The following is a 277,458-nucleotide window of genomic DNA, read 5'->3' on the forward strand; positions in this document are numbered from 1 at the left end:
GATGTCTCCATTCTTATTAGGCTATTGCTAGCCCAAGTAAATGTCTAAAATCTCCAACAAAACAGTGAACATAGGCAGCAGCACTTGAAAATCAGAATTTGTTTGCACTATGCTGAGCCCATACCCTTCTGTCTGTATGCAGTATACTGTAACATTCCAGTATGATGAGGTTTCCCTCAGTAGATTTAATATTTAAACTCTGGGAAGAACTTTCCCCTCAGCAATTGAGAGGGAAAGCAAATAATTGAACTACTGGAGGCTGAGGTTCAAAAACAATCCTGCTAGTCAGAGAGCTAGATGTCATCTTATGCACCACTGGTTTAGGAAGCAAGCAAAGCTCTTGAGTCAATCCACTCTCCCCTTAACTAGAAATAAAGGCTGAGATTTGTAAAAGCGGATGCCTAAAGTAAGGTTTCTGGAGTGGAATTTTCAGAAGAGCCCAGCTGACTTAGGAGCACAAGTCCCATTGAAAATCAATAGGATTTGCCCTCCTAAATCACTCTTGAAAATCCTACTTGAAAGTTCTTATTTAGGTGCCTGAATAAGTGGCCTGATTTTCAGAAATACTGAGTATCCACAAATACAAATGAACTCAGTGGGTGCTCAGAACTTTTGAAAAGCAGGCCACTTACTTAAGAGAGATTTTTTTTTAAATCTTGGCCAGATAGTCCTTCTCACTTCAAGAAAATCAAAGGCTGAAAAACTATATTTAATTTTTTTATAGGGTGGACAAAGTATAGATTACATTAAAACCAAACATTTGCCAAACAGGTTTGCTTCAGAAATGAACATCTTCATGTTTGGGCAGGTTGGATTGCTTTCAAAAACTTTTTACCCTGCCCAGTTCTTTGCTGCTCCCAAATGTAAACCTCACCCACTTCTTTGCTTTGACAAAAAGTTAAGTTGACAAGAAAACATAAGAAAAACAGGTTAGCGTGGCTCAAGTGTAAGCCTCAATACAAAGAACACATCTGTTTATTGTAAAGCATTTTCTTCCCTAAGCCTGCACATCATGAGCCTAATTTTCAAAGATTTTGATCTGGATGTTTTAGAACAACAGAGGTGGCTCCAGATATGTCCAACGATATACCAGTGTTTTCACTGTATTTAATAAAGAATGACTTTTACATGTTCTAAATAAAGCATATGTCCTGGCCTCATGTAATGAAAGTACTTCTATACTTAAATATACTTATTTTATTGAATGCAAGACTGATGGGTCACAGACAATCTTACTATGGGAGCTAGAGCACAAAATAAAGCTGCCATTGAGCAGAATAAATCAGCACATTTCCTTTTCAAAGTAACTTCTTCCCTTGAAGTTGAAATTAGCTTCTCTGAGTTGGAAATACCCAATGACTCTAGCCTTTCTTCAGTCCCAGCACTCCGGCAGGTACTATGACAGCCAGCAATAAACTGACAATTTATAAAGGACATCTGTCTGTGTCATAACATTTTAGTTGCATTAATACTGAATTATTATTTTCATTACTATGGTGCATAGAGGGCCCCTATTGTACTAAGCACTGTACAAATACAGAGGCTTTGTCAAGACTAGGAGAAAATATATTTGAAATCATGTTAGCTAATCCCAATTTAAGCAGCACTTAAGCCCTAATGTAGATGGAATTTAACACTAAACCCAAGTTAGTTGGTCATAGGGTCATAGTAAAAGTGTCCTGCTCTGGTGAGCTTACAATGTAAATAGACATTAAAACAAAGGAAGTTTTTTAGATATGGGGAACTGAGATTAAATGATTTGTCCAAGGTTAACCAGGAAATTTGTAATGGAATTAGGCCCCGAGTTCCTGAGTCCTAGTCCAATGTCTTAACCACAAGACCATACTTCTCTAAAGGATGGAGTTACCAGAGGCACTAGCAACAATATTAGTTCAAAGGAATTAGTGACCAAGTGGTGGTAGAGCCTGATACTCCAGCTCACAATCCCAGAAAATATGAAACTATTACCGACATGGGAAGCTGCTACAGTATAGTCAAAGGGTCAAAAATTATGTCCTCAGATTCTTCACTGGAAGCTCCCTGAGCATATGTGGAAACAGAATTTAGCTGTAAGTAATTTTTCAGCTGAAGTGTCTTTGGGAGCAAAGGTGAAGCAAGCAATGAATGCAGTAGTATTTTTACCTTTACAGACCTGGATTCAAAGTTTTTTTTATTACCAAAAGAGCAAATGAGACATTTGGTGGATTCACACGGGTCAAATATTTGCCAGCCTGATAAAGCCACCACACTATTTGTCACAATGTGACAAATCAGAGTCATGGGACTGGAATCCCAGTGTGGCCACGGATCAGATTTTTTGTGAAATTGCCCTGTTAAATGTCAGGCTCCCTATATAATCACATGCTATTGGGGGTACATCAAGGCATTTCAGAGAAAAGAGACTTGTACGATTCGTGTTTGCCTGCATCGGATCCAATATTTAACACGCTGTATAATGTGCATATTGGGTCAAATTCATCCCTGGTATAACTCCATTGATTTCAACTGAGTTACATCAGGGATGAATTTGCCCCAATATGACTAGGGAAGTAGGGATAGAATGAAACCATATTTTTTGGATCTCTCTTTATATTGAATGGTGCTTCTCAGTAATTGTTGAATACTGATTACAAATCCTAATATGGATAGCTACAACTGTGGCAGAGGTCCAGAGGACAAAGGAGTGGCTGCTTGCATATAACACAACTCTGATCACTGCCCATATTTGTTATGTTTTTTAATGTTTGTTTAATCATGTAACAGCAATGTTTCCCAGGGTTCTTGTTTCACTAGGTTAGTTACACAAAAAAAAAGGCAGTTCTTCCCTGAACTTCTCTATTTTCCAGCAGTATCAAATCATATTCCATCTTTCCTCCTACTGGCAGAAGATGCTGACTCTCTGTAAAGTGTTGAAATATAATAAGCACAAATGCCAGTAGAATGGAACATTGTCACAAAATAATGGTGTTCTGCTGTAACTTACATGTTGTTGAAGATTGAAGAATTAAGCCACTAACCAAACTGAAATAAACCAAGACATTTATTTCCAAAGAAGGAAATGTTCCTGTGATACACTTCTATTGCAAGGTTATATTTTTAACACAAAGTATTGAATTATTATTTTGTTCAATTATGATATTTATATGGTTCTAGGGAAGAAAGATGATCTGGTGGTTTGCACTGAACTCAGCTGTGTGCAAAAGGGTCTAGCACCTAACTGAAGCCAAGAATACTCAGAAGGGTGGTTAAGTTAGAAAGCCATGGAGTTCCAGACTAGGGAGGCAAGGGTATCTGACAGGGTCCAGAGGCAGATGGGCCTGTTATGCTCCCAAGAAAACCAGACTGGAATATTTTAAAAGAACAATAAGTTCACTGCTGGGGGACAGTTTGACAGCTGAATACTGTGAAACCCCACTATAATGTGACGTTTGGGGTCCAAAAACTTCCATCGTGCTAAATGCGGGGTCGCGGTATAGCGGGGTTTCAGACCAGTCAGTTTGTCAGTGGTCCCCAAAGTGGCGCATTGATGTGTGCCACCTAGTGCCCCTAGTGCCCAGCAGGAGAGAGAGAACTCCGGCAAGTGCGGGGCCATGGCTTCTCTCCTGCTTCAAGAGGAGCTGCAGCCTCCCGCCTGCCGGGGACAGAGAGCACCAGCCCCGGAGTTCTCTGCCCCCGGCAGGCAGGGAGCCGCGACTCCTCTTGAAGCCGGAGAGAAGCCGCGGCCCCGTGCCTGCCGGGGACAGAGAGCACCAGCGCCCGCAGCCCTGGAGAAGCCGGAGAGAAGCTGTGGCCAGGAACCAACCTATGATCGCGTTATATGCGATTTCGTGTTATAGCGGGGCGCATTATTGCGAGGTTTGACTGTAATTGGAAACTAGGAATTCTCATTGTTTAAAAACTTTTTGGATTTTGTCAATATCTCCTGAAGAAAAGGGTAGGACTTGAGATTTTGGTTGGTTTCCACCCTGTGAAGAGGGCCTATTTTAGATTTATGGTATTGCTTGCTTGAAGAAATTAAATTCTGGAGATCTCAGATTGCTTAAACCTGAGACATGGGATCTGAGACTTGTGATTGTGTTGTCCATGGGACTGATGAATACACACTATGAAGACCATCTTTATTGAATTTCCCCTTCCTGGTTTGCTAAGGTTCCTCTGTCACTTATGCCTTGTGTGGCCTTAGTCAATTTAATCTTTCCACCTCTAGTCTCCCTTTGTAAAACAGGGATTATTCTTCCTTCTCCCAAACAGCTGCTATAAGATTATATGCACGTTGCCAATTCTCGTGATTTTGTTATGATCCTCATGATAATTATTGTTTTCCTCCAGGTCCTGGCGTCAAGTGGATACATGATGATTTCAGCATTCATTCTTAAAGAAAAAGTAAGTTTCTAGCCCTTGTGGCTATGGAAAAAGCTTCAAAATGTGCACCCTAAAGACTCAAAAAGCAGAAGGCTAATAAAAAGAACACCAAATCTATTATGTTTACATAATCTCATGATTTTAAAGCCAATCTTATGATCTTTGGTGAGCCTGACTCATGGTGTTTGAACATTTGGGGTTGGCAATACTGCATACATTGTTTCTAAGGAGATCAGATTCTATGGTTTGTGGGGCCCATGTACATGTCAAGAGGTTGGCTTGCAATAAGGAAGACAAGGGTGTGTACCATGCTGATATATCATCCCTATTTCTCAAATGATTGCAGTACATGGCCCTGCAGAGGTAGAAGGATGTCCCAGCTTGACACACACCCTGGGGGATGCATTGCTTCATTCACAATCCTAGTAATTAAAGGAGCAAAATTAAGTGCTACTTTATAGTCTTTCCTTGTTTGTAAGATCTCTGGTACCTACTCATGACAATATGGTGAATGTGTGTATGTGATGACTGAGTGGGTATAATTACAAAGGGCCTCTGAGTGTGCTGCTTTCATCAGCACACCGTGCAGGGGGCAGAAAGCCCAGTGTCACAGGTGAACTGTGTGAACAGGATATTGCCTCATCTCTTTCTCTGCTGCAGATGCTTCTGTCATCTGAAATCCAGCATGAATGTAACAAGGACTTGGCTGGCCCAAGGAGACTGTGTGATTCAGTTAAGGGTAAAGTAGCCTAGGATAGTGGGCGGTGTGGATGGAGATTCTGTGACGCTGAATGGAATAAGCTGTAAATCCTCTTGGCAGGTCCCCTGCCAGTAAACAATAGAATAGGTCTATCTGTTGCAACTGTGACACTACACCTTATATTCATATCTTCTCAGGTGTTGCTGAAAAAGTTATAATTTGCTGAGTATGGTTATCCTATTTGTGTGCATGTATCACTTTTGTATCTGAAGTTATAAATATTGACTATGTATCTGTATTTCAAATGTGGTTACACCTTGGTAACACCCACTAGGCAAAATGCTTCCAGCCTAGACAGCTGGTTGTGAAGGGCCTATTCAGGGTAATGGGCCATTAGGAAAAACAATGGGCCTTAAGAGAAGCTTATCCCCCACCTGGTGAGCCTTCCTGAGAACACTCCAGACAGCCTGTAAGTAATGGCTGCTATGACTCTGTAAGGGCATGTGACCTGACCACATGACTCTGAACTCCATTTTGGGTACCTGTATTTTTCCACAAATTGATCTGGGAACCAAGTTTGAAACAAAGGGTTCCTGTCATATGGAAAAGCTATATAAGGCAGGGAGTGACATCATCTGTGGTTCTTCACTCCCCCACAACTCAGCACCTGAGAGAAGCTCTGAAAGAAAACAACTTGGGACGGGGGTGGGGAGCCCAACCTGAAAAGCAAGTGCAGCTTGTGCCTTGAGAATCTGCAAGCCTGCTTGTATCATCAGTCATGGCCAGGAATTGCTAATTCATATCCAATCTTTCTAGTATTTTAGGCTTAGTTTGTGGTTTTGTTTATTTACTAGGTAATCTGCTTTGATCTGTTTGCTATCACTTATAGTTAAGGCTAAGATTTTGACACGGATATTTTTAGTAAAAGTCACAGACAGCTCATGGGCAAAAAAGAAAAATTCATGGAAGCCATGACCTGTCCGTGACTTTTACTAAAAATATCAGGGACAAAATCAGGATCTGCGGGTCCCTATGCCACCTGAAGCAGGGCAGCTGTTCAGGTCCTAGGAGCTGCCTGCAGCAGCTGGGGGCTGTGGGGTATCCCTGCATCTCCAAGGGTTCCCTGCTGCCCATGGGGGCTGGGAGTTGTGGGGTGCTCCTGGCTTCCATGTCAGCTGGGAGCTGTGGGGTACCCCCACTGTCTGCAGCTCCAGGGGCCCATGGGGCCAAGAGATTGGGGGTTTCCTGCCAGCCGTGGGGGCTGGGAGCTGAAGGGTGCCCCTCCCACCCACAGGCGTGGGAGCTGTGGGGTACCCCTGCCACCCACAGCTCCAGGAGCCTGCCATGGCTGGGAGCTCGGGGTTTACCCTGCTGCAGCTCAGAGCTCGGAGGTTCCCCACCACCCTTGGGTGGCCGGGAGCTAGGGGGTTCCCTGCCACCTGCAGCAGCTGAGAGCTGCGGGGGCTGCCAAAGGTGGCGGGGGTACCCTGCCGTTACCAGCCCCCACGGGCGGCAAGAGACCCTGCAACTCCACATCGCTGAAGTCACGGAGGTCACTGGAAATCACCAATTCCGTGACTTCCATGACCTCTGTGACTTATCATAGCCTTACCTACAATCACTTACAATCTTTTTGTAGTTAATAAACTTATTTTTTTGCTTTATCTGTTTTGCTTTATCTTATTTTTGCTTTATCCAGTGTACCTTTGAGTGAAGTGTCTGAGGGGAAATCTCAGCTTAGTTAACACAGGTTTGCTGCATATTCCTGTCCACAGTGAGAGAGAGACAAACTGAGTAATATATTCATACTGGTCAGGGTTTTGACCAGGGCAGGATGGTACAACGCTGGGGTCTTAGGCTGGGAAGCTGGAGGTTATTTTGGCTGCAGCCTCTCTATTGTTGGTTCATGGAGTGGCTGGCCAAAGCCTGCAAGCAACTCCAGCTGAGTGTGTCCCTGCCTGTGTGAATGCTGGTGGAAGTGTAGGACCGGGAGCAGTCTATGCTTTGTCACAGCAGCACAGTGTGAGAGGGAGCCCAGGCTGGTGAGTCAGAGGTGGTACCTCAGTGGTACCCCAGTTCCAGGTGGCATCCTGGGTGGAACCCGTCACAGCTACCTTCTGTGGGCTGCATTCTGGGCGACTCTGAGAGCGCTGGAGGTTGGGAATGTGAAAGTGGCACCCTCCCTTGGCTCTGTCAGAATCCCTATCACCTCTATGGAGCAGGAGTATCCTGTGCCCTTTGAAACGGTGTAGCAATAGGTCCTCTCCACCTGTCAGCCAGGAATCAGAGCCTTAATTTGAAATCCATGATACTGCATGCTCCCGTGTTTTTGCTATAAAAAATAACCTGGGGTGGTGGGTTTTTTAATTCTAATGGATCAAATGTGGACCTAGCCTGCATAATGGTTGTCTTTTTAAATTAGGGCAATTCTCTTCTGACTCTAGGAAACATTCCAGAACCAAGCTATGAAGTTGCCTACACAATAGTACAGTGTCTCACCCCTGATTTATAATTTGAGAAGCAAATTGTGTTCAGACACAATGGGAGTTGAACAATGACGTTTCTAATCCTGATCTTACTAACAGAGATTTGATCCAGGATCCTATTATATGAACTGTACCAACAAACATTGATAAAGTTAATTTTCAAAAGGCTTTTCTGTCACACACTTAGGACACAAAGTTAAAATATCTAGTCAAATACAAAGGTGCCCCAATATAGACTTACTCACGGCCTTTATAAGACTCCCTATGAGGGCTGTATCGACCACATGAAATTCAAGGTTATTCCACTAAAAGACTTGAGGATGGTTGAACTATGGCACTTTTTCCTCTAATTTATGCTGACTCAAAATGAGTCACTTTATGACACCATATCATTTGACAATAGTAAAGAAGCACTGAGCCACTTTCTTCTAATACTGAACAAGGACCTAGCTTCCTGCTATAGATTTGAAGAAACTGTACCATATCCTCACACTAAACTTTTGGCCTCAATGATATCTTGTGGCAATGAGCTCCACAGATTAATAATGCGCTGTGCAAGAAAAACCTTCCTTCTATTAGTTTTGAATTTGTTGCCTTTCCGTTTCATATCATGTCCCTTTGCTTTTATAATGTGAGACAGGAATTTCATGTTCACCTTCTCTACACCAGTCATTATTTTGTAGATTTTTGTAGTCTTATTCATCTCCTGTCTAAACTTGAGTCCCAGTGTTCAGAGTCTCTTCTCCAAAATAAGTCTTTTCATGCTATTAATTGCTCTTCACCTGTGTCTGAACTTTTGATAATGAATAGCTAGGACAGTAATAGATGCTACACTTTCTAGCTGATGTGTGGCGGTTCAGTCACATAGGCTGTGTTGACTTTGGGAGTCACCTGGCTTAATCCCCATCAACTGCTTAGACTGACTATTTAGATGAATGTGATTGCAAAATGTGTCTTTGTCTCTTTTTTTTTTTCTTCCTTGATGGTACTGACTGTTCTGTAACCCCTCCTGTAGCAAGGCAGCCTATTAAACCTGGTTTCCATTAACAGACCTCTTACTTAAAATGCCCTTCATCCCATCTAGTACTATGCTGTGACCCCTGTTTCATGCAGCACTAAGGACCCCTTCATAGTGCTGAAAGACATTCCAGAAAGGCTAACCTACCCTTAAGCTAACGTTCTACCAAAGTGTAGCAATCTGTTACCCAACAAGGTAACAAAACTTAAAACCAAGCCCTACTTAAAAGTAATCAATCTTTTGCTAACTAACGTATGCTAATAGACTTCATCTTACAACATATAATTTCTCTCTTGCCTGTGCCTCTTAGTTTGTCTGCCTCTCTTTGTTATTGGCCTCATGACTGAATGCTTTGATTTAGTCACCATTCAGGAACCAGTCCCGCTATCCTTCATGCAGACAAGACTCTCGTGGAGAATTTTGCAGGGGTTAGTACTGCAGGAGCTGTACTCACTGTACCTCTGCACTACCGTTCTCTCTCATTTACTGTATTCAGTCTCATGTCTTGGATGATCTGATTCTGTAAAGTATTGTTGGGCGCACTTTGAATGGAAAGTGCTGCACAAATAAAGCTGTACTATTTCACATAGCAAGTACCTAACCAATGAAACAAAACCAAGGCAAATATTTATTTTATCTCAACAACTTGGGAAGAGTTGCTTTGCAACAGTTTCAGTAAATGAATTCTTTCCTTCCACCTCCAACACAAGAAAAGGCCCAGGGCCCAGTTCTTTGTTCCTCTGCTCCTGCCCTTAGAGCAGGGACAGAGCAGAGAGTGAGGAAAAGTGGACTTAAGCCACATTTGTGCGCCCTGTATTTTTGAGGTTGTTCAGTGACTTGTATTTATTGGCACAAGGCTCCCAGTGTGAGTTAAAGCAGTTCCAGGGTGGCTGACACTTATGCTCTACTCCCCATGGGTCCTGGGAAGAAGAGGACAGCTGTAGTGCAGTGTGTTCTGGCTCACCCATTCCCTCCTTCCCTCTCTCTCTTTCACCTACCCCCATTATATTTCCTACACCAAGTGCTAAGAGCAAGGTTGGCATAGAGTCCTTATGCTAACTGGGTAGGCCCCTTGTGCAAGATGTTCTTCTCAGCAGGCCATTTTCACCTGCTGCCAGAGCAGCATAAAGGGGCTTTAATGTAACTGAGAATTTAGCCCATTTTTCATAGAATCATAATAGTTAGAGATGGAAAATTCTGACTGTCCAGACCATCTCCCTGCCAGTGCTGGATTGCTCCCTGTAGTCCATTTTCTAGTGTCTTGTGCAATCTAATATGTTTAACAGATACAGTAAGTGTCAATACTTTCCCACCACCATTAGCAAATGGTCTACTCTGGTCTCACAGTTGTACTCAAGGGCTCTGCTCCAACCAAGCATTTCTCAGGTTTTCTGTCAGTCACTTCATAGCTGTTAAAAGGAAACTATATTAAGGGCATAGATCAGAGATGGGCAGCCTGTGGCACATGGCCTGCCAGGGTAAGCCCCCTGGTGGGCCGGGCCGGTTTGTTTACCTGCCGCTTACACAGGTTCAGCCGATCGTGGCTCCCACTGGCTGCAGTTCACCGCTCCAGGCCAATGGGGGCTGCAGGAAGCGGCGGCCAGTACATCCCTCATCCCGCACCGCTTCCTGCAGCCCCCATTGGCCTGGAGCGGCGAACCGCGGCTAGTGGGAGTCGCAATTGGCTGAACCGGTGGACGTGGCAGGTAAACAAACTGGCCCGGCCCGCCAGGGGGCTTACCCTGGCGAGTCGTGTGCCAAAGGTTGCTGATCCCTGGCATAGAGTATCTGATTTTAGAACATCTAAAAGTTTAGTGGGATAAAGCTGTTTTGGGAGAATATTTGTTGGAACTGTGGAAAATCTAAAAGGATATCTAATAAACATACCGGTACTCTCTGATTGGATTCTAGGGTAAACAAGTTCTGGGATTATAAAATAATAGATCAAATATGGCTTTGGAAATTGACATTCCCAGCAACCCAAAATGCTTGTTAGTAGGAGATTTTTGAGAATTTGGGGTCTAAATAGATGGAGGTGAGGGTAATCCTTTAAAACTAATAACGCTTTGAAAGAGGCTCATGCTACAAAAATAAAAGCCAAGAAAAAGCTTTAACTTTGTAAATTATTGCATGAAATCAGGTTGATGGCCCTTGCGAGGGGGAGGGGGAAGAGCGGCAGCGTGCGCACAGCTCCGTACAGGACGCAGAGAGAGGTAGGGACGGAGCCTGGGGGAAGGGGGTGGAACAGGGCACATCCCTTCCAGCCCCCTGCCCTGAGCTGCTCAGGGCAGGGGGCTGGGAGCACCCCTACGAGCCGAGCACCCCAGCCCTCTGCCCTGACCCCCCACCACACACTCAGCCTTCTGCCCTGTGCCCCCCACCCCAACACACACCCAGCCATCTACCCTGCATCCCCACAGCCCCATCCCTCTGCCCTGAACCCCCGCACACACCCAGTCTTCTTCCCTGCACCCCCACACACCCACAGCCCTCTGCCCTGACCCTTGAACTCCCCCACACACACCCAGCCTTCTGCCCTGCACCCTCCCATGCCCCCAGCCCTCTGAACCTCCCCACCTCAGGTCTGGGGTCCCGGGGTCCCGGCCGCAGGCTCTGCTCGCCCTAGGTGAACAGAACCCCAGGCTGGCAGCGAGCTGAGCAGGCTGGCGGCATAAGATCAGCATTTTAATTTACCGTAATTTTAAATGACGCTTCTTAAACATTTTGAAAAGCTTGTTTACTTTACATACAATAGTTAAGTTATATAATATAAACTTATAGAAAGAGACCTTCTAAAATGTTAAAATGTATTACCGGCATGCGGAACCTTAAATTAGAGTGAATAAATGAAGACTCAGCACACCACTTCTGAAAGGTTGCCGACCCCTGACCTAGATGATTAGGGGTGAGGGGGGCAAATGGACACCTTTTTCTGTCTGTATCTCTCTTCCTTTAGTTTGGAAATCTAAAATCAGAAAAAAAATCTATTCTAAAGAATGATTAAGTGAATTGATCTGATTCTTGCTGAGACTTTAAGGTGACCTGATTAAAGTTTTCAAAATGAAAGGGACTAATAAAGCTGATTATTTTGTCACACTAGGAAAGGGTTTAAAAAGTATTGACTGAAACGTTCAGAACCACTTTCTGGATGCCAAAGTCCCATTAATTTTAATGCAAGTTGGGTGTCCAAATATCTAAGGCAGTTTTGAAAATCTCCGCCATAATCTACAAATTAGGTTCAAACAAAGAACTCATGAAGAACAATTCCACACGAAGGGTAATAAATATACAGAATAAGGTTGCAGAACTGCTTAACAAACAGTATAAATGCTATAAGAGAGAGCCCTGTGCATCAGTTTTGAAATGTCTAGTAGGACTCCTGAAAACCCAAGTTCAAATCTTGTCGGGGACAACTCAGTTCTGCGTCCTCCCTGGGTAGATAAACTCACACCCATGAAGCTTATAGCTTGGAGGACTTTCAAAAGAGACTTTATAAAGAGTACCTCAAGTTTAACAGTTCAGGTCTGTCCCTGAAGCCATTAGCCAAAATTCCCCTTCTCTCACTGGCATGCAGTTTGTTAGTCTTGTTCCCCATCCACTACAGTGACTGCAAATGTTTACGTAAGGGGCACAGGCCCAGACCCTCAAAGGTATTCAGGTATCTAACTCCCATTGATTTCAACTGAGAGTCAGATTCCTGAATACCTTTGAGGATCTGAGCCAAAATCCTGACATCCATGAATGGTCATATTGACTTACCTTGGTAGTGGTTGCAGCATCTGACCCCTAGTTAATGTAAAGCTCTTTGGAGTCCTTCAGGCACTAATAAATACAAAGTATATTAAAACTAATGAGTCTAAGAGTTACCCTCATTCTTTTGTGGAGAAGGGAGGCGTTGAAGGTTTAAGTAAAAAGGCAGGTGGAATTAATAGCACCCTTAAAAGAGCAGGCATGTTGAGTAGGATGGTGGTCTCTTCCTGTTCCTTAAATATTATATGTCCTTAATAAGAAAGCACTTACTTAAATATTAGGTGATGGGGTATCACATAGGCCATTTCTGCTTATTAATTTCCTATAAAGAAGTTAACCATTCTAGCCACACGTGTTTAGTTTGGCAGCTGAAGGTACCCAAGGTTTAAAGTGTACTTGTTCTGCAGTTATATCACAATCCAAGCCTGGCCTCCCTCTTTCACTGTTGTCTGCTGCAAATGTAGCTACAAAACTGGTGTTAATTTAGTCTACTGTTGACCTCTTTAGATCACCTCACCCATTGGAGTCACACACCGTTTTGCATAATTTGCTTGCATTTCAAATACTAGGCCATCTTCTCTAGTTATGTGCATACTGCCCTCTACTGGAAAGAAGAGGCAATCTATTGTACTCCTTGGCTTTAAAAAGTGTGCACTGTCCTGAAAACTGTATGATGATGGCTTATAATGGTCATGTATCCAGTTAGTCTGAAAATTTGTAGAAAAAGCCCACCAATAGCCTTACAGTAGTATTTCACTAGTCAGGAAGTGGGTGATCATTTGCCATAGACATTATTTTAAGAGCATCCGTCAGAATTTTGCAACCCCCCATCCTTTCATGTATTTATACCTGCTCCTGTATTTTTCACTCCATGTATCTGATGAAGTGGGTTCTAGTCCACAAAAGCTTATGCCCAAATAAATTTGTTAGTCTCTAAGGTGCCACAAGGACTCCTCATTGTTTTTGCTGATACAGACTAACATGGCTACCACTCTGAAACTGTATACAAGATAGCTCAAATTTGCTGAACGTGCCATATTAGAAAAAAGGATGGTCTTGTGGCTGACTTACATGCCTAGAGGTCAGGAAACCTAGATTCTATTCCCAGTTCTGTTTAAAAAACAAAACAAAACAAAACAAAAAAACCTTATGTGGCTCTGGGAAAAATAAGTCTCCCTATGCCTTATTTGTAAAATGAGAAACTGATTATCTGCCATTTAGGGACATAATAGAATTAAATAACTGTAAATGACATGTGTAAGCAGGGTCTGAATGAATTCTCCCCTGACAGCTAGCTGGGGAGGGGAAGAGACTTCAGGAGCAAACTGGATTTACATGAACATACCTACTCTGCGTGGGTGTCTAGCAGAAATAATGAACTTTGAGTGGTGCTGGGTTACAAATTACTTTAGTACTGAATGCAGGGGTAGTGAAATATTATCAATGTTGTTCTCTTTATTGTCTGAGTAAAGGGGAGCAGAACTGTGCTTAACCTGTCACCCTCAGCTGAAAGGACCTCGTTAAGCCAGGGGCTCAAATGCCAGACTCCTGTGAAAAAGAGAGGGGCAGGGACAGGTGTCCTAGCCAGGAGGTTTGGACTTTTCCTAAGGGATCCTGGTCTGGTTTAACCTGTTCTTCTCCACTGTTCAAAGATGGAGCTAAATGGGCTCCCATTAGGACCCTTTGGTTATTTTAAGTGCTTAAAAGAGCTAACAGTAACTTGTGGTGGGACAGCATCTCTGCCCAGCCTCAGAGCTGAAAATCACTAAGAGCTGGGTGGAACTTCAAGAGACTGACTTGCAGAGGTCACAGCAGAGAGGCAAGTGGTGACCAGCAAGCCGAATGAGCGGCTGGCAAGGCAGCCAGTGGAGCAGAACGAGCAGCTGGCAGGGTGGCCAGCAGAACAAGCAGCTGTGGGACGGCCAGCCACCGCAAGTATTCAGATGGCAGAATAAGCAAGGTGCCTTCTTCCCCTGGTGGGAGGGGAACTCACACAGATGCACCTCTGAACCCTGGGTCCTCATTGACCAAGGATAACCACTGAGAGTGAGGTATGGTGAAGGAGCAGAGAGGGGCACAGAAAAGGAACTTTTGGTTATAGAACTCAAGAACCTGAGGCAGAAGGCACTGGCCCACGCACTCTGGGGTGGATATCCTGCTCACAGTTTTATTATTATGAATCCTGTTTGTGGCATTTTCTCTAATTAATGTCATGTGGCTTCCCTCCTTTCATTACAAGTTTCTTTTCTCCCTTAGACTCTGTGCTTGCGAGTGGGGAAGTATTGCCTCTCAGAGGTGCCCTGGCGTGGTGTGTAGTTTTCCCAGGTTACTGGGTGGAGGCTTGAGCTGGCTCTGTGATGTATTGTTGAAAAGGAACTGCTAGATATTGAATCCAACCCTGGTTGCTGCTGGCTCCACCTGGCAGAAGGGTTACACATGTTTGAAGATCTCTGGATAGAAGTTGCTACAGAAGTGCAGAGCATTATATTAGAGACCCTTCTGGATTCATTCAGAATATGAGAGTTTGTCAGCCTTGAAGAAAGTAATGGATTTCCTCCTACAGTAAAGGTCCTGTATTCTTCATCCCTGTCTACTGCTTCAGTGGATTTTTTTGGAAACCTTAAACACCCCTACTTTAAGTTCTGTGAGGCAGGAATATCTTTTACTGTATGTTCATGCAGTGCCTAGCACAATGGAGCCCCCATCTTGGTCAGAGGCTCTTGGCACTGCTGCAATATACATTATTTCTCTAAATGCCACCTCCTCACTCAATTTTTGTAAAAGGGTGTTGATATCAATACATTTTATAGCCCTCGTCTAAATACTTCTCACTTGGACTATACTGGTGTTAAGAAGGATTTGGGGTTGATCCTGCACCATTGAGGAAAATGGCAAAAATCTAACTTACTTCAATGGGAGCAGGATTGAGTCTATATCTATTGGATCTTTCAGAAGAAGAGGACTGAAATTTTTCAAGATCCAGGGTGCTTCAATCAGGACTCTTGATTTTATGACGGCTGTTTTGTAACCTGAAAGCTCTACAAATCGCTTATTTGCCTAAGTGCTGGGAAGGAGGAGTGGAGTTTAGCAATGGAAACAATAAGGACATTAACATCAAAAGCAAAAGGATGCCACTCCTATTTACTTTCTGACTTGTTCCAAGAGAAGAGCTGACAATCCATTCTGCATCGTGCCAGCTAAGGAGAAAAAGTTAAAACATTCTGTTATTCTGGGGGTGGACAATAAAAAAAAAAGAATAATCAATGATTTACTGCTCTGAGATTTACTAGAGCCAGCCTTATCTGTACTTACTATTAGACAAAGTAAAATTATATGCAGCCTTCTTGCAATTACTTTAAGGATGGATTTTGCAGGCCACTTTATTCAATAATATTGTCCGGGATAAGATGAGACTGCAGTTTCTTACCACCTTCACACAGAGGTCTTAAGTTCAGTCCTGATAGATCTGAGATGATGTTTGCTGCTTTAAAGAAATGGTAGAGGATGTTGCTTCATGGTAGGTTGAGAATGCCAGTTTGGTTGACTGTCGGGTTGGCTCACACCCTCAAGGTCTTGTGCTGTTTCTGGATTTCTAAGATTCAACTGTAACCAGAAATGTTTTTTTTTTAATTGTGGTTTGGCCAAGAGATTTTCCTCTCAGATGTGGGTCTTGCCAGTTATCCATGTCTTTGTGCCCGCTAGGCTGGGCTGCTCTAATACACTCTAAATGGGGTTGCCCTGGAAGGCTACTTTTAAACTTCAACTAATGCTGAATGCTATTGTCCACCTTTGGTAGATAAGTAGTAGATAATACTAATAGTGTAGACAAACCAGACCATAAAACTGCTCCTGTGCTTCAGACTCTGAAGTGGTTGCCAATTTGCTTCCAGGTTCAAGTTAAGGTGCTTATTACATCTAAATCCCTAGTCTTTGACCTCTTTCTCTAAAAATCTTGCCTCCCCTGGGGTTGAATTTACAGAGCTGGGTAAAGGCACTCTCAGTGCCTGGTTCCAGCTATGCCATTCCCTCCCCCTGGACTAACTAGCAGAACCTGAATCTTGCTGTTTATAGGTCAAATTGCACAAATCATCTCTGGTCTGGTATTTCCATGACAGGAAGTGTTGCCATAGCCACGGCAAATAAGCGCCCTGGCTGGTACTATATTGGCTCTAGGGGAAAGTCTCCCTGTTGACGAGCGAGAGGACAGAAAATGGTTGGAAAATTTCAAAGAAAAACAAGCTAAATATTTTCAAATATTGATATTTCCTCCCCTGTTTTTCAATTTGCTCTAGTCACACTATTTTTAATGTCTGTGTTTTAAGTTGTGCTCAAATAGTACTATGCTGGGTGTAATAATAAAAATAATTGGAGGCTGGTGTCAACACAAGGGCCCACAATCTTGAGAAAAATGCTATGGAATCTTTAATGATCAGACGTTTTAAAGACATCAGACATGTATCATTCACACAGCGAAGATGATTTGTGTGCTATCTCAGGTACTTAGCCCTCCCACAATAGTAGTTGAGCACCTCACAACACCCCTGTTAAGTAGGGAAGTACTGCTATCCCTGTTTTACAAATGGGGACCAGAGAGGCTAAGGCCCAAATCCTCAAAGGTATTCAGGCACCTAATTCCCATTTAAACCAATGGGAGTTGGCCACCTAAATATCAGTTCAATTCCCTGCTCCACCATAGGCTTATCCAAATCACTTGTCCAGGATCATACCTGAAACCTATGGTGGAGCAGGGAATTAAACTGAGATCTACCAGGCAAGCAACACAATCACTGAACTGTCTTTCCTTTCCCCTAGCTGGGTATCTAATAGAGTGGATTTCCTCATATGACCAAAAACAATTGCAAGAGAAAAATCTGTGTGGGATTTTAGACTAAATAGTTTAAAATAAAAACTAAAAGCTTTAGGTGTTTTATAAAGGTAAAAATAAACAAATATTACAGTGCAGGAAGGACTTCACAACTCTGAGTTTTAATCCAGCTGGCCTAGGTTTGGACTCATGATTATGCAATGAAGGAGCTTGGACTTATCGAGTGGAGGAAAACATCTGGGAACCTTATTTTATAATGCTTCATAAACTTTGTTTAAATAAGTATAAACAGCAGACAAAGAAGAAGGATTTTTATGAAAGCGAAAGAGACACATGACCTCCTCTGCAGCACTTAAAAGAGCAATAAGAACTGGCTTTGCCTGCCAGCCCTAAAAAGTCTTAATTTAATGTCAAAGACAAAGGTCTTGTGAGGCAACAGAACTACATTCCAATCTTTACATGTTTATAGCTTCCTCCTATTGCCATAACTCCACCCTCTACACTTGATGAGAAACAAAAGGCAACCAGGCTTACCCTCTATTTCCTCTGATCTCTCTCCACAGTTGAGAGAATTTCCTGATTTTTCACTTGGTAAATTTTTCAAAGCAATATACTGATATAAGGCCTGTGTACATTGGGTATATCTGCAAATCCCTAGCCTGGACACACTGCACCAGGGAAAAGCAAGACTTGGACAAGTGCTAATTACCCAAGTTTCAAGCCATTACAGTCCAGCTACACTGGGGCTTTGCACTGATGTAGCTACCTTGATATAAAAATCCCTAATGTAGCCCATAGATGTATCTTGCAAATTTCAGCACATAATTTAGAGTAATGCTGTGAAAAATTGTCCCTGCAAATATGCCCTTATGCAAAACTCCTGTACAATTTATGATAAATTTTCTGTAGCTTTATAGAACCCTCTCAGACTCTACAGAACAGACATAATTCTCCATAAAGTTCTGCAGGATGGTTCATAAATTTCATTTTAATTCTACAGGAGTTGTCCAGAAAGGGAACCCCATTAAAATCACAATGTACGCATGCACCGTACAGCAATAGTGCTCAGGTAGTAAGAGGCACATCTAAGGACGGCCATGCTGAAGGTGAGGATACAAGATCCTGATCACTGTCCAAAGAAGATCTGAGCCTGGTTACATTTTAAAGGAATTTGGGAGATATGTTGGGCCAGATTCAAGAGCTCTGGGGGTTGCAATACATAGCTTTTAGGTGCTAGAAAATCCTTGCAATCCACAAAGCTTGAGTTAGGCATCTAGGCTCCCTATACAATGAATGGGGAGAGCAAGGCACCTAAGAACACAGTCCACAAAATCCAACAAGCTAGGCGGCTTCCTGCCTAAGCTAGCCAAAGGAGGATGCTAACAAGAGGCGTAGGTGCCAACTCCATGCATGCTCCAGGGCTGGAGCACTCACTGGGAAAAATTGGTGGGTGCTCTGCACCCACCAGCAGCTCCCCGACCCTCCCCCCTGCCCCAGCTTACCTCTGCCTTCTCCCCTGAGCACACTGCTGAGTCCTGCATCTCATAAGAACATAAGAACATAAGAAAGGCCGTACCGGGTCAGACCAAAGGTCCATCTAGCCCAGTATCTGTCTACCGACAGTGGCCAATGCCAGGTGCCCCTGAGGGAGTGAACCTAACAGGCAATGATCAAGTGATCTCTCTCCTGCCATCCATCTCCATCCTCTGACGAACAGAGGCTAGGGACACCATTCTTACCCATCCTGGCTAATAGCCATTTATGGACTTAGCCACCATGAATTTATCCAGTCCCCTTTTAAACATTGTTATAGTCCTAGCCTTCACAACCTCCTCAGGTAAGGAGTTCCACAAGTTGACTGTGCGCTGCGTGAAGAAGATCTTCCTTTTATTTGTTTTAAACCTGCTGCCTATTAATTTCATTTGGTGACCCATAGTTCTTGTATTATGGGAATAAGTAAATAACTTTTCCTTATCCACTTTCTCAACATCACTCATGATTTTATATACCTCTATCATGTCCCCCCTTAGTCTTCTCTTTTCCAAACTGAAGAGTCCTAGCCTCTTTAATCTTTCCTCATATGGGACCCTCTCTAAACCCCTAATCATTTTAGTTGCTCTTTCTGAACCTTTTCTAGTGCTAGAATATCTTTTTGAGGTGAGGAGACCACATCTGTACACAGTATTCGAGATGTGGGCGTACCATGGATTTATATAAGGTCAATAATATATTCTCAGTCTTATTCTCTATACCCTTTTTAATGAATCCTAAAATACTGTTTGCTTGTTTGACCACATCTGCAAAATGCGTGGACAGCTTCAGAGAACTATCAAAGATAACTCCAAGATCTTTTCCTGACTCGTTGTAGCTAAATTAGCCCCCATCATGTTGTATGTATAGTTGGGGTTATTTTTTCCAATGAGCATTACTTTACATTTATCCACATTAAATTTCATTTGCCATTTTGTTGCCCAATCACTTAGTTTTGTGAGATCTTTTTGAAGTTCTTCACAATCTGCTTTGGTCTTAACTATCTTGAGTAGTTTAGTATCATCTGCAAACTTTGCCACCTCACTGTTTACCCCTTTCTCCAGATCATTTATGAATAAATTGAATAGGATTGGTCCTAGGACTGACCCTTGGGGAACACCACTAGTTACCCTTCTCCATTCTGAGAATTTACCATTAATTCCTACCCTTTGTTCCCTGTCCTTTAACCAGTTCTCAATCCATGAAAGGACCTTTCCTTTTATCCCATGACAGCTTAATTTACGTAAGAGCCTTTGGTGAGGGACCTTGTCAAAGGCTTTCTGGAAATCTAAATACACTATGTCCACCGGATCCCCCTTGTCCACATGTCTGTTGACCCCTTCAAAGAACTCTAATAGATTAGTAAGACACGATTTCCCTTTACAGAAACCATGTTGACTATTGCTCAAGACTATTGCTCTCCCTCCCAGCGCTTGCGCCGCAAAACAGCTATTTCGCGCAGCAAGCGGTGGGAGGGAGGAGAAGGAGGAACGTGAAGGAGTAACATGGTGCGCTTGGGGAAGAGGCGGGGCCAGGGCGAGGATTTGGGGAGGGGTCCAGTAGGGGCAGGTTGGGGGCAGAGTCGGGGCGGGGCTGGGGCAAAAAGTTGGCACCTGTGACAAGAAGGGTGTGTACAAAGCCCCACCCCTATCATGCTGTTAGGCACATGGCTCTGGACTGCAGGGAGACACCTACGTCTGCTTGTGATACACAACCAATAATTCCTATCCTGAAGTCAGACATCTAAGCTGCTCCTTAGAAAAAGCATTTATAACTTTTAGCCTAATCGTTAGAGCACATTCAATTCCCCCTTCTGCCTGATGGGAAGAAAGGATTTGAATATAGGTCTCCCTCATCTAAGGAGAGTGCCCTAACCAGTGGCTTGTTCTCACTCTCTCCTGTTGAAGCTGTTCCACATTGGACAACACATTAGAGTAATTAATCAGAGTAGAGAGACTGGCTCCTGGGTCTCCCATCTCCCAGATGAGGCCCCTAACCACCATACTTTCAAGTCATTCTCACTCTCTGGCCCAGTGATTCCTAAAGTGTTTATCTAAAGTGGAACAGCTTCAACCGGAAAGACTGAGAAAGACCCACATCAGAATACCTCATCGCCCAGGGATTAGGGATGCCCTGTTCAAATCCTTCCTCTCCATCAGACAGAGGGGGGAATTGAACCTGGGTCTCCACATCCTAAATAAATGCTTTAATCACTGGGCTAAAAATCAGGGTTGGGGGAAGCTCCTACTCCTGGATTTTGAATGGGCCCCAATCTGGTAAGTGTGTTCCCAGCTCTTCTTCCAGACTGGGCTTTGCATTTGTGCTTATTTAATTTCATCCTGTTTACCTGAGACCATTTCTCCCGTTTGAATTTAAGTCCTGTCCTCCAAAGCATTTGCAATCCCTTACAGCTTAGTATCGTCCACAAACTTTATAAGTGTACTCTCTATGCCATTATCTAAATCACTGATGAAGATATCTAACAGAATCGGACCCAGAACAGATCCCTGCAGGACCCTACTTGATATGCCCTTCCACCTTGCCTGTGAACCACTGATAACTACTCTCTGGGAATGGTTTTTCAACCAGTTATGTACCCACCTTATAGTAACTCCGTCTAGGTTGTATTTCTCTAGTTTGTTTATGACAAGTTCATGTGAGACAGTATCAAAAGCCTTACTAAAGTCAAGATATATCACATCTACTGTTTCCTCTTCTTCCAAAGCAACCCTCCCCCACCCCAATCTACAAGTCTTGTTACCTTGTCAAAGAAAGCTATTAGGTTGGTTTGACATGATTTGTTCTTGACAAATCCATGCTGACTGTTAATTATCACCTTATTATCTTCTAGGTGTTTACAAATTGATCACTTAATTATTTGCTCCATTATTTTTCTGGGTACTTAAATTAAGCTGACCAGTATGTAATTCCGTCTTTATTTCCCTTTTTATAGATGGGCCCTATATTCAGAGGTGAAAGTAAGCCGGTACACCGGGGTATGGTATACCGGCAAGAGCTGGTGCACCTTACCGGGGCAGATCGGCTTCCCTGGCAGCAATATAAAAGGCCTGGGGCTCCCAGAAGTGGCTGGAGACCCAGGCCCTTTAAATTGCCGCCAGAGCCCTGCTGCCAGAGCCCTGGGGAAGTGGCGGCGGGACTCGGGTGGCAATTTAAAGAGTCCGGGGTGGCATCAACTGCTACCACCCCGGCCCTTAAAATAGCCGCTGGAGACCCACCGCCGCCTCCCAGGACTCCGGCAGCAGGGCTTTGGGGACGATTTAGAGGGTCTGGGGTGCCGGTAGCTGCTACCACCCCGGGCCCTTTAAATCATCCCAGAAGCCTGCCGGAACCCTGGGGTAGCTGCGGCGGGGCTCCGGCGGCAATTTAAAGGGCCAGTGGCGGTAGCGGCGGCCGAACCCCTGGCCCTTTAAATCGCCACCCGAGCCCCACTGCTGGAGCCCTGGGGTAGCAGTAGCATGGCTCTGGCGGTGATTTAAAGGGCCAGAGGCTCCCGGCTGCTGCTACTGCAGCAGAGCCCTGGGTCCTTTAAAGCTCCATCAGAGGCCGGGTGCCCCGGGGTGGTGGCAGCAGCCGGGATCCCCCTCCAATGGTGATTTAAAGTGCCCGGGGATTTAAAGGCCCTGCCTCTTCCAGTAGAGGCCCTGCTCCCTCCTAAGGACTCCGGAGTACCGGTAAGTCCTTTAAGTTACTTTCACCCCTGCCTATATTTCCCCTTTTCCAGTCCTCTGGAATCTCTCCTGTCTTCCATGATTTTTTGAAGCTAATCGCTAATGGCTCAGATATCTCCTCATTCAGCTACTTGAGTATTCTAGGATGTATTTCATCAGGCCCTGGCACAGGCACCAGCTTCCTCCAGGCCCCGGGGTGCTCAACCCCTCACTCTGCCCTACACCCAGCTCTCACCTCTGCCCCACCTCTTCCTACCCCTGCTCCGCCCCAGGCCCCAACCCCACCCCACTCGTTATCCAAACCCCCCCACACACACACACCACCTCTTCCTGCCCCCTCTCCTACCCCACCTCTTCTCACCCCTCCCCCAAGCACACCCTGTCCCTGCCCCTCCCCCTCCCTTCTAGTGCCTCCAGCACGCTGCAGAACAGCTGATTGCAGCGGACAGGAGATGCTGGGAGGGAGTGGGAGGAGCTGATTGGCAGGGCTCCTGGAGGATGGGAGGCTCGGAGTGGGGAGAGGGGAGCTGGCTGTCCGTGCATGCTAAGCACCAACTAATTTTTTTTTCCATTGGTGCTCCTGCCCTAGAGCACCCACAGAGTCAGCACTTATGGGATCTGGCGACTTGAAGACATCTGACTTGTTTAAGTCATTTTTAACTTGTTCTTTCCCTCTTTTAGCTTCTGATCCTAGCTCACTTTCACTGGCATTCACTTGTTAGACATCCAATCACTACTAACCTTTCTGGTGAAAACTGAAACAAAAAAGTCATTTGGCAGTTCTGTAATTTCCACATCTTCTGTTGTTGTTATTTACACCCCCATCCCATTGAATATCAGGCCTACCCTGTCCTTGGTCTTACTCTTGCTTCTAATGTATTTGTAGAATGTTTTCTTGTTACCCTTTATGTCTCTAGCTAGTTTAATCTCATTTGTGCCTTGGCCTTTCTAATTTTGTCCCTACATACTTATGTTATTTATTTATATTGATCCTTTGTAATTTGACTTTTTGTAAGACTCTTTTTTGAGTTTCAGATCATTGAAGATCTCCTGTTTAAGGGTGGTCATGATAAATTGTAAACACACATATTGAGTAAAGTATCAGGAGCCTCTTTGGGGCAGGATTTCATAATGGAAAAGTGACTCTAACTTATTAATGAGTTGATAAAAGAAAGCTATGCTATATGGCCAAACCTACCACAAATAAAAGAATAAGCTTTATTGCCACATACTAACATTCAGCACTGAAGCTGAACAAGCTACAGACATGAGGGATTAGTTCAATGGGTGTGACTGAAAGAAGATGCTAGCACCACCCTAGATGACTGATTCATGAGCTCAGCAAGAATAATAAGAAGGGCAAGAGGTTATGCTAGATTTAGGTAGGTTATGTTTTAAAAAAAGGATCAATACTATTATGCAAACTTTCTGATATCTTAATGAGCATTTTAAAAAAATTAGTCCACGGAGCCACAATTCTGCCCTCCTTATGCTCCCCTAACTCCCATTAACACAGCTCAACACAGTATCCAGAGAGCTCACACTTTCTAAAATTACCCAAACCTTTATGCCACAATCCTACTTCCACTTTTCAAACATCTTCATAAACAGTAACATTAACATTAACTAAATTGAGTATGCTGCATTTTTCATATACCACTGAGAGCTTTGGCTGAGCAAGGAGGCAGGATTAGGCCCTACTTGTAGTTAGTTTAATAATTCATTAGGTTCCTAACTGCAATTACTGAGATAAGGGCAATCTTTTAAACAAGCATTTCTCAAACTGGGATCCGTGAAGGTACTCCTGGGGGTCTGTGGACCCTGCTGATCAACTCAACTCCTCCCCCTTCCTCACAGCACCTCCTGCATGCTGGGGAACAGCTGTTTAAAATTTAAACAAAAGGTCTAGAGCTGTATGTTGATAAAATGTTCTGTCTCTGTGGACCTGATTCTGTAAATATTTAGGCCTTATCCACAAAGGGACTTAAGCTTCGCAAGGCCTAACTTTTTACAGTTCTTGAAAAATCACTGCAATCCACAAAGCCTGGGTTATGCACCTATGCTTCCTATACAGTGAATGGGGAAGACACAGACCTGGGAGAATAGGATCTACAAAAGCCTGTATACTAGGCAGGGAGATTCCTAAGATAGCCAATGGAAAAGGGGAGAATTAAACCTGGGTCTCCTGCATCTGAGGTGAGTGCTCTAAACTATAAACCCACCATTTCCTGTGGCTATTTTGTATGCAGTGAGGCAAACACCTAATTCATTCTTACACGAAACAACTTAGAGAGACAAGGTGGTTGAAGAAATATCTTTTATTGGACCAACTTCTGTTGGTGAGAGAGACAAGTTTTCAAGCTTATGCAGAGCTATTTTTCAGGTCTGAGAAACTTATTCACAGTGAATTAAAACAAGGTGGAACAGATTGTTTAGCGTAAGTAGTTAACATATTTCAAGGGACCATTCAAGGTGCAGTGGCCCATTAACACCCCTTCAGCTGTAGGGAAGAAAGTGGGGAGAGCAATGGCGGGGGGAGTTAGTGAGTTATAGATTATTGCAATAAACCATAAATCCATTGTCCCTATTCATTCCATGATTTTTAATGCCTAATAAAGTTATGAATTTAAGATCCCAGGCTCATCTTTTGAAAGTGTTGTGCAAGTTCCCTTTGAGGAAAATACTAGGATGCCAACATGCCAATCTCTTCATGGACCACATTCAAAAAGAATTTCTGGACAAATGCTCCACAAAACCAGTGCCTGAGATACATCAATTATATTTTCATCCTCTGGGCAGATAAACTGCCTGACAGATGTCTACCACAATTTCAAGCACCATGACTTGTCCATTAAACTCCCATGCTTAGCATCAACTTCCTTGACACTACAATCAGTTTCAACAATGGAACCCTGCAGACAACTATATACAAGAAACCCACAGATCACCACACCTACCTTTATAGGTCCAGTAACCATCCCAAACGCACCAAGAAATCTGTTACCTATAGCCAGGCACTCAGATACCATAGAATATGCTTCAGAGGAGAAAGTCCGGGATGTATATCTTAACACACTCAAAACTGCCTTCACCAAACAAGGACACTCCACCAGAGAAGTAGATTGCATCATGGAACAGTACACCCGAATACTTGTTTCAGTATAGAAATAAAGCTCCATTTGGTTGACCACACACCCCAGTTGTCATATACCACCCAACAGTGGAACTCAAATGCGATTTCATGAAACAACTACACCCCATCCTCGAGGGGGACTCCATCCTGAAAGAAATCTTTCCTGAATCTACCTCTTCTGGCCTTCAAACTACCCCCAATCTCTCCAACCTCATCATCAGGAGCAGGGGCGGCTCTACGAATTCCGCCACCCCAAGCAGGGCGGCGCGCTGCGCCGCTCGCGCTGCCGGGCGCCCGTCCCGCGCCTCCGCGGGACCTCCCGCAGACATGCCGCTGGTCCCACGCCTATGGTGGAGCTTCCGCAGTCATGCCTGCAGGAGGTCCACACGAGCCGCGGGACCAGCGCACCCGCCGCAGTCATGCCTGCGGGAGGTCCGGTCGTCCCGCGGCTCCATTGGACCTCCGCAGGCATGACTGCGGAAGGTCCGCCGAACCCGCCTGCCGCCCTCCAGTTAAAATGCCGCCCCACGCACGCGCTTGGCGCGCTGGGGTCTGGAGCCGGCCCTGATCAGGAGCAAACTCCCCACAGAGCAGGGCACACAGGACTCTTTGCTGCTTTTACAGATCCAAACTAACACGGCTACCCCTCTGATACTTTTCACAAAGCAATCACTCTATATCTGACCTACCAGTCCTCACTCAGACCTGCGCAACACTTTCAAAAGATGAGTCAGGGAACTTAAATTCATAAGTTTGTCTGACACTAAAAATCATGCACTGAATAGAGACACTGGATTTATGTTTTATTACAACAATCTATAATCCACTAACAACCCCTTGACCTAACTGCTTCCCCTCTCCCGCCCCCACCCTTTCCTCCCTGTGACTGGAGGGATGTTAACAGACCACTTCACCTTGAATAGTTCCTTGAAATATGTGTTAACTATTTATGCCAGAGAATCTGTTCCACCTTGTATTTATCTGTGACACTCTGAGTAAGTTTACCAGACCTGAAGAGCAGCTCTGAGTAAGCTTGAAAGCTTGTCTCTCTCTCCATCAGATATTGGTCCAATAAAAGATATTACCTCACTCACCTTGTCTCTCTAATATTCTGGGACCAATATGGCTGCAACACCACTGAATACAGGAAACAACTTAGGCATCTAACTCCAAGAGAGAGGTTCCTACCTGTGCATCACAAGCAGAAATAGGCACTTCCTTACTTCCTGAATTTAGGTGCCTAGTACCTCTGTGAGAGTGGTGGGGCTTAGGATATTCCCCTTTCTTTGGCATCCCATTGCCATCACCTAGCATGTTGGCTTTTGTGGATTTCATTCTTATGCTCCTATCTCTCCCCACTCATTGTATGGAGAGCATAGGAGGCTAACTCAGGCTGTGTAGATCACAGTAGATCACAGTGATTTTAAGCATTGTGACACTCAGCATTGCAATGCCTAAATCCCTTTTGTGGATCCTGGCTTAGGTATACTTTGAGCGTGAGTCTCACGGGTAAGATAGGCAAGGGAGCACCTATCTCCACCCTGCTTGAGGCATAGGTGTGAAATAGGTGTCCAGACGCCTGCCTGAGGCTCCAGTGCACATGTCCTAAGGGACTTTTACAGTGAAAATTTAGGCACCAAGTGAGTTTAGGCACCTACAGAGTTAAGCAGCAGCCAAGTAGGGGTTTTGTGGATTGCAATAGTGCCTGGGATTTAGGCACCTAAATCTGTGTTTTAGGTTTCTAAGACCATTTATGGATCTGAGCCTTAGTCCTGAACTCTTACTGCTGTGAATAGCCCCACTGACTTAATTATAGACAGGTATCAAGATCAAGCCCTTAATTTGGTGTCTAATACCAAAACCACACTAAGCAACTATAGTTTATGTACAACACTGTAAAGCTGTGAGATACTGTCAGTTATTCCAGGGATGTACGCCAATGTTTATTCTTTTCTCTCTTCTGACCAATTAAATTCCACTACCTAACCATTTTCCATTGATGCTGAAGACTTTTGCCAGCAGACAGAGAGAGCTGCTATACAGGTTTTCTCTTTCCTCCCCAGCTGGAAGGGGTTGCTAATCTTTCACTGCCTGACCTTTGCCTTAAAAAGAGATGTATTTTGTAAAGGTGCAACTGGGCTGATCCTCTGTAATTTGATTTCTGTTTGCAGTGCAATGGCTGGTTTATCTGTTTTGTATTTAAATACCATAGTTTTTATTCAGCAGATTAAAAAATATCATGATGACTCTTCAGAGTCAAATATATAAATATGTGAAAAATAAATAATACTGAAAAAACTAGTCAGACAATACATATTGTGTGCCACTCTTACTGTTTAAAGGACTGTCATCTTTATGCTCTTGGGACTTCATTATACAACAGAAGGATATAAGGATTTTCACACTGAAAATATCACAAAAGCTAAAAATCTCATCATAAATTAGTGAGGAAAGCTGTTGTATTTAGAAAAGCATTTTTGTTTTAAAAATATTGGGCCCGACTCTCCATTTTGTGCTGGTGTAAATGACTACACAAGGTGCAAAGCAGTGGGGAATAGGCAGTTTAAAACGAACAAACAAAAGTAAACCTCCCCGCCCTCCAAGCCTGACTTCTATTATTGTAAACTGATGAAAACTTGAAATGTTAAATTATGAAGCCAAGGTTAGAGACAGATGACAATACAGTGAGGAAATTTATTCCACGCCGTTTTAAACATTTTGTGCTGCACTTATTGGGCCAAACCCTGAAGTCTTTACTCGTTTTCTAGGTTCTGATTCATCAAAGCATTTAAGCATCATTGATTTCAGTGAGACTTAAGCATATGCTTTGCTGAATCAACACCTTAGTCAACAAAAATTTTCCTTGAAGTCAGTGGAAGTATTTTTTTCTGAGAAGTACTACGGATATCAAGTTTTGCCTTTTGTGTCTTACATTTGAGATTGGGTAAGTCCAAGTTGACAGTCTGTGCCTTGTGCTAGTTCTTGCTGCACCCTTACCTCTGATTCTCTGCCCAAACCAGTTCTCTCTCTGGTCACTCCTGCTGCTACCAACATTTGTGGCAATAGGAGCTTCACACACAGGGAGATACTTATCTCCACCCAGACTTGTCAAGCACAAGGTCATAGCTATGTATTCCAGTTGTTTGTTATTTAGAACATAGTTTTTATTTAGCAGCAAAAGATTGATTACTTCTTCCTATTTTATCCCTCCCCAAGTTTTGTCAGTTCAGCATATTTCAAAGGAGTTAAAAGGTGTATCCTTTATATTTATCAGCTTTTAAATGTTTAATGCACACCTGCCATCCTTTGAATGATATTAAAAGAAACATTTGGGCAGGAAAATAGGAGTATATCTTTTACTCTATAGAATTGTATTGGAGTGGGAGAATTTCTGCAGGAAACGCAAGAGAGGAAATGGTCAATATTTTACTGATAAATAAGGATTGTCTATCTCAGCTAGGGGAGGTTGGCATCTATGTTTTAGGATTCTGCTGTAGTTTGATTTTCTAATTAATATCAATTACAGGTCATTGGTGTGTGGACACTTATGGAAAATCTATAGCATTTAATAGACATAAAACTATTGAATACTATAGGTTTTCAGAGCAATTTCTATATAATTTATTAACAATGTAATTTCTATAGCTTTTGGAATCACTGTATGGAATTCTATTTGCAAGACAGAATATTTGATTAACATATCATCTGGTGGTTTTGAACCATCCTAAAGGCTATAATTTTCTATTAATTTCCATGGGAGTTTCTAATAAGGGGAGGGGTTGAGTTTTTGCATTTTTGTAGCTTGGTCCTGAAAGAGCATCTACTTTTGTGGCTTGAGCAGTGATCAAAGTAATTTGGCATCCAGCCCATCATTGAAAAATCAAATATGGTGCTAAACCCACCCCCGGCAATATTCACAGGTTCTTTGCTTGAAAACAGAAAACTCCAAAGCTGGAGTCTGTTGACCAGACAACAGAAGAGTAAAATGTTGCTTGTGGATTTGGGGCAAAATAAGGCCTCCTTTTCGGGAAAAGCAGATTGGCAATGGAAACCGTGAGAAATGGTCATGCAGGAAAATGCTCCCTTCATTCTTTATGAAAAGCAGAATTTTCCCCAGGTTTCACAAGGCTCCACAATTGCCAACTCTCAGGATAGCTGATGTTTTCCTTTAGCCCCAGTTCCTGGAGTCTGGGGATAAAAAGCTTCAACTAGCTTTTATGGTTGCAAGGAAAAACTTGAGGTGACCTCAGTGCAGCCAGGTGGCTCAGACACCACAAGGCCAAGCAGCCAGAGTGAGTCATTTGCACAACAGTCTCATGATAAGGGGGGGCTTGACTCCGTATTTTGAAAGGCTGGGGGTTGCCAATACCGTGCCCAGGGCTTGGCTGGGGAAGCTCCAACTAGGGCTGGAAGCCTGGTCCAGCCGGCCAGGTGCCTGCTGACCTCTTGGGGGCAGCTGCCTAGTGGTACTGAATCACAGCACTGTGTGTGCTTGCAGACAGAGCGAGCCAAGGAAGGGGGGTGGGGGGGATCTCAGCGCGCTCAGCCTAAGAAGCAGGGAGAGCAGGAAGCTGAGCCGGCTCAAGAGCCTCCCTTCCTAGCCGCAAGGTGCAGTGGAAGCTAGGGCGGCCCCTTGAGGCGGCGGAACCATTGTCAGCGCGGCAGAGCACCCGGGGGGAAGCTGAAAACCAGAGCACCACGGCCTGGGTGAGTTTCCATGGTAACCAATGCGGCGTCTAGCGGAGGACCATGTCTGCCGGGGATGAAGGGTCGGAGCGGCGCTTCGCTTTCCGCCATCTCCCCCAGAAAACCCTCCCCTCCCTGGAGAGCAGGGACACGCAGGGCCGGCTCCGCAAATGGTGGAAGGGAGATGGCGGGGTTGGGGAGGGCCCGCAGGGGGCTGGGGTCTGCTGGGAGGGGGCGGGCTGCAAGGCGGGAGTGGCTGGGATCTGCTGGGAGGGGGAGGGCTGCAAGGCGGGAGTGGCTGGGCTCTGCGGGGAGGGGGCGGGCTGCAAGGCGGGAGTGGCTGGGCTCTGCTGGGAGGGGGAGGGCTGCAGGGCAGGAGGGGCTGGGATCTGCTGGGAGGGGAGAGAAGGGGGAGCGCTGTGGGGCAGGAGAGGCTGGGATCTGCTGGGAAGGAGGATCAGGGCCGCCCAGAGGGGGGGGCAAATGGGGCAATTTACCCCGGGCCCAGCAGGGGCCCCTGGAGCGGGGTCCTTCACTCACTCCGGGGGCCCCGGAAAACTCTCGCGGGGCCCGGGGCCCCGGAGCTTCTTCGCTCCCGGTCTTCGCTGGTGGGGGATCCTTCCTCTCCGGGATAGAAGGACCCCGCGCCGCCGAATTACAGCCGAAGCAGGCCCCGCCGCCGGAGTGCAGCCCGGTCGTCGGGGGTACTTCGGCGGCGGGGTCCTTCCGTTCGGGACCCGCTGCTGAAGTGCTCTGAAGTGGGGGCTGCACTTCGGCGGCGGGTCCCGCTTCGGCGGTAATTCGGCGGAGGGGAGTCCCCGCCGTGGGTCTTTGGGGCACTTTGGTGGCGGGTCCCGGAACGGAAGGGCCTCCCGCCGCCGAAGACCCCGGGCCCCCGGAATCCTCTGGGCGGCCCTGAGGAGGATGAAGAGGTTATTGATGCATCCGAAGAAGTGGGTATTCACCCACGAAAGCTCATGCTCCAAAAACGTCTGTTAGTCTATAAGGTGCCACAGGATTCTTTGCTGCTTTTACAGATCCAGACTAACACGGCTACCTCTCTGATAATTGATGTTACACTTTCCCTTGGTATACGGATTAACATTAGGGTTGCCAGGTGTCCAGTTTTCAACCATAATGCCCTGTCGAAGAGGACCCTGAAGGCTTTGGGCAGCACCGCTGACTAGGCCTTTAAAAGTCCAGTTGGTGAAGCAGTGGGGTTAAGGCAGGCTCCCCACAGCTCCTGGAAGCGGCTGCGAGGTCCCCGCGGCCCCTACATGCAGGGAAGAGCCACATGCTGCCCCCACCCCGAGTTGTGGCCCGCAACTTCCATTGGCCAGGAACCACGACTAATGGGAGCTGTGGAGCTGGCACTGGGGGAGAGGGCAGCACGCAGAGCCTCCCTGGCCTCCCATGCACCTAGGGGCTGCAGGGACCTGGCAGCCACTTTCTGGGAGCCACGGGAAGTGCCCCTGGGATCCCACACCACCTCCTGCACCCCAACCTCCTGCCCCAGCCCAGAGTCCCCTCCCACACCCAATCTCACTCCCAGAGCCTGCACCCCTGTACCCCAGCCCAGAGCCTCCTCCTGCACCCCAAGCCCCTCCTCTCTGGTCCCAGCCCGGAGCCCTCACCCGCCTTCCGTACCCTAACTCTTGCCCCAGCCTGGTGAAAGTGAATGAGGGTGGGGTGATGGAGTGAGGGGGGCAGGGCCAGCACTTGGGGAAAGGGAAGGTGTGGGGCCTCAGGGAAGGTGTGGGGCAGGGGTGTTTGGTTTGTGTGATCAGAAAGTTGGCAACCCTAATTAACATCAACCTTGTTTTGCAGTAAAACTGTGGTGAGTCCAGAGCTTGACTTACTGCAGATCTTTTCAGTGTTTTTCTGGCATGTAAAGAGCTGTTTGGAGGACAGTTCCTGAAGCAAAGTTAATTGCTGTTGTTTTAAATAAAATAATATAGATATCAGCCTTGCAAAATTCTTCTTGCCCTAGAAGAGTAATTTTTTAATCTATTGGACAGATGAATAAAATATAATGAAAAAAATAATTATCAACAGTTGTCATGAAAGGGTGAGTGTGTGGTTTTTGTGCCAGGGCTAGTAAATATCTAGACAATTTTCAACTGCTGATATATTCTAAAGGGATGTGTCCAGTGTGTATGTTTTTTAATATTATTACTTACCATGTTCTGGGTTTCAGGTCCATGCATGGCAGAATCATCGTGCAAGCATTCAGTTTTGACCAACATTTTAAGACCTATCAAAAGGATGAATTTGTTAAGGTAGTTATAAATCTATCAGATTTAATGGTTCCTTTTTAAAGGAACTGTAACTTTTTTTTGTTCTGGAATAACACTTAAACTTTCCCATTATATCTGCTATATTATGCTTTTACAAGTGGCGAACAGTCACCGTAACTTTGATAATGGGTGGATTGCGGGTGGGGTGCTCATATTTTTGGTGAGCTGTGTAATACTATGACAGTATTTTACAGACAATGTTAACATTTCTCTGTTGGTCCAGTGAAGTAACATGAGAGCTAAAGAATGGGACTCTGGTTGGTTCTGGTCCTGGCTGCCTTTAGTTCTCCGTTGATGTTTGGGAGAAAGTCACATAGGCCTAGATTTTCAGAAATGCATGTGAATAAGCAGTTAATGCAATCAGCTGCTCAATCACAGTAATTATATGCACAAGCTAGACGTGCATATGCATTTAGAAGTCTGAAGAAGTGAGGCCATGTTTTCAGAGGTGCTGAGAACCTGCAGTTCTTGTTGACTTCAATTGGTCTTATAGATGCTTAGCATTTCTGAATATTAGGCCCTTTGTCTTTAACCTCTGTGTTCCTCAATTTCCTTGTGTATAAAAGAGGATATATTCATCTCTGTGAAGTCATTTGATTTAGTAGTGAGAATGCATCTGTTTAGTGTAAAAGTAGGTTGGTTTCCTCTCTTATTTGTTGAATAGACATTTGACAACGTCAGCTGATTTTTCTTGGAGATTAATTCACAATCAGGTGCTAACATAAAAGAAAAACTCTATTCAGAAATGTAGCTAAGCAGCTGAGCTCCCTCTGGGATTATTCTACATCTTAATTGACTGAAGACTTATTAAAGACACATCTACTGCCTCCTTAACACTTTTTTTTAGAGGTAAAATGATAAATTAGTTTGATTGTAGAGATTACATATAGTAATTTGTGGTTTATTTTTCTAACTTTGGTTTGCAGAAAGTATGCAAATTATGTATGGATTTTGATTATGCTGCAGAAAAAAGCATCCTGATAATTCCCTATTCTACAAAACTTTGTAATGCACTTAAAATTAATCAGACCAAGCTGCAGGCATAGTTTGGGGCAGCCGATGTTTTGCAGACTGAAAACCTCAAATTTACTTACACAAATACCTTTGTGGGTATATTTTTAAAAAAAAAGTGTTTAGTCAAAATTGCAGAGGCATAAACTTGGGGATGTAATTTTTGGGTATGCAAACTCAGAGGTCATACTGAAGCCACTTATTTATTGGGCCCTAAAATTTGTCATAGAAATTTATTGCTTTGGTTGATATTATGAATCTCATTTTGTTAACTTTTCATTTTTAATTTGAAATTTTAGGCATTTTTTAATGATCCAAATGTTAGCGCCAATTTGAAATTGCTTACAGCTTCTGGACAGTGGACTACACTAGGTAAATAAATTTAGAATAAGTCAGTCTTTTAAATCTTTCTCTGTGGTAACTATATTTTCTCCAGTTAATGTTTTGTAACAATGACACGATTCAGATCTGTACCTTCACCCTCATGAAATAAAATTTGCAGCAGAAGATCATTTAAAGGAATCTCCTTCCTTTAAACCGTTGCTAAGGGCCATTAATCTAATTTCTTTCATTAAATTGTCACAGTTAAAGGGAAACTTCCTCATTGATGTTTAAGGCTAGCCCATTTCTTTAATAATAAAGGAGACTCGGGTCCCATGTATATTACAAGTAAAACTGTGTTTTATGTAAATCGACTGCTGACTTGTTTACACTGTCCACAACAACACAACAACACACAAGTGTGTCTGTAATCACGTAATCACCTCAACACCAGTCTAGTGTCCAGAAGTCAGAGAGAGAGGCAGATAGAGAGAGTTGAATTGCAAGAGGATTTGGAGGAGAGGAGGAACTGGGAGAACTACTAACTAGCAGGTGTATGTTGTGTGATCTGTTGAGCTGTAAAGAGTCCTAAAGCACCTTATAGATAGACTAACATAACAGATATACACAGGTGCCACAGGACTCTTTCTTGTTGCTTGCTTAGGGCTTAAAAAAAAAATTAAAAAAAATTAAATGTGTTAAAAAAAATTAATTGTGATTAATCACACTGTTAAACAATAATAGAATAATATTTTAATATTTTTTTTTGGATTTTTTCTATTTTTTCATATTTTCAATTATTAAAAAAACAAACACACAGTGTACAGTGTACACTTTTATTTTTATTTATATTTTATATAAATAAATAAAAAAAAAAAAAAAAAATATTTTTCAATTTTCAATCTCATACAAGTACTGTAATATCTCTATATCATGAATGAAACTTACAAACTTAAGAATAAAAAAAAAAAAAAAAAAAACTTTTCAAAACAACAACAATGTAGTTTTAGAAAAGAGCTACACCATTCAGATCTATATTTTTTTTTCAGTCACTCAGACAAATACGTTTGTTTACATTTGCAGGAGATAACGCTTCCCGGTTCTTGTTTACAGTGTCACCTGGAAGTGAGAACATGTGTTCACATAGCACTGTTGTAGCCGGCATGACAAGATATTTACGTGCCAGATGCATTAAAGATTCATGTCCCTTCATGCTTCAACCACCATTCTAGAAGACATGCATCCATGCCAATGATAGGTTCTGCTCGATAACAATCCAAAACAGTGCAGACCAATGCGTGTTCACTTTTATCATCTGAGTCAGATGCCACCAGCAGAAAGTTGATTTTCTTTTTTGGTGGTTTGGGTTCTGTAGTTTCCACATCGGAGTGTTGCTCTTTTAAGACTTCTGTAAGCATGCTCCACACCTCATCCCTCTCAGATTTTGGAAGGCACTTCAGATTCTTAAACCTTGTTTCGAGTGCTGTAGCTATTTTTAGAAATCTCACATTGGTACCTTCTTTGCATTTTGTCAAATCTGCAGTGAAAGTGTTCTTTAAATGAACATATATGGGGGTCATCATCTGAGACTGCTATAACATGAAATGTATCGCAGAATGCGGGTAAAAGAGAGCAGGAGACATACTATTCTCCCCAAGGAGGCCAGTCACAAATTTAATTAATGCGATATTTATTTAACGAGTCATCAGCATAGAAGCATGCCAAATTTCAGTTGGTATTCTGTTGTTTAACAGTGTGATTAAAACTGTGATTAATTGCGATTAATTTTTTTAATCACAATATTTTTGAGTTAATCGCATGAGTTAACTGTGATTAAGGTAGAACTAACATGGTTACATGAGCACTGTTGGGGGCCCTGTCTACAGAATAATATAAGCATGACCTAGCTGTTGGACGAAAGCCATGTGGTAGGCTGTGCCAGTTGTAAAAGTGACACAAGGTTAAACTCATGGTTAATTACCTTGTGCCCTGTCACTAACTAGTCACAGACTCAGCTAAGTGTTATAACATAGACAAGACCTTAAAGGAGCATAATCAAAAAGGAAATGAAACATGAGTGCAGGACAAAATCCTATAATATATACAGCCATATATAAGAGATTGTAAAAGCACCACAAGGAAATGCAAATGGTAATACAGTAGAATTTTGTGTCTAAATTAGGTATTTATAAGGTCTGAATCCTATTGGTATCAGAGCAATGGCTCTGTGTTTTTGGAACACAAAGGTGTTATCCCTCAAGAATTTGCACTCTGCGACTTGGTTTGGCTGCAGTTACTCTGTGTGTGTGTTTGTGTGTGCGTGTCTAATCCACACATCTCCTGGGTGTGGTGTTCTATCCCATTGGGGGGAGGGGCAGCGAGAGAGAGAAAATGAGTCTGCTCTACAGCCTTAGCTAACAGCCAGTTGGCTTGTAGCTCATGTGGTAGAGGCTCATGCACTAAGCTCCAGTAGTCACCCTGGTTTGATCCCGCCTGCTGACGACTGGGGTCTGTTGGTATTACATGTGCGTGCATGCATGTAGTTACTCTGTGTGTGTGTGTGTCTCCATTCCTGCTCTCTGTGGAATGGGCCGGGAAGTTCCCCATTATACTTTGACACCAGACACTCTGCCTTGTTATCTGCAAAGTTTCATCTTCCTAGGATACTGTATGTGGCCTTTAAACAACTCAGCCCTGCTAGTTGTCTCTTTCCCAGTCATCAAACTATAGCAAGCAAAATAAAATATAATAGACCAAATCAAGGTAATCTTCCCTCTCCTGCTTTGGGCAAGAGTTCTTAAGTTATCTGTCTTGCCTGTGTGACTTTCCAGCCCCCTTCTCAGGGAAGGTCAGCAGGTTACATACCTCCTGCTGGGGTCAAAGGGTCACCTGCCAAGCATCCTGGCTTTTTAACTCCTGCTGGTGCTGAACACATCTTGGTGTGGTAAGCACAGAAATACTGCATTTTCCTTCCATGAACCAGAAGTGTTTGCTCTCTGAACACTGAATGGCCAGTATACTCCATCACATTTTACCCTTTAAAACCTGCCTTCCCTCTCTCTGCTTACCTTTTTTGGTTAAGTATGTGGGCTCATTTTTTTCCCTTAGTTTTCATGTACATTTTTTTCTGAAAAGTATAGTAAGAAAACACAAGCTGATGATCTTCTAGCATTCTCTTAGTCAAATTTGCAGATCTTCAGCACTAGCTACCCTGTTTTTCTATATATATATATAGAGAGAGAGAGAGAGAGAGAGACACCTATCTCGTAGAACTGGAAGGGATCTTGAAAGGTCATTGAGTCCAGTCCCTTGCACTCATGGCAGGACTAATTATCTAGACCATTCCTGAAAGGTGTATGTCTAACCTGCTCTTAAAAGTTTCCAATGATGGAGATTCGATAACCTCCCTAGGCAATTTATTCCAGTGATTAACCACCCTGACAGTTAGGAAGTTTTTCCTAATGTCCAACCTAAACCTCCCTTGCTGCAATTTAAGCCCATTGCTTCTTGTCCTATCCTCAAAGATTAAGAAAAACATTTTTTCGTCTTCCTCCTTGTAACAACCTTTTATATACTTGAAAACTGTTATCATGTCCCCTCTCAGTCTTCTCTTTTCCAGACTAAACAAAACCATTTTTTTCAATCTTCCCTCATAAGTCATGTTTTCTAGACCTTTAATCATTTTTGTTGCTCTTCTCTGGACTTTCTCCACTTTGTCCACATCCTTTCTGAAATGTGGTGCCCAGAATTGAACACAATACTCCAGTTGAGGCCTAATCAGAGAAGAGTACAGCGGATGAATTACTTCTCGTGTCCTTCTAATACATCCCAGAATGATGTTTGCATTTATTGCAACAGTGTTACACTGTTGACTCATATTTAGCTTGTGGTCCACTATGACCCCCAGATCCCTTTCTGCAGTACTCCTTCCTAGGCAGTCATTTCCCATTTTGTATGTATGTAATTGGTTGCTCCTTCCTAAATGGAGTACTTTGCATTTGTCCTTATTGAATTTCATCCTATTTACTTGAAAGCATTTCTCCAGTTTGTCCAGATCATTTTGAATTTTAATGCTATCCTCCAAAGCACTTGCAACCCCTCCCAGCTTGGTATCGTCCACAAACTTTATAAGTGTACTCTCTATGCCATTATTTAAATCATTGATAAAGATATTGAACAGAACTGGACCCAGAACTGATCCTTGCAGGACCCCACTCATTATGCCCGTCCAGCATGACTGTGAACCACTGATAACTACTCTCTGGGAACGGTTTTCCAACCAGAGTTTTGCACCCACCTTATAGTAGCTCCATCTAGGTTCCATTTCCCTAGTTTATTTATGAGACGGTCATGTGAAACAGTATCAAAAGCTTTCTAAAATTAAGATATACCATGTCTGCTGCTTCCCCCTTATCCACCAGGCTTGTTACCCTGTCAAACAAAACTATCAGGTTGGTTTGACATGATTTGTTTTTCACAAATCCATACTGACTGTTAGGTATCACCTTATTATCTTCTAGATGTTTGCAAATAGATTGCTTAATCATCACTCCCCAGCAGCTGGTAAAGTGGTAGCTGCTGGGATTCCTATTAGGATGCTGTCCTAGGAGTCTGCTTAGGAACTCTATCTTCCATATCAGCCTCCAACTAACATTTGAGGTGTCAGTTTAATTGGAATCTCCCCTCTCCTGCCCTTTTTGGCTGCAAAGTAAGATAAATATTTTTTCTCTCTTCTGTTCCCCCTCTCATGCCAGTCTCCTGGCTGCTTTAATGGGAGTATTTCTACCCTTTCCCACTCTCTAAATAGCTCTTGTCCCCATTGCCTGTCTACTGCTCCTAGCTTTTCTAAGCAGTAGCAGCAAAGTCAAATTGATCTGATTCTTGTCAATTTCACTGCTGCCCACAAATTCTGAATAGCAGCAGTGAAAACTAACCAGCAGCTTTCACTTTGTAGTAGTAGTGGCACTGCACATGTCTGTCAACAGACTTAAAGAGACAGCACTGCATCTGTTCAAACTCAATTCACATATGCAGAATTATCTTCAAAGGACTAGAAAAACCTGTTGGGGTTTTGTTTGTTTTTTAAATAAAAGCTTTAATTCTGCAGAAGCTGGCAGTATTTGCCTGGGACAAATTCCCAGTTGCCCCACACAAAATGGATTTTTCAAGCTCTAATGACAGTCATCTATAGACCCTGTGTTTTTGAAATCTGTGAGAGACAATCTAAAATTAGAAAAGTTATCAATATAAACCACTACTGCAATTTTCATTCACTGAAATGGTTTTTACATGTCATTTGAACCCACAAAATATCACTGTGACCCTCGGTTTTTAAAATAGTTCCAGTTTAACCCTAACATAAGCACTGAATACATGGTTTTACTTAAGTTTCAAATCACATGTTTTTATAAATAGTAATTTGCACTGAAAACCTCAATGCACACCAGTACACAAAAACAAACCTCAAATATTGGTCATATGTGCTGGATGTTCTCTTAAAAAAAAGTCTTATGAAGGCTTTTAGTTGGGGTTATCTGATTATCAGTTTTCTTATTTAAAAATTAAGAATGAGCATTTAGGATGTGGTAGATATATTTCATACATCCAGTTCTTGATCTCTGTGGATCCCCACTTTAGAAGATGTACCCCATGCTGATGAGATTCAATGCTGCTGGCAGAAGTAAAGCTACTTGTGGTACTCTACTATACAAATGTCCCAGAACTGTAGACTAAAAAAGGCCCTGCCCCCATACTATACCTGTTTTTTTGTTTCCCACCCCCAAAGTTAGCAGAAGACCATCTCTCCCCATTCTGTTGATGTTTGTTGGGATGGTATTCAGATTGGTTAGTCCTGTCCAGGCAATTCTGAGTCTCTCCAATTAGTTCCAGATCTCATATCTCAAAAGGAAAGGAGATTCCATTACAGTCTTTAATCTCGTCACCTACCATTGTCAGTTTGGTTTCTGAATGCCTAGGGGATGAATATCTATGGTCTTTCTGACAAGCTTAGAAAACTTTTCCTGGATTTCAGGAGACTGTGAGGAAGTCATATATGGAAGTCTTCAAATATGTAAAATATTGTTATAAAAAGGACAGTGATCAATTGTTCTTCATGTCCACCAAGGATAGGATGAGAAATAATTGGCTTAGTTTGCAGCAAGGGAGATACAGATTGGGTAATAAGCAAAAGTTTCTAACTGTGAGGATAGTTAACCTCTGAAACAAGTTACCTAGGGAGGTTGTGGAATCCCAGTCATTAGAGATTTTAAAGAACAGGTTAGACATTAGAGATTTTAAAGAACAGGTTAGACATACACCTGTTAGGGATGGCCTTAGATATACCATATATAGTCAATCATAAGTTGTTTTATTTATAACCTGACCCCCCCCAAGATGGATAAGTAAAAATGGAAAATTTTTATAACCCGTTCATAAGCTGACCCTATAATTCAGGGTTCAGCAAGCTTTGGCTCTCGGGCCATGAGGATAAGCCGCTGGTGGGCCGAGATGTTTGTTTACCTTGAGCGTCCGCAGGCACGGAGGTAAACCTACGTAAACAAAGTGTCCCGGCGCGCCAGCTGCTTACTGTGACAGGCCAGGAGAGCAACTGGTGGGGAAATTTTTTGGGGGGGAGAAGCTGGGGGTCAGGGGAGTAACCCCTGTGACCACCCCCCACATGACCTCAACCCTAGCCCGGGACCCATCCCATCCTTTCCCACCTTATCTGGGGAGGGCCAGGGGAGGATGTCTCTGACCTGGCTGGAGCTGCTCCAGCAGGCTGGGCAGCACGGCCGCAGTCTGCTCCGGCGGGCCAGACTGGGCGGCACAGCCACAGCATGTTCCAATGTGCTGGGCCGGGCGGCACGGCCGCAGCGTGCTCCAGTGGCATAGCCACAGCCTGCTCTGAGGGGCGGGGCCGAATGGCATGGCTGCAGCCTGCCAGCCCCAGAGCTGCAGCCTGCCAGCCCCAGAGCTGCAGCTGCTTTGGAGGCTGCGGGAAGAGCAGCGTAGCCAGAAGCGGAAAGACTCTGGCTTTCTGGCTGTGCTGCCTCTCCTTGCTCCCTCTGTTGGGGGAAGGGGCTGTGTCCCACCTCTCCCTCTATATACCCGTTCATAAGCCGACCCCCTTCTCTGGTGCTTCCCTTTTTTACTAAAAAAATTTGGCTTATAAACGAGTAAACAGTACTTAATCCTGCCTTAGTGTGAGGGGATGGACTAGAACGACCTCTTCAGGTCCCTTCCAACCCTACATTTCTATGATTCTATATATTTTGGAGTAGACATTTTTTTTCTATGGTCTAACAATTTGGAGATACAAAGACTTGTTCCATTCCCTATGTTTAAGCTTATTTTTGAAAAAATGCAGGTTTACTTTTATATATGTAGTCATTTAGCATCCAATTCTGCCTACCACATATCAGTTTTTGGTTCTTCAGTCTCACTGCATCTAATTAGAGGCCTGATTCAGCTATTGTTAATTTCATTTGAAAGACTCCTATTGACTCCAAAATGGGAGTTGAAATGGGAAATAAAAAGGGGGAGGTTGGTTTTTTTTGCGGGGGGGGGTGGAAGAAGGGGTTAGGTCTATTACACTTATTCTCAGTGACTTGTGAAATCTCAGCCCCTGGATTTGAATTTTGATTCTTACCAGAGTGATGTCTTCTACACTTTTTCTCTTGAAAGAAGTTGCAAATTTTAAAGCTGATGTTCCTTGCTCCCTGTTCCGATAAGGTGATTGTGAAATCTCATGCCAAACTTTTGCCTAAGTGTTAACAATTTTCACATAGAGAAAAAATACAAAAGAAATTGTATGATGATCTGGTAAGTGAGGTGAATTTCAATAGGTTAGATCAGGGATTAGCAACCTTTGGCATGCGGCCCGCCTGTCGGGCTGGGCCGGTTTGTTTACCTGCTGCGTTTGCAGGTTCGGCCGATAGTGGCTCCCACTGGCTGTGATTCGCAGCCCCAGGCCAATGGGGGCTGCAGGAAGTGGCAGCCAGCACATCCCTCAGCCCGTGCTGCTTCCCGCAGCCCCCATTGGCCTGGGACAGCAAACCGCGGCCAGTGGGAGCCGCAATTGGCTGAGCCTGAAGACGCAGCAGGTAAACAAACTGGCCCGGCTCGCCAGGGTGCTTACCCTGGCGAGCTGCGTGCCAGAGTTGCCGATCTCTGGGTTAAATGTTAAAAAGGGACTTGGTTACTGTTTGGAAAAAAATAAATCTTTTCATAAATCTTCCATATAATTTATGAGGAGAAACCCAAGGGAAATGTCCTTTTGGGTCAGTCTTTCTAAATGGGCCATACTTTGCAAGTATTATGATCAGGATGGAGGACCATTATTAGATATATTAAAAGTGTATTCTGTTAGAAGTGTCAGTGTTTATTGCCTCTTTTTGGAATGTCTTTTATTCTTAAAATTTGCCATGTTGTACTTGGAGTGAATTTCACAACTTCACAAAGCATTTGATTATTCTCTGGTGATGCTGGAGATTCTGACTCCAGCTAGTTCAGATCCTCAATTCAATTGTATAGGGCACTACCTAATTATGTTTAACTTTACAGTCCATAGCCTTCCTAGATTATGATTCTGCTGGTTAATTCCCTGTGGCAGGGATCTGCAGAGGCAATTCATGAAGGAGAAAAGATGGAAACTCAGTGGAAATGTATTTGAGCATAAGCTTTCATGGGCTACAGCCCACTTCATCGGATGCATAGAATGGAACATATAGTAAGGAGATATGTATACACATACAGAGAACATGAAAAGGTGGGAGTTGTCCTGCCATGTCTTCTTTTCTTGAGAGTAAACATGCACAGTTTTTTAACCTTTCATCATAGGTCAGGTTTTCTAAACCTCTTTCATGTTTGTTGCTCTCCTCTGTACTCTCTCTAGTTTATCCACATCTTTCCTAAATGTGAGACCCAGAAGTGGACACTGTAGGCATGAGCAGTAGAGTGGAACAATTACCTCCTGTGTTGTACATATGACACTTTGCTAATACACTCCAGAAATATATTAGCCTTTTTTGCAACTGCATCACATTCTTCACTCATGTTCCATTTGTGATCCATTACAAGCCTCAGATTCTTTTTAACAGCCAAGTAGTTATTCCCCATTTTGTATGTATGATTTTGATTTATTTTTTCTAAGTGTAGTATGTGACTATGGTGTGGGTCTGCAGAGGCACTGTATTCTAAATTCCAGTTACTGGTAAGTATTCTGCCTTTTCCTATGAATGCAAAGAGGTCACTGGCAAACTTCAATACTTCCTCTTGTCTTATAGATTTTTGTGTCACTCTTAGAATAAAAGGATAATGAGACAATGATATGTGGTGGGTTTAAAAAGTTCAAGGCACTTTTATAAGCTAAGAAACATTTCAAAATGTCTTGAATTTTTTTAATGGTAAAATGTCTGAAATGACATATTAGCTTTCAATTAATATAAATGCTAAACATCATATTTTTAAGTTTGTGGGACCTTGGTAGTGGCTAGGGACTTTTGCACCTTGTTTGTTCAAATTTGGAGTTGACTCTTCAGAACTTCTAAGGCTGGACATGATGAAGAAAACATTCCAGGATGGGACCTAGCTCTACATACTTCCTCATGTAGCTGCCATATATCTTGTCCAAGAATGTCCATGGCAGTCTTTATTTATTCAGGAAAAAGTGCATGGGGCTGAAACTTGTCTAAATACAAGACTATGTTACAGCTGTTTGCACACTTGTCTCTCCCTCTAAAAATGTTTAGCTCCTAAATATGGTTTATTGTATTTGTTTGTTTTAGCCATAATTGCATATATTACAAATTTCTCAGCATGGTTTTGTTTGGAGTAATTATGTGCATGCTGTGTTCACTTGTGAAAATGTATCTTGAATTTTTGTGGAACCCTTAATAAGGGGAAGTTATCCTGTAATTCACCTCAGGTTTTCCCTGTTAATGAAGGCTCTGTCATCTTTCAGGTACCAAAGTGAAAAAAATTGAAGCCATAGTTGTTCCCTGTACACAAGTTTCCATGTCATTTTTTGACCGACTGTACTCTGAAGGAGTTGTTAGAGAAACTGGCCATATTGTTAAGTGTTATGATGACTATTATGATGACATTCCCATCTCAGATGAGTTAAGAAAGGTCAGTACAGCATTTAAGAATTTCTCAGTGGTTTTCATACCTCTGTCAGTCACTGCTAGTCACTTCTTGCCATCCTGTGGCTGTCCCCAAAGCATACAGCTAAGTAATTCTCAGATTTTGCATGGGTGTTTCACTGGCATGTTGTACAGTTATCCCTACTGCCTGGAATAGGAAAGCATTAAACACAAATCTGAAAGTTAGAGATGCAACTATTTAGATTTGTGCTCACAGTTCCCAGAGAGTAGTTATCAGTGGTTCATAATCATGTTGGAATCATCTCACAGGGATCAGTTCTGGGTCCAGTTCTGTACAATATCTTCATCAATTATTTAGCTAATGAAAGAGAAAGTACACTTATAAAGTTTGTGGACAATACCAAGCTGGGAGGGGTTGCAAGTGCTTTGGAGGATAGGATTAAAATTCAAAATGATCTGAACAAACTGGAGAAATGGTCTAAAGTAAATAGGATGAAGTACAATAACTACAAATGCCAAGTACTCCACTTAGGAAGGAACAATCAATTGTACACATACAAAATGGGAAATGACTGCCTAGAAAGGAGTACTACAGAAAGAGATCTGGGGATGATGGTGGATCTCAAGCTAAATACGATTCAACAGTGTAACACTGTTGCAAAAACACCAAACATCATTCTGGAATGCAGGGCCGGCTTTAGGCCGATTCCCCGGCTTTAGGCCGATTCCCCGGAATCGGGCCCTGCGCCTCAGAGGGCCCCGTGCCTTAGGCGCCTTTTTAATTTTTTAATTTTTTTTTACTCACCCGGCGGCAGTCCAGGTCTTCAGCGGCACTTCGGCAGCGGAGGGTTCTTCACTCGCTCCGGATCTTCAGTGGCATTTTGGCAGCGGGGGTCCGCGGAAAACCCGGAGCGAAGGAAGGACCCTCCGCTGCCGAAGTGCCGCCAAAGACCTGAACTGCTGCCGGGTATTTGAATCGGGCCCTGCAGTTCCTAAAGCCGGCCCTGCTGGAATGTATCAGCAGGAGTGTTGTAAGCAAGACACAAGAAGTAATTCTTGCACTCTACTCTGCGCTGATTAGGCCTCAACTGGAGTATTGTGACCAGTTCTGAGCACCACATTTCAGGAAAGATGTGGATAAATTGGAGAAAGTCCAGAGAAGAGCAACAAAAATGATGAAAGGTCTAAAAACATGATTTATGAGGGAGATTGAAAAAATTGAGTTTGTCTAGTCTGGAGATGAGAAGACTGAAAGGGGACATGATAACAGTTTTCAAGTACATAAAAAGTTGTTACCAGGAGGAGGGAGAAAAAATTGTTCTGCTTAACCTCTGAGGATAGGCCAAGAAGCAGTGGGCTTAAATTGTAGTAAGTGCAATTTAGGTTGGACATAAGGAAAAACTTCCTAACTGTCAGGGTAGTTAAGCACTGGAATAAATTGCCTAGGGAGTTTGTGGGGACTGGACTATATGACCTCTCGAGGTCCCTTCCAGTCCTACGATTGATTCTGTGATTATATTAATGCGTTTTTCAGATGTAAAACATGTAAATGAAAATCACATCCACTGTGAGGATTTCTGCCTGAGTGAAAAAGTTTCCCATATTTTATATGTAAATAATGGAAATTCCTAAATGATCAGTCTCTGTGGTTAACATACAACAAAATAGCTGCATTTGTTAATTTTTTAAAATTTCATACTAGAAAATGAAATTGACACTTTTTTTCTTGCCCCTTTCCAGGTTTTGCTTCTGGAAGATTCTGACCATTTTGATTTATTCAGCCAGTCAAATCGTGAGGAGTTTCTCTTCTGTCTTTTTAAGCATCTTTGCCTTGGAGGAACTCTCTGTCAGTTTGAAGATGTGCTTGATCCATACTTAGAAACTACAAAGGCTTTATATAAAGATCTTGTAAGGTAAGGTTGTTGCATTTAGAATCTGATTTTCAGAAATGCATAAAAATTTTTACATGTGCAGCTGTGCATAGAATTGCATGTGCACATTTTGAAAATTACGCTCTTTGAATCTTATGAATATACTTTGTGCGATAAGATCAAAGATAAATTGAAACAGAACATTAATGCTTCACTAGCAAAATAATACAGTTTTAATGGCAACTCTCTTATAAAGGAACTTTTTGCCACATTATAAATATTTGCTGTATAGTTTATTTCCATTTGATTGGTTCCAGTCATTATTCTACATAAGGAAAATGGGGAATATCATTGAAACCAGATTAAGTGCTCCAACTGTAATATATAAAATCACATCAACCAATTGTGGAAATATATAAGTTCCTAATAAAAGTTGTTATTTTCTGAGCGTAACATTTTACTCTTAGGAGAATAGACTTCTGAGTCATCTCCTATCCCCTGGTGCATGTAGCTTTCACAATTCAAAGTAGCTAGTTTGAAAGTTGTTAAAATGATATTAATGGAAATTTTTATTTTTGCATTATGGACTCAGTCCTATAAGGTGCTGAGCACTTTGGCTCTGATCCAGCAACACTCTTAAGCACATGCTTAACTTTAAGGATGTGAATAATCCCACTGAAGTTAAGCACTAAAGGATATATAAAACATGTCAATGGGACAACTCATGTCCCTACAAGCACGCTTAATAATTTTGCTGGATTGAGGCCAGGGTTCAGCATCTTGCAAAATCAAGCTCTGTTTGTCTTATAAATCAGGCCCAAACAAGGTGCTTTGGGTTGAAATGTTGGTTCTTTCACAGTCACCTGGAATAAAATATTTAAGTCTTGATTTTTGCCACTCTTAATTCTGCTGGTAGTACCCTATGCTTTAAATATTCATAATGAAATCAGTGAGACTTTTGCAGAGTAAATACTACTTAATAAAGGTAAGAATCTGGTCCTTCTTAACTTAACATAATGGATTAAAGTGAGCATTCTTGCCTGGTTTGGAGAATGAAAGAGCTTGTCTATTTTGCTTGAGACTAATCCATATTTTCTGAATCAGCACCTGGTGTTCACATCAATTTAATTTTTTTTAACTATTGCTTATTCTGTTTGTCAATGATAGATCATAGGTTGACAATGACCATTTAAAAAATCTTGTTCAGAGTTATGTATTCTGCAAAATTTTAAAAATCAAGACTAGCCACACAGCCCATAAATTAGACACTAATGCCAGAAGAAGAAATCTTTATTCATGTAAGTAAGGAGTTCCATTGAATTCCATGGCACTTGTGAATAAGGGTTGCTGTATCTGGCCTTAAACTGGAAGAATTTACTTTCCTGTTGGAATTTTCTTGTTTTAAATATTTTTGTAAACCACTTTGGTTGACTAAGTTTAAATCATCCTCCATTCTAAACCATTTTAAAACTTTCTCATGTCCAGCACTTTCCAATGGGCACGCTGATTCAGTTCTATAATACTGAAATCATCAAAATGAGCTCTCATTGGGAAGTAGTGTTAAGACAGTTTCTGCCATTGAAACAACCCGATTAACAGACGGAAGATACTGAAACAGAGATTTTTATTCTAAAGTTTGTTTTGCATATTCTTTTTAACATGGACATAGTGTTACATATTAAGTTTATTTAACTAGTTACAGTATCACAACTAATCCCAGCAGTTTTCTTAAGTAGTGTAGATGTGGTGCTTGGCTATATGGTTTCCATAGTACTGTACAGAGTATTCAAATAGGCACCTCAGGAATACTGAACATGGCAAGAAAGGAGCTAACAGTAACAGAAACTTTATCTTCTCCTCCCTCACTCCACACTCACAACATGCTGTCTGCCGCTCTAATCCCCAGCCTTAGCTTACTCTCTGCATTATACTACAGCTGTTCCTGTTCCCATGCTGTTGAATGACATTGGACAAAGTGCTAAGACTACAATTAGTTCCTCCACACTCTTCATTCCTTTTGCCTCTCAACTACCTTCTTTCTTCTAGACAGCTTTACTTCTACTCTCTGAGCCACTCCTGGGCTGCTATCTCCAGCTGGATTTTCTTTACCTTCAACTCTCCTTAAACCTTCTTCTTGGCTTCTCTTTTTATATACAGCTTTCTCTGACCAGGATCTTGCAAACTTTTAAAAACAATAAATTATTTGGCAAAATTGCTTCACCCCTTCACTAGTTCTATCTTCTTCTTTCATGCCGATCTGACTTTTACTTTTGTACTATCTACCCTTTAAAGCCTCAGCTTGTTCCCTTGACTCCATTCCCCTGCTGTTTCATTGTCTTCCTTGCGCTTTCTCATTCCCTTACCTTCATTCTTGCTTCTTTCCTTAGGGACAACAGAAATTGTCTGTTTCTCCTTTTGTCTGTCTTCCAAGTCCTAAAATATGCTGTTTACTCGTTTTACTTACTCTCCTTCAACTCTCTCTTCTTGATCCCTCCAGTCTGCCTTCTCCACTCCACTAAAACTGTCCTAACCAAGATCACTAACTACCATCACTAGGTTAAGACTTTTTTTCCTATTCTTTTCTTTTATTTCTTACTTGACTTTCCCCTCTGCCCATAACCTCTGTGGCCATTGTCCTCTTCAGTTGCCAGTCAGGCATCACCTTTTGGCAGCGGGACTCCCATCTCAAACTCAGTCTTTCCAAAGCTGAACTCCAGGGGCTAGATTCACAAAAAAACATAGATATGCTAATGCTCAGCAACACCACCCTTAACTTTTGTTGGCATCCTTTTTCCTGCAAGAGACAGTGGGAATTGCAGCCTATAATGTAGATGGTTTGCAACACCTCATGTGACTGAATAGTCCAATACAAGATTTGCATGATCTTTGGCAGTTATTGCAAATGTATGTATCTTGGTTGGAAGCTGTTGCTTCCTATGGGCTCTTTTCTTTTCAAGCTGTAGGAGCTACTCCTGTCATGGACTTTGATGCCCTGATGGAGACGATAGTGGCACTTGTTACGATCATAGAAGATTAGGGTTGGAAGAGACCTCAGGAGGTCATCTAGTCCAACCCCCTGCTCAAAGCAGGACCAACACCAACTAACCATCCCAGCCAGGGCTTTGTCAAGCTGGGCCTTAAAAACTGGTTGCCAAGATTTCCCATTGGTCAGGATCAGTTCCAAATTCCTTCATATCTTTTTTGCATATATCTTTATAGCGAAGCTTGGGACATCCTGTTGTTCTTGTTCCCTGTGATAGCTCCCTGTATAGCATGTCCTTGGGTATGCTTCAGTCTTGCAACCTACTCAGATGGTCCACCAGCACAATCATCTTTGCTTGAGCAGGGCTGTCACACTTGGTAAATTTGCCCTTTGAAGAACCTCTGTGTTGGTGACTTTATCTTGCCATTTGATCTTGAGTATGCGGTGTAAACAGCATAGGTGGAAACTGTTTAACCTTTTCTCCTGATGAGCATAAGTTGTCCATGTTTTCCCACCATACATGAGAATGCTTAGGAAGCAAGCTTGATACACTAGCATTTGGTCTTGGTAAGCTTTGAGTTGTTCCATGTTCTTTTCATCTGCTAAAAGTGGTGGCAGCCTTTCCAATGCAAACATTTAGTTCTTCATCCGAGGAGAGGTTGGTGGTCACTGTAGAACCTAAACAGCTGAACTTTTGGACTATTTCTAGCTGGTTTGCCTAGTGCCTAGAAAATAACTGGGATTGACAAAGCCTGAGTTCAGCATCTTAGGCTCCATATGCAATGAATGGGAAGCAATAGGCACCTCAGGATGGGATTCACAAAAGTCAGCATGCTAGCTGGTTACCTGCCAAAGCTAGCCAAAGGGAGATGCCAAGGCAAGGGGTGTGTCCTAAGCCTCACCTCTCAGAGAGAGGCTGCAGGGAGACGTCCCTGTGCTTTGGATTCTGAGATGCAAACCCTCTCTTGGTGTTAGGTGCCTATGTTTTTTGTTTTGTTTTGTTTTTTGCAAGCAGCAGGAGGAAGACTAGCTGGACCTCCCTCATAACTTAAAGCCCAGAGGGTAGGGTACTCACCTGGGATGTGGGAGACCCCTAGTTCAAGTTCACCAACTTGGGGAGAAGGGATTTGAACAGGGATTCACTGGGCAAAGGGGCTCCTTCAGTGTCTCCTGTTGAAGCGTTTCTATAGTGGATATACCATTAAAAAATCAATTGGCGCAGGGGATCCTGGGTCTACACATACACACAAAATTATTCTGTTGTTATTTATGCACAGTGGATCAGATTCAGCACTGGGCTTCAACTCCTCCTCATCCCTCCCTGGCTATTTTGTGCATCTATGGGGGGCCCAATCCAGTAGGTGAGCTCTGAGCATGCTTCCTAACAGATTGGGCCCTGCAGATAAGTAAGGTAGATGAATGCTTATCTTCCCCTGGTTTGTGAATCATTCTGGGGTTAGGTGTCCAGATTCCTGGTGTGGCTGCAATGTGCATATGTAGAGACAGAAACATAGGCTCCTAGAGAATTTTTTTACTGCCAAAATTTAGGTGCTGAGTGAGTTTAGGTTCCTACCATGTTTGAGGGCAGCTGAGTGTGGGTTTTGTGAATCCCAGTGGGGCCTGATTCTGGGATTTAGGCACCTAAGGTGGTAGTTAGGTGCCCACGTTCTTTTATCAATCTAGCCCATATCTTTCATCTTGATAGGTACTGAAATCTTTGTTAATCCCATGACCAAAGTTGCTACCATGATGTCATTTTAGACTCTTCTCTGTTTCTTCTCTCTCCTGGGTTTTATTTGTTGCTTCTTCCTTTTCAATATTTCTGAATTACACATAATGTTTTCCCTTCTGATGTCTCCTTTTCATGTGCAGTTCATCCAAAATGCTGCTGCTAACCCTGTTTTCCTCAAACCCCTCTCTGATAATATTACCCTCTTTTTAAATCCTGTCACTGGTTTCCTTGCTCCTCCCTCATTAGTGTCAAACCCTTCAACTTCTCCCTTAAAGTTGTACATCATCTTGACCCCCCTTACATCACTAATCTCATTTTCTTCTTCTCCCCCACTCACTATCTATTGAGGTTGTTTCTGTAATACTCAGTTTGTGTACACACAGGTGCTTTAGTCTAAGCTGAAAGATCTCCAGAAAAGCCCTCCTAACACCTGAAGTGGCAGCTCTTTAATGATCTTTTCCTATCTCCCCTTCTTACAACAGTCTGTACCTAATAAACTCTGCGAGTCCCAGCACTATTCCACCCAAAATTGAAATTATTACAAAATGCTATTTAATAAAAGGAAATGTCAAACCTTTTAATATTTTATCACTTACAATTTAGGTCAATTTATTAATATTTCTTCCCTTCATAAGAGGATCCACTAAGCACTGGAAATTACAAATATAAAGAAGAGTTATAAATAACTGATTTAGCAAACAGTATTACTGTATTCTAAGTTAATTACAAGTCTCTTCTTTTAAAATGTCACGAAAGAGTAATTCTACATACATTGATTATAAACACGGAATTACTGATTTTCAAAATAATCACTAACTTGGTAATGTCTCTTCCATAAGCCTTTTTACTTTTATAGGAAACCTTTATTTCAGAAGCCTAGCTCTGCTGGATCTTCTGTCACTTCCAACTTTTAAACTAAATTCTAGTAGATCAAAATAATTTTTTTTGGACCAGACTGTGACAGGTGCGCCCAGGGTTGGGGGAAAGAATAGCATGCAAGGATCTCTACCCTGGTGTGACCCACATTTGTCTGTCAGAATTGCAGTCCCTGTACTGGGGGCTTCAGTGTATTTGTTACAGAAACTAGTTACTGCTTGATTCCAATCCGTTCCTTATTTTGATTAGGTTTACCTGAAGACTTTCATGTCACATGACTGCTTCAGTATATCTGTGAAAAATAATGTAGATACTTTTGTTCATTATCTTTTTAAGTATGCTCTCTAATCAACATGTCCTGATTAAAATTAAAACACAGTTTATCGTGAGATTTAATGGTTATGGTCTCCTAATTTATAAATATTTTCTGTGGACTGCACCTTTAAATTCCTAATGAGGTTTTCCATCTCCATTTTGGAGAGTAATTTCACTTTAAGATGGCAGCTGTTAGAGTTTCTTGCACACTGTGCTCACACTTGTGGAGATTTCATGTGCTCTTTTATTGTTGTTCCTTTCCTTGATCTAAACTAAATTTATCTGAAAGCATGTTGTTCTTTTGTGTGTGGAAAACATAATATAATGGTGATATAGAGGTATAACTAGAGCTCAAAGTAAGTATGAAACAGTGAAGAGGTTTCTCCTTTTTATAAAAGAGAACAGATCTAGGTTAATATAGCCATTTATGGAATATGGATGTTTCCCAATTTAACAATTAAGTGTGAAAAATAGATGCAGATATTTGGACAAATATCACTGCAAATATCACTGTATCTAAAAAGGTTAGTCATTTTTCCCTAAAACTCTTAGGGAAAAATGAATTGTGGCTCTTAGATTTGTTTTCACATGAACATATCAGAGCATAAGGTAAAATCCTGGTCCCGTTGACTTCAATAGGGTCACAATTTACACCTAAGAGTTTTAATAGAGGTGCTTCCAAAGCATTATGTACTACAAACAAACACTGAAGCTGAAAAGTATAATTTCCTTCCAGGAAACCAACAGGAAGCAGAAAATACCTCTGAATTTCTAGCCCATTTAAAACAAAAAACAACACCCCTTTTCACCATCTATTTTGGTAACCTAGAATTTCCTTTTTTGAATTAAGAAACATACAAGTGAAAGGCTGCTGAACATTTTCATACAAAGCAACTAACACTAGAAGGACCTGCAGGTACATTTGTAATATCTGAAAAGATTTAGTTTAAGAATCTCTGCTAAAATGCCATGTACTAGAAGAGAGACCCAGTCCACAGCATGTAGATTTGATGATAGTCCACAAGTGACAACTTCACCATCCTACAGATGATATCATCAAACCAAAAGAAGCCAAGTGCCTATTGGTTAAAGAGATTGTATTGATTGGAGCAGTTTGGGTTTTTGTTTTGTTTTTTGTCTAGTTCACATTCTCTTTTCAATAAGTAGAAGCTTTGGTAAAAGAGGACAGGTTGCCAAGGCCGCCTGTTCTGTGCTGTTGTGGTGTACAACATGAACAGAAGTATTAATGCCTAAAGTCTGACTCGCCTAATTAGTTGTTAGACTCTAGCAGAATCTATCTTAGAAACTGAACCTCTTCATGATAAGGCGTTTTGTGAGTTAACACACTTCTCAGAACTGTATGCAGTATGGAATCTACAAGACTCAAGTGCACCATAATGAGTGAATGTAAATAAAAATTATGTGGAATTAGTGAAAATTGATAGAGGCTATATTATCTGATTTCTGAAGAAATGTAAAGATAAATATGTCAATATAAAATTGAGAGAAAAGGATGTAATTTTGAAAAACTTTAATGGTGAATAAAAGCATTTCGATGTCTGCAGATATTATAACTGAGGAAATTGACATCTTCACACAAATAGGTTGGTAGTTGAGAAATGTAAAGGTGCAGTAAACAGAAAACACTCCTGAGTTAGGGCTTGTGTCCCTAATGGGGTAATGCGCTCTATCGGGGTGTGACTTTTAAAGTGCATTCATTAATGTCTTGCATATTAATTGCTCTGTGTAGACTGCAATACATTAGTGCACTTTAAAAATCACCCCCCTGTACAATACATTACCCCTCCGGATAGATACACCCTTTCATAGCTATGCACAAAACATTCCTTATTGGAAAAATGTGTTAAATAAATATATAAACCACTTCAACTATAAATCCACATCTCTTGGTTAAGATTATTGGCTTTTTGCATCCTTAAGATAATCACTCTTTTTTACTCTGCAGTTCTTCTACTCAAAAAATACATGAGGTAAAAATATTAATTAGCTAAGAGAGAGAGGTGCATCTGTGATGAAAATTAAAATTGTTTTACAACCTTAACTTTGGAGTCATTACTGTGACTCTCTGATGTAGTTGTAATTTAGTGGATGGAAATAAGGAGAAACTATCCCCAATTTTTAAAAAAGAATTCAATACTTTCTATAAACATGTTGCAATATCCAACCATTTCTAGGGTTGAGATGACATGGATCAAGTCCTAGCCACTAAATTTCCCTTCATAGACTTGAGCAAGAATATAATGTAAAAGCTTGCAACTAATTTAGTAAATATTAAAGAAGTCTATTAGTCATTTTGTAGATGCTGGTATTAAATATGGGTTATTTCCCCCTATTTCAGTGTTCAAAAGGATCCTGAAACAAAGGAAATAATTATTACATCAACTATCTTCAAAGTTTCTGCATATGTAAGTATTAACTTTCTTGCCATGGCACCTATACATCATAAGAGCTAGGCATAAAACACATTCTCAAGTTTAATTATACAACATGAAAATATCAAATTGATTTGAAAATTACACAAAAGTGTAAATAAAATGTAGTATTTAATTTGAAGAGATTGTTGAGGCACACTACTTTTTATTAACCCTTTTCCTGATGTCACCTTTGTTCTAGTCTTTAATAACATTTCACCAATGAGCACGAGCACCATTTCATTTTCTGTTCAGTAAAAAATAAATTTTGGGCCCTGTGGCTTTCTAGGAATATAGGTGTAGAGCTCTAGAGAGAAGAGCCTATGCAACGCAATACATTCCAGCCCAGTGCAGCCATCTAGATCATACTGTTATTCTATATAAACTCAAGATAGAATCAGTAGAAGCTAAGGGCTAGAGCAGTGGTCCCCAACCTTTTTGTGGCCAGTAGCACATTCATGTTTCCAGAAGAGTGTGGCGGGCGCCAACAATTACTCACATGCAGGGCCGGCTCCAGGCACCAGTGGAGCAAGCACGTACCTGGGGCAGCACATGCTATGGGGTGGCATTCCGTCCATTCTGCAGAGTCGGAGTGGTGTTTTTGTTTTTGGCGCCAGTTCTGGGCAGCGCAGAGAGAAGCCGGGAGGACAGAGAACACAGGCGCCCGCAGCCTGCAGCTCCGGAGTACTCTGTCCCCAGCAGGTGTGGGGCCCCGGCTTTTCTCCTCTGCTGGGCACTAGGTGGACCCCGCGCCTGCTGGGGGCAGAGAACACCAGCGCCCGCAGCCCTGGAGTTCTCTGTCCCTGACAGGCGCGGGACCGCAGCTTCTCTCCGGCTTAAGCCGCGGCCCCGCGCCTGCCAGGGACCAAGAACACCAGCACCAGCAGTCTGCAGCCTTGGAGAAGCTGGAGAGAAGCCGCAGCCCTGTGCCTGCCAGGGACAGAGAACACCAGCGCCCGCAGCCTGCGGCCCCGGAGTTCTCTGTCCCTGGCAGGCGCGGGGCCACGGCTTCTCTCCCCTGCTGGGCACTAGGCGGGTGTACATAAATGCCTCGGCGGGCGCCATGGCGCCCGCGGGCACCACGTTGGGGATCACTGGGCTAGAGTAACAAAGGAGCTTAGGTGTTAACAATGCTCGGTGTTGCGCTACATAATTACCCTGAGTTAGGTGTCTTGTCTCCCTATACAATGCAGGGGAAAAGAAGAATAGGATTCACAAAAGCTGGCATACTGAGCAGGAAGCTGCCAAAACTAACCAATAGTAGATGCTGAGGATGGGGTGGATCCTAAGTCCCACCCTTCTCAGAGTTCAGCACCTATCTCCATTTGGGATTCATAGTCGTGAACCTTCTATTGGAGTCAGATGCTTAAGCCATTTCTTGCAAGAAAGGGAGTGATGCATATGTATCTCCACACAAAACAGCTGTGGGAGGAGGCCTAATGGATAGGAAACTGATCCAAGATGTGGAAGATCCCAATTCAATTTCCCCGCCCCATGAGGAGAATGGATTAAAACAGGGGTTCCCCTCCCCACTTTTTAGGAAAGTGCTTTAATCACTGAGCTATGGGATATTATGCTGTGGGTCAGTCTTAATCTCTCCAGCTGCAGATGTTCCACTGTGTATGAAATACTTAAATATGCATTTGGACCAGTGAGAAAGACAATATAACTGACTCTATAGTCCAGTGGTTTGAGGGCACTCCCCAGGAAGGTGGGAAAACTATGTTTAGATCCCTTCTCCCCATCAGGCAGCGAGGAGAATTGAACTGGATTCTCCCACATCCTGGCTGTTCTAACCACTGGGCTAAAGGAACGAATTGTCCTCATTCTCTCTAGGCTGTTTTGTGTGGAGTTAGGCATGCTCTGAGCATACTCACCAGAGGGGATCCCCAGGAAAGTTAGGCAGGGTAATGCCAAGTCTAAGGATCTGCTGGGGTTTAGGCATAAAATAGGCACCTAGCTGCTGTGCGGGGTCAGGACTGAGGCAGCTATGCATCAGCTGCTGAAATTTAAGCACCTTGGGGACTTTAATGGCAGAAATTTAGGTGTCTAGGGAATTTACACACCTCCAGGGATAGACAGCAGCTGAGCAGGGTTTTTGTGAATGCCAGTGGCACCTAAAGTGGCAGTTAGGCACCTAAGTTCCTTTTGTGAATCTAGCCCTAAGTCTTATTTTGAGCCTGCCTTTATTCAGGCTTCTGTTTTGCACTTGCAGTTTGGATTTATCATTAGAGAATTTGCTGGATAGGATGTTGTGTGCCTGATTCTTACTAAAGATTACAGGAGGGTTTACAGCATAAGAGGCCTTGAGGGGCAAGGTGGGTGCCCACTTATAGACCTCCTTCAATTGTTTTCTGTCCTTCTGGCTGCTGAGTTTTTGAAGCCTCTAGCTTCCCTATTTCCCCTGCAACACCATATGCTTACCATAAAGATGAGCTTGGAACCCACCTGAACTCTACTACATGCTTCCCAGTTTAGTTGTGCCTCCACTAGGCACATCCGTTCCAAATCCTCCACCATGCACCTGAGCATGCAACAACTTAAATGTAAGATAACATATCTTCCAAAAGAAAAAGAGTTGGTGTCACTGCAGACAACACACACTACCTGTGGCCCAGTTGTTCATCAGTGGGCCATCTTTTAACTATTATGAATCATTTATAGAACGTTTTGGAATGCTTTTAAAAAAATAATCTCTTATGTGTTTGTCAGTATTTTTACCTCTCTCCTGCCCATTAAACTCAGGTTTCTTTTCATATAAAAAATGCTAAAACTATATGTGTGGAACCAAAAATTACTTATTAGCATTTTTATTTTAACACTGTGCAATTGTTTTCATATCTGTGAATTGGTATTAGTTTGACATCAACTTTAGAGATTTATATTATTGTTTGGTTAGATTTAGATAAAACATCCAAAAACACTTCTGGGTGCCTTTGTCATATTTTAAAAATACCATCAACATAATAAACAAGAATATATTCAGTGGTATCCACAAAACCAACAAATGGAGGGATGGGGAAGAAATCCCATTCCAATCACAGATCCCTGTCCCTAGCACAAACCCTCTTCCCAAAAGCCTAGGAAAAGAAGTTGGCTTTGCAGCATTTTCTTGAGGTCAGCAAACATGGGTTATTTCAGATGAAGGGGGAGAGTGAATTCCAAAATCCAGGCCCACCACGGAGAAAAGCCTGCATGCAGTTTCCTCTTATAAAATGAAGAGACTCTAGTTTGAGTACCTGTACTACCTCAAAACAGGTTCCGTTTCTGAGTTGATTTAGGTGTAGTTTTTATGTAGTGGGCATATGGTAATCTGATTTTGAGGTGACAGACATTGATCATATTGGTAGTGTCCGCATCCGAAAGAAATAGTAACAACCGCTTAGCCAGACATAGATGAAAGAAAGCTGTCTTGGTCACTGTTGCTATATGATCATCTAACAGCAGCTGGGAATCTAATAGAATGCTAATTCTGAAAACTGGAGTAACAAATGGTAGACATGCATCCTCAATTGATGAGGCAAAGATAATCCTCACTATATCTTCTTGTTGAATCCTCATTCTATGAGCATCACTTCCTTTTCATCCGGACTGAGCCTCAGCCACCTAGCCCAATCTCTACCAAAAACTGGCTGGATCAGATAAAATAGAGAAATAGAGCTTGGAGTCATCAGCATAATGAAAACACTGTGTCATCCCAGGCCTCCTTACTAACCTCAGCCCCATATGCTTATCTTGACAACTTGGTAACACTGCTTTCAGTGCTGAAACCATGTAATTACAGAAAGCACTGTGATACATTGGTACTGAATATGTTCCAAAACTACTTTTCAATTTTTAATCTTCTGACCTTTCAAAAAAAATCAAACTAATACTAGATTTTAGGACTTAGTTACATGTATATAAGTATTTTAGCACAGATTTTGGCAGTCCAGAGAGAGTGGGGAAGGGAAGTATTAGAAATGTTTGTAACAATTGTATACTTCTGAACTCAAAATGGTTTAAGAAGTCCAAATGATTTGCATATAACCAAATTTCAGCATGAAGAAACCTGAAGTATTTATGATATTAAATAACAAAGAAATTTCTTGAATGCTAACTCATCCTTAACTACAGCAGTGCTATTGGCACCAGAGTAGTAAATACAAACACATATATATATTTGCTAACTCTTAAGATATACTGTATTGATAAAATTTTACACATGGTGTTTTGGAGAGATGTTCAATAGTATCATTATTTACAGTATGTCACACATATGCTATCTAAAATCATCACCAGATTATCTCCATTTCTCCAAAGCCAGCAGTTAAAACTATCCAGCTCTGGCATCAGTAACTCAACCGAGTGTCACACACACCCCACCTGTTTAAATTTAGAACTGCAGATGGAAATGATGCTATTCTTAATTTGTGTATAAGGCATCCAAATATTATGGTGATGAGGCACCAAAATATACAGATAGAGCTACTCTTATCTAAAACTAGTGCAAATAAAAAATATAATAAAATATATCTCAGCTAACTAAAATGACTTTAAAAGGCACCCAGAACATAATGCAAAAACTCTGCCTAATTTAAACCAGATTGTATTTCCTGGTATCAATATTTTGATCAATATTACTTTTTGACACAGTAGTACTAATACATCACATAATTTTATTTTTTATCCAGCAAACTTTAGGTGGGATGCTGTAGCCTTTACACAGTCAAAACTTCAATTGAAGTCAATTTTGCCTGAGTAAGGACTACCGGATTGGGCTCTTCAATAACAGTCAGAAATCAATGAAATCTGATTCACAAACATAGCTTGATATTGCTCCTCTCATTTTTCTTGAATCTTAAAACTATGGACATTACTTTCAACAACATGCAGTAGCTCTTACTAGGTAAATACAGAGAGAGTTATTTTTGAGTGTGTAAATATTTGCTGAGATGGAGATCAGATGCCTAAGTGAATCCTGACTGGAAAAGGGTCAGTAGGAGAATATATTTAGGGCACCACTGAAGTTAAGACAGGTTTTGCCATTGATTTCAGTGGCAGTATGATCAGATCCTTATTCTTTAACCATTTGTTTACCCGTGCAAGTGTTTGCAGGATTCTTGCCTTAATGGGCATCTATTCTACCATTAACATGAACTCCACACTGTCTGCAAAATTGTCACAGTGCATTTTGTAGATAATATATTAACTGAACGTAAGAGTAATTGAATGTAAGAATTCATAATGTTTAAATAAAACTGTTTAATGATTGTAGTATATATGTAGTTTGTTATTAATACTAGATTTCCCCCCCCTCAGGATGATAACGGTATGTGCTATCCTTCAACCAAAAGCCACGAACAGACATTTGCCTATTTGATTGTGGATCCTCTGAAACGACATGTTCACGTTTTGTACCATTCTTTTGGTGGGAGCTTATTTTTAACTGATTATTCTTAATCTCCAATTCTACGTATTAGCAGTATAATGGAATGGTGGAGCTCGTCTTTCTATATGGCATTAATTAAAAATTCCATAGTTCCATTCCTTTCAATGAAATACACATTGCCTGGCTATGCAAAAATGTGAACTGTGATATACATTTTATGTAGTTTTTGTTGAATTATTAAGGAATGTTTTATGTTAACAGATAAATCATAATTTTATACAAAATGCAAATCCTGCAAACACTGATGCTTGTACAAACTTTTACTTATGGATATAGCCGCCTAAGCCCCCCTTGAAGGCAATGGAACTAATCATACATAAATCTTTACAGGATTGGGGCCATAGTGAGTGCATCAGACTGTCTGAATATGACTTACACTAACTTGCATGGAATTCTTACCAGGGTCCATGAATCTTGCTCTTCCAACCCCCTATATTTTGTTACCTGTTGTGTTTCAAAAGCCTCAATAAATATATTAAAACTGTTATTCTTTTTGTCACTAATTTTAATCACATTTCATTTTACATAATCTAGTTAATGAGAGCTGTGTTATACACTCACTGGTCTGTATTATGCAGCATACTGAATCTAACCTCTTGGGTTAAATAGACTGAAAAGCAGGTTTCCATTGGACTCAATAAGTAGAGAAAAATCTGTTTTGAATGTTTTCTCTGTGTAATTTACCCTCTCCCAGAACCGTCACTCCGTGACAAAATTAGTGTCCTTAGTGAAATGTAGGAGTTACGGGGAGGGTGGGGTTGCATTGTGCGATGGCGGGTTCCAGCTCTCCCCCCACCCCCAGCCTGGGATGGGGGCAAGGGATCCCATTTCTCTCCTTCACTTACGCCCCTCCCCAACTCCGTGGGTGGAAAGGGGGGCGGTGGGAAGACCGGTTTCTCCCGCGTCTGTTCAGGGGATGGGGGCGGGGGGAGCGGTGCCCCTCTCCTGGGGGGGCAGGGCTCGGAGAAGTCGCATCTCTTCTCCCGCAGCCCGTTCTGGGGGTGAGGGGGGCTATTTTTCCTTCCCAACTCCGGGGGGGGAGGGGCGCAACAGGAGTCTGGAAGTTTGGAGGAATTTATTTTTAACTTTTCGATGCATGGACTTCTGCGTTGCAGGGAAGCGCAGGCGGGCGGGAGTAGATGCTTGAAAAATGAGGCGGGCGGGTGCAAAAGAGCTGGCTCTCCTGGATGAGCGGGCAGGAGTTCGCACAGGACTTGATAGCGACCGCCAGATTCTGTGCGGGCGGGCGCAGAAGAAACCGACGGCTCTGATTGGATACTGTGCGGGCGGGCGCAGCAGGACTCTGCTAGAGGCTGGCTGTAGGATACGGTGCGGACGGGCTCGCAAGGGGCGGAGCTGGCTGGGGAGTGATGCGGGCGGGCACATCTCAGAACTTTTGTTTAGTGTGTTGTGTGAGTTAGTTTTCGCCGCCGGGACAGAGGCGCCGGCCGGGCTGGGCCGGGCTCGGGGAAGTTGCTGCTCGGTCGGGCTTGTTTTGCCAGTTGCTGCTGTCGGTTGTGTTTTCCGGCTGTGGGGGGCTGAGCAGCAGCAACGGGGGAGCCCCGGCCTGGGCAGCGGGGTATGCGGGGTGGGGAGCCCGGGCTCTGAGTCGCCGAGCCCTCTACGGACGCGGAGCCATGGATCCCGGGCAGCCTCAGCAGCAAGCCCAGCCCCCGGCGCAGCAACAGGCGCCGCCGCCGGGCGCCCCGTCCGGCGCGGGGCAAACCCCGGGCGCGGGGCCTCCTCCGGCCGGGCACCAGATCGTGCATGTGCGGGGCGACTCGGAGACCGACCTGGAGGCGCTTTTCAACGCGGTGATGAACCCCAAGGGCGCCAATGTGCCGCACACGCTGCCCATGCGGCTCCGCAAGCTGCCCGACTCCTTCTTCAAGCCGCCCGAGCCCAAGGCCCACTCCCGCCAGGTGAGGGGGCGGCCGGGTGGGGGCGCAGCTGGGAGCTCTCCTGCCGCTATCGTTAGCGCCCGGGGGTCGGGTGGGGAGGAGCGCCCCCCTCCTCCTTTCCCCCGTGTGTGTGTGTGTAGGGGGGGAGCGCCCCCCTCCTTCTCTCCCCCGTGTGTGTGTGTGTGTGTAGGGGGGGAGCGCCCCATTCCTTCTCTCCCCCGTGTGTGTGTGTGTGTGTGTGTGTGTGTGTGTAGGGGGGGAGCGCCCCCCTCCTTCTCTCCCCCGTGTGTGTGTGTGTGTAGGGGGGGAGCGCCCCCCTCCTTCTCTCCCCCGTGTGTGTGTGTGTGTAGGGGGGGGAGCGCCCCCCACCTTCTCTCCCCCGTGTGTGTGTGTGGGGGGGGAGCGCCCCCCTCCTGCTCTCCCCCGGGGGTGTGTGTGTGTGTGGGGAGGAGCGCCCCCCTCCACTCCCCCGTGTGTGTGTGTGTAGGGGGGAGCGCCCCCCTCCTCCTCTCCCCCGTGTGTGTGTGTGTAGGGGGGGAGCGCCCCCCCTCCTCCTCTCCCCCGTGTGTGTGTGTGTGTGTAGGGGGGAGCGAGCGCCCCCCTCCTCCTCTCCCCCGTGTGTGTGTGGGGGGGAAAGCGCCTCCCTCCTCCTCTCCCCCGTGTGTGTGTGTGTGTGTGGTGGGGGGGGGAAGCGCCCCCCTCCTCTCCCCCATGTGTGTGTGTGTGTGTGTGTGTGTGTGGTGAGGGGGAGGGGGGAGGAGCGCCTTCCATTCTTGCATTCAGGAGTTTTGCAGGGGGCTCACTCCCTCTCTTGTGGGGCAGTTCCCCCGTTTACTATGTGGGGGTGTACTCCTCTTCCTGCCTGCTTTCTGGGATCCTTAGGGATTTTAGTTGGGAAATCTTGTAAATAGTTCTGAGCAGGAGTTACCAGTCTCAACAGCTGATTTTTGTGCTGTTCATTAGGCCCTGTCTCCGCCAGGGCCTCTCACTCCCCAGCAGCCTGCTTGGGCACCCAATAATTGCTCTCTTGTTTTCCAGCTTTTGTCGGGAGAGGGGGATTTAAAGCTCCTAAAATTAATCTTAGAAATGTTTCACTTGAAAGAACAAAAGGATTTGGTTCTCTGATGTAATCTTCACACTGTTTATTTATCTGAGTGGAGGCTGAGGAGGAGAGGAAGATAAAGGGATTGTGTCCAAACTTTTTAAAAAAACAATATGGATGTGGCTTTTCCACCATTTCATCATTGCACTCCGTAGCATTAAATTTCCCACATCAGAAGCTAATTCCAGTGCATTGGTTTTTCGGTCCCTGTTGGTACGAATCACCTTTCAGCTTTACTGAAGTACCATTAAATTAACAATATCTGCAGATTGGACTGAAATAACTTGCCTTTTGCAGTCCTGTAGTCTGAAGCACAGGGCAAAATCCTGCAAGCCTAAAGTACAGGCTGAAAAAGAGTTGCAGGATTGGGCCTATAATAAGTCTCTAACAGTGTTTGTTCTTTAAGCAGTTTGACTCATGTGCCAAGATTGAAGTGTTGATACAAATATGACTAAAAGTTAATGTTTAGGCTGCTGTTTACTCAATTTTTGTAAACTGCCTCTCTGCTCAGATGTTTTTATTAAGCAATGAACTTCGTTGCTAAGTTATAAAATAAAGTAAGCTATTGTCACTTTATCTGTGTAGCCAGTAGAAAAGAGATTTGCTCTGTATTGCACTGGTGCCTGGTACTCCTGTAGTTAAGGGTCTGTCAACATTTCCATTATTAAACTCTGGTTTGGAAGGATTTATAACTTGGCTGTAAAAAAAAGTACTCTAAGCTAAACCGTGGCGCATATCCCCTCAGCCCAGGAGTTGATTCATTTCCCAAATATTAAAAAAAACAAACACAAAAAACCCCCCACACAGTCTAGTCTTTAAGTTGAAGCAGTGGCTCTCAAACTTTTTTACTGGTGATCCCTTTCACATCGCAAGTCTCTGAATGCAACCCCTCCCCCCCTTTTATAAATTAAAAACACTTTTTAATATATTTAACACTATTATAAATGCTGAAGGCAAAGTGAGGTTTGGGATGGCTTGGAACCCCCCATGTAATAACCTTGGGACCCCCGTCCTGACTCACAGAATGAGAACCCCTGAGTTAAAGGACTGCAAAGAAAATAGAAAGTGGTGGGGATGGGTTATTTCTTGATTCTTGCTTTCTTGTAACTTATAGAACTATGAATTATTGATTCACAGAGTTGGTCCCATTTAGTGGGTGGTAACAGCCCATTTGAACTCTTGAGATTTGGGAAGAAGGTTACTATGTGTACAGCTAATACTTCTTACAACTATTTTTACTATGCAAGTTTTATCATGGTGTTCTTATGCACAAATGTATACTAATAGGTATTCAGCAATCATTTATAGCTAGATGCTGTAATCATGTATACTGTTGAGTACATATTAAGGCGACAGTAAATGCAGCTAAGTATTGTATGAGGTGCATGTTGTTAATATCTATCCATACAGCATGCACCTTAAAGCTTGGGGGCTGTGTGTGTACATTGCAAATGCTACTAGAGTATACAATTTAGCTAAAATCTTTGTTCCTTTGTACTGAAACCAGCCAGCACCATGTATTGTAGTAAATCATATAGTTAAAAGCCAGTTGAAGCCATAGGATTATTGGGTTAATTGTTGGCCTTTTCATTTTAAAATGATTGTGGTGGTGGTGTCCCTTTTCCTTGGCTCTTGTCTGATACTGCTATAAGAATATCCACCTTGGGATCTTTATATTTTTTTTTTTTAGGTAAGGAAAATATTAAGTGTTTGGTTACTTCACATTTGAGTGAGTTATGTCCTTCCAATACATGGTTGCTTTTGCAAATTTTAGCAAAATGCAGACACTGGATAACTGTGTAACACAAGCCAAATTCTGATTTTGAGAGTTTGCATGCTATTCCATCATAAGGCACAGGAGCTGCTTTAATGAGAAATGGGATGGGTGTACACATCTGAGTTCATAAATGAGCCCCATGTATTCTGCTATACCTAGGTACAGTAGCATGGCAAGGGCTGACATTTACATAATAAAATGTAGATGTGCAAATTATCCTACTGTACATGGGAAGTGAATGCCCTCATATATATATGTGTGTGTGTGTGTGTGTGTGTGTGTCAACATTTAAATATAGTTTTCATAGCTATTTTTTTTTTGTTCTCTGTGGATTTGTGTCCATATCAGGAAAAACAACACAGTTTTTAACATGATCCACTGTCCTCAGTTCAAGAAAGACCCAGGGTTTTGTGGGCCAGGGTTGAGGAAGGTTTGCAGGGATATTCATGGAAAATTTGATTTGTTTGTCCACATTCTGGCTGTAGCTAGTACTGCTCTCTTTTTATACGCACCATACATAAATTTAAGTACAGCTTACTTGAAGGTTGGGAGCCCTTTTCTTGCATATCATATCTTGTACTGTAATGAAATAGTCCTTTGGAGCCCAATTTGTAGTCACCACTCATGTGGAACTCCTATTGAAGCCAGTGGACTTGAGTAGTCATTTACATCAGTGCAAGATAGGTGTAAAACACCAACAATCCAGAGTAGTAGTTTACACCCACTTTGCATAGTCATTTCCACCAATTCAGTATGCAAGGGAACTGTGAATCAGGCATGACAGGAGTACCCTTTGAAGAATGGGGATAAGATCAGGCCTTAAGGCAGAGGTGGGCAAACTGTGGCCCCCAGCCCTGCCCCTGAACTCATGCCCCGCCGGCCCCTCCTCTGCTGTTCCCCCTCCCCTGCAGCCTCAGCTTGCTCTGCCAGGGTGCAATGCTCTGGGCAGCAGGGTTGCAAGCTCCTGGGAAATCAGGAGTTATCAGTGCAGCTGCAGAGCTGAGGCCTGACCCGGTGCTCTGTGCTGCGCGGAGGCGTGGCTGGCTCCAGCCAGGCGGTGCAGCTGCTTGTCCTGGCGCTCTGGGCAGCGTGGCTGTAGCGCTGCCAGCCACTGGTGGTCCAGGCAGTGTGGTAAGGGGGCAGGGAGCAGAGGGGGTTGGATAGAGGGCAGGGGAGTTCGGGGTGGTGGTCAGGGGTGGGGGTGTGGATAGGGGTCGGGGTGATCAGAGGGCAGGGAATGGGGCTTGAATGGGGACAGGGGTACCCAGGGAGCAGTCAGGAAGGAGAGGGGGGGTTGGATGGGGCAGTGGGGGGCAGTCGGGGGCAGGGGCTCCGAGGGTGGTTCAGGGGACAGGGAGAAGGGGTGGTTGTATGGGGCAGGGGTCCCTGGGGGGGACAGTCAGGAATGAGAGGAGGAGTTAGGGGACAGGAAACGGGGGGGGGTTGGATGAGGGGGGTATCTGTCAAGGGGCGAGAAGAAGGAGGGGTCAGATAGGGATTGGGGGCCGGGCCACACCTGTCTGTTTAGGGGGAGACAGCCTCGGCTAACTGGCCCTCCATACAATTTTGGAAACCCATTGCGTCCCTCAGGCCAAAAACTTTGCCCGCCCCTGCCTTAAGGTATGATCCTCACAAAGAAAATGGCTTTTTATATGCGTACAAAGTAAAACTAAACAAGAATGAGAAATCTTTAAAATTAATATTCTATAGGTATATGTAAAAGTTTTACAAGCTAGCTCTTAAGTAATCTACTTTGGGCTACATCCTTGAATGTTAGCAACTTCAGAATAAGTAGAATTTTAGAAAAAACATATTTGCCTGCTTGTCTAGAAAACATTCAGTAAGTTAAAAGTAGGTTGTATTCCAACAGGCATGTTTCTGCTGAAGTAAAATATCTTATAACAATTTAACTCCTGACAGGCCAGCACTGATGCAGGGTCAGCAGGAGCCTTGACTCCTCAACATGTCCGAGCTCATTCCTCTCCAGCTTCGCTGCAGCTAGGAGCTGTCTCTCCAGGGACACTTACCCCCTCTGGAGTAGTGACTGGTCCTGGAGCTGCACCTTCTTCTCAACATCTCCGCCAGTCTTCATTTGAGATTCCTGATGATGTACCTCTGCCACCAGGTTGGGAGATGGCTAAGACGCCATCTGGCCAGAGATATTTTCTGAAGTAAGTAAAATCTATTTGAAAAAAGTTTAGCTGAATTTCCTAACAAAGTTTGTGTTCCATGTTTAAGAATCTCTGTGTGTAGGAGTTGCTGCATCTTTACTAAAGTTCATTTAGTGTAAAATGTATTTTAAAACTATAGGGCATGATTTTCAATAGTACTGAGCACCTGCATTTCCCATTGACTTCAATTGGAGATGTGAGTGTTCAGCTCTTATGAAAATCCTGTGTTTTAAATATGTCTTATTCTTCGTTTGTCTTAAATATGATGTGGTTGTTTTCTGTGTTTGTGTTTTAAAAATCACTTGAATGTATATAATGATATTTTGAATTGCATAAAGTTCTCCTTCAGGCCAAAATAAATGGAAATGTCACACAAATTGCTATAAAATGGATGTTTAAAAATGTTAAGTAACTTTGGCGCAGATATTGTAGTGAGAGGAGTAAAGGATTGATCTGATTGTTCAAAGTGCAATGATATAGGCACTGATTATGCATTCAGATCCATGCATGCAGACTCCTGTGCCCATGCGGAGTCCATTGGCACGTGGATCTGATTACAGGGTTGGAGTTTATTGTTCTTTAAATTAATTTACATTGTTTGGCTTGAGAGGGAAAATTCATAAAATTCTTGAAAATTGCTCCTTACTCATGCACATATGGCTTTTTTCCTGTACTGAAATTAGTATACCCTCTTCTATAACTGGCAAGAGCTTACATATGCCAGCAGTGTGAGATGTAATCCATTAGGGAGTGTTTTTAGGTGTAGTTTCTAAAGCAGCAGGAGCCTATCCTCCTTTCTGAAAGAGTGAGCACCACGACATATAATTGGCCCTCAGATACTTGGACTGTATTTTTAGCATTTTCTTTTACTTATTTTTAGCATTTTGTTAAACTGGAAGGCTCCAAGTAGCCCGTTATTTGCCATTTTGAATTTAGGGAAAATAAAGCATAATATATATATAAAATCCTAGTTTACTTGAACCAAATAAAGCATTTGCGTAGTCATACCTTGCTCGCTTTAAGATTATTGTAAACTTCTCTGTCATGTTTACCAAAATAAAGTATTCAAGCCTGAATTCTTTGGGAGATTATTCTGTGTTAAGAACCTAAAAATAGGCAGTAGCCAAAGAGTATGTAGCTCTGATTTTTGTCGATGTAACTGAATAATACATGGTAGGCCAGATCCTCAGCTGGTGTAAATTGGCATTGCACCTTTATAAATTTGTTAGTCTCTAAGGTGCCACAAGTACTCCTGTTTTTATTGCACCTTTGAACTTTTTGGAATTAGGCGGCAAGTTTACACTAGCAGAGACTATTTCCCACTGGGTCTTGAAGAGCTCAACATAAATTCTGAAATTAGATCAAAACCGTTTTTTTTACTGTACTACTTTAATTCTTACGAACTAGCTTATATAATAGGGCAAAACTGCAAACACAACAGGCTGCTAATTCAGATCAAATGTAATGGATTTAAAATTGCGCAATTGCTAGTGTTTCTTACTATTTTTAGTAATTGTTGACTATTTCAATTTTATAGAAAGGGTTTTATTGCTTTATAAGAGATGCAAAATGTCTTTACACTTAAATACACTTTTATAATTTGATTCTTTAATTATGCTCATTCAGGTGAAAGCAGAGGGAAGGATTTGATCTTGGAAAGCTTTCCTACAGTTTCATTATTACTACAGAAAATCTTTTCCTTTTTTCTGCAAGTTTCCTTTTTTGTCCTTTCTTGGTGTCCTGGTATCCATTTCAAAGGGTCAGGTTTCAGCAAGAACAATAAAGAGCCTGAGACTGGAAAGTACACACAAGTCTGGCAAACTCATCTGCATGAGCAAGGTCGTTTGTTCTCAAGCAGACATCCAAAGTAAATGATTGAAAGAGCTGCTAGCTGTGAAGGATGTGTCTTGAAGGGGAAAAGAGTGGAAACAAACCAGGTTGTTAGGAAGAAAAATAAAGGCTGTACTTTTTGAACCTCTCCCTGCTGGCTCACATGCTGACCTGGGGAGATTTTCAACAGCTTAATATTGGCTGTTTTCTTTCTACTTTCCTTGGGTGATTCTGTGCTTTGGGAAAGTCTGATGAGGATAGTTCAGAAGGCTCTGTTCACACTTGAAGATCAGCATTTGTTGTCCCTAATAGGTCTTGTAACACTGTCTACAGGTGTAGCCCACAAGCCTCATTGCAGTTCAGAATTACCTGTGTTATCTTTATAACCTGAGTACCAGTGAAACACTTTGGATATTTCAAAAACATACAGTAAAGAATTTTTTTGAAGAATTCCTTTTAGCACAAGCTAATGTATATTTCAGAAGTTTTCTTAGAACAGTTATTTTGAACTTTGGATAGAACACATGTATAGGTCCTGGAAGCTGATTTGAACTGGCAATTTTTATATTTTATATTTATACTTTGAGTTTTCTCAAAACATAAGTAAGTGTATCCAGACTTTTGCTGTTAATACGACTTTTGTGCTCTAATACAGCTAAATATAAATATATACATCTAGGAACAAAGAATGGCCATATTTACAGGATGGAGGACTCTGTTCTGGGAAGCAGTGACTGAAAAAAGATTTGAGGGTCATTGTGGATAATTTAACATGAGCTCTCAGTGTGATGCTATGGCCAAAAGGGCTTGTTGATCCTTGGATGCATAAACGGGGGAATCTTGAGTATGAGAAAAGAGGTTATTTTATCTCTGTATTTGGCACTGGTGTGACTGCTGCTGGAATACTGTGTCTAGTTCTGGGGGTCCAGATTCATGAAGAAAGTTGATAATTTGAAGAGTGTTCAGAGAAGAGCCACAAGAATGATTAAAGAATTAGAAAATATGCCTGATAGACTCAGGGAGCTCAATCTGTTCAGAAGATTAAGGGTTGATTTGATTCCGGGGGGAAGGGATAGCTCAGTGGTTTGAGCATTGGCCTGCTAAACCCAGCGTCATGAGGTCAATCCTTGAGGGGGCTATTTAGGGAACTGGGGTAAAAATCTGTCTGGGGATGGGTCTTGCCTTGCCTTGAGCAGGGAGTTGGACTAGATGATCTCCTGAGGTCCCTTCCAACCCTGATATTCTATGATAAGGGGAAAAATATTTAATAATGGCTCTTCAGTCTGGCAGAAAAAGGTAAAACATCATCCAATGGCTGGAAGTTGAAACTAAACAAATTCAGACAGGAAACAGGGCATACATTTTTAACGGCGAGGGTAATTAACCACTGGAACATTTTACCAAGGGTTGTGGTGGATTCTTCATTGCTGACAATTTTAAAATCAAGAATGGATGTTTTCCTAAAAGATATGCTGTAGGCGTTATTTTGGGGAAGTTCTCTGGCCTGTGTTAGACAGGAGATCAGACTAGATGATCACAATGTTCTCTTCTGGCCTTGGAATCTGTAAGCAATTTTTGTTTGAATAAGTGGTTCCCTCTACAATATGCAGAGTTTTGGCCCCTCTTCCAGGTATTCAGCCTCTTCACTAGTTTGGTATTGTTGCTTTTTGTTCCTATTGCCCCATTCAGAAGCCATTCCATGAAAGCAAGTTCCTTTCTGGTAAATAGAAGTACTGTACATTTATACAGAATAGGTGAAAGTATTAGACATATCTTCAGTTGTTACTCAGCCCAGTGGTGTTGGTTATCGTAGTACACCCTATACTTATGCTTGGAAGGACTAGTTTTTATGGATAAATGTTTATAAACATAGATTTCACCATACACATCCAAACCAAAGACAGATATTTCCTGTGATGATGATTCAAATTTACGGATAGGAAAAGTAAGAAAAGTGCTGCTTGGGGGGGGAAAAAAAAGGTGTTTTTTTTTAAGGATATTTACTTTGTATATTTTGACACATGATGACAATTGTGTTTTAATGGTTAAAAGTTTTAACGTTTTGACCCCCATTGTCTTACTCTTCATAATTTCACACAACTGTGAAAATTTAAATCGATACCAATTTTAAAAAGTTTAAAACCCATTATTTTGTGCAACTTAGAGAAAAATAAAAAAGTGCTTAATATTGATATCCATCAAAATTATACAATATATAAAAAAATTAAATTCAACTGTCTGTCCTGTGGACGATTAAATACAGTATGGAAATTTCCCTTGATGAAAAGATCAAGAACTGCAAATGCAACAATTTTCACAATGGGAGGGGCATGTAAGAAAATGACCCAAAATAGCCAAATGTTATAATGACCAACTCTTGTACTCATGTATCAGTCTGGGATATTCTGGGTTAAGATCCAGTGTTGAAATCCCAACATCATTAGTCCATTTCAGCATCATTATTTAAACTTCATGTGTAAGTTTAAATTTCTGCCCAATATGTAGTGGTCCAATACTTCATTAATATTCATATCACCATTATAAAGAGGAGTTTTATTAGCATAATTATTCTATAGTGTAACTGAAGCAGAGTTAGAGCTGTGAGGCAAACACATTCCTGTCATGGGTGGTAGCATTTATACTTCATTAAAGCTGCAAACTTCTGTGAAATGTAGCTAGAGTTCATCAGTGGTAAAATAAGTCTTGCCTCCTTAGTATAAGTAGTCAGATGTTAGCCTGCACAATATTATCATGCAGAGCAGGAGTGTTTCAGAATGGACTGAATATCAAATAAAGATTGCATAAAATTGGTCAGTGTGTCAATCACATGGCTTTTGAAGCACTTCCTGTTGGCCAGTGGTAGGTTGACATTTCAATGAACTATGAAGGGGGGCTACCAGCTCAACCTCTGGGCAAGAGATAAAATGCTTTGCTGCAGTAATAGCAGTCAACGCTTTTCAAAAGGGCAAGTCCGTATGTTAGATGTAATTTCTGGTGTGACTTGCTTATTTTATATTCAACACTGGCCTATTTTAAATCATACAACACAGTCCACTTAATTTCTACAAAAGTGGTGTAATACCCCTTCCCCTCTCCCCGCGTGAGGAAACTGCTATTGCTCAGTCCAGCTGTCTTGTAGTTGCTTTTCCTGCAGGAAGCAGTTCTTCCATGCAGTTTGTCAACAGCTTCCTATTGTCTTTATGAAGTGTTCTATGACTTCCTGAATAAAGCTAAGTTGGTTTTCAGTGATATTTACCATTACCATTAACCTTTTGTAAGATCTCTTATCAGATGGGTTATTACTAGCTGTGTATTTCTTACATGTTCTGTACAGAGTTACGGATTGATTCAGGTAATTTGATCTAATATGGAACTAAAGGCCCTTAAAACAAAGTGCAGCTTGATTCTTTGCTTTTATGTGATTTGTAATATAGAAAGGTAAAGGACCTAATAAAGTGATTGACACTGCTGTTACATTTCTCTCCCATTCTTCCTCAGCACTTATACAAAAACAAGGAAGAACTGATCTCAGTTTTCTGGGCCAGAAAATGTTTGTTGATCTATTTGGATCCAAGGTGACATAAAATTGAATGTACTACCTTAGTGTACAGATGAAGTACGTATTCAGCAACATAATTAATGGAGCTTCTCTGAAGTTCTTCGCCCAGCTCAGGTTCATTCTGACATTAAATGAATGGTACTGTTGGAGACTAAAATTGTAACTACCGCTTATGATAGGTTTAGGCTATTTTTTTTATACTCGTGCTATTAAAAAGCAGTTGACGTTTTTACTACTCACTCTACTGAGCTATATGTAAGCCAGAGTACAAATAAAAACTTAATTTCATGTTCACAACATTGATTCCTGACTATTTTTTTTAAGTTTTCTTAGTGTTTATGATGCATTGTATATCAGCCAGCTTCCCCAAGATTAAAAAAAAAACACATTTATATTAGCTAACTTCACAACAAACTCGGATATCTAAAAGAAGGAAATATACTTGTGTGTGTTACATTTAAAAATTCTCAACTTGTGTGTGTTCCTGATGAGTTACATTTCTTTGTTTTGGAAAATAGTATTATATACAATAAGATGACTTCTTTATCCTTTAAAAATGAAAAGCCTTTAATATTTCTCTGTGATATTGATGCTGCAAAATTATTTTGAAACTGCAGTTGCACAGAGTATGTCCATATTTGGGGGGAAGGGCAAGTCTGTCTATTTGTCTTGAGAGTGAGCTGGGAGAAAGATGAAAGTATGTCTTTAATGCTCTGTAAAGAACTTGCACTAAGCTCAGTGGGTGGGCATCAATGGAAAGAATGACACACAATACCTCACTGCTTTCAAAAAAGAAAATGCAAGAGCACTGATAGTATCCCTGTGTTGAATAGTCTGCCATATGCAGTATTTTTGTAGTACTGTATAAAAAAAGTTAAGATAATAAAGACCATGCTAACTAACATTACATCTCATGGAAATATGAATAAAGCATTTTAAATGTGTTTTCCTTTTATAAATTTCCATTTGTTCCAAAGGAAAACTGGACAATTGGTATCAAGTTGTGAAATTACAATGAATTGTGATGGCCCCCTGGAAAAAAATCTTAATTAAAATAGATACGCTTTGGGGGATTCACACTGATATTTTTTCATTGGTTGTTCGATTTTAAAAGGACTTCGTACTCCAAATTTCTATTTTCGGAAGAATAACGTTTGTGGTTTGTAGGGGCCTGATAAGTATTGACTTCAATGAGGACTTTATCACTCCATTGACTTCAATGAGCACTGGGGCAGGCCCTCATTGAGAGCCAGATATTAATGCTGTATGGGAAGCAAGACTCAGCAGTTGTGAATACAGCTCCCATTAACCTTAATAGGAGCTGTGCATGTACCTTGAAGGGATGCAATTCCCCGTGTTTAACTATAGGAGCATATTTTAGAACAATAATGAGATCACATTACTACCATTTTCTTTAAGTAGCGTTAAGGGTGAAAAGCAAAACTCTTTTTTCATTTTTTTTAATATGTAAATCTACAACTTTAAAATCCCCTTGAAGCACTGATGTAAAACTGCCTCTGATATTATTTGAAGAACAATGTAATCTTGCTTTAATATAGATTAAAAAGAAAATGTTTTTAATTTCTTAATAATATTGCTCACATTTTGGGTTCCCCAAATTGAATTTAAGTTCAGCTTTGTATTCAGTTGGCGTTACTCTGATTTAAAATATATTGTAACGTTAACAAACACAAATTATCACTTGTAGCATTAATTTGTCAATTATCAGTGTTTTCTAATGGGAAGTCTTAAAGAGGCTGTGAGTATCAGTAACAGTAGTTACAAAGTCTGATACAGTTCTTAGAAGGGGACTGCTTATTAAAGGGTTAATCAGACTTTCATGCAGTGAAAGAGAGACTGATGCATTTATGAAGAAAAATTGTTGCATGCCCTGGTTGCTCAAGTACTGTTGCACCAAGTTTTCTGGGAACAAGTGTTGCCACCAGGGAAGCATTTTTTATTTGCTAGGTTCTTGAACTCTCCTTAAAGGCAAACAAAAGTTTGGTATAAATCTTCTAACCATCCTATCCCTCCTCTATCATTCTCAGAGGCTAGGAAAAAGGATAGTTGAATTGTTTACTACTCCTCTGGTTCACAGCATGGGAGGGATAATAATCTGTAACCCATCAAACATATAATAGATAGCTGTAAATTAACAAAAGGATGCCAATTTGGAAGTTGCCATTCAAGTAATAGTAGTATTAGCTACTAATTACAACATTATTCTTTTTTATATTAAGCATTATTGGTAAGTGGTAGCATTTTCACTGTCTCCTCATTAGTGGCAGCCTTCATCACATACCCCATCATAAAACCCATCTCTTCTCCCTTCCATAAGAAGTAAAGCAATAACATTAAGATTTAAGAGTTTTAAACTAGGGCTGTCAAGCGATTTAAGAAAAATTAACTGTGCTTACTCGCGCAATTAAAAAAATCAATTGTGATTAATCGCACTGTTAATCATAGAATACTGTTTAAATATTTTTGGATATTTTCTACATTTTCAAATATATGGGTTTCAATTACAACACAGAATACAATGCGTAGAGTGCTCACTTTAATTTTGATTAACAATTTGCACTGTAAAAAACAAACAGTATTTTTCAATTCATCTCATACAAGTACTGTAGTGCAATCTCTGTATCATGAGAATAATTTAGAAATGTAGATTTTTGTTTTTGTTTGTTACATAACCGCACTCAGACAAAACAATGTAAAACTTTAGAGCCTACAAGTCCACCGAGTCCTACATCTTGTTCAGACAAACAAGTTTGGTTACAATTTGCAGGAGATAATGGTGCCCGTTGCTTGTTTACAATGTCACCTGAAAGTGAGAACAGGCGTTCACATGACCAAAGCATGAAGTGGCATACAAATGTTCAGCATATTTGGCATGTAAATACCTTGCAGTGCCGGCTACAAAAGTGCCATGTGAATGCCTGTTCTCGCTTTCAGATGACATTGTAAATAAGAAGCAGGCAGCAGTATCCCCCTTCCATGTAAACAAACTTGTTTATCTTAGCAATTGGCTGAACAAGAAGCAGTACTGAGTGGACTTGTAGTCTCTAAAGTTTTACATTGTTTTGTGTGAGTGCAGTTATGTAATTAAAAAAAAATCTGCATTTCTAAGTTTGCACTACAGTACTTGTATGAGGTGAATTGAAAAATACTGTTTATTTTGTTGTTTTTTACAGTGCAGATATTTTTGATCAAAAATAAGTGAGCACATAATAAAATCAATACATTTGAAAATGTAGAAAAAAATCCAGAAATATTTAATAAATTTCAATTGGTATTCTGTTGTTTACCAGTACAATTAATTGTGATTAATTTTTTTTCAGTTAATCACGTGAGTTAACTGCAATTATTCATCAAGCCTATTTAAAATCTTTGGTACTTAGAACGAATTTATCGTTCAATGTCCCTGATTTATGAATGCTGCACACTAATTAATGACTTTACATAATTGATACTGAGTGGAACAAAGCAGGTATCAATTTACTTTATTCACTTACATTGGTTGTCAGTAATGTTTTTTGAGGAAAAGTAAACCCATTATGGACACTAGATGTGTTTTTAAAACATTTTACCTTAGGGATTGAATTGGGTCACAGGTGAAGTGAAGCAAGATGATTGATCCTAGCTTACCTCTGAAAAGTCATCTCTACCTATCACAGACATAATTAGTTGCCAGGTGAGGCAAATAATGGTATAGCAAGGATGTTATGTCAGGATTGGAGTACAAGATGAACTGTGGAAGCTAGCATAGTATTTAACCATAGGCAGTTAGTATGCTTTCACATCAAAGCTAAAATTCACTCAGATTCCCCTAAAAAGGGAGAAGTGAATAGTTAGAGTACTGTTGGCCAAAAATAAAGATTTCTCCTTCTTTCTACATGTATTCAGATCCTGTGATATGTTTCCCTTAATAGTTTAGGAAAAAATCCAAATGATGTAATTAAATTTAGTTTAACCCCTTGAAGCTGTGGGTCCGCAGCTCTTTCTATGTTGTAAAATCTAATTTGTTTTGCCATTACTATGTTAGGAAATCTCAAGTGGCTAAAACATATAATAAATATTTAAGTTGGTGAATTCCCCCATTAATAGTGACCTTTTTTGTGTAAGGAATAAAAATCCTCTTTCACACAAGGATGTTTAATTCCTAAAACTTGAATAAATCAAGGTTTATTTTCCTCTTGTAAATTCTAAAAATAATACCGTGTTGAATGCAGGAAGTCTGCACGGGAGGCATATGCTAGTAGCACATGTAAAATACCTAGGCTAGATGCCACCAGGACATGTTTGTCTATGGATGAATACACACTTGCATAATCAGCAGTGGTTGTGTCATTGCTCACACCTCTCAGGAGTAATCTGACAAATTTGGGTTAAATTAATATGAAACAAAACTCTTAGGTGGAGCCTAAGTGTTGGAAAGTTAAGATGCCACACAATGATTGAACATATTTTATCAAACAATGCTTTTTAAATTAAGTTCAGTTTGTTTAAAAGGTATACTTTGAAACTTGTCAGGTATGGAGCTGTTTGGTGTTAAGCATTTAATTTATGGGATGTTGTAATGCTCTGTTATGAAAGTGGTGACTAGTAAACATATTTTTGCTGTGTTGGAAGTAAAAATATTCTAAACTGGTTTTGATTTGTACTCTGGCTTTTTGTGTGCAAATTAGTACCAGAAGCAATGCTGGCAGTTTTTACTGGATTCAGGAGTTTGAAGCCTGTAAGATTAAGGTTTAACATTGTTTCCTAGCCTCTTTAAAGATACATTCATGAATTCAAGCTCACATTTTAAGGCTGGGGCAAGCATAACTGAAACGCCAGCTGGTTTTTAAACTCACCTACTTTGGGCTAGGTTTCAGGCAAACATAGCCTTTTTTAAGTTACTGTATAAAATCTAGATGCTAATTTAATGGCTATCTTGTGAAGTAAAATCATTACTAGTATACTGCAGGTCAGCAATGCCAGTTACTAAGGAAACAAATCTTTGTCTTCAAAACAATTTTGGCCTTTGCTTTAATTTCATTAATAAGACTGTTCTGTGTCATACTGAGACACCAGAACCCTTTTGCTTAGACTCTGGCACGCTGTCTGATAAAAGATTACATCAGTGTTAGTAGAGAGTTTGGTTGTGGATTATTACTCTGATGTTGGGTAGTCAAAACTGGTGCTGAACTATTTTATAGTGGAGTCAAGTAAAGGTAATTTACTATTGCTTGTTTATCTGCAAAGGGTTCTGATTTATGGAGGGCTTTGTGAGTCAGTGTGTGTAGCCACATTAGAGTTATTTAAATAATGTTTCTTCAGGGATGCCTTTTCCTTTCTTATTAACTGTTGGAACTGAAATGTTAAATATTTTTTTTCTTCGGAATATATTGTAAAATTAGACATTTATGACATGATAAAATGTTTTCTAAAAGCCTCATATGGGTTATATAGCTGAGATGGAGTTTCTTGGTAAGAAAAGTAAACCAGTAGGGATATAGAAAGGGATATTTCTGTGGGTAGTAGGATGACATTAAGAAAAGGAAAATTAAAGGTTGATATTGATGGAAAAACTTTCTTAAAGTAAAGTCTGTTAGAATGTGAAACAGTTTCCTAAGAGAAGTAGTGGAAGACTTCCTGTTTGGAACACCTAAACTGGACTAGATCAAGCACTAAAAAAATGTAGAGAAGATGGCAGTGTCCCACTGGCATGGCATTGTTCTGTGTGGCAGCCTAGCTCTTTTCAGTCCCCAGTTTGTAACTTCAGGACAACCATTGTAATCTGCACAGTGAAGTATCGAAAATGACTATGTACTGGGAAATGTGATGTAATGATTGAAACGTGACACCACCCCCCCACACACACAGTTTGCAAGACTCTTCCACAATATGCACTATTTACTATGAATCCTAGCATACTCCAAAAACAAACCTTACCTGGGGTTTAGCAGTTCATAGAATCTTGTATTGGCCGGGGTGAGAAGGTGAATTTCACCCTTTAACAATAAAATACTTTACTTTAGACGTCTCCATTTTGTAGTGAGACCATTTAATAGCACTTTCCAACTTCAAAGTGCTCTGTAAACATTAACATAAACTTTAGGTAGTTTTAAGTGCTGGCGTTCCACCTTTCACTAAAAATCTGAGGGGAAACAGTGTTGCATATTAGAGCTAGAGGAAGTTTGGTTGGCCTGGTAATTAGAAAACTAAGCAATTTTAAGTAGGTTTTTTTTCCCTTTCCATTTTATTTTCACCACCTTCTTACTACTTTAAACTGATGGCCTGTTAGAGTTGAAGACAATGTTAAAACAAACCACCCTTTGATTAGTCTCTTCCATAAACAGTTTTTAAAAAAAGTCCATGAAAATTACATACCCTCCTTTAGGAGTTTTTACTTCTCCATGAGATTCTTTTCTTGCCATTGTGAATGCTACCTGCTGGTCAGCTAGCAGTATAAAGATGCACTGTTAAGTTTTGTATGTGTCTTCAAGGTGAACTACAGAAAGTCTTCTGGGTTTTTTAAATGTGGTGAAAGGTCTAACAGTTTCTCTGTTTGATTTTGGAGGACTCTGGCTGGCTGGAGAGCTAGTAAGATTACAACAAGTTCCAAAGAAGGTAAACCTGATTGAGCTGGAGATTCGTTTTTATTCAGACTGTATAAAATTGAGTGGGTTTTTTTTATGAACACCTGTCTAGGTTTAATAGTTAGACTAGATTTGTCAAGGGTTCAACACCTCTTCTCCTTCAGTCAGTGGCTGAGAACACTCACTATATACATCTCTGAGACCCCCGACTCATCCAGCAAAGCTAAGGAAAGGTAAGATTTAACATTTGTGGTATTTCTAAAGTAAAAAGAAACACATTCCTTTCCCTCTATTTTTAAAAAACTACTTAAAAAAAAATCCGACATGCCTGCCTTATATATTATAAGAAGCAATAAAGCATCCAAATTGGTGGTTTGGGGGAATCCCCCCTCTCTCCCCCCCACTCCCCTTTTTGCAGGTCACTTTTAAGAGAGACTTTTTCTAGACTTCGTGGCCTACTGGATAAAACCTGTTTTACTTGCATAGATTTAAATTCCAAGTGGGTTTGATCCTGTAAGGTGGTGAGTTCTTTGGACTCCAAAGTGTCAAGGGTGCTCAGCATCTTGCAAGAGCAGCTCGCTGGGAAGAATGGAAGCCTAGTGCTGTCTTTGTTGAATTTGACCTTTCAAAAGCAGCAAATTTACTGTGTTTTAATGCAGCACATACGTCATCCTACAAGATCAGTAATAAATCTGAATCTGGTTATTTTGTAATTTAGAAAACAATCTGCTCTCTTTCAAAGAAAACAAGTATTATAACTCTCTAGGATGTTAGGCTCAAGTAATTGTAAGGTAATGGGAATGTTTGTAAATTTAACATTTCTTTGTAAGATGTTGGTGATGGTCTGCACGTTTTCTGGCACCTAACAAATGACTAATCACTGAAAAAACCCTATTTGCCATTTCACAATATCTTGATGATAATTTAGTCACTGTTTCACTTTGTAGTGTCTCAGTAACTGGACCATATGAAGTCTTAGAATTAAGTTTCTAAAATCCTTCTACTCAAAGATACTTCTATTTATTAATATGCCTCTGAAGGGACCTATACGTGATCAACTCTGATTTGTTATGGAAAATAAAGATATCTATTTGATCTCTTACTTCGAAGCTTGGTGAATCAAATTTTAGTCACATGTGGTAATGCTGTTTGAAAGACCTCATGATTCTTTAATTTAAAAAAATAAAATTATGGGGTGGCTTCTCAGCTTTTGTTGTTAGGGTTGTATTGGTACCCTGAAGAGAACATTATAGAAGTGCAGCTATTTATGTAGTTCTTGCTCCAGGCTGCAATTTGTTTATACAGAGTTGCTGAGCAAGTCAGAGTTTGCATGTCAGTTGTAATTGATTCCTCCACCCTGCAGTCATAATGCAGTAGGAGTTCAGACCCTCTGCTGTGCAAAGTTTTGCTCATTTAAGGTATCTTTAATTGCTTGCTTTGCTAAAGTGAAGTGAGGGGCATGGTGGGGGAGAATACAACAGGATTTTAAAACTTTCTAAACACAAGTTAACTACTGGTATGTTACTGATTGCCTGAGGGAGTCACAAATGTTATTCAGTAAAAACTCTTAAGATACTGTGTCTTATAGATGACTAAATTTGCATCAGATACAAAAACTGTTAAAAATAACACTAGTAGTCTGTCATCGCCACAAAAAGAGGTGTTCAGAATGATCTATAAGGGGTTCAGAAGAGAGAACTCCAAGAGTACTCAACTTGAGCCTTGGGGTATTTCTACGCTACAAGCACTACAGGCAGTGTCGCAGTAGCACTGAAGTGTAGAATCAGGGTTAGATGGGACCTTGAGAGGTCTTCTAATCCAGTCCCCTGCACTCATAACAGGACTAAGTATTATCTAGACAATCCCTGACAGGTGTTTGCCTAACCTGCTCTTAAAAATCTCCAATGATGGAGATTCCACAACCTCTCTAGGCAATTTATTCCAGTGCTTAGTCACCCTGTACAGCAGGGGTCTCAAACACACGGCCCGTGGGGCTGTTCTGTGCAGCCCGCCAAGCTCCTCGTCCCCTCTGCCTACCTCCAGGCCAGGGGGGTGGGCAAACTACAGCCCGCAGGCAGGAGTTGCCCCCCGTGGCGCTGCGAGCCCCGCGCTGCTTCCTTAAGCGCTGGCAGCACGTCCCTTCGGGCCAGAGGGGAGGGGGGAAGAGGCAGAGGGCTCCTGCGTTGCCTCGCTTCAAGGTACCGCCCCCCGCAGCTCCCATTGGCCGGGAACAGAGAACCACGGCCAATGGGAGCTTCGTGGGAGGTACCTGGAGGAGCAGCAGCGGAGTCCTGTGCCCACCCCCGCTCCCCCAGGGGCCGTGGTTCTGGCTGCTTCCTGGAGCGACGCGGCGCAGAGCCAGGAGCCTGCCTGATGCGCACCGCTGCCACCCTGGAGCTGTTCTAGGTAAGCGGTGCTGGGCCGGAGCTCGCACCCCTTCTGCACCCAACTCCCTGCCCTGAGCCCTCTGCCACACCCGCACCCTGACCCCTGATGCACCCCAACCCCTCTTGCACCCCACACCCCAACTCCCTGCCCTGATCCCCCTGCCGCACCCTGCACACTTCCTGCACACTTCCTGCACCCCCTGGTGACAGGGAAGGGGCAGTGTTGGGGTGGGGACTTTGGGGAAGGGGGTGGAAAGGGGCAGTGAAGGGGTGGGAAGAGGCAGGGCAGGGGCGGGGCCTCATGGAAGGGGTGGAGTGGGGGCAGGGCCGGGGCACTGAGGGTGGGGGTGTCAGTGATGCATCTCTCGGGCCGATGCAGTAGACCTCATGTGGCCCTTGTGGTCATTTGAGTTTGAGATCCCTGTTGTACAGTTAAGAAGCTTTTCCTAATGTCCAACCTAAGCCAACCTGCTGCTATTTAAGACCATTGCGGCTTGTCGTATCCTCAGGTTAAAGAGAACAATTTTTCTCCCTCCTCATAAAAATCTTTTATGTACTTGAAAACTGTTATTGTGTCTCCTCTGTCTTCTCTTCTTCAGACTAAATAAACCCATTTTTTTTCAATCTTCTCTCAAAGGTCATGTTTTCTAAATCTTTAATCATTTTTGTTGTTCTTCTCCGGACTTTCCCCAGTTTGCCTGCATCTTTCCTGAAATGTGGTGCCCAGAACTGGACACAATACTCCAGTTGAGGACTAATCAGCATAGAGTAGAGCAGAAGAATTACTTCTCGTGTCTTGCTTACAACACTCCTGATAACGCATCCCAGAATGATGTTGGCTTTTTTTGCAACAGTTATACACTGTTGATTCGTATTTAGCTTGTGATCCATTATGACCTCTAGATCCTTGTGTGATGTTCCCCTCTAGTGTTATCTGGACTGGTGATCTGCTAGGTCATGCCAATCCTCTACTCTGGGAGCCAGCCTTACACTGCTCTGCTGTGAGAACCCCTACTCCTGGGCTGTTCATGCACAGCCTCTAGCATATAAGCTGCTCTTTGGATTGTTTAACCGAATGACACTAGCCAATATCTCTGGTCCCAGACACAACCCTAGGAACCTCCGTCTTGCAGTGTCCAGTTATGCCCGCTGGACACTGCAAGCTTATATGAGTGTGTCAATTTAATAAAGAAATTGATATGTACCAGGCTTGTTATCCCAAGGGGAGTCTCTGACACACTTCAAACCAAACACGATGCTTCAGGTAGAATAAACAAACAGATTTATTAACTACAAAGATAGATTTTAAATGATAAGCAAAAAGTCAGAGTGGTTACCAACATAAAATGTAAGCACGCAGTCTAAACTCTCAATCCTATTAGACTGAGCAGCAACTAGATTAAGCAGTTTTTTTCACCCCACTGGATATTACAGTCCTTAATATACAGGCTTGTTCCTTAAACCTGGGCCATTCTCCTCTGTTGGAGTTTTGTCTTCTTCTCAGGATCTTAGTTGCTTGCAGCGAAAGTAGGGGCAGGAGAAGGGCCCAGTATGTGTCCACTCTGTCTGTTTTATATCCTCAGTCCATGTGTTTGGGGAGCACAAGTCCAGGCATGTCTGGGGGGCATTGCTGAGTCTGTCCAAGCAAGGTTGAGCAATTCACTTGGTGTGGCCTCATGCAGGTAAGTCATTGCATTGTAGCTCCCTTGCTGAACAATGGTTGTTGATGGGTTGTTTGTCACCCCGCCAGGGTGTTGTTTACTTTCCTTGCTGTTGCCTCTGGGGAGCTAATATCTGGTCGATTCCCCAACTTACAGCATGCTTTAGTGACCACCATACAATACAATTCTCATAACTTCATATGTATTAATGATACATATCTATAGATAGAGGAAATGACTTTCAGCAGATCATCACCTTTCCCCTGATACCTTACAAGGCATGCTTTATATGCAAGATCACGATTATATGAAAATGATGAATATGGGGGATTACAGTATGCTCCCTTAGACACTCGTAGCGATGGAAGGGTTTTTTAATCACTGTAGTAAATCTACTTCTTCGAGAGGCAGTAGCTAGGATAATGTAATAATTTTTCCATCACCCTAATGGTGTCTACATTATGGCTTAGGTGTGCTTAACTACACCTCTTAGGGGTATGCATTTTTGCCACCCCATGAACAACGTAGCTAGAGTGACCTATGTTTTAGGCCTAGGTTTTGGCCTAGGTTTTGGAACTCTGGGTACATGCAGTAAGAGTTTTGGTGCCCCTCAGCTAGAAACGCTGTGGGCTTCCGTGCTGTGCCATTGATTTCAGGTCTGTTTTATGATACCCAGGGTCATATAGGAATAGATTGTAGCTCTTATAAAATTTCATTCAGGTTTATTTGGAATGTTGCGTGTTAAGTTCATAGTTTTTGTTCGCCAAGAGCCATAACTAGTTTGCTTGTGTGTTTGCATAATTCTTTAAATGAGGAAAAAAAACAAACATACAATTGCAATATGTGCTTGTACATGTTGCTTATTTAATAGCTGGCTAAAAATAACTAGTGTTCACTCAGCAATCAAAACATGCATTTGATCAGTATTTTCCTTAGCCTGAAGTTTTGGGGAGAGGGTAGCTGCTAAGTCCTATTTTAGGTCTTGTGAGAGATACTTCTAGCATCACTAACTATTTTTCCGTTTTTTTTTAAATTTGGCTGTACCGGAAAATGCTACTCTTAAGGTGTATCTAAGGTCGTAGAAAATAAATTGGTGATTCGTTCTTCTATGTGAAGTAATATTATCTGGTAATTAAAGACTGTTGTTTTTAGTGTGGTTATGTTGCAGTAGTGCTTAAAGGCACTGATCCATTTTGTTAGGTGCAGACCATACAGATAGTAAGAGGATATAAGCTCTCTGAGGCAGGAGCTAACTGAAAAGACAAAACCTATAAAAGGAAGGGGAAAGGACTTAAACATAAAAGCAAAGCGATTATTGTGATTATAGACAAATGCTTAGTTCCATTGCGGCTCTTTTAATATGAGGTCCTCTCAACTGTCCCTTCATCTAGCTATTGTTAGTGCCTTTTTATTAAAATTAACATATTGAATTCAGTTTAAGGCATTCATTCTGATATACAAAAATTAACCAGTATATTGTTTGGGTCCGTGCTATCACTCAGCCCTTCTACGTAAGGGGTTGGATGGTATCTTCATACAGTCTCTGAATTTGTCATTCATTAAATAACACACTTTTACCTAGAAGTTGCATATGCATGTTATAAATGGTAAAGTGAAGTAATTTAAAAAGAGATGAGGCTGTGCAGAAGATGATATAATAGTAGATGGAGATGAGAAGTGGGGGCAGTGAAGGTAGCTGAGAGTAAAGATTAAAGGAAAAGAACAGTGCATACGAAACATGTTGTTTTGAGTCAGATACTTAAGTAATCAGTTCTGGAATATAACCTCTGTCAAGTCCTGCTTTGGTAGGTAAGCTTGTTTGCAGGATCTCCAAGAGTTAACCATTCCCTTACATCTTCCCTTGGGCTTTGGAGTGCAGACACATTTCAGAGCTGTCAGCTGCATTCAGACTTGCAAGGGAATAGAATTGTGGAAGTGTAGCACTGGAAGGGATCTTGAAAAGTCCAATCCCCTGCACTCAAGGCAGGACTACATAATAACTAGACCATTCCTGACAGGTTTCTTAAAAACTTCCAATGACCGAGCTTCCACAACCTTCCTAGGCAGTTTATTCCAGTACTTAACGATCCTGACATATAGGAAGTTTTTCCTAATGTCCAACCTAACCCCCCCTTGCTGCAATTTAAACCCAATCTCTTCCAAACTCTGTAAGGGATTTCAGATTTTCTGGAGATGTCTCTAAAGTACCAGTTTGAAAAGGTTCCAGGTCATGTATTAGAGATGCTCATGCAGAAGGAAGCTCTACAAATGCAATTAAGTGAAATGCATGGGTGTTTATAAAATAATAATAGTAATTGTAAGAGTGACTATTCATTTAAAAAAAACTAGATATGTTTGTTAATGCATAGTCTGTTTCAAATTTGTTCAGATTTTTTAAATGGAATAGAAACACTAATAGCTGAATATAAGAGCCTACTATGCTAGAGAGATGGGGCAAAATTTTTACTTAGAGCCTTGCGCGGATCCATTTATATCCACTGATGTGGATATCGGGGGAGCTGCAGTGCTCTACTGGGAAATGCAGCAGCAAAAGCAGCAGCACATCGGGCCACCGCTCGCAAGAGCCAGTGCCCTGCACGGGCACTTCTCTGGCACGGCTGTACCATCCCCAACCCCGCCCAGTGGGATGGACACTAGGCTCACCGGCAGCTGTCCCTGGTTGTGCTAGTGTGTGCAAGCAGCTTGCACGCTCCTGGACAGGAGTCCCTTCCACGCAGCGGTCTGTGCCTCCTGTCCTGGAGCATGCACGCCTCTTGCACACACTAGCACGATCAGGGGACAGCAGGCTCACTGGCAGGTGCCCGCACCAGTGGGTGGGGATGGGGATGGTACAGCCATGCCAGAGAAGCTGCCCAGGTGGGGCACTGGCTGTGTGAGAGGCAGCCAAACATGATGATGTGGTTCCTGGTAGAGTCCTGCAGCTCTGTGGATATAAATTTTATATCCGCACAGGGCTCTACATATACTCATTTTAATTCCTTTAATTTTATGCTTGAGTGAACTACTTCTTCGAGTGCTTGCTCATGTTGATTCCATTCTAGGTGTGTGCACACCCACGTGTACGGCCGTCAAAATTTTTTGCCTTAGTGGTACCCGTAGGGGTGGCTGTGGCGCCCCCTGGAGTGCCGCACTCATGCTACCGTATATGAGGTGCTGCTGGCCCTACTGCCCTTCCTGTACCTTCTTGCTGCTCGTGGTGGTCAGTTGGAATGCGAGTGCCTTTCTTGCTTCCTAAGAGCTAGTGCTTTCTCTATTCTGAACTTCGTGCCTTAGGGCCATTGTACATAGTTGCCATTTGATTGTGTTAAGTGTTAATAGTTAGGGTCCTAGTGGGACTTTGCCCCAGGCGAGGCATGCCCTGGTCTCCAGGGTTTAACCTTGCTTGGACTACATCAGGCCTATGCCTGTGAGTGACCCACCACAGCAGCTGGGGGTGTCGCACATTAAGGAGAGGTGCCAGATCTGCAAAAACTTTTGGCCCTGCGCCCAAAGGGAGTGGGATATCTGCCTTAGGGCTCTCCTGATGGAATCCACCTTCTGCTCGGCTTCCGAGTCGCCCCATCAGGTCGCACTGAGTGCCTTGGTCGCAGCAAACCGCTGGCACCCGGCTCCTCCCAGCACCATTTGCCATCGCCGGTGCCGAAGAAGGAGGCCAAGAAGCACTCCCTGGCACTGAGCAAGAAGGCCCAGGGGTCATTTACCAAGGCCCCTGGCTACTGGGCTACTCTGGAGCTATACTATTATGCCTCTCCGGGTGGGGCACCCAGCCCCCTTAAAGATCCGCCACCGACTCCTGGGAGCAGTATGGGATGCCCATTCCTGCCAGAACCATCATCATCCCAGGCTCCCCAAACACAAAAAGAGCACCGGTCTCCACCTGCTCCGATGAAGACCCTGGTGCTGCAGGACCCGGTTAAGTCTCTACAGCAGGCTTGCCCTCTTGGAAAGACACCTCAGGGACGGGGGAAACTCTAGTGATCGTTGGACAGAAGACGTCGATCCTCACTGTCGCATCAGGAATCACGGCAGGTCCTAGTTGCATCGTAGGTCGCCCAGGCAAACTTCTAGATCCCCTCTGCGCTACTCACTGGCATGGGGTTGACACTCCCCTTACTATTCCCAGCACTGCTCATTCTCTCTACGGTTGTCCTCTAGGCATCCGTCCCAATCACCAGTGCAGTCGGAATGTTCTCCGTCCCACCACCGGTCTCCCTGGCACTGGTACCACTCTCCACGATACCATTACCGGTTAGTTACACCTGGGCAATGGTTGCTAGTAGCCACAACCAGTAAGCAAATGCAGCCGTCGACGGCTCCTCCCTGGTCACCAGAAGCGTGTTCCTCCAATACGGAGGGCCAGTTTAGCCCATCGCCAAGGTCTCATCAGCGTGATTTGGGCACTCCCGGAGCCCACTCCCTTGGCTGCAGCACCACAATGGCAACACAGCCGGTGGCCAGCGCAGTGGCCTTATTGAAGTGCATTGGATGTACCGGTTGTGACGATGCCTCCTTTGCAACACTCCTCGGTGGCTGTGGTGGAGCATCAGTCAGTGGCCCCACCGGCTCTGGGCCCACCGGATGACTTTAGGGAACATCAAGCCCTTCTCCAGCACATGGCCAAGAACTTGGGGCTCGAGGTGCAGGAGATGGCAGAGCAGGAGGACACCCTCTTCAACATCCTCTCGGACTCTACACCCGCCTGGGTCGCCCTGCTGTACATGAGGGGGTTCTTAAGATAGTCAAGGCCTTGTGGCAGCCCCCCGCTCCATCCCGCCAACCTTGAAACAGGCCGAGAAACAGTACTTTGTGCTGGCCAAAGGTTTAGAATATCTTTATACCCACCCATTCCCGCAGGGCTTTGGAGCTGTGCTCCGGCTCTGCTCCAGCTCCAGGCAAAAACCTGCAGCTCCGCTGCTCCAGAGCTGCTCTGCGCTCCAGCTCAGGGCTCTACTCCAAAGCCCTGCATCCCCGGGCTCACTTGTTGTATCTGAGGCCAATGAAAAAGATAAGCACGTCCCCACCAGAAACAAGGAGGCTAAAAAATTGATTTATTTTGGAGAAAAAATTATTCAACTGCCAGCCTGCAACTTCAGGTGGCGAACCATCAGGCCCTGCTGGGCCAGTACGTTTTAATCTCTGGGACGGTTTTAAAGTTTCAGGAATCCCTCCCTCGGGGTCTGGCCCAAGAGTTTGGCACCGTGGTGGAGGAGAGTACTGTGGCGATGAGATGTTCCCTGCGGATGGTATGGGACGCAGTGGATTCAGTGGCAAGGGTGCTTGCATTGGTGGTGGTCATGTGACGCAGCTCCTGGTTCCAGATGGCAAGCCTGAGTTAGTCTGTTCTCAGATCAAACAGTCGCCAGGCTGCACGTGTTGAAGGACACCAGGGCTACCCTTTGCTCGTTGGGCATGCATATGCTGCAATCCACCAGAAAGCCCTTCCAGCCGCCACCAACGCCTGGCAACCTTGTCAGGGATCTACAAGGAGAAGGGACGCTAGTTTTAGTTGTTATCATTGTCGCCCTTTGTCCTCCTGCTCGTCAGCCTAGCCTGGGGCTGCCAAATACCCAGGCACCCAGAAGCAATCATTTTGAGGGTTCCACCTGAAGGGCAGGGTGGTGCAGGTCCTAGTGGACAATACAGCTGCAATGTATTACGTCAACATGCAGGGTGGCACCAGGTCTTTGGCCCTTTGTCAGGAGGCACTCAGCTTGTGCGGCATGTCATTCATCCAGTGGCCACCCACCTGCCTGGAACCAGGAATGTCGTGTTGGATTGCCTCAGCAGGACCTTCTCATCTCACCGCGAATGGTCGCTTCATCCGAAGGTTGTCAGCCTAATTGTCTGCAGGTGGGGGGCGCTCCCCAGGTGGACTTGTTTGCATCCAGGCAGAACAGTGTGTCATGTGCTCTGTTTTCTGCAGGGCAGGGACAAGGGATCCCTATCGGATGCCTTCCCAATTCTGTGATCGGGAGCGCTGATGTACGCCTTCCTGCCAATACTGTTGTTCCACAAGATAGTGGTGAAGATGAAGCAAGACATATCATCTGTTATCCTCGTAGCCCCAGCGTGGCCTTGTCAAGACTGATTTGGCATGCTGCTGAGTCTTTTGGCAGCCACCCCAATGCAGCTACCTCTTCGGCCGGATCTGCTGTTCCAGAACCACAGTAACCTGCTGTGTCTGAACCTGGCATCGCTGCACTTGGCAGCTTGGCTGCTGTGTGGCTGAATATGGACCCACGGGAGTGCTCCGCTGATGTCCAACAGGTCCTGCTGGGCAGCAGAAAATCGTCCACCAGGGCAACATATGTGGCGAAGTGGTTCACATGTTAAGCCTCAGACCAACACATTCGTGCTGAAGAGGACCTGCTGCAGGACATACTGGACTATTTACTGCACCTTAAGTTCCAGTGTCTGTTGCTATCTTCGATCAAGATACACCTGGCGGCCATTGTGGCGTTCCATCCTCTGTTTCAAGGCTGATTGGTCTTCACCTATCCCATGACGGCACGGTTCCTGAAAAGTCTGGAGCGCCTTTACCTGCATGTCTGGGACCCGGTTCCCACTTGGGACCTGTATCTTGTGCTGTTGAGGCTCATAGGTCCCCCTTTGAACCCTTGGCTTCCTGCTCCCTCCTGCTTCTCTCCTGGAAGGTTTCCTTCCTGGTCGCTATAACTTAGTCCGGGATCAGGGCACTCACTTCAGAGCCACAGACCTTCTATAAGGACCAGGTCCAGCTGCGTCTGCACCCGGCTTTTCTGCCCAAGGTCGTCTCCCAGTTCCACAGTGGTCAAGACATTTACTTACCAGTCCTTTGTCCAAAGCCACATGTGACGGAGGAGGAACACAGGCTGCGTACCCTGGACATCAGACTGGCAGTGACCTTCTACATTGATAGAACAAAGCCATTCCATAAGTCAATGCAGTTGTTTGTTGCTGTTGCTGACAGGATGAAAGTCTGCCCAGTGTCAGCCCAGAGAATCTCATCTTGAATCACGGCCTGCACCCGGTACTGCTATGAGCTGCCTGGCCCCTGAGCTCCCGGCCAGGGAGGCTAGCCCCTGGCCCCCTCCCCCACTGCCTCCCATCCCCCACAGCCACAATGCGGCACCAGAGCTCTGGCCCGCTGCTCCTGCTGGGCAGCGCAGGTGGCGAGGCTGCGAGCTACTGCTGCTCTGAGCAGCATGGTAAGGGCTGGGGGGGGGGGGGGAGGAGGAGTTGGATAAGGGGCAGGGGATCCCAGGGGACAGTCATGGAGCAGGGGGTGGTTGGATGGGGCGGAGGTTCTGGCGGGGGCAGTTGGGACAGGGAATGAGAGGGGGTTGGATAGCTGTGGGAATCTGGAGTGGGGCGGGGCTGTCAGGGAGTGGGGGTGTGGATAGGGGTTGGGGTCCCGGGAGGGGGCGGTTGGATGGGTCAGGGGTTCTGAGGGGAGCAGTTGGGACAGGAAGTGGGAGGGGGTGAGGGCCAGGCTGTTTGGGGAGGCACAGCCTTCCCTGCACAGCCCTCTATACAGTTTCACAACGCCGATGTGGCCCTTGAGCCAAAAAGTTTGCCCACCCCTGTTCTAGACTCAAAGACAGTTGTTCATCTTCCACTGCATTTGGAATAGTCACATGTCTCTGAGCTCTGTCAGAGTCTACTTGGCTGCAATTTCACCTTTTCATCATCTTATGCATAGATCTCCAGCTTTTGCTAGCACTAAAGAATTTCTAAAAAAGGTTGGTCTGTGTATTCTGTATGGTGCATGAATCATCTCCATTAAATCATCTAAATATAGTTCATGAGGGCCACCTTTAAATGTTTGTCAAACTGTTCCCTGTACCATCTCTCTAAAGATGGCATTCTTCATATGTAACATTTTATCCCACTTAAAAACAAAGCCTCCAGAAGGGTCAGACTACAGTATTTGACTCCTGTAGTCTGGTAGGTGTTCAGCCACTAGTTGTGATTAGAGAACATTTATGTAGGTCTGCCTCTGCCTGTGACTGATCAGTGTCTCCTATTTAGATTTGAAAGGCTGCTGCTTGGAATTCTGTATACTTTTATGCAGTCATCAGTTTTTTTGTATCTCTGATAACTAATTTGACAGCGCATTCCAGTAATCACTTTTCAACTAGTACTCCTCATAGACATTCCCACCACTGCTGCTTGTTAATCTCCTAAGTGTAGGGAATCCCCCTGGACGGTCCTTATATAAGAAGAAATTGTTGCTTCCGTAGTGTCTATAGTATCTTTGATTCGTTTAGGATGTGGATCCATTTTCTTAGTCTTTTAGTTAAGGATTTCTGAATTAGTGGATAAAATGGAAGGCTATTGGAAACACAGTCCCTTTGTCTCTTTAATGCAGTGCAATGGGTTAAAAGACAGCATACCCTGAGAGAGTCCCGGTACCGTAGGTGTGAGCATCCACCTGACCTGGCCCAAATATGAGCAGTCACACTGCAAAGCCATATTTGTATGTCCTCTGAACTGCGTCCATATAGATGCTGTACTCATTCGTGCGGTGTCAGGATTTGAGGGAAAATGTCTCCTACCAAATTCAGGCTTCAAATTGTATTTTTTGTTGAGCTATTTGGCTAAAGCTTGGTTAACACCTAAAACTTAGGTTGACTTAGCTATGCCACTTGGGTGTAAAAATTCAGATCCCTGAGAGACTGAGTTACACTAATCTAAGTCCTGTTGACCTAGCTACAGCCTCTTGAGGGGGTGGATGGATTTACTGTAGTTATGGAAAAGGAAAACTCCCACCCCCCTGCCATTGCTGTAACAAGTATTTACGCTATAGCAGCATGTAACTGCATCTTTGCCGTTGTAGCACTTGTAGTGTGGATGTGCCCTAAACAAAAGAGGCAGTTGTTTGAACTCCTGGAGGGAGGTGCCAGAGATTTTTATGATGGGAGGGGCCATCTGCCTTGAAATTTGCATCCCATGCTATACTTAGGACCCTGAACATAGTAACATCTAAAACTCTGCAAGATGCTCCACTTTAATGTCTTTAACACACACACACACACACACACATATCATGGCTTGGAGTATATTTGTTGTCAGTGTGGTAATGAGGTAGGGATGCTCTTTCCTTATGCCCATTAGTCAAGTTGATTAGTTTTTAATTTTCTAAACATGGCTAGGTATGATGCACAAGTCCAATGTACAAATAGCAAGTAAAATAAACAAGAATAATTGTTTTAAACCCATCGTGTGAATTGCACACATGGTGTTTGTCTGGCTTTGTAAGTGAAATTGAAGTTTTATTGCAGACATCTGTTTAGGCTTGCCACCTTTCAATTGTGCAAAAACTAAGCCAGGGCCACTCTGTAGTTCTTCCCATCCAATTGCACACACATCTTGAATGAGCGTGGTGATTAAAGAAATACAGAAAATGGAAGTGATAGTTTACTGGTGTATCATATATAGCGAATGTGGCTATGGTCATTGTAACATTAGAAACTTGTATTCAAGGGTGTTTTTTGTTTGTTTTTTGTTTTAACCCTCAACAATATGAGCAAACTGAATTCACCATGTTGTGCAGGTAGTCTGAGCCAAAGCTCACTAAAGTCAATGAGGTGTGTTTTTCCCCCCCTTTGCGCGCCCCCCCCCCCCGCCTTATTAACTTCAGTGGGCATTGGATCAGGCCCTAAGCATAACAAATATGTTTTCATCTCTCTTGACTAACTTGCAGGTAGAGGCTATTTTGAAACTTTAAAAAAGTGACCTTACTTTGACTGAGTTGTTTAGAGTCCATTCTTTTTCAGCATTTATGCAAGGGCTACAGAGAATTTAAATGTGGAGAAACTTGTAGTGTTGTGTTTCTTAGACATGGGGTTGGAGGGATGGGAGCTTTGATCTTGTTGCTGCATATAAACATTTGATGTCAATTCTTTGTAGAAGCTTAGGAGCACTGAAGGTGGCTTGGAATCTGGAGTGACTCAACTTTTTTTTTGCAGACAGTTTTTAAAGAAAGGGTTAGGATGTTCATTTCAATTTGCTGCCAGCCAGAGAATTTTGGCCAACAATACTAATGTAGAAAATGTAGATTAACAGCTACAGATTATATTGCTGAAGATCAGTCAGTTTTTAGGACTCCTGAAAAACTGCTGCTACTAACCTTTTTGTCAAAGGGGCAAAAATTATTAAAGGGCATTTTTGTAAACAAAACCATTTGTTCAATTGCATACCTGATGTTACACCAACTTAAAAATTGTTTCTCGGATCAGTTCCATAGAATTTATTTAAAGGGTGCACATGGGAAATGTACCTACTTTTTGGTAGTGACATAGAAGGGGTGTTTGTAGGTTGTTTTTTTCCCCCCTTCCCCAGGATATTCTACCCTAAAATTAGTGTGTGTGTGTGTGTTGTTTTGGTATAGCATGGTTATTTTACCTCTGCTGCAGAAGTTGACTGCTTGGCAGAGAAAAGTGAAGCCTTGTCTCTGTAACACAGCAATTTTCTAATGCTGCATTTGATCAATTCTGAAATTTCAGGGAATGTTTTAGGTGCACAGAACCTTATTGATTTTGGTGAAAAGCAGAAAACAAAAAGGGGGAAAGGGGTGACACGTGGACCCCTTTGTGTTTGGTTAGCAGACCCATAATCTTCAGCAACCTCTTTAAATGTCCGTAGTTAAAGAACCAGTTGATGGCTGCCGTTAATACCTTCTAGCATTCCAGTATCCCCATCCCTGGTCTCCCCATCCTCCCCAAAAAAGTTTCATGTGTTGATGCCCTGAAGGACTTGCCCCCCAGATAGAAAGGAAAGAAATAAGAGTGGTGGGAAGAATGGGAACAAACAGAGTTCCAGCGCTGGTTGGGCAAGAGGAGAATGGGGGACCCTGGTATGTGGCAGAGGGAGGGTATGGGGGGAGGGGAACAGAGCCCCTGCCATGAGGATGGATGGCAGAAGAGGAGAATGAAGTAGTACAAAGAGCCCCTTGTATGGAACAATGGGGGGGCTGGCATGGAGGAATTGGGGTGTGTGTGGCACAGAGCCCCTGAAGTGGGGGGGAGGGTGCAGGGAGTCCCTGAAATAGAGGGAGGTAGGTGGTTGGCACACAGGGAGCTTGCGTAGGCAAAATCAGAAAGAGAATATTGGGTATAATTTTTATAGGAAGAAATTTTAACAGCTGGAAAATATTTGAAAGTAGGGATACAATATACTGCATCTGCCATTATTAAAGTGCATCAACTTTCCTTAATATTGTATTTCCTTAATATCGCACTAAACATAATAAAGTTTTGGGGGAATTACAAGACTTGCTTTAATGCTAAATACCATCATACCAAAAGGTGTTTGAGTACTCAAGATCAGTATTTTCTGGCTTAATTCCTTCTGTTAAATATGATTCAGAAAATCCAAGCATCATGTACATAGATAAAACTGAGCCTTGCAGTTTCAAGCTGGAAAGCCAGCAGTTAGTGTTTTGAGTCTTTTTTCTTTTAGAACTTGATGACGACTGTTGATACAGATTTGAAAACGTGATTTTTTTTTTAACTGTTTGTAAGACTCTCCTTGTAACTTGAAACTGGAAACTCCTCAGTTTACATCATTTCATAGTGTTAAATTAAGCATTAATTTTTAAATTAATAGACACCATTAAAACATTTAAAAAATAAACAGCACTATGTTTACCTTGCAGCTCTTTAGGGATTGGGGAGTCAGTAGGTTTCATTTGGGGTCTAGATCTCATGACAGGATTTTTTTAAAGTCCCGTCGTCGTCCCCCCCCCGCCCCCCGGGCTGTTATTTTAATCGGTATGTCTAGTTTTACTGTGGATTCAGTAATTGCACCTGTATTTTTTTGCTGAAATTCTGTTTTATAACTTCTACTGAAATCTTCTCAAATATAAAAATGGCTTTTGAAGAGAGAGGTCATAATACAGATGTAGCTTTCCTCTTGTTTGGATTGTTAAACACTAGTAACTAAAATTCGTACTTGGCATCTCATGGTGCACTAATAATGCTTCAAACTAAATTCTAAAAAATGTGCTGAAATACAGTGTCAACTCTTAGGGGAATCAGCAAAGAAGTCTCCTCCCTAAGTGAAATGGAGGCCAGTTATGTTTGAAAGCAAATTCAGTTCAACATATACTTTTCTCGTGGTGCTCCTGAAGCTGACAAACCCTCGGTGCTATTATTTGGTTCTCTGCCTGTGGAGTAGAACTGAGGAAAATGAACAATCAGAGGCATAGTTTGGATAATGTTTTATTAGACTTGACTATCTTCTGAGAATTTTGAAAGGTCATTTTGAAGCAGTATTTCTAGGGATGAATGGGAGAGTAGATGGAGTATGGAACAGCATTTACTACCAGCAGAAATTAAGTTATATAGCTTATTTCTGCTCTAGTATCCACTTCACAAGAAGAGCATTAATTAAAAGTAGCTCTATCCTGGCATGACATAGAGAGCAAGATAAGTTCTTGTAACATGAGTAACTGCTCTCATGACAAAATATCCGTAGATATGCTAACAATTATAAAGTACCGCCTTCCAAAACCCCTTGTTTTTGAGAGCCCCTGTTGTCAGAAAAATGCTGTTTTGTACTCTGTGAAAAACTGAATGTTGGGGAAACTAGTCATCAGAGATCTTGAATAACTGTTGGTAGTGGAAGGTTAATCAGATATCCCTCAAATATGCAGAGCAGGCAAAAAGCTTAAAGACTTAATATAACATGTTACGGAGGGCTTGTCTTCACTACCGGGGTAAGTTGACCTAAGTTACGCTATGTAGCTGGAGTTGATGTAGCTTTGGTTGACTTACCCCGGTGTCTTCACTGTGGTGCATCGATGGCAGCAGTGTTGATCTCCCAGTAGTGAAGACCAGCCCTAAGGAAGTGAAAATAACATGCCCACAAAGCCTTATTCCTATACCTCTGGGACTTGAAATCTGCCAGCCACCTCACTGAGGAAGGTAGAAAATGGACTTGTGTCAGAGGAAGAGAGACTAGTCCTGCTTGTCCACACTCTCTTTACAGATTATACAAATCGTTTTACAAGTTTGTTTTGTACCTTCAGTTACTGGATGACGCATAAGATGAGAGATTCTCTTTGGAAAGGGTTTGATCAGTGCAGTGTTAGATGTGACTCACTGAGCAATTTCAGTTCTGCCTTCCATATTGTGCACACTCCCAGTCATATTCCATGTACTGTGTATGTCACTTTCTGAAGTGTCAGCATCGCAATGAGGCAACAGCACTTCAGAAAAAGAAAACGTGTTCTGCTGGTGCTTGTAGGCTACTGCAAGTACCAGCAGCAAAAGGACAAAAATCCACATTATTTTAACTCGTCAAGGGTAATTAGGAGTAAAATGTCATCAGAAGGCATACATGGTTCTAAATAAAGAGATGTACAAAGTACAGAGATGTACGAATCCCAAAATGGGGCTATTCTGTGTTTGTCTGAACATGAGGCTCCACGCATTCAGCAGCTGTCAGGTATGTTTGATTTGTTCATTGTTTGACTCACATTTTTGCACTTGCTGCTGCTATTGATCTGATCATAAAACTGATGAAATTTTAATGAAAATATATTTTCAAGTCAGGTCTACTCCCTGCTGTTTGGCTGCAAAGGTCTTTGCTCTCCCACTATAAAGTGGTGGGGGAGGGGCTGCTGAAAAAAAGAGTTAACCCTCCTATTCAGAGTTTGAGGGGCTAGATCGAGGATTCAGTGGGTGCCACTGGGTCATAGACTGGAGGACAGGAAATAACGTTCTACCAAGAGTAGACTTAGAAGAGCATGAGTCTCTGTAATCGGGGTTTGCTCACAGCAAATCTTAGAAAAACAGATTCTTGGAATGCCATCTAATATTTATGATATTAGTAAAATGCCGATTACTGTTGGTATGGAGGATCTTTTGTAAATTTTATATACTTCTAACATACTATTCATTGACCAGATCTCCTCTCTTCTCCCTGGTGTTCATATCCCTCTTTCATCTTCTTCCTCCTCCCCAATAAATAAATAAAAGCTTTTTTTATTAGTCCACCCTACTATCTTTGACCTCTAGCACTGAGTAGTTACTTTAATCTAATTCATATTGTTCAGATTCTAATATGATATGTAACGTGATACATGATTGAGATTTAAATCTAGCGTAAAGTCTGGTGTGTTTTTTTTTTTTTAGTAGAGTCTTTCTATCCCGACAGTCTGAACTGTTACATTAAATAGTCTGTGAGATCCTCCATGCTTTAAAACAGTGGCTCTCAACCATTCCAGACTACTGTTCCCCTTTCAGTAGTCTGATTTATCTTGCGTACCCCCAGGTTTCACCTCACTTAAAAACTACTTGCTTACAAAATCAGACATAAAAATACAAGTGTCACAGCATACTATTATTGAAAAAAGCTTACTTTCTTTTTTTTTAACCATATAATTATAAAATAAATCAATTGGAATATAAATATTGTACTTATATTTCAGTATGTAGTATATAGAGCAGTATAAACAAGTCATCTGTATGAAATTTTAGTTTATACTGACTTGACTAGTGCTTTTTATGTAGCCTGTTGTAAAACTAGGCAAATACCTAGAGGAGTTGATATACCCCTGAAAGACCTCTGCATAGCCCCAGGGTAACATGTATCCCTGGTTGAGAAGCACTGCTTTAAAATATAGTTCAAATACATGTTTAGTGCACGTGGTTACACAGAAACCTGTGTATTATTGATAAACAATGGCAATACAAAAGGTACACAAATCACAATCTCTCATCCAGGTCATGTAAACTTTGTATTGACAGTTACAAAAATAGATTATTATAAATATACAAATATAAAAAGCATGCGTTTGTGGTTTAGAAACTATAGCCTGTAGAAAGATTAGTTTCAACAATGCAGCATTGTCTGTAGAGTCAATTAAGCATGTACGTTTAGCTAACTTGGGAACAAGCTGTAGCATGTGACATTATAAATAATGCTTGCACAACAAACATACGCTTGATAAGTGGGCCATAAATCTGGGCTGTCAGCCCACTGAGTTTTAGAACTAACCCTGTCATCATAGTATTCTGAATCTTTCTGATGACAAGAAAGTTAGATTTGAATTGGAAGTGGACTTTACATCCTCAACAACAGCCTTGCACTGTTCCAGTTTTCTAATTTAGCCATGCCTTTTTTTCCCTCCAGAAACCCAGTCGTTCCTGTTGAACAAAAAATCTGTGACTCCTCTCAGAAGTCAGAGTTCCTTATCACATACTTGGTTTCCTAGTCAACCAAGTACAGAGTCTCCAGTCTCTTCACAAATGATTGTACTCCAGCAAATGTCTTACATACACGTAGATCACATTTCTAGCATTGCATCAGACTTTTTTCCACGTTGTCTAGCCTAGTTAGTTGAAGGAATTGATAAATTAGAATTTCATATCCCTCTAATACAGTTGCAAGTACAAGTCCAGACATCTAGAGTGTTCAGAAAGATTAACATCACCATTTTTGTCAGTCAGGTCATACTTGCCAGAAGGCATTATTATTTTTTTCTGTGTGGAAAACAAAGACCTGGCAGTCTGTATGTGTATTGGTGTTGAAAATGCTTGACAGCTGGATGAATAATTTCTGCATTTATAATGTTTCTAGTAAAGCAAGTTAAATTGCATTGGTATGTCTCATGCCTGATATGTATGAACAGCTAATTTGATAGCTTCCTGAATTGTGGCAAGAATTCATATTTTTGGAAACAAATGGTATTGGCATAAAAAAAAGCAGCTTTTCAGAAATCTTATAGGATAGCAAATTGGTTTCAATGGTGAATTTCTATCTATAAGAGATTAAAAATAGCAATATAAAAAGGGCATTTTATATCCTGTTTTAGAACTGAAGGCAAAGGGTAATGACCAACAACACTTAAGTGAGGTTTGAGTTCTGACCTCAAAGGTGGCTGCAAAAGTGACAGTTTACAAGTTAAACAACATTGCTTAGATAGAAATGGTGAAGCCTTGTCATGGCTTGACCTGATAAGTTTCTTGTCTCTTCTCTGTTCCTTCCCTACTATGTTCAGTGAGGTGGTAAGTGATGTTTGCTAAGGGTATGTCTACACTACCCGCCGGATCGGTGGGTAGCGATCGATCTATCGGGGATTGATGTATCGCATCTTGTCTAGACGCGATACATCGATCCCCGAATGTGCTCCCTGTCAACTTCGGAACTCCACCAGGTTGAGAGGCGGAAGCGGAGTCAATGGGGCCGTCAATCCCGCGCCGCAAGGACGCGAAGTAAGTGATTCTAAGTCAATCTAAGATACGTCGACTTCAGCTATGCTATTCTTGTAGCTGAAGTTGCGTATCTTAGATTGATTCTCTCCCCCCCCCCCCCGCCCACCCCCCAATGTAGACCAGGCCTAAGTTTCAGTGATTTGACTATTCTGGATTTATAGGATGATTGGATATATTGGAAGCAATAAGGTACTAAAATGTTATGGTAACTGAAGGGACTCAATTGTCTTGATGATCACAATTACAAACTCTTTACCCAGGCTTGAAAAGATTCTTACAATATTTTTTATTTAAAAAGCATTCTGTCAAATTTAAAAATAAAGTAAGTTGGTAGTATCCCTCTAATTTTAAATTATAAATAAAAATTCAAATTTTGTGTACACCTTGAGTTTACATAGGCAACTCAGTGTAGTAATTTCTATGCCCTTTTGTTCTGTTAATCTAGAAATGATGGAATTTATCTTCCTCATTAAAGCCTTATTTTCGGAAAGCATCCAAGCATGTGCTTAAGCATTTTACTGAAGGGGGAAATTTCTGGCCCTAAAGTCCTATCTACAGTACAGTTGTATAGCTAGGTCCGGGGACCAGTAGCAATATGGTTGTCCCCAACCCAGTTAGACATCATTAAATGGTATGATAGTAAGGGCCTAACTCACAAAACTGAGTTTTTTGTTTTTTGATAAACCTTGGACGGTCTAAGACTTTAGCCTAGTTAGACCGCAACATGCTACAATCTTTAATGGGGTTTCTGACTTTTTAAGTGGACATACCTGCTGCTGACTGTTTAGTGCAGATTTCTTGGGTCTTCTAAAAACTGAAAAACTCTTTTTTGCTTCCCATTATCTGATCTGCCTTTTTAAGAACACAAGAGTGTGGCAGTAAGGCTTCCTTCACCTGGAACTTGAATTTTATTCTCTAGATGGCATGGAGTTCAACACCCAAAAATCAAAACATGTCCCTAAACTTCAGACATCAACTGGACCAGTGCTTCTGCAGCACTTGAGTTGGTCCTCTCTCCCTACAAACTCAGATACTATTGTTGTATGATGTGTGGATAAACAGCCATTGCAGAACATTTTTAATGATGTAGAGACCTTGACTCTTGCCCGCTGACTTGTGACAAGCTGAAGTTGTACGTGTGGCGTTTATATGGGAGCGTAAGGATTTTTGTGTCCATCAGGTGTTCCAGTGCACAGGCCTCTCTGTGTTCCTTCAAAGAGATGAGATAAGTTTGGTGTTGCATTCCTTTTTAGTTTTTGTAGCTATTCTTAATTACTACCAGGGTACAATAGGGGTCCTTTTAACTCTATAGCTGCCTGGGTTTACAGGGTAGTTATTCTTGGGAGATCTCCAGCCTGCTTCATTGCTACTATTTGGAATTTAAACTTGTTGCTAAAGAAGTTCAGGTGGACACTTGGAGTCCTTTGCATTTCTCTTATGTATATGCATTTGATTAAAAAAAATAAAAAATAAAAAAAAACCTCTGAAAAGTGACTGTGTAAAAAATGCCACTTACACCTTAAATCTGCTCTTTGTGTGCATTCAGACATACCTGCTTATTTTAGTGACAAATTATTGTTGCTTTTTACTCCTGGTAGCACTGCAGAGCCAACAAAGCTATGGGACATGGAGCTGGGCTCAGCATCAACAGAATTGATAACTAAGTTCTAATTAGTTACACCTGTGCAAACCCACTGAAGGTGTTACTGAAGGCAGAATTTGGCATCTAGAACCTTTATAACAAGTGATGTGTGAAAAGGAAAGAACCCAGCTTGACTTTCAGAACCCAAGGTGAGTGTGTAGGGCTGACAGTTTAGAAAAAAAACAGCTTTATTTGTAAACTGGACACATCTGACATGGAGTCATTAAGAGTCAATAAATATGGATCACCAGAAAGCCACTTTTTACATCTCCCGTCCATCCCCCTCCCCCCTAGAGTACAACCACATTTTGAGGTGGTACTTGAAACATAAGTTCTAAGATGTTGGGAGGTCTGTGCTTTCTCTTATAGTCTTTCATAAAAAAGGCTCCAGAGGCGATCCTGGCAATTACAGGCCAGTAAGCCTAACTTCAGTATGAGGCAAATTGGTTGAAAATGTAGATGTTGTGAAGGCCAAGCCTATAACAGGGTTCAAAAAAGAACTAGATAAATTTATGGAGGACAGGTCCATCAGTGGCTATTAGCCAGGATGGGCAGGGACGGTGTCCTTAGGCTCTGTTTGCCAAAGGCTAGGAATGAGCGACAGGATCACTTGACGATTACCTGTTCTGTTCATTCCATCTGGGGCACCTCATGTTGGCTACTGTCAGAAGACAGGATACTAGGCTAGATGGACCTTTGTTCCGACCCAGTGTGGCCATTCTTATGTTTTTATGTTCATAACAGAATTATGAGATAATAGATTAACATAATTTGTTGGGGAACAGTCAACACAGCTTTTGTAAGGTGAAATCATGCCTCACCAATCTCTTAGAATTCTTTGAGGGGCTCAACAAACGTGCACAGGGGTGATCCAGTGGATACAGTGTACTTGGACTTTCAGAAAGCCTTAGACAAGGTCCCTCACCAAAGACTCTTACACTATCAGGGGTTAAGAAGGAAGGCCCTTTTCTGGATCAGAAAATGGTTAAAAGACAAGAAACAGGGTAAGGAATAAGTGTTCAGTTTTCACAGTGGAGAGAGGTAAACATCAGGGTCTTACAAGAATTTGTACTGGGACCAGTGGTGTTCAACGTATTCATAAATGATCTGGAAAAAGGGATAAGCAGACAATACAAAATTACTCAAGATAGTTAGGTCCAAAGAGGGATGTGAAGAATTACAAACGGCTCTCACCAAACTGGGTGACTGGGCAACACAATGGTAGATGAAATTCAATGTTTATAAATGCAAAGTAATGCACACTGGAAAACATAATCCCAACTATACATATAAAATGATGGGGTATAGAAAGAGTCCTTGAAGTCATTGTGGATAGTTCCATGAAAACGTCTGCTCTATGTTCAGCAGCTGTGAAAAACGCTAACAGTGTTAGGAACCATTAGGAAATGGATAGATAAGAAGACAGCAAATATCATAATGCCACTATACAAGTCCCTGGTATGCCCACAGCTTGAATACTGCGTGCAGTTGTGGTTGCCCCATCTAAAAAAAAAAGATATATTGGAATTGGAAAAAGTACAGAGAAGGGCATAAACATGATTAGCGGTATGGAACAGCTTCCATATGACAGTAGAGATTGAAAAGACTGCGACTGTTCATCTTAGAAACAAGATGATTAAGGAGGGAGGTTATGATAGAGGTCTATAAAATCATGAATGGTGGTGTTTTATCCCTTCACATGAGACAAGAGCCAGGGGTCACCCATTGAAATTAATAGGCAACAGGTTTAAAACAAACATTAGGAAGTACTTCTTCACACAATGCAAAGTCAACATGTGAAAGCTGTTGTCAGGGATGTTGTGAAGACCAAAAGTATAACGGTTCAAAAAAGAGTTAGATAAGTTCATTGAGAATAGGTCTATCAGTGGCTGTTAGCCAAGATGGTCAGGTATGCTCCCCCATTCTCTGAGTGTCCCTAAACCTCTGACTGCCAGAAGTTGGGACTGGACAACGGGGGATTGATCAATCAATAATTTGCCCTGTTGTGTTCATTTCCTCTGAAGCATCTGGCACCTGGCCACTTTTGGAAGACAAGATACTGGGCTAGATGAACCACTGGTCTGACCTAGTGTGGGCATTCTTATGTTCTTCTTTGATCCTCTTTATGCTCAGGGTCTTATCTAAGATTCCTTTAAGCCAGGAAGTTGCTAGTATTAGCTTCTGTCCTTTTGGTGGAAGCAGTTTTGATAAGTGTCTGTGATGCTCTTTTATGTGTTATGATAGATTTGAGAAATTTAGGGTCTTTGGGTTTTTTCTCTGTTGCTTTCTGAGAAATAACCAGTCTCTAAGCTGTTGATTTGGGGCCTTGTCTGCCTAAGTTTTTGCATCAGTATTTCTACACTGATGTAACTGGTCCAATGCAAACATTCCCTGCCTCGTATAGAGACACTGCATCTACATAAAGCAGGGGATGTACTGGTGCAACTTATTCTGGCTTGAAAGATTCAAATACTGTTGTTTTTGTACCCTGGCTACAGAGTGAGACCGCTCTTCGTAAACTCTGCAGATGTTCTCCAGCCATCACCTTTAATGGCTTCATGTTGAATCTTCTGCATTTGAAGACAATGGGCTAAATTCAGCTTTGGGTGTGAATGGACCTGATTTTATTGGAGTTCTTCCCACTTAAACTAAAGTTTCATTGGCCCATGGTGTGTTGATTCATACTTGGAGTACTGGTGCTTTCCTAGTACCTGTCCGATCTTAATTTTTTGGTTTAGGAAATTGCTAAAATCAGAGCAATCAGAATGTGCGAAAAATGTCTTTTGTTTCTGCTGTACTTCATTAAGAAGGAGTGACCTGTAAGTTCCAGATTATTAGATTTGAGATGGGGAAAGTATCTATCCATTAAGAGAGAACCAACTCATCTTTTATAAGATGTTCCCCTCCTAGATACACACAGATCAATGTAAGCTCTTTTTTTTGTTTGTTTTTTGTTTTTGAAAAAGCAACCAACAGTAATGTTTTATAAGTGTTGTGTAAACTTTGTGTAACAAAATAAATTATTGGTGCATATTTAATTGGAAACTTTTCTGAGGCTTTCCAGAACGAAATTAAATATTTAGGAATCCGAAGCTATTAAAAGGGAGTTGGACTGTCAGTTGTTTTTGTTGATTGTCTCTCCTCCCTCACTAAGTTTTCTTTCATAATTAGAGTTTCCATAACCCCTTAGTGAGGTAAGGGGAAATACAGGATAACAGCAGGTAAGTCAGCCAGTCGCATCAGCAGGCCAGACTACAAGAGTTTGTAGAACTAACCTTTGTGACCTTCACAAGGGGCTTCTCCAAAGAGAGACATTTTCCCTGGGCTGTAATGGTTAAGAAAAACCTGGCAACTCCTTTGATCAGCTAACCAAAAACAAGTAGAGGAAGGAGCAAATGGATGGTTTTGTGCACAAAAGTACTAAGTCACTGCATCCCTTCTGTGTGCTGAAAATAGTGCTGCTACCTTACATAGAACACACAAATACATATTTCTGGGGACATAGAAGATCTTTGGAGCTGAAATACAGAAAATCTTTTATTCAAAAATAAATGGGAAGCCCATTTATTCCCAGTTACAATTGTCTGAGGGAGCATCTAAGCAAAGAAAGCAGTTTGCAACCTCTGAGAGTGAAAGAGCCCCTCACACAATGATACAAGAAGAAAAATTATTTTCAAAAGGAGCGTAAGGGAATTAATCACCTAGCAATTCCAATGGGAGTTGAGTGTCCACGTTTAGGTTCCTTTTGATAGTCCCAGTCATTGACTGGGTTGAGCTTTATTCTGGTATTAATATTATTTTAGTTCTGAACAAAGGTAGCACCTGGCCTCTGCCTTCATAGTAAAAAATATAGATTAGATATCCAGATGTAATGTTGTTGTATCATGCTTAATTATTAAGATATCGTCTACATTTGCAAGTTCCTTTGTAATGACCTTTCACAAATATTTTAAACCCTGTTTTAATTTAGTTTGTGTCAATAAAAAATTAACTTTGGAAAACACAATCCAGTTCTAACTTAACTGCCAGCACTACTTTTGCTCATTTCTTAAAAGGGAGGGGTGGGAAACCAGTTTTATATTTATCTCCTGGTCCTTGCAGGTTCACATGTGCTTGAGTTCATGCCGTATTCTGAAAGCCTATTTTCACCTCTGTTACTTCCATTCTTTTAGAGGAGACGCAGTGATTGATGATGTTCCCATGCTGTAATCCTTTCACCCAATCAACAGCTGCTTCTGGGTAGAAAGTGATCACCTCTCCATGACCTGACAATTGATTTCGTTTTAATACTCTTCTGTGCAGTTTCTACCTCTGAGACAAAAATTAATTACTGAGCTTCATTTTATGTGATCATAGTTTCTCTGGTGAGGAGAGTTTTACGTCATTGAGTTCTTTTGATGTCCTTTGCAAACTTTAAAAATACTGTAACAGCAGATCCCTGATTGCAATTGGAATGTCACTGTGCCTCTCACTACATGAGCAGCCTCTGAAGTTGTGAAGTCTGAGTCTCCTATTGCACTGAGATGATGATTACGTGGTGTGGCACTGAGACTCCGATCATAATTGGGGCCCATTGTGTTAAGCAGTGTTCAGACACACACTGAGGACTAGTCCCTCCCCTGAAGAATTTACAATCTAAATAGGCAAATAGCTCACACAAGAAGCCTGGGCTGAGGCTGGAATAGAGCCTAGGTCCCTCGAGCGCGCAGCCACTGGACCACACAGCTTTGTGCTATGTCACTTCTCATTGTGTACTGTCCCTTCGTGTCGCCTGTTTTCCACTTTTGTGGTGGTAGTTGATTGATTCTTTTTCTTTGGCACTTTAGTCAGGTGCCTGTCTAGGTGTCTCAGTTCCTGGAGTGTGATACCATACCCTCAGTTTTTGGATAAAACCTAGCTATTTCTCACTTGGACACAGTCTTTTTGTTTGCTTTAAGGTGGAAACTGTTTTCTGAGTAGGTTATTATGAGCTTTGAAAGCATGGGCTTCCTGGATTGCAACTTCTTTTTAGTCTGTGGGTATGGCTACACTGGCGAGTTGCAGCGCTGGTAGTTTGCAGTGCTGGTCGTCCAGCTGTGCAGGGCCAGCGCTGCAGTGTGGCCACACTTGCAGCATTTGCAGCGCTGTATTGAGAGGTGCATTGTGGGCAGCTATCCCACAGAGCACCTCGTCCCATTTTGGCGCCGTTTTGGCGCTGAGTATTGTGGGAAGGGGAAGGAAGTGTGTGGGTCATTCCGCTTCCTGTTGCAACGCCCCGTGGTGCATTGCTTCACTTCCCAGCAGTCACAGTTTCCCCGTCCACGTTTCTTGCCATTGTGAGTGCAGCACGCTTTCTGTGTGAAATGGAGCCTGAGCTGCTGAGGACTTTGCTGATGACTGTCGCCAGCACATCACGTTTGGCAGTTGAGCTATTCCTTCAGCTCCAAAGTGACAGTGAGGAGTCCGACGATGATCTGGATTTGCCTAATGCGGGTGACATGAAATTGCTTGTGGCAGTAACGGAAATGCTCAGCACCGTGGAACGCCGCTTTTCGGCTCGGGAAACAAGCACTGAGTGGTGGGATCACATCGTCATGGAAGTCTGGGATGACGAGCAGTGGCTGCAGAACTTTCGTATGAGAAAAGCCACTTTCATGGGACTGTGTGCTGAGCTCGCCCCCACCCTGCAGTGCAAGGACACAAGATTGAGAGCTGCCCTGATGGTGGAAAAGCGGGTGGCTATTGCAATCTGGAAGCTGGCAACTCCAGACAGCTGTCGGTCGGGAACCAGTTTGGAGTGGGAAAGTCAACCGTTGGAATCGTGTTGATGCAAGTTTGCAGGGCCATTAATCGCATCCTGCTAAGGAGAACCGTGGCTGTGGGGACCGTGCAGGACGTTGTGGATGGCTTTGCAGAAATGGGTTTCCCTAACTGTGGAGGGGCAATAGATGGGACGCATATTCCTATTCTGGCACCACCCCACCTAGCCTACGAGTACATTAATCGCAAGGGGTATTTCTCTATGGTTCTCCAGGCGCTTGTGGATCACCGTGGGCATTTCATTGACATTTACACAGGCTGGCCTGGAAAGGTGCATGATGCACGCATCTTTCGGAACAGTGGCCTGTTCAGGAAGATGCAGGAAGGGAAATTTTTCCCAGACTGAAAGATCACAGTAGGGGACGTTGAAATGCCCATTGTGATCCTTGGTGACTGCATACAGTCTGTTTGGCACGCCATGAGGTTTATAAGCTGCCTCGTGGTTTTCTTCAGCGTCAACGCCTTTCTCCTGCTTTCTGTTTCCTTCCAGTGCTGCATCTTTTCTCTCCATTCCTGCGCAGTTTTATTCTTTGTTGCACACTGGTTCATAACTGCCTTCACAAATCTTCCTTGCTTTTGTTAGGCTTCCTTCTCGGTTCTGAAGCTTCCTTTCAGTCACTGATAAGACCGGTCCAGGACTAGTCAAGGACACTATAAAAATATAGCAAATGATACATTTTAAGAGAGCCTGCATTGTGTATAATCTGAAGTTAGTTTCAAGTCTCACACTGTAGCATTCCTCAGACATTTCAAACACAGCTAGAGAATTCACAGCCTCCCAGAAATGGTAAGTGAGGTAGCATAGTAGAAGTAGAATTCAATAGAACCTGGGAGACATGCTGGGAAACACTCCCTCCATGTCCCTCAGGAATTAAACCTGGGGTTCCTGCCGCGATTTGCCTGGGCAGGGTGCTTTTTTGCTTCATGGGTGCACTGCTTTTTTTGGGCTTTGGTAAAGGCAGGAAGCAAGCAGCAGTTGGGTCCTGCACTGAAACACACTCCCTCCATTTCCCACAGGAGTTAATACTTGAAGATATCTCCCTGCTGCGGGTTACATGGGAAGCAAGGGAGGGTCTCCTACAACAATGCGGATTCCGCCCTGGCCCCTATGCAGCTTGCCTCTGTGCAGCCATGCTCCCCCCACCCCTCCTGGAACAGTGGCGCGGACGCGTTAGCCTGACTGGGACAGGGACCACACTGGCTCTCCCTTTAAACTTGGTCACGCGAATTGCCTATGCTCTTGCAGAAACTTTTGAAGAGATTACAGAGGCAGATTACCGCGACGTGATAGACCACATCAATGGGATATTCCATGTCTAGGCATGCAAGCATGCAGCCATACCACCCCCCCCTCCTCTCCCAAAACCTTTGCATTGCAATAAAAGCTGCTTACCTGGGACCTGCTCCTGTGATTCTTCTGCATCTTGTCCCAGGGGCTGCAACTGGCTAGCTTCCTCCTGGCTTGAGAAGAGCTCCTGACTGCATGCCTCCTGGGACTCCGGGGTGTCTTCCCCCACCACAGTAGCCTCACTGTCTGCCTCCCTCTCCCCCTCCTCTACCGGCTCTGAACTGTCCATCATGGTCCTTGGATTTACAGAGGGGTCACCCCCATAAATCGCATCCAGCTCCTTGTAAAAACCGGCAGGTCATGGGGGCAGCACCGGATCGGCGGTTTCCCTCGCGTGCTTTGCAATAGGCACTCCGCAGCTCCTTTATTTTTACCCTGCACTGCAGCGCGTCACGCTTATGGCCCCTATCCTGCATGGCTCTTGATACCTGGGAAAAGGTATCATAATTCTTACGGCTAGAGCGCAGCTGTGCCTGCACAGATTCCTCCCCCCAAACACTGATGAGGTCCGTCAGCTCGCCATTGCTCCATGCTGGGGCTCGTTTGCCACGTGGAGGCATGGTCACCTGTAAAGATTCACTGATTGCACTCCACACCTGGCTGAGCAAACAGGAAGGGGATTTTTAAAATTCCCGGGGCATTTAAAGGGCGGGTCACCTGAGACCAGGGCAGTAGTCTGACCTGATGAGCAGAGTGGCTGAACAGGCATTCTGGGATACATCCTTATACCCTGGAGGCCAATCACAGCGCTGGTGTGTGGCCACACTTGATGACCAGCGCTGCAGCACCAGCGCTGGAATCCTTATTCCCCATGCTGAGTGAGGTGTACGGCCAGCGCTGCAGCCAGGGAGTTGCAGCGCTGGAAGTGCCCTGCAGGTGTGGCCACTTACTAATTGCAGCGCTGGTGGAGGCTTTCCAGCGCTGCAAATCGCCAGTGTAGCCATACCCTGTGTGACTAGAACCTTTTCTACTTTTCTCATGTTCCACCTTGACTTTAAGGTGGTTCAGTTTTATGTAGTTACTTGTGACTTGGCATTTTATCTCAGAGGAGGAGAATGGTTCAGCACTTACAGTGCTGTATGTGTTTAAGGATCATTATAAACATCTGTTTTACATGCTTTTTCTGTTCAAGCATCAAACTCCTAGCTTCTCTGGATTTATATATGCTTAATCAAGGGAAAAACACAGCAATTATATCCCATCTGCACTCCTAAAGATGCAAACTGTATGCTAATTATCTCTCCAGTCTGCCAACAGAGAGAATTTTTATAAAGAATATTTGTTATATTTGTTATTTGGGAAATAGTTCTTTCTTGCTCAAATATGGTTGTTTACATTTCCTATTCAATTAGCATGACAGTGTATATAACACTGAATTAATCTTTTGTCAAATTAGACAAGCAAATTCACTACATCTTGGGGAGTGGTGGTTGCAAGCAAATTAAGAGATGATAACCCTTTGCTAGTATATTTTCACCCAGAAAAATTTTCTTTGAAATTAAATGTCAGAGAATGTCTTCACTAATGTGGGAAATAGCATAAATCTGTAGTCACATGTCTATAGATAACCTAGTAACAATTTTTCCACTATAAGTCTGATCATCTCCTGTCTAATTTTGTCAAAAGAAGTTGTTTCTTCTACAACTTTCTTTCCAAAAGAATGTGTGTGGATTTTTGGTTTGGTTTAAGGAAGTTTGAAGAGCTTTTGGTCCTGCATAGCTTAACATAAGATTTCACTGAAATCAACTCAAGTTATTTATGCTTGAGCTATTTCTCTTGAGTTAGCCCAGCTCACGTGAGTGCGGCCAGACTGTGAAACAAGACTTAAGTTACTGTGTCCAGACAGGCACTAAACTCACTCTGTGTATGATACTAAGACTTGTGTGAGCACATCCCATGATTCTTAGCACTGCAGTAAGCTGAGATGAACAAAAAAATTTTTTCAGAGTATATTGTGAAATAACTTGTCTGTTCTTTTTGGAGCCGGAGGCGGAGGGCAGTGGGGCGGGGATTGTGTGAGCAACTCACAAGTATAGGGCTACAGGTTTTCTAATTAGTACTACACGTTCTGGTGACAATGGGAAATGGATTGTTTTTGTTCTTCATAGGGAAAGCATGCAGATTCATTACAAATGATCTTATTCCTGCTTGCAACTCCTCAGCGGCAGACTGGAATTGGCCACACCCCTGAAAACCCAGCCATCCAGTTTGAACTGCATCTGTCAGCTGCAGGAAGTCTAGCACACCTGCTTGGAGCAACAAGGAAACAAAACAGCCAAGAAGGGATCCTTTTTATTCTTGCTGACCACAGCAACTCCCAGTGTAGCATGTCTGGCCAGGCCTCTCTTGCTGGAACACCTCACAGGCAACCAGAGGAGTAGAGACGTTGTCAGGGAAGGGCACAGAATTGCCTGGGCTGACTGGACATTGCTCATACTATGGGCCAGCCATGCCCCAGTGCTTTCTCTCTCTCCTCCAAATAGCCAGCCTTGAAGGGATGAGAGGGAGAGCACCCAAGAGAAGGAGGAACAAGCAGTAGGGTTGACAGCAAGGAGCTTGGTAGCTCCACTCCTTATTTCTGACCATTTCCCCGTCCCCTTTAACAAGTTGTGAGTTAACCCTTATATAACCACTTCTTGCTTATTCAGTGAGGCCAAATGGCTGTGCTGTGTGAAGGCTTTCCCTGCCCTTCCCCCAAGCAGGGTTTAGGGAGCATCCATAAAGTTCAAGGAACCCACTTATGGATTATCTCAAGAGTGATCTTTTCAAGTGTTGCTCTTATTTCTATAGCACAGCAGCAGGGACAAGAAAAGGCCCAGAAAGTGCAGTGAGATTCCTTATATTCATCTTCCTGGGAGCAAGGGCAGCTTTTTTTCACAGTTGGGGTTGGAGACTATAGAGGAGAAAGCTGAGAATCCGTTTTTAAAATGTAATCTGAAACCATTCCCAGTATTATGTGCACTCTATTCCTCCATTAAAGCCTCTGAAAAAGGAAATGTGGGAGGGAAGGGGAGTTAGTCTACTCACAAGTAAATCTGTTATGATATATGCTTTCACAAGTATTCCAAGAGATTCCACATCTTCTCTAGAAGCTTTTTAATGTTTTCAGCCAACAGGACTTATCATCCCTGTCCTCCCTTGTTCCGTTGCCAGCAGGTACTCAGAAGGCCATAGTATGTTGGAATTCTTCTTGGCGTATGTGCAACGTGCCTCAGGTGGCACGTGACCAGGATTCATCACCAAATTTGGTCCTCTGGTTGGATCATTAAGCTTCCCCAGCCTGGGCCAGGTACTGACGGGGAGTGCAACGTGAACGCTGATCCATGCCCCCCATGTTGGAATTGAAGAGGTTTGTTGTAGAAAATCTGTGTCTGCTTCAAAAGCAGAGAAGCTTATTCAGAGAACCGTTTCACCAAAGGCTAATGGAATAACCTCCAACAGTATTAGTTGACTCAGGCTTAGCACAAGTAGGCCATAAGAACAGAACTCCTGTTCTGAACAACCAAGTACTGATGATGTCTTACAGCACTTCAGCAATGGCCTCTATCAACAAAGAAGGAGGTACCAGATCCACAGTCGATGTATATCTAATCTTTTGTTCCTGAGTGGTTAGATGGGTGCGAGGGAAAGGGGAACTTTTTATATTCTCAAGCAGTACATGTAAAAAGGAAATAAACCCCAGAGCAGCAGCTGATGAAGAAGGCAAAGGATAAATCTAGGAAAGTGAATTTTACAGCCCAAGATTTTGAGTGGAGAGTCAGGCCCTGGGTCACCCACTTGTCAATGGATCTATTTGCATCCAGAACCCAGCAAAGAAGAAATCAAAATCTTATACCAGATTAAGAATAACCCATAGCTACGATTGTGTACTTTCTCCCATCACCAAATACTGTATATGACTGTCTCTTTCTATTCTTCAGGGCAATTTAAAGAGCAACATTTCTAGAGCGATTCCTGGTTTTCGTATTCAATTCAGGTGGCAATCACTGCTCAGGTATGCCTACTCTACAAGAAAGATCTGCTCTCAAGGACAGAATTCTGTACCCAAACCTAGAAAAATTAAATCTAGCTACATGATGTTTGAGGTAAAAATTAGAACGGACTATGCAGATGTGTTTATAACATGCTCTTTTTATCCTTGAGAAAGTATTCCATGAGCAGGGCATAGTCAAGGGCCTAATCTAGACGTATGCCAAGTTCTCATCTGCAAATTTTATAAGCTTCATTATCCAAGTCACTAATGAAAATATTAAATTGCACTCGCCCCAGTACAGCCCCCAGCAGGACCCCACAAGATATGTCCTCCTAGCTTGACACTGAACCATTTATAATTATACCTTGTGTACATTTTTTTAACCAGTTGTGTACCCACTTTACAGTAATTTTATCTAGACCACATTTCCCTAGTTTGATTATGAGATTGTCAAAGTAAGATTTTTAGGGCTGATCAACACAGAGAAACTTGCAGCATTAGCAGAGCAGTATAGTTCAGCTATAACTCTGTGTGCACACCCTTATTCAGAATAGCAGCAGCTCTGTTTGTTTTTGTTTGTTTTTTTATTTAGCTTCGCTCTACTTTTCCCTCCCCATTCTCTAGCAAACAATATTTGTGGTTATTCGTTCAGAGTCATGGAACTCTCATGCCCTGAAGGATCATATCCAACATACGAAGAGAGATGTGGGATGATTACTTGGTCCTGTTTCCACAACCTTCACCAAGTTTTACAAATTAAATGTACTGTCCTTCAGTCCCTGTCTTAGGAAGCAGGATTCTGTATACTATGCTCCTCCAGTAACTAAAATATTAATTTTAAAAAGACACATAGCTCCCTCTTTAGTCATCCTTTGTTTTCCCCTCTTGTGACACAGTGGTATTGAACATCCCATTATAATGGATCTGTGAATTTTCCCTGTGAAGAGTAGGAAAATTTGACATTTCCTTCCCTGAATGTTCCCTTTCTTCTAGAGGGAAAGTGGGGAAGTCCTTAGATCCATACTACCTAGTATCAGAACTGAAAGAGTCTTCAAATTGTCAAGCACTTCTACATTTTCTTTGTAGGACATTTATGTAGTTTATATGTACATATGCCCTCTGGAAAGTGGGGTGGACTTTGATGTTGGCTGTGCAGTAGGAAATATTTATATGAACTTCTTATTCTAGCTAATAACCTGTGAATTAACATTTTTAAAGGGTTTAGCTTTACGAAGCAGCTTTGGAAATATCTCAGATTGGTTGGGCTGTGTCTTAGAATCATAGAATATCAGGGTTAGAAGGGACCTCAGGAGGTCATCTAGTCCAATCCCCTGCTCAAAGCAGGACCAGTTCCTAACTAAATCATCTCAGCCAGGGTTTTGTCAAGCCTGACCTTAAAAACTAAAGAAGGAGATTGCACCACCTCCCTAGGTAACCCATTCCAGTGCTTCAGCACCCTCCTAGTGAAAGTTTTTCTAATATCCAACCTAAACCTCCCCCACTGCAACTTGAGACCATTACTCCTTGTTCTGTCATCTGCTACCATTGAGAACAGTCTAGATCCATCCTCTTTGGAACCCCCTTTCAGGTAGTTGAAAGCAGCTATCAAATCCCCCCTCATTCTTCTCTTCTGCAGACTAAACAATCCCAGTTCCCTCAGCCTCTCCTAAGTCATGTGCTCCAGCCCCCTAATCATTTTTCTTGCCCTCTGCTGGACTTTTTCCAATTTTTCCACATCCTTCGTGTAGTGTGGGGCCCAAAACTGGACACAGTACTCCAGATGAGGCCTCACTAATGTTGACTAGAGGGGAATGATCACGTCCCTCCATCTGCTGGCAAAGCCCCTACGTATACAGCCCAAAATGCCGTTAGCCTTCTTGGCAACAAGGGTACACTGTTGACTCATATCCAACTTCTCGTCCACTGTAGCCCCCTAGGTCCTTTTCTGCAGAACTGTTGTCTAGCCATTTAGTCCCTAGTCTGTAATAGTGAATGGGATTCTTCCGTCCTAAGTGTAGGACTCTGCATTTGTCTTTGTTGAACCTCATCAGGTTTCTTTTGGCCCAATCCTCTAATTTGTCTAGGTCCCTCTGTATCCTGTCCCTCCCCTCCAGCGTATCTACCACTCCTCCCAGTTTAGTGTCATCTGCAAACTTCCTGAGAGTGCAGTCCATGCCATCCTCCAGATCATTAATGAAGTTATTAAACAAAACCGGCCCCAGGACCGACCCTTGGGGCACTCCATTGAAACCGACTGCCAACTAGACATGAAGCCATTGATCACTACCCGTTGAGCCTGACGATCTAGCCAACAATCTAGCCAACTTTCTATCCACCTTGTAGTCCATTCATCCAGCCCATACTTCTTTAACTTGCCAACAAGAATACTGTGGGAGACGGTATCAAAAGCTTTGCTAAAGTCAAGGAATAACACATCCACTGCTTTCCCCTCATCCACAGACCCAATTATCTCCTCATAGAAGGCAATTAGGTTAGTCAGGCATGACTTGCCCTTGGTGAATCCATGCTGACTGTTCCTGATCACTGTCCTGTAAGTGCTTCAGGTGTGTGGCCACTCCCAATCTCTTTTGATGTCAAGTTAAATTTAAAATAAAACTCAACAACTTCAGACTCACTTTTATTGTGATGTGACTTTTAAAAAATGCCATTTGAATTTTGCATTACTTGGAATTTTGTATCAGAGAGGTAGCCGTGTTAGTCTGGTTCTGTAAAAACAGCAAAGAATCCTGTGGCACCTTATAGACTAACAGACATTTTGCAGCATGAGCTTTCGTGGGTGAATGCCCACTTCGTCGGATGCAAGAGTAGAAATTTCCAGGGGCAGGTAAATATAAGCAAGCAAGAAGCAAGCTAGAGATAACGAGGTTAGATCAATCAGGGAGGATGAGGCCCTGTTCTAGCAGTTGAGGTGTGAAAACCAAGGGAATTTTGGAAAAGTGTCCCTTCTTGGCGTCCGAGTTGACACATGCACTGCTAACAAATACTCTTGTTACATGCAAATAACATTTGGACTAAGCATAACTTCCAAAATTGACATGCTTTAATTGGTTTCATCAAAAACTTGGCTAATATTTGAAGGAATCAGCAGAGACTTACCCCTCCTAGACGTTGCATATATATATATAACCTAGATATGTGGCTTTCTTAATTCGTCTTGTCTGGCTAGATGTTGGACTTAGGGCATTCATTGCAGACATGTTTACATTCTTTAATATGCTGGAGGTGTTGTAATTGTGTTCTAAGATTGCCTACCCATCTCTGTTAAAAGCCTGATGTTTGTTCTATGCATGCGATACAAAGACTGGACTCTTTAACGTGGGTATAGATCGTCTTTTGAGCTCTAGCTTATGTCCTGTACTATATTTAATATAGCCTTTTTAGGGAGCATGATGATTCATTTATCTTTTTCATTGCTTCTGTGGATGTTTAAGACATACATGAACCTGTCTGTAGTTGGTGTTTGTGCTACATGAAATTAATAGGCAGCAGGTTTAAAACAAATAAAAGGAAGTTCTTCTTCACGCAGCGCACAGTCAACTTGTGGAACTCCTTACCTGAGGAGGTTCATTTGATCATTGCCTGTTTTCATTGCTTCTGGCATTGGCCACTGTTTAAGACAGATACTGGGCTAGATGAACCTGTCTGTAGTTGGCTTATGTTCTTATGTTCTTATGTACATCAGTAGCTGGCAGAGATATTGTAAGAGACTTATGAATCAAGTGTAGAGACTGTGACAATTGGCCCTGGTGTCAAGTGCATAAATGAGCTATTTTGTAAAATCAGTTCATTTAAGGGGGGAAATAATAATGTAATGTTGGTGCCAGAGCACTGTGACCAAATTCAAACATTGGATGCTACGTTCTTGCAGAGCTTTCTCTATGCTGTTGTTCAAAGTGAAAGGAAAAACTGTCCCATCAGGCAACATATTGTTTTCTTAGATCTAACCACTATCAGAAATACCTGTGTTCTTGATGCATAAAACTAGATGGAGCAGTTGTTGTTGTTAAAAGAAGCTGACGTATCCATTACAGTATTTAAATTTATTATTGGAACACATTTTATTGCCATCAATGACAGTTTATTGCTTTTTTCATAATTATGGGTTTTTTCACTTCCACCTGTTTATTTGATTAGTTTATAATTCTTTAAATTCTTTTTAAAGACCAGTAACATTTCATATATTATATATTTCCATAAATTTGGGAATTTTATAGGGATTCATAGCTGAAGATTTTCAGAATAGTAGTTTTGTATGGGTTTATCTTCACTTCATAACTTCCCAAGGAAGTGACATTTTTATGTTCCTTACATTTTTAGATTAGATTGAAGTGGGAGAGGGCACCTGGCATACTTATGACTTTTTTTATGCATAACCTTCCAAGTCAAATACTTCACTGTTGCCTCTGTAGAGATGATAAACTTACTAAGTGAAGTAAAAACAACGAGGCGTACTTGTAGCATCTTACAGAGCTAAAACCCACTTCCATCAGGTGCATGGAGTGGAAAAGTGAAGTAGTTACCTAAGATTGTGGGTGAACATCAATGGTCATACTTTTAACAGTATATTTTAGCAATTTTTGAGAAATAACTGTTTGGCACAACACAGTTCATTACACTTTCTAAACTAACACTCCTGTAAAGCCATCCCTCTTTCTCTCTCTTTCATGTGCACTTTTGTTTTGAGAAGGCTACTGATATCTTTTGTTTGTTTGTTTTAAGCAAGTCATTTTGCAGTTTTGAATCACTATTTCAGGGGGTAGGCAACCTATGGCACGCGTGCTGAAGGTGGTATGAGAGCTGATTTTTCAGTGGCACACTCACTGCCTGGGTCCTGGCCACTGGTCCAGGGGGCTCTGCATTTTAATTTAATTTTAAATGAAGCTTCTTAAACATTTTAGAAACCTTATTTACTTTACGTACAACAATAGCTTAGTTATATATTATAGACTTACAGAAAGAGACCTTCTAAAAACATTAACATGTATTACTGGCACGCGAAACCTTAAATTAGAGTGAAATAAATGAAGACTCGGCACACCACTTCTGAAAGGTTGCCAACCCCTGTAGCTGCTTTTTATTATAGACCATCAAATCTGGCCCTTCCATAAATATACATGTTACATATATTGTATATACGCGATCATAAGCTGGTTAGTTTATAAGATGACCCCCCCCCCACTTAAGATGGGTAAGTAAAAATGGAAAAATTTTATGACTCATTCATAGACTGGCCCTATAATTCAGGGTTCAGCAAGCTTTGGCTCCCGGGCCATGAGGGTAAGCCACTGGCAGGCCGAGATGGTTTGTTTACCTTGAGCGTCCACAGGCACGGAGGTAAACCTAAGTAAACAAAGTGTCCTGGCGCGCCAGCTGCTTACCCTGACAGGCCAGGACAGCAACTGGTGGAGAAATTTTTGAGGGGGGAGAAGCTGGGGGTCAGGGGAGTACCCCCTATGACCATTCCCTACATGACACCCCCCCCAAACCCGGGACCCCCACATTCTCCCCATCCCATCACTTCCCACCTTATGTGGGGAGGATGTCTCTGGAGCTGCTCCACCAGGCTGGGCAGCGTGGCTGCAACGTGCTCCGGCGGGCCAGACCGGGCGGCGCGGCCGCAGCATATTCCAGCGGGCTGGGCTGGGCGGCACGGCCGCAGCGTGCTCCGGTGCCCGGGTAGCGCGGCCACAGCCTGCTCTGGGGGGCGGGGCCAAGCGGCACGGCTGCAGCCTGCCAGCCCCAGAGCTGCAGCTGCTTCGGAGGCTGGGGGGAGAGCAGCGTGGCCAGAAGCGGAGAGACTCTGGCCCTGCCTCTTCCCTTCTGGCTGTGCTGTCTCTCCTTGCTCCCTCTGTTGCGGGGAGGGACAGTGTCCCACCTCTCCCTCTCTATACCCGTTCATAAGCCAACCCCCTTCTCTGGTGCTTCCCTTTTTTACTAAAAAAAAATTTGGCTTACGAATGAATATATATGGTAATATGAATTAATATTTTTCACTGCAAATGACATTCACCACTATTTTTATAACTATTTTAAAGTTCAATAGGTCAGTGAGTTTTGGCCTAGAATTGAGTGTTCCTTTTTTTCCTTTGGTTTCCTGTTGAATGTTTTATTCAATATCTTTGGTACAGCTACTGGAAAAATTATGTTTTCAATTTAATCAGGATGTGTAGCTATGGAATGTTATCTATATTGTTCTAAGAGCTAAATTTAGGATGAAGAAAATATTTATGCTCTTTGGGAATATCAAAATATCTTGGTTCGGCATTTGGAACAATCTTCATTTATATATTTAGATTTACTAAAGGTCTAGGTGCCTATACAACAATTAAAAATACATAGAAAAGAATACATTTCTTTAACTAAAAGGAAGTACCCAAGGTCACTTCACAATATTATATGTTTATATTAACAAAGCAGTCCATTTAACAATTAAGAACTTAAATGCTTCTGAATAGACACTCCAAATCCTAACACACTTTTGAGGTTGTGATTAGCTTGTATTTGGTATCTGTTTGTGCACAATTATTTAAAAGTATGCTTTCTATCCTAAAAACGAAACTTAGAATTGACTTCTTAAAACTTTTTACTTGAACTGCTTAGTGTATTCTAATCTATTCTCTTTAGTCTCAGTAAATTGACTTTGTAGAATCCGTGGTAAATCTCTCCATAATCCCATAAAGGTGTAAACTCTCTAAGGCAAGGATTGTCTTTTTTGTTTTGTTTGTACAGCACTTAACAAAATGGTGTCCTGGTCCATGACTAGGACTTCTAGGCACCATGGTAATACAATAAAAAGGAACTAAAAAAGAAATGATTGACTAGGTTATGCAAAATTTGGCTATAGTTTGTACACACAATGTTGGTGCAAGTTCCCAGGGAGAGAGAATATATCCTGTTTTGAAGTATTAAGGCTAGGAGTGCTTATCGTACATAGTTCTAATGACAGTCAGAGTACTTGCAAATTCTTCGAGTACTGGTCCCTATGTGTATTCCACACATGAGTACACATGTGCACCATACACCTGAGATCAGAGATTTCTAGGAAATAGTCTGTTGATTTGCACATGTACAGTTCTCCTTGTGCTCTGAATCAAGGGTATAAGGGGAAGTGAAGACCAATGTGTCTCTAGTTCCTTCTTACCGTGGTATGGCCTGAGTGTCAATCTTCTGTGTCCAAAACTATTCTCATCTAACTTCTAATCTGTAAATACATGTGTTGTGCAGAGTTTTGGTGTGTTTAGTCTTTTAATGTTTATAGTTAGTGTAGTTCTCCCTACCTCGGGGACTTTTCCCCACAGAGCAAGGCCATGCCTAGAGTTGAGAGATTCAGGAACTGTCCCTGCTCCTTCTCCACCAGTGACAAAGACCAGCGCTGCCTTTACTGCCTTTGGGAGGCTCGTATCACTGCCAAGTTGTCACTTATTCCCTCCCCAAACCCACAAGGGATGAGAGCTCCATCTGCAGAAACATTTCATGGAGAAGTCAGAGACCCCAGTTGAATCCAGGGATGCCAGGGAGATTCCCCTGTAAGTCAGCCTCAGACAGCAAGCAGCGCCCCTCTATGCATAAGCCCTGGAGCAGAGGCCAAAAACATTAACCCTAAGAAACCATCTCACAAGAGTAGGGGACATGAGGATAAGCATAAGGATAGATTCCCATTAGATCTGCCTCTAAGAAAAAAGATCCCTGTCTGCCCCGGTCCAAGTTGCATGAGTCCTTGCATGCCCTCCTAAAGACTCAGGTTTGCATAAATCTTCTCATAGAGAAGAGAAATCGCAAAGGAAGAAGGATCTACTAGTTCTGGCTCTGGCTCTAACTCACAGGCTGACAGATGGGCACACGCAGTCTCTGGTTGGAAGTTCTATGTTGGACTTCCATTCGATGGCACCCACATACTACAGAAAGGATCTACAAAGAGCTGTCTCCTTAGATATGCTGTATCCATTGATCCAACCTCCTGGACTTCTCAAACTCCAAGACCTCACTGGAGCATATTTTTGTCTTACCCTACCTATAATCTCCTGTTCTCTCAGGTCCATTTCTCCTCCTGAACATTCTGACATCAGAAAAAAACACCTCAAAGAGAGATGGCCTCTCTCTTACCCTATCCACAGACCAGAGCATGCTTCCACCAGTACTGTTGGTAGAATTTGAACCTACCTTTTCATAAGATGAGTCTGATGTTCTGGAGGAATCTTCACTCCTTTGAGAGAGTCCAGTCTGGATACAACTTCCTCAAAGTCTTGGAGCTGCCTTCCTCCCAGAAATGCCTACCCAGGGACTATTGGTACCCAAAATCTTGGGGCCCTCCTCAACCAGTCAACTATTCATACTGGCCCTACTGGGGCTCATAGATCCATACACTAGATGCCCTAGATCTGGATGAGAATCACACCATCCCTCTTTCCCTGATCAATACCGCCCAGCCCGTCAGAGTACACGGAGGAGGAAGTTGAGTTGGCTCCGCTGGACAGTTCAAGAGGTGTGTCATCCTCAGCACCAGATGAGGAAGTCGCTTTGTCATCCCTGTCTGCCTGATGACCACAGGCAATACCAGGAGCTCTTGCAGAGGGTGGCAGTGGACCTCAGGATCCCTCTTGAGGAGGTCAGTGACATGTAACACAGACTCCCAGACACTTTAAAAACCTCTGGCCCTAGCATGGTGGCCCTCCCAGTAAATGAGGCCATTAATGGAATCTGCCACGGCAGTATTGTGCCCCAGCCTCCTGTGCCCTGCAAGGGGCTAAAAGCATTATTTTATTCCAGCTGAAAGGCAGAGTTCTTATTTACCCACCCAGTGCCCAATTCCTTGTGGTGCAAGCAGTCACAGAAAGATCCAGGTGGTGTCAGACCAAGGCAACTCTGTCAGAAAAGGGTGCTAAATGCCTTGATTTTCTGGGGAGGAAGGTATCTTCACTGACCAGCCTTCAATTTAGAATTGCTAATTATCAAGCCCAGTTAGCAAAATATGAATTCACAAATTATTCCATAAATCTGGAATTCAAGGGCCAACTTCCACTGGAGGATGGGGCTCAATTCTAAGCCTTCATTCATGAAAGCAAATTGGTGGCTAAGTTTTTGCTCCAAATGGTGGTGGATGCAGCTGACTCTGCATCCAGAATGATTGCCATGGCTATAGTCATGAGGCAAGAGACCTGGCTTCTCTCTTTGGAGTTACCTAGGGAAGTCCAGGATACCAGCGAGGATTTACCCATTGATGAGTCTAATCTCTTCATTGAAGAGACGGATGAGACAATACACCCACATAAGGACTCTAGGGTAACCCTACGCTCCCTGGATATTTACACCCTGGCTTCAGAGAGAAAGCACTATAAGCAGGTTTATAAACTTAGACCTCCCCCTCAACACTTTTGTCAGCTGTGCTCTTATGAACTGCCATGTAAGTGCAAGAGGGTACAAAACCCCAGATTTGTGACTTCTTCCACTTCAATGGCTGCCACTCAACCCCACCCACCATTCGGGTATTCCTTTTGATGGGATGCTCAAGAGCTACATTCCTCTATTAATGCCATCCTTCACTGCCCCCCAAACCTTCGGTGGCCACCTCGCTCACAACTGGAGGGTAGTAAGGTTGGACAAGTGGATGCTAAGGATTATTCCACTCCAGCTACACAATCAAGTTTCTCTCTCCTCCCCATCACAAACCCCCTTTTTAGGGACCACTCTCATTAGGCGGTCCTCCATCAGGAGGTGGAGTCTCTTCTTCATTGAGGGGCTATAGAGCACAGACCACCTCAACATCAAGGGAAAGGGTTCTATTTCCCATATTTCTTCCCCTCCCCCAACAAAATCAGAGGTTGGAAACCAGTTCTCGATCTATGACAACTCATCATCTTTGTCTGAAAATCAGAATTTCTCATCGCCACATTGGCCAGCATGTAGAGACGTTACAAATGTAACTTGGCAATAGTGAAAATAATAAGTGAAAATAATACTTTCCGTGCTTTGCTGAAGTGTATAACTAATAATCTGTGGATGATAGAAACCTGGATCTGGAACAGAAATGGAGGCTAGACCAAAAATACAGGAGTGCCTGTAAGGGAAATTAAATGAGGATTTTTAGTATATGGCTTAGTGTGCAAACACAGCAGCAACACTGATGAATAAATGGAAAATTCACAGTGAAGACTGACACTCCATTATTAATTTGTACCTTTATATATGACATACACATTGCATACGTTCATATCAGTGCATGATCTTGCATATCAAGTGCATTGGAATTTAGACATGACAGGATGTTGTATGGATGGAATGTCTGCTTTAAATCTTGATATCCCAGGCCAGTTTAGATTTCAGTATTAAATTTAGTACTTCCCTATTTGGACATGCCCATATGTCCCAAAGAAAGCCAAAACACCAACAGGGTCCCTGTCATGATGCCTAGTGTGGAAAACCATTCCTGACATCAAATTAGGTGATTGGTTGAACACTGTGTAGTAACAATACTTACTGTAGAAAAGATTGGTGCATATCTGAGTGATATTTTTATGTGCACTTTCACAGCAATCCTAATAACCACATTTCTTTCCATGTAACATCTATTTCATAAATAGCTTTCTCTTTCATATTGTAAACATTTATTAACAAACAATGAAGTTGCTGGTGGTAAATGGCTTCAATATTTGTGTGAACGATGGCTACGAATGCCATCCCCAGCTTTTGAACTAGTTACCTTAAGATCAGTAGTTTCCATTTACCAAAGTGGTTTGTGGAACTCTAGTTGTCTGCAGAGCACTTACTGGTGGTCTGCAGAAAGCCATCTCATCATATAGTCTGTTCATCCCTTACTGTTTACCCCAATAAACTGACAAAAAGCTAAAACTTTTTTTTCTTTTTAATTTTACTTTTCCAAGTGTATAGTTGCTCTGGTTGCCACAGTGAGGCTCTTCAGTTGTCAATGGGAGGGAAAGTGATCCTCAAGACAATCACTTTCAAAATACGTTCCACATAAGGAAAAACAATTGGGAAGTCCTCATATTACTTAACACTCTGATAGACTGTATTGTCTGATCAGTCTCTAATGATTTACTGATTAGCTGATCAATAGTCAATGCTTGGGGGAATTAACACTATACTAAATTACTTGATTCTGCGTGAGATTATAGACACAATTGTTTTTGTTTTGAAAGATTTTGAAGTCACATCTAAACATGAGAAAATAGAAAGTAAAAGAGATTGTGAACAGATACTTCAAAACACAAGGGGCCAGATTCTTATACCCTTAGTTCTTTTCACTACCATTGTTCCCAGTGGGATCAATGAGACTGTTTCTGGAGAAAGTGCTACTTACTAGAGTAAGGCTTTCAGAATCTGGCCTATAGACAGCCAAGGAAAAACTGACTGAAGGTTTTCTGCTAATAGTTTTGAATTATGCTTTTACTGTGTGTTTTTTTTCTAATCTCTCAGTTTTAGACTTTGTCTACTGTAGCACAACATTGTTGTGAGAACATGAGACTCTATCTAACTCTAGTTTGTTTTGTCTCAGTCACATTGATCAAACAACAACATGGCAGGACCCTAGGAAGGCGATGCTTTCACAGATGAACGTTACAGCCCCCACCAGTCCACCAGTGCAACAGAACATAATGAATTCAGCATCAGGTAAGCAAAAATATATAAATATTTATATTTCCAAAAAAGGCATTACAAGTGCATAAACAACTCTTTTTTTGATAAAATTTCGACTTCTGCAAAAACAAAGTACAATTCCTCTCAATGTCCCTGTTCCTACTAGTATCTTTCTGCTAATTTAGAAACATCGTTTTTCTTTCCTTTTTAAAATGTAAATGCATAAATCTTGATGCCTTAAGCAACTGGATAATGTGAGCTGAAGAGAGAATGAATTTGTGATATCAGCACAAGTGTAATTTAATTTTTCTTGTGCTTTCTAAAATGGAGGATTCTAATGTTTTAAGAGATGAGGTGATAAACTAAATCTTCCTCCTAAATATTAAATACATTGTTTATTTTCTTTTTCCCCTTGGAGGTGTGCTTGCACATATCCTCCTGCCTTTTTGAGTTTTGTTCTCCCGACCCTGCTGTTTTTGAAGATATCCCCACCCAAAAAAAAAAAAGGGATGTCCTTTTGGCAGAGGAAATGCAATGTTTTCCTCCTTCCATCTCAATTCCTAAGGTCCCATATCATGGTGACCATTCCTTTAGAGGATGGAGAACCTTTGGCTTCTCCTGGAGCCTGTCAACACAGCTTTTTCAGCTGTCTTGTGGGGCATCACTAGAGAGCAATGCAAGGTGCTCACTCCCCTGGGCTAAAATTCACTATTTTCCAAGTGCTCCCTGGCCCTGCTACTCCTACTCTAGCAAGCAAGCAAATCATCTTGGTCCCATTGCTAATTTGTGACAGCTGTTGTGGTTTTCCTCACGTTTTGTCTGCTCCTTCGTCTCCGAGTCTAATTTTTCTTTTGTCTGCCTCTCCATCACCACCATGTCCTCAAGATCATTCTTGTGCCTCTTTGGTCCTCTGCATATAGATTCATATATTCCAAGACCAGAAGAGACCATTGTGATCTAATCTGACTTCCTAAATAACACAGTCCATTGAACTTCCCCAAAATAATTCCTAGAGAATATCTCTTAGAAAAACACCTAATCTTGATTTAAAAATTGTCAGTGATGGAGAATTAACCACAACCCTTGGTAAATTGTTCCAGTGGTTATTTATACTCACTGTTAAAAATGCGTGCTTTATTTCCAGTCTGAATTTGTCTAGCTTCAACTTCCAGCCATCGGATCATGTTTTACTTTTCTCTGCTATATTGAAGAGTCCATTATTGAATATATGGTCCCTATGTAGATACTTACAGACTATAATCAAATCACTTCTTAACCTTTTTTTTGTTATGCTAAATAGGTTGAGCTCCTTGAGTCTATTGCAGTAAGATATGTTTTCTAATCCTTTAATCATTCTTGTGGCTATTCTCTGAACCTTCTCCAATTTATCAACATCCTTCTTGAATTACAGGTACTAGAACTGCATACGCTATTCCAACAGCAGTCACACCAGTGCCAAATAGAAGTAAAATATCCTCTCTTCTGCTCGAGATTGCCCTGTTTAGATGAGCCTGCATCTGGTTCTCTGTTTAGACAAGTTTTGTATCTGTGTTATACTGCTGCTTACACGCTACAAACAGCAGCAAAAGATTAACAGGTATGAGATGAGATTGAGCAGTTTGTGGCTGTGACTTTTGAAGGTGAGGCAAGTCAAGCCATTGTCCTGACTTACTGCCAGCTAGGCGATGGGATGGGATAGCACCCTGAGTTCAGTTGGAGTTCCCCCATCCCTGAAACAAGTGAAGAGATCTTGGATAGATTTAAGGAGGTCATGGCTCAGTGCAGTTAAAAATCCCAGGATTTCTCTTATCTGAAAAGATAATCTAACTCAGCCATGACTTTTCCATTAATGTATAGAATGTATGATGGGAAAGCTACAGACATGATTCCCCTGCAAGATTCTTTACCTGGAGACTTCAGAGGAATAGGGAATGGGAGAAATGAGGCATTCCCACTGTTGCAACCCTGATTTATTTATCTCTCTGCTTATACCAGAGAACTAAATTTCACTGCTGAACTGTGCTGTTCTGTATTCTAAGGTGTTTTTAAAGACTTTCATCTCACCTTATTGCAGAGATTGAGAGGAAGAAAATGTTGATATTTAGTGAAGTGGCACACAATGCAAACTTAGAATAAACTTTAAAATTGACCTTTCTCTTTCTTACCCCCACCATGATGAGCATTAGCAAAAATTGTTTTTTAACTCAATATTTATTGAAGGGCCAGGGGGCAATCTATCAAGTCTCTGTAATGTAGGCAGTCCGAAAACACACTCAGACACTTCTCAAGAAGAATTGATAAAATTCAAAACCAAACGAGCAAAATACAGATTAGTGACCAAAGGAAGTTAGCCAGGGGCCTTAGTAAGTCAATCTTGCTGTGGACACCATAGAGGGAAACTAAAATAGATGTGAGTTGTGGTGTCTAATACTTCTGGGGAAATAACCTTGCTTAATGCAAGTCCATGAATAACTTAGTCTGTTTTTTTTTTAAATAGGGCTTTCTGCGTTGTAGATCAATCTAGTAATTTCTGCCCTCGAAAATCTGATTTTGATCAGCTCTGTAAAGAAACTATGTAAAAATTAACACAGGGTTCTTTGTCATATTTTTGTCTGGTCTGACTATTGAGCTTAGAAAATGGGATGCCAAGTAAACACTTCAGCTGACATAATTTTTTTATTTAACCCTTTTAATTCACTTGGAGAGTTGATAGTTCCAAAATTTGCTTGTGTTCAACAAAAGTACATTGTGAGAGAATTGAATTCTAGGACTGCATTCATTGTAAATTGATGCTACTGCTGACAACCCAGTTTGATTTAATGTACCTAATGTTTTAAAATTGATTTTTTTTAACTAAAGCTTTCATATTTTGCCACGTATACATGGTTCTATTACTTTGTTGCTGAGTTTGATAATTAATGCTTTCTTAAATGTCTGACTAAAGAGTGTGGGAAGTGAAAGGATGAAATGGGCAACTGTTAAGTATCTTCTCTTGGGAGAGGCAAGGATTGTTTTTCTGTTAGTACAGCACACAGGACAATGGGATCTCAAGCTTTTTGGTTGCTACCATAATATAAATATTTACTATGACTAGTAGTAATGATCTTTAAAGTTTTCTTAAGTTTCCTAATTTGAATAGTTATCCGCAGGAGTTGGTTTGTAAGGGTGGAAAGTAAAGTTTATTAATGCCTTGATGCCAAAAGTTGGGATTTGCTGACATGAATATTGTTACTGGCAGTGAAATGTGATCTAATGCTGCTTGTTCCAGAGATCTCAGTATCCTTTTAAAAAATGTTTAGGCAGATGGCTGCACTCTTCCTGGTTTGAGCTTGCTCCATGTAACCTGCCTAAATTTCTTGAACCATACCGGTGGGAAGGGATGTTGCAGTATTATAGACAAAATAGTCTATTTAATCTTCCTGTGTCAATTTGGACTAAATGAAGTAATTGAAATTTCCTCACCTCATCAACAATGGGAAGAAACAACTTGTTTTTGTATGTGGTCTATTTACTAGTAGAGATTGGTCTTCATATTTGTTTTGGGACTTCTCTGCTGTAGCACTGAAAGCCATACAGATTGAGAGTTCTACAGCAGATGTTCTCAACCTTTTTCTTTCTGAAGCACCCCACCCCTCCAACACGCTATAAAAACTCCACGGCCCACCTGTGCTATAACTGGTTTTCTGCATATAAAAGCCAGGGCTGGCATTAAGGGATAACCAGCTGGGCAATTGTCTGGGGCCCCATACCACAGGGACCCCTGCAAAGCTACATTGCTCAGGCTTCAGCCCCAGCCCCAGGTGTTGGGACTCAGGGCCCTGAGTTTCAGCCCCATGCAGTGGGGCTTTGGCTTTCTACCCTGGGCCCCTGCAAGTCTAATGCTGGCCCTGCTTGGTGGCCCCCTGAAACCTGCTCATGACCCCCCCAGGGGCTCCGGACCCCTGGTTGAGAACCACTGTTTTACAGGAAAAGCTGCATAGCTTTGGCTAGTCTCATATTAAAATGATATAAGGTGCTCAGGTACCTTAGTGAGATACAGATATAAATTTCAAAATAAAAATATCCATGTCTGTTTCCTATGCTATCACAATTGATAGAACTGGTGTGGAAGATTTTGCACAAAGGAAGTGTACAAGTAACGTAATTGTATCCTTTGAATCCTTAATTTTACCCATCAGGCTGCTCGATTTGCCCTCTTCAGCCAGCATGTAGAGATGTTACAAATGTAACTTGGCAATAGATTTTTATTTTAATGCTGTCCATCAATTCCATCAGTATGTCGTCTCTCTTCCTTTTGCCTTCTATTCCCACTCTCCCCCAAGGAATTAATTTTCTTTAGTGGTATTTGGTAGAAATTAGATCAGAATTTAGCAAGAAAATGGCCATGTGAGAGAGGCGGACAGACGCAAATACACAGTTTATAGCTCCTTGTGGGTAATATAGCAGAAAATGAACCACGGCCCTGTGGAAGGTGTAAATTTCAACTACCTTATCTTGAGGATTCCTGCTCATTTTTAGTTTCAAATTTACCTTTTCTCCATACAGTTCATGATATTGTGTACACTGCTTTTGTAAACACTGGATATTATATGTGCTTATCAGGAAACTTAAGAAGAAAGTGTGTAAGAGACCATCATACACTGCACCACATTTATTTAGAGGTGTGCTTCTCTTTTGGGGAACTTTTCATGAAATTTAGCCATGACAGGTTTACGACTCTGGTGAGAGTCTCATGATAGAAAATTGAGATTTGAAAAGTAGTGGGGGTGAGGGAAGAGAGGTACCTGCAATGTGTTTTGCTTTTTCTCATGTAACAATAAAGGTGAAGGATGTACAACGTTATTCCATGTGCATCTTTTTAGACTCTGCTTCCCATGTAGTGTTGGACGTCTTGGTGGAGTTGGATCATTTGATATTACAAAGCACCTAGAAGTTCTTGGTTGATAGGATCACGTAGTTGGCTGGCTGATGGTTATAGATAGTTATAAAGAGAAACTATATTCCACTGTCACCCTTGTGAATTGCTCTGAAATTTTTATTTAAAAATAAACCTTCAAGGTATTTTATAATACCACTATCTGGATTAGCTGATTTTTACCACTAGAGTTTAGCTGTTGCTTTAGTTTGACAGTTTGTTGATTTATGGACTGTTTGGTCTTAATTACTTAATTGTTATCAAGTTGGCAGATGTAAGTATTTATGTATATACCTCTACTTGCTGTATGTAGAAATGACTTGTTCCTTTCCTGCCCTATCTCCATCTCTCTCTAAAAATTAGATTCAAGATTTGCTCAGTATACATTAATGAAACTTGTTTGATATACTTTCTGTCCTCTTCTTTTTTTTCCGCCCCTTCTTTTGTCTGGCAACTACATGTTCTGTGTTTCCTTAATTGATAGTCTCAGTTATTCAGGGCAGGGACAGAATTAAAAAAAACAACAACTTTGAAATACCATGTATTCATGCCCAGTTTATGGCATGATATATTTCATTATAAAGACACATTTTCTCAGTACTCTCTGTAAAGGATAACTTGTGTTTGGAATTGGAATCTAGTTTTTTGAAAATTTTGTCCAGATAGTGTCAAAGTTAACAAAGATGAATAGAACAGGAAGAAGGCTCATTTCCATTGCGGTAGGATATTATTTGCATTGGGAAGGTGTTTGTGATCAAACATTTTATATTGGATAAAGCAGTCATTGAAATTGCGTATACTCTATCTAAATGTGAAAAGAAATAATATGTACTCTCTACAGTACACTTATGGGTGAGAATTTCAAAAGCACTCTGCTCCCATTGAAGTCAATGGGACTTCTATGATTATATAGGCAATATACTTGACACCTTCAGCTCTTCTGTCTGCCCCGTGTGTGTGTATGTTTGTGTCTGCTGTTCTACCTCTTCTCCACTCTTTGAGTTTTCCACCTGGTGAGTGGCTCAATATTCCCTCTACTATTGCTCAGTCAGCTGCTCAATGAAAGTGACATGCTTCTATTTAGTTTCACGGTTGTTCAGAAAACTAAACAGTAGTGCAAGCAGATAGGACTCTGGTTAGTTTTCGCTCTGCAGTGTGGCAAAGCTATGAGCAACAGCAGAGGCATGGGAGCTCTTTTACAGACTCAAGAAGAAAGCACTGTAGCAGACAGTGCTAGCAGCGGTTTTGTTTTCTGCAGAAGTTGATGGCACTTCCCAAGGAAGGTTTCCTACTCTACAACCAAGTGAGCAAGCACATTTTTTTCAAACCCTGTTCACAGATATCATGTTAATCTAGAAATGAAATTCTAGAATGCTCATGACTCCCTTGGTCTGGGACTAACAGGCTGATGTTTCACTCTCTTGTCCAGACAGGCAAATGGACTGCCATCTGTTGGAGTTTTGATTCCAAGATATCTTACTCTTAGGAACTACCTGCCCCCAAATACTTAAGTGCAGTAGAACATTTGTGTTACATCCACTAGGATGTGGACTTATCTGATCTTCATCATAGTCATCTACATTTGAATTGTTTTGCCTGTCTAGCTGCCATCTCCTAGCTCTGGGACTAGGGGATAGGTGAGATTGTCCTTTTCTGGAATCTGGTCTCATGGGGATGCATTGATTAACAGGTGACTGGTGTGGAGAAAGTAAATAAGGAAGTGTTATTTACTTCTTCTCACAACACAAGAACTAGGGGTCACTGAATGAAATTAATAGGCAGCAGGTTTAAAACCAACAAAAGGAAGTATTTCTTCACACAACGCACAGTCAACTTGTGGAACTCTTTGCCAGAGGATGTTGTGAAGGCCAAGACTATAACAGAGTTCAAAAAAGAACTAGATAAATTCATGGAGGATGGATCCATCAGTGGCTATTATCCAGGATGGGCAGGGATGGTGTCTGTAGCCTGTTTGCCAGAAGCTGGAAATGGGACACAGGGTATGGATCACTTGATGATTACCTATTCTGTTCATTCCCTTTGGGGTACCTGGCATTGGCCACTGTCAGAAGACAGGATACTGGGCTAGATGGACCTTTGGTCTGACCCAGGATGGCCATTCTTAAGGTCTTATGTTCTTATGGTCTTAGATGTGGAGAGAGCAAGGTTGGTCTAGTGGTGATGGTGTTAGTCTGGGACTCGATACCTGTTTCCAGTTCTCTGTACTGCTACAGACTTCTTATGTGATCTGATTCTAGCAGAGAGGTTAATTCCTTGGGCTTCAGAAATCTGGGGCACAAATCCCATTAATGATTGACATGGGTATTTTCACATCTGTAAACAGTTTTTGGAAGTGGCACACCACCATCAGTAACTCATGAGGAAGACTGAGTAGCTTTCTATTAATTATAGTTACTTGATTTACGCATTTTGTGTGTACAACTAGTTGCTGAGGTCAGACTGTGTTTGGGGCAGGTTTCTTCTGAAAGGAGGCAATCTTGGAGCCATAGCTCCAGTAGTGGAGCAGTCCACCACCTTGTCCAGAGAAGCAGAGCCCTGCTAACCAGGAGATATCCTCTTTATATCTGTGCACCATGTTTGTGGATTGCAGATGGATGCAGCTCCAAATTTTATATCTAAATCCTGAAAATCTGCATATCTGCAGATATCCATGCAGGATTCTACTGAGAAGGAGGTGCAGAGCAGCCAGTTGGCACCAGAATGGAGAAATTTTAAGCAGAAACACAGTTTAAATGGAAGCTCCTTGGGTCAGGGACTGTTCCTATGTATTTGAACAGCAACTAGCACAATGCAGGCCTGATCCTGATTGAGGCCTCTGAGTACAAATACATATTAATTTATTCTTTAAAAATTCTCAAGAAAAGTTCTCCTAAAATTAAGCAAAAATCTGTTTTCCCCCAGACAACGAGCCACGGAGGACTATGGCGGCGGACAAGCATCCGCTGAAATGCTGCCGAAATTCTGGATGAGGCTGTTTGTCGGCGGCAACCAGCATCATCAAGAGGTATCACCACCGAAATTCGGCAGTATTTCGGCAGATGCTTGTCCGCCGGCCAGTACGTGGGCGCATTTAGATTCCCTGGCGGGCGCCATGGCACCCACGGGCACCGCATTGGGGACCCCTGGTTTAGAGTGATCATGTGTACATACCAGTCAGGTCTGTACTATATAGGACTTCTAAAAACTTAGCCAAATGCTTACCAGCCAACCTTTGTAGATTGTTCTTATTGGTATTTTGTTTCACGTTAGATTGAAGAAGAGGGGGAGAAGAGCCTGATGGCTGTTGGAGGAAGTTCTGTGTAATTTTATCTTTCTTCTTGAAATTTGTGGCAGAGGCACCAAGAACCTTGTATAGGCACCCCTTTTTATTGTTTAAATCCAGAGAAATAAGGATGGTGTTCTTTCAAGTATCTAAATCACTTACACACTTCCAAAAGTCCCACCCTAAGTTAAATAAATTTATGTCCCAACAAAGGCAGAAGACGACACAATCCCACCTCAAAGAGCTTACAGTCTGTCTAAAGAAAATACAGGTAGGGAGGACGGGGACGACATGATAAACTATGGATGAGAACACATAGCGTTCAGGAGCAGTGTTCCAGTGGCAACTCTCCAACCCATATCTTGCGTGTCATTTGGTAGCCGAAGGGCCAGAGAAGACCCTCATGTTTCCTCATTCAAGCATAGCCCTTGGAGTCTGCTACAGGGGAGATTTTGAGATAACATGCACAGGCCTACCTGCTGGGAGTGGGGCGTAGCATGACCCTTCCTGTCTCCTTCAGACTCTGTGCATTTGTGTTTATTTATTTGCTCTTCCTCCACTTTCTCATCACTTTTTCTCTCCCTCCTTCCCTGCAGTATCATGCCTTGCATCTGCTGCGGCCTATAGCACTTTCGCAGTGGTGGGGGATGATTCCGGTAAATTTTGCTCTGCTGTCTTATGTTGGAGGAGCAGCAAAATAGAATTTCAGAAGAATCGTGTCAGTTTCATGCTGCTGCTGCTGAGCCTTACTTACCAGACAAACTTTCACCATTAGAGGGGGAGAATTACTTCCTACCCTGATACAATTTCAGGTGCTCATACTGGTTTCATTCTGGCAGGCTTGATTTATTGCTGGTTTTGTATTTTAAAATTCCTTTACCCCGAATGGACCCTAGCAAAGGAATAAGTGCCAAAACATATTAAAAGACACAAAAGTTATAAAATCAAACTCCAGATTTTTAATAAAATGGCATAAATGCTTTATAATCTCATTTGTATGATTTCCTCATAACCCCTTTTCTGCCCTCCTCCCAGGACTGTTAGACATGCGCTTGAAACTATTTGTTTCATGTACTGTTTTACATGTAAAATGTTGGGATTTTTTTTTATTTAGATCTATTTTTGAGCTGGAGCAAACAAGAGCCTACTATGAATTCCTTCCTTCTATATTGCAGGCCCACTCCCTGATGGATGGGAACAAGCCATGACCCAGGATGGAGAAATTTACTACATAAACCATAAGAACAAGACCACATCTTGGCTAGACCCAAGGCTTGACCCACGCTTTGGTAAAAGTTCATCTCACTTAAGAATTTTTTTTTTATTCACTTTAGTTTCAGTTCACTTTAGACATTTTCATTTTGCAGGCACATTTGGAATATTTTTAGCAGTAAGATAAAATACTTTGATTTGAATCGCATACACCCTAATTACATCCTTTAAAAAATAAGTATAAATTCATATTCTCTCTGTCATCTAAATCTTTGATGCCAGGGATCAGGACTTCACTAGTTGCTTCATAGGGCTACCAACTTTTGTGGCATCCAGGAATTACTTTGTCAGAATAAAGCATTTGATCCAGGCTCTCTGTTCTCCCACAATTGCAAATCTTTTACCAGCTAAAATGATGCTTCCAAAAGAAAGATATACTTTCCTTTATGATATCCTAACGAACGTATTAATAATAATCATGCTGTCAAAATCCATTTGAATCACACACCAGCTTATAATTCCAGCTTGCTACAGTGATGATCATGAGAAAGCTGTCTGTTTTTAAACAGTATTGAGAGAAATATATGATAGTGTTGCTTGTATCAAAATCTTATTTGAGGCATGGAAAATACTCATCGGTTACTATTTTAGTAAAAATAGAATTATTAAAATCTTTTTAAATTAGAGGAACTAATCTTTCACTTTTTTGGTAATGTTAATTTTCAGGCAAACAATAAGAGAATGTTACAAACTTTTCAACCTTTTTAGGCTGTGTACCACTTTCCAAATAATATAGTCTACCACATACCTCCATCTGAGATAGGGTCATAATATACCTATGGAAATGGTGGAGGGGAAGGTGTGGGGGAAGGTGGTCTGTAAGGGATAACATTATGCGTCGTCTGCCATTACAGGATTTTTCTCATGTACCCCCTGATGAGAGCTCATGTACCTCAGTTGAAAACCACTGCAATAATGGAATATAGCTAGAGTACAGTGGATTGTGGAAATCTCAGATATTGTTTAGCTGCATCATACAAACGGTCATTGAGCCGTACAGAATTTTAATAATTTTCTCAGGTCATGTTTTAGCATTAAGGTATTTCGGGTATTTTGTTTTGGTTTTGTTTCCGGTACAAAGTCATGATAGTTTACAAAAAGTCTGCCAGTTTTAATAGGTACATTAGTTTTTCCTTGATTTGTTATCCAGATAATTCACTATTTTCAGCTCCTTTGGGTGGATTTGTGAGGTATTTTTTCAGAGCTATGGAAAAACCTGTATAAAAAAGAGCAGATCATTGTGGTTTTCAAGCTTTAGTCTTGGACTCAGTGCATCTAAATGAAAACAGTGTGCAGATCACTGAGTAGGTCAGGCTGAGGGGATACAAAGCCTTTGAAGCTTTACAGGGGTTGACCTAACAACAACTGTGGGCCCCTTTTGGGAGAGTCATTAACTCCATGAATGCCATATAAACAGTATTGTGGAAAACTCAAACTCAGCAGTTCACTTTTATTTTAAAATGACTGCTAGAAATTTCAGCTTTTATTTTCAACTTTGTAGTCGTAAATGTTTAAATATCTGTCCTTATGAAAACCACAGAATTATCACAATTTGTTTGTAAGCTGCTGACTAGCTTGTAAACCGGTTGAACCACTGTGCAACTTGAGTCAAAGGTGGGGCATATATGGGAGGCTGTCATCTTTGACAGATCTGTCCGTATTGCCCTTAATACTAGCCTTCTGAGTTGTAGTCCTATTTGTGTGTTGCAAAGCAGTGTATTAGTCATTTGAACTTCAGAATCTACTTAATATATGAATAGTAATCTGTGGTTGAAACAGGAAGTAAAGTCATTTAGAAAAGTAGTGTTGCCTTTTACTATGAAAAGAGAGATGCCAATTATGTTTACTTAAGTAATCGCTCAGGAAATGTATTTTGCTCTTCTTCCATGTATTGCTTTACAGTTTTGAATTATAAGAGCTTGGGTCAGCCAGCTAGAATTAAAAAAGAGAAAATGTTTTTAGGTAAGATGTATTTAATTTCTAAGAACTAATTTCAACTCCTGTAAATAGTACTGTCTCAGTAGAAGGATGGAACTACTTGTCATGAGCATACTGAAGTTCCATAAAATGTTAAGGCTGTGGCAGTTAAACTGAAAAAGGACAGAAATGTCCAAAAGATTGCATAAGGGTTTCTTACTGCATAGTTTCCCTTTTTGGGCCCACTGTGTGTGTGTGTATCCCAGACAGGATTGAGTATGTGCCAAGGCTTTTTATTTTGTGGTTGGACTTTTAATCTGTTCCAGACCTTTTCAGTCAAAGAGCTCAAGTGTAACTGAAGGGGGCAGGGAAGGGGGTGGGGGTGGGGGGACCAAAAACCCATGTGAGCTCCTCTGATCTAGAGTGACAGCAAATAGAGACAGGCTGCTAGCTGCTGTTGAGCTTGAAGGAGTTTTCCTTGAAATGTGTACAACTTCACATTCTATTGCGGTTTACGTTTTTATCATCTGTGCCAAGAAAGTATAAAATCTTATTCTTGTTCCCTTTTCTGATTATGACCTTCTCCAGGCCACTCCAGCAGTGTACTTACTATAGTTTTGTTAGCGAGTCAAGGTAGGTGAGGTAAGATCTATTATTGGACCAACTTCAACTGGTGAGAGAGACAAGCTTTTGAGCTTACACAGAGCTCTTCTTCAGCTCATAGTTTTGTTGACAGAAGTAACTTACTGTGCCTGATGTTTATTTTACTTTGTCATGTGCAGGTCTTCAGTAAATGTGTGCTGATTTGATTGATCAAATTTGATTGAGTCAAAAGCTTACCTTTCAGTGATTAGTAGGAGGACGGCCATGCCCTTTTGTAGCCTAATTCTTTCCAGTAAGGGCTTGGTTTCCATTCATTGTTGGCACTTGAAACAAGCTACTCTAGATAAATTCATCTTCAGATCCCTAAACATAAGGGTAAATTTCACTGTAATGACAATTTTCTATTGACACCACTGATTTTTTTTTTTTAAGTAACAGTAAAGAGGCATTTAGTTCACTTTCTTGATGTTGCCTCTGCAGATCCTTCACCGCATGAGCTGCAGAACACATAAGATAGTATGTGCAGGCCTGCCCCTCAGTTTCAGTGTTGTGGGAAAGATGGCATGAAAGACACTAGCTGTTGCTGAATTCCTCTCTTCTACCAGCTACTGTGCTCAGGAAGTTGATCCCCATTTCCCTATTTTGCTTTGTCCTCATCAGTTTGAAGTTTTGTTAATACACCTCTATTCCGATAGAACGTGACCCGATATAACACGAATTCAGATATAACGCGGTAAAGCAGCGGGGAGCCCCAGGCCCTTTAAATCACCGCCCGAGCCCCACTGCTTTACCTCATTATATCCAAATTCGTGTGGAGCCCCGGGCCCTTTAAATCCCCACCCAAGTCCCTCTGCCAGAGCTCCGGCGGTGATTTAAAGGGACCGGGGCTCCCCACAGCAGTTGGAGCACCGGGCCCTTTAAATCCCCGCCGGGGCTCTGGCAGCCAGGCTTAGGTGAGGATTTAAAGGGCCCGGAGCTCTGGCCACAGCAGCTGGAGCGCCGGGCCCTTTAAATCCCTGCCGGTGCGGGGCTCGGGCAGCGATTTAAAGGGCCAGAGGCTCCAGCCACTGCCAGAGCTCTGGTGGTGATTTAAAGGGCCCGGGGCTCCCCACAGCAGCTGGAGCACTGGGCCCTTTAAATCACCGCTGGGGAAGCTGGTCCAGTCCGTCACGGCGTATCAGCTCTTGCCGATACACCGTACCAGACCAAATCTGATATAATGCGGTCTCACCTATAAGGCGGTGAGATTTTTTTGGCTCCCAAGGACCGCGTTATATCGAGGTAGAGGTGTAGTTAAATAAGGTGCGGTTTTGTTGGTGGTGTTTTCAGTTACTGCTTTTATTCAAGAGTTCATAGGGATCTTGTCCAAGTTGCCTTGCAACTTTGTTTTTGTCACAGCTGAACAGGAGTGGAGGATAGGCTTGAAAACCCATCTCAAACAAAAAGTCCTACTGTCCAAAGTGTTTGGGCAAGGGGTATTCATCCTGTGGCTTTGAGACTTGCACTGTGTTTATGCCTCATGCCAGCTTGGAGAGAAGCACAGTTTGAGAGCAGTCTGCAAAGGCAAACGGATTGAAGAGAAATTACCTTGAAACAATACCCCAGGCCTGAGTGGGTCAGTTCTGAAATCTAAAGGCTCCAAATTCAAGAGAAGAACCTTGGCTATGACACTGGAGTATCTGAGACTCTGGTATAAGGTCTTTTAAGTGTTGGATTTGAGGTCTTCGAATCCATCACTGTGACAAAATTCTGTTGTCTGGACTTAGATCTTAGTCCTCAAAGCCGGTGTCCACAGCTATAGAGGGAAGGGCCTTTCTCAGACCTGGAACAGTAGGATCTTTTGCACTAGTAAGGCACTTGGAACAGATTCACTGCACATACCCTTCTGTGGGACCTTTGCACATGCACAGTGGGACTTGTAGGGTCAGTCTTCAGTCATGAGTCCTCCATTAGTGTCTCCTGCAGAAATGTCTTTCTGACAGAATAGTTGATACCTTGGATTTAAGTTCTATTTTGAGGAAAATGGGAGGAGTTTGAGAAGAGTATGACTATCTGAAGGGTATAGATCTTCTGATAATGATACTCCTTGGTCTGGCCATCCTACCTGTCTGCTGCTAGGCGGTTATAGGCTTTGCCTTGGATTTTGGCAATTTGGACTCCAGCTCCTCTTGTTTCATGCTCTTTTTCCAGAGGCTATTTCAGCAAAAGGGATACAGGATCAGGCTGACTATGGGTATAAATTGCTTTATCCAAGTGTTCTAGACCACTGGAGGAGCTTTTTCTCTCACCATGAAAGGTCCCCAGATTCTGCATTACTAAGGGGGGATGACTGTTAAGAACAAGTTTCTCAGTCTTCACTATTGCTCTTGGATGATTCTCCTCTGGGAGAAATGAGAAAAATGTAGGATCTGGGAGGTTAGGATAGTTCGATTTCCTGAAATTCATCTCATCTAGGTAGAAAGCAAATCACATAAGTGTGTTGGAGTTGACTGAGTGGGGAAGAACTGCTTTTCCAATACATTTACGGCTTGTAAAGCCAATGAAAGAGCTATGGACTCATCCAGCTGCAGTGCTACAAGTTTCCAGGAAATACCTTTTTTACCAGATACCCAAGGAGGGCTTTAAACTACTTTTTAAGCATCCTTCCCTGGTCTCCTTCACAATATTTGTGGCCTCAGAAGGATTTAGGCCTTTCAGAGATCTTTTTTTGTGCTCGTGTGAGCTGGGAATCTAAGAACTTGGATCAATTTGTGAAGAAAGCATATTTCTGGATTTCTTTAACTTTAAGGCCAGCCAACTGTTAGGCTCTTATGAGCCACTATAATTGTGTCTTATGGGTTAAATTTTCTGCATGTCAAATAGATGCCTGGGAGGGAAAATATTTGAGGTTTTGTCTGCCATCAAAGAAGATAAGTTGGTGTGATGGTATTATTCTTTAAGAGCCTCATATAATATTTTTGACTTTGGAACCTGGTCTCTGGCAATGATGGCAGTTTGGAGATGTTTTTAGCTGCAGATGTCAGGACTGTCTTCTAAAGTGCAGGCAAAGATACATTGCTTTTTGAGGATACTAATCTGTTCATGTTGAAGAAAGATGTTGAACTTGGAAAAAATGAAAAAACTATCAGGAAATCATCCACTAGCTTTTTGGTCTGTCTAAAGTATCCTGGATCTCTTATGTGTCAGAGGTCCTGATACCAGTCTCAGCCCTTGTTGCCTCACTCCAGTTGGTTTCCACTTGACAGTTTCATGTGGGAGTCTGTGTGTTGGCATCCAGAATAAAATGCTACAATCTGGCCCCAACTCGATGGGACCTGACTACATGTGTTAGGTCGGGTCAGAAAACAACCTGACGCGCTCAGGTTGGGTCAGTTGCCTCTAATGATCTTCTGCTGCTTGTGGGCTTGGCGTGGTAGTAGTGTGTGCCCTGCTCCTGCTGGCCTTTGTCATCTTGCTGCAGAGTGAGTATGCTGACGAATAGCCATGCCTCTCACTGTGCAGCACACGCAGTGCCACTGCTGGCAGGAATAGGGTACGCTATAAGGAATGGGATGGAGAATAGTACAGAAAAGCACTATGCCGTTAAATACCTCAGTGGTATTCCCTCACTTGGAATACTGTGTTCAGTTCTGGTCACCCCCTGCCAAGAAAGATTGGGGGAGAGGGTGTTTCAGAAGCGATTAGGAACATGGAAGAGGGATTGAAGAGAGTGGAATAGTTTACCTTAGTAAGGAAATTAATAAGAGGAATAAAAGCTTACAAAATAATAAATACAGAAATTAGATTAAGGTTTCTATTCTTTTCCCTCCCTCCCTCCCCCCCCCCATCTTTTAATAACATTGAGGGGAGCACATTCAAAACTGATAAAAGGAAATATCAGTTTGTGACACTCATTGCCAGAGGATATCAATGAGATAGAAAGCTTAGGATTCAGATAGGGTTTAGATTAGATATTTATGAATAACAAGAAGATCTAGATTTAAATAAATGAATATTTAAAAAAAGATTTAGAATGTTATAAAAACTCAAGCTTTGAAGTATCAGCCAATCTCTAATTATTGGAGGTTAAGAGGAAACTTTCTCTGGGGGTAGGCTATCCCATAATTGCCTGCTTCAGCATTTGTATTTCTAATATAGCTACTACTGTCTTCACATAGTTTGAATGCAGACCCTACAGCCATGTTTACTGGGTTTCTTTTGACTGTTTATTTTTTGTTGGCAGGCTCAAAGAATTCTAGTAGTCCAAGAGGCCCATTTCCCAGTATAGACATCTAGGCTCATATTTGCCCCATTATATCATGTTTAGACAATTATTTTATAAGCTTTTCATGTGGTAAGAGAGGTGTGTGTGTGTGTGTGTGTGTGTGTGTGTGTGTGTGTGTGTAAATATAGATATGCAAGGTTTGGCAAATAGAAAGTAGGTGTCTCAGATTCACTAAGGGCCTTGTTCACACACACAACTTGTGCCACTGTAACTATATGAATTATGGCTTGGTCTATCATGACTTGTCTGCCCCCTGCCTCAGCATCCTGATATCTCTGCACAAGGTAAACCTATTCAAACTGTCTACCAACAGGACTTAAGCCCAGGCTATACTTAAAAATTTGGTCAGCTTAGCTATGTCTCTCGGCTGTGAAAATTTTGCACTCTGAGTGCCACAGTTAGGTCAACCTAACCCCTGATGGACACATGGCTAGGTCAATGGAAGAATTCTTCCGTTGACCTAGCTACTGCTTTTGGCAGGTGGATTAACTACATCAATGGCAAAACCCCTTCTCTCAATGTACGAAGTATCTATACTATGGCACTCCCAGTGACACAGCTGCAGCACCATAGCTGTGCAGCTGTAGCATAGACATACCCTTAGTCCTCCAGGGGCCTAGAAGGAGACACTTACCAATGAGGAGATACCAGGCCACTTAAGAAGGCTTGGCTTCTGCTTCTGAGGGGCAGTGCTAGGTGAGACTGGGACAGAGCAGGTCAGGGCCTTGCCCCCAAGAGCTTTAACTAAATGATTGCATTTGAGTTTTGTTTGGCTGTCTGTGCCATTAAATAAATTCTGATCTTATTATTTTGTTACTTAACTGTTCAGAGACTGATGCTGATCCTATGGCACAGGCCACCCCACTTCAAACAGGTGACCAAAACTTGTGGACTACAGCAGGAAGAGCCTCCAGTGCCATTCTTTGCCCTGCGGGAGGGGGGAGGGCACTACAGAGCAGCACCAGCTGCCACACTGGTATAACCGTATGCCCTTAGTTTGGCTGTAGTGTTAGGTGTATAAAAGTACTTTTTATCAGAATAGCTATTCCTCTATGAGAAGGGGAATAAGCTACACTGTTTTACTGCTGTAACTGCATCCACATTGGGGAGTGTACCAGTATAACTATTTACGTTAAAAAAAAATCACACCCCTAACAGAAGTATTTATATATAAAGTTTGTGTAGACAGCAGCTTTGCACGTTTTAGAACAGGACAGGTGACCTTGGATTGGGAAGGAGATTGAGGGTGCATGACTCTCACTGAGATTATTAGTATATAATAGTATTGCTTCAATTGTGTATATAACTTTTACACCCTAACTACAGCAGGAGGGTAGAAAGTTGTAGTAGCTTCATTCATGTTCAGTACTGTTTTTGAGAGCAAGGCTGTGGAATGCAATCTTGTATATCGTGATTGTTACAAAATGGTGCTACCTAAAACATTATAAAACTTTTAGTGATTTTTCTGTGAGCTTCGGATTTCTTGCATTTTCACATATTCCAGCTGTTACTGTTGGACTGTTGGTATGTAAGTGATGTACATTAATTTATAAATAACTACCTAGTCCTTAAGGGAAATTTCTGTACTGTTTTAAAAAGTACGATCGCCTTAATTTTCCATTAATTTTTAATTAAATGAAGAGACTGGAAGCTGCCATCCAGCCTGTCTTCTGGCCTAATTTGTGAAATAGGAAATGAGTGTGTAGCGTATGAGTGCACAAAGGACAACGAGGACAAATAATACTAGTATGTGTAAGAAATTTTTGTATTCTCATTTATCTAATATTGAGAATGACTTATGATACGTCTATTTTGCTAGATCTTAAGCTGAGAGCTACACTGATTTACATCAGCTGAAAATCAGGCCCACCGAATCATCTAAACTTACATTTCTACTAGTATATAGAACTTGGCCTCAGACAATCTAATGTGTCATTTTTCTCAAGTCTATCAGGTGCATTCATCTACTGAATAGCACTCCTTTAACACAAATGTGCTGCTAGGAAGTAACAGCATTCTTTGGAGGCATGTCAGATCCTTTCAGTTATATCGGTACAACAAGGGCAAATGTCTATTTTAAATTGTTCTGAAAATTCAGTTTTTAAATAATCAGGTATCTAAAGGAGTTCAAAGAAGCTTTAGTTTATTTTGAACTGCATAGATGTCTCACCATTCAGGAACAGATTATAGCCATTTGCACTTGCTGCTCAATCTTGTTTGTATTTGAAGTGTTTCTGCCTGTCTGTGCTATAGAAAATGCAACATCTTTTAAGACTGAAATTTAAAGTAGTGGAGTGAGTATACTCAACACGATTACTGTTGAGTGCCACATACAAACAAATCTAGAAGTCGCTGAACCAATTGCAACAGCATTTTTTCCTAGTTTTAGTGATAAATTAATTAGGGATAACAGGGCAGTCATTGATACTGTAAAATCATGGAAGTTGGTCACAAATCCTGTTATACTGTTTTAGGATACAAAAGCGACAGTTCTTAATTGATGTTTGCAAACAATGGCAGCCTTGTTTAAAGAAAACTAAGATTTCAAAAACCTGCCTACATTCATTTCATATTCTCAAAATATCTATTGCCCTAGTAACAGAAGAACTAAAAGAAACCAAATCTCACTTGAACATAAATAAGAATGGCAGATGTAAATGTTTTGAAGTCATAGTTATGGATAAGTTATTAGAAGAATAGACATAGTAGGAAAAACTTAGTCTCAACCAAATATTCAGTACAGGAGTGTGTGGTCACTTATCTTCTAAAATTGGGTTTAAGCATTAGTCTTCATCCAGTTTTCCCCCAAATTTCAGGGTATTCAAATTAATCTGCAAAACAGAGTTGCTATCAGTGAAAGCATGTCATTATGCTCTTTTTAACTCAGTGTTCATAATATTGTTTTTTATAAACCATTTTGTTTTCCTTGAAAGATAAGAACAAACAAAAGACAAGTGCAAAGTGCAGTAGAATCTCAGAGTTATGAACACCTCAGGAATGGAGGTTCAGAACTCTGAAATGTTCGGAATTCTGAACAAAACAAAACTTCCAAAAGTTTACAGTGTAACAGTGACTTAATACAGCTTTGAAACTTTACCATGCAGAATAAAAACTTTTAACCATCTTAATTTAAATGAATCAAGTACAGAAACAGTTTCCTTACCTTGTCAAATCCTTTTTAAACTTTCCCTTTATTTTTTCAGTACTGTACAGTCCTTGCGCTTTTTTTGGTGTCTGCTGCTGCTGATTGCGTACTTCTGGTTGCAAATGAGGTGTGTGGTTGACCAGTGAATTCATAACTCTGAGGTTCTATTGTACTGCACTTAAGAAGGAAAGCTCAAATGCATAAATACAAAGTGGGGATTAACTGGCAGGGGGCTAGTACTACAGAAACGGATTGGAGGTTATAGTGGGTTACAAATTGAATATGAGCTAACAGTGTGGTGCAGTTGTGAAAAAGGCTAATATTCTGGGATGTATTAACAGAAGTGTCATATATTTAGGGCCCTTCATTTTCAGTTTTTATTTTTATTAAGTCTGTCAAATAATTGCAGTTAACTCGCATGATTAACTCAAAAAAGTTAATCGCGATTAACTGCAGTTTTAATCGCACTGTTAAACAATAGAATACCAATTGAAATGTATTACATATGTTGTTTTTCTACATTTTTATATATAGTGTATTCTGTGTTGTAATTGAAATCAAAGGGTATGTTATTTTTTATTACAAATATTTGCACTGTAAAAATGATAAACAGAAGAAATAGTATGTTTCAGTTCACCTCATAAGTACTGTAGTGCAATCTTTGTCGTGAAAGTGCAATTTACAATGTAGATTTTTTTTGTTACATTTTACATGGTTTTATTTTTGAATGCAGTTTTGTCAGAGCCTACAGGTCCACTCAGTCCTACTTCCTGTTCAGCCAATTGCTAAGACAAGTTTGTTTACATTTGCAGCAGATAATGCTGGCCTTTTATTTACAATCTCACCAGAAAGTGAGAACAGGCATTTGCATGACACTTTTGTAGCTGGGATTGCAACGTATTTACTTGCCAGATATGCTAAACATTCGTATGCGCATTCATGCTTCGGACACCATTCCAGAGCTGATGATGCCAGCTTTAAAAAAAAAAACAAAAAAACCATAATGCATGAATTAAATGTGACTGAACTCCTTGGGGGAGAATTGTATGTCCCCTGCTCTGTTTTACCCACATTCTGCCATATATTTCATGTTATAGCAGTCTCGGAAGATGACCCAGCACATGCGGTTCATTTTAAGAACACTTTCACTGCAGATTTCACAAAACGCAAAAAAGGTACCAATGTGAGATTTCTAAAGATAGCTACAGCATTCAAGCCAAGGTTTAAGAATCTGAAGTGCCTTCCAAAATCTGAGAGGGATGAGGTGTGGAGCATGCTTTCAGAAGTTTTAAAAAAGAGCAACACTCTGATGCGGAAATTACAGATCTCGAACCACCAAAAAAGAAAATCAACCTTCTGCTGGTGACATCTGAATCAGATAATGAAAATGAACATGCGTTTGTCCGCACTGCTTTGGGTGGTTATGGAGCAGAACCCCTTTATCAGCATGGACGCATGTCCCCTGGAATGGTGATTGAAGCATGAAGGGACTTTAGCGCATCTGGCATGTGCCTGTTCTCACTTTCAGGTGACATTGTAAATAAGAGGCCAGCATTATCTGCTGCAAATGTAAACAAACTTGTCTTAGCAATTGGCTGAACAGGAAGTAGGACTGAGTGGACCTATAGGCTCTGACGTTTTACATGGTTCTATTTTTGAATGCATTTTTTGTACATAATTCTACATTTGTAAGTTCAACTTTCATGATAGAGATTGCACTGCAGTACTTGTGTTAGGTGAATTGAAAAATACTATTTCCTTTGGGGGGGGGGTTACCATGCAAATACTTGTAATAAAAAATAAATATAAAGTGAGCAACCGTACACTTTGTATTCTGCGTTGTAATTGAAATCAATATATTTTAAAATGTAGAGAACATCTACAATTTAAATAAATGATATTCTGTTATTATTTAACAGCAGTCTTGATTAATTTTTTTAGTCGCTTGACAGCCCTAATTTTTATTTAACTTTTCCCAGTAATTTGTCGGTATTTATTACTACAACAACAAAAATAGGTGAAAATCTCTGGGAAAAACTTAATTTTTCTGAGTAAATATCAGGGTTTATTTTGGTGGACATAAGGGCGGGGGGGAAGTATTCAGTAGATTAATGCTCTGATTAATGGAATTCAATGTGGCTTGCTACAGAACTAAAACAGAACTCAAAACATAATGCCACCTCCAAATTTAAGAAAATATGTCTCTAATCCCTAAATAAAACCTTTCATTTGAATGAACAGTTTACTGTTGTAAACTTAGATCTATTACCCTATAAATATTTACATTTAATAATTGTTCCACACCATTTGCACCACATGTACTGAACTTCATTCTTTTTTTCCTGATTTTATTTTTTTTAAAACTTTCAAATACTACTTTGTGTTCTGAAACATATTTTTATACAGATTTTCATTTTGTTCCCATGTTAGCGTGTCAGATCTTTAAACAGTTATCTGCTAACAGCTTGAAATGTTTACTTGGTGGGCATGAGATTCCTCAGTATGTTCAGATGTGCACACCTTTCAGAGCTTGCGTGTATGCCTGTTTGTATGTATCTTCTAGACTAATACGTAGCCTTACTTCAACAGGCAGCTTTGTATATACTAATGTATTGTAATGCATATATCTCATACAGTGTATTTTCCTAATAAAATAACTTATTTTTATATAGTAGGGTGAAAATCAGTGGGGAAAAAAACAAATGTTTTTTGTAAAAACCAGGTTTTTGGTAAAAATGGTTTAAACTGAAAATGAAGGGATTATATATAAAATATGGGAGGTAACTGTGCTCTGCTGTACTTTGCACTGGTCAGGACAACCAGTTCTTATCCAGTTCTGGGCACTATACTTTAGGAAAGATAGGGACAAATTGGAGAATGTCCAGAGGAGAGCAATAAAAAGTTTAGAGAACCTGACCTGCGAGGAAAGCTTAAAAGCACTGTGTATGTTTAGTCTTGAAAAAAGAAAACTGGGGGAGGGGGAGGACCTGATAAGTCTTCAAATATGTTAAGGGCTGGAGGACTGATCAATTGTTCTCCTTCTCCACTGAAGATAGACAAGAAGTAATCAGTCTGCAGGAAGGGAGATTTAGGTTAGATATCAGGGAAACCTTTCCAATAATAAGGATGGTGAAGTAGTGGAAAGGTTACTGAAGGAGGTTGTGGAGTCCCCATCACTGATTTAGTTGGGGATTGGCCCTGCTTTGAGCAGGGGGTTGGACTAGATGACCTCCCATGGTCCCTTCCAACCCTGATATTCTATGATTCTAAGGTTTTAAAGAATAGGTTAGAGGATAAATATCTGTTAGGAATGGTCTAAGTATAACAGTGGTCCTGCCTCAGCTCTGGGATGAAGTAGATCAGTGGTTTTCAATCAGGGGTACACAGACATCTTCCAGACTCCAGAGGGTACTTCAACTCATCTAGATATTTGCCTACTTTTACAATAGACTGCATAAAAAGCACTAGCAAAGTCAGTACAAACTAAAATTTCATACAATGACTTGTTTATATTGCTCTTTCTACTATACACTCAAATGTAAGTACAATATTTATATTCCAATTGATTTAATTTATAATTATATTGTAAAAATGAGAGAGGCAATTTTTCAGTTATAGTGTGCTGTGACACTTTTTTGTATTTTTATGTCTGATTTTTATAAGCAAGTAGCTTTTCGGTGAGGTGAAACTTGGGGGTATGCAAGGCAAATCAGACTCATGGAAGGGGTACAATAATCTGAAAAGGTTGAGAGCTACTGAACTAGGTGACCTCTGGAAATCCCTTCCAGCCCTACATTTCTATGATCCTATGAAAATATGCTGTAAAGGGATCCACAAGGATGACTTGCATCTTTCATAAACAACAAATTGAAGGACCAAACTTTGTAAAAAGGCATACTTGAAATATGTTTTAAAGAGTTTTGATACCACTTTCTGCCAATCCCACTGGTAACTTGTCGTCTTTACAATCACATTTTCCTATTAAGAAAAAAAATCATCCTTGTTATGTGAAAAGGGCACTAAATATTGTGTGCCCTATCACAAAATGCTGTCAAATGCACAAAATAAACTGAGAAAATAGAGAAGTAATTTTTTCTTCAGTAACAATGGTTTTACTGTTATGAGTAACAAGTTATAATTTTAGACCATAGTGTGACCTTTTGTAAGCTGATGGTGTTCCTTTTAAATAATAAATTTAGAGAGTACAGGTAGCTTGACTTTTGAAGGGTGACGTGATTAATACACAGATGAATATTTGACTTGGCTTTCTCTATTCTCCTTATAGATTACCTAGAAAGGTACTTAAACACAAATCTGCAGGAGGAATCTCTGTGGCTGTAAACTGGCAACAGTCCTGTGCCAGATTACACCAGCAGAGAACTGGCCCCTTAGGTCTGTGAATTGTAATAATTCTCTGCCTTGCTCTTTGAAAAGCCAGTGAGCAAGAATTGTTTACCCCATATATTGAAACAGCACCCTCAAACCATTCCAAAACACCTGGTATACGTTAGAACTGATGGTAGACAACAAATCATGGAGGTAAATCATGTTATAGCTGCAAGTGCATAACACAAAAAAAACTTTATACTGTTTCTAGTTCCCTGTTTAAAAATAAAAAATACTAGTTTTCCTTCCCCCAAATCCTCTTCTCTTCCCCTAGAAACAAAGCAATGTTTGTTCCTTTTCTGCCTGTGAGGTCTTTGCCTACCCTGTATGGGTGCAGAGCCCCATATTTAAATGCTTTCCATACCCAAGAAAGGTAAGAAACCGGATACACCAGGAAACTGATAAATCCCAGCTCTAATAGATAAATGAGGTTGTTTGCCTTTGAATTAAAGCCATTTAAAATGAGCTATGTGTAAGGATCATCACAAGACCATTTGAGTCTGTAAGTGGCAATCAAGGTGCACAAAAACAAATATGCTTACATGAGATCATACTGAGAAAGCTCATTTAGGTAGCTTTTATTGTGCAGATTTCAGCACTCCTTCCTTGCTTGGTCACAAAGCTTTTATCCACACTCACTGTTTCTTATCTGAATGTTTAGAGCAAAAACAAAAGCTTGCCCCAAGGTGATAGTTTGGATACGTAATTAAGAGTTAAAAATTTTAAAGATTATAAAAAACATGTTAATTTTCCTTGTCATTTTGTTTGAAGCAAGGTGGCTTCACTGCTAGTCAGGGTGGATAAATCAATTATTTTAAAAAATGGTTTCTATTTCAATCAGATTTATTTTATTTTTGTTTTTATTAAACATTTTTATTTTTTAAATCTGTTTAAAATGAAATTTGAATTTAATACAAAAGGTGTTAAGGCCTAGATTTACAATCTTTTAAAATGTTTAAATAAATAAATATGCTGAATCCATGAAACGCTATCAAAATCTTTCTGTATAAAGAAAGAATCAGGAGAAAAACATCTACCGTTTGAAGTCAAGCTTTATAAATAGGGCACAATAGGTCAGCCTAAGCAACTTAGGAGTCTGCCTCATTTTCAAGAGACTTAGGCAAGATGAGGAATTTAAACTCCAGTCACTTTTACTTAGGCATATTTGAAAATTTTCCCAGGCTGACCTGAAATAATCAGTTTAATTCACTGACTAGAGTTAATCCTTCTGCTTAATAAATCATTTAGTTGTAAATGTGAAACATATTTTGGATACATAAATTTCTCTTATCAAAACATTTTAATCAGAATACATTTTATATGCTGTTGTGTGTCTAATTAAAATTCTTGTTACCCTCCGAATGCAGCTTGACACAGGTAATGAGCAAAAAGTTAATTATCTAGTAAACAAGCAAAATACCGTTCTAACGTTCTAAAAGTTCAGTTAAAAAGAATCTGAAAATATTAAGCTATATAGTTTCTTCAAAAAATGCATCTAGCTATAGTGTGTACCCTCTTAGGTAGCAAAAAGATGAACCAAATCTGGTGCAAAGGCTCTACTTAGTTGTAAATCAAGGCCTTATCTAAGGGTTACACCAACCAATAAGAGAATTCACCTTTCTTTAGAAAATAACTGAAGTACAGATGGAACAGTTGATTAAAATTGGTTATTTAAATTGAGGCTTTCCACGTGGTGATTTAAATTGCCTTGATTTAAATCTATTCACCCAGCTCCTAGTATTAAATATCCTGTTTGAAAACAGAATTGAAAGCGGTAAATTCTGATTTTTCTCCTGAAAATTAAAAATAATAATGACTTGTTAAAGTCATTATTTGAATTGAGGGTTTTTCCTTTTTATGTTAGCTGCAATCATGGTGGAATTAAAATTGTTTTTTAAAGTATAATTTTTAATTTTCAAAATTTAACTTAAATTTTGTTCTAGTTCTTCTTATATTGGAGTAAAAGTAGTTATGTGGATGATTTGTACTTGTTTCTTCAATTAGTTTCCTACGATTAGTAGAATGTCAGATTTTACAGAGGTTTTTTTCCTACTGAGAAGTTTCACACTTAAAAATGCTCATCTGTGCTGGAAAGAGACAAGTCTGTGGTCTTAATTTAACAGTCGTACTGTGAGAAACAACAAAACTGACAAGTAGGGCTGTCAAGCAATTAAAAAAAAATTGATTAATTGCGCAATTAAAAAATGAATTGTGATTGCTGTTAAATAATAGAATAACATTTAAATATTTTGGGTGTTTTTTCTACGTTTTCAAATATATTGATTTCAATTACAACACAGAATACAAAGTGTACAGTGCTCACTTTATATTTATTTTTTATTACAAGTATTTGCCCTGTAAAAAAAAAAAAATTATTTTTCAGTTCACCTAATACATGTACTGTAGTGCAATCTCTTTATCAGGAAAGTTGAACTTACAAATGTAGAATTATGTACAAAAAAACCTGCATTCAAAAATAAAATAATATAAAATTTTTAGAGCCTGCAAGTCCAGTGTTCAGCCAATTGCTCAGACAAAAAATTTTGTTTGTTTGCAGAAGACAATGCTGCCCACTTCTTCTTTACAGTGTCACCTGAAAGTGAGAACAGGTGTTCTCATGGCACTGTTGTAGCCGGTGTCGCAAGTTATTTACATGCCATATGTGATAAAAATTCCTATGTCCCTTCATGCTTCAACCACCATTCCAGGGGACATGCGTCCATGCTGATAAAGGGGTTCTGCTCCATAACCATCCAAAGCAGTGCGGACCGACACATGTTCATTTTCATTATCTGAGTCAGATGCCACCAGCAGAAGGTTGATTTTTGGTAGTTCGAGTTCTGTAATTTCTGCATCAGAATGTTGCTCTTTTTTAACATTTCTGAAAGCATGCTCCACACCCCATCCCTCTCAGATTTTGGAAGGCACTTCAGATTCTTAAACCTTGGTTCGAGTGCTGTAGCTATCTTTAGAAATCTCACATTGGTACCTTTTTTGCGTTTTGTGAAATCTGCAGTGAAAGTGTTCTTAAAATGAACCACATGTGCTGGGTCATCTTCCGAGACTGCTATAATATGCAATATATGGCAGAATGTGGGTAAAACAGAGCAGTAGAAAATACAATTCTCTCCCAAGGAATTCAGTCACAAATTTAATTAACACATTATTTTTTAATGGGTGTCATCAGCATGGAAGCATGTCCTCTGGAATGGTGTCCGAAGCATGAATGGGCATATGAATGTTTAGCATATCTGGCATGTGCCAGCCACAAAAGTGCCATGCATATGCCTGTTCTCACTTTCTGATGGCATTGTAAATAAGAAGAGGGTAGAAGTATCTCCCATAAATGTAAACAACCTTGTTTTGTCTTAGCAATTGGCTGAACAAGAAGTAGGACAGAGTGGACTTGTAGGCCCTGAGGTTTTACATTGTTGGTTTGGGTTTTATTTTAGTGCAGTTATGTAACAAAAATAATCTCATTTGTAAGTTGCTCTTTCACGACAAAGAGATTGCACTGCAGTACTTGTATGAGGTGAATAGAAAAATACTATTTCTTTTATCATTTTTACAGTGCAAATATTTGTAATAAAAATAATATACACTTTGATTTCAATTACAATACAGAATACAATATATATGAAAATGTAGAAAAACATCCAAAATATTTAATAAATACCAATTGGCATTCTATTTAACAGTGTGATTAAAACTGCGATTAATTTTTTTGAGCTAATCGCATGAGTTAATGGCAATTAATCAACAGCCCTACTGATAAGCAAATATCCTATGCTATATTAACAACCAACACCATCTTCCATCAATATATTGAATTTACATAAGTCAAGAAAGCTGAAATGCTTTAACCAAACTGATGGAGAAGTATAGTTGAAGTCACTGGGATTTGTATTACTAAATCACTAAGGTGATTTTGAAAATCCTGTCTGTAAGTGCCTAAATATGGGTTTGGAGTCTTACTTTAGGCTTCTATTTTTGAATATTTAGATCTTTGTATAAAATAAAGTTCACAATACGTTCATTAATGTATTGAAAGTCTAAATAACCTTTCTTTAACATTGAAGCAGCTTTCTTTAAAAATGACACACAATTTTAATCCCTCAATGGTTTAAAATCTAATTCAAATACAGTTGTAACCCCAGATGTTGCAAGCACTTTGAGTACAGGATTAGTCCCACTGAGGTCAGTGACACTATTTGTGTGTGTAAACTTGCATACCTGCGGACACTGTTGTGGGATCAGGGCCCTGCTCTTTAACATTCTATGTTTTCCTATAGTAGTTACCCAATCCCAATAGCAGGGTTTTGGGGTTTTTTTTGTTTCTGTTTTTTAAAAAAAGCATTTATTGTTTAGTTCATTATAAATTTTAACTTAAAAGTCGCGATAGCACAAATTTTGGAAAGTTATACAAAGGTTTGACCTGATTAAAATCAGTATTTTGTTTTTTAATCAAGTGATTTTAAATTGACTTTATTCTAAATCGCCTGTAACCAGGGTGGAGTATTTAACATTTCAAAAGGTAACGTCTGTCTGCTAATGACATTTAAAATAGAGTATAACTTTTGTTATAAAATTTTCTGAAATTATTCTTTATCCAATAAAGATGTTTCAAAAGTCTTATGAAGTTAAATGACCATATTGATATGATTATTTTTGCTACCAATATCTATATACTCCTCATTGGTTTTCTTAATTACGGGCTTCACATTGAGCCCAGAGGCTGCTGATTGTCTGTTTAAAACTAGAACACTATCTGATCCTATATTTATCTTGTATGTATTTAGTTTCTGACCTATTAGTAGGGTCTCTGGATTAAACACATAATCACAATTGTGGTTTTACTGGCTCAGTAGTTTAGATTTATGACTGTGAAACTTAAACCTTTAGAACCAATCTATTTTTGATGCAAGTAGTTTAGAACCCTTAGAAGCTGTGCTACATATGAAAACAAAATATTTTATTTTTGAACTATAAAAATCGGTGTATAGATTTTAAATCTTATCCTAAAATTACTCTAAACATGCAAGTAAATGGGTGCTAAATATGACATCCGTCAGCACCTTTGTTCAATATAAAATTTATTTACACAATCTGATATTACATTAAATATTATATAAAATTAATTGACGTTAATGAGTCATTGACATCTTTGATTATACATGGCAATCTCAGATAAGTAGCACCTCTCAGTACTGTGACATTTGATAGAAACACTATCAATGTGAAATCTAGGCCATATCTGCACTACGAACTTTGATCGAAACAAGTTACATTGGCATAAACGTGCCACAATAATATATTCCTCATGCATGTGCGTACTTGTCTCTGTGTCAGAGTTGCACCTATGTCCATGCAAAGTGCGATGTACCATGCATAAGTATCCCAGTGTGCACCACAAGCCACTCTCCTGAACAGTGTCTGAAGAATTTTCGCAACGTGTTGTGGGGGATGCAGGAGTTGTGGGGGCTGGGAACAATGGGTGACGTACTCATCATGCAATCTTCTCCATCCCATAACGCTACCCCATCTCATTTTCATGCCTTTTTAAAAAATCCCATTAACCTGCCTAGCACCTGTTGCTGGTCCCCATCTCTAACAGAAGCATGGACCCTGCACAACTGTGCACTGTTGTCATGAACGTTGCAAATACAGATGAACAGTCCTCTGGTATTTGCAGAGCTGCAGAAGTACTGCAGCAACAGGAGAAATGACCATTTCTAAGGGGCATTTATCGATTTTTATAGTGAAAAACGATTCAAAGTCAGTGGTGGTGTTCACAGAGCAGGTGCAGACAGTGGAGCACCTCTTTTTGGCCCAAGAAACAAATGCTGACTTGGTGGAATCATATCATAATGCACATTTGGAATGACGAGCTGTGGCTGCAGAACTTTCGGATGCGAAAGGCCATGTTCCTGGATCGGTGCACCTCACTCATGCCAGCCCTCCAGTGCATGAACATCATAAAGAGAGCTCTACTAACCATTGCGAAGCAAGTGTGGTCTCATTTTGGAAGATAGCAATGCCGGATTGCTACCAGGCAGTAGGAAATCATTTTGGAGCTGGCATGCAAGAGTGTAGAGCTGTGATGGAGCGTTTACCCCCGAAGTGGCTATAGCTGCCTGGTTTGTCCTGCATAATATCTATGAGGCAAAGCAGGAAAAGTTGCTGCTGGGTTGGAAATGGAGTGTCTGTCTGCATGTCTTACACTTTGAGCAGCCAGACATGAGGGCAGTTAGAAGATCTCAGTGCAGAGCTATGCAGCTGAGGGAAGCCTTGAAAGACAACTTTCCAGTACAGCAGATTACCGTGGCTGACACAGTGCTCTACCTGGCCCTGAAGTTTGGGGGGGGTTAGGAGTTGTGTAGTGCTTGGTGTACGTTTATGAATATCACACTGTTTTAATGAACCTATGAATTATGTGATGGTTAGTGTAATTCTAAACCGATGAGTTCTGTGGTCCTGTTCTGTTACAAGTAATGTGCTTTTGACTAGCATTAGGCAGTCTGCCATATATGTTATGAAGTAATAAAGATGAATTTATTTCCAAAAAATAAATGTATTGCATACCAAAAACACTGCAAAAATGTACAATTAAAAAAAAACAGTATGGTGCAAACTTATAAATTAATGGAACAGAGCTTTAAACGTAAAAGAGTAAAAAAAAAAAAAAAAAAAAAGTTCCAGTCCATTTCTGTCAAACATACACCAATCATGCCACTCTTGGCCATTGTTTGTGAAGCTGTAGTTTTTCTTACTGTCCCATTGTGTGAAATTGTAGGGGTAGGGATGAAGCTTATGGTGCCACCTGGAACACTGCTAAAATGGAGTTCTCCATTGACTGAAAAGGGAGGTGAGCCCATGACTGTTGAACCTGTACGTCGACAAGAGCCTGCTGCATCTGTGTTTGCTGCCTGAGAAGCCCCATTATGTCCTGGTGCATCTCCCTCTCCTTTTCCTGATGAGATTCCTAGGCCTTTTGCCTGTCTGCTCTTCCTTTCTCCAGACTGTCTTGCTGTGTTCAACCTCCTGGCTTACAGTTCACAGTCCTGGCTTGCAGGATCTCACTGAACATGTCCTCCCTAGTCTCCTTTTTCTCTACATCAGAGTCAGGCATTCCGAGTGTGTGGATGGAGCCCCCCTCTCGGCCACAGTGCAGCAGCTAAAGATAAAATAGACAGATGGATCATTGTATTTATAGTCATAACAGAACGCATAAGATAAGATTCAGAACTCCCTTTCTTATTCCCATAAAACTTTTAAATAAGATATGCTTACTGACAATTCAGCTTTGGACAGTCTTTGCACAGCACCTCTCTCCAGCCACAGCCATGGTGAGTATGGCCCTCGAGAGCTGCAGGGTGGAAACGAGGAGGGGATTGTTCGGTTGCATAAAACAATAACATTTCGGCCCCTGTTTGTATGAGTAAGTACAGGACGAAGGCACTGAGTATTGGCACTATTTTCCACAGGTGGTGGTGATTTTAGCTGATATTTCACTCCTGAGGGCACAAAGGTACAGAAAACACAGCTGTTGCTGGCATTCCAAAGCTGCACAGGCCAGTACGCCACTAGCCCATTTACTGCAATGGTGCCTGCTAAAGTCATCATGGAGTGGCATGGGGAAACGTTCTACTGTGGAGAAGGAAGTAAGGCAGACATCCCTAGAAATCTTTGTACGAGGATTGCCAGTTATCTCCATGAAAGTTTCAACGAGATCTCCCAGGAGGATACAAGGGACAGCCCTGTGTACATAAACTGTTCTGCATGCCGCCTCTCCCGACCTAACCCTAGAGGGGAATGAAAAGCAAATGACAACTCTGCCTCTGTTTGTCGTACCTCTGCCTCTTCTCATATGAGTAAAACAATGAAAAGTCAATAGCTATGTTCTGCTAACTTGGGGTTGGGCCAGTTGCCACCATAACATTTCAATATTTTAAAGGAGAATGCATGCAGATACTTACCTGAGGTTCTTCCCTTGGATTGAACTCGTCTATGCTTGACTGCTGGGAGTGTCTAGACTGCAGTGGAGCCTCAAGAAGATCCCGGCTTGCAGCATAGCTGGACTCCCCTGCCATGTGTCCCTCTTGCTCCTCCTTCCCACTATTTACGGCACACTCCCTCTGGCTACACCAAGATATCCACAATAGCCTGAGGGGTCCTGGTGGGGTCTCCACCAAGTATGGCATGCAGCTCATTGTAAAAGCAGCAGGTCTCTGACTTAGCACCAGATTGACTGTTGGCCTCTGTGGACTAGGTCCAAAGGCCCCCTGCTGGAGGCCTCGCGGCCCTGTGTCACTCTGCCCCAGAATAGAGCAGAGAGAAGTCCTCCAGGCAGCCTAAAATGGCTGCGGAGAGTGGCCAATCTGGGGCCAGAAAGGCCCTGTATAAGAGAAGCAGTATTGCAGAGAGGTTCAGTTGCTGGGTGGAGCTCAACGAGGGAGGTCCGGGCAGGGGCGGCTCCGGGCCCCAGCACGCCAAGCACGTGCTTGGGGCGGCATGCCGCGGGGGGCGCTCTGCTGGTCACCAGGAGGGTGGCAGGCAGGGTGCCTTTGACGGCATGCCTGCGGAGGGTCCGCTGGTCCCATGGCTCCAGTGGACCTCCTGCAGGCGTGTCTGAGGAGGGTCCGCTGGTTCCGCGGCTCCACCGAAGCCGCGGGACCAGCGGACCCTCTGCAGGCACGCCTGCGGGAGGTCCACCGGAGCCGCAGGACCGGCGACCGGCAGAGCCCCCCTCGCGGCATGCTACCCCCCGCGCATGCCGCTGTGCTTGGGGCGGCGAAATGTCTAGAGCCGCCCCTGAGTCCGGGTGCCTTGCTGGCTAGACGAACTGCTCACTGCAGAGAGTTCACCAGACAGAACCGAGCCCAGGGAAGGATGCTGAAGACCAGATGCCTGGCTGGCGGGAAGAGCAGCAGGACCAGCGGAAGGCCAGTGCAGGCAGGCTGAAACCCGGGGGACTGAGCACAGAACCAGGCCAGCAAGGGTACAGCTGGTCTGGCTGAAGACTGAGCCCAAGGAGGCCTACTGAAACACCACCAGCTGTGGCTACCAAGATGGGCCCTGGCTGGGTGGTTGAAGGTTGTGCCTCTGGGAGAAGCCTTAGAGCTATGGCCTCATACAAGGGCCAAGATGAGAACTTGGACTGTGCACCCCGGAAGGGGGGACGGTGTGTGGGGCTCAGGCTGAGCTGTGGAAGACCTGCTGAGAGAACCATTGGTTGGGGGGCGCTTACAAGAGGTGCGTGCCACCCTGATACAAGAACTAAAATCAAAAGCCGACTTACACCCAACCAACCAAAGGGGGCTGCTCACACGAGAGGCAGGTGCCACCCCCAAAAAAGGACTGTTTTTATGCACTATTGGCCAGAGAAAGGGAGCGCTCACAAGAGGTGGGTGCCAACCCCATTACAGCCTCCCTAGCCTTGTGGTATGTCTGCACACAACATGGGAGAGTGCCTAGTTGTACTTACCAAGCTGGACTATACACATGGGGATCTTAAAGTGGATATGGCTTCTGGTCTCTGTGACCTCTGGGCAGTGATGTTCACAATTGTGACCAGAGCAGTGACAGGCAGGCATTGTGAGACAGCTGCGGAGGACTGTTAGAGATGACATAGTGCACACAGTTGTCTACACTCGCGTCTCGTTGACCGCAGTACGTTGACCATGGTTCAGTGCCATTTAGGGAGGTGGTGTTACTGTGTCGCTGTAACAGCACTTATGTTGGTGGAAGGCAACTTTGAGTGTAGACATATGCACAGGTCGACATAAGTCATCTTGCATTGACGTAACTTTTGATTATACGTTCCAGTCTCAGTAAGCAGCACTTCTGAATACTGTTGCAATTTTGTATGCAGTGTTCTTCTAGTCATGTTGGTCACAGGATCTTAGAGAGGTAATATCTCTTACTGGTCCAACTTCTGTTGGTGAGAGAGACATGCTTTGAAGCTTACACAGAGCTCTTCTTCAGGTCTGAGAAATGTATTCAGTGTGTCACAACTAAATACAAGGTGGAACAGATTGTTCAGCACCACCTACTATAAAGAACTCGAAGACCACAATTTACCCAGGAGTTAATGGATATCATCAAATCCTTCCCCAAACAACTCCAGGAGAAACTGTACATCATCATCCTCCACAACTCCCCACTCCAAGGACCTTCTACATGCTTCCCAGTATACACAAATGATGGAACCAAGGCAGACCCACCATATCTGTCCATGACACTTTTAGTGAAGGAATATCGGGACTCATAGAAACATCCTCAAACCACTCACCACACACGACTTCCTCCAGGATATAAGAACATAAGAACATAAGAAAGGCCGTACCGGGTCAGACCAAAGGTCCATCTAGCCCAGTATCTGTCTACCGACAGTGGCCAATGCCAGGTGCCCCTGAGGGAGTGAACCTAACAGGCAATGATCAAGTGATCTCTCTCCTGCCATCCATCTCCATCCTCTGACGAACAGAGGCTAGGAACACCATTCTTACCCATCCTGGCTAATAGCCATTTATGGACTTAGCCACCATGAATTTATCCAGTCCCCTTTTAAACATTGTTATAGTCCTAGCCTTCACAACCTCCTCAGGTAAGGAGTTCCACAAGTTGACTGTGCGCTGCGTGAAGAAGAACTTCCTTTTATTTGTTTTAAACCTGCTGCCTATTAATTTCATTTGGTGACCCCTAGTTCTTGTTCTTGCACTTCTCTACTGTGAGGAGTATTCTCCCCCAGCCGCATAACAAATGCCTGCAACAACCAGTGAATGTGTGAAATCTTTAAAAAAAAAAAAAAAAAGTTACAAGAATCCTTCATAAGGAAAAGTATTAACCTAAATATGAGGTCACTAGTAGCTTCTCCTTTTTAAAAAACAAAAACAAAAAACCTGACCCCTGTTCTAGGTGCCCTATTAGATTACAATTAAAAAATTGGTCAAACAGACAAAGTAGCTGGCTTTACATTACACCAAAACAGCCAGTTAGCCAAAAACCAAACTCCTTGCTCCATAAGCTCTAATCCACTTCCCAATGAAACAAAATACCCACCATTCTCCTTTCCTAAATGCCTGCCCTGGTAACTGTGTTTGAAGCATGTCCTTGGCACTGACATATTAGTAAGCTCCGGGTCTGGCACCTCTGCTGATCCCAGCCATAGCAGTGTCTCATGGAGAAAGAGGCAGGTCTTTCAGGTAGGCAGGTCCCATGCTATGTTGGGCTGTATAAATCATAACCAACTTCTTCTGCCTTGTCTTGATTAGGCAATAAAGTGTGTTCATGCCGTGTGGTACCTCATTTTAGTTTACATGTTAATTAATAAAATCCCAGTGAAGATAAGATAATTGTCATTTTAACACATTAACAGGTAAAGGTCAGCACTAATGGATGGCCTGCAGTTCACTTTAACCTGTTAACATGTGAAAACTAAAAACGCACTTGACAACACTAGGATTTTACCTCATGTTTCCTAAAGCTTTGTAAGAACACACCTTTTTATTTTCCCTTGTGAAGATGCATCCTGTACCCCTCTACTCAGAGGAAAGGGGGAAAAAAAGCACCAGTGCACATCCTTGAGTTCTGGTATCACATGTTCATAGAGATGACCAGCTTTACAATAGCCTGCTACCTTCAGTGTCAGCTTTAGTTTCCAGGTTGATTTAAAGGTGTTCCATGTAACATTACAATGCATTGTCTACACTTGAAATGTTTAGGTGTGAATGCCCGTTGCATGGTGTGCATCTGAGAGAGAAGTTTGTAACTATCTAAGCAAATGTGGTGAAAGTTGTGATCGCTGTTGCTGTATGACATCAGCTGCCGTCTGATAAACACCATCCCCTAAATCATGCACTCTATTGACAAACACGCCCTCAGTTAGAGGGGCAAATATAATCTTTGCCATATCCTTTGGTTGCTTCTCCCAGCCCACCATCATCACTGCAATCTAACCTGAACTGATCTTCATCCAGCTCACTCTGATCCACACCCCATATGCCACTATGGAAGGTGCTCAATCATACTGTCTTTCTGATAAAATGGAGTCACAGAGTTGAGTATTGCCAGCATATTCTGTGGGGAAGAGACAGCAAAATCCATTCCTACTCACTAATCATCCCAATGACCCAATCTCATATTGAACAGCAAAGATAATGGGATATACCATTATTATTTCCCCCCATTAGAGGGTCATAAAGGCAGAAAAGCAAATGCCCAAAACTACCCTTCAGGATCTCTCTGACAGAAAAGAAGGAAGTCGCAGAAAGCTAGCCTAAGCTACTTGCACTTTGGGAGTAGATAAAACACTTCAGAGTCAGTGGTTTCAAAGACAGCTGGTGCTCCGAAGCCTTGTGGACTCTTGATAACCATTGCTGGGAGATCAGCAACCCACACCACCGGTGCCATTTAGTGATAAAAGCCGATTGACGAAGGTCTGAGGCTCCTAAATACTGAGTTCTGTCATCCAGCCTTCTTCCTATTCTTAATTCAAAATGAAAGATTGTCATCATTATCCAGGTTGACAGTTTCAGTGGGTGGTTTCTTAAGCAGAGGTTGTACGTGTTTCTTTAAAAACATAGTGTGCCAGGCATTCCTTTTAAACAAGGAATTAATAAGTGCCATCAGCGGACACAGCACTTGGCCCCTCACCAACTTTCACCGTCAGGAAGGACATACTGTAGAACCGCAGAGTTACCTCAAGAATGGAGGTTGTTCATAACTCTGAACAAAACATTAGGGTTGTTTTGTCAAAAGTTTGCAACTGAACTTTACTATGCAGAAGAAAAATGCTGCTCTTCCTTCATTTTTTTTAGTAGTTTACGTTTAGTAGTGTATTTATTTATTTTTGGTCTCTGCTGCTGCCTGATTGCATACTTCTGGTTCCAAATGAGGTGTGTGGTTGACTTGTCAGTTCATAACTCTGGTGTTTGTAACTGAGGTTCTATTGTAGATTAAAAAACCAGTTGTGAAACAAAGTTTGTCTATCACATCCAGAGTCTCAGCATCACTTGCCTAATTCTGAGTCAGAGACAGCTTAGCCTCCAACCTTTCAAGATCCTGCTTGGCTACAATGTGCAGAATTCACCAAGTTTTGCATGTCCAGTTTTCTCTGCAAAATGATAAAATGTCCTCACAACTGGGGGTGCTGAAATCTGTCCCTGAAGCAGTGTAGTCTGGCTACAACAGACTATCCTTTACAAACTAAATCTGTTGTTTGAGAAGCTGCAAATACCATAGTAGAGACTAAGAATCCTCCTCTGTGCCTACTGAACAGCTACTTCAAAAAAGTCTTGACTATTTGCAACTAATATTTTACAACCTGTGACTTCTGCCACCACCATCTTTCTTCTCCCTTCATCTGTCAGAAATTATCACCAGAATGACCTGAGAAGATGAAGCTGGGGAAGAAGATGCATAGAGAAGCATCAGAGAGTAGAGAAGTTCTGTATGACTTTAGTAAAACCACTGTCACATTACATTTCAGTTCTGAGTGCTTCAAAACCAGACACATTGACAAACTGGGAGGGAGTTTTAAGAACTTTAAATGAGGGATTGATTTTATTTATAGACCTAAGTGTGTACATGTTGGCTGAACAGAGGGTGGTAACATACAAATATCTGAAATTTGTCAGCACTAAGGATGGTGAAAAATTGCTTAGGATTGTACAGGAGGGTATAACTAGAAGTAACTAACTAGATGCAATTTAAAGGAAAAATTAAGTTGACTGTTGTAAAAAGCTTCCTTGACACAGTAAGATTTTACTATGTAATAGTCTCTTAAGGGAAGTCATCATAGACCCATCAACTGGGTCATTTAAAACTAGGAAATATATCAGGGAATTATCCAAAGAAACAGAATATAGATGAGATGACACAATATGTTTTGTCATTTTGAATATGTAGGATTCTGTGAAAGCAGTATTGAGTCTTTCATCTAAATAACATAAGTAAAATGTGCCTGGGCTCGTCCTGAAGATGAGAGTAAACAACTATAAAAAGTGGAGGTGAACTCAATCAAATTTTAACTTAATGTTTTGATTACTGCCGTTTAGAATGAACAGTTATGTTTTTGTACCACCTTTAAAACATAGATCCAGATTTTCCAAAATGCATGTACAAGTTGAGCAGGCACATTCTTGAAAATTTGAGCATACTTTGATCCCACAACAATATTATCTCCCTATTTTGGACTTCTGTCTCACAACCTGTGGAAAATCAGTGCAGGTGGATGGTCTGTAGTGCCATTGTTTGCAAAGGGTTACAAGTCTGTAAAATTACTTTCAGAAAGTTTCTTTCCTTTCCCATACGTTTGAATGTCATTTAAAAATGTATGTTGTATTGTTTTGACTCCATAGCTATGAATCAGCGAATCAGCCAAAGTGCTCCAGTGAAACAGCCACCCCCACTGGCTCCTCAGAGTCCTCAAGGTGGAGTGATGGGCGGGGGCAGCTCCAATCAGCAGCAACAGATGAGACTGCAACAGCTGCAGATGGAGAAAGAGAGACTGCGACTGAAGCATCAAGAACTGCTTCGGCAGGTGAGGCCACAGGTTAGACACAGACTTCCACTATATTTTTTGTATGTTTTTGTTGTTGCACTTGCGTGGCAATTCCAGGGAGCGTAAAGCACCAGAGACCACATAAGGTCTTAAGCTCCAAGAGAGGACTGGGCTACGTTCATTATGATGTCATCTCAGTAGCAGAAGCTCTAGACCAGTGGTTTTCAAACTTTTTTTCTGGGGACCCAGTTGAAGAAAATTGTTGATGCCCGTGACCCAACGGAGCTGGGGATGCGGGAGGGAGCTCAGGGCTGGGGCAGAGGATTGGGGTGCCGGGGTGAAGGCTGTGGGGTGGGGCTGGGAATGAGGGACTTAAGGTGTGGGAGGGGGCTCTGGGCTGGGGCAGGAGGTTGGGGTCCAGGAGAGGGGTCAGGGCTCGGCTGGGGATGCAGGTTCTGGAATGGGGCCAGGGATGAGGGGTTTGGAGTGCAGGAGGGCGCTCCAGGTTTGAGGGGGGTTCAGGGCTGGGGTAGGGGATTGAGGCGCAGGCTTACCTTCGGCGGCCCCTGATCAGTGGCTCAGCCAGGTGCAGAGGCAGGCTTCTCGCCTGTCCTGGCACTGTGGACCGCACTGCACCCCGGAAGTGGCCAGCAGCAGGTCCAGTTCCAAGGCAGAGGCGCACACAGCTCTCACTCGCAGACACTGCCTCCTGGCCAATGGGAGTGCGGAGCCAGTGCTCGGGGCAGGGGCAGCGTGCGGCGCCTTGTGGCCCCCCGTTTAGGAACTGGATGTGCTGCTGACTGCTTCTGGGGCGCAGGCTAGTGTCAGAACAGGTAGGGACTACTAGCTTTTACTGGCCAGCCATCAGGGTCCCTGGGTGCTGAGCAAGGCGACCCAGTACTGGGTCGCGACCCAAAGTTTGAAAACCACTGCTCTAGACTTGCTAGATGCAAGACTTTTTCCTCAGCAAAATTCCCAAAGAGCAAACATCTTCACTAGTTGAAGTGTCATTATGGTGGTACAAGTAAGAGAGTACCACAGAGTAATGATCTTATTGGAGATTTCTCTGAGAATATTTTTCACCTCCAAAGAGTTCAGACTGATACAAGAGCCAGAGGGGCTGGTTCCCCACATCTGCTTGTCCTTCATTTTAAGGAAAAACCTTTTCAATATCACTTTTTTTTTTAAGTGTGATTTTAGAACACATTGCAATCCAAAGGATACAAAAGTGTTTTTCAGATTACATGCTCTAGGTAGAGGAATCACCTAGTTACTGAAATTCATCCACTTCCAAATGGTGTGAAGGCTGAAAAATTGAATAGGCTTTGCTGGGTTTGGAACCTGTTGTTCTCTTGTGTCTAGGTATTTCAAACCTGGTGCTTAAATGTTACGCCATTCCCTCTAGAACTTTTCTAGTAACAAAAACTGGTCATTGAGAGAATGGTTGGTCTGGGAGTCAGGAATTCTGGATTTTGAATCCCAGCTCTGACTCCCTTTGTGACCTTGGGCAACCCATCAAACCTTCCACCCAAGTTTCTCCATTTGTAAGATGCAATAACGTTTATTTACTGTCTCACAGGGTATTGTGAAGATTAATGATTGAAAGCACTTTGAAGATGGAAAGTGCTGTAGAAATACTCACTATTCAAATGGCCCAGTGTTTTCAAAGGATAACAGCAATATAAGTAGGAACGTTGCAAAGACAAAAGGAAAACATCATGCACTGTAATTTAGTTAAGCCAGCTTTCAACACTGGGTAGAGGTGCTCCAAATATCCAGTTAGTAGTGAATTAAGTATATTCACTACTAACTAAACACACAACCCATTATAAGCAGCTTCTTTAAATAAGTTACAGGAAGGAAAATGTGAGGGGGAAAAAATATATATATGTGAGACATTGCTTATGTTGTCTTAATAAGGAAGTAATTCCGAAAGTGTAATTATTTACTTACAAGCAGCATACTTAACAGAGCATTTAACATGTTCCTTTTTTACTTCGTCTGTTTTAACTAGCTTTTAATTTAACAATTTACCCAGATTCGGTTGTAGATTATGGACTTGGTTAGTTTTGCAACTGAGTAACCTTGGGGAAGAAAACCCAACCAGACTATGTCGTCTGTTTCCACAATCGCCACTTTAAAAGTTCCATTAACATTTTTCTTTCTGGATTTTTGATAGAAGGTTAGCTATCATCTTGTCCCAGAAATTTAGGTTATCCTCAGCTTTGTAGAACTGATGAGGGAAGCACTGACACCCTAGTCTTTTCTTTGAGAAAAACTTTTAAAGTCTTATCCTCTTCCCTTTCCACTTTGGTGATGGGCCTTATATCAGGAGAGGATAATATCTTCATGCCCTCTTTCTTTTTCTTCATCACCTGTGGTATTCTGTCCTTGACCTGGAGTCTGATTCCCATTGTCCCTTTTGAAATCAAGGCCTGTTTGTAGGAATCTTTAGCATCTCTTAATATAAGTTGGGTCATCTTTAAAATTCAGTACTTCTTCTTAAGGTGTGCCTAAATAAGATAGCATCAGGACTCTCTTTCTGCTTAAGCACCCAGTCCTCTGCTGTTCCTGCTTTGCTATTAATCCTCCAGCAAACATCTATCCTATGCTAGCATGCTTCTAGATAGGCCTTGTAGTTTTCCTACCTCAGCTCTCCTTGAGAAATCTGACTAACGTTGGATCAGGTGACCGTCAGTTCCCTCCATGTTCTCCTTCGCCAATTAAGTTTTTCTGTCATGTTCACATGCTCAGTAAACATTTGAGTTTTGTTTCATTGTGAAGTGATTTTCATCAAGTCTTAATTCCCTTACCTTGTCTCATCTCGGGTTGTCTTGGGGACTTGATACTACAAGATGGTGTTTGTAAGTCAGCCTGCACAGCCAAATCATGCAGCTTAAAGTAATTTTTATCCATCTTATTTTTTACTCTTAGGCATTGCGGAATATCAGTCCCAGCACAGCAAATTCTCCAAAACGTCAGGTAGGCTCTTAACTGATGATTCAGTGTAATAAGAAACAATTAAAGTATTAAATTAGGCTAGCTGAGGAACTTGTTTTACATGAAGCCATGAATAACAGCTGGCTCTGCCATACACCTTTTTAAGCCACTGCTCTAGTTGTGATCCCTTACATCGATGTTAAGAGTGCTTCATTACTTCATTGTTGTTTCAGTATTTTAAAGCAAACGTGGAATTTGTTACACTTTTCGCATTGCAAAGAACTTTCTCTTGTTTTTCATTCTTGATGATATTGAAATTCCAATTTTCATCCCATCAGAATAAATGTGTAAGCAAACTTCCCATTAAATGTAATGTAATAGCTAGTGGTTTTTAAATAATCTTCAGACATGAAGTATGTTCTGATCAGCACCGTGTTTATATCTAAAACAAACATTATCTTGAGATGAGTACCCTATACATTAATTCATTGAATAAAAGATCACCCAGAATATTTACAAGAGTATTTTTTTCCCTTTGTGTATATATAACAGGATAATTGAGAATAAATTAAACTGTCAAAATAGTTGCTGGAATCAGATAATATGCAACATGGAAATCAAAAATCAGTCATTTAAATTCTGTAATTAAACAGGCACTTATTATGCCCAAAATCAAAACAAACAAAAAAAAATATCAGTGCAAGAGGAAATTATCAGAATTTAAGGAGTAATAGGATTCCGAATACATAACCAGTTGAATTTGAATTCCTCTCAAACCATTCGGAATTGGAAAGCAATGTAATATATTGCGGAAAAGGTGGTTTTCCCTAGATGTGCTCTTAGGACTGAATTGTCCTAAGAACTTGCAGTCATCATATGGTTATTGTTAATATACCCATTCTTTGGACAACACTCATTGGCAGTTTGTGTGTAGCATATATAGGCTTTGTGCTGTGCTTTTTACTGTAAGAAAACATAGTATAATGAAAACCTATATATCCTGCACATCTGCATCCAGACTGCTGAAAAATAGTGTCAGAAACCATCGCCTTAAAAAATTAATTTCTAGCCCTTATAGTTGCAAACAGAACCTTCAAAGTAAAACACATGCTGTGCTGTCTTCTTGAGCCTGCAAACAGATATCCCTCCAAAAAATAGCTATCCCATTTATCTTTGCCATCAACTCTGAAACCTAAAAATGATCATTAAAATGCCAACATTACTTCACTGATCATTTTAGGAGCGAGACATCACTGTTGGATGCAGAGGTGAAAAATGGAACTGGTTGTTAAGGCTTGCTGGATGAGGGAGTAATTCAAGTCTATCACAAAATTAAGTTACCTAGACTCTTGGTCACAAATGGATGGTAAAGAGGAGCTTCTTTTCCACCCCCTAAAATCCCAAACTGCCTTCCACACCTTCCCACCTTATACCAACCGAACTGTCAGAACTTCCACCTTGTCTTCCTTTCCCACAACAGCTGTTGCAGATACTTGAGAACACACAAATATGCAGCAGATTGAAAAATTTGGGGACAGTATGAATACCAAAACAATGAAGAAAATATTACACGGAGCATTTTCATATTTAACTCAGTACAAGTGTCAATGTTTTAAACTACTTTTGAATTTCTGGTTAATCATTATACAATGCAACAGAAACCAGAGGGACCAGAGTGCAGTTATGGGGTCTTGAGTTTAATTAGTTGGGTAGATTAGAGCAGCTAAAAAATTATGATTGGTCTTGGAGTCCTTAGTGATTTCAGCATCTTTGCCTTAAATGACATGTATAAGTTAGCTGAGGACCTCTGCCACTTAACAAGCATGAGACTATTCTCAACAGTTGTCCACACTCAATCCTATTTTATGATCTGGGATTGGTTAATGAGGCATGTGGCAAAAGCGAGATTAAAGTCTGATTTATTAAATTCAGGTTTATGTTGGGGCTTAACATTGCTCACATCAGGTCATGGGACCTGTTGTGTACTAGTCTTCCTTTTGTTTTAAAAGACTTAGGTTCAGAGTGCTCTGAGGTAGAACACAGCCAGTAGGTTACTCTGTTGATGGCCTGGAAGAGGTTATAAAGCATTTTTTGTTCTCGACTGTTGATACAATGGCATCTAAAAGTACCTTTTGTTTATGCTTTCCTCATATGTCACTTTACTAAGATGATGATCTGCCACAGATGGAGGAGGGAGATTAGAGAATTACTAGTGGAAATTGTGCTCTAAGTTTCTTGGAGGTTTTAGGTCCGTGTCTCTGGCAATAATATAATTGAAGTCACAATCAGCATAACTAATCCAGGTTATGAACAGCCTGGTGAATTAGGGCTGTCTTTAGTCAGAAATATACTTCTTCAGTAGACTACTACTTCTTGTCAGGTCATTCCTCTGTTTGCTTATTAAAATCCATCATCTTTAGATTGGATTAGTTGCTTCCACAATGGTAGATTCTTGTTTGGGGGACAAACAGGATATCTTCTCTAGCCAAGTGTCAGCTTTTTTTCACAGAGCTTCAAGAGACCTTGAGAGTGCTTCATGCTGTGGCCAAGTTGGATTCATTGCCTTTATTAGTGGGATCATTGATATGTTTTTGGTGGAATCTTTCACTGTCTCCACTTGGGAGGTCAGGGAGCCATTATCTCTCTCCCTTGTGCAAAAATATGTCTTGATGCTGACCACTCATCAACCATTTCCATTTTGGGAATGGATACTGAGAACTCTGTGGTAAGGTGGCTTTGACTTTTACCTGAACAGTTAGATAACCTTGACACCTTTCAGTCCACTCTGAGATCTGAATATGGTACTGAGATTGCACTGGTTTTGTTGGTTAATTCTTTTAGCTGTCAGCTGCCTTGGATAGGATTAAACATGAAGTGTTTTGAGTCTGCAAATACTACCAGTGGCTGGGTTGTTTTGTTTTTTTTCTGTCAGGGATCTGAGAGGGGTGCTATTGATCAGTTGCTAATCTTTGTGAAGCGTACTGCAAAGGGCTCTATGTTTGTAGGGGGACTTGAGTTTCTCATAACTCCTATATATGTCCTAACAAAAAAAAATCCAGAGCATCTGAAAGTGGAAGTTGCAACTTCCTTTTTGGGTGAAGATAGAGGAAATCACTCTCAGCTATTGCTGCTACTTGGAAATCCAGAAGCACACGAAGCATTTAGGTAGGGACTTGTACCAACTCATCACAATCATCAGAGTGCCTAACAAATATCTAAAGTTGCAAATATTAACAAAGAGTAAACATATCCCCTCAGTTGAGCTGTTCACCGTATCATTTCTGGATGGTTCTCCCCACCACCAGCCCAGTCGTTATCACCAATATCTTACCGGAAGTCAGCTTCAGCCAGCTTCTCATCTAAATCCCATATGTGGACAGACTCTGGGCAAGTAGAGACTCGATACTGCCACGGTCCTGTGAAAAGGTAGAGCTGTATGTCATCATTGATATCATTGCAGCCCTAAACAGCATGCATTCCTCCACTAATAGGCTCACATGCCTGTTTAAGATAAGAACAGCCATACTGGGTCAGACCAAAGGTCCATCTAGCCCAGTATCCTGTCTTCCGACAGTGGCCAATGCCAGGTGCCCCAGAGGGAGCAAACAGAACAGGTAATCATCAAGTGATCCATCCCCTGTCGCCCATTCCCAGCTTCTGTCAAACAGAGGCTAGGGACACCATCCCTGACCATCCTGTTATAGCCTTGGCCTTCACAACATCCTCTGGCAAAGAGTTCCACAGGTTGATTGTACGTTGTGTGAAGAAATGCTTCCTATTGTTTGTTTTAAACCTGCTGCCTATCAATTTCATTTGGTGACCTGTAGTTCTTATGGTGTTATGAGAAGGAATAAATAACACTTCCTTATTTACTTTCTCCACACCAGCCATGATTTTATAGACCTCTATCATCTCTCCCCTTAGCCGTCTCTTTTCCAACATGAAAAGTCCTAATCTTATTAATCTGTCCTCATACAGAAGATCCTCATCCTTGCTTTAAAAAGCCCTGCACAGTCCTAGCTCCTGCCTGTCTCTCTTCTTTCTCTCTTCCCTGACTCTCCCCATTGTCATCTATGCCATCTTCGGTGTGGTCCTGTGTAACTGGAGCTCTCTCCCAGTCCACCATACCTCCCCACTGTGGTCCTTGCTCTCTAATTCAAATACCTCTTCCACCAGACCTATTAGCTCCTGTTCCTCACCCACTTTGGAATGAGAATTAACAAAAGAGCCAAGAAATTATTTTTTTAGAAGGAGATGAGACACACATGGCAAACACATTTGCTCAATCATATGCTTTTGTTTTTCCATATTTCTCATCTGCTTGTTGCCTGCTTAAATTGTAAACTCGTCTGAGTAAAAGCATGATCTACTTACACTTTGCTACTAAATAACTAAGGACCTTTAAAGAGTGGTTGAGTTTCTTCTTTAATTATTTTTACGTTCATTTTAGCTGTCACTGTCTCTCTGTCCTAATTTGTGTGGTTAATGTGTGTATGCCTAGAGCCAGTAGGTGTGTTTTGTAAATAAATGTTTTAAATGCTAATAGAAACACTGAGGTAGATGGCAGTAGTATCTCTCAGAACTTTTCTTGTACTTTTAATGATAAGCTAGGCAAATAAAACTATAGAAATATCATTTTCTAAACTTTGTTTTTACTGCCAAAAATATTTAGCAACTAAAAGATTTTCTCCACATTGAGCTTTTTCAGAAAACAGAACACTAATGTGTACATTTAAAATAAAACCCCAGTGAATCTTTCTTTAAAAAAAAAAAAACAAAAAACCAACCATATCAATCAGGCAGGAGCATAAATCAACTTTTTCTGGTTTTAGAAAATAATGGGGAATTAAAAAAAATTAAAAAATAACACTTTTGTGTAGGAGGCAGTTGTGCTCTAAAGTTGGCAAGCTTAGAACTGATACTAAGGGGAATTTTTTTCATCCGAATGTTACACAACTAGGACAAATGGCGAAAGCTGGTAGTGTAGACATGTACTCGGTGTCTGGTACCATTATACTGACACACAGCTTTCCAGCCAAGTGGCAGGGAATGGACTAGACTCCAGACTTCAAGCAGGGATGCTGGTGTTGGCCAACCCAGGACTTTCTGGGCTATATGTCTTCACTGCCATACAAGGTGTGTGTTTTACAGCAAGATGGCTAAATCAACTTAGTTATCTCATTTTAAAATCCTAGTGGGGACAAGGCGCTGTAGTTTTACCTCAGTGTTGCTAGTCGAGATCTACCCCAAGTAGGGGAGGGGGACGTAGTGTTGACTGCAACTAGCTTCATTGAGGTAAAAGCTCAAGTTAGCTATCTCACTGTAAAAACACATTTTTTTGCAGTGATGACAGATTTTGGCTCCAGTAAACATTTTTTGATCAACTAAACTTAAAAGGAGTTCCTTCCCAAAATCTTAGGAAATTATAAACTATCTTTTGTTAGTAAGTGGCATTGCACAGAGTATGTAAGTAATCAGAAATATTGGCTTATTGTCTATATTCAAATTGTTGAATAAAGTAACTTTGGCCCTCTTAGTCTAGAAAGACACTGGTATTCTATGTACTTGGAGGTTAATTCTGATAGACTGTCTTGTCTTAGGCCCTGAGTCTGCGTTGTACATCATCTCCACAAAGCCCCAATAACCTCTGCTGCACCCACACAGAGCCCCGGTCTATCTGTATGATGCATAATGCAGCACCACCACCATAGGCCCTGATTCAGGAGAGTACTTCAGTACTTATTTGAGTACTGTCCTGAATTGGGGCCTCAGAGTGTAAGACTTCTTGTGAGTTCTTTGGCAGAATGTTTCTTCATAAAACAGCGTATGACTGTCTCTAATGTTCTGTCTTTTCTGTGTAGCTGAAACTTTTGCCAAAGCATAGAGGTATGTCCTTCAGAACTGCAGCTCACATTTATGTGGTTAGGATTTGATGAAGAGGTTGCTTGATCTCACGTATTGCTAAGAAATGTGAAAAATGTTATGGAGGACACACTAATGCACAAAAGTGTCTAGAAAATCTAAACAAGATGAGATCTGAACAGTTGCTGTCAGTGAAAGGGTGCCCTATGTGGTTGAATTCTGGGCGGCATGCTGTCTGGCAAAAGAACGTATAAGACGCAAAATACGTTCATTAGGTTTACTGCAGAGGTAACATTACTGTTTCAGCTTCATAGGCACTGCTGTTACAAATTTTATGTGGCTTCTGAAACTTTGTATCTAAGCTCCTTGTTGAGAACAATAAATCTAAGTTAAGTGTTTATTTGTTTAATATGTGGTGAAAATAGTGTTCATGTTACTAAGGGCAGGTCTACACTAAGGGCGGGGGTCGAACTAGGGTATGCAAGTTCAGCTACGTGAATAGCGTAGCTGAACTCGAAGTACCCTAGTTCGAACTACTTACCCATCCAGACGCCGCAGGATCGAAGTCCGCCGCTCCAAGGTCGACTCCGCCACCGCCGTTTGCAGTGGTGGAGTACCAGAGTCGACCGGAGCGCGCGGGGAGTTCGAACTATCGCGTCTAGATTAGACGCGATAGTTCGAACTCCGAGAAGTCGAACTCACCACGTCGACCCGGCAGGTAAGTGTAGACTAGCCCTAAGAGGTTAGTGTTTTTCTATTAGTTCAAATGTGGGAGGAGTTTGAGTATCAATTACTGGAATTTACACAGTACAAAATACTTGTTTGTATATGTGTGAAAAAAATAAATAAAACAAAATACTGTCCCCACTGGCAACAGAACAAACGTTTAATGGATTTGCAAAAAAAGCAAAATAATGTACAGGGTTTTTTTTCCACCCAGTCATAGCAATAATTATTATTTTAAAAAACTATTTGTGTCCAAGGCCCCCCAAAATGAAACTAGTACAGAGAAATCAGTCCATGGCTATAGAACCCACTGTATCTCTTGCAATTTTTTTGTCTGACTCCAGTGCCCTAAGAACACATCCTTGTACCTAGTACAGAGTTATACTGTACTGCACCAAATTACCATCAGTTTTTTAAGAGCTGGCCCCTGTGGGTGCACATGTGCTCTGTGCGCCCAAGACCAGAAATTCTTCAATAGCAGTGACTGTTGGTCTGCGCCTCCAGACGAAGCTCCCAACCAAGGGCATACAGTGCAGCATGGACCAGCTGTCTCTCCAGTTTCTTTCTACCACTTGTGCTCTGGAACAGAACCTCCTGTGTTCGTCCTCTTTCCAGCATTCCTAGTTGATTTTCAGACCTGTAAATAATTGTAGCTTTTATATTTAGATAGATTAGTTAGTTTGGGGTCAGGGTGTCTCTTCCCTTTGTTCCCACACAATTTGGGGTACCTATCATGTCCAAAGTTCCAGGCTTCAAACCCTGCCTGGCCTGCCTGCAGGTCTTCCCAGTGAGCGACCCGCACGAGAGCTGCCTGTACTGCCTCAGGGAAGTGCACATCCCCTTGAGGTGTGGTATCTGTTGTGGTTTTATCCCCCACGCACCAGGCAGTCTCGGAAGTTCAGACTCTAGAAACACCTTATGGAGATGTCCATGAAGCCTCACTTGGCCCCAGGGCCCTCGCACTCCCCATTTAGCCAACCTGAGCCTCCAGGCAGCACCCCTCCAGCTCCAGGATCCATTGGTGGTTCTTCAAATGATGCTCTCCAATTATATTCCACTGAGAGGTTACACATTCGTGCCATGCATCTGGAGTTGGAGAATTTGAAAGTAGTACACCTCTACCCCGATATAACGCGACCCGATCTAACACGAATTCGGATATAACGTGGTAAAGCAGTGCTTCGGGGGGGCGGGGCTTCGCACTCCGGCGGATCAAAGCAAGTTCGATATAATGCAATTTCACCTATAACGCGGTAAGATTTTTTGGCTCCCAAGGACAACGTTGTATCGAGGTAGAGGTTGGTCCGTGCATGCACCCTCGCTTGCCTCATGCTTCCATCTGTGGCGATAAAGGATGGGGTGGACTGACTGCATCTTCAGTTTCTTCTCATTGCCCCATGGTCCACGTCGGAACTCTCTGTCCTTGCCTCTGATGCATGTCTAGAAACAATAGTTGTACATAGTTTTTAAACAGTTTTTACAGTAGTTTACAAGTTTTATTTCTTTTCTAGTTTTTAAAAGTTTCTAATAGTTACCAGCTTCAGTTGTTTTAGATAAACTTGGGGTTTTCACACACCCCCACCACACACACACACCCATAGTGAGGTATCTGCACCCATGTGCAGATACCTCACTATGCTCAGTTTCCTCCATGCCCAAGGACCGTTCTAAACGAAGGCATGAGGAAGGAAAGGGTAAACACCTTCATAAAAAGAGGAATAAATCACCTTACAAATGCTCAAAAAGAGGTCTGTCTACCTCTGACACCACATGGGATTTCGTGCCCTGGATCGGGTGCATCTGGAGCTCACAAAGAAGAAAGGCCACTACCTATGGTGCCAGGAGCAATTAGTGCCTCAAAATTTTACTCTCAGAGGTGAAGTTCAACTCCAGCACTAAGCAGACATGGAGGGGACTGTTCTTCATCTATCTGAGCGGTACCAATCCAGCAAGTCCACCGCTTCCAAGATGGCATGGGCAGGTCTGGTTTAAACCCAAGACACCTACTAGCCCTCCTCCAATGAGAATTTGATAGGCTTCTCGAGCATCTAGAAATTTGTATAGATCCAGTATCTCCAATCGTCTCACATCTGATTCTTCTGAGAAACATCCCAGCTCTATCAATGTGATGTACGTTGGTCCTGAGCTCCAACCGTCAGGTGGAAGCCCTAGCACCGTTGGTGCACCACTTACGAGCTCCTGTCCCTGGTGCATCGGAGTCAGGTCATGTGGTGCTGTCAGCCCCAGCATTTAAGCCTGATGACTCCTGTTCGTCAGCCAAAAGTGATCGAGTATCAACAGCAAACTTGTAAAGAACCATTGTCCTGGCCGGAGCTTCCAGAGTTACCTGGATGTCTTTGTCTCATGGCAAGCCACACTGTTTGTCAATGGACCAATGGTACCCACCTCCATATTCATATGATTTTGGCCACTGGCTATATCTGGGCCGCTAAGATCCATATTTTCAGGCACCAGAGAGGAGCCACAGTTCTTGCAGGAACCTTTGACTGATTAGGAGCAATCTGAACTGCCAGATCCACCAGCAGCACTTCTTGCTCTCCCCAGATGAAGTACTGACACCAGCATCTCCCTTACCTCCAGAAGATTACAAGCAGTACCCGGACCTCCTAAGGAGGATTGCTGACTCTTCAGATCTTGCTGGAGGAGGTGCAGGAACCTACCCACCAACTCCTGGACATCGTCTAGGCTACAGCTCCCGCTAAGCTGGCCCTTCCCAACAATGAGATCCTATGGAGCCCACTAAGAAAATGTGGCATATGGCTCAGAGGACTGAGGAAAAAGTACTTTGTTCACTCAAAGGGAGCAGAATATTTGTTTTTCCAACCCTAATCCCAACTCATTAGTGGTCCAGGCAGTAACAGAGCAGAGCAGGTCATCCTCTCTGGACAAATACATGAAAGACTGAATCTTTCTGGCAAGAAGAATTTCTCCTTGGCTGACCTATTATTCCCCGTAGTGAATTATTAGGCAGAACAAAAAGTAGCCAGTATATTGTTCCTGAGCTACTCAAGGCTTCAGCTCCAGAGTGGATGCCTTCCTGGTGCAGTGGTTGGACCCGCTGATGTATTCCTTCCCGCCCATACCTTTGCTACCTTGCATCCTCAGGATGATCAAGCCGGACAACGCAGCAGTGATCCTGATAGCTTCCTGGTAGTGGAGACTGTTCTGATTCACCACTATCCTACAGTTGGCCTCTCACCAATGCATTCACCTTCAGCCATTTCCTTACCTACTGTCTCAGAATGAGGGCAAGACCAGCCACCCCAGTCCAGCTTTCCTCTTTCTGACAGTGTGGTTTTTAGATGGACAAGGAACATAGGGAAAGACTGGTAATAGGATGTCCAATCCATTCTCTACAAGGAAGTGTTATGCCACCAGTTGGAAGCGATTCTCCCTGTGGTGTCAGCAGCACCACTTACCTCCTGAGAAACTGGGAATCCCTCTAATTCTCTAATATCTTCTCTCATTGAAGACATCTGACCTGTTTATCAGTTCCCTAACAGTACATCTGGCAGCTATTAATGCCTTACATCCTCCGGTGAAGAACTGCGCTGTTTTTACCCATCTCACTACTGTGACCATCAGAATGTAAACCTGTCCCCACTTATAAAGCTGAGACTCATCCTTTCGACTCTTATGAGCTTGCTATTTGAACCTTGAACCTCCTGCTCCCTTTACATCTATCTATGAATGTAGATAGCTTGGAGGACAGGAAGCCCCACTCACTTAATGTACACAGGACTCTGGCCTTCTGCTTACACAGGACAAAACCTTTCTGGAAGTCTCCAAGGTTGTTCATCACTATTGCTGAAAGAATGAAAGGGAAAGCTATCTTTTTCCCAAAGACTTTGAATGGATTTCCACCTGTGTCCTCCTCTTTATGATCTTATAGAACCCCCTCCTCAGGGCCCATTTGATTAGAGTGTAAGCAGCCTCAGTGGCTTCTCTTCAAGGAATCCCTCAGAGAGAGAGAGAGAGAGAAAAGCAACTTGAGGCTCCATTCAGACCTTCACCCGGCATTACACACTAGTTCAGGCTTCAGCTGGAGATGCTTCCTTTAATTTAGTGATCCTCCAGTCTGTGGTGCATCTTGCTTCCTCACACCCACCTTCTAATTGAAACACTGTTTTGGACTCATCCATAGTAAATACCCCTACAAATCAGAACTGGAAGAAAAAAGGAAGAACTCCCTCTAGGAACGGGATTTATGGTCCCTTTTTGGGTATTCACATTCCACCTTCATTCCCCTTTGCCCAGGTCCTCTTTGGATTCACAGTAGAGCAGGAACTGGAGCGGTGTTTGGTCTGCATTACTCCTTATATCCTCGGCTGGGAGCATGAGGAGGTGTCTGGTACAGTTGTTGACTAACGGGCACTGCTATTGATGAATTTCCAGTTCCGGGAGCACATGCACACCCACAGAGAGGTAACACACATCTTGACGTTACCGTCCTTTACTAGTGCTGTTTTCAGCCGTAGTAAAATTTATTCACTAAGTATTCTGTAATATAATCTTTCCTCTACTTTCACTGCAGTCTACCCAACACTCAGATGTTATTCCAATTAAGCCCCGAAAATAATGCAACAGATGTTGTAAGGGACACTGGTATTAGAGGAGTTTTTGTCTTTTTAAAAGACTAGAACACCTGCAAAAGCAATTCAAGCCAACAGGCTGCATATTAATCAATAGTCCAAAATTAGTGCAGATCTATGGAAATTACAATTCTTCCACAATTCTTAGGTCAAAGGCCATTTTGAATTTTGCAATTGAATTTTGTAACCTAGTTGGCTTGTGCATACTAAGTGTTAAGCAAATACGTTGAAAATAAACTTTTTTGTGATAACAGTATGTAGAATCAGCAATACATTAAGACAACTTACTGGCTGAGCAAGGACAAAGTTATTACTGAATTCTCATAAAGGTTTGAGAAAACAGCTTTTCTATTTAAAATTAACAGCAAGCAACTGAAAGACAGAGTGAAATTAATGGGTGACCCATTGCAGATTACTACATGTTATGCATTAATGAGTAAGGGTCTGATCTTGAAAACAGAGGCACTAGCATGAACCCCCGATTGTGCCTTCCAACAGGATCTAATGCAGGATTGATCCTGGAATTTTTCACTAATATTATAAAACTTTCTTTATATCCTGAAACAAAGGGGTTGATTTCCCTAATGCAGTTCAGCCTTAATTAATTTCTGGTGTTCTTATTATAGCTGGAGAATAGACCTTGGTGTATATAAATGATTCATGGACCCCATCTAGTCAGGTTGTCAATGAGGACTGAACCCAAATTGTGTATCTGAAAACATGAGCCTTTATTGCTTGAGATAAAAGACATGTCTGTGTGTTTGCTGAGAGGCAATAGCAGACTCTTAAACCTCGATATGTGGTGTAACTACTAGAGTGGGACTTGGGTGCTGTTCTCAAAACCAAAGAGGAGATGTTTGCATCTTCTTATACCCAATAGCACAGTGGTTAAGGTAGTCATCTGGCATGTGAGAGACCTAGGTCTCTCTCCCAGGTGAGCATCCTAACCACCAGGGTATTGGTTATTCTAGAGTAGGGAAGCCTCTGTCTCTTTTCTTGAAGCTGTTCCACTCTGTATAAATAATTATTCAATTGGGCCAGCGAGAGCAGAGCGAGAGTGACTCTAGATCGTTGATTATGGCATTCACCGGGATGGGGGAATATGCCTGGGTTCAAGTCCCTGTTCCAATGAATATTTAATTAGTTATACAAAGTGGAATAGCTTCAATGTGAGAGAGGCACACCCCCCACTCCCGAATAGCCAATAGCCTGGTGGTAAGGGTACTCACCTGAGGAGGGGATTTGCTCCAGAGTAGGAATTCAAATCCAGGTCTCCCACATTCCAAGAGAGTGTTCTAATTGTTGGACTGTTGGGTATAAGGGAGCAATGTAACCATCACTTCCTCCTAGATTTGGGGAATCTAATCCTGTGTGTCCATATTTTCTTTGCTTTCATTAAAACAAAAATGCCCAAAATCAAAACAGTTTTTTCCGACAATTTTATTTTGTTGAAAATTCTGAAAAATTTTGCTTAGGTCTGACCCAAAATTGTTTGGAACTGTCGTCAAACCAAGAAATGAATTATTAAAACAACTCTACTCATGTAAAAAGTATGGTGAAACTAAAAGGAAAACGCTCTTTTAAAAGAGTCAGTTTTCTAAGCTCCATTTTGAACAAGTTATACACTTTGTGACTATCCAGTGAAGCTGTTAAAAACTTGTGTAACTGTAAAATAAACAAACTTGAAAAAGACCAGCTGGATAAGTTACAGAATGCTGACCTCATTTTTTTTAAAGTAACTTTATCTAAGGAGTTGACAGATCATTTTGGTCTTGTAAATAATATCCAAAATTAGAATTTTATATTAACATTGTGAGTTTTAAGCCTTTATTTTCCCAAAGGTAGTTAGAAAAGTTTGACATACTTACAAAAATAGGAAGAGATCAAGCCACAGTAATCTCAGCCAGAATTTTGTCAGACTTGTATTTTTGCATCTAGAAGGTCAGATAGTTCAAAATAAAGAGCCATTTTTTAAACATGAGAAAATATATTATTTATTTATATATTATTTATATTCATCAGCCTGTAAGTAATTAACATCTTGTTCTAACACTGGTAAATCTTAGCGGATTTCAAGAAATGTGGAGTGATGGTCTAATATTCCTCTTTCCTCAATGGGAAGTGCTGGTATGTAGACACAGGAGCTCTTTGACACAGTAACTTCAGTGCAGTCAGTTTATATCCACACTTCATTAAATGTGATACAGTGCTCACACTTTTGGAAATGAGGTGTAGTTGAATCAAGTGGGAAATCCTTACTGACTAGATACAAGCTTCAGTTACTCTGTAGATCAGGGGTCGGCAACCTTTCAGAAGTGCTGTGCCGAGTCTTCATTTATTCACTCTAAGTTAAGGTTTCGCGCGCCAGTAATACATTTTAACGTTTTTAGAAGATCTCTTTCTGTAAGTCTATAATATATAACTAAGCTATTGTTGTATGTAAAGTAAATAAGGTTTCTAAAATATTTAAGAAGCTTCATTTAAAATTAAATTAAAATGCATAGCCCCTCTGGACTGGTGGCCAGGACTCGGCACTCGTGCCATAGGTTGCCTACCCCTGCTGTAGATGGTACCTCTGGATAGGCAAAACAGAGGTCCTTGTATCCATCTTTTTTTGATAAAATGCTTTGTTGATCTCTTCAGTCAGATGTGAGAGTTCCTGCAGCTGAATACTTCTCAGATATTCATGTTGCAGTTATAGCCACTCTTGTTTTGACCAAATGGCAAAGGAGGCTTAGTCCCCACTACCATTAGACTTCTCAAGAAAAAACAAGGACAAAGTTCCTTTTTTAAAAAATCAATAAAGCTGTGACTGTTTTTTTTTTCCTTTTTTCTTTACTCCCTTCAATTTTATATTGATTCTTCAGCCAATGTAGAGATGAAATCTGGTCTTCTTTCCTGTCACTTTAGCACCATTCGCTTTTGAGAAGGACATCTGAGACTAGTTTTCTTGTTTGTTTGGTTTTTTTAATATTAAATCAGTTGGTGATGCTGACTGTGTGTCTGTGACTAGGGCCTTTAAGTAAAATATTATTTTAGTTCATTGTTGTATATGGAGCACTGTTTAGCACGGTACCACAGAAACGGCTGCTACTTAGATCTCAGACATGGAGGCTATTCCGGAGATCCACTGCCTCCATTCCAGTTCAGAGTGAACATATGTGTCTACACCACAAGTTTGCGTGTGACAATGTGAAATGAGGGGTGACAGAAAATTTTAGACTAGTAAATTCAATCAAATGTACTTGGTCGATACATGAAAAGGGACAATTGCCGAGACCACAGTTAAACAAAAGCATACATGGGTATATGATTGCACTCTCTGTAGTTAGGAAAGTGCAAAACCCCTTACCAGAGCCCTGGCAAAGAGGCAATTAAATAAGACAGAGGAGTATCTAGCCACACCCTGCACAGCTGGAATCCTTATGTAAATGCAGCTTCATCCCTGAGCAGGGGGCCTGTAAGCAGAGCCCTGCTGCCCAGGGCTGAAGCCAAAGCCTGAACCCTGGGTGCGGGGGGGGCACAGGCTTCAGCTCTGAGCACTGGGGCTCAGGCTTTGGCTTTGGGCCCCAGCCAGTCTAACGCCAGCCCTGGTGACCCCATTAAAGCGGGGTCATGACCCACAGTGTGAGAACCACTGCCAGACTGATTCCCCTTCTTCCTCTCCACCTCCACCCCCCACGAGTGATACCTCATGCAAAGTCTGGCTCAAGAGACCCAGAAAGGAAAAAGTCTACATGTTCTAAAGATTCATTAATCTTATTAACCTACCTCCTCTTAACTCCACAACTGATCCCACCCTTTCCCTTAGAGAATCAAAGGTTTTCTCATTTGATCACATCCTGTCCCTCATTATAGCATCAGTCATCCAATAAAGAAACGGTTCAATGTGACTTAAAGTTACCAATCACACAGCAATAAATAATGAATAACAAAAGCATTCAATGAACAGTTTACAAGCAAATTTAAGCCAAAATTTATTCATTTGAAGTAATTATTTCAACAGTTATGAGAAATCAGTCTGTAAACAATTCCCAAAAAAGAAAGAGTAAAATTCTTTGATTACATTGTTTGCAACCACCTCTATTGGTAATTGGATTTTAGTTTGCACGTGGGTGGTATCAAAGAACAATTTATTTACTTATATTAATAGTTACAGTTAAGTCATTGTAATAATTGGAGAAATAGCCTGAGCTTGAATTCTCTTTAATTTATTGAGCAGAATGGGGATTCTTCCTTTGACTTTAGACATTTAGTAACTACGGAGACGTGTATTCACCTATACCCTGAAATGCTGCTGATGTGCCTGAAAGATCGCATTGAATTTATTAATGTGCTCATTTCTTGTTTTTTCAGGAGTTAGCTCTCCGTAGCCAACTTCCAACTATGGAACAAGATGGTGGCTCTCAAAATCCAGTGTCATCTCCCGGAATGGCTCAAGACCTGAGAACAATGACTACAAATAGTTCCGATCCCTTTCTTAACAGGTTTGTAGGAGTAGCTACTGAAAAAAATTAAGATTCTGTTTAGTACGTGTAATAGTTTATTTTGAACATCTGTCTGTGCCAGAAACTACTGCTGTAATTGAATCTTTCCTTAAATGGCAAATGAAGTAAAAGTTAAGGATTAAAAGCTATCTCCTCTGGGAGGAAGTAAACTGTTCAGACTTGTAGGAAGGATTCTTATTCAAAGTCGTAACATGTTTCCCTACGCATAGTCTGTTGACTAACAGTCATCTTAAAATTACTGACTCAGAAGAGCTTGTGAATAGCTTGCTATGAGATCAAATGAACGGTGAGGCACATTTACGACTACACTTGGAGGTTAATTTTAAGGTTTTTTCACATAGGGTATTTAGCCTGGCAATATTTTCGCTGAAATAGGATTAGTGCCAGAAACAGTGGTGGGATTTATTTTAAATACCATATTGTTTAAAGTTCATTTGTTTGTTCAAGGAGTTGGCATTTTGGATTGTGCTTAGGCAAAGTATCAATGAAGAAAGGAGAAATCTGTGTCTAGCAGATTTAAGGAAAATAAGGAGGAATTTTTAAAGTATATTATGAACAAAAAGCATCCTGATAATGGCACTGATCCATTAGTAGATTGAAATGGTAGAATTATCAATAATACTACACCAAAAGCAGAAGTGTTCAATAAATATTTGTTCTGTATTTGAGGAAAAAACAGAAGATGTAGTGTTATCATATGATAACACACTTTCCATTCCAGTAGTATCTCATGAGGACGTTAAACAGCAGCTACTGAAAGTTAGACATTTTTAAATCAGTTGGTCCAGATAACTTGGATCCACAAATTTAGTTCCAGAAGACTGGAAGAAAGCTAATGTGCTAATATTAAAAAGGGGGTAAAGGGGATGACCTAGTAGTTATAGGCCTGTCAGTCTGACATCAATCCTGGGCAAAATAATGGCACAATTGATATGGGACTAGATTAATAGAGGATTAAAGGAGGGTAATTTTATTCATGCCAATCAACGTGGGTTTATGGAAAATGGATCCTGTCAGACTAACTTGATAGTGATATTACAAGTTTGTTGATAAGGTACTAGTGTTCATGTAATATGCCTAGACTTTTGTAAGGCGTTTGACTTGGTAACACATGGCATTTTGATTTAACAAAAAACCCAGCACAATACAAAATTAAGGTGGCATACATTAAATGGATTAAAAGCTGGTCTCAAAATGTAAAAGAGAATCATTATCAAGTGGATTTGTTTCCAGTGGGGGGTCCTTCAAGGATCAGGCTTTGCACTACATTATTTATTATTCTTATCAATGACCTGAAAGAAAACACAAAATCCTCACTGATAAAGTTTGCAAATAATACAAAAATTGGGGGAGTGGTAAATAACGAAGAGGTCAGATCACTAATACAGAACGTGTTGTATCGTTTGGCACAAGCAAACAGTATGTACTTTAATATGGCTAAATATATGTCTAGGAACAAAGAATGTGGGCCATAGTTACAGGATAGGGAACTGCCTCCTGGGAAGGAGTGACTGAAAGGGATTTGGGGGTCATGATGGATAATCAGCTGAACATGAGCTCCCACTATAACACTGTTGCGAAAAGGACTAATGCGACCCTTGCATGCATAAACAAGAAAGTCATGAGGAGGAGTACAGTTGTTATTTTACCTCTGTATTTGGCACTGGTGCAACCATTGCAGGAACAGTGTGTCCAGTTCTGGGGTTCACAATTCAAGAAAGAGGCTGAAAAATTCGAAGGTTCAGAGAAGAGCCCAAGATTGATTAAAAGATTAGAAAACCTGTCTTTTAGTAATTGAGCTCCTGGAGTCTGTCTATTTAGTTTAACAAAGAGAAGATTGAAGGATGACGTGATTAGAGACTATAGGTACCTATATGAGGAACAAATATTTGATAATGGCTCTTCAGTCTAGGAGGGAATGGTATAACACAGTTTGATGGCTGGAAGTTGAAGTTAGACAAACTCAGACTGGAAATAAGGCATACATTTTTGACTGTGAGGGTAGTTAACCATTGGAACAATTTACCAAGGGTGATGGTGGATTCTGCATCGCTGACAATTTTTAAATCAAGCATGGATGTTTTTCTAATAGATATGCTCTAAGAATTAATTTGGCGAAGTTCTGTGGCCTGTGTTAGTCAGGAAGTCAGACTAGATGATCACAATGGTCCCTTCTGGAATATATGAAACATTGCTATTTGCGTAACTTCTGCACACAGTCTCAGGTGTTAAGGACAGTTTTCACTTGGCTTGACACAAATTTAATGTTTTAGGTAGATTATGTAAATGCTTACTAGTTGCTGCTAGTGTTTTGGAGAAAATACTGCAGCCTGACACTAGTCCTACAAGATATTTGCTTAAATCAAAATGTGAAAGAAGTTGATTGACTCTGACCAGCAAATAACCCATTTTGTTAGGGGATTCCAAAGCCTGTATTATTCTCAGAAGCATCAAGCATCTAGACTTTTGCCACAAGTTTTTATCATAGTATGGTTTCTATCAACTTTCTAAACTAACAAACCAGTTCATCACCTACTGAACAAAATTTATGAGAAAATGACTTCTTAATGTAATAACTTTATGTACACATGAGCTTATCAATGTTTTTTTTAAATCTCCTTTAAAATTAAACATTGGTCTCCTTTGTAAAAGTAGGTATTCCAAACATACTCTGTGTTTCCATGCAGCAAAATAATATGCTCATCCCTGTTTTTTAACCTGACCTTATTTCATATCCTATAGAAAAACAAAAACCTTAGGTTTAATACTGAAAGGACTTCTAACTTCTTATTGTTCTTCAACAGCTTGATCATGTCCATTCCATGCTAGGGTGTGTGTGTCCACCACATGCAGTTGTCAGAGATTTTTCCCTTAGTGCTATCCGTAGAACCAGCTCTGGTGCTCCCTGGAGCCACGTGCATATGTGCCAGTATAAGGGGTGCCACCAGCTCCACACCCTCTCAGTTCCTTCTTACTACCCGTGATGGTTGCTTGGAACGATCCCTCTTGCTCTTGCAATGCTTCTTTCCCAGTGGTTTGGACTTTGTAGCATATTGTTTTTGTAGTTAGCGTTATGCCGTATATACTTGTTCATAAGCCAAATTTTTTTAGTAAAAAAGGGAAGCACCAGAGAAAGGGGTCAGCTTATGAACAGGTATAGAGAGGAGAGATGGGACACAGCCTCTCCCCCCAACAGGGGGAGCAAGGAGAGGCAGCAGAGCCAGAAGGGAAGAGGCAGGGCCAGTGTCTCTCCGCTTCTGCCACGCTGCTCTCCCCCCAGCCTCTGAAGCAGCTGCATCTCCAGGGCTGGTAGGCTGCAGGCTGCTGTCGTGCCGCCCAGCCCAGCCTGCTGGAACATGCTGCGGCTGTGCCGCCCGGTCTGGCCTGCCGGAGCAGGCTGCAACTGCGCTGCCCAGCCTGCCGGAGCAGCTCCAGCCAGGTCAGAGACATCTTCCCCTGGCCCTCCCCAGATAAGGTGGGAAGGGATTGAATGGGGAGAGTGCAGGGGTCCTGGGCTAGGGTGAGGTCATGTGGGGGGTGGTCACAGGGGTTACTCCTCTGACTCCCAGCTTCTCCCCACAAAAAAATTTCCCCACCAGTTGCTGTCCCGGCCTGTCAGGGTCAGCAGCTGGTGCACCGGGACACTTTGTTTACTGAGGTTTATCTCCGTGCCTGCAGATGCTTGAGGTAAACAAACCATCTCGGCCCACCAGTGGCTTATCCTGATGGCCCGGGAACCAGAGTTTGCTGAACCCTGAATTATAGGGTCGGCTTATGAACGGGTTATAAAGATTTTCCATTTTTACTTATCCATCTTGGAGGGGTCGGCTTATAAACGAACCGGCTTATGATCGAGAGTTCTTACTTAGTGTAGTGTATATAGTGTGAATAGTGGTCCCTGTCATCGAGGGACTTTTGTCCCAAGGGCTGGGCATGCTCCGGTCCCTGGGCTTCAAGCTATGTGCCTCCTGCAGCAAGCCTATGGCAGTGAGTGATCTGCACTCTAGCTGTCTAAAGTGCCTCGGGGAAACTTGCGTTAAGGAGAAGCCAGATCTGCAGGGGCTTCAGACCGTGCACTCAAAGACATTCATCTGAAGGTTGTACTCATGGAGGCAGCCCTCAGACTAGCCTCGGAGCTGAGCTGCTGCGAATTGACACCGAGCCCTTTGGCTTCCATGCAAAGTGCTGCCCCAACACTGTGCTCTTCCCGGCACCATTCTCCATTCCCGGTGCCGAAGAAGCAGCATAAGAAACAGCTCGCCGAGAGAGGGTGCTTTCCGGTGCTGAAGAGGAAAAAGCAGAGTGACTAGCACGGTGAGATCTGCGGTAGGCCACTTGTGCTCCCCAGATGCACTGCTGGCTCCAGCGACTTCACCTAGAGCACCCACCCTGACTCCCAGGAGCAGTCATGGGACCTTGCGGATTCAGGCCTCTTTGACCATGGAGGCTTTTCAGGCGGAAAAGGATCTGATGTCCCTCCTCATCCTGCCCACCCACTAAAGGCCCCTGCCAGTCAGGGCTACTGGGAACAGAAAGTATCAAGGGGCCATCATAGTACCGCCCAGAGGAAAACCCTCCATGGTTCCACTGTAACAGTCTCTGCCCAGTCACTGGCTCCCCAGCACCGCCTATAGGCGGAAGCAGGTACAGCAACCCCACAGTCTCCGATCCAAAATGTGCACATTTTACAGTTTTAATTTTTTAAAAGCTCCACCTCTTCAGAGTCTAGAGGTACCAGTACCCAGCCTATGCGCTGGACTTCAGTACTGGCTGCCCCAGCTGGCAATTGGCCACTGGGCCACTGGCAAATGCAGTCACAGTCTTGAAACCTGTGGGGGTTTCACCAAGTGCTGGTGCCCTCTTCCCGCCATTCATACTCAGTGGGGTCCAAGAAGCAAGCCACTGTTTCATCCCACCCAACACCGGACCCTGACTCCAGTACCAACCCTAGTACCGAGGTCTCAGAAGTGGGCCCAGTGGAAGTGGTACAGGTGAAGGAAAAAGAAGCAGCCCCTCCTCCAATACTAGCCTCTTCCTCAGTATCCACGGATGAGGTGGTCACAGACCCTAGTAACCCATTCCCTCCAGATGACCTCAGGGTCCATCAGGAGCAAGGCGCCACAAATGGGAGCTGGAAGCTGAGAAGCTGAAGGAGTCTGTGCACAGCTTATTCTGATATCCTGGCTTCAGTGGCTCTCTCAAGAGTGACCTTGCCTGTTAATGAAGCAGTGTTGGGACCTGTCAGGGCGCTATGGCAGACCCCTTCATCTCTGCCCCCTACCTCAAAAATGGTGGAGAAGAAATACTATGTAAAGGCCAGTGGTTGAGTACCTGTATTCGCATCTCCCTCCCCTTCCCCGGGTCCTTGGTGGTTTGGGCTGCAAACGAGCGGGACAAACAAGGATATTCAAGCGCTATCCCAAAAATAAAGAGGCTAAGAGACTGGACCTGTTCAGACACAAGGTTTATTCAACGGCAGCCTCCAGCTACGTATCTCAGCAGGCTCGGCTGGGGATGTACAATTTTAATCTGTGGGACTCGATAGCCAAGTTTAAGAACTTCCTGCCACAGGAGTCAAGGCAGCTGTTCGTGGCCATTCTGGTGGAAGACAAGAAGATGGCCAGGACCTCCCTCCAGGCAGCTCTGGAGGTGGCCGACTCAGCAACCAGAACGATGGTGTCAGCGGTTGCCATGAGGCACTGTTCGTGGTTCTAGTCTTCAGGCCTCTCTTACAAGGTGCAGCAGTCCGTCCAGGACCTCCCCTTTCCGTTCTCTGAACAGACTTCAAGCTTCATGGCCTCAAAGACTCAAGGGCCACACTTTGCTCCCTGGGCCTTGACATGCCCCGGGCCTCCAGGAAGCATTTAAGGCCCCAGCAGCCTCCCAGATTTCCAGTGCCTTCCAGTCAGGAGCCCTACAAAAGAAAGGGAAAGGGCTATAAATGTCGTCAATACCTACTTTCTGCCTCAGCCTCCCAGTAAAGCTCTCATAGATATCCTAGCAGGGTCAGGCAGGCCTTTTGAAGGTGCACCTGAGGATGGCGTACCAGTCTTGACTACGGACCCATCCCACTTTTGTTTTTGGATCACATGCGAGCTTTACTCACAGGCTGTTATGTGAGACTTTAGCTTCAGTGAAGGATTCCGGAGCACTCTTAAACTACATTGAATTGACCAAATGGGGGTATGTACCATCAACCAAGATAGACTACATTGTGGCTGCAAACTCTTCAAAGTACTTTCCTCCTCCTACCAACATAATATCTATCTTGCTTTCTCCTTGAGCTGGTTGTATCGAAACCCTAGGTTATCTTGATGGTAGTGGTATGATCATATGTTCTGAAAAATAAGTAGAGCTGTGTGCTATCTGCATATTGCTGGCAGTTGAGTCCTGAGCTCACACTCTAAAGTACTCAAATTACTGTATTTTGAGGACTTTAACTAGTACATAGGTCTTGTGCTGACCCTCTGCACAAAGCCAATTTCACTCAAAGTCCTCACATTTTTAGATATATATGTATATTAGGATGCATAAGTGACAATAAGTTTATCAGTGAAAGATCACACCATAACTCATTTAGAGTGTAAGCAAATGAGGCCTCTCACTTTGTCTGAAAAGCACCATTCACACCTAAATAATACTTTCTTCTTCTTTCATATGACAACTTGCAAATCAACATTAAAGGTGGACATCCAAGTTTGTCATCCACTCTGACTTCTGGTGAAATGGAATGAATAGAGGCTGTCCCTCTACAGAAGGATCTTGGAGGGCAGCAGTTCACACGTGCACATATTATGCTGTCCTTCATTTTCTGTTTGTACACTAAGTAATTCCAAAGCTCATGTGAGGTTCTGATGCCATTTGCTGTGATCTATATCTTCTATAGCATGCTGAATCCAGGTGGTTGGTCTGTGGGATCCGTAATCAGGTCTTGATTCTTGACCCCCACTGTTTTGGTGGGGGGGGGGTCTTGGTTTTGAGAACTGTGGACACCAGTCAGAAGGGGTTCCTGGACATAAGGCAATATCATAGGAGAGGACGGGGGTGGTGCTTGGAGATTGTCATAGATGGGCAAGTCTGTGTTTGTTGTTGTGCAGTTGCATTCTCTTATTACTGCTGCTTCGGAGAGACAGTGGTAAGATATGCGCAAGGATGGGAAGCCAGACTATTGATTGTTGACTCCAACACTCCTGTGACAATTCTCAAAGCAATGTCCAGTTTCATATTTGTGCCACCTGCCCATACTGACATGCAGTATATGCAGCTCCTGAGAAGAGAAGGGCTAAGCATCTTGATACCCATCTGGTCCCAGCTAGCTTGTGGATTATATTGTATTTTTTATATTGGCAGCCAAACTTTTACAGATGTTGGCAGTATGTGAGGGTGCAATCCAATTAGCATATCAAACTTGATGATGAATCCTGGTCACGTACCACCTGAGGCATGTTGCACATACCCGAAGGAGAAGACTCTGCTACCACCAATTCAGCTTCACTTTACTAATGTCGATCAGCCACCGGTATTAAAACCACTTTAATCTGTTGAGAATAGGTCTTGGCATGGGGGTAAACAAACCAGGTGTTACTAGGGGCCTATTGATACTAGCTCTCCTATAGTTGCTGCTACCAGGGGGCACCAGGGAGAGCAGTAGGATGGTGGGACGTTTTTAGAAAAATACTAGTGAAAACAAATACTAACAGACAATGATTAGAGAAACAGACTAATTGTTCAGTTTGTTTACTTTGTGCATTTGACCAAGTATTACTTTGTACATAGTTAGATTTCCTGTTTACCTGTATTTTTGGTGAGAAAACATATAGGAAGAATGCAGAAGATTTTCAAACCACTAACTTCATTCTGAATATTTATGATTTGTTTCCAGTTTTCAAACCCATATTTCTTCAGATTGTGGCAGCATAAAAACCAGAAATCAGTTAGCTGCCTTAATACTGATTTTTTTCCAGTTTCAATAAATACTTGAACCCTAATGTAGCTTTTGTGCACAACTTGACGTAACACTCAGACACACTCTAATCCTTCTAGTAATGCACCCATGACACATGTATGGCAGTAGTTTTTGTCACCTACAGACAAGCAGACATTGGATAGCTGACATCTGTTCAACCCAGTATGTATGCAAAATACTGTCAACAAGAAATACCAGACTGATTTAGTGAAGACATTTTTGCCATACTATCAAGAAAACTCAACATTTTTATAGGATTATTGCTTAACAAAAAGCTTTACATCTAGATTTTAAAACAGCATATTTGATTAACCATGCAGTATAGTAAATGTTTTTTTTCCCTTAAGCCGGCAGAAGTCAACTGTTCAAAGTAATAAATAAGCTTTTGAAAATGTCTGTGAAAAAATACCATTTCTATTTGTGGAGTGAAATGCTAGAACTATCACTGAACCTAAAATGAACTAAATCACTCGAACAATGAAGTTTTCTTGGCTGCTGCGCTCATGCTTGGAACTGCCACCCTCTCCTCTTTCTTCAGATCACTCCTGAAAGCATACTTCCTCTGCCTTTTAACAGAAATCTCTTGAGCACAACATTGGGGCTAATGAATATTACCATCAGCACCAATATCGAATCAAACAATTAAAATATTATAGGACTGTTGATATTTTATGTATACAATAATAGACGTTAAAAGGTGGAAAACACCTATTAACTTAAAGATGCATCTTTGCGTGCTCCATCTTAAAAGATTAGAACACTACAAAGCCCACAAATGCTAACCACTGCCATTAAAATTGTGTTCAGTAATGCTGACAACCCATTACTTAAATTTTTAAAAACTGCTCTAAGTTGGTGTCTTTCTCTGAGTCTCCCCCAGGGTGTTCTGTATTTCAATCTATGTAGACTGCAAACTCTTTGGGGCAGGGTCTTTTGTGTCTTGTACAGAGAACAGCCTGATCTCCCTTGCCAACATACTAGTTAGTATAAAACTGATTTATGTTTTTACTGAAAACAATCCTGAGTGTAAAATGCTCAATTCAGAGCAGGAATTAGATTTAAGAAATTAAAAACTCTTAAACCAGGTATTCCAAGCCACATGTTACCGGTACACTCTCCTCGAGATAGATATGATAAGAATAGTTATGAAAAAGAATATTTAATCCAGAAATACTTTGAACACCTAGATAAATAAACCACTTCAGTCACCAGGGCACAGAATCTGTTTTCAGGGAGCAGAGATTAGTATGTAAGGAGCTGAGTGTTAAGGACTGCTTATTTTCTTCAAGCTAATTTTTGGTGGGGGTCATTTTTTCAACCAGATCACTTGTCTTCTACATATGCTTGAATCAACTTTCCCTTCCAGTTCTGCTATTTTTGTCAGACACACTTAGTCCTTCTGATATCCCAGCTATCTTTTAAAGCCAGCTAGTTCTCCTCTGATGGGACTGAGCATGCCCCTCCTCTTCAGCTAGCAAGTCCACTTCATTCCCCTAGCTGTTTCTTCTTCTATCTCTTGGGCCTGAGATCTCTCCCTATGGTGGACCCTCAGCTATTTTCCATGGATTAAGAAGTCTGTCCGCACTAGCTGTAGTTGCCAAGTAGGTCATGGCTTCCTCTCCTGGTATGAAAAGGTTGCTTTGAAGGCATAAAGTAGCCGTGTTAGTCTGTATCCACAATCTGAAGAAATATGGGTTTGAAAATTGGAAACAAATCATAAATATTCAGAATGAAGTTAGTGGTTTGAAAATCTTCTGCATTCTTCCTATGTGTTTTCTTACCAAAAATACAGGTAAACAGGAAATCTAACTATGTACAAAGTAATACTTGGTCAAATGCACAAAGTAAACAAACTGAACAATTAGTCTGTTTCTCTAATCATTGTCTGTTAGTATTTGTTTTCACTTGAGTATTTTTCTAAAAACGTCCCACCATCCTACTGCTCTCCCTGGTGCCCCCTGGTAGCAGCAACTATAGGAGAGCTAGTATCAATAGGCCCCTAGTAACACCTGGTTTGTTTACCCCCATGCCAAGACCTATTCTCAACAGATTAAAGTGGTTTTAATACCGGTGGCTGGTCGACATTAGTAAAGTGAAGCTGAATTGGTGGTAGCACAGTCTTCTCCTTCGGGTATGTGCAACATGCCTCAGGTGGTACGTGACCAGGATTCATCATCGCGTTTGATATGCTAATTGGATCATTAGCTTGCACAGGCTGGGTACTGTTCAGGTGGGCGACATGAATGCTGATCCATGCCTGGAGGAGGACGTGGTGACGCCTCATAACTTTTAGCCCACTGGTTACAGCATTCAGTTGGTACGTTGGAAACCTGGGTTCAATTTCCCCCCCTTCTGAGTTGATAGTCTGACATGGTGCCCTTAATCTTTCCTGTTGGAGGTGTTCCACTGTGGATGAATATTTGGGCTTGGTCTACACTACAGAGTTGGATCAACCTAAGACAGCTTACGTTGACCTAATTATGTCAGTGTACACGCTACAGCCCTGCTCCTGCCCATGTAAGTGCTCTACTGCACTGACATCATAACTCCACGTCCATAAGAGGCTAATAACGAGAGGTAATTACTGCGGCGGCTGTAAATTGACCTAACATGTCAACTTAAGTTTGTAGTGTAGACATGCCCTTGGTTGTTGAGCCAGAGAGAGAGAATGACTGTAGCTTGGTGGTTCGGGCACTTGAGAAGTGGGAGGCTGAGGCTTCAGCCCCCCTGCTCCAGTTAAACAATTAAAGTAGAACAACTTCCTTAGGAGAGATTGAGGGAGACCCACATAACAATTACCCATAGCTCAGTGGTTAGAGCACTCTCTTGAGAGGTGGGAGACCTATCTTGCCACGAGGTGTGGATTGCTATGGGGCTTAGTCAGCATGAAGCAGCTATCTCCTAGGCATCCAGGTGCCTGTGCACATGCCCAGAGGCGGAAACTTAGATGCCTACGTAACTTTGACTGCAAAAACTTTAGATGCCCACGTGGTTAGTAAGCAGCCAAGCAGGAGTTTTGTGGATCACACTGGAACCTAAAACTTGGACTTAGGTGCCTAAGTGTGGGATGGTTAGGTGCCAAAGTACCTTTTGTGAGTCTGGATCTTGCTACTTTTAAAGAGCAGCTTAATGAGATTCCTTACAAACTATAGCCAAACTGAAATAACTCACTTTTAAGCAGAAAAAGGAATGTCTGCAAAGATTTTTAAAATTAATATCGTTAAACTGTTGCAGCTGTCTCATGTAGACAAGCTGTTAGCTTTTAATTCTGATTCAGTATGGCAGCGTGGTACGCTTTCACCAAAGCCATCGAGCTGATCCAAAATGTTCACATTTTACAGTTTTAATTTTTGAAAAGCTCCACCTTCATATTTCACTTCTTTTCTTTTAATGTAGTGGGACATATCACTCCAGAGATGAGAGCACAGACAGTGGCCTCAGCATGAGCAGTTATAGTGTACCCAGAACCCCTGATGACTTCCTGAACAGCGTTGATGAAATGGATACAGGTCTGTTTTTCTTTATACCCATAATGCAAGGGGTCTCCCTCCCCCTCCCCCCAATATATTTGTCTTTCTTGCTTGCTCAGTCATTAGTGCACAAGAAGGAACATGCAGTTCAGGGAAGCTGAGAGATTCTTGACAGCATTATCTTGTGGCTATGCACCTGATCAGAAATACTACAGCATTTTTTTTCGTAACTTTTGTCTCTTAGGAGGATTTAAAAGGTGTGCAGTTTGCCCCAAACTTGTTTGTAAGAAATGAGTCAAAGATTCTCTCTAAGCGGAAACTCTCCTAAATTGCAGTGGTATCCTATGGTTATGTGTGTATTGAGCATGCATTAGCTTGTGGAGTAATGTTTCTTGTCCTAGACTGAGGACAAAAACTCATATTTGAGTATGACTGTGCTCAATTATGTAATATCCTTTCAGTTATTACAAGATGCCATTGCTTTTCTTGAATGTAGTATAAGAATACTGTACATGTACAGCAAATACTGTAAAGATCGATGTATGGTAACATTGGGGAACTGGGAAGGTAAACACGAGAGGAATTTTCTATGTACATTGAGAATTAAATACTGTTTGATTTATGCGAGTAATCAGATTGCCATTAATGGGATCAATTGCATGAGTAAGGCAACCAGGATTTAAGCCCTTTATTTGTTATCTTAAGTATATTGGTTTGATACTTTGAATATGTTTAATGTCTGTTTGTTTTATGTTATAACTAGGTGATATCAGCCAAAGTAACATACCTTCCCATCAGAACCGTTTCCCAGATTACCTTGAAGCCATTCCAGGGACAAACGTGGACCTTGGGACACTGGAAGGAGATGGGATGAATATAGAAGGAGAGGAACTGATGCCAAGTCTGCAGGAGGCTTTGAGTTCTGACATCCTTAATGACATGGAATCTGTGTTGGCAGCCACCAAACTAGATAAAGAGAGTTTTCTTACTTGGTTATAGAGGCCTCAGGGAGACTGCATTGTAAATCTGTGAAGGATCTAAGGAGATAAGACATCTGTGCCTGAAGTTCAAAACAAGCCAATGTGGCATACTTTTGGTTTGTGGTCAGAAAAAAATAAATGAACAAATATTCAACAAGATTCTTTCATCCAACATTTTGCTCTTCCTTGTCCATCGCTGCTGTTATAGATTGCTGACCTCTCTCACAGTTGACTCTGAAGAATAGACATCTTTGTGATCTTTTTCTATTGCTGTTTCAACTACTGTTCAATTGGGAGCGGGGGGATGATGAGCCTGTTTGGATGACAAATGCCATTCCTTTTGTACTAATATGCGCTTGCATATCATTTTATCTAAGGACTCAGATTTGTGAGTTAACATCTGCATGTCACCACTTGTAGTTTGCTCAGCTAGTTGTCTCCTCTGCTGCCTGTGGCAAGTGGTAAAACACAACTTACTGGTCTGAAAAGCCCCAAAAAGATGTATCTGGTCAAAAGAAGTCAATACTGATTTGCAGATATAGCTCAAAGGAGGGCTGAAGACTGTTTGACATTAAGTGTTTGTTACTGCTAGCTCTTTCGGTAGGCAATAGAATGGTCTTATTCTTATTTTATGGTATAGTAAATCATGAGTCATTTTATATAGAAACTTATATCAGCTTTGATTTTGACCACGTACTCTAGGCTAACTTTTGTCAGTCAAAAACTAGAGGAGTTTTTGTTTTCTGTTTTGTTTTGTTAGTGAATTTAATTATAGATGTAGCTTGGGATGTAATTGTAGGTGTTCTTTTTTAATAGTGAAATCTACATTTTCTGATTTCACAGTCTTATTTAAGTCTCAATTGTCTGCTTTTTTTATATATCAAAAATGTCTATTTTAGCTAAATAGCTAGTGAGTACATATGGTTTTATGTTTTGCCGGTAACTTTTATTTTTAAAGGCTAGCTTTGAATGTAATCATTAGAATAAATGACCAGTGGCTTATTTTTCATGTCTGCTTGCAAGAACTTGAAACTAGAATCTGGTTGCAGCACTTTGAGAATGAAGTGTCCTATCTAAGCTTTTATAATGCCTTTTAAAGTAGCGGGAAACCATACACTACATGTTTTAATTGACTGTTACAAGTAATTTCTTGGGGATAGGTTTTAATTTTGATTAAATCAGTGAGTTTAGATTGTGAAGTCCATGATGGGAGACAACTTAATGAAAAGTCTTTCCTTAATTAGCATGGAAAAATCATCTAAATTGTCATCTCACTTTCTACTGTAATGAAAACACTAAAAAAAAAATGAAGACTGTCCTAAACAAAATAACTATTTAGTTCTGTGTGGTGAAAAATAAGCCCTGGACACTATGTGTAGAAGACTGTAAAGATATGTGTTAGATGGTGACATGAGCAGGTAATGAAGTGTATATTAGTAGAGTTTAGTGCAGGGGTAGAGATGAATATGACTTACCTATATTTTAACAGGAAAAGATGTAACACTAAAACATCTGCAGGAGTTGACACAGTTTCCAAAGAGTATTTTTAAATGAACAAAACGAGCATGAATCAAACTTTCAGTATAAGCTATGAAGTAATTTTTTGATGATAAATAGTGGCACCAGCTAGCACCTCTGTAATTAAGGGTTTGAGGGTCTGTCAGCATTCACATTATAAGTCCTTATTTTCAAGGGTTTATAACTGGACCATAAAAAGATTTTAGGTATGAAACTTGGTATGAGAAGTCTCAGCCTGAAAGGAATTTTTTTAAAGAAATTGTTTTAAAGGGCTTTACCATTTTTTAAGATATAGGAGTAAATTTTAAAAAGCAAGAATTGTCTTTCAGTTCTTCTGTACTCCAAAAACTTAAAATGGCTGTATTTTATAATAATTTGTAGACTATTAACCTAGAAGGACTCTTTGGTCCTGGAGTTTTAAAAATTGCTCACAGAAATTGAGATGTGAAAAATTGCCACTAAGTAAGTACATTTGCTGTTTCTCATGAGGATTTTAGTACTCAGAAATTACAAAAGCATATGTGGATTGTTGCAGAGTATGGTTTTTAAAATGTTGATTCCCACTGAGGCATCTTAACAGCAATTACATTCTACTACACCAATAGTCCACGGATTAGTAGGCCACTTACATGCACAATGACAGAAACAGCCCTTGAAATGGTAAATTGTGTCCATAGCAGGGATTATAGGAGCATCTCACACTCCCATTAAGAGTTCTTCCCTCTTTCCTTCCACCACTTAACAAAAGATATTTTAAAAGACACTACATCGTTTAAAATAAATGGAATGGTCTGACATAAAACCACAAAAGCAAGGAAATTCAAAGTTTTGATGAGCGTAGGTCAAGGTTTTTTTCCCTTGCTTTTGTGTGTTTCTCATAGCTTTAATGTTGGAATGTTTTCTTATTGTAAAAACTCTAAATAGCTTATACTATATTTGGGTAGCACTGCTGGGGTAGGTACTGACAAACTGGGAATTCTTGAATTGCTCTGACAGTAAACCTGTTTTGTGATTCTTTAATCAACTTTAAGACATTTCCGTTCTCTTCCATTTATTAGGGAATGTACCTTAGAGATACTGTACTGTTGGCAATTGAAATTGATTTGGATTTTATTCTGCAAAAGCAGAAGTGATGAAGTGGTTAAAATTTGTTTGACGTACAAGAGTGTTTTGGGTAGTATTTTATACTGATTGATGTATATATTTAAACAACAAAAATCATTGTCCTAATGTTATAGTTTCTAGATTTAAGTATACTGTGTTCAGAATACAGAGGAGGCATGTTAACTCTACTGTGCTTTAGCAGTACCGTGGCAGACAAATGCTTTGGAATAGGCAACAGTGTCAGTAAATCACATGGATCAAAAATTGTACCAATCAGTGTTGGAACTGAAGCAATGCAAAAGAAGAAGAGACAATTTCAACATGATTAACACTTTACATAGCTTTTGCACATCTGGTGAATTAGTACTAAAGTGACTTTTCACTTGCAAGCATGGTTTTTATACAAATAGCCAGTGTGCCTGTCTAAAATAATTACTTTTTTTCTGTATCTTGAAAAAGTACTCTCCACATTTTAAATGTTCTATATTAGAGAACTCTTGAATGCACCGTTGTCAAAAATATATATATAGTTATCTATGTTACTTTTTAGATGTAAGAGCATGCCTGTTAGGTACCTAAGTACATTCTGTTACATTATTTTTCTTTATGTAATACTTTTTCAGTTGTTTTATGTGATATAAATATATACTTTGTGCTTAAAACATCTTGTTTGTTTTTACATTTAATAGTAGATAAAACTATTTGATTGACTTAAATCAGGCAAACACATTGGAATTGTTTTTTGTTGCATTGCAGTTTTTGTCTGTTCTCTTAATCCCCATGTAACATTTTTTGTAATTATAGGCTCCAATCTTGCAAACACTTACACACAAGCTTAATTTTAACGCTGTGAGTAGTCCATTGAAGTCAGTGAGACTACTAGAATGTTTAAAGTTAAACATGTTGCAAGATTGGAGTCATGCTGGAAGGACATAACAAGTGGGGTCCCACAGGGATCTGTTCTGGGTCCAGTTCTGTTCAATATCATCACCAATGATTTAGAGCATACAGAGTACACTTATAAAGTTTGCGGACGATACCAAGCTGCGGGGGGTTGCAAGTGCTTTGGAGGATAGGATTAAAATTCAAAATGAACTGGAGAAATAGTCTGAAGTGAATAAGATGAAATTAAATATGGGTAAATGCAAAGTACTCCACTTAGGAAAGAACATTACAAAATGGGAAATGACTCCCTAGGAAGGAGTACTGCAGAAAGGGATCTGGGAGGTCATAGTGGATCACAAGCTAAATACGAGTCAACAGTGTAACGCTGTTGCAAAAAAAGCAAACATCATTCTGGGATGTATTAGCAGGAGTATTGTAAGTAAAACATGAGAAGTAATTCTTCTGCTCTACTGTGCTCTGATTAGGCCTCAATTGGAGTATTGTGTCCAGTTCTGGGCACCACATTTCAGGAAGGATGTGAACAAATAGGAGAAAGTCCAGAGAAGAGCAACAAAAATGGTGAAAGGTCTAAAAAACATGACCTATGAGGGAAGATTGAAAAAATTGGGTTTGTTTAGTCTGGACAAGAGAAGACTGAGGGGGGACACAACAGTTTTCAAGTACGTAAAAGGTTGTTACAAGGAGGAGGAAGAAAAATTGTTTTTCTTAACCTCTGAGGACAGGGCAAGAAGCAATGGGCTTAAATTGCAGCAAGGGAGATTTAGGTTGGTCCTATCTGTCACAGTGGTTAAGCACTGAAATAAATTGTCTGGGGGGGTTGTGGAATCTCCATCATTGGGGATTTTTAAGAGCAGGTTAGACAAACACCTGTCAGGGTTGGTTTAGATAATACTAGGTCCTACCATGAGTGCAGGGGATTGGACTAGATGACCTCTCGAGGTCCCTTCCATTTCTATGATTCTATGATAAGATTGGGGGTGGGGGGAATCACTCATAACTTGCATAAAACAATGTTAAAAGAGCAAAATAACCTACTATATATGATAGCCCTCTGAAAGTTAGTAAGAATCTTATCCATTATGAGAAATTTTCCCCTTAATTTTAGATGTTCAGGATTTACCTGCATAGTGTGACTACTTCTTTTGGCTAACTCTAGGCTTGCATCGTATGGTAGATAACTAGTAAAGACACTATTTTTGATTTCAGGTTCTGAGCTATGATTTCTGAAATATACATATAACAGACCTTCTTGAAGGTGTTTTCCAGTTTAATTTCACTTACAGATTGTTTGTAGGGCTCTTGAATTTTGGTGTTCTTTTACTTTTTTAAAATGGAAGATCTGAATGACTTCTGTGTAATGTGATTCTTCACACCTGTAGTCTTTAGATATAAACTTTCCTTAAGCCTTTGCTTTTGGCAATCCAGAGTTCCTGATGTTCAGCATGGGAGTGTAGTTACAGCCCTTAACATTAAATGGAGTTTTGTGCTTCTCTCCATTAAAGGACCAGAGCCTTCTACTTCCCCTCGACCACCAATAGTCTGCCACCAACCCTGAGTTCAGTGCTGGGGATAATCATGCAAGTTTTTATAAACTTTAGTTTTAACCAGCCCATCATACCATGCACCTGGAAGTGAACTGGGAGCCAGTACAGAGCATGGAGCACAGGTTTTATGTGCTAATAGTAGCCTGCCCTGTTTAAAAGGTAATGACACATTGCACTAACTGAAGCTTGAGTAGCCTTCAGAGCCAGCCCTAAATAGAATGTATTGCAATAGTGCAGGATAGACCCCAGTGTTCTAAAATGCTTTTAAAAAACATTTTCAACACTTAACTGTGAATAAAAGTGCTGGTTTTATTCTGCCTGGAAAAAAATGTTTCAGGGGGGATTTGAGTCTTCAATGTGTTGATATCCAGGGCATAGTGCAGCAGGTTGGTTTCCATCTGGGATTATTTAGAAAGGAAATTCAGGTTGGGTTGGACTGTGATCCACCATGATGTTTTGAGGTAGAGTAGAGCTCACTGACTGTTAATCTCTGGATATAGTTGTGAACTGCAGGGAAGCAGGTATTGTATTATAGCTTCATTTTGATGAGTGAAAGGTATGTGTCACCCCATTTCAGCATCTTTTATTATTGTTGAAGATCAGTTTGTCTGAAGTCTCTATATCTAGATAGCATCAAAATGGGGAAATATCTGTTGCACACAGAGTGATTAACTTTCCAGTGCTGTGAGTAAAATGGCATAGTCAACAGAATGTGAAGAACCAGCTTGTCTTAGAACTGTTAGAACTTTGCATCAAAGTAAATAGCATGTAGTATTTGATGCATTTTTAAACACCCCCCGTCCCCGTCCCCCCCAAAAAAAGGCAAAATCTTGTTCTAAAGAGAAAGCTGAATACAAAGTTTATGGATACCAGTAATTTGATGACTGATATCAGTTCTAGTGCATTTTTGGCTAATGAATTTGGTTTTCTTTGTGTTCTAAGTTAAACCTGTCTCTCTCAAAAATCCCCCAGTAATGCAGAAACTTCAGTGTGTGCCATATATAATGCCTATAAATATTAACTTTGAGCTGTTCTATGTTAAATGTAATTGGTCATGAAGCTTACCAAACTTTGTATATTGAATTGGCTTCCATTGGAACTTTCTGTAAAATCATGGAGGATAATCTAATGTTGATATAGCTGCATTTTGACTAATAAGTGATTTAAAAAAATACAACTGAGTGACTAAGCGTACGTCTACGTGGGGATAAAAGACCCACGCTGGCCAGGTCAACTGATTCTGGCTCGGTCTAGGTCCCAGAGCTTGGCTCCAGCCCAAGCCTGAATGTCTCTACACAGTGATTTTTCAGCCCCACAGCCATAGTCCTGCAAGCCCATGTCAGCTGATCCAGGCCAGATGTGTGTGTGTGTGTGTGTGTGTGTTTGTTTGTTTTCCTGTTTAAACCTACCCGAAGAGCAGGACAATATATGTTTGTTTCCTAAGTCATGATGATGATGCCAAAATGAACTCTGTGTAAGAGAGATGTTGGCCCATTTGGAGCTCCCTTTCTTCCCTCTGCTGTGCTTTTAAATTATGTATTTTTGTCCATTAGTTATAATTTATTGAGATTGCAGTAGCACCCCAAGGCCCCAGTCAGGATTGAGGCTCCATTGTGCTAGGTGTTGTGCACCCACAGAGGAAAACATGGTCCCTATATTCTAGAATTTAATTAACATGAGAACAGCCATACTGGGTTAGACCAAAGGTCCATCCAGCCCAGTATCCTGTCTTCCGACAGTAGCCAATGCCAGGTGCCCCAGAGGGAATGAACAGAACAGATAATCATCAAGGGATCTATCCCCTGTCGCCCATTCCCAGCTTCTGGCAAACAGAGACTAGAGACACCATCCCTGCCCATCCTGGCTAATAGCCATTGACAGACCTACCCTCCAGGTCATGCTCTTTTCAATTTTATCACCTCTAAAACAGAAATTATCAAGTTGGGATTCAAATTGCTCAGCTCCCGTTGCAGGATGTCTCTTGCTGACAAGCATTCACCATATTTAATCACTTGGGATGTGATTGATACCTATTTACTCCCAGAGCTACTGTAAAGGAAAAAAATTGTTTTTCTCTTCAACTACTTTGCCTGGCTTCTGGTTTGGTTGTCACATGCAAGACATAAGGACTCTCCTCCATACTAATGCAGTTACTGGTGCTGAATTACCCCCAAGGAGCTGCACTTCTTCCTCATGTCCAGTATTAACTGTGATGCTAAAGTTGCCCGATGTTTCCCGTTATTCCATTTCAAAGTCACTCAAATGTTTCCTTGTTAAATGTCATCTCAGTCAGTATCAACTCCTTAGCTGAGTTTTTCTCCTTCCTTTCTTCTCGGTGAAGTTTGACACAATAGGCATCATTTTTTCTATACCCGTGGTCCATTGATGACTAATCTATGGCTCAGTGCTTTTTCAGGAAATCCAGGCAAAGTTATGGACTTTCTCTTTTTTGCATTAAAGAACTGTAGACTTTCAAATGAAGATATTTTCCAGATCTGGAGCAAAACTATTTAGCTCTATCATAGCTTAAAAGTCTGTGTTACGCATATGGGAACGTGGTTTTTCATTCCAAGCATAAGAACACTGACTTAAGTGATTTAATCAAGTTAGACCCATGAAAACTCCTATTCACTTGCAACAGTCTTGCAGTTTGCTCCTTTTTCCTCTTCCTGCAACTGCTTTGAAATATTATAAAAGTGAGAAGTGCCGCTCCAATTTCAGAATTCAGTGTTTTCCTTATCTCTTCTTTAATTGCAGGTTTTTTTCCAACTCTTTTCTTGTGTCCATCTCAAAACAGCCTGATGGTTCTTAGAGGACATTACTCCACCCTGGTGTTTTACCCTTCAGTTTCTCTTCCAATTCTCACATGAGTTTTTCATTAGAGGTTTCTTAAGTATGAGATCCATGCAGCCCACCCCCACCACAAAAGCATAGGATCTAATAGGGGGAGTGGAATTTATGAAGATAAATGAGTACCACTGAGATATTTTGGCGAGACATTTACCCTCTATGCAACTATCCCTTCATCACACCTTCGAGATTGCCTTTGTGTGCTTGTACTCTTATTACAGTCACTGTTGCTAAACCTATCTTTTTTGCTCTCATATTTCAGTATCTGACGTAAAAGGTACCATTTTAAATATCCATAGGAAAAAGAGGCCCTTAAGAATTTAGCGCGCACTAAAATTATCCAAATAGTAAAAAAATTTACCCAGAAGTTTCTAACCTTCTGAAATTCAGAGATTAAAACCTTGCCCATTCAGGGCATTTGAGAGGTTGAGGCTGATTTTATTTGGTGTAGATATTGATTTAATCATAAAGACATGATCAGATACTATGATGTTGGGCACAAATATAAGAATCTAGATAAAGAGGAGACTGAGGAAAGGAAATCTCAGTTGCCAGAAGCATGAGTCCTAGAGAAACTCAGGCAGCCAAATATTAGCAATGTATAAATAAAGCATTTTGATCTCCTCTTATCTCTACTCTTTGGCCCAGGCTTGGAAAATAAATGCTTTTTTAAACAAAAGCCATTCTTACAGAAAGGTTCCATGTCAGACAGTTGTTTCCAGATTTACTGTAAACTGCAAGCCACTTGCAGGAGAAGTGTCAGATGTTCCTACATGGATTCTGCTTCACAGTCTCCTCTCTAAAAAGGTGAAGGCTGACAGAGGCCATGATAATATGAAGGAAGCAGATCTGGATTGCTGTACTATGGTGGTGTGTCTTAGCCTCTTTCAGGGCTGTTTTGACGGTGGTGAAGTGAAGACATATGGTGAACTTGTCCTTTTATTTGAGTTGGATACACATTTGTTTGTGTTTTATTTTAACTTCCTTTGAACATTTAACACAGAAGCTGCATTTGGAAGTTCAGTGTTAGGTACACTTAGGTAGAGTGAATGCTGGCTGAGAAACAGGAACTCTCTTCTAGCTCTGCAACTGACTTTCTCTGTAATTTTAGGTGAGGCATTTAGCCCTGCTGCGTCAGTTTCTCCTGTTAAATGATACCACCTGCTTTCTAGGAGTGTTGTGAGGGTTAATTAATGTTTATAAAACTCTTTGAAGATGGAATGTGTTATTTAAGTGCTGTCGTCATTCTCAAGTCCTTGCTATTTTCCAAAACATCCCTGCGGTTTTTCTGGCACTTCCCTTGATGAGGAGTGTAAACAAAACCAGAACTAGAATTTTGCACATAGAATAAGAGATGCAGATCCCATTCTGCCTGTGTGTGTAGCTCTGCCCCTCACTACCATTTCTCAGACTCATCTAATTTATTACTTGTGGGTATTATCCCCAGCCTCTTTTCTGAGAGGCAGAAATAATTGCATATATCTAAGGATAATATGTATCCCATTAAGTCTGAGGAAAAAGAATAGCTTGACTCACTAACTGTAACAAATTAAAGTATTCAGTAATTCCCTGTATAATACTGTAAGACCCCGAGTTGGACTGATATTTGATTTGCATTTATAAGAATGAATATACAAAACAAGTGCCTACCCAAAGCCATGCATGACACTTCTTTAGAAACACAAATTGGAACACGCACATCCAGGAGCAACTTCCACTATAAATAAAGGAGGGAAAATACCCCTAAATAATACCCCCTCCAGCAGCACTTCCTCGCTAGAAAGATCTCTAAAAATGTAGAATGCCCTGAAGGTCAATACATTTGGCTATTTTGCACCAAAAAGGGGAAATGAAAACTCCTCAAAGTATATGCTGCTAGAGCTTCTCATCTCTTACATCAAGGAGGCGCTAGCATATCTGCTGAGCTCAACTGCAACAAGTATAGCATGAGGGAGAGGGGATCTCAGGTGGGCACCTGCATTTTGCAGAATGAATTCAAAACTTGCAGCTGTCTTCAATGCATTATTAATGCCACACACGTATATCTTATCTTTCCACACACTTCTTGTATATCTACGCACATGTGAATATTATGGATTAAGGTCTTCACTTACAGCAGGAATTTAATTTCTTATGTATAAACACTCTAGTGCTTAGTGACAGTCTGCTAACTTACAGCACGCACATAATATAGAATTAATTTTCTGAGAATTTACCATGTTAGTGAGTTTTTACTTTCAAATGGGCACTAAGATTAACATTTTAGCTACCTCAATGGGCACAGGCTATTTTAAAATTTATTAACATGTTGATTCATTTGATAATCATTTCTATGCTGCAGTTTTTGTTGCTAACTGTTGTCATTGTGGAATGGTTGCTTCAGAATATTAGAGATATTCTCAGGGCCGCCCGGGGGGGGGCAAGAGGGGCAATTTGCCCCAGGCCCCAAGCCCCACAGGGGCCCCCACCAGAGTTTTTCGGGGCCCCTGGAGCGGGGCCCTTCACTCGCTCCGGGGGGCCCAGAAAACTCTTGCGGGGCCGGGCGCAGGAGCTTCTTCTGCTCCCGGTCTTCGCCGGCGGGGGTCCTTCCGCTCCGGGGCGGAAGGACCCCCCCGCTGGCGAATTACCGCCGAAGGAGCGGGACCCGCTGCCGAAGCGCAGCCCGGTCTTCGGCGGTAATTCGGCGGCGGGGGCCCTTCCCTTCCAGGACCCGCCGCCGAAGTGCCCCGAAGACCCGTGGCGGGGGCCCCCCTCCTTCGAATTACCGCCGAAGACCGGGCTGCGCTTCGGCAGCGGGTCCGGCTTCGGCGGTAATTCGGCGGTGGGGGGGGCCCGCCGCGGGTCTTCGGGGCACTTCGGCGGCGGGTCCCGGAACGGAAGGGCCCCCTGCCGCCGAAGACCCCGGGCCCCCGGAATCCTCTGGGCGGCCCTGGATGTTCTGGACTTGGGGCCTGATCTCAAGTCCTTTTTAAGTCACTGAGTCCATTGATACCAGTAGGCTTTGAACTGGGCCTTTGAGCCTTGTGTGCCCCCTGCATAGGAGCCGAGTAATTGCAATGAAAGGAAATGGGAGTTACTTGTAACCTACTGTGAATGAATAGGGCCTTGGGTTCCATTGCTGACTCTGCTGTCTGACCTTGGGCAGATCTTAGTCTTTCTTTTGCCATCTGTAAAATGGTGATATCCTTTGCTTGTCTCCTTAAGTGCTTTGCAATCATCAGAGGAAAGATGGCATATAAATTAATAATACAATATATACCTTTGGATATATAATTAATACTTTAGGTATCTAGTTATGATATAAATATTGTATTTGTGCATGTGATAATACAGGACTAGCTAGATTTACTTTGGTAGAATCTGAAGCGCATCACCTGCCCCAAACCACCGTGACTTTGGGCACTCTAACTGCTACCTGTCCACTGATATGTTCTAACTGTGTTCAGTTTGTACATGAACTGAACTAGCAGAGACTGAATGTGTCAAAAAGGCTGTGAACTGAGCACAGCTCAAAGTTGGTAGACAAAAAAAAAACTCCTTCAAGGGAGCAAGAAACTTCCTGAAACTCATCCAGCTCTTGTGGAAAAGATGCATTTCTGGCTGAAGTTCAAAGGAATTGCTGGTGAGCTTGAAGCTCAGATTAGCCTCGATATCAGTCCTAGCAAAACAAAAGTATCATACTCAATGGAGGGGGGGTGGGGTTTTCTAACAGCAATCTGTTGCCTGCTCTCCACTTGATAATCGTGTTGAAAAAATGATGCCTTTCAGATTTACAGTGGGGATCTTTGTCAGAAATATTTTTCTCTTTTGAGGTGGGGTGGGGTGGGGAGGGCCAATATACCACTGCCATTGTTCCAAGCATTTAGCTTTTAAACACGTGACTAGAACCTTTCTCCTGGTCAGGAAACAGGGTCCTTCCAAAGCTGCTGCTTCTTCCCCCGAGGCCTCATAGTGCCACTCTTGTCTAAGTAATTTACATGAGACTTAAAAGAAAAGCTCTATTCGTATTCATGTGATTCTGCGCTGGGATTCTAATGTAACTACAGAGCGATTCCACTGAAGTTAGTGAAATTTCACCGACGTAAGGGCAGATTTGGCCATGGGTCGTGAGAGAATCCATTGCACTACTGATGACCAAGGGCTATTTCCTCCCTGTAGTCGTGGCCAAAATCCAGCTTGGGTAATTGACAAATTATCTACCTAGATTGCTCCTGCAGTTTCAAATAGAGAAGAGATTCTTGACTTTGCCTCATTAGAACTCTTGTGCAGTCTGGCCGGGGCACCTTGGATTCTGCAGAGGTGGCTGAGCTTCCTCAGCAGGTAAGTGACAATATATAGTGTGTACAGTACTTTAGGATGAAAGGTGCTTGACGTATGCAAATCATTTATTAGTTCACTGATGGGCCTGCCAGTTCTATCTCTCTGCATTCAATATGTGCATGACCTGTTCTGACTTCACCAGCCAAGCCCTTTCCCAAAACAGGTTTTAATGCACACTCATCCCTTTTGCTAGTGTGGTTGGGCTGCCTTCTGTTTCTATATTTACCTTCCCATGTTGCACTGCTGATCAGAGAGACAGGAACTAATAAAAATACCTTGGAGCTTTCAGAAGACAGCCCCTCCTTGAGGATGTTCTTTAGTGAATCAAATTACCATGAACAACGTGCCAGAGGTGAAATTTCAGGCCTAAGCATGCCAACCTGGCTCAGCCTAGGTGTTCATATCTCAGAGCTGCTGTCACTTTAACTTTACTGTTTCTCTCAGTGGTCTATTCACACTCTCCCAAGGAACTGTTGGTTTGAAAATGCAGAAGACAAGTTCATCGTATTTTCTGTTTCCAGCTCTGAATGGAATGAGTGGGACACCCCAGAGCATTGGTACCAAACACAACTTGAAGTGGGAAGTGCCCCAGTATTCTGGTCACCTTGAACCTAGGCGCTGTGCTCTGGGGCTGCGTCTCCATTGCCTCATTTTGTTTAATAGTTGAAGTGATACTGATTACCTATGGCGGGAGCACTACCAATCCGCTTTTGGCTGGGGCCTGAGAGAGCTTGTGACCTTCAAGTGGGCATCAGAGTCAGCTCAATAGAAGAGCTTATTGTTTGCCTAATAGTGTCAACCTGCTGCTATGCTGCAAATGGCCTAAAAATACATTGAATCAATTGTCTCCTTGATATGGAAAATGAGAAACATTTGTGTAATCATTTAAGAAGTGTCCTGTGGCCTCAGCATGTGACTGGGAGTCAGAGATTCTTGAGTCCTAACACTGGCTCAGTCCGTGTCTTGAACAAGTCAGTCTACCCTCTCTGCCTCTGCTTCCCCGCCTGCACAACTGGGGGTAAAACCTGCCTCTCAGAGGATTAATCGGGCGATTAGAAAGTGTTTTGAAGATAAGTGCTCTATTGCTCGCAAGCTAAACTGTAGTTTTAAAAACAATGAGGGAATACAAACTATAGACGTGCTCTATGGGGTGCTATAACAAGGTGCAGCCTGAAAGATCCCTCATTAAGACAGGGGACAATCTGCTGTATCCAACAAATATATAAGGGCCTGCGCCAGCTATTTAAAAGTATGAATACTGAGCTCTTGCCAACTCCTTTTAAATTCCATTATCTCTCTCACACTCACACACACACACACACCCCTTTCTAAGCTGGAAACATTTTCATCTGCCACTAGTGTGACATACTGGGGTGCTATCCAGACCAGTGGGGGACTGTCACCTTTGCCCTGCAACCTGGAGTGCCTTGCGGTGCACTTAACATTATAGAGGGGGAAGTTTATAACTGCTCACATAATGCTGCTGTACACATTTTACAATATTACTGATCAGCAACTTATGAGTTTTCAAAGGATGCCTCATAGGCATACTTAGTACACAGATTATTACAGTAGGTTGTAGGTGTGAATACAGGGGTGCATTCCATCACAACTAGATCCTACCTCTCTTTCGGATCCTTCTTTCCAGCCGAGATACCTCCCAGTTCGCACCAATTGGAGGCCTGATTCTCCACTGCCTTACACACTGTGTAGTTATTTACCCCTGTGAAAAGCAAGAACAAAATGCTCCCAAGTCAGAACAGATGCAGAGATGTAAAGAATGCTGGGGAAATCAGTACCAATATGCTCTTTGGCTCCTTTTACCACTTTGCATAAATTCATAAAAATCCTGGGTTGAATCAAGCAAAATAAAAGTCCCATCCACTCAAGGACTATTCCCATTGCATGGTTGGACATAGTCTCCTTACACGCTTGCTGAGTCTAAAGAAAGTCATTTCTCCTGGGGCCTGGTTCATTAACAGAAAGGGCCTTCCAAACTATATTACATATGAAACCCTGACCTAAGCCTTCTCAGGCTTGGCTGCTTCTCTTTTTTTTTTTAATAGGAGATCTCTGATCTACAGCTGCTCTTAGGGTTCCTTCCCTCAGGAATTTCTGTTCCGTTCTCTCCCCGCCAGTGCTGGCATGTTCTGTGATGTTAACCTTTAGAACATGCATATTCCCCCAATGGTTCTAACCTGAGGGATGGAGCCAAAGTGATCTCTGCTGTGTTCCTCATCCTAATCTGGCCCCCTCTCTCCCCTGAGCAGAACAATTCTATTCCCATCTCTACTGGTCACCTTCTCCCTTCTGATGATTACTAGCAGGCAAAATCCCCTGTCCCAGCAAATCTTCAGCCTCCTCCATGCTGCAGAGGTTCCTGCCCATCACCCCCACACCACCGTGCATGTCACATCCCTTGTTGGCTCTGGGCCAACAGGGGAGATGGACCCAGCAAGAAGGCAGGCAAGAAAAACTTAGGAAACTGGTGGGGCTAGTGGAGATATTTTCTCTCTTTCTTCCCAGCACAGCCCACTCTAACTGACCCACGCCTGCCCCTCATAAACAAAACCCAAAGCCCTTGGGAACTGGCCAGAAGATTAGTCAAGATTGTAGGGTTTGATATTAAATATGAACTTCCAGATGAGTCTTGCTCCCTATGTATGTTTAAAACTGAAAGTTCAGATAACCAGCCAAACCGTTGAGAGTTTATCTGAACCAAAACCTTTGACATTAACCCTTGGCAAGCTGGCAACACAAACATCTAAATGATACTGTCTTGAGAACCAGTCCATTTACTCTTCCAAGGACAGAAGGGAATATTGTGATCATCTAGTCTGATCTCTTTTGTATAACACAGGCCATAGAACTTCCACAAACTAATTCCTTTTGGACTTGTAGTGAGGCGGCCTGGCTCCCAGCTGCCCCAGAGAAGGACAAGCCCTTATGGACGCCAAAGTGGGTGGAGTCACTGGAGCCTGCGCCCGCCCCCCAGAGGTCAAGGCGCAGGGCAGGAAGTATAAAAGCCCAACTCCAGGGCTCAGAAGGGGCCTGGCTGCCAGAGAGGCCAGACGCTGATGCCCCAGCTCCCGCTGGGGAGACTCCCGCCGCCTGTGACCGACCTGAGGACTGGCCATACCTGCGGAGGCTGGACGCCGACCAGACGCCGGAAGAGCCAGTAAGCCGACCGGTACAAAGGGACCCAGAGGAGCTGCCCAGTTTACCCATCGCTCAGTATCCCGAGGAGCCCATGGTGCTGGACGCCGTGGAAGACATCGCTGAGACGCAAGTACTGGGTAGAGGGGGAGGTTGGAAGTAGCCCGGGGGCAGCTGACCCTAGTCTGGCTGCAGCACACCCAGAGCCAATGTCAGTGTGTTGCGGCCAGGATCCCCACTGACACAGCAGCAGGCTGCCTGCCGCTGTTAGGGCCCCGGGCTGGGACGCAGTGGAGTGGGTGGGCCTGCGTCCCCCCTGCCACCCCACTCCCGGGTGGCAGTCTCCCCCTCGCCCCGACGCTCAGAACCTAGAGCCTGGGCTGGTTAAATACTGAACTGTTTGCTCAGCCCCTGCCTGAGGGTCTGAGCCCCGAACTGTAGTTTGCTGCCCCGCCCTGACCAAGGGCCTGGGCTTAAAATACTGAACTGTTTGCTCAGTCCCTGCCTGAGGGCCTGAGCTCCTGACTGTTTCCTGCCTCACCAGGCTAATTCGCCAGCTCACCGGACTCGTGTAGTGAGGCGGCCTGGCTCCCAGTCGCCCCAGGGAGGAGCAACCCCAACAGCGGACGCTTACAGGACTATAGCATATCTTCTTTTTAAATCCAATCTTAATTTTAAAATAGTAATAGAGAAACTCCACCATGAAACTTGATAAATTGTTCCAATGGTTAATTATCCTCACTTAAAAATTTACAGTCTGGATTTGTCTAGCTTCAACTTCCAGCCATTGGATCTTGTTATACTTTTGTCTTCTAGTCTGAAGAGCCCTTTATCAACTATTTGTTCTCCATATATGTACTTGCAGATGTGATCAAGTCACCCCTTAATCTTCTCTTTGTTAAACTAAATAGATTGAGCTCCTTGAGTCTATCATTGTAAAACTGATTTTCTAATCCTTTAATCATTCTTGTGGCTCATCTCTGATCCCCTTCCAATTTTCAATATTGTTCTTGAATTGTGGTCCCCAGAACTAGACACAGTATTCCAGGAGCAGTCTCCTCAGTGCCAATTATAGAGGTAAAATAACTTCTTGACTCCTACTCAAGATTCCCCTTTTGGCCACAGCATCACCCTGAGTGCTCATGTTCAGCTGATTATCCACCATGAGCCTCAAATCCTTTTCAGAGTACCAGCTTCCCAGGATAGTGATCCCCATTATGTAAATTTGTTCCTAGATGTATACATTTACGGTTAGCCATATTAAAATGCACATTGTTTGCTTGTGCCCAGTTTACCAAGCAATCCAGATCACTCTGTATCAGTGATCTGTCTTCATTACTTACCATTTCCCCAATTTTTGTGTCATCTGCAAACTTTCAGTGATGATTTTGTGTTTTCTTCCAGATCATTGATAAAAACACTAAACATCATAGGACCAAGAAGCAGTCCATGTGGGACCCATATTATAAGCATACCCACTTGATGATGATTCCCCATTTACAGTGACATTTTACGAGTTTTTAGCCAGTTTTTAATGTGCTCTGTTACTTTTGTATTCTAGTTTTTTAATCAAAACATGAGGTACCAAGTCAAATACCTCACAGATGTCTAAATATATTACCTGAACACTACTACCTTTATCAACCAAACTTCTAATCTCATCAAAAAAGATATCAAGTTAGTCTGATGTCTAGTCATAAGCCCATGTTGATCAGCATTAATTATATTACCCTCCTTTATTAGTTGAGTCCTATGTCAGCCACTCCATTATCTTCCCCAGGATTGCTGTCAGACTGACAGGACTTTTACTGTTTGCAGATTTGTTGTAGCTATGTTGGACCCAGGATATTAGAGAAACAAGGTGGGTGAGGAAGAAAGTTAATGTTATACGATCAGTTAACAAGGGAAACAGGCTCATCTGTGTAATAAAAGGCCTAGTGAGTGAAGTAATGACTTTTATTGAACCAATTTCTGTTGGTGAAAGAGGCAATTTTAGAAATGCTGAGGATGTTTTTGTAGTGGCAGCATAAAATCTTGAGCTTACATGAGTGCCTATGCGGAAGTCCCGCATGATCACACAGCTTCCCCACCCCCATACATTATGCATAAGGCAGTGGTCATCCTGTTCCCTAGTGTGATTTGATGGTGTGTGCAGATAACTAATGCCCCATCTTGTGCTTTATCTGTTAGGACATTGATCCATAAGCTTTCCAGATAATTTTCTTCCAATTTGTCAGTGACTCAGAAACAGGTAATGCCAGTTGTGATAGAGTGCCATTCCCTCACCCCTTTGCCAACTCAATCCTTCATAAGTAGTGTGGCAAAGTTCCTCCTCTCCTCTAGTAGGTCCTGCGCTTATTGGTGGATTTCCTCCCCTCAGTGGTCTTCCCCTTGGATGAAACCCACAGTCTGGATCACCTCCTCCTATGTCTGATTAGGAGTAGCGGGGCTAGGGGGGAACCCAGGGCCGCCCTCTACTCCGGGTTCCAGCCCAGGGCCCTGTGAATTGCAGCAGTCTCTATAGTGCTTCTTGAAACCGCTGCTTGACCGCTACAGCTCCCTGGGCTACTTCCCCATAGCCTCCTTCAAACACCTTTCTTATCCTCACCATAGGATCCTCCTGGTGTCTGATACTGCTTGATTGTATGGTGTTTCCTCAATCCTTCAGTAGTACCCCCTCTCAGTTCTTAGTTCCTTGTGTCTCTGGCTCCCAGCTCCTCATACGCCCTTCCTTCCTCTGGCTCCTCCTCTTTGACGGGAGTGAGCTCCCCTTTTTATACCAGGTGCCCTGATTAGCCTGCCCTGATTGGCTGCAGGTGCTCCAATCAATGTAGCTCTCTCTGGTGCCTTCTAGAAAGTTCTTAATTGGCCCCAGATGCCTTAATTAGCCTGGAGCAACTGCCATTTTGGTTCCCATTGTACTAGGGATTTGCTTAGCCTGGGGCTAACATACCTGTTCCTGAGGACTTTCCTGTAGCCATCCGGCCTTGCTCCATCACAGTAGGTTATAACCACTGATTTTAACATTCCAATTATGTGAATCATCCCACTGCCCAAATAAGTACCTAGGGCCCACGTTGAAGTCCATGGTGCCATGGCTACACTGTTACTGATACTTATGCTAGTTAGAGTAAAGCTAGCTCAGGTATGTCTACACATACTGGACCCTGTGATTACATACCCACACTTCCTGCCCTAAGGAGTGTACAATCTACAAGTTTCAGAGTAGCAGCCGTGTTAGTCTGTATCCGCAAAAAGAACAGGAGTACTTGTGGCACCTTAGAGACTAACAAATTTATTTCAGCATGAGCTTTCGTGAGCTACAGCTCACTTCTTTGGATACATAGAATGGAACACACAGACAGGAGATATTTATACATACAGAGAACATGAAAAGGTGGAAGTATGCATACCAACAGGAAGAGTCTAATCAATTCAGATGAGCTATCATCAGCAGGAGAAAAAGAACCTTTGAAGTGATAATCGAGATGACCCATAGAAGGTGCGAGGATACTTAACATGGGGAAATAGATTCAATTAGTGTAATGACCCAACCATTCCCAGTCTCTTTCAAACCTAAGTTAATTGTATCTAATTTGCATATTAATTCAAGTTCAGCAGTCTCTCTTTGGAGTCTGTTTTTGAAGGTTTTTTGTTGTAAAATTGCCACCTTCAAGTCTGTCACTGAGTGGTTAGAGAGGTTGAAGTGTTCTCCCACTGGTTTTTGAATGTTATGATTCCTGATGTCAGATTTGTGTCCATTTATTCTTTTGTGTAGAGACTGTCCGGTTTGGCCAATGTACATGGCAGAGGGGCATTGCTGGCACATGATGGCATATATCACGTTGGTAGATGTGCAGGTGAACAAGCCCCTGATGGCATGGCTGATGTGATTAGGTCCTATGATGGTGTCACTTGAATAGATATGTGGACAGAGCTGGCATCGGGCTTTGTTGTAAGGATAGGTTCCTGGGTTAGTGTTTATGTTGTATGGTGTGTGGTTGCTGGTGAGTATTTGCTTCAGGTTGGGAGGCTGTCTATAAGCGAGGACTGGCCCTAGAGTCCAGCGTCCCAACAATCCCACAATCCAAAAGTCTCTGTCCCGGGTCAGTGCAGCCCCAGAGTTCAAGAGTCTATCTGCAGAGGTCACTGTCCCCACCCCCAGCCTGGGTGGAAAGGGGCACCTTACGTGGTCCGTGGGGTTCTGCTCCTGCCTTCTCCACAAACTGCTCCTCCAGCCGTCCTCACAAACTGCTCTGCTCCACCAGCCGTCCCGTGACCCGCTCCAGCCGTCCCCACAAACTGCTTGGCTCCGCTCGCTCCATGGGCTGCTCCACCTGTCCCACAGCTGCTCCGCTCTGCCAGCTGTCCCTGCAAACTGCTCGGCGCCACTCACTCCATGGCTCCACAAACTGCTCCACTCCGCTCTGCAGTATAGCTTCAGGCTCCCCCACTAGTTAGCACAGTACTCAGTGCTCTCAGCTCAGCAATTCCAGCTCTTTAGTGATTTCAGCTCTTAGTGATTTCAGCTCACAGTAGGGGAGCCCCAGTGCTAGTGCACCATTAGCCCAAAGTGAGTTCAGCTCAGTAACCTGCATCTACATTCTTAAGGGAATTAAAAATCAACTCTGATATTCCACAATGGAGAGAGGCATAGGTGGGGCTGGTGCTTCCAGCTCACACAAGGAGCCTGCACCACCAGGTACAGATACCTGCCCCCAGCCTCTCTCAATTCACTGGGTTTTGGAACCCATGTCCCTTGTCTAGTAAGTACTATTTAGTTGATAATGAGACCCTTTATCATAAGACAGTTTTGTAGTTCCTCATTTACTTAATCAGGGTGACAACATTTTATTCCTCCTGCCCCAATAACAAAGAAATTGGGGATCCCACAGCTGTGAAAATAACCATCCCAGGCTGCTGTGTGCTATGCTAAGTGGAGTGGGTTTGCCAATGCAAATGCACATTCCTGAAATTCCTTTCCCCACTCCTCATAATTTACCACCAGATGTCAGGGTAGAGCTCATCCTGACTCTGCTTACATAAGCAGGGGACCATCTCATTGCCATATGTCAGCAGACCAGGCTAGAGAGAAGAGAAGGCAGAAATGACTCTGCCCCGCCTAAGGATGTTGACTTGAACCTGACAGGGTGAGATCAGATGCTGAGGGGGATGGGACGGACACTGCATTCATAGATCTGTAACTCTCTTGTGCTTTTTAAAGACTAAAGACAATGGTTAGGAAATTCCTTTGCTAAGCCTGTGTTATCTGGCTTTGCTGCCAGGTTGACCCTGAAGGGCATAACTGGGAACTCAGAAGCTCCCACAGACAGATGAACTCTGGGGGAATGAGTGAGACATTGGGGAGGGCTGTGGCACTGGTTCTGTGGTGTCGGGCAGCTCAGCTGCAGGGTCCTACTACCCAAGAAGGCTGTCAGACACAGGGTCTTCACCTGGAAGGGTGCCTGGGTGACCTGAGGTAGGAACAGTGCCCAGTCACCGGGACCTAGAAACATGTCAGAGTCAGAGGTTGGATCCAATTGCAATAGACTGCTGTCCATCCCAAGAGTGGAGCTGGGCCAGGTTGTGACAAAGGCCTTTCCAGCTGTGGCCAGAACATGCTATAAGAAAATAAATAATTTCTTTTAAATGTTATCTAACTTTTTGGAACTCAAAAATAAAAATATCAATTCAGATTCTGGGGGAGATTTATTGGGGATCAGTGGTAGGACCAGTTTATTGATCCTTAGTAGTTACATGTTCACGTGACTTACTGGCACCAATGGCATAGAAAGACTTTGTCAGAAGGCACAAAGGAGTACAGTAACTCCTCACTGAAAGTCATCCCGGTTAACCTTGTTTCATTGTTACGTTGCTGATCAATTAGGGAACATGTTTGTTTAAAGTTGTGCAATGCTCCACTCTTACGTTGTTTGGCTGCCTGCTTTCTCCACAGCTGGCAGCCTCCCTATGGCCACCCCGCTCCCCACAGAGCCTCCCGCCCGCTGGCAGACCCTGCGGATCAGTGCCTTCCCCCTGCCTCCTGCCTGCGGCAATCGGCTGGCTTGCAGCATTTAGGAGGCAGGAGGGATGCGGGAGGAGAGAGGACTCAGTGTACAGGCTCCCCCTCCCTCCCCTGCCTCCTGAACACAGCAAGCCAGCTGATTGCCCCAGGCAGGAGGTGGGGGGAAGGGGAAGCCAAGTCCTCGCTCCTCCCCTGTGCCTCCTAAACACCACAAACCAGCCGATTGCCCCTGGCAGGAGGGAGGGGGAAGGAGCGAGGACTGGGTGCGCCTCCCCCTCCCTCCCCTGCCTCCTGCCCGCAGCAATCAGCTGGCTTGCAGCATTCAGAAGGGAGGGGAGGGAGAGGGGATGAGCGAGGATGCAGCATGCGAAGTAAAGGGGAAGGAGGGGGAGGGGAGAAGAGGTGGGTCAAGGGTGGGGGCTTGGGGCAAAGGGTGAAGTGGATGGGCCAAGGGTTGAGCACCCCTCCCCCAGCAAAGTCAGTGCCTGGGCTTGCAAGAACAGCAAGAGGAGCAGCCGGACAATCCATCCTTTTCCACTCTAACTCCACCACCTCAACCAAGCTTCATACTCAGCAGTGATGACTGTAGTATTAAATTGCTTGTTTAAAATGTATATAATGCCTTTTGTCTGGCAAAAAAAATTTTCCCTGGAACCTAACCCCCCCATTTACATTAATTCTTATGGGGAAATTGGATTCGCTTAACATTGTTTCACTTAAAGTTGCATTTTTCAGGAACATGACTACAACATTAAGTGAGGAGTTGCTGTAGTTGTCTCTAACTCTGGTGGGTCTTGACAAGCATGTGGGGTCTGAGGCTCTGCACCGGCCTAAGGGGTGGGCCACCTGGGCAACCACTCAGGAGCGTCATGGTGAAGGGTCTGCCGTGCAGCAATGTAGAGATGTGCGCCGCTGGTGTAGTCAGAAACTGCTCCCAGCTGGCAGGAAAGTGCTGCGTGTGAGGTGCCCAGATTTCTCCTTGTTTCCTCCCGATGAAGGAACATGGGGAGTGACACTGATGCACAGGTACTTCTCACGCCCGCCACCCCCGTCCCCAGCATTCCTCTGTGCCTCCCTAGGGAGCTATAAGGTGGGGAGCGAGGGGCAACACCACGCACTCTGCGCATCCAGGTCACTTTCCTCACCTGGGCTGTGCTGTGCTGCGAGCCTCAGGAGCTGCTGCTCTCCTGCCCTCCCCTTACGCAGCCCAAGTGGGGAAAGTGACCTGAGTGACCTGGATGCAGGGAGCGCCTGACATTGCTCCTCGTTCCTCCCCCCGCCACACACACACACACAGCTCCCTCGGGGTGCATGGAGGAGCAGTATTCAAGGGGGGCGGGGGAAGCAAGCAGCAAAGCCAGCTACTCCCTGAATCCAGGTCAGTTTCCCCATGTGGATGTGGGAGGGCGGGTGCAGGGGTTAGGGGCAAAGGGGGCACAGTGCAGGGGTTAGGGGCAATGGAGGGGTGCCATGCCCCAGGGATCAGGAGCACCACAATACGAGTTCACTCAGGGTGCCATGTTCCCTAAGGCTAGCCCTTGGAGGCTCAAACTATTTGATGATTGGAAGTCTCTAAATTCATCAATATTGTTTTGTGGAGAGAACCGGCAGGAATTCCTCCATATGGATTTGATGTGGCGTTACGGAAATCTGCATTGTAACCTGATAGAATTGCACAACTTTGATCACTGATGAATAGAAAAATAAGGCTGCTCTTCTTTCCTCCTCATTCAGTGTCAGTGGAACACTGCCCACAAATTCCTTCATGTTTTTCATTGTTGAATTTTGTTGGCATTGTTTTATTGTCATCTGTGACCTAAATCTGCAGCCTTTGTGTCCCCATAATCTGGTACTCTTCCCACAATGAAGGGAATTGAGATGGTTGTGGTTCAATTAATCAGCAAACGGGTAGCATAACTAAACTCTGTGCTGCCAAAAAACAAAAAAACCCTACTACTAATTGCAAATAACTGGGACATTCAAGAACTAATGTCTGCCAGAGAGGAAGTGAGCACTTGAGATGTTAATTATGAAAGGGAGATGAGTCCACATCATTTGCAAAAAATAGATAATGTATGAAGTAATGTTGGCTAATTTATCCAATGTTGAGTCAAAATATAAATAGAATAGGCCCAGTAGCAATGCAGAAGCCTTTGGCACCTCACACAGGAACATTGGCAGTAAGTAGATTATTGCCCTTGTAAGTAGTTTAAGTGAAGGCAGAGGGTGGGAAAGCCTATGCTAATTCCAACAAAATCCATAGCTTCTAGGCTAACATCATGGAAATCAAAGTGGATCATAATCCAGTTAGAATTTAAGACTACACAAGTAGATGTAGTTACAGCAATGAGAAAGTAGGTGGCAACAGCAGAAACTCAATTTGCTCTATAAAATCTAGCCACAAGCCAACATTCTAATCTCTGCACAATGTATCTCAATTGTGGCGCTGATCTACTCACTGTGAAAAAATCTCCCATTGATGTAACCCTTCTGCCAGTGGAGTCAGCAGCACAAAGGGCTGGCTTCAATATCTAGGGCTTCCTCTTAACACTACAAAACAGAATCAGTTCAAGCCACCATCCAAATAATCTGGGAAAACTAAACACTGCCCCTGGGGCTTGTCTACACCTCGCTCCGGGTCTTTGGCAGCACTTCGGCGGTGGGTCCTTCACTTGCCCCATGTCTTCGGCAGCACTGAAGGATCCACTGCTGAAGACCTGGAGCGAGTGAAGGACCCGCCACCGAAGACCCGGAGCGCCGCCGGGTGAGTAAAAATTAAAAAGGCGCCTCTAGCCAGGGAAGGGATTCTCAGCCAGGGTTTGTGGGGTCCCTGTGGGGCCCGGGGCCTGGGGCAAATTGCCCCACTCTCCCCCCTCTGGATGGCCCTGAGGAGAGAGCAGCCACCAGAGTCTGGGAGCAGAGCAGCAGTCAGAGCCAGAGGAGCAGCCAGGCTGGGGCTTTCGGGAGCTGAGTGTGGTTAGCAGCTGGGGAGAGCAAGGGGGACCCTCGGCAGAGAGCCCAGTGCAGGGAGATGCCACCAGCCACAAGACCTTGCAGGCCAGTTGGGTGCGGGGTGGAGAGGAGTGTCATAACACTGATGCGGGGGCTGACGCTGGGAAGAAGGGTCCTGCTACCTAGAACCTGTGCCAGAGCAAACGTCCGACTGGTTGCAACCCTGCAGCACAGCCAAGGCCTGGGAAAGGACTGTGAACTTCCCTTACATTCCATTGACAGCTGTTTGTGGTTTCCCTGTGCCCACAGAGCGGGGTTATGTGTTTTCCATTAACCTCTTCCATTTTTTTCCTTATTTTTTTAATTAGTTGCTGTTTAAAAATTTGTATTTGCTTTGAACTATATGTAATAATCAGTGGGTCAGGGAAGCATCCAGACTGGAGAGAGTACCCCAGAGTGGGGACACGCTTGCTCCTTTCCTAAGTGACCATGACAAGATTGGAGGTCAAACCCCCCAGGAATCCTGGGCCCAGCCTTGTCAGGATTACAAGGACTCTTCCAAAGCAGTGGAAGGGGAGTTCTTGAGGTCAGGCAAGGTAAAGGGAGTGGGAATGAGGACTCAGATACTTTTGCTAGCCAATTCCACCGGGGTAGCATATAAGCCAGGGAAGTCCCCCACACTAGTGAGATCTTTCCTCCACTTACACTAAAGACAGCCTGAGTCTCAATTAGCCTCAATCTCATGAAGCATAATAGGAGATATTGGCCATTTAGAAAGAGGACGATCCTTTGTGATTTTCTCTGAAGGAGAACTTTATTCTTCAAGCTCTGCAGAAGGAGAAACTTAGTTATGAAGACTAACAGAAAAAATGACCATTAATCATACATTCTTTTTTTTTAAGTTACAGAGTGCACCAGATCTTCTCAAGGTTCACCTCAGCCAATTTTTGTGTAAATAGACTATGCCTGAGCTGATTAAGGACAAAAAAGGCCCGAAACAGAGTGCTGCATTTCTTAAAGGATCCATTTAAAAATGAAAGCTTACCTTAAACTAATTAACAAATTTACCTGCAAGTCCGTATTCAGTAGTCCAGGAGCGAGTGCCTTAAGTTTGGGAAGGACACACACTGTGTTCTTCATATATAATAAAGAGGTTGCTTTTTTGTTTTAAAGCTAAATGTTAATCTTAATTGTGGAGCTGTGATTGGCATCTTCATAACACTGTAATCTATATGTGAGTTAAGTCTGTTTTTTAACTTAAACAGTTTAAGATATGCAAAGGCACAATACATAAACATAACTGTGAGCAAAAAGAGGGCAATTCTGTTCCTTGGCAGAACATAATATTATGCAAAACATGAGTTTAAATTTGCAAATGTACATTGGGGTCCATAGAGATGAAGACACAATACTATTGTAGATTCTGAATGTGAACTGTGAAAGCATATTTGGAATAACCACTGTAATTTATTTTCCCTATCAGGTATTGTTGAACTATTATATAATATCATGATGGGTTCCCCCTTGGGGTGCTACCTAGAACTGGGGTACCACTGAGCCCCCCTGACTCACCAGCCTGGGCTCCCTCTCACACTGTGCTGCTGTGACAAGTTGCTAAACTTGCTCTTTCAATCAGCATACACACAGGTAGGGGCACACCCAACTGTACTAACATGCAGACAGGCTTTCTGACCCACTGCTGTATGGGAAGGCTATAAAGGTAGGGCACTTACCAGTTTCTCAGGGGCACACCCCCTCTGGAGGGTAAACCCAAAATTATACCATTTTGCGCTTCACAGAAAACTGTACAGCGTAAGCTCATAAAATTTGCTCTCTCCCTCAATGTGGAGAGAGATATGCAATGGCTTTCTGCCCCAAGTTATGATTTCCATGTGCTGGTTTTAGCCAAAACAAAAACAAGTTTATTAACAACAAACGATAGATTTTACGCGATTATAAATTATAGTAAACTGATCAAAGCAGATTACCGTGCAAATAAACAAAAATGCAATCTAAGCTTAATATTCTAAAAAGATTGGATACGAGCAGCAAATTCTCACCCTAAATGATGATTTAAGCCAGTGGCAGAGATTCTTAAAGGGCCAGTTGCACTTGCTTGCAGCTTAAAACCTCAGGTAGTCCTTTCACAGTCTAGAATCCCTCTAACCTGGGTCCAGCCCTTCCCCCCAGTTCCATCCTTGTTCCTCAGGTGTTTCCACAAGTCTTCTTGGGTGGGAAGTCAGTGAAGAACCACAGTGATGTCACTCCTCTGCCTTAAATAGCTTTTCCATATGGTGGGAACCTTTTGTCTCCAAGCTTGGTTCCCAGGCCTTTCAGTGAAAAAACACTGGTATTTCAAGATGGAGTCCAGTACCAGGTGATCTGGTCACATGCCCCTGTAGTGTTATAGCAGCCATGACTTGGATGCTGTTTGTAGCATCCTCAGGAAGGCTCCCCAATGGGAGATTAGCTTCTTCTAAGATCTATTGTTCTCCCTAATGACTCTTCCCAGCCAGACATCTAGACTGTATTCTGCCTAGTGGGCATTCCCCAGGTGTAAACATCTTTGTAATACAGATATATAGTCAATATTCCTAACTTCAGATACAAAAATGATACATGCATACAAGCAGGATAATCATATTCAGTAAATAATAACCTTTTCAATGATATCTCACATGCCTTATCTTGCACAAACTACATCATAATTATGCCATACTCAGATCAGAATATTACTATGAAGAATATGGGGCATAGTGCCACATATATAATATTTGTTTAATTGTATTCTCTTCCCCTCCTTGACTCCTCCATCTTATGTCATATGACTTCATAGGCCCTGATCCTGAAAATGCTTATACATGTAAATATTCCCATTGACTTCAGTGGGAATGTATGTAAAGTTAGTTATGTATATAAATGTTTGCCGGGGCAGTGACCATGACTTTATATGTTTACGTGTGTATCACCTAGCACAATAAGGTTCGAGTAAAGATGCTAATGTAATATAAATATTACTGTTATTTAAATAGTACCCCACATAGTACCCGGCAATTGTTCTATCATAATCTTTTAATTAGTCATTAATTTTATCATAAAGCTATCGGGCCAAATTCAGAGGTGACAGAAGTAGTGGTGTTGAATAGGTGTCAGTAAAATTGGTGTTCCTATTTGCACCTTCGGTGTGTAAATTAGTATAGTAGCAAGACAGGCAAGTAATACAGGGGTCTTGGAAAGTATCCAATTGTATATTGCTCTTCTTGTTACACGCCCTGTTCTGCCACCATGTTATATATATTGCTCCAATTTACACCCACTTACTGATGTGTAATGTGTCCCTCAATTTATGTTGCTTCATATTGGCCTGTTCGGTTTAGTACTGTAATAGTTGCCAGCCATAAATGGTTTGGTTTTGCATGCTGATCCATCAGATGACATTTCTTATCGAACCCCTTACAAGTTTTCGTCTATTTACACACATTGATAGCATCGGGCAGAAACTCAGCATGACTTTTCAAAAGATAGGTGATGTTTGTAGTGTGGAAAAATTAGCAGCACAGAGTTAATGAGTTCTTCATTTGAACATGCAACCAAAATCTGAATATAATGTTGTACCAGCCATACTGGCATTAAAAGTAATAAGCAAAACAAAGAAGACATAGAAGCTTACCTAACTGTCTAGGAAACTTTTAGTGCACACCAACAACTAACTAGCGTGAACCCCCAGGAGTACACATTGCTGCTCTGTGTAGGCATGCCCTCAGTTTACATTTCCTTTTCCTTTAGGGAGAATTAGAATCTTTACTCGTGAAGCTTTTCATTAAATACTAACCGTACCATATTGTTATGTACAGAGGACGAGAAGGATCTTTTCAAAGTGAATGCATATTTTTCACCTAGACAATGAAAATGGAAGATGTGTATTGTGGAAAATTTTACTTCCATTACAGTGAGTCAGCTATGAGGCTGTGTAAAGGGTTATGCTGCTTTCAAACACTTGGTAAATATGTTGTAATCCGAGACTGCAAAGGTCTTGTTCCTCTTTACACAGATTTGCTTACCTAATCCCCTGCAGGCAACTAGCAACATAATGCGCTAGCTAAAGATTGTGTTTGTGCTCATGTCACCTAGTGGAACACAGATGTAAAAGAAGAAAAGTCCAAGGGACCTTTTTGTTCTCTGTCAGACTAAAGAGTGTTGGTGCTCTGCACAGATACAGTGCGTCTCCAGTGTGCCAGTGATTCTGGAGACGCACTGTATCTGTGCAGGGCTGTCTAGCTGTGGCAATTTAGATGAGGGAGATTTTGAAGTTTTAGTGAGATTTTTACATCGCTTTGAAACACACTGTATCATGGGTCATAAAAAGAGAGAAATACTTCTTAAACAACACTGCTATAAACAGCAGGTAAAGTAAGGTGGGTCTCCCTTCCATGGAGACTTTGCAGGTCTGACTGTACTTGAAACTATTGTGCAACTGATACATGCATCAACAGAATGTAAATCAACTAGGTATTACTACAAGAAGAATTTTTTGACCTAGAATTTATTATAAACAAAAAACTACATGAAGGTTGCAAAGTGCAGCAGTCAAAGTTAGGAAATGCCAGAATTAAGGTGCTTGTGCAACCTTAATTTGCTCCACGCCTCTTGCATATGCATTATGACACAGTCTTTAATTACATGATCACATACTATTTTTTCCACAGAATTCTTGCCTCATTCAGTGCACAGCATGGACAGTGCTCACTGAACGAGCAGCAATTCAATATTTTGTAGAGCTGGTCAGGAATCGGAATTTCTGTTTTGTGGGAAATTCCACGATTTTCATTTTTTTCCATTTTGAATTGTGATGAAATGTCAAATTTCAAAATTTCCCATGAAATTAAATTGGTGAAAAAAAAATGGTTTTAGGTCAATCAAAATATTTCACTTTGATCAAATAAAATACTTTGTTTTAATTTTGACTTTTTTATTTTATTTCTATATCTGTAATTAATTTATTTTATAATTTATAATATGAGAATAATTTTTTTTAAATTTATCTAAAAAATTGGCAACATTTTGACCTTATTAAAACTTTGTTTTGATTTTTTTCCCTAAACAAAATGTTGTTAAAGTTTACACATTCCTGAGGAATGTGTCGATTTTGACAGATCAGCATTTTCTGATAGAAAAATGTTCCATTGGAAAATGTTCAGCCAGCGCTAATATTTTTATGACTAAAAGATGTTGCTAATTGTTTGACTACACATATGGTTCGAGATTAAGACTATTCAAGAGACCACATTTATTTTCTAGAGATAAAGCAATATGGTACAGGAAAGAAAGAGTTAATGCATCACCAATTCTTCCCATGAAGCGAATTCTCACAGTGTATTTCAGTTCACCTTATGCAGAAGGTGTGCTTCTCAAATTCCCTCTTAAATTAACCATCTTTTATAAGATGGCTGTTTACGAGTTCCACACCACTGGTCCAGTTACTCATAAACAGCCAGCTTGTCCCAGCTTTGTCCTTGGTGCCTCCCTCTACTTTCCCATCTTTTGTGTTGAATATTAAATTCCAGATGTTAATGGGAATGAAGATACTCCCTAAGACAAAGCATTCATACATCTTATATTATTTCCTTGTACCCAGAGTAGCTGTTTCATAACACTCATCCATTTAGCTTTTGACGGTTTTTGTGTTTGCCTAAGCCAAGTGCTGAAGCTATACTTGTCCTAGAGCATTGTGGGATATACGCTTTAGTATAAGTGAACAAGAATAAGCATAGTACAATTTAGCATGATTACCCATGTGTGTGTATGTGTAATATTAATACCATTCACTTAATGCGTATTAATGTGTGTGTGTGTGGGGGGGTGCATAACCTATATGCTTTAGCTAACAATTTTGTTTTATCCCCATTGTTCAGTGTGTGGCCCCATGCCTTATTTATTGCACACTATTCAAGCCCTGCTCAGGGGACAGAATTATTAATTTCCTCATAGACTTTTCTATGAAGTTCATCACTCTAGTAATTGAGTGCTTCACAAATTTGAATGAATTTATTTTTCACAACACCCATGTGAGGTGAGGTATTATCCCCACTTCACAGATGGGGAGCTGAGAAACAAAGAGATCAAGGTCAAAAGTGCTCACTAATTTTGGGTGCCCAGTTTAAGAAGCCCAGAGTATGTTTTTTCAGAGTACTTAGCATTATATAGCACTGTATGTGTTCAAAACACAGCCCCCATTGCCTTCAGATGCCAGGACAAGTGCTCAGTGTTTCTCAGACACCAGGTTCTTGAGTAGGGCGTCAAGAAAATGAGAAACACACAGTTAGTGACTACCTGTGCAATGTCTGGTTTAAGTAACTTGCTCTGAATCACATAGGAACTCTATAGAATTGGCAGGGATAGAATGCAATTCTCCATGGCAGCATCAGATGCCTTGGTCATGAGACCATCTTTTCTCTTCCTGTAGTTCCCTGCCTCATTCACTACTCCCCTTCAGGTTGTCATCTTCTGTGGAGCAGCCACTAGTTGCCAGCAGTGCTAAAAGTGGTCTGAAAAAACTGGAAGCTCTATCATATTTTGGAAGCAGCAACTTTGATATGACAGTGCTTAGTGTGTGTCCCTCAGAGACCTGCCTTGATTGTAAAAAAATATATATATAAAACTTTTTTTGGCCATGTCTGACCCGCCCCTGGCAACACCTCTTCTCTCTCTCCCCCCAGGCTGCACATACTTTAAACATTGCTTGCCAGTGGTTTTCCCAGTTCTTTGTTGAAAGCAAAGGAATGTTGAGACTCTGGAATCTTGGGTTCCATTCAAGGCTCTGAAGGGAAGTGGGTTCTCTTGATCACGGATCCTTCTGCCCTTGCTCCCCCACCCAAATCTCACCCCTTCTGCCCAGTCCCTTTAGTCTTGTTCCCTAGTTCCAGCCCCCTTGCCCAGCCAGTTCCCCATCTCTGCCCTTCTCCCTCCTGGCTCCTCATCTGATCAGGCTTCCCCCCACTGGCTCCCAGTCCAGCCTCCTTGCCCAGCCACCCCTGCCTCCTCACTAGCTCAGAGTCTGTCTTCTCACTCCCAGGCTCCTTATCCCAACCCCCCTAGCCAAGATCCAGCTCTAGTCCCCTCTGCATTCAAGTCAGGTTGTTTCCTCCAAGCTGCCTGGGTTCCAACAGAAGGAACAGTGAGAGGTTTGAGAGTCTCCCTGCTCTCAGTTTTGGGTTCAGCACCACAATGGCCCAGGCAGTTATGAGTAGCACTTGCAGAGAAAGTCCTGCTCAGACCCAGTGGCCCTGTGCTGCCATGCTCAGTCACTCTGTGAGGATGATGCATGTGTAACCCATGCCTGATTGGTGTTGCGCTCTGTCCCCCTCTAGGGGCACCTAGACAAGCTAGAGATTGATGAGTCTGCTACAGCCTTAGCTAAGAGATGTGTGTGATAAATGAAGTGGGTGGTAGCTCCTTTTTATGGACACCCAGCCAGCCAGTAGCTATAAAATCCCTCTTAGTAGCTGTTCTCTAATTGCTGTACCTGGAAAGGGTTAAAAAGTCTCACTGCTATGCATAGGTAAAAGGAAGTGAGTGGGCACCTGGCCAAAAGAGCCAAATGGAAGGCCAGAACTTTTTAAAATTGAAAAAAGACTCCCCTTTTGTCTGTCTGTCTGTTGTTCTCCTGGGGAGAAGCAGACACGGCAGCAGCTATGCTGTAAGAAGCTTGGGCCAGGTATGAAAAAAATCATCAGAATCATACCTAGAAACTACTCATTTAAACCCCCAGATATGTAAGTAGATCAGGAAATGTCTAGGAAGATGTGATTAGGTTTATCCCTTTTATTTCGTTATGGTTTGTAGATTCCTCTGTGCTAACCACAGGTGCTTTTGTTTTGCTTGTAACCTTTAAGCTAGACCTCAAGAAAGCTCTTGTTGGTGCTCAATCCTTGTAGTTGCTCTTTTAAAATCTAGCAATAGCCTGAGTTCCCAGATGTATTTGCTTTCTTTTTTTATTAATAAAATTTACCTTTTTTTAAGAACAAAATTGGATTTTTGTGTCTTAAGAGGTTTGTGCACATGTTGTTTAATTAGCTGGTGGCAACAGCTGATTACCTTTTTTTTTTTTTCTTCCTCAACTCTTCCCCCAAGGGGGAGGTGAAAGGATTTGAGGTACCCCCCAGGAAGGAATTCCCAAGTGCCCTTTCCTGGGCTCTCAAAGAGGTTCTGCACTTGGATGGTGGCAGCATCTACCAATCCAAGGTCAGAGAAAAGCTGTAACCTTGGGAGTTTAATACAAGCCGGGAGTGGCCAGTATTAATTTTATAATCCTTGTGGGCCCCCACCTTCTGCACTGGAAGTGCCAGAGTGGGGAATTAACCTTGACAGCATGCATGTGTCTTTTAGCTCATGCCTTAAGCTCCAGAGTTCCCAGGTTTGATCCCATCTGCCAACGATCGGATTCTGTCAGCATTACACATGCAGAGGCTGCTTAACGCATAGTAGGTGAGAGGGGTGGGAATGCTCTCAGCACAGATGAAATCTTTGGAGAATTTAGCTGTCAAATCCTAACAAGTTTCTTCTGCGTATGTGCACACTGACATTTTTCAGACTTATAACTTGGCCAAACGTGGGTGTATTTTCACTGAAAAAGTAAAAGGCACAACATTGCTAACACCAGGGCAACCCTCTCTGCCAAATTTCAAGCCCTTGCTCCAAACCATGGAGGTGCTAGAGTTTCTCAACAAAACAGTTGTAAGATTTGCTTTAGCATGAACAAAACAACGTATTTTTCCTAATCTTGTTCTTGGAAACAGCAGAGCCATTTACACATTCAAAAAACAAAACAAAACCTCGACCTGAAGCAGATACCTAGCATGAGAAATGTCACCCGGAATGAGTTAAAGTCTGGCAAAGTTTTATAAGGAACTGAAAACAGGGTCTTATAATGGGACGTGCCGGGCAACACAACATTCAGCATCATCAACTCATCTATAATATATATTACACATATTAGATAACGGCAGAGGGATTTTTCTTCATGGTTTATATAATTTGAAGATAACTGGGTGAGTGTATTGGTTTGTTGGCTCCTCATCCGACTTAATCTATCACTGTCTTCCTCTTTATCTCTTCTCACAGTCACCCTCTTCTTCCTTGTAGTTCCTGCCATCTGGAACAGCCTTTGTGTATTTCTAACCTTGTCAACTCCCCATCTAATTCCAAATCTCTGTTAGATACAGATCAGTTCTCCCTTGACCTGGTTCTCAATTTTCTTCTCATTCTGTTGCTATTTATCTCTGAAATCGTATTACTTCTCTCCTTAATGCATTTTGGGATATAGGGTGGTTTAATTAAAAATACTATACTGTAAAATATAGGGTCCCAATCCTGAGAACTCTTATGAACATGAATAATCCTATTCATGTTAGAAGTCAATGAGACAACTCACTTAAGTAAAGGTTTTCATGATCATAAGTGTTAGGCAGGATAGGACCCTAAAGTTGTATTTTATTCATATTTTTATCCATGAATTTTGTAATATTTACAATATAGGCTCACCTTCCCCAGTGTTTGTATTATTTGAATGAAGGACAAAAATTAGCACAAAAACTTAGTGGGTTTGGTTCTGGCTTCGTATATTTGTGTACACCTGGAGTAACTCCATTTAAAGGAACACCATCAACTTGAAATCTAGTCAGTTTCCAAAAATGAGCTTAAAGTAGTGTTAGATGCTATGCCTGCCCTTAAGTCCTAGTACTCATTTTTGAGGTTTTATAATCACATTTTCCTATTTTTTAAAAAATATTTCTCTCTGTTGTTGCTCTAGAGAACACCCACATGAAAAACAAGGGAAACTGACCAATTTACTTATACAGAGGAAACAGTGAAACTGACTAGACCCAATGTACTAGCAAATGAGCAGAGGGCAGTCAATGGTTTTAGATCAGGCCCCAAAAGAACAAATTGGAAAAAAACATGTACCTCTAGTAATTCCTAGGTCTAGACCTTATCTGAACTATCTAATCCATTAGTCTCCCTTAGTTATTTTTAGGGCACCTATCAGCACAGGAGTAGAATGTGAAAACCCTAATTGTCAGAGTAAACTGCTGCTCACCAATGGGATTAAGGAGTTCAGAGTTTGGCCCATTTGCTTTTTGCTCAGCAATCCCTAGTCTAAAAACTGCAGCAGATTAAAACTTCTGCTGTTGTTGCTACTATGGACAGATACCAACTATTTCAACATAGAAGGGCCAGTTAAAGACCCTAAAAATCTCAAATTTTAATAGTATTTTAATCTAATCACAGATGGGGGATGATTTTTCAGCCCAGTCTTAACTGTGGGCCAAAGTAATCATGGATGTAACTGAGCTCACTTATACTTAGGGCACAGCTACACTAGGGAGTTTACAGCTGCACCAATACAGCTGTGCCACTGTAAGATCTCTAATACAGCTGTTCTAAGTCGATGGGAGAGAGCTCTCCTTTCTGCTAACCTATGCCAGCAATCCTGCTGACATAGTGCTGTCCGCACCGGCACTTATGTCAGTGTAACTTATGTTGCTCAGGAAAAATCCCTCTAGAAACACCACCATTTATACCCACAAACTGCAGGTGTGAAAAGGGATCACGTGCTTTGAAAATCTGGTATTGTGTATTTCGGTGCAAGCCTCCTTTTTGTGTATTTTGATTAATGCTAACTGATTTGCAATCTACAAAACAGATTTTATTTCCTGTTTTGTTTTTTTTTAACCAGAGAAGATCTCCCTTATCCCATTAACCTTGAGAAAATGGAATGTGCTGTGCTAAAGGAGACTTTTCCTCCAAAACACCATATGCCAAATGCTGTTCTCAGGGGAAAAGTCAGTGGAGATACACTGAGGTAACTGAGGTCAAGATATCAGAAATCCTAGAGATTTCATATTTTTCATTCTAAGATGCCTTGAATCAAGTAAAATGTCTTAGCAATTTCATTTTCCGCAGTCAGTGTTCTGGCAAAGGTAAGCATAAAGGAAACCTAAGATAATACACTGAGGTTGTATCTACACTGTAGCTGCTACACAGCAGCATAGTTCATGCCCCTGTAGCACCATAGTGTAGATACTTCTTACAGCAAGGGTTTTTTCACTGATGTAAGTAATCTCCATCTCTGATGGGCAATAGTTGGAAGAATTCTTCCATCAACCTAGCATGGCTACACTGGGGATTAGGTTAGGTTGATCTAATTAGAGCACTCAGGGCATGAAATTTTTCACAGCCCTGAGCAATGTAGCTAGATTTATCAAATTTTTAAGTGTAGATCAAGTCTGAATCTCTGTGCTCTCACATCCTTCACACGACCACAGTCGAAATTACAGTGTAAACTCTTGTGGTTTCCTTAAAGCCATAAGAACAGCCATACTGGGTCAGACCAAAGGTCCATCTAGCCCAGTATCCTGTCTTCTGACACGGGCCAATCCCAGGTGCCCCAGAGGGAATGAACAGATCAGGGAATCATCAAGTGATCCATCCCCTGTCACCCATTCCCAACTTCTGGCAAACAGAGGCTAGGGACACCATCCCTGTCCATCCTGGCTAATAGCCATTGATGGCCCTATTATGCCACAGTGTATTAAAACTATGTTGTCTTGATTTTCTGTATTTCTTTTCCCATCATTGTTAACTACTAAGACAGCTGTGTGAGAGTAGAAGTTTTCTCCTCTTTAATCAGTCTGGTTCCTAGGGAGGGCTGGGAATTGCTAGGTCACAGACATTGGATTATGAAATTGCTGAATGACTCAGACAGAACCTAGGTTTGCTTAGACAGAAAGGCGCTCTACAAACAGCTGGGTAATCAAGAACGATGGGAGGAGAAATGCAGAAAGTACATCCTACACAGAGTTTAGATAAAAGATCTTCAGATTTTTCCAAACAAAATGGGGCTTTGTATACAACCTCACACACCACAGAGACAGAGATAGAATTACACTTAATACACAATCCACCTTAAAACTAAAAAACAATGTGAACTGAAAAAAAGTAGAACACACAGAAGCCACCCACTACTACCACACAGGACAAGACAAACCTAAAAGAAACCTACTAAGCCACTACACCATCACCTACAGCCCCCAACCTCTCAGCCATCACATACAGCAAACAACTCCAACCTATCCTCACTCTGAGACAGACTCTCACAGATCACACAGATGAGCCCCCACTCCTCATATAGACAATAGACCAACCTGAACCAAAAGCTCAGCAACACCAACAACCACAAAACAAACAACAAAACCAAAACCTACCACTCGAACACAGCCCGATGCCAGCTCTGTCCACATATCCATTCAAGTGACACCATCACAGGACATAATCATCATCACATCCATGCACATCGTACACCTACACATCTACCAACATGTGCCATGCCCATCATGTCATGCAATGCCCTTGCCCACCATGTATATATGCCACCCGGGACAGTCTCTATGCAAAAAAAAACAAACACACATCATCATATCATCAAATCAAAAATTCAAAAACCAGTGGGAGAACTCCAACCTCTCTAAACCAGACATGACAGACTTTTTTTGCACAAAACAAAAAAAAAAAAAAAAAAAAAAAAACAAACAGAAACTGCTGAGAAACTTTAATATGCAAACAAGATACTATTAACTGTGGCCTAAACAGGAGACTGGAGGAATGGGGTCATTTACACTAATTGAATCTATTTCCTATGTTAAGTTCTCCCTCACCACCCTCACACCTTCTTATTATCACTTCAAAAAGTTTTTTTTTTCCTGCTGAGCTCAGCTCATCTCTCTATTGATTAGACTCTCTTCCTGTCTGCTTGCACTTCTTTTCTTTTCATGTTCTGTATGTATAATAAATCCTCTCTGTCTCTGTGTTTCTTCTTATCTGAAGAAGTGAGCTGCAGCTCACGAAAGCTCATGCTAAAATAAATTTGTTAGTCTTTAAGGTGCCACAAGTACTCCTGTTTTTTTAAATTCCTAGTGATTTAGTGCATTCTAGTCCCTCAGAGGGAGGAGCTAAGAGACAAAAGTCAGCAGCACCTGGAGTTTCTAGCCAGTGAATCCACACTTTGTACCTTTCATGGAGACTTGGGATTTCTGTTACATTTTCAGAAACTCTTTTGTTTTCCAAAAATATATTATTAATTGAAGTTAGAACCTTTCATGGGATTTTTCCAAGGGAAGTTCTCACTCCCCTTTTCACTCTCTCATATATGCAAAGCATACTTTCTAAACAGGGACGGCTTTCACTCTCTTGTCTGCATTCCCTAACAGCTGGTGCAAAGGTTTCTTAAACTGAAACTTCCCCTTGAAAGGTTATGTGTACATAATTCAGTAGATAGAGCGCTAGTGTGGAATTCAGGAGATCTGAGTTCTACTCCCACTTCTACCGCTGAAGTGCTGTGTGAACTGGGGGTCAGACTTTGCTTCCATTTCCCCTCTGCCTCATCTATTTAGACTGTAAACTCTTCAGGCCAGGGACACTCTAACTATGTAAGTGTGCTTAGCACAATGCAGGCTTAATCTCAGTTGGAGCTGTTAGATGCTGGTGTAATACAAATCATAATAAATCTGTAACAGAAAGTCAAGTAGCACAGAGCCAGTGAAGGTTCTCGACAGTGAAGCAGAAAGAAAGATAGTAGTTTTAGGAATATTACAGATTTACCTATTCTAATAACGTTCCGTGTTCAGTATTAGAGGAACGTGGACTCTTTTGGGGACTTTCTACCACTGATCACAGGACATGATGTCAAAAACAGACTCATTTCAAACCAGCATAAAAAAGAGGGAGGAAAAACAGCCCAGGTCCACCAAGTTTTTTGCTCCAACCAGTTCACAGAATAGCTTGAGTGGAAGAAAACAAGAGTCTGACCTGTACAATGAAGCTTAACCCAGATGGGAGTAAAATAGAGGTCAGCTCATTCATTTATGCAATGAGGAAAGAACCTGAAACTATTTATAAATCATTTGCTTTCATTGAAATAAGGGATATCATTCCTTAAAAATCAGAGGAGCACATCTGTCCACAAAGTGGACTGTTATGTCACATAATACGCAAACAGGTAGACTTTCATCCAAAAGTGAGAGGACCAGGAAAAGCATTGGAAGCCTTTCTAAGGGCCCACTGTGATCAAGCAGTAAAGAAGGACACACAAGAGATCATCTAGCAGTTAGAATTATAAACAAGGAACTTCCAGCAAACACATGGCAAATGTCTGAGCTAGCTCTGGGACAGTTCTATAGAGAGGATTTTGTTCCAGTGGCTTTAGGGTGACCAGACAGCAAGTGTGAAAAATCGGGACAGGGGGTGGGGGGTAATAAGTGCCTATATAAGACAAAGCCCCAAATATCGGGACTGTCCCTATGAAATCGGGACAGCTGGTCACCCTAAATGGCTTCCAGACTCCAAAACTAGGTCCCAAACTGGCTTGTCACTGTGAAAGGGCAGCACAGTATCTGTGGCTTTTCACTCTCCTGAGAACATGCTTTTGATTATTTAATTTTGGATTTTGCAACCCTTCTTGGAACTGTGCAGATGTGACCCTCTCTCCAGTACATCAAGCCTGAAAATCCATGGCACTGATAAGAACCAGCAATATTCTTTTACTATTTATCTCATTCTTGCCACACGATGGTGCTAAAACAACACCAGTGGTTTGGCATTTCCTCTCACGGTGTTTCCTCAGGTTGCATATTGTGCATTGCGTTGTGTGATAAATCGGCTGGGGAAAGCGCTCAAGTCCATGTTTTAAAGAACTATTCCTGAACCAGCTGACATACAGCCTATGTACAAGCTCACTTCGCTTCCCTATGGCCCTTATGTGTTCACTCCCCACTCAGCCACTCTTTTGTTTCGAAGAAAATGTGTAATGCAAAAGCATTCTAATAGTTATGCCTAATTACACAGAGTAAAGATCAGAAGCAAAGATTGTGGGATTTTTAAGTGCCAAATATAATTTTCAAAAATTAACATGCAACTCCAGACACTACTTGTGGACTGTCAAAGACATCAAGGTTATAATTTTTTTTCATGGCTAAATGCAAAAGCTACTGTTAAATTAAACCTTTTTTTTTGGGGGGGGGGGTCCTTTTTTGTATCACCAGACTGGACCTCCTGAGGGAAAGGACATTGGATGGGATTCTCTATTCTGTTCTGGGTGCTTTGTGGCACTGAGGTCACAAAACAAGCCTATAGCCAGTTTAACTGGTTATTGGAGGATTTATCCGTATGTAGGGTAATCATTGGGTGGCACAGAGCTAAGCAGAGAACATGGCCAAGAAAAAGGGAGTGTGGATGAGGCACCTCTACCACCTCTTGATCTTTGGGTGCCAGAACAGTTCCTTGAGCCTACAGGCAGTTGGTGTAGACTAGAGTGCCCTGTTATATTGATTTGTTATTAATATTGGCCAACAGTGCAAACATAACCAGTCAATGTCCTGCATTAAACAGTGTTAAATGAAATACAGAGACCTCATGGCAAACACCTATAAAATTCAGACTAAAGGTCAGAAATTTAGTGATTTGAAACAAAAAGAAAATAATCAAGAGAGAATTGAAACCGAAATTCATTGTTTATGCAAAACAAATGTAATTAAAACCTATTAAAGTACTTTTTTTTTTAAAACAGTGAATATTGTCTCTTTTCAGTCAAACAGCTCTTCTTGATGGGGGAGCAAGGGCTAACTCAGGGGTAGGTAACCTATGGCACGTGTGCCGAAGGCGGCACGCGAGCTAATTTTCAGTGGCACTCACACTGCCTGGGTCCTGGCCACCGGTCCGGGGGGCTCTGCATTTTAATTTAATTTTAAATGAAGGTTCTTAAACATTTTAGAAACCTTATTTACTTTACATACAACAATAGTTTAGTTACATATTATAGACTTATAGAAAGAGAACTTCTAAACATGTTAAAATGTATTACTGGCATGCGAAACCTTAAATTAGAGTGAATAAATGAAGATTCGGCACACCACTTCTGAAAGGTTGCCGACCCCTGGGCTAGCTCTACTGTTCAGTTCTCAATTCAGAATGATAGTTGCTTTTCTGTCTTAGATGAAACTGGCATCTCTCAGAAAGGAGAGAAGAGATAGGATAGTAAAGATGGGGAAAATACGGCTTTTGTTGATGTTCATAGATACAGGGTGGCTGCTCGGTCATGGATGGATGCTTTGGGCTCCTTGGCCACAACAACTGTTGCTTTTTAACCCAGGCTCACCTCCCTGGTCAGGGACATCATCTGGTTGGTCAGGTCCCTCACAGTCACTGGTCCATCTCACGCTGGGCTGGATGGGCTGTCTCGTCTCACTGTGCAGGTGCTGTACATTGCGCTTGATGTCAGGATCAGGTGAAAAGCTAAAAGAAAGAGAGAGGTAGGAAAGGAGGAGATGGGGGCAGAAAAGAGCACATGAGGGAGAGGAAGGCAGAGCAGGATCTCAAGTATCATGCTGTGGTCCTTGTTGGTGCAACAATGATAGTCAGCTTTCCCCACTCAGGATTTAGTCTCATGGCAACAATCCTTGCACCGCAGCCACAGGGATGGTAAAAGCTCTCTCTCTCTCTTTCCATACCCCTCAAATCTCATTTTAAGGGCCCCAAACAGTCAATGAGTGGAATAATCAATTCTCTCATTGTTTTGTCCACCAGTTAAGCCTAATTTCTGACACACCAGTTTTAGTTAATTGATTTCTGGTTCTCTGCTCCTCTTGTTTACCAGTCATAATCTTAACCCAGTCCTTGAGTGGTATCAGTAGACCCTGTCTGTTTAAATGAATTCAGTCTGTCTGTCTCCTCGCATCTTTTCTTAAACAGTCTTATATAATAGATCATTGTGACAGTTCATAACCCTTTAACTACTTTTCATCAGTTAGGCTAACAATTAATGTAGGCCTGCCATGCCTCAATTAGTACAACAACCCCCTGTGGCTGCTCTAATTTACCCTAAGGAGTGGCTCATGACCAAATAGCCCTAGAAAATAGATGAGCATAAAGGTGGATTTAAAGCTCAGGATCTGAGCCTATATATGAGTAAAATAGCAGCCACCAATGAGAAACATCAGTACCATTCATTTATGGAAATATCAAACAGCAACATACATCTAAACACTGGGGTAACTTCTCAATAAAATGTTAAGAAAATATATTTACTGTAGTGAGTATGTCTTAGCATATTATAATGCCTTGCATCCCACTGTACTGCATTTTGTATTATATCTAAATATTTATTTTAGATAAGGTACATCCTGCTTCCTTGAATCTTATGTAAACAGGATATGATTTTCACCCAGATCAACTGCCCCCACTGCTTCAGTGAGTGGACTTTGATTGTGGATCTCTCCCTTAGGGCAACTGCTCTATGCAGAAGGAATTTTGTGGGACTTGAAACTATAGATGAGAGAAATGATGAAGTGCGAAGAGATGGAGTAAGTTACCATCTGTGGTACTGGATATTGCTCCTGCCAGGGATTTCCATGCAGAAATCCAACCTAGAGTTAATGATGCATCAAGTAATATGGTCTCTTGGCGAGACCCCTCTACAGCTACTACAGAGTAACCACAGGGACCCTCAACAATGACAATGTGGCTCCATCTCAAAAGCAGCCAGTGGCACCACATGGACATTGTCCACTGAAGAAAAACCCTGTCACTGTGGAATCTCCTCAGATTACTTCCCAGACCCATCCAACCTGAGAAGATACTTCCCAGAAACTCCAGGAGGAGGCAGCCTTGCAGAGTTTCTTGGCCCCTTTGGAAAGTTATTTCCCATGGCAACAAGCCATCAGGGCCTCTACTAAGATTTCACTAAAGGCAGCTGTTTTGCAATTAGTCTTTTTTGTGTCACATGGTAAATCATACTTTGTATGACACAGTCCTTGTTGGGAATAATTGGGGAAGTGTAGTTAACGCAAGTATTTCTTGTGAACTCTGGTACCACAATGTAATTTATACGTGTCACCCTGTGTTCTTAACAATTAGGAACATTGTGTCCCAGGAGCATGGTCAGTACTGGGTGGTTTCTTTCATTTTCCTTTCCCTTATTTTCTCTTTTTGTTAACCCTTCACCACCTCTTTCACTTCATGAATTAAACTAATAATGAGTGGCGGGGAGGAAACAAGACATCTATTGCTGTTGATAATCATTTGTATTTTGACAGGACAGAGTCAAGTATTGGTCAATACTCACATAGGTCAGGGCACGACTTCACTGGCAACATTAAAGCACTGCCGTGGCAGCACTTTAACGTGGCTTGTGTAGTCGTGGTACAGTGCTGGGAGAGAGCTCTGTCTACATTGGCACTTTACAGCGCTGAAACTTGCAGTGCTCGGGGGGGATGTTTTTGTACACCCTGAGCGAGAAAGTTGCAGCACTGTAAAGTGCCAGTGTAGACAAGCCCTCAGGCTACTCATGAGGCCTTTGCTAACCACAAAGGGGAAGAGTCTCTTCCGCACCGGGGACCAGCCGGAAAGGAAGTGGACACAGGAGTGCAGAAACAATTTGTATGGTGGGGTTGCTAAGAGCCATTGAAGCAAACTGTACACCCTATATATGATGGAAACCACTTCAAGCCAGAGCGTGCAGCAGTACCCCCAGTTCCAGCACCTATGAGTGGACACACTTTACTTCCTCTGATTAATACAGATCAAAGCTGACATCAGGCATCTGGTGACCAGGATCGATGATGAAGGCACCTTTACTAACCACAGCCAGGGCCATAACGGGGAGGGGACCAATCTGACTGAATTTTGCTGATGCTGATTGGACCTAGGTTTTTGGAACTGGTACAAGTATCTACCAAGCATAGGCCTGCTGAAGATGGTGCTGATCTGTGCTGAGAAGGCCTGGCCCAAATCTTCTCAGGCTAATGTTTGAAGGCCCCTGCTCAGACATTCTTGACTTCTCTTCCTAATATTGTTGAATTCCACTCTGTATAATTGTGCCAACAAATCAATTACCTGGACAGGATGTAATGATCAATATCTAAACAGAAAATCAAATAGGATGAAGAATCACAAAGAGAACGCAACAGCTTATCAGTTCTGAATTTCTTTTTTAGATGTGGAAAGTTTGCATTGTGGCAGTTGGTTTTATTTCTCTGCAGTGCTGCATAATCCTGCTCTGTGTGAAACGAAAGTGAAAATAAATCTAGATTATGCAAGGCAAATATAGCACACAGGATCAGCAAACTTTCCTTGGGGGAAGGTTATTCCATAAAAGCCTTTTACAAGGTTTTTTGCCTCTTCCTCTGAAGCAGCTGGCAATTGTCAGAGAAAAGATATTAGATTAGACAGGCCACTGGTCTGATGCAGTACAGCAATTGTTAGGTTGCTCATTTTCTTTTAATCATCCTGAGAAGTAAACTGTATATTCAAAAGCATTTAGCTTCTTTATTAGACTTTGTCCTAACATATAAAGAAGAATTGATCATACAAATAAAAAACAGTGGTAGCATAAAGTACAAGTGATCATGACTTGATCAGAATCATAATGTACAAGTAAAATAAAGTCCATGCAAATAATATATATAGTTGGTGCTTTATTTCACAAAGCTGAAAATAATTAGCCAAAAAAAGCCAAATCAGCTGGGAGGAAGAATTTTATCACCAAAAATTGTGAATGATCATTGGGAATCACTTAAGAATATCTTAGTAGATGCCCAGAAAACTGCAATTGAGAAAAGGCCATGCTGTTTAAAAAAAAAAAAAGCTGGTTTAGAGAGGAAGTGAAGGCAGCTATAAAATATATAAACAAATGGAAGAAAGGGGAAGTTGATAGTAATGCATAAAAATCAGAAGTTGGGTTTTATAGAAAATTGTGAAGGGAAGCAAAGGAACACAAGGAAAAAAATATATGGCCAGCAGAACTAAGGATGATTAAGGAGGAGTTGTTTAAGTATATTAGGAACAAAAAGAATCTTGACAATGATATTGGTCCATTACTAGATGGAAATGGTAGAATAAACAATAATGCAGAAAAGGTAGAAGTGTTCAATAAATATTTCTGTTTTGTATTTGAGAAAAAACAGATGATGTATTCCTATAATTTGATAACACTTTCTTTTCCAGTATTATCTCAGGAGGATGAGAAACAGCAGCTACTAAAAATCGGACATTTTTAAATCTGCAGGTCCAGATAACTTGCATCCAAGAGTTTTAAAAGACCTGGCTTAGGAGCTCACTGGACTATTAATGCTGATTTTCAACGAGTCTTGGAACTCTGGGGAAGTTCCAGAAGAATGAAAGAAAGCTAATATTGTGCTAATATTTTAAAAGGGTAAACTGAATGACCCTGCTAGTTATAGGCCTGCAGTCTGACATTAATCTGGGCAAAATAATGGAGCAGCTGAAATGGGACTAGATAAAATACCCTTCTTTAGTATTTTTTATTAAAGTAATGTCGATCGACATGGGTTTATGCTAAATAGAGCCTGTCAAACTAACCTGTTATTTTTTTTATGTGATTACAAGTTTGGTTGATAAAAGGTAATAACATAGACATAATATATTTAGGCTCAGAAAAAAAATAGTGGGTGCTCAGCACCCATAAGCCACAGCTGTTCAGCAGCACCCTGGATCAGCTGATTGGTGGCACCACCAAACAGGTGATTGGCAGCTCGGGGAGGGGCTTGGGGGAGGGTGAAGAGCAGCGAGCGGGCAGGGGCCTTGGGGGAAAGGGCAGCGTGGGGTCATGGCCTCAGGGCAGAGCATCCCCAGGGACAAATCAAAGTCAGTGCCTACGTTTAGACTTCCATAAGGCATTTGATTTGGTATTACATGACATTTTGATTTAAAAACTAGAATGATATAAAATTAATGTGACACTCATTAAATGGATTTAAAAAAATGACAGGCCTCAAAACAATTGTAAACAGAGAATCATCATCAAGTGGGCATGGTTGAAGTGGGGTCTTGCAGGAATCAGTTCTTGGCCCTACACTATTTAACATTTTTATCAATGATCTGGAAAAAAACAAAATCATCACTGATACAAAAATTGGGGGAGTGGTAAATAATGAGAAGGACAAGTTAACAATACACTTTTCAATGTGGCTAAATGTAAATGTACACATCTAGGAATAAAGAATGGAGTCCATACTTCAGGGGCAACAGAATGGGGCAGCCAGGAGGCCATGGTTCCACCACTTTTTGCCCTGCCCCCACTCCACCCCTTCCCCCAAGTCCCCACCCCACCTCTTACCGGCTTTCGCCCCCTCCCCCGAGCGATGCCGGGAGCTGGCGGGGCGGAGTGGAGCACGGTGGGCTGGGGCTGGGACCCATTCTGGGCACCATGAAAAATTATACAAACCTGGCCCCCATGGTGATACTGAAGCAGCAGAAACTGAGTATTTGTGTGAACACATTCCAAAAGATTAGCCCAGGTACATCCTGACCTAAAACAAGATAAGAGGGTTTGAAAAAGCGAACAGGGATGTTTTCCAAGAGCCACCTGGAGCAAGATACAAGGGGAGGTAACAAACGGCTGTCATGAAACACATAAGGTGGTATGCAAGTTGTTTGTCTCAGTCTAAAAAATGTCAGGGTACCTCGCCTTTAACCTTTGTCTAGCCAAGAGGGCAAGGGAAAGTCCAGCTGCTGAATGAACTGGTCCATTATAATGGGCATACATGTGTTAGTGTCCCTGTAGAGCCTGTGGGGTGCTAGCACCATGCTTCATTGACAATAAACATGGCTGAGCATCTTCACTACTGAACCAAGTCTCTGGTCTTTCTGGGCAGTAGTATCGAGATCTGCAGGGCTGGTACAGCAAATACAGAGAGAGCACACACGCACGCCAACTGACAATGCATAGCACAGGAGCGTTTTGAGCAAGGTTTTGAAGGAAGATAATGAATTTGTTTTTTGAATGTTTATGGGGAGCTTCTCCAGGGCATGAGGGGCAGCCAGGGAGAAAGCATAAAGGTGCTTGTTTCAAAATTTAACACAGTGGAGATGGAGGCAGACCTCATGGGCTGACTGGGGAAAGACATCCTCTGTGTCTCTCAACCAGAGTTTCATGCCTCCCTGTTGGGGAAGTTGATTAGTCTGAAACTTCCAGCCATTCCCTCTTCTCTTCCTTGTGGCCCTGTGTAGAGAGGACAGGAGCAACCAAGCTGTAAGTTAACCCTCTGTTTGCCAGTGGTGGTGTCCCTGCCACACAAAGTTGTTTAAGCCGTGAACAGATCTAGTTAAAGAAGTTTAAGATTCAACTTGTAGGTAATGGATGTTTAGAAAGTAAAGAAAACCCCCACCTGTCTCTGAACAGCAGGAACCTATTAAAATTGTACTAAAAATAGTTAGGGGACCTCCTCCCCACCTCCCATTAATGCTGTTGGGGGGAGAAAATCAAGAGCAAGAGATTCCATTAGTATTTCAAATGGAAAAAGTATTTGCTGTGCCAGCATTCAAGTCTGTAAGGACTAGTTATAGATTTAACAAGACACTAGAGTGTTTTAGGAGTCCAAGGATCAAGCTCTTTAGCCATGCTAGGTACAACTGCACTGTACTTTACCCTGGGAGCGTTATATTGATTTATAATGATTTAAAAAGAGCATTCCTTCAAATAAAAGTTTCTTGTTCATCACATTTCAGATATAGGGTAAAGTTTTCAAAAGTACTTATGTCCCATTTTCAAAGGTGACATCGGCAATATTACAAACCTAAGTCCCATTGACTTTCAATGAGATTTAGGCTCTTAAAGCCCAGATTCTCAAAGGGTATTTAGGCACCTAATTCTCATTGCAATCAATAGGAGTTAGGCAACTACATTCCTTTGAAAATCTGGGCCCTAAATGCACAAATCATTTTTTAAAGTGGGACTTAAGTAACTAAGCCTAGAAACTTACAAAAATGTTACCCAGTGTCTTAACGTCACATACTCTGTTGCATTTTGCATTAGCAGAAATGTAACTTAACTCAGCAGCAGTGACAGCAATCCTCACACACTCCACCATAGGTTTACCAGAGTGTACTTTATCTACAATGTCTTATTCAATTTCATTGCTCATAACCTTAAGGCATTTCCCAAGCTTCAACTTACACCTTAGACACCAAGGAAGGGAAAACTTACCTCTCTGAAAGCCGGAGCTTTTTAGCCCTTCCTTCCAGCCTTCCCTTCTCGTGTCCCATTTCACAGTCCTCAGCTGATGAGCTGACTCACCCAGTCTTATTCAATTATCCCCCAATGTGGCTCATGCAGGGATGGGGTTAGGGGAGAAGCTTATGTATCAAGGGCATTCTTTATTCTCTGCCAGGGCTGGCCAAAAATAATGCCCTGGTTGAACTTGTATTTTAGTGCCCCTGGTCACTGTGTGTGCCCCCCATTACTCTTTCACCCCAACCCTTGCACGCCCCCCCCTTGCCCCTAACCACTGCATGTGCCCTCTTTGCCCCAACCCCTGCACTCCCTCTTTACCTCTGCACCTCCCTCCTGCACCCCAACCCCTGCACTTCCCTTTTCACCCCTGCACCTCCCTCCTGTGCCTGACCCTTCTGTGCCCCAGTCTCTGCACTCCCTCTTCATCCTTGCACCTCCCGCCTGTGCCCCCAGCCCCTGCCCCCTCCCATGCCCCAATCCTTGCACTGTGCCCCCTTCACCCCAACCCCTACACACACACCCTTCCACCCATGTGGGAAAACTGACCTGGATTCACGGAGCAGCTGGCATTGCTGCTCACTCCCCCACTCCGACACTGCTCCTCTGGGCATCCCTACGGAGGAGAGACATCAGAGCTCCCCTCATCCAGGTCACTTTCCCCACCTGGGCTGCATAAGGGGAGGGCAGGAGAGCAGCAGCTCCTAATGCTCGCTGCACAGCACAGCCTAGGTGGGGAAAATGACCTGGATGCATGGAGCACTTGGTGTTGCTCCTCACTCCCCGCCCTTTGCAGCTCCCTAGGGGGGGCATGGAGGAACATGGGTGGGGGAGGGGGGGTGAGCAGTATCTGTGCACCACTGCTCTCCGCACCTCCTGTTCCTCCGCCAGGAGGAAGCAGGGAGAAATCTGGGTCCCCCCCCCCCCCATGTAGTGCTCCCCAGGGAACAGTTTCTGACACTTCACCAGCAGCGCACACCTCTGTGCTGCCCCACGGTGCCCCCTTGACCATTGGGCTCCCTGGGTGGCCACCAGGTGGCCCACCGCTAAGGCTGGGCCTGTTCCGCAAAACAAACATGCATTAATGCTTCAATACTGGTGACATGTCATGCAGTCAAACTAGCCCCATGAGTGCTGTGCTTCCACATACCACAGGCAATCCGATCCTACAGTCACAACCACAGTTTAAGTAAATACATAGACAACAAACATAGAGCTGCTTGACTGATACCCAGTACATGCTGATGCTTCCCTCTGTGCTGCTGCCAGGATCTTGCCAGTCCCTCTCCCTGCACTGAGGTCAGGCAGGAGACCTGGGTAAGTGCCCCCCACTCCCTTCTCTATTGGCCCAAACCTGCTCTCACTGAAGTCAGTGGAAAGATTCACACTGATGTCAATGGGAGTTGGAGCAGGCCTTATGGCAGCACAAGGAGAGATGTTGGTGCACAGTAGTACGTGACTGGTAGACAGACAGGCAGCTCTGTGGGAGGGACCAAGAGCCTGGAACTCAATTTTGAAACAAGCTGATTTAATTGAATAACAGTCTGCTGATCTCCTCAGGGGCACATTCCTTGCCTCCCTCCATCCAACTTTGGCTCTTTTTTGAGGTGTGAAGGGTGCTTGTCTCTTCGCTGCACTGGCCCCCGATTTAGCAATAGTGCTTTTCTCCTTGCTGCCTCTACTGCTTATGATATCATCAGCAGAGTGAAGATTGTCTTCTTAGAAACAGGGAAACAGAAAAACGATTAGCAGATTGGCAAGTTATCAAATCTTTTAAAGGAATTAAAATAAAAGTAGGCCAAGATTGGTCTGTAACTCATTCTAGTCCCTTTTTCAAAGTGAGTATTTGTGAGTGAGGCTAGTCTCTGACACAGCAGCCTCAGCTCGTCCTCGTGATCTGATATGTTTTCGATTCTAATCTAACTACTACTCTTAGCATTTGGAGCAATTCCCCCATAAGCAATGAGGGGAGGAAAAAACCAGCCAACAGCAAAACCCACAAGATTTACTTAAACTTTAACATTTGTCCCTGTGGCTCATTTGTGTAGGCAGGTCGGTAAAACTGAGTTTCATCTGGCTTGTAAAGACAGTGGAAACTCTCCGGACTTTGCATTTGCTGACCTTCAGCACAGAATTGCAAGGCACACCTTTCTGCTTATGTATTTGTGAGGTTATGCGATATGACTCGTGTGGAATGGTTTTTTTTCTAATGATGGGTCCAGAGTACTTGTCTTCTGTGGACAGTTACATGGAATGTATTGCTTTTCATGTATGTCATGGTCCCAAATGCCACAACAAATAGGATAATTAAAAAATCATTAAAATAATAGAGATACTCTGATAGATGCTCTCTGATCAGACACAAATGAATCAGCTTGAATTCACACAGACTTTCAGGTCACAGTCTGTCGGATTTCCCCACATGATATAAGAGGTCATTTCCCTCCTTTCTGGGACTGGTAATACAAGCATGACAGCTTAAGCTAAGCTTGATATTATTTCTCTCTAAATGTACCTTTCCTAAGGCTTCCCTCAAAATCTCTCTCTTTCCCATTACCTCTGGGCAACAGGTCTTCCATTTTATATCCTGATGGAGTTAACAAACCACATCTGCCAGAATGAGTCACCAGAATTTATTCACCAACTTTATGCAGGATTCTAACTTTTGCCTCAAGGTAGATCAACAGATGAGATCTACACTCTTATGTGAGGTTGTAGATCCAGCCAGTGTGCTGAGTGGCTACTATTATTCAATAATTCAAGGTGGGTTGCATCAGCATGACTACTAGACCATGCCAGTTAGAAGTGCTTTAATGCCCTCTTTCACCTTTTCTAAACTTGAGAAATGTGGGGACCAAGAAATTATCTCTGTTCTTATGGGGATGTGGGTGATACATGGGCACCAGTCTTAACTAGCCTTTTTACCAAGCAGGCTATAGGTCCACTATGATTAACCGTTCCTAGAAAATAACAAATGAATTTGGGAGTTCTGTTGTTCATTAAAATTACAGATAGAAAAAATATTTTAAATTGCACAGGGTATTTGTATCTAGTTATATACAATACAGGCACACTAATGAATTGCTACATATTTACAGTGAACTATGCATGGGTACAGTTAAATCTCAAGAAACCATTAGAGTTAAAAGTCACTGATAATCTTCATGCATGGCAAGACTGGGTTTTGTTAAGACTGAACCCTAACTAAATATTTTGAAACTGATTATTTCTAACTGAGTGGAAGTGGAAAATAGGGTTTCCTCCAAGATTTCACGGAGGAGGAGGTTTAGAGAGGGCACACTAATGTGCACCCTTATGACTGGGAGATATTCAGAAATGTATTGCAAAGAGAAGCAATTTATGCTGTATATTTTATCACTTTGGACTAAGGCAATCTGGAGAGGGGGATAGGACTTCAGAGATGGAACAGCATGAGGAAAGAAAATTAAAGTGTAGTGGAGCTGACATGCTTTAGATCTTTTGGGAAAGTCCTTAGAAACTCAAAATTATTTCTGTAATTTTTTGTTGTTGTTGTTTGTGGTAGGAGAAGGGAAATCTAAACTCTAAAACTGTGTCTGTCTGTCTGTCAGCGCATGGTATTTTTCATGTATTTTCCCGGTAGTAAAGTGGTTCTAAAGCTTTAATACCTAGTGAACTACATCTGAAACTCAAAAGTGTTTGATGTGCTACTTTCGTAATTGTAATTAGGATAGTTAAAATGAATATTTACTTTGTCAAATCCACCATTCATCATCTGATGGAGGTCAGTATAAAGACATGTTGCCAACTTGTGTGATTTTATCGCAAGTCTTGTGATGCGTGGTGTTAACTGGGGAGTTGGGGACAAGTTGGAAGCTCCAGATCATTTGGTGGCACTTTGTACAAATTGAGCAATTTGACCTCAGTTTGGTCTTCCAGTGAGAACTCCTGAAATGGGTGACAAAATCACCTTACTCTATAAATGTGGGATTGGACAACTCTGTAATTAACTCAGACACTCACTGGAGGTGGGCTGGAGCAGTTCAAAAATCAAAAGATAGGCAAAAACTGAATAAATATATACACATTTTAAAAAAAATCTCATGATTTTTGGGCTAATCTTGATTGGGGAGTGTTGACAGATGATTTTTAAACTTTGGATTGGCAATATTGCTAACCACACATTTTCAATATTCAATAATTCCATTACCTCTTTTTAATTCTTAAATTAATAAATTGATTGGGTTTTTTCCCCTTTGTTTTCACCTCCGGAATTCTGCTCCTGCTATCTCTACCTGGAATTGGACAGAGAGAAGAAGAACTCAGGATCCCAGGAGGAGGCTAATTTGGAAACAGTCCAATTCCATATGTCCCTGATCCTGCAACATGTTGAAAGCCTCCTGGGAGGTTCCAATTACTGTACGCATAGCTAATAGAGTGATGGACAGCATTATAAAATGATAAGATAGATAAAAAAACCCAACTGAAGTCTGTACTTTTCAACAGTGCTCAGCACCTGGCAGGATTGGCCCAAAGTATTAAATATTTCTTCTTCTCTGCCAGGATCCAACTTGGGGATGCTGAGAGGCATTTCCTGGCCCGGTTTGCAGTTTAGGGGCCTTTGTAGGGAAGTACGTGATCTGGGCCTAGCAAGTCAGTCAGTATACAGACAGCCTACAGTAGGTTGGAGCGAGTTAGGCCTCTATGCCCTCAGGGAGCAGCCTGTTTTGTCTTTCCCTGTTTTGGGGCTCTTATGTGTTATCATTCTGAATTCTAAGAAATAAAGCAGTGTTATGTTGCAGTCTTCCAGCAAGAGTATTTAATTTTATTTTATTTCTCTTTGTGTATGCCATGAACCATAATATGGGAAAAGGTGGAGACATAGCACTAAATGTAATGACAAAGAAGCTGACCAAATTTGTCATGTTTCCTTTTAGCAGTGATGACAAATTACATTCTACCTTAACAGGAAATGTCAGAGAGATTGAGTAAACGGGGTTATAGGGTCTTTTGTAAATGCATTTTACCGGAACCTCTTGCTATAAAAAGTTAGCCATGGTGTCATAATGTACAAATCAGTTTTGCTTCCTATATTGCACACCTTCAGTTCCCAATTGCAAAAACACCCCACCCCTCATCCCTACTTGAAAAAAAAAACCCATAGTGGGGCTTTTTCATCTTGTATTTATTCTGTATAAGGAAAGAGAAGGTGATACCATGATTGTGTCGGGAGATTTTGAACCTCAATAGTCAGTGTTAGGGGGGTCTCTTGTGGAATTTTTTTCAAATTCCTGTGTGGAGATTCAATCTGAAACCAGGCTGATAGAAATTTGACTGCATTCCATTCTGTGTCCTCTTTCTGTTTCTTTTTTCCCCTCTGACATTTTACAGTCTTTTCTTTAAAGTTTTGAAAGTTTGAAAGTTTATACCTCCTGCTAGAGGTCCACTCTGTAGATGTTCTGGTGATATCTGTCCCAGCACCAGTAAGAGAGAAGCAAAGTTCACAACACTGCCAAAAAGAAGCTCTTCCTCCTCCCCAGCTCAGGGAGACAGAGGCAGTATTGCCAACCCCCAATGTTCAAAAATCGTGAATCAGATTCACCACAAATCATGAGATTGGCTTTAAATGAGATCATGTTATGAGATTTACATGATTGTGTAAAAATAATAGATTTGGTATTCCTATTTGCCTTCTGCTTTTTTGAGCCTTTAGGGTGCACTGGGGTCACCCTTTTAAGTTTTCTACACAGCCACAAGGGCTAGAAATTTACGGCACTTTTTCTTTAAGAATGAAGGCTGAAATAATCACATATCCACTTGACTCCAGGAGCTGGGGCTAATTTAAGGAAAACAATAATTATCATGAGACTCATGACAAAATCATGAGAGTTGGCAATGTTGTGAGGGGAGGAGAAATGGAGCTGATTGTTAGTGACAGATCTCAGAAAGGGGGATGATGGTGGCACAGAGCAAGGATCTGCTAACAAGAGGCCAGAAGATTGCTAAAACCCTCATGTTGTAGGGCAAGAGCTATACTATAATTTACTCTGTCTACTAACTCTGTCTCCCTTTCTCTCTGTGGCATTTCCCCTTAAGGAGTGATGTATGGTTGTGATCAGGATAAAAAGGAGGGATGCAAAAGCTGCTGCCTTCCAGTCTAACTTGACACACCCACACATAAAAGCAGGAAATAGATCAGGCCTTTGGAATTCCCCCAGCGGTGGGGGTAGGGGAAATACACACACACACAGACAGACACACATATTTCTGCGGGGTTTCCCCTAGAAAGAGGAAAGTACCTAATGTTCCTCTTAACTTTGGTGGGAACAGGAGCAGGCCCTTAGTCAGTGTGATTATGTGAATGAGCAAGAGGTGAAGGGGGAAAAAAACCCTGAAGGAAAGTCTCACACATTTGGGGCCTGATCCTGGACCATTTGAGTCAGTGGGAGTTTTGGTACTGACTTTAATGGGAGTGGGATGGGACCCTTAGGGAGGAATATGCTTTTAGTTTGGATTTACCCACAGACAGGGTGTTTTGTTGTTTTTTTTTAACTGTGCATTTGTGAGGAAGGATTTTCCCGTGCATTTCCAAAGAGATATTTAAAATTTCCCTAAAGGAGATTACAGGTTGCATCTTACATCCATTGATATGGACAGGAGTTTTGATCAAAGGGCCTGATTCTATTCTTTAATCCTCCCCTTCCCTTCCTTGCTTGCTGAGAAAGCAGCCCTTCATTCAGAAGCCTTGGGAGCCCTGAAGAGCTGTTATGTGGTCGGCCCCCTGAACATTCCCCTAAAAGCTGGCTCTGATTCCTGACCATTTTGATCCCAAGTCCCCAAATTGTACATCAAACTAGGAAGCAAGTCTAGCTGTTCCTACTGCACCTACTGACCAACCCAACCCCAATGTATATGCATGAGCACCGCATAAACCTGGATCTGGTAAGCAGGTTTCTAGTGGATCCCGCTATTTTTTGGCCCCACTCCCCAGGGTGTACTGCCAAAACAGAGAATGCAGGGGGCTAGTCCTACTTGACCCCTGCGGGATCTGGGGCTGAAGATGGCAAAGGTCCAGGTTTGGTCAGTGCTTGAACGCAGGCTTCAGGGGGAGGGGGAGGGGGAGTGTTTGGGGCAGTTGTAAGGAGTTTGCTTGGTCTCTCCTCATGCCATGGGACGGGGGGAGGGGCAGGATTCAGGCTGGGCGGGTGCCTCGAGAGCGCGGGGGCGCGCGCTCCCTGCGCGCAGCCGAGCCGAGGACGCGACAGGCTCTCTGGGACCCGAGCGCCAGCCACACACCGGCTGCACCCCGCGGCCGCCCTGTCACCGCCCAGGTCGCGCGCATGCGCAGTCCGTCCGACCGGGTACTTTCCCCAGGGCGGAGCCTCGGACGTTGTTTGACGGGAGTGGGGGGCGGAGGAGGGAGTTTCCGCGAGGCGGGACGAGGCCTCCGAGGGACCCTGGCCAGCTGGCCGCGGTATATATACTGTGTGGGACCGGCGCGGCCGCTGAGAACCGCGCGCGGCCCAGCCTGGGTGAGTATCGCAGCCGGGGGGGGGCAAGTCCCGCGCGAAGCCCCGCGCGGCGGGTGCTGGGGAGGGGCGGCGCGAGCCTCAGCTGCGGCGTGCGGGGGGGGCTCGAGATGGCGGGTGGTGAGGTGGGTTCGTGGCGTGGGGAGCGCGGTGCGCGGGCGCTGACTGCGTCAATGCAAATCTCGTGTAACGGGTAACGGCGTTGGGCAGCCGTGCGGGCGGTCACGCGGGTGTGGGGCTGTGCCCGGAGGTGGGAGCTGCTGGCGGAGGGTGGGATGGTGCCAGGTACGTGGTACTCTATTAACTGTGTCTGTGTGTGTGAGAGAGACACCATCTTGCCAAGCCCACGCGTGAGTTGAGGACCTCAAAATATGACGGGTTTAAAGTAATTATTGGGGTTGGTTTGCTGTGAATTTTGGATTTTTGTTTTGTTTTTTTGAACCTGCAGGCTGCGCTGGGGGCATCATGTTTCCAAGCTCTCTGCAACCCTGAGAGTTAGTTAAAAAACGGAAGCTGAGGTTCTTATGTAACCACTTGTCTTCAGTAGTAAAGAGTGTGAGACTTGGGATCAAATTGTGAAAACTGGCGACATTACTTCAGTCAGTCAGGGGTAGGGCTATGGCTAGGCTTGCATGGTGTGGATGGTGCAGCCTGAAACTTGAGTTTAATGGGTGGATGAATAAGCATGGGGTGACACGTGCTCACACTCTTGTGTGGGAGCTGGTGGTGAATTGTTTCCCATAATTATCCCTTTCTTGCTTTAACTGAAAAGGTCTAAAATTTCAAAACTGCAAGAAGGATAAAGTATTAGTTTAAGCATCTAGTTAATTTTAAACTTTATTAAATGCAAAAGGCTGTGTCCGAAGAAGTGGGTATTCATCCACGAAAGCTCATGCTGCAAAACGTCTGTTAGTCTATAAGGTGCCACAGGATTCTTTGCTGCTTTTATTTGAGATGTGAAGTATCATAGAGGTAGCTGTATTAGTCTGGATCTGTAAAAAGCGACAAAGAGTCCTGTGGCACCTTATAGACTAACAGAAGTATTGGAGCATAAGCTTTTGTGGGTGAATACCCACTTCGTCAGATGCATTTGAGATGTGGTTGACTTTACACACTGCAGGTAGCCCCATTGAAGTCAATGAGGCCATTCACTGTGGAAAGTTAAGCATGTGTGGACATTGTAGGATGTGATGGGCTCATGTTTGCATTGTTAAAACTGCAAAAAAATCATAAATGCAAAAGATGAGGTCATTTCAATGCAAGTAAAACTATAATGGACCCATTAAAGTACTAAGGTTAGTCAAGTCCAGAGATGACTTCATGGGGACTTAACATCTTGTCCATTTACCAAGTTTGGTTGCTTGATAAGTGCAAAGTAATGCTTACTGGAGGGTAAAACTCCCCTTCTCTATCTTCCAGTACCTTCCACTAAATTTATGATCTCAACTCATTTATATGCCATAATATAAATTGATGGTATGTCTAAATCTGGAATACTGTGTGGACCACTGGTCGCCCCATCTCAAAGGGATACTACAGAAGTAGAGGGGATTCAGAGGAGGGCAATGAGAATGATCAAGAGCCTGGAAAAATACATGAAGAGAGATTTACAAGACTGGGATTGATTATTTTAGGACATGCCTACAAGGCATTACTCAGGAAAGTTAAGGCAAATCAACTGCAGGCGTGATGTCAGTGCGCCTGAATTCAAGTGTGTGGAAACCCCCATGTGATGCTCTTCAATGAGGATTTGGCGACAGGGAACTCAGACCACTTCACTCCTGAATAAAAGTATCCACATGATGAATTAACCCATTTATGAACATTGTCATCATACTTTCAGTTATTTGGCCCTGACTTTCCTGATTGCCCCTGTGTAGGCATGCCCTTAGAAAGGAGATGAATAAGAAGTGAAGTTGAAGTTAGACTGGGGCATCTGTTCTCTATTTCATAGCACAAGAACAAGGGAATATTAAAAAAAAAAAGTGGCAAATTGAAAATTGATTAAAGGAAATACTTTTTTACTCAGTGTGTGACTAGACTGTGGAACTCACTGCCACAACATACCACTGAGACCAAAAATTTAGCACAATTCAAAGAGGGATTGGATGATTATATGGATTACAAGAATATCCAGAGTTACAGTAGTAGTTAATGCTAAATGAAAAGATTTGGAAGATATATAAAACCTCATGCTTGGGGCATAAACCAGCCTCCAATTATTCAGGATTCAACCCTTATGCAAGGCAGACTGTCCCACATCTGTCTACTGTGGGGTTTCATGTACTTCCTCTGAGGCATCTGGTGTGGGCAGCTGTCAGAGACTGGATACTGAACTAGCTGGACCATAGTTCTGATCTAGTGTGGTAATTCCTGTGTTCCTAGAAGCAATATTTAACACTTGCATTACTTGACTTTTTATTGTACAACTTCGCATAACTTTTTGTTGTTGTATTTAATATCTTTGATTAAGAAACTAGAGTTAGTATGACCATCTGGGGCAAACCAGAATTTTGCTAAAGAGGGAACCTAGATTAATAGTCTGGCTGCACCCATATTTGAGTGGGGTTGCAGCCATGTGGTCCAGGTCACAATGCCACTCACTCAAAGTTGGCCCAGCTGCCCACCTGACACATGGAGTTGCAATGCCACTAAAATTTGGCAAAGCTTCCCTGTCCCCTCCCATCATGTTGGAGGGGCAGCTAGGTTACTCCACGCAGCTATGGTCAGGGATGGGGCAGAAGGGAGAAGAGAAGGCTGATCTCCTGCACCCACAACTCACTGTGCCTAATCATTTAAATACCATGGTATCAATGAGCCATCACCAAACTGAAGTGGGTGGGGAGTACTCTGCTGCTGCTGTTTGCTTGGAGACCGTTTCTGTAGGGGGTGTGTCATCCTGGCAGACGCATATTTGTGTTGACTCTATTTCCAATAGGAAGAAGTGTTGTGTGTATTTTAATGAAAGTGTGGAACACTTCAGAAAGCTTGAAACACAGCAAAAAAGAAGACTCTAAAATTAGACTCTGATTTCTATCTTCTGCTCTCACCTGGAATTTTTGGTGGTATTTTGTGGGCTTGGTATTTTTTTCTTTTGTTTTTTGGCATTTTTAAAAAGCATTCTATAAGTCATTGGACAACTCCTGAGTTTAGACAAGCCCTTGTTTAATTTAAATTGGTTTAGGTGAATTGGTGCAACTTTTGTGTATGCTGTTTTATACCTGTTTAAACTTGGCTTGTATCTGTTTAGGTTGCACCTTTAAACTTAACTAAAGCTATGTAAAATAACACCATTAGTCATATCAGTACAACTTTGTATGTAGACCGGGCCACTTATCTATAGTTTTTATCTATCAAATATTTGACAACTTACGAAATTAAATCATTCACTTTTCCAAATTTTTCGGTACAGGTTAACAAGGTGGGAATAGGTTTTGATGTCAGTGTTTATGGAAGTGACCTTCATTAACTATCCTGAAACCTGCTGGCCAAAAATTAAAAAAACTGGCTTTGCAATTCTAATGTTCAGCAGGTTTATAATGTGAGAAATACTGTAGATGACAGCTACAACAAATATGCCTAATTTATCTTGTTTTATAAGAAAAATGTCTTTTCTCCTTTACAGGTTTTGGCAGCACAAAGGAATTGGATGTTTCAGACTACAGATCTCTACAATTTCTTCTTGTGAACTACAAATCTCAGTATGGAGGCCTAAGCCCCTTAAAAGGGACTTCAGTCTGAAATCTGGGAGGTAGTTTTGTGCACAAATAAAGAAACTAAAGTTAACAAAATATATTTCTGTATTGACCAGTGTAAGTTCTGTTTGCTTTCTGAACATGGCCTTCAGAGATCTTTTAATTAATCCATATAAAATACTAGAATATTCTAACATAAAGCCATATATTTGTATTAAATGTTATAAGAGTATACTTGTACCCAAGCAACCTGGCTAAGTTTATGATGCCCAGAGTTGAGAGTGTCATGGAAGAAAACACACTGGGTCTGTTCCAAGCCAGTGGGTATCTGTGACAAGTTGGTGTTGTCACTGCTATGGTCAAGAATCATTCTTGCTGTCTTGCATATCTTTGGGTGAGGATTGCTAAAACAAAGGGTATTTTGTTTTGGCAGTCTGATGTAGGAATACACCTTCAGAAGTTTTGGGGCTGTTCTGTTTGTGCCTCTGTAATGTCTCAGGTTAGAATTTCAACATAAGTATACGACACTCTTATCAATACAAAATCTTTTAAGATGTATAAAAGCTGCATTCGTATTGGCTATCTAGGATGAAATAAACACTTAATTTTAAATTGGCGCATGATATTAAGATGCAGTGTCTTCAGTTTTACCCATTTTAGTTTCTTTATTGGGGTGGATTTTGATCACCCTTAGATATTTTTCTGTATCTCTTCCACCCAACCCCCTTCTGCACCAAAGTGCCATTGACTGTGAGATGAGAAGTACAGTATACTAAGGAAAATGTGATGTATTGTGACAGGGAAGTCCAGTTGACATACTTTCTGTACCTCCGAGAGTGTTGAGATTGTGTAACTTCTCCATTGAAAGCAGTTTTGCGGATTAAAATAAAAGCAGGACTTCCCACATGTATCAAATCTGTTTATTAATCATAATTCATTCTTTTCACATGCGTTCAGTGTTACAAACCAAAATGTTTCACTTTCAGGTCCTTACTCTTTTATATGGCCTGGGAGTTATTCAAAATCACCTCCATGCACAAAACTACCTCCCAGAGAAAGACTTGTCCCATTCTTCCCTAATATTTCATTATGAACATAGTGGAAAGCAGCTCGTTCCTGGCTAATCTGATGAATAACAGCACGGTGTGTGAACTGAAGTATGAGTTGTCATGTGAACTCTACAGAATGTCCACATTTTCTACTTTCCCTCTCAACGTGCCAGTGTCTGAAAGGAGTCTTGCTCGAGCTGGGTTTTATTACACTGGTGTGAAAGATAAAGTTAAATGCTTCAGTTGTGGCTTGATGTTGGATAACTGGAAACAAGGTGACAGTGCTCTGGAAAAACATAAACAGCTCTATCCTAGTTGCAGCTTTGTTCAGAATTTGCTTTCAGTTAGTAATCTTGGATCATCCTCTCATTCAGCCTTCTCACCTCCAGCCACAATAAACAGTCTTTCACCATCTTTGCATTCCATAACTGTTGCTCCAAGCTTGGAACAAATTGGCTTTTTCAGCACTACTTTCTCCAGTTTTCCTCAAGAACCAGTAACTTCTAGGGCTGTTGAGGACCCATCACACCTGCGATCTAACTTTTATAATCCTGCAATGAGCACAGAAGATGCTAGGCTATGTACTTTTCAGACATGGCCCCTGACATTTCTATCCCCAACAGATCTGGCCAAAGCTGGATTTTACTATACTGGGCCAGGAGACAAAGTTGCTTGCTTTACCTGTGGGGGTCAACTAAGTAACTGGGAACCGAAGGATAATGCCATGTCAGAACATCGGAGATACTTTCCTAACTGCCCTTTTGTGGAAAATAAAACTAGAGGCCATCCAATATTCAGCATTTCTAACCAGAGCATGCAAACCCACATGGCTCGTGTTAAAACATTCATAAACTGGCCAACAAGAATTCCAGTTCGACCTGAACAACTTGCAAATGCTGGGTTTTATTACGTAGGTAAGAAAAGTTAACCTATCTAATGTCTTACTTTATTTCTTTTAGAATTTGCTAAGCAATGGCTTGTGTGAACACTTATTGAATACTTTGTAAACTTGCTTTTAAAGGTCGTAATGATGATGTCAAATGTTTTTGCTGTGATGGTGGATTAAGGTGTTGGGAGTCTGGAGATGATCCATGGATTGAGCATGCTAAATGGTTTCCAAGGTAACTGTTTGAAAAGCTCTGTAAGTGGAAGAATTAGGCCAATGCCAAGCCTTTTCAGACCTTCCCTTATAATTTTTATCTTGAAATTTGTCAGTGGGAGCAGAGTTAGGCCAATGTGAGTGCTTTTGAAATTGTCACTCTACAAGAGGGCTTTTTTTTTTTTTCTGTGTGTTCCAGATGGAAAGAATTGAGTGAGAACATTTCTACTGCTGAATAATAAAATGGGGGAAATAATGATGCTAATAACTATGGGGGAGATTTTCAAAGACAGATGTCAGTAAGACACAACTACTATTTGTACCTTTTGAAAATCTCCCCATATGTTAATGATTTTTAAATAGCTTTCATGAAGTTGAGAACAGTACAGGAAAAATAATGTTTTGTATGCTAATCTTTGACACTGTTTACCATCAGCTATTAAACTTAAGTTCAACATCCAACTTTTGCTTAGCTCCTTGTTCATCTCCCCCATTAACTTTATCATTGTATTTTTTTATCTTGAGTAAAGTTTAAATTGCTTTACTAGTGCAAAGTGTAGACTGATTACGTTTTAAAACCTTTAATTTTTTGATATCCATTTCATTGTGTTTTTTTGTTTTTTAAATTTAGACTAGTTTGTAGACACTGAGTGATTTGGGGGGAGGCGTGGAGTATTGGCTGAGTTTAAAAGCTGTTGAGGTTGTACACTAAAAGGTACCTATTACTGAATGCTTTGGTATTGATGAGATCACATTTATATCTGATAAATACAGAAATTAGGTCATATTAAGATGATTCAGCAAAACATCCCTCTTCAGTAAGGATACTTAAGTGTGTGCTAAAGTTCTATTGAAGTCACTGGGACTTAATCATGTGCTTAACTTTTAAGTATGTGTTTAAGTGCTTCCCTGAATTGGGGCCTAACTGAGCACAGTATTGTAGGCTTCTTATTCTGTGTGGCTCTTAACTAGTCTATATGAGAAACAAATATTGTAACTTGACAAACATTTATATTCTGTTAATGTTTTAGATGTGAGTATCTACTGCGAATAAAAGGGCGAGAGTTTGTCAATCAAATTCAGGCAAGATTCCCACATCTCCTTGAACAGGTAAACTAGAATTTTTATGTAATTTTTCTGGTTGCTAATATCAGCATTAGATGGTGGTACATAACTTCCCTCCCTCCCCCACTTTCCAGATATTGCTCTAAGTAGTTTGACAGGTATGAGTTTTAAGTTTGATTGACAGTTCATGAATGAAAAGCTTTACATGAAAATGAGATGAACCAATTCTAATTGATGGTCTTCAAAACTGACTCTTTGCACATCTTCCATGAGCAGTTTTTGTATTTTTGAGAATTGATATTGAAAATAGATCTGGTAGCATGGGGACTTGTCATTTGAAGAGCTTCACAGCTATTTACAGTCAAACCTTATGACATTTGGTGTGAGGCAATGAGAGCTCTAGACCAGGGGTTGGCAACCTCTGGCATGCGGCTTGCCAAGGTAAGCACCCTTGCAGGCTGGGTCAGTTTGTTTACCTGCCGCGTCGGCAGGTTCGTGGCCAGTGGGAGCCACGGTCCGCCGGTTTGCTGTCCCAGGCCAATGGGGACGGCGGGAAGCGGTGCGGGCGAGGGATGTGCTGGCTGGTATGGTGAACCGTGGCCAGTGGGAGCTGCGATCGGCCGAACCTGCCGACGTGGCAGGTAAACAAACTGGCCCGGCCCACCGGGTGCTTACCCTGGCGAGCCGCGTGCCAGAGGCTGCCAACCCCTGCTCTAGACTTTGAGTATAAAGAAGTTAAATTCTGATTACACAAGGCTTAGTGACTAATGCAGATTAGTACGTGCTAGTACAGAAATTGGTTCCAGGTGCCTCTCTTGTGGGACTTTTTTTTTTTTGTAAGTAAGCTGTTTGTTTGTAACAAGTTTATATTTTGCATAAACAAAAGGCATAGTGAGTAACTTCATTTGGAAGAGAAAAGCTTATGTTGGTATAAACTGCCTGGATTTACCTCAGTGCACATTCACAGTACAAATTGTTTGTAAGACTTGTATAATCCTATCTACAAATACTTCACTTAGGCTATTTGAGTTAAAATTCTTAATTGCAAATCTTTGGGTGGAGTGTGGCTGGACAGTGACTAGCACAATGGGGTCCTGGCCCCTGATTGGGGCTCTTAAATGCTACAATAACTTCATTATTTGTACCAAGTTCTTCCTTATAATAATAATAATATGAGATATATCTATCTCCTAGAACTGGAAGGGACCTTGAAAGGTCATTGAGTCCAGCCCCCGCCTTCACTAGCAGGACCAAGTACTGATTTTTTGCCCCAGATCCCTAAGTGGCCCCCCTCAAGGATTGAACTCACAACCCTGGGTTTAGCAGGCTAATGCTCAAACCACTGAGCTATCCCTTCCTTCTTTAGTAAAGCACTTAATTTTTGTGGAAAAGAATGCTCTGAAATTATCAGATTTGTATGCAAAGCGTTGTATGCTGACTCGTTTGTTTCTGTTTTGTTTTTTTTGTTTTTAAATGCTGTTCCTTTGCATTCCATAGCTCTTGTCAACTTCAGATACCCCTGTGGATGAAAGTGCCAATCCACCAAGTATGTACATTTTAGTTAATGTCTTTCAAGCTACATAGTGATAAGACTTTCAGCACACTTATAAACCTAATGTAAATATAAATAGAACTTTTGTATGGATGCTTTCCAAAATTAGCTTGCTAAGCAATTCATAGCATTTTAGAAAGCAGCAGCATTGGAATGCTTCCCAGCAGGTCAAAGCTTTTTTTGACAGTTGTGTAGTGTACTTAAAATGTCAGTGAGGTGTGCAGGAAATTTTATGCTACAATATTCCGTTCAAGTTTGGTGCAAGAGAAATTTCTCATCCCTTCATAATTTCCACAATACTTGGGATTTGTATACATACTGTATAGTTTCTGAAGAGTTTGCCTCTGTTTGCGTGTTCTCTAACTGGACTCAATGGACTTATTTGTTGGTTACACCAGCTTCTGCTAGAGTAATCCAGAGTATGGACCACCCTGGTATCAGAGCTCCTTAGAGAGTGTTGTGATTACACAAGATACATACAACCCTACCCTGCTGGGAGCCTGCAGCTATGTCAGCACCTTCAAAAGTGGGCAGCAATAGCCAGGGAGAGGGAATGGCCAAGTCAGCTTGGGGACTTACTGAAGAAGTGCAGCCTTCCAGAGAGCTTCCTCTGGGGCTGTAAAGCTGCTCTTATTCAGTGGAATACCCAAGTATGATGACACTGCTGTCTGACTTCTCTGGGGGTGAATTCCCCATAGTGGCAGTGGCCCCTGCTGAGGCAGTGAGATGAGTCAGATTTCCGACTATTACGCTTAGTTAGCTAAGTGCCAGGAAAAGGATGACCAATAGTAGAACTGTAACCATTCTATTAATGCAGATGTGACTCAAGAACTTGGTATACTATAAGAAAGGGAGGTATTTCCATAACTAACTTTTTTTACCATTCTTTTTCAGTTCTAATCTAATGACGCTGTTCAACAATGGCGTGACCTCTGGGTTTTCCCTGCTTTTGCTGCTTTAAATTGGATTTTTTTTATTGTAACAAAGCTTTTTTTGTTGAAATACAGTCTAATAAAATTCTAAACGGGAGTTCTAAGTAAAAATATCTTGATTTTAAAAAGTTAGGCCCATGTCATTAAATGATTTTTTTACGCTAAATCTCATTTATATACTGAAGATGCTAAAAATATCTAAAGTTTTTTTTTCAAATCCTCTAAAGTATCTTTTTTTCTTTGTCTTTCTTCCCCTTCATGAATAGCTATTCATTCCGAATCTGGAGAAAGCCATTCAGAAGATGCAATCATGATGAACACCCCAGTGGTTAAAGCAGCTTTGGAGATGGGCTTTAGTAGAAGACTAATAAAGCAGACGGTTCAGAGTAAAATCTTAGCGACTGAGGAAAATTACAAGACTGTTAATGATCTTGTGTCCGATCTGCTTACTGCAGAAGATGAAAAAAGGGAAGAGGAAAAGGAGAGACAATCTGAAGAAGTGGCATCGGGTATGCATAGGGCACTTATCCTCGTTGTTAGATTATCTGTTTGCTTTTTGGTCTAATTCTGGGGACACTTGTATTCATGAGCTTTGGCAATTTTTGTGTGTGTGTTTTAAAGGTAAATATAAAGGATTAACACTGTGTCATCTGGATATCAGTGTGGAATTTAGGCCTCAATCCTGGAATTATCCTTAGTGATGCACCCCATATTTCATTGGGGCTCGATATGGTCTGAGTCCACCTGCACAATGCTCTGCAGGATCAAGACCATATTTTTGTCCATATGCCTATATGTGGTGGTAGGTCCACCAAAACTGTGACTCCTCTATATAGTAAAACGTCCACCACATAGAAACGATTATAAATATAATTTCAGTCTCCTAAAGTTACTACTGGTCAGCTCTGTTACTTCTGTGACTTCTCAGCAATAATAAAAACATTGAGATTAATGTACAAGAGGCCAGATATTTTTTTTTAATTGATATTCCTTGAAGTTAGATGTAGTTAAGTCAGTAGGGTCTGTCAAAATTCACCCTGAAGTGCTTCAGCTAATTCCTTATGCAATCTTAGAACTATTACTTATCTTCAAGAGCTCATGGTGGACAGGTGAGGTCCCAGAGGAGCAAAGAAGAAAGCTACTATGTTTCCCCACCTTTAGAAAGGGAAACATTGAAGACCTGGGGAATTACAGACCAGTGGGCCTAACTTCAATACCTGGAAAGATACTGGAACAAATTAAACAATCATTTTGTAACCTCCTAGAGGATAGTTGGCTGATAAGTAATAGTCAACATGGTTTTGCCAAGAACAAATCTTGTCAAATCAACCTAATTTCCTTCTTTGGTAGGGTTATTGGCCCAGTGACTTGGGGATTGGAGGGATAGATATGGTGGTAGATATTGGTTGGTTTTTGGTTTTTAAAGTAAGGCTTTTGACACAATGCCATATGACAGTCTCATCAGTAAAATAGGGAGATGTGGCTTTCAACTAGGTTAGTGGCTTTCAACTTTTTTTCTTTTTTCTTTTTCATTTGTGGGCCCTTAAACTTTAAATGGAGATACAGACCCCTTTGGAAATCCTAGGTGTAGTCTATGGGTCCCCAGGGGCCTGCAGACCACAGGTTGAAAACCACTGGTCTAGGTGAAATGACTATAAGGCAGGTGGACTGGCTGAAAGACCATACTCAGAGTAGTTTTTGGAATTTGCAGGTGACACCAAGCTGGGAAGGATTACAAGCACTTTTGGAGGATATTAGAATTCAAAATGACCTTAACAGACTGGAGAACTGATCTAAAATCTACAAAATGAAATATAATAAAGACAAGTGAACTTAGGAAGGAAAAAAGTGAAATGCACAATTATGAAATGAGAAATAGCTAAGTGGAAAAACTGCAGAAAAGTATCTGGGGGTTAAAGGGTCACAAGTAGAATGTGTCAACAATGTGATGCAGTTGTGAAAAAGACTAATAGAATTTTAGGGGTGTTTTTAACTTGGTTAATGAGGAAAGTTTGTGGGATTTTTGTTTGGTTTGTTTTTAAACCATAACCTGGTCATGTTTAGCCTTGAGAAAAGAAGACTATGGGGGAGAGAGGAAATGGGTACAGATAAAATAGCACATACTATATTTCAAGTCTGTTCTATAAAGAGGCAGAGACCAGTTCTCCTCCATGTCTACTGAAGGTAGGGAAAGAAGTAATGGGCTTAATCTGCAGCAAGGAAGATCTAGGTTAGATGTTAGGAAAAACTTTCTAACAATAAGATTAGTTAAGTAGTGGAACATCTTACCAAAGGAGACTGAAATCCCTGTCCCTGGAGTCTTTTAAAGAACAGGTTGGACAAACACCTGTCAGGGATGGTCTAGGTATATATGGTCTTGCCTCAGTGCAGGGGGATGGACTAGATGACCTCTCATGACCCCGTCCAGCCCTATACTTCTGATTCTTTAATATTTGCTTTTCAGTTTCAAAACCTCACAAGCATGCAGTCTGGCTTTGAAACTCTTGAAAAACAGTAGGAGCCATGATTTAATGAACATAACTTCTGTAGCACAGCATATTAAAGTGCTGTGTATGTCATCCTGGCTCACTATATGCCAACAGCGGAGATGTCACAACATGGTACATTTCTAGTCATTAAACCATAGTAGAAATTGGACAGCCACAATCTGGAGAATATAAAACACAATTGTACAATAAGGTGTGGTTTGTTTGGGGTTGTTTTTGCTGAGTGTTCTGTACTGTTTAGGTCTTCCCCATGCATAACTCTGTCCCTATAGTTTTTCAAAAAAATACTAAGTCCACACTGATTTAACAGTATTTTTGGCTGGCAGTGATTTTTGACTTGATAAGCCAGTGGTGGTGACACACATAGGCCTTTGGGTCTGTGCATTCCACTTGTGCAATAAATATACCTTTCACTGTGGTGAGTTGGGAAATAATGTATAAGGTGGCCTCGCTACTTTGGAGGAGAAGGGGGACTTTGTAAAACTTTACAATACTCAAACTACTTGTCTGCCTTTCATGTGATTTGTGAAGTCTGTAATTTTAATAGTGTGTATTACTGATGTGGAGTGGGAAGTGAAATGAAGAATGAAAAGAATCAAGGTATCTCTTATAATTGGATAGCACACATCAGTTACAGGATTTGAAGTTGCATTGTTACTAGTAACTTACTGAATTTTCCCCTTGAATTTAAGATGACCTGTCCTTAATCCGGAAGAATCGAATGGCTTTGTTTCAGCATTTGACATGTGTGCTTCCTATCTTGGAGAGTTTACTATCGGCCAAAGTGATAACTGAACTTGAACGTGATGTTATTAAACAAAAAACCCAAACGCCATTGCAAGCAAGGGAACTGATTGATATGATTTTAGTGAAAGGAAATGCAACAGCCCACATATTCCGAAACTGCCTGCGAGAGTGTGATCCTATGTTGTACAAAGATTTATTTGGTGAGTTTGACTGACAGATGTACTTTTTTTTCCTTTTTCTTTTCCCCAGAAGATTGATAAACTTATTTCCTAAGTCTAACCATCTTTATTTTCTTAGTAATACATAGATCCCTGCACAGATACAAAATTTATATCTGCGGATGTCCATGGATATAAAGCGGATATCTGCGGAGCTGCAGGGCTCTACCAGGAACCACAATAGTGAAAGCTGCAGTATGTCAGGCTGCTGCTGCTCGCAGGAGCCAGCGCCCAGTCTGGGCAGCTTCTTCAGCGTGGCTGTACCTCCCCCACCCTTACCCACTGGCCTGGGCACCAGGCTCACCAGCAGCTGTCCCTGGTTGTGCTAGTGTGCGCAAGTGGCTCACGTGCTCCCGGACAAGAATCCCTTTCATGCAGTGATCTGCCTCTCCTGGGTCCTGCGAGCAACAGCCTGACATGCTCCTGCTTTCGTTGCTGTTGTTCCTAGTAGAGCCCTGCAGCTCTGCGGATATAAATCTTGTATCCATGCAGGGCTCTAGTAATACAGTCTGAGGTATAGTAGTAAAGCATTAGTTAAAGATTCTACTGGAATATAGATAATTCCAGTGACTAAAATGTTCTTTTTGTCATTTTAGTTGAAAAAAACATGAAGTATGTCCCCACAGAAGACATTTCAGGTAAATTTTCAGTTTTATTCATTTGAGTGGTTTGGGCAATAACTGAGGTTCTCTCAACAAATTTTTCTCTTTGCCACTGTCACATTCAGAGGTGTAATCCAGACTAGTGAGGGGTTGTCACCACCTGCCCTGTGACCTGATTGCCTCATAATGCTTTACTGTTGTAGCTCCCAACTTTTGCTGCTCACAAACAGCCTACGAGCATGCAAGTTACTCTGAGTGTCTGTGTATAGCTACAGTCCTGGTTTGGTGGCTCTGACTCCAGCAGCCTGTTAGCAACACTCTTGTCACACTTTGGCTTCCATCAGCCTTGGTTACTACTTGCAGAGTGACCTCAACACAATCCCAGTCCCAAATTTTTCCCAAAACTGTGTGTACTGCACTATGCAGCCCTTTCCAGGTCTGTTGCCCCTGCAAAGGGTCAGTATTCAACAGCTTGCGACTTCAACTAGTTACCAAACACACCGGACCCTCACTAGAATGTGGGATTTGGGATCCATGCGTGGTACCGCATTAACGGGGGGAATTGTGTTAAAATGAATTGCAATTAAAGTAATTAAATTTGGGATCTATGGCCGTGACCGTGTTATATGTGAATTCGCGCTATATAGACGCGCGTTTTAGCGAGGGTCTGGTGTAGTTCATTTTAAACAATACCATTTTATTCTCTAATTCAAACTAAACCAAGCTTATTTAACTAAAGACATCTTAGGTGAGTACAACTATAAGGCATTAAAGTCAGAAATAGTTACAAGAGAAATAAAAATACTCACTTTCTAGTAGCTAAAACTTAACAAGCTAGACTGGGTTCAGAGTAAAATCCTTACCACATGATCCCAGCAACATGGCTGACCAAATTCTCGGGTCAGGGTCTCCCCCACTAAAGTCAAAGGGCTGGTTCCTTTGTCTTAGGAGAAAGAGAGTGAGCTTGCGATGTTTTTTTTTGCCCCTCGCTTTTATAGTCCAGTCACCCTTTGAAATGCATTTTCCTGAAGGTTACCCCTAGATAAAGTTCATTCCAGCTCTGAGGATGGAGACCTGAAGTCTCAGGGTGAAAGAGGTTCTTTGTTGTTCCTTGCTGAAATGCAGATCAGTTTGTTCCTGCACCCCTTCATTGTCAAGTGGCCATTCTTTGGCAGGTGGTTGCCAGTCAACTTTGACCTCTGGCATGAGGCATCAGCTTGTCCTTTGTCTATCAGAAACTGGTTCCCCCCCTCCCCCCCCCCCCCCCCACTCCTCCCAGACTTGTGTGGTAAACACATTTTAGTCATAATTTCTATAACGCTTAATATGCACTTCTGACATACATGACACAAGAATATCAATGATCCATGTGGTTGGTCATTTTGAAATTATACCTCACAAGGCATATTTTGTACTGGGTGGCAGTCGTACTGAATGTTATTGCTTTCCCATCTCTAATCAGTTCTGCCATTTGAAGATCTCTTTGTGGTGTTAAGTTTGTTTGTTCTCTTCTCAGGGTTACCCATGGAAGAACAACTGAGAAGATTACAGGAGGAAAGAACCTGTAAAGTTTGCATGGACAAAGAAGTTTCTATTGTATTTATTCCATGTGGTCACTTAGTGGTGTGCAAAGAGTGTGCACCTTCCCTAAGAAAATGCCCTATTTGCAGGGGGACAATAAAGGGTACTGTTCGTACATTTCTTTCATGAAGAGAGAGAACCTGCAAGCTACTGTTCCTGTGCATCCTAGCAGTGCTCAAGACTAACCCAGTGATGTGTTAAGAGTGGAAAACTCTAGTAAAGAAGATAATAGATAAATTACTTGCCTAATGTGGCTTATGGGGTAATAGTGGACTGTTGTGTGAGCATGCTAGGCCTTATGCTGCCAAAGATCTTTTTTGAAACCTGTGTAAGTAATTATTTAAAAATGATGGAAAAATAAGATCTATTTTTTTGTGAAGTAACCTTTTTTCAGAAAGTCTTATCAATGAGGAAGAGATCTCATAAACATGCCTTTATCCTAATTTGAAAAGAAATCCTTTACTAGTGAAGCATTGTATTCTAATACATGATTTCATTTTAAAGCTGAGTCTTAAATAACTGAAGCATTTTCATGAGACTTGCCTAGAAATGACACTTGATTGATACTTGTAAGACTACAGGATCTTCTACTTCAGCTGTTCTGGTTGTATCAAGATTAAAAAAAAAATAGACTACAAAAATACCTTATAAAAGTCTGATATTCTGTTAATGTGTGTATAATTGATATTTAATTGTATGAAAACAGCATTAAAATGTTTTCAGTAAACTATTTTAGAAGTGAAAACTTATTTAATACAAAATGTTCCCAAAGTTAGCTTAAATTTTTGTATAGGTTGCAGTGACAATGGAAAAGTTTGTTAGCTGTATTAGTCTGTACTGTGTGTTCTGCTGATTTCCTCTTAGCACAGACTTTTTTAATTACACTTTTCCTAGCAAAATTAATCTGCTTTAGTTTCCTCCTTATTCAAAGTAGATAGGGAGGGTGATTACTGCATTAGAACAGGAGTACTTGTGGCACCTTAAAGACTAACAAATTTATTTTAGCATGAGCTTTCGTGAGCTACAGCTCACTTCTTCGGATGCATAGAATGGAACACACAGACAGGAGATACTTATACATACAGAGAACATGCATTAGAGGTAGACAAATAATGCAGGTATTACACATTCCTGTAAAATTGGTAAATGTATTGTGATTCACGCTGCTCCTGGCAAAAAGTGCCGTCTGAGCAGCCTCCCATGCAAACAAAGGGGACTTCTGTTCAACTTCACTCCTTCTGTCTGCCTCTCCCTCATGAAGAAGAAAATGCTCCTAACAGAGGAGCAGCCCCTAGTACTCACTGCTGTGTTGTCCTTGGGGAGGAATCCAAGTCCTGCTGTAGAACTTGCACTCATGACATTAGAAACCAGGTTGCTGGCCAGTAGTGGTAGTAGCCTTTTTAAGATGACAAGATCAGTTACAGGTAAGTAAAGATTCTTCAAGATGTGTGGTCCTTATCTGTATTCCACAGAGGATTATACACATGTGCCATGCACCTGGTGCCGGAGCTTTTGAAAGTAGTACTGTTTGGTAGTCTGTGCATCTGGCCTTGTAGTCTTGCCCCAGGTGATAATGGGCACGTTGGGCTGTCAGCGTTTCTGGTTCCTTCTCTACCACAGAGCTGTTGACTCTGCAGCAGAGGGGAAGGAGGGTGAGTTTGGAATAGATAGGGACAACATATCTTGAAGAACCTTCACTTACACTAAGCAACCTCGTTTTTTCTCTTTCGAGTGATGGTCCCTATTGTATTTAACACACAGTACTTGTGTGGGAGGATGGTGCAAGGAGACTGGAATGGAGGTCGTCTGCTTCAAACAAAGCATCTGTCATGGAATTGTGCACTAGAGCATAGTGTATGGAAAAGGTGTGTACCAAACTCCACATGGCTGCCTTGCATGTCTGCAAGGGGCATGTTGTGGAGTGTGGCTGTAGTTGATTGTGTTCTTGTAGAATGGGCCCAAATCCCTTCAGGCAGACGTCATCCTGATAATTGATAACAGCATGTAATGTACTGAGAACCACTCGAAGACTCTGTGGGTGGAAATAGTTTGTTTCATTCTCTGCTATGGTAACAAACCCTGGGAGATTTCCAAAAGGGCTTTGTTCGGTTGTGATAAAAAGCCAATGCCCTTCAAACATCCGAGTGAAGTCTTCTTTCCTCATTTGAGATGTGAGGTTTGGGGAAGAATGTAGGTAAATGTATATATGGGTTGATTTGAGGTGGAATTGGAAAACCACCTGGGAGAGGAACTGGAGGTGGAATTGTTAAGGGACCTTTTCTCTCCTAACCAATGTAATGGTGACAAGGAAGGGAACTTTCATGGAAAGGAGAGAGAGTGAGCACGAGACCATAGGTCATCAGTGAGGTGAAGACTAAGTTAAGGTCACATGGTGGGGGCGGGGGGGACGGCAATCAGTTGACTAGGTGGTTTATTTTTGCAGGAGGCAAAACTGCAGTTAACAGGTGGATAAAGATTGAACAACTCTCCATCAATGGGTGAAAGGTGCTAATGGCAGCTGTATGCACCTCAATGGAACTGAGGGTCAGTCCTGAGTCCTTCCAATTAAAGGAGAGATTCAAGGAGTAACAGGATGTGCATTGCTTCAGGGACAAGGCCTTGTCTGGTAGCCCAGGAAGTGAAATGTTTCCACTTGGCTTGACATGAGCATCTTGTGAACTTCCTGCTGCTTGAGGCCATTTCCTACTGCCAGAGAGTATTCTTGCGCTAGTGTAGGTGTCCATCCAATAACCAAGCTGTCAGGTGAAGAGAGTGTGAGGTTGGGGTATCTGAGACTGTCATTGTCTTGGGCCAGTACCTCAGGGAATGTTTGAAGCGTGATTTGGGGGGGGGGGTGTATTTTGACATGCAGAGGAGTTGCAGAAGCCAAAATTGGTGAGGCCAGAATGTGGCTATGAGGATGGTTGTTGCCTTCTCCTGTCTGATCATATGGATCACTCGTGGTAAGTGCGGGAGGGTGAAGGCATAATTGAGGATTAGGGCATCCCCCAATGATTGAGTTCCAACTCCTCCCCTCAAACAATATTGGGGTACATTTGGTATTGGGGTGGGATGCAAAAAGATCGGTCACTGAGGGTACCCATTGGCTAAAGATGTCTGCAATTAGTCATGCAACTCCCATTCAGGGTCAGTTGCAAAGTTTCTACTGAGAGCATAGGCAGTTGTGTTCTGGGTGTCCAGTAAGTAGGCTGCTGCCAAAAGAATATGGTGTGTGATGTACTATTCCCAAAGATATTCAGCTTCCACATAAAGGGCTTGGGATTTTTGTTTATAGTGGTGGTGGTGTCTGACAAATGTGTCAGTTTTGGATGTTTGGCAGGAAGGCCTGGCAAGTTTTTTGTACTGCCTGGAGTTCCAATATGTTTATGTGCAGCCTGGACTTATCTTGCTGTCTTAGTGGAAGAAGAAATAAATGGGCTGCATCAGTGTTAGAGAGCTTATTCCTTCACTCTCCCACTTCCCAGAGAGCAACAATACTTAAAGTCCAAAGGTGCAAACAATTCGATGTTTATTGGGGTGAACTTCCAGCAAGCTTAAATCCAAGTTCCTTTTTCCTTATTTTTGAGTCCTAACTTACTTCCTGTTTGCCCCTAATTTATATAGTAATATTCTTAGCTGTACCTTAAGCAGTCATGCTACTAAAATTTACTTAACTGTTTCTAACATATCGTAACACGATTAGCTAAGCAATTATATCCCACCACCTTAATTAGTTTACACCCAGAAAAATTAATTACACAGGAGACAGAAACAATCACAGAACCAGACAGAGATCATGCAAATAAACATAGCAAAGTGGGAATGATATTACAGAAGTAAGGATTTCACAACTACATCTATACAGGACATAAGGGTTTCCTAGCTGTGTCTATTGATAAGTGAGTTCTTACCAGACAGAAAACTATCAAACTAAATTTCCTTTTATATCTTCTAAGCTCTTCCCTTTCTGTGGAGGTGATAGATTGGATCACCTTCCTAACAGCCCCAGATTGCCTTATTTCAATAGGGTTAGTTTGGAATGTGAGGATGACTGCACACTTCCCAGTTTATGGCTGCCTCTTAGCCAAAGGCATTGGCCTAAGAACAGGGCCTCAGCCTGTCACAGTGAGGGAAGGCCCTTACACAGATTCTTTCTTTTATATCTCTATAAGTAGCTAAATGATAAACATATACCTACATTCTTAAACTATAGGCGTTTACAGACAGGCTTGAATATCTATATCCTAACAACAAGATCTGTGAAGAGCATCTACAATACTTTCAGATATGGGGTTGTTCAGGGGCCAGCCCATAGGCTGGGCAAGTTGACTAGGATAGGTCTGTGACTTAATGGGTGCTGTAATATTGATTTATAAACCCAGAGCAGGGCCCATATTTTGTACAGCATCACATATACATTCCTTAACAAACCAGTTCTATTCACATAGACAACATCAGTACATTATAGGCATCTAAAATGCCAGTTGACTATACATCCTACGTAGATGGGATCTTGAAGTGAGTTGTGGAATCAACTGCACCAGTATAGATTAGATTAAACTATGGGGTCTCAAAGTCCTGGCCAGTGGGCCATGTGCAGCCCGAGAACCTCGCCAGTGCGGCCCGCGAAGGAGAGATGCGTGTAGCCACACTGTTGGCAATGTCTGCTGCAGGCCCCAAGTCCTGCAGCTCCCATGGGCTGGGGGAGAGGGAAAGAGACAACATCACTAGTCACCAGGCAGAGTCAACCATGGAGGCAGCGTCCCTTTTTTCCACAATAACTATAAAGTCAAAATACCAAACACAACTCTCTGATGCACACCTTGCTGCAAACTTGAAGGTTTCAACAGCTCAGTCACTGAGGCCAAACTGACAGAACTGAAGCATTGCTAGGTGTCTGGTAAACGCTAAAAACTCTCTGGCCGGCAAAGAATTGTATAAAGTTGTAAGACAGTTTTATTATTTCTAAGACACTTGAAATAAAAAATACAATATAAACGTTTTCTTTTCTGAACACCATCTTCAGTGACATTATTGACTGCTGGGGGGATTTGAGGACTGGCACTGGCCCTAAGGTAAATTGAGCTTGAGACCACTTTATTAAACTCAGCTATGGCTAAACCAGGTTATAGTATTGTTCGGTTGCCTAATACAGAAACACCACTTTAACTGAAGCTGTTTACCTGGCCTAAAAGGAGATTTATAACCTGCCTTAAACCTTCTCATCCCTAGTTAATTAAATGTATAAACCAATTTGGCTACAACTGAGATTAAGCCATGGATAAATACATGGCTGCCTAACCAGATTCAAAGCTGGATGGGAGGGACAAAAATTACAAATGCATCCTGGCTGTCATCTCTATTTCTTTGTTCTACCTTACCAAATACTTTCCCCCTTGGATAGAATGCCAGACCATCTAACGTCCCAAAATCCATTTGACAACTGTAGCAGGGGAAGAAACTTTAGCATGCTGGAGATACTGACTTAGAAATTACTGCCAGCTTGACTAAAATGCCACCTCAGAGTTCTTTGTTTTCATTTGAACTAATACAATATTGTAAGAAAAAATCTGTTCCTGCATCCATTGTTCCACAGGCCCACTAGCTTTTGCTGGTAAAAAGTTGAGTGTAGTTAGAAAAACCCTATGCTGCCACCTAGTGAAAAGCTGTTTTAATTTTCTATTAACATGTTTTTTTAATTATGGAGCAGAGATAGCTGATCTATAGTTAAAGCTGATACATTTATTTCTATTTATATAAACCAGACTTTTTGTTCTTCTGTCTCTTCAACCCTTTCCCTCACCTTTGCAATACAATTTTTTGCTTCAAATTTGGCACATAGGGTTATTTGGGTAAAACGCTTTAAAGTAATCGGATGTAGAAAAATAAAATCAGTTTGGAAATTCTTGTCATGCCCTTGTGCTCTCTTTGAGAGACTTCAGATAGTTTGTGAAAGAACTTTGCTGGTAGTAGTGCACAGGACTATATATGAGGCATTATTAAGTTACTTAATGCCCAATTAGCAAATTAGAATTGAGGATTCTTTCATGGATCAGTGGGACCTCTACTGACTACTTAGAGAGTTTGCAGGAGAGCTGATGAGTTCAGCTGCCTCACCTATAGTATTCCAAATCGCTCACCAATACTGATTTTTATACAGGGTAAGCAGGTGTCTTCTCTGGGGATCAGAGAAATGTGGTGATAGTTATTCATGTTCCTTGGTCTCATAGTTTCAACATCTTGCAGACATTAAAATCTCCACAGCTGGAAGCAGAAGCAGTATATATGCAAGTATCAGAGGGGTAGCCGTGTTAGTCTGGATCGGTAAAAGCAGCAAAGAATCCTGTGGCACCTTATAGACTAACAGACGTTTTGCAGCATGAGCTTTCGTGGGTGAATACCCACTTCTTCGGATGCAAGTAGTGGAAATTTCCAGGGGCAGGTATATATATGCAAGCAAGAAGCAAGCTAGACTGTGAATGGCTTGCCAACTACAGAACAAGTTTCTCCTCCCTTGGTTTTCACACCTCTACTGCTAGAACAGGGCCTCATCCTCCCTGATTGAACTAACCTCGTTATCTCTAGCTTGCTTCTTGCTTGCATATATATACCTGCCCCTGGAAATTTCCACTACTTGCATCCGAAGAAGTGGGTATTCACCCACGAAAGCTCATGCTGCAAAACGTCTGTTAGTCTATAAGGTGCCACAGGATTCTTTGCTGCTAGTATATATGCAGATTTTAGAAACTACAAAAATGCAATTTTGGGAGGGGGGTTGGGAGCATAGGTGTGGGTGGCAGGCAGACTTGTAACAAGGGCGAGGCGAGTGAGGCACTTGCCTCGGGCGCACTAAGCCAAGGGGCGCAGAAAGTGGCGGAGGGGAAAAGAAAAAAAGAAAAAAACCTACCGCAATCGGTGGCGTTTCGGCGGCAGCTCTACCGCTGCCGCTTCATTCATTCTTCGGCAGCAATTCAGCGGCAGGCCCTTCCCTCCGAAAGGGACTGAGGGACCCGCCACCGAAGAGCCGGCCTGGGGAGGGCGCACTTTTTTATTCTTGCCTCAGGCGCAAAAATACCTAGTTACGGCTCTGGTGGCAGGTATCATAGGCCAGGGAAGAGTAAGCCTACCCTAACTCAGGCTGTGTCCCAGGCCAGGGCCTGAGGGCCTGCCCTGGCTCCCCTTGAAGCCAGTGGGACCTCAGCTTGGGCAGGTGTCCTGGAGCTGGGGTAGTTTGGCTGGGCTCCTGTAGCTGTGAGGGGGCTCACAGTGCTGGTGGGCAAGAGGGCACAGGGCCTCCAGCAGAAGGGCCATGGCTGGGGCTAGCCTTCCCAAAGGGGGTGTTTACGTGCTGGCCATGAGCATAAGAGTTACCATACATCCGATTTTCCCAGACATTTCCTTTTGTTTGATCCTCCACACTCTGGGTTGATTTTTTCAAAAGAAGAGGAACTGTCTGGGATTTTTACGGAGCAGATGTCGTATTTCAGAAAGAGCTGGCTCAGAGTCCTGATCAGTCCCTTCCCTGCAGCCCCAATGCTCAGATCCCGCCTGTGTAATGCAGGTGGAGAGTCTAGTTGATCATAATGGTCCCTTCTGGTCTTTAAGTCTATGAATCAGTGCAATGCAGCTTGACATTGTGTTCAAGGGCTTATCTAGACAATAGTTTGTGGCAAACCGGGCTGTCACACTATCCTGTAGTAACCTGCTGTGCATGTGGACCTTGTTGCTGCACACTAAACACTCCCCAGTGTGCTTGGATCTACTTGAGGGGTTCTTAAACTAGGGGGTCGGGACCCCTCAGGGGGTTGTGAGGTTATTCCGGGGGGGGGGTCGCAAGCTGTCAGCCTCCACCCTAAACCCCGCTTTGCCTCCAGCATTTATAATGTTGTAAAATACATAAACAAATGTTTTTAATTTATAAGGGGGGTCGCACTCAGAGGCTTGCTATGTGAAAGGAGTCACCAGTACAATAGCTTGAGAAACACTGACCTACTCCTATTTCAATGCAGCATAGCTCAAAGTGCACTGGGGAACGTTTAGTGCATGCCCACAGGTTCCACCCAGGCTCTTAATGTGCGGTATATTTGTGCAGGGTAGCGTTACACCCCAGCTTGCTGTGAACTAAAGGTTGGTGTAGATGACTGTGAGCCAGTTCCAGGTCCTACTGCTGTGAAAAGCAGTCAGCCAGCACTTAGGGAGATATGCGCCTCATGCTGACACTGTTGGCAAGCAAAGTGGTGTAAAATGAAGCCAAGAGCTGGGTGGCTGAGGTCCAGTGCACATAGAGCCTAAGAGACTTTTAGTGTGAAGGCAGAGGGAAAGAGGTTTAATGACATTAATCGCTATATAGTGGAAAGTATTGTTCGGCGGACCCAGTGGTTTCTGTTCTTTTTATAAACCAATTAACTATTGTTCTTATTTCATGCGGTGGCCAACGCCGTGTTTGAAAATTACCAGAGTCAGCTTTGAAAATGTTTTTGAGCGCTGGCTCTTGGCAGAGCTTCAGTTGCTGATACAATAATAGAAAAGAACAGTTGCTACTCAGCATTGAACTTTCTTCAACCCTTTGTGCAAGAGTTTTGCAGCGGACAGTGGTAAACAAAAATGGGACCATAAACACTAACTTCCTATGTAAATTCTGCTGCCCAAGAGACTCCAGGCGGCTGTAAAATGTCAGCATGCCAAACCCACTGCCCTTCTTGTACTGGCAGGAGATGTGTTCGGGCTTTGGGGCAATTTTAAAATGCTGTTAAACAGCAGCCGTTGAACCTGATGAGCTGATTTGTCATCAGCTGAAGTCAGGGCAAGAGTCTGAACTGCTATAAATCAGCACAGTTCAATTGACTTCAGTGGAATGCTGCCACTTTGTTAGCTGAGGAGCTAGCCCAGACCGTCACCAAACCACCAGGTTTTTCTGCTACTGTTTTGGGATGTTACTCTCAGGAAGTTGCGCCACAAGTGTTTTGTGGGTTCCTGTAGTTGTAGTGAACATGCTCTCTCCTCTTCCTCATTTCGCCTGTGAATGCTGAACAAACAAGCTGTTGGCTCAGAATGTTCCATGCTGCTGTTTATGTAGCACCGGTGTCCCTGTACTCAGTAGGCCTGAGCCCAGGAACAATGAGTAAGGTACCCCTCCGACCAGCAGAATCCAAGAGCCATGTGTGGAAACTGCTCACACAGACTGAACATGCTCTGTAACACTGCTGAAACCAACTGCTCTCACTCTATCCCCACCCCCATCCACAGGTGCAGGTCATCGCTGTAAGTACAACCCTGGAATCATTGTATGATTTGATTGATTTTAGAGCAAGTCTATTAAATATGACCCTGAGCTTAATATGTGGCTGGTGGCTCAAGCACCTAAGAATCCATGTAGTGCTGGCTGACCGGCAGATCAGTGTGTGGACAGTAGGTCCAGATATGAAGAGATCACCAAGGGGACTGGCCTAAGCCTGAGTCCTGAGAAAGGGAACCAGTGGGGTCACCCCAGATATGGGATTCTGATAAACCCACAGGGGACAGCTGACACCAGTAGCGTCCCCCCCCGCCCCGAGGGAAGTCAAGGACCTGCAGTGCAATATCTGTAGCTGAGTAAGGATAGAGCAGCCATAAGGCTGCGCCTGGTAACAGAGCCCCCTTGGCGCTGCATCCCTTCTGCTCCAGACCTTGGGACACCAGCGATATGGCTAGGTTAACAACTTTGCAGGGGGACAAACCTACACCAGTGCTCAAAGGGGCACTTCTAGGGTGACCACCCATCCCTAATTGGGTGGGACAGTCCTGAAAAGTACATTTGTCCTAGATGCCCTGCAGCATTGCCCTGAGCCTGCACAAGGCTCAGGGTGGTGTCAGCCTCTTCCCAGTGTGTATATGTGGGGAGCTGAGGTAGGGCTTCCCCCCCCCTTGCCATGAGGCCCTCCTCCTCCTTTCCCTCCCCCCAAACCCCACCCCTGGCCAAGCCAGAGCCGGGCAGTAGCAAGAGCCGCCCAGGGAGCCTGGACCATTGTGGGGAACCCTGGATCCATTCCCCGGCCCTGGGTGGCATGCCCCAGAGGGCAGGGCCACAGGCCGGTGGCTGTTCTTGGATTGGTTTTACCATTGTCTTACTCCAGCTTCTGGCCAGGGGGCGTGGCCTCAGGAGGCAGAGGAGCAGGGCCATGGAGGCGGCAGGGCTCCTGCATGTGTCCTGTTTTTTGCATTTTGAAAAGGTGGTCACCCTAGTCACTTCCTACCCCAGACTAGGGTAAGGACACCCCAGGCTGCAGCCAAGATGGCTGACACATGGCAGAATGTGGGTTCACAGGTCTCCTTGCTCCCTGGCAGATGAGTGGGAGAAGGTAATGCCACAATCCCATACCAGTTTTCAAACCTAAAATATTGGGGTAACAAAAGGGCTCAGGAGACTACATGAAAACTCCCCATGTGCATCCTGTTAGTGTCAGCTGACAGACAAGAACTAAAAGAGGATATGAAACTACTCTATCTTGTGTTATAAAAACTAAGATTGGTGCTGTAAGAATCTTGAAAGTACCTGGTAGGTCAGCTACCAAGGAGATGGGAAATATGCTATGACATCTATGCAGGGGCATGCAAAGGAATAAATATTTGACTGCTTCTGGAGGAGCATGTTCTGTACCCCTTCCACAGCACTGGGGCCGGAGGAGCTATCAGCTCTCCCTGCGGCTGGAGGAGCTCACTCTTCCCCTGCTGCCGTGGAGCCAGAGTTCTGTGCCCCCACTGATTATTTGAGGGCTCATGCCCCTGCTTGCCCCCCCTTGTCCATACTCCTGCATCTATGGATAACAATTGTGCTTTCAGACTTCCCCACGACACTGGTTAAAGTGACCCTGCTCAGCTCATGCTTGAACAGGCAAGACGTGACATGGGTATTTTTTGTAATATTGTTGTGAATCCTACGCATGCCTCCATTTCTCCCCCTACTTAGCATTGCCAACCAATGGGGGTTGGAGGGGAAGACTAAAAGACTGTGTGGGGGTGTCACCTCCCCACCTGGGTGGAATGAATAGTGTCATTAAAGAACTGGCTGAAACCTACCCCGCTCAGCAAGGGGTCCAGACAGTGCAAACTTCAATGACTCATGCACCAACTCTCAACAGCGGGAAGCTCCGGCCAGGGAAGTTGTGAGCTCAGCATGGCACTGCCTGGAGAACAAAAGCCTGAACTGTGGCCAGGAGTAGATATACAGTTGGCTTCTAGAAGAGGCTGGAACCTCTGGACTAAGGTCTAAGGACAGAGGGCCAGAAATGGAATCCATTATAGCTTGGCCTCTTTGCTAACCTAAGGACTTTCAGTTTCCATAGTCAGGTGACCAATAAATTGTTACCTTGATTAAAAAGGCTGTCTGTTGTCTCTGAAAATACAGTACTCACTGAGAGTTTTGTGCCCTAGCTGCGTATATGAGCCTTCCACAGGTGTCTGGCATGGCTGGATTCGCTGCCGGGAGCTATGGAGAGAGACAGGGATTGCTGGTACTGAAGGCCCCATCTCAGAGGCCTGGTCTACACTACACGTTTAAACCGAATTTAGCAGCGTTAAACCGATTTAACCCTGCACCCGTCCACACAACGAGGCCCTTTATATCGATATAAAGGGCTCTTTAAACCGATTTCTGTACTCCTCCCCGACGAGAGGAGTAGCGCTGAAATCGGTATTGCTATATCGGATTAGGGTTCATGTGGCCGCAAATCGACGGTATTGGCCTCCGGGTGGTATCCCACAGTGCACCATTGTGACCGCTCTGGAAAGCAATCTGAACTCGGATGCACTGGCCAGGTAGACAGGAAAAGCCCCGCGAACCTTTGAATTTCATTTCCTATTTGCCCAGCGTGGAGCTCTGATCAGCACGGGTGGCGATGCAGTCCCAAATCCAAAAAGAGCTCCAGCATGGACCGTACGGGAGATACTGGATCTGATCGCTGTATGGGGAGACAAATCTGTTCTATCAGAGCTCCGTTCCAGAAGACGAAATGAAAGCATTTGAAAAAATCTCCAGGCTATGATAGACAGAGGCCACAGCACAGTGCTGTGTGACAAGCGTAACGGAAAGCCAAAGAATCAAATGGACGCTCATGGAGGGAGGGACGGGGTACTGAGGACTCCAGCTATCCCACAGTCCCCGCAGTCTCCGAAAAGCATTTGCATTCTTGGCTGAGCTCCCAATCCAGGGAAAAAGGGCACGAAATGATTGTCTGCCGTTGCTTTCATGGAGGAAGGATTGAGTGACGACATTTACCCAGAATCACTCGCGACACTGTTTTTGCATTGGGATCTCAACCCAGAATTCCAATGGGCAGGGGAGACTGCGGGAACTATGGGATAGCTACAGGATAGCTACCCACAGTGCAACGCTGCGGAAATCGACGCTAGCCTTGGTACATGGACGCACACCGCCGAATTAATGTGCTTAGTGTGGCCGCGTGCACTCGACTTTATACAATCTGTTTTATAAAACCGGTTTATGTAAAATCGGAATAATCCCGTAGTGTAGACGTACCCAGAGACTTGGACGCCACAGGGCTGCCCTGGTGGAAGTGTGTGGGCCCTTGGGACCCAGCCCATTAAAGAAGTCACTCCCAAGAGACTGGTGACAGCTCTGAATCTGAGGCAGTCCCTATGTTTTCAGAAGGGAAAAGTTATTGACCTGTTATTCTATTTCCTTTGAAACCGTTGACAGGCTGCTCATGCACTAGAGGGGTGTGTGTGTGTGGGTGTTATATTTATAGAAATGCTAGTAGGCTTTCTGTTTTTTTTTTTTTTTAAAGCTCTTCAAGCCTTTGTTGCTGGCCTTGCTTCCTTTGGGAGTTCTGACCCCTGCACAATAGGGAATGAACAGGAAAGCTCCAAGGTCAGATGTTAAGCTGAGCAGGTGGTGTGAAACTGCTACTTAAGTGGACTCTTGCTCCCCACTCTTACAGCGGTTTAGGGGCTCGTAAAGTTTAGGGATATGCTCCAGGTTTTGCCCCAGGAAGCTAAAACACAGACGTGAGCATCCTGTTATACTAACTTCAGAGAAACAAAGTTACACATCAGTAATTTTCCATTTCCAGAAGATAAAAATAGAGCAGCAGGGTGAAACAGCTATAAGATTAAACAGAGGCCTACAAGAACACTTGCAGTCAGATGAAAAAAAAAATCACAGCAGCTAGCTTCAACTTAAGTTTTGGCCTGATAGATTTCATTATGATAAAGCTGGAGAACGAAAATTGCAAACAGTTTCTAAAAAAAAATCATGATAATGCGAGTTAGAAGGGACAGACTTTTGTTTTGAGGAAAGACATCCTCTGAAACCTGCATAATATAATTCAGTTGAGATCCTGTTCTTCTGCGAGGTGTGGAAGATGGGAATGCTGTGTATATAATGGAGAGCAGAATTTTCAGGCTATGACAAAAGGTGAATTTAGTTTAAGTGAAGCATAAACACTTTACAAAAGAAAAAATAAGGCAAACATGCAGGGGTTAAAAAAAACCCTGGAATAACTCGTGAACTCTAGCCTTGCCCATTTTTTGTTGTTGGCTTTGAAAACTCTTTGCATTATTGTAACATCCAGAGATACCCATAATTCTCAGATTCCTTTTGTGGTCCAATTTTGCACTTTTGGTCTCAATCCAAATTTTTTATTTTTTTATTAAATGGAAGTTTGAGCAAAAACAGATTGCCCTTTTGTAAGTTACCAGTGTGGGAAAAATTCCAAAATGATGTTTTTTCCCCATACAGGTAACTTGAATAATGTCTGAAGGTAGAACATAGTCTCATTTTGTACATCACATTGAGATCAAAAGCTCAAGTCAAGACTGAAGGAAGTCATTTGAATAGCTATGAGAATTTAAAATCTTACATCTGATGCCTGCACTGTACTTTTCTCTCTCTCTCCCCCCCACCCCTTTTTAAAAACACATTGGATGCTAGGCAGCACTTAACTTTCAAGGCAACTTATTTTAGGGGGCTATGGTGAGTATTATATAACAGATTGTGAAAGGAAAGAGTACTTGATGACAAAAAGAAGAACATCTTTCAACTTCTTATTCTCCTTCCAGAGGAAGGGAGATGCCAAAATAATTGTGCAGTGAGATTGAGCCACTGTTTATTCTAGTTCTCTTAGACACTGATTCAATAAGGCATGTAAATATGTGCATAAATCCCACTGATGTTAAGCATGTGCTTAAGTGTTTTGTTGAATTGAGGCTTTATCGTCTTGTATTTCATTATAAGGCAACCAGTTTTACAACTCAGAGACTACCTGCATATTCTGTATAACATTTCCAGAATGGATGCATTGTTAGATCTTGGGAACTTTCTATTGTATGTTCTCATAATGCAGCTAACATTTCCAGAGTAGATAAGTTCAAACAGCTTTACAATAAGGCAACACAGCCTAGAGGGCTGAGCACAGGGCTGGGATTTTTGCCACAGATGAGCTGCATGTCCATAGGATAAGCACAGAGGGTTAGCAATGTTAGTTAAATAGCTGTGCATTTTAAGGCCCTGATTCTTCAAGTTACTACATATGGGTAGACCCCTGCATCTACAAGGTGTCCAACTGAATTCAAGTCCACCTGCACCTGGGTACAAGTGACCATAAACATGGAACAACTTGCAGGGCTGAGGTCTATGTATGAACTTTACACATATTATGGTACAGCAAAGAGTTCTGTCATTAACTGACTAGTATTATTTGAATAGTCAACTGACCATAAGGCTGAAATCCATTTCCCTTTCATTAGAATTTAAATTCTGAACCTTAATGGTTAGTAGGACTCAATTTTCACTTCCTACAGTATACACCCTCCCCACAAAAAGGAATTTAACTTTCCTTTGCATCATTTACTGCTACATCTTAACTGCCTACATTAATATTGTTTTCCACACACAAACTTCAAACAATAAAATAAAACGTATTTTAAACTGCAGAAGTTCTGGCAAAAAATTAAATTCTTGTGTTCTACCATCTAAAAAGCA

General features: G+C 42.3%; 3 protein-coding genes across 13 annotated transcripts; all 3 read left to right on the forward strand.

The window, feature by feature from the left end:
- The first annotated feature begins 30,044 nt into the window (after positions 1–30,044).
- CFAP300 (cilia and flagella associated protein 300) lies at positions 30,045–60,038 on the forward strand. 2 transcript variants are annotated; one of them, XM_039481602.1, is made up of 7 exons: positions 30,045–30,200; positions 32,377–32,458; positions 33,787–33,859; positions 43,770–43,936; positions 45,652–45,824; positions 54,048–54,114; positions 59,422–60,038. In XM_039481602.1, exons 2-7 carry the CDS (start codon positions 32,381–32,383, stop codon positions 59,560–59,562), a joined length of 699 nt encoding a protein of 232 aa, XP_039337536.1. In that variant the 5' UTR covers positions 30,045–30,200; positions 32,377–32,380; the 3' UTR covers positions 59,563–60,038. The 2 variants fall into 2 exon arrangements, with proteins under 2 accessions (XP_039337536.1, XP_039337526.1); XM_039481592.1 differs by lacking the exon at positions 30,045–30,200 and adding an exon at positions 30,218–30,352.
- Positions 60,039–60,900: 862 nt separating this feature from the next.
- Positions 60,901–192,631, forward strand: YAP1 (Yes1 associated transcriptional regulator). Of its 8 annotated transcripts, none has more exons than XM_039481525.1 (9): positions 60,901–61,473; positions 66,252–66,502; positions 123,039–123,154; positions 132,495–132,608; positions 161,267–161,460; positions 164,344–164,391; positions 179,907–180,037; positions 191,421–191,533; positions 192,258–192,631. In XM_039481525.1, exons 1-9 carry the CDS (start codon positions 61,189–61,191, stop codon positions 192,491–192,493), a joined length of 1,488 nt encoding a protein of 495 aa, XP_039337459.1. In that variant the 5' UTR covers positions 60,901–61,188; the 3' UTR covers positions 192,494–192,631. The 8 variants fall into 8 exon arrangements, with proteins under 8 accessions (XP_039337459.1, XP_039337468.1, XP_039337472.1 ...); XM_039481534.1 differs by having other exon boundaries at positions 161,267–161,448; XM_039481538.1 differs by lacking the exon at positions 164,344–164,391.
- A 54,662-nt stretch (positions 192,632–247,293) lies between these two features.
- BIRC2 (baculoviral IAP repeat containing 2) lies at positions 247,294–263,211 on the forward strand. 3 transcript variants are annotated; one of them, XM_039487423.1, is made up of 10 exons: positions 247,294–247,437; positions 251,060–251,246; positions 252,116–253,092; positions 253,200–253,299; positions 254,309–254,387; positions 255,840–255,888; positions 257,093–257,335; positions 260,026–260,280; positions 260,895–260,936; positions 262,417–263,211. In XM_039487423.1, exons 3-10 carry the CDS (start codon positions 252,219–252,221, stop codon positions 262,608–262,610), a joined length of 1,836 nt encoding a protein of 611 aa, XP_039343357.1. In that variant the 5' UTR covers positions 247,294–247,437; positions 251,060–251,246; positions 252,116–252,218; the 3' UTR covers positions 262,611–263,211. The 3 variants fall into 3 exon arrangements, with proteins under 3 accessions (XP_039343357.1, XP_039343366.1, XP_039343347.1); XM_039487432.1 differs by having other exon boundaries at positions 251,060–251,185; XM_039487413.1 differs by having other exon boundaries at positions 251,060–253,092.
- The last annotated feature ends 14,247 nt before the right edge of the window (positions 263,212–277,458 follow it).

The sequence above is a fragment of the Mauremys reevesii genome, linkage group 1 (genome assembly GCF_016161935.1).
Source record: "Mauremys reevesii isolate NIE-2019 linkage group 1, ASM1616193v1, whole genome shotgun sequence".
NCBI lineage: Eukaryota > Metazoa > Chordata > Testudines > Geoemydidae > Mauremys > Mauremys reevesii.

Bases quoted from the DNA above. Each gene is read 5' to 3' on its own strand.
- YAP1 (XM_039481525.1), top strand. From the start codon at position 61,189: ATGGATCCCGGGCAGCCTCAGCAGCAAGCCCAGCCCCCGGCGCAGCAA. The intron at 66,503-123,038 runs GTAAGTAAAATC...GTTTTGTCTCAG, and splicing joins GGCCAGAGATATTTTCTGAA to TCACATTGATCAAACAACAA. The intron at 123,155-132,494 runs GTAAGCAAAAAT...TCTATATTGCAG, and splicing joins CATAATGAATTCAGCATCAG to GCCCACTCCCTGATGGATGG.
- CFAP300 (XM_039481592.1), top strand. From the start codon at position 30,243: ATGTCTGCCGGGGATGAAGGGTCGGAGCGGCGCTTCGCTTTCCGCCAT. The intron at 33,860-43,769 runs GTAAATAAATTT...GTCATCTTTCAG, and splicing joins TGGACAGTGGACTACACTAG to GTACCAAAGTGAAAAAAATT. The intron at 45,825-54,047 runs GTAAGGTTGTTG...CCCCTATTTCAG, and splicing joins TTATATAAAGATCTTGTAAG to TGTTCAAAAGGATCCTGAAA.
- BIRC2 (XM_039487413.1), top strand. From the start codon at position 252,219: ATGAACATAGTGGAAAGCAGCTCGTTCCTGGCTAATCTGATGAATAAC. The intron at 255,889-257,092 runs GTATGTACATTT...CTTCATGAATAG, and splicing joins TGAAAGTGCCAATCCACCAA to CTATTCATTCCGAATCTGGA. The intron at 260,281-260,894 runs GTGAGTTTGACT...TTGTCATTTTAG, and splicing joins GTTGTACAAAGATTTATTTG to TTGAAAAAAACATGAAGTAT.